We start from the raw sequence: 288,358 nt of genomic DNA on the forward strand, positions 1-288,358 counted from the left end.
GATATGTTATATAGATCTAGCTTACAAGAATTAATTCCGAATCTTGCGAAGTATCTTCTATTTACATCCATGAAATTTACTTCAAAAACAGTAAGCCAGCGTTTCCGAATTTCCTTTGGAACCCTTAAGAATCATACTTCTTCCGATGGAACACCGTTTTAGTAAATGAAACAATTGTGTATATATATTAGACATCAAAAGACTACTTTATTTTGACTTTTTTTAATGTTTAATAAGAGGAATGAAATTTATTTTATTGCTTATCATTAATAATCTTGAATTAGGTTTTATGTTTGACAGTTGAATTCTGTGTTGAAGCTGAATCCAGTCTAGCTAAAAATTTGTTTTTATATTGCTATAAAAAGAAAAGGAAGAAAAAAGAACTGTTATAAACGTTGAAAAGGGTTATTAGGGAAACATAATTCTTTATTAAATAATTCAGTTATTTTATTTTGATTTGTAAAGAGCAATATCAAATACTGTTGGACCTAAATGTAATTAGATTTCAGAAATGTAAAAAAAAAAATAATAATAATTACTCAAAAAAACTCAAAACTTTTAGAACCCTTTAAACTCTGCCACAGAACCTTAGGGTTCAGTGAAACACCATTTAGAAACCACTGGAATAAGCAATTAGAAATTATCAGCTTTGTGACTGTATTTTTCTCGCCCAGCACCTATTGTTGGTATGTTTCAACCCACTGATTTGTGTAATTTTTATTTATTACTTAAATGCCGGGGGCAAAATATCTTTAAAACAAGGTGTTATCGTGTTGCCAGGTCCCTATTTTAAAAGTAAATTAATGGGATTAAAGAAATCCATGCTTTTTAACTGATTATTAGAGAAGGGGGGCCTCTCCATAAAGATAGTCGCTCATATAAGTGTCACTGTATATTTAAAAGGTTCCATTCTCTTACTATTTTTAATTATATTGGCGACCTCAAATCATTTTTATACAGATTAATCAATGACAAAATTAAACACCTAGTATCTGACTATATACAATTTAAATTTCTAAATCCTTTTTTTTTAAAATGTTTTTTAAGTTTGTATTTCAAAACATTTTATGATAACGATTCTATAAAAATAATTAACAGTGTGAATATATATTCTCTTATATGGTTTTAATGTAGTTTTTACGTAATTGTTAAAAAAAAATTAGCTCTTGCCCTCATGAAAGTTAATAGTTTCTTTATGTTATATTATACAGGGGGGTGGACAAAATAATTGGAAACACTTCTGCACTATTACATTTTTTCGTATTTCTCAAGAAATACTTAAAGAATCATTTTAACTTCAGAAGTGTTTAGATCTTGCAAAGTCTTATACTTATGAAGATTTAAGCTTCTAGTGGTTAGAATAATTAATGTAAATTATGAATGAAAAGGAGTGTTTTTGAACTCCCAAAAAATGAAGTAATAAATTTGTGACTTGTAACAATTTGGTTATTATAATTGCACAAAATTTAGTAAGCCCAGCTTAAATATTTCAGGAGATGTGGACATTAAACTAATTTTTTCGTCTTACAGTTTTTTGCTATAACTTTAAAAATATTCAATAAATTTAAAAACATTTTAAGAGCAATTTAAGATTAATTACAAAATATTTGCTTTGAAAAAAAATTCGTTGAAAACTGCAATATATAAGTAATTTTATTAATACTGTGCAAGTGCGGATAAAATAAATTTTTTTTTTTTTATGATTTGGAAGTGAATAGTATTTATCAACTAATGAAAAAGAATAGAAGTGTTTCCATAATTATTATCATTTTTATTAATTTTGATATGATGCATAATAGAAAATTTCATTTATAAAAATGTTCTTAATTTTAAATAATAAAAATGTTCCTTATTTTTTAAAAATTATAGTTAGATATAAGTTTTGCTCTTTAAAGACTGAAATTAGTCAATATTTATTCAGTAATTATTATAAAACTTGATTACCAAGCTCACAATGTGTTTTGAATAAATTATGCATAACGTTATATTGAGCATTTACTTATTTTTAAATTTAAAAAAAAGATGTCATTTTATGTTTTTAACATTTCATAGAATGATAGCAAATTAGTGTAAGTGCAAATGAAATTTTTTAAAAATAAATTTATTACCAACTTATGAAAATTTATTAAAATATTTTATTAAATAAAATTTCAGCCACACTAAAAGTTTCAGATTGGGGACTCAAAATTAGGAATTTATAAATTTATTCCCTTTTTTTAAAAATTTTTTACCAGTTATTAACTGTAACCATGTCATCATATTTATATATATTTTATAATGTAAAAATACATTAAAAAAAAAAACCTTTTGTGTTTAAGATACATTTCTTTACTTATGCATTTTCCTGACTGGTTTTGAATGTAAATAAAAATACGAATAAATATATACTCTATATAATTTTTTATATACCACTGTTGTAGCTTAGAAATTTGATGTACAGTTTCACTTATTAAAAATGCTTTTTTCCAATGTTCTTAGCATTTGTATTAACATATTTTGTTACATTAAAAGTATTTCTCAATGGTAGTTATGCTCTTTTTTTCCACAAACAAAAAATGTAAGCTATTCAATACATGGCAAAATTAGGAAATTTTGCTACAGGGCAGTTGTGTATTTAGTGTCCATTTTTTAAAACATGAGGAAATTTTCAAAAATTGAAAATATTAAACAATAAAAAAATTATTATTAATAGTTAGAGACATTTCTTTTGTAACATTCCTCAAAATATGATTAACACTACAAGGACAACATTTGCCAAATTGCGACTATAACATTACAACATTTATTTCCTAAACAAAGAAAAACTTGAAGAAACAAACGGGGAATGAAGTAATTTTTGGAATGTTCACAGTTCCATATTTATACAAAAAATAAAATGTAAATAAAGTGCATTTTTGAAGAAAAATTTGGTGAACAATTTTTTATTTGCTAAAACCTTAGTGGCCCTGCGGTGAGCATTAATTTTGCTCTACACTGCTCATTATCAATAAAATAAATAACAAGGTGCTACTGAACAGAAATTTTTTATCAACATACCAACAAAAAATAAATAAATAAAAATCAATGAAGTGTTTATTTTCAGTTAGAAGTTTCCTAGTACCTTAGAAGTACTAGTACTTACCAGTTTCCTAGTAAGTTAGAAGTACCAATAGTTTTTCCTAAAACATTGGTACGAATTCTGAAACATTTTGGTTAAATTTTTAACAGCTAGTAGATACATTTCTTGGTAGCAGAATTTATGTAATGAATCTGATTACTATCTTCATAAATTTAAATTTGTCTGTGACATTAACACAGGCCGAGATCAGTTTTTTTAAAACATAAAGCTAATCTCTCTCTTTTTATAAAACCTAGTGTCGCTGTTGTGTCAGAGTGCATTTTCCATACTAAATATTTTCAAGGTTTAAAACAATGGTTACCAACTGGCGGCCCACGAACTAAAATATATTAGTTGTCTTTTTTTTGCCGACAATTTTCGTAAAAAATTTATATGGGTTTCAAATACTTTTCTTTCGTTTCTGTGAAATTTAACATACCAATGGTGCAAAAAAATATTTATTCAAATACAAAAATAATCGTGTATGTTTCTCTTTTTTATTTATTTTTTGTATTTTGTGAATATAATTTATCAAATGTGTATCAGAAATTTTCTGTAAGAAATTCTCCCATTTAATTTTTTGAAACCACTCATTTTGGACGAAATTATTTACATTTGTAAATTTTAAAACACATAAAAGAGGGAATGAATATCATGTTTTATTTAAATGCCTTAAATTGAATATTTCATTAGCGGAAAAGAAAAACAAATTAATTTCAGATGCTCAAGAATTTTTTTATTGCTGCTATAATTCCTAATAAGTCGGAAAAAAATGTTCATTTATCATAAAATTAAAAGAAATAAAAATCTTGTCACTAAGTTTCTTATTAAGAGAAGATTCAAAATGATACATAACAAGCATTATTCCTAATGCTTGTTATTTTGCTTTTTAATATTAAAAAAACTTTGATAAAATCTGACTAATATTTACTGTTCCTTCTAACATAAGAGTCCTGTATAATATTTTGATAAAGTTGCGGCCCACCATTTGACTGGTGTTTTTAAATATGGCCACATGTAAGTTGGAAACTACTGGTTTAGAATATGACAGTGATTTGGCAGAAATAATTTAACCGTGACTTTCCACTTCCTAAGACATGGAGCATGCTTAGAAACCACACATGCTGCTCTAATTAATAGATGTTGATGAATGTTTTTAGCGCCAAGCCAATAATTGAATAAGTTCATTCAGAAAATGTTATTAATGTCACTGGCCGATACCAGCAATCCGGCTCTTAATTCAGCGAATTTTTCAGGCAGAGTGTTTTTTTAGTGGCGTCATCTATGACCAAGTCTCACATCACAGCTCATACATACAAGGTGGATCCTAACTTATTCATTCATCCATAGATCACAATTTTGACTTGGACCAGAGAGCGATCAATCTCTAATATAGTACCCCCAGAGGTATTGATTTGTTATGGGAACTTTGTGACCCCGACAAAAATAGACGCTCACCAGTCACCATTTACTGCACGGGGATTCCTCGGATGGCAGGATTCGAACTCCCGTTCTAATGAATAAGAGTCCAACATCCTACCAACCAGGCCCCTCATTGAAAAAAATAAATAATAAACAATATTTTAATCCATAAATAAAATGGTGTTTCTCAATATAACTTACACTGAATTAGGCTATGGATAAAATGGTCTCGTATAATAAACAAATTTGGCTGTATAAATAAAACATATTTATATATTTCAGATCTTTATTAAAGCAAATTTTATACAAATATTTCACTTTCAACACATATAAAATATTACATTAGCTAAAATGACAATTTTTTTCTAAGAAAATAGTCCATTCAATTCTTTATTTATAAAATAAGACTAGCAGAATTTAATAGAGTTCAGTCAAGCAAGCATCACATGATCCTTATAAGTCTGCTTTTGCTCCCATACTCAGTGGAATGGCTTTCATCTCTGTCCGCATGCATAAAAACTCACCACAAACACACATCACAGTCACGCATATGATATTAAGTAGCCACCAAGAGAATGTAGATGGAAATGTAGAACTATAACACCAACAGAAGAGAAGGTGGATCAAATGAGTAGTCACAGTAAAATCCAAGCATAGTTTGGTCCTTTGCACAAAATGCCACAAGGCTAATGAACTGGAAAAAAAAAAAAAAAACATGAAATTTTTAGGTTTTATTTGGTAATTAAACTGAAAAGAATAAAATATAAGTACAGCAGAGCGTGGATTATCTGGACTAAAGCCGATCTGAACAATAAAAAAATCTGATAATTAGACAACTTTAAAAAAAAAAAAAAGCTATGAGAATGTTCTTATATAGGGTCCCTCCACACTTTTTCAAGGCTTAAAATTGGCCTATATAGTGCCTATAACAGGATGCGTAGCCAAATTATTCAACAAAAAATAAGCACCCTTTAAGCACTCAAAAAATATTTTTAAGCACTTTTAAAACACATCATAATTAGGCAGGGTTGGAAATTTTTTGACAATCAACGGTTTTATTTTGTTCCAACTGTCATGTCAAACAAAAAAAACTTTTGGCATTGTTTTTGACAATAGTCAAAAATCAGGAAATTTTGAATCGTATAAAACAAATAGCGTTTTCATACGCTATGGACTGACTATATGCCGAAATAGATTGGAGTTGAATTAATTACAAAAACTTTGAATAGAACAATGAGTTTTTTTTGCATAGTTTGAAGCGAAAATCAACATGGTAAAGGAAAAACCTCATTTCAAAAAAGGGGAAATTAAGCACTTTTTTAAAACACCCAATGAAAAAAGCACCTTTAAGGGCTTTTAAAAAACGAAAATAAGCAATTTTGAAAAATTTAATAGAAACTACCTACCACACACATTGAAACTGGGGGGTGGGGAGGGGGGAATATGCGATGCTCATTTTAAGGTTACCAAAACAAAAAAATCATTTTTTGAAAATAATGAAGCATTTTAAATTGTTTTTTTAGATGAAGGAGGTGGAAACATGGTCGTTGAATGATCCGGATAATCTGTACTCTAGTGTCCGCCCCCACATAGGGATTTAAGAAAGAATTTAAAGTTTCTAAAATACTTCAGAGGTCTTAATATAATAAGTTGTAAAGGAAAACATTACCTATACATTTACCATAGACTTAGTAGTAATACAAATATTTATAAAATTCATGTATTTAAAATTAAAAAAAAACAATGAAGATTTTGTTTTAAGTATTTTTGTAACTATAAATACACACATACACAGAGCTTTATGCTGTCTGCATTAACACGAAAATCTAAAGGCAAGAGCAATTTTGAAAGGTTAAGTCAAGACGTTAATTTTTACATTCAATAATAAGTAAAAATAGAAAAGTTCAAGTATTTACCAAGATAATGAATTTAAGAGAAATGATCCAACGAGGCATCGTCCATGTAAGTCTTTCACAGAAATTGCCTGCAAAGAATTTACTCTGGTTAGAACAATTAGGCAATGGTAAAAGAAATATAAAAAAGATACTTTTGCACTAGATAGGTAACCTCAAAAATGTAACGAAAACATTATAAAGCATTACCAAAATTATTAGCTATAATTTGTAAAGTTAGTTGCTAACTTTTCGAAAATAAAATAAATGAACTATTTATTGAAATATTAATTACAATAATTTTATATAATAATTTAATAAAATAAATTGAGAAAATAAACTGTAATTAGATAATTAAAAAAAAATATGCCCATAACTTCGTGGGCAAGGAGGTAATAAAGAATAAATAAAATTCTACATTTCGAATAAACATCTTATTTTGTGTCCACGGCATGATTCTGTCAATTTTGACACACAGGCTATTTGTACTTCCCAGTCAAGCTAGCACTCATCTATACCAGCTGGTCATAGAATTAAAGAAGTATAAACAGAAATGATGGAATAAGTATAAACAGAATACTTCATTATAAATTCAGGTTTTAAAATTGATGATAAAAAGTAGCTAAATAGGATCCAATGCAGATAACTATGTGATAAGAGGGGGCCAAATACCATAGTGCTGGACTTGTGACAAAGTATAAATGTAGAAACTCAATACAGCTATGTAGGAGCTTAATAAAATGTTAACAACTATAAAGAGGTATTACAACAATTATGTTTTATTGTAGAAATTTTAAAACTACAATAGCTTTCTCAATTATATTTGTCAAGATCTTTAGTTCAATGAAAATCTTTTTATCAAAGAGCATTTACAGTGCATACTATTGCCGCATCTTCAATCATGGGCAAGAGAACTTAATTGGTTAATTTTTTGTTGAAAAATTTCTTTCATCAATCAAAGTCTCATGCTTTGAGGTGCACAAACCACATGTACTGAAAAAGGCCCTATAATAATTACTGTAGTTATAATTTGGTATTTTTATAGCTGAAATAAGGTATACTTTTTATACTAGTATCTGTACAAAGGAAATAGCTGAAATTTAGAGGTAGTGCCACATGTAAATTTTTTAAACCATAATGCAGTAAGAGGCGAACTCAAAGTATGCATCATAACCAGCCATGTGCAAATTTTTATGTAATTATTTTAAATTTTGGAAAGCATAAAAACCTCTTGGTGTTTTAACAAGGGTAATTACCATAATACACAAGGGTAGTTAGCAGACCTGGAGATATCCCCAAAGAGTTATTAGCTACAATCAATTAACTGTCAAGTTTAAATAGCACCAAATCACACTTTTTTGCTGTAACAACAAACACATACATATCATATCAAGTTAAATGTTATACATTTCAAAAAAGGCAATATGCTGTTTACATATATTACTCCCTCAAATGGAAATAAATCTAAATCATCTATAAATTTTTCTTCTTTTTTTATTACTGGACAGAAATAAATTGTCAACAAAATAATCTTTTAATAGAGTAATTTATTTATAACCCTTCCATTTTAAACAACGATTTTAAGTCTCAAGTTATTTTGTTTTATTTACAAATTTTAGTTCCCTTTTAAAACTACTGAAGTATTTGTTTGTCCTTTTTTTAAAATTAAGGCAAGTTTTAATATGCAAATAAGAAATAACTTGAACAAAAGTTATGAAGAATTTTACAGTAAAATTCAAAATAAAGACTGCAATAAAGGAATTTTTAATGCTTCTTTTTAGAAGAACTAAAAATTCATATCTTAATAAGAAAATTTACTTTGTAAAGAAAAATTTGTTCCAGAGATTGGCTGTGTCCTGAAATAACATCCATTAAGAAAATCCAAACACCTAACGATACGTAAAATAAAGCTTGAATAGTCACAATTTGGCAAAGAATTAGGAGAGGATCCCACACAGAATAACGAAAATGGCCTCTCATTGTGAATCTCAAGAATAAATTTAGATAGATATAAGGCTATGTCATTTCTGAATCACAATGTGAATCTATATTAAACTGTCGAATAGTTTTATTTTTCTATAACCTAGTTAACATTTTATTTACTACGCAAACCGTATTACATGTCATTTTGGTTTGTTGATACTTTACCGTTGCCATTATTTAAGTTTTTTTAACTAAAAAATATTCTTTAAATTGTTATAGCATACAGAAATCAGTTTTCAGTAAAATTCTTAAATAAATATAGTATTATTAAATGATCAAAGGTTTGGTTTAAAATATTTTAATTAAAAGCACGTTAGTTAATGAGAGCTAAATTAACTGTAGCCGTCAGACTTTTATAAACAAACAGCGTCTGTAGCAGACAACTTACGGTATTGCACCTCTGTGACAGCTATTTTGTTTTAAATATCATTGTTATATGGAAAGCGGAAAATTTTAAAATTAATAAGGTTTTTGACGAAAGTCCTTATAAGTTATTATCCAACCTATCAAGTCCTTTAACTCTTTAAGGGTACCTGCATGTTTATACAATTATTTACTATATCTAATTATTCAATATTTACATTTTTCTTATTAATAATGCGAGATACTTCATTCTTTTTTAAAGTGTTTTCACTATTCAATTAAAAATATAATTGAAATAATTAAATTTTAGAATTTGAACCAAATACTTTAGTCTGTAAGAGGAAGATTTTAAATCAGTTTAATAGATTTTCCAACGATGGCGAACTTTTTCCTCATTTTGAATACCTTGAATTTTGGTTTATTATCCTCTTTAAAAATGTGTAGTTTTTCGTTTCATTGTTAAAAAGTTTCTCAGTTCAAAGGTAAGTTTTTTGTGAAAAAAATTTCCCCAAATGTTAGTAAAACCTTTACAAATCATTTAAACAATAATTCATTTTGTGACAAAGAGTATTTTAATTCTGGCTTTAGAGTAGACAACTAATAATATGCTTCGAATATATGTAAATAGTAGTAAGATTTTGACATAAGATTTGAGGGATAAATTAATAAATAAATAAGTAAATGAAATAAATTATTAAAAAAAAGAACACTCTAAATAATTTTTGATCTAATGATTCACTTGGTTTTCACTGGAACTCATTTTTAATACTTCAAAGAGATGACCTCCAATATGTTAATTAATTTGTGTAATTTGATTTGATGGGTTTTGACTCATGTAGAAATATGGAAAATATGGGTCCAAATCCCTTTAGACAGGGGAATGGTTGAAAGTTTTTGAACCCTTTAATGTTAATTTCCCATTTCCCCTTTCGTGTATTTCGCTAGATCTCGAAAACTTTTTAAGCGAATAAAAAAAAATTAAATAAATAAATAAACTTTTAAAAAATCATTTCTTTTTTCTTGAACACAATTGTAACATTTGTTTATCCAAAGATTATGTTTCTTAAATGTTAACAATACAAAGAAGCATATCATAGCATGAAATTGATTTAATCAAATTTTAAGATAAAAACTAGTAAAATAATAAGTTAGAATGGCAAAGTGCCAAAAGCTGTTGAAACCAAATTTGTCTCATGTAAACAGTTTAAATAAAAGGTTAGAAACAAAAAACAAGCAAAACGAAATTTTAAAGATATGTTGATATATGTATGTTAGCAAAAACTGCACTTTATCAGGGGAAACACTGGTCTGCTAACATACTGGGGCCTTTCTGTAATCAGTGTTTAAACCAAAAACTGACTGTGCCCAGAGGCCCCATAATGGGAAAACTAAATAAGAAAATGCAATACCTTAAAAATTGAAATAATGAAGAAAATCCAATGATACAAAAAAAAAAAAAAAAATCAAAAGTATTTGTGTTTCGATACAAAGAATCGTTAATAGTCCGTATAATAAAATGTGTAAAATAATAATTATTTATTACTTTATTTAATAATATAAAAGCAAAAAATAATAAATAAATTGAACTGCGAGGCGTACGAATTAGTGTAAAATTTTTAAATGAAGAATACTAAATTTGATCAAAATCGATCAAAAAATTAAATTTTAAAGATACGACTTTTTGAAATTGGATTCCTAAAAAACTTATTCGGTCAAATTGATATTTACATACTTGCCAACTAATGCTTTTTCTTGGGATGATTTTCCTAAGTTAGAATTTATTCAGAAATATTTCTTCATTAGCTGAATTACAGTGTCTAATATTTACGATGCACTTTTATACATGCGTAATATATTTATGCGAGGTGGTCATTTCATAATTATTATGGTCGTTATAGCATCATTTTAAAAGTGTGTTTTCTTTTTTCCAGACACCGATATAAGATTTTCAAAAACAATATACTATTGAACAAATAATAATAAAAAAACAAGTATTTATAAAATATTTCATCAGTATTTCCGATCGCACTTTTCGATTCAAAATAATTAAATTCTTTAATAAAGAAATATGTTTCCGTAATAAACTTTTTCAACCTTTACAGGGACCGGGGGATCGCAGGGGTCTTTAGCCCTTCTAATTTTTTCAAAAGAAAGTGACGCAGCTCCTTCTAAAATTAAAAATTTTCACTTAATATTTGTGCAATTTAATTTAAATTTTTTTGTGTCCGAATTTTAAAAAAATGGTTTCTTGGTTTCTACGTCACAATGAACAGAATAAAACTTAATACCGTGAAATGATATATATATATATATATATATATATATATATATATATATATATATATATATATATATATATATATATATATATATATATATATATATATATATATATATATATATATATATATATATATATATATATATATATATATATATATATATGAAAGTTGAAAATTAAATTTTTTATTTAGCTACTCTCAAAACAAAATCGTCGCTCAAAGAAAAAAAAAAGAAAGAAATTTTTTATTTTATTTTTTAAACTGGATTAAACACAAAAATTAATCAGGGAAGTACTAATTTTTTGATGATTGAAAAAAAACAGAAGAAATTAATTTTCCCGATGTCATGATATCCATATATGTATGTATATATATATATATATATATATATATATATATATATATATATATATATATATATATATATATATATATATATATATATATATATATATATATATATATATATATATATATATATATATATATACAAGTTCAAAATGTAGAGAAAACAAGGAAAATTACAGAACAATGAAAAAAGGGAAAAAAATAATTAAAAAAAAATCCGAAAAGGGAGGAGAAAAAAGTTAATAAAAATCCGGAAAATAAAAAGTATAATCTTTTCATCAGCTCACACGATTATATCTGCAAAAAGGAGTGCTTTCTAATATTGTATCAATATAGACGAAGCAAAATATATCAATACAATAGTGTGAGGTGCACTCAAAAATAAACTTCCGCCGTCACTGAACGTTTATAACAGTTCTTTTAACAATTCAATTCGAAGTAAACCCTAATTCGGCTTATTTAATCATTTTCAGCTTATGTATATGGGTGATTCTCACGAAACATGACAATTCATTGTCCCTTGCTCCAAGATCTAATACTATAGTATTAAAAGAACTTTTTTTTAAAAAAAATTAATAAATAGCATTGCTGCTATCATTTTAAAATGACTTTGCACTAGCATTGACTGTTTTGTATACTTAAAAAATTTAATTGAATATCAAAAATGTCATTTTCCTGGCATGTCACAAACAATATTTCCAATAATAACTAGTTTTAAAACTTCCCATACATTTTTCAAAATTTATTTATTTTTTTTATCTTATCCTATGTAAGCATTTCTAGAATATACGCAGAGGGTATTGTTTACTAAAACTTCGTTTAAGATAATTTTTTCTGTTAATAATTTGTTTGTCCCATGAAAATCTGTCATCTTCCTGGCTACTTTCTGAACGTTCTGAACGAATTTATAAATCTTTAGTTGTTTTCATTTCTATAAATAAAATTATAACAAAGCTTATTTTTCCTCTTTTGGATTTGGACACAAGTCAATCAACTTTGTTTATTCAAAAAAATTAGTAATGTTTACGATTGCGACTTCTTTTTTTAAAATCATTTAGCACTTCGTTTTATTAAAGAGTATAATAAGTGTTTTTTAATTTTCTTTCAATATTGTCCGTTGAATATATTATGGAATATCATAATTCTTTTGTTTTTATTTTTAAGAAATTAAACCTTACTTTGTTTTTTCGTTCAGAATTCGGTAATTATTCAATTTAACTTCATTATTTATGCGAAATAATAATGATAAAAAATAGTGTTGTTTTAAAAGCGTTTTTTTTTTTTTTTTTTTTTTTTTTTAAATTTATTTAGCACTTTGTTTTTAAGCACGCAAATAATTTTTAGCGAAATTATTTTTTAAATTTTCTTTCTATATTGTTAGGTAAATATATTGATAAATTTCAATTTTATTCATTTTTTTATTATTTATTTTCAAACTAAGAAATCTTTCGTTATTTGCGTGATCATTTTTAGAAAATATAACATTAATATCTTTCTTAAGCAAAACATATACATCAAATTCATAAATTGAATTAAATCAATCTGAGTATGAAGTTTTGATAGAAATCCGACTTTCTGCGCCTTACAAGTAAATGAATTTCAAAAATACTATATCGGGATACATCGCTATATCGCGATGCAAAACTGACGATGCATCACGATATAAAATTTCTTATATTGATTAGTCCTACTTATGACCGTTAGGTCAAGTTAAGTCTATCTTTAGCTATCGCTTTCAATGTTTATTCCGCAAAAGGAGTAAAACGCCAGTATGGAGAAAAGCCACAGTTCCGAAAAAGAAAAAAAAAAAAGAAAAGCGTCTGTGATCGAATTTTTAAATATTTAAGTACTTACTCTAATGCTGCATTATATGGGCAGATAGAAATTTAAAAAAAAAAATGGAAATAATGCATTGGCTTTGATAATTTTCATCTAGATGGAAACATGTCGCCAAATTGATGATTTTTAAAAAAGTTTAATAACTTTTAAAATAGTTTAGTTATTTGTTCGTTCTAAAAGCCAAGATAATTCCCTGCAGCAAGATGATACAAACAGTATAAAATTATGGCTTTGCTTCATGTATAAGGCACTTTAACTATGGCAATTTTATTTCCCTTGGCGAAAGAGCTTCGAAAAATCCTGTTAAAATAATTAAACAAATATTTAGTTAGTTATAAGCACACATATTTTAAAAAATTATATTACGCTAATTCTAAAAGGAAAGGGAGAAATTTCTGAAATAGTAAGGGCTTTTCAAATAAAATGTTAAAAACAAGATACTAATACTGTGAGAATTCCGTCTTGCTATATATGGGCTTTCAGCCATGAATTACCTGCCCGCTGTTGTGAATACCTATCTTCTAAATCAGTAATTTATTTTATATTAGGGCAACTGACCCTCACTAAGTATTTGAGACTAGACTAGACATGGGTTCTGACGCGAGCACCTCACTTCTTCATCTGGCGAAACTAAATAGGTCCCAGGGCAGAGATGACTAATACATACCTGCCAACTTTTAATCCCTTTCATTATGATTTTTCACAGTGGTATTGAAATGGAATTAAAATTTCAATTTTAAGCAAAAAAATATGTTGTATTTGAAAAGCTTAAGCTGACGACCATGGTAGTAACGCATACTAATATATATGCTTAATTATTTTAAGAACAGTGGTGATCAAAATCATTTAAAAATTAAGTTTATAAAAGTAAAGAAAATATATATTTACTACCACTTTAAATATAAAATTTTACGCCAAATGCGTAAAAGTTGGCATGTATGCTATTAGCATATGAAAATATGGAAGATTCCACAGAAATAATTCTGTGGTCTTCCGTGTTTAAATTCGTGAACAAGAGAGAAGAATTGTTGAAATAAATACAGTATTTTATATAATTTTAAAAATTCTTAAAATAAAGTGGTTGTTAATTATTACAATAAAATATTTTTAAATACACAGGCAAGGGTTAAGTAGGAAGAGTTTTCAAAACAAGATACTTTACCAACATTTTGAATCTAAACTGAACTGTATTAAACATCAGGGCACTTGAGGCTGTTTGCGGCCCTTTTGACATTCATCTTTAACTTAAACTTTGTGGTGTTTCGATGAGGTGATGGAATGCAAATAAAGTAAAGGAGTATTCACGTAGATCATTGAGTGAATGTGAAGTAATGTGCTGTAGGGTGATAAGACTATTATGTAAAAATATGAGGTATAACTTGAGCTAAGATGGTATGGTGAAAATGAGGTTATGTGTATGCTATTGAATCTGATGCATCACTGCAATAGTATGGTGCTATTGGTCTGATGTTCTTGTCTTCAGTAAAATTTTCATATAGGAATATTTCATTGAAATTTGTTGCAGAGCAAGAGGTGGCTTTTTCATGGAATTTTATACTTAATTTAGCTATATGTTTGTCTATTGCATCCATTTTGTGCATCCATTTTGAGGTCGTGGTGTATTGTGTCGTTTCTTACGAACCACTAGGCCAGTGGTCGGCAAACTTATTAGCCAAAGAGCCAAATATGAACATTACAACAATTTAAAAAAAAATTGGGAGCCAAATGTCCTTGTTTAGTAAACTTTTATTACACTAAATGAGTAGTACACTAAATAAAACTAAATTCCATACTTAATAAATATTTATTAATGCGAACAATGTGCTTGCATCTCCTTGGAAAGTTTGAGTAAGTCAGGTTTGTATGTTGTTGTTTTTAATTTTAGGCATTATTCCAAGTTTTCATCAGACGACTTCTCAGTTTACTCTTGATAATGTTCATGCTTGAAAAAGAATGTTCGCATATATATGTAGAACCGAAAAGGGAAAGAACAGCAAACGCGAGCTTTTATAGCTGATCGTAAGAGTCAGGAATACCATTCCAAGCATTGAAAATGATCATGTCTTCCTTCTCCAGGTCATTCAAAGCAGACCACTTGCGTTGTGAACTAAGATCAAATTTTTTCTTCTCCAATATTTCCAATTCATCACAAAGACGTTCAAATTTAGAGGGCCATATCTCCTTGTTTTTTAAATCCAGCAATTGTATTTAAAAGCTACCAATTTCAATTTCAAAAGGAGAAAATTTCAACTCGGTTATCGTAGCATTAAGAGGATTCTGACAAATGCTAAAGTTGTTCTGCTGTTTTTAAATTCCTGAAACCTGCTGAGAAATGCTTCCCTCATATTTAAAATTATTGTTTTAAAATGGTGTTTATCAATTATTTTTTTGGCGATGCTTCATCAGGCTCGGAAAGTGAAACAATGTTTCCCTTTCAAAATTCTGAGCAAAAATGGATAATTTATTTTTGAATGTTATAACTTCTTCTAACATCGAAAAAATTAAGTTTCCTTTCCCTTGTAGTTTACGATTTAGCTGATTTAGATGAGACGTAACGTCTACCATTAAATTAAAGTTTTGAATCCACTGATCGTCTGTTAATTCTGGATAGTGGATCGTTCCCTTCTCAAGGAGAAATGCTTTAATTTCCGGAAAAAGGGACACGAAACGTTCTAAAACGTTCCCTCTTGATAACCAACGTACCTTGTTATGAAGCAGAAGATCAGCGTACTCACTCTCCATTTCAAATAAAAATTCTTTGAATTGGCGATGATTAGGAGCTTTAGCTAAAATGGAGTTGATAATGGTAATCACTAATTCCATAACTTTACAAATTTCATCCGGAAATGTTTGCGCATGAGTGAATGAGACAATGGTAAACAAGTATCTCGTGATTAATTTTTTCTTTCAATATAGCAACAAACCCTTTTCTTACGCCGATCATACTTCTGGCCTCATCTGTTGAAATCGACACAATTTTATCGAGGGGAATATGATGTTTTTCCATACACTCAATTACAGCATTTGTGATATCTTCTCCACCCGTCTGACCTTTGAGTGACAATAATCCTAAAAGTTCTTCTTTAGGGCCAGAATGAGACATAAATCTTACAGAACGTGAAACTTGCGTATCATTATGTCACAAGACTCGTGAACTGCTATTGATTAAGCCGAAATAAATTTTTAGATCTTCGATATGCTGAGTGGTTATATTCGAATACATTTTAATTGTTCTATCTTTAATGGTTTTGGCAGACAATGGTACCTCTTTAATTGTTTTCAGAATATCTGCTTGTTCTTAAAATCCCGAAATAGCTCTTCGGATTAATTTATCAAAATGAGATGTAATTTTTTTCTTACCAAGTTTTTTTTTTAAATGAAAATATTATTGCGCCTTCCATGGATATTTGTGCCAGAGCCGCACTTAAGGAGCCAAAGAGCCACATGCGGCTCTGGAGCCGCACTTTGCCGACCACTGCACTAGGCTATTACTATCTTCTTATTCTGGCAGACTATTAATTTATTTAGTTGAGTTTGTATTGACTTTGCATCAAATGTATCGATGTTTTATGTTGTTCATATGCCTGTTATACATATTACTGATTTCTCGTGGTAGTTAAACAATTTTTTTCTAAATTTAAAAATCAAGATTTATACTTGAAATATAAGTATTACTTCCACAGAAATCTTCCAGAACCAAACATTTTGTATCAACATCAACGGGGCAGGTTGAATGGTATATTTTATACTATACATTTTCTTATCATTTTAGTTAATCACAGGGTGTGATGTAATGAGTTAAATTACAAAAAATTGACTCAAAATCTTATTCTTTTTAAGTATTTTTGAAAGGCTCAACTAACATAATGTGTTTAATTATGAAAAGAATTTTTTTTTAAAAAATCATATTGTCCTGCATTATTTTTCGATGTATTTCTGTACCCTACTCTTACAAAATCATAGCCATGTAATTAATAGTTAGTTTTTAATTTCAGAAATTTGAGGATGGAATGTTCTTCTGGACCCATAATCATTCGATTGTTTTCTAAGGATTCTGCCACATTAAATTCGATAATGAGGCAAGACACAAATTTCTCTGACATTAATGACAAACTTCATGCTGAAGAATACAAAAAAGAAAAGGAGGGAAATTGTCGAGTAGGAATTTTTCAGGTGTGTAAACCTAGCCTGAAGAAAAAAGATCCTGACTGGAATGCAACTATTGCAAAAAGAAAGTTTTTGAATGCTTGGAAGAGCCTCTTTCCATTTTTAGACTATGATTTTCAAAAAAAAGTAATGTTTTGTAAAATTTGTCACCAGTACAGTACGTCTAAACAAAAAAAGTTACCGTTTGTACGTGGAACAAAGAACTTTAAATTGTCAACCGTTAAATTCCACCAAACCTCCAGTCTTCATTCGAAGTGCCTTAAGCTTGCTGCTCAGAAAATAAATGGCCTTAATTCTTTTGAACATGACATGCAGAAAAAAAGGGTTGTTAGCATTTTCAAACTGGTTTATTTTATGGTCAAGTCTAAAAGTCCATTCACTAGTTTCCCTCAATTGTGCGCGGATCAGAAAAAACTGAATTTGGATCTAGGACATGCGTATACCACCCATCATAAAGTGGTAACCAGTTTTTCAAAATTCATAGCTTCCAACATAGAAAAAGATATTTCGGAAAAGATTAAAAATATCAGAATGTTTTCGTTGGTGTTAGATAGGTCTTTTTCGAGAGGAACTGAAAGTCATGAAATGGTGTACTTGAAATATGTTGATGGTGCCAGCGTGAATACAATATTCCTTGGAGTAGTTCAATCAAAAGGCGTAGATGCTAAACATATGTTCGAAAACTTAAGTAAACTTTTCGAAAGATTTGGATTGAAGCAATGGTCTCAAATGCTGGTGTTCATCATGGTGGACTTTTCCAAAACCCGTTCATGGATAGATGGATTAGTTGCTCTCATTAAGGACAACTCGTCACATATATTTGTAGGCATGATACCTCTTTTACCACACAAAATTCATCACTTCCATAGAATTTCGAAAATCTTTTCATCAAAAAATGAATTATTAGAAACGATATCTAGCATTTATCAATATTATTACTCACTTCAGGTTGAAAATAGAACATTAACTAATCTAGACAAAGAACTTGACTCGATCATAGAAGACTATGGTGAATTACCTAAAAAACCGTCTATGGTACCCATTAATCTAAATACTCTTGAAGCTGTTGATAAAGATTGGTGCTTGTTAGTTGAACATTTAAGGCAGAAAGATGTCAACCTTGAATCCAAACACGGTAAAGATAGACGAAACATTTTGTCTTCTATAACAAAATTAAGCTTCATACTAAACTTGGGTCTATATTTAGATGTATTTAGAAGTGTATCTAATTTTGGAAAAACTTTAGAAGATGATTGCTTTTTGCCTTACAATTTCAGCACCAGCCTTGGAAATTTTAGTGATAATTTAAAAAGTGCTTGCAACGGAAAAGAAAATGTTTTTCAGCAATATTTGTCAGATTTAAATTTAGCTTGTTCAACTTTTAGAAACATATTTATCAATTTAGACCGAAATAAAGATTTTGTTTGTAAAGATGCGCAGAAGCAATTTCAGCCTTTAATTCATTATTTTAATGATAAAGTTTTGGACAGAGTAGCGTATCTAAATTGTACGAAAATCTTAGATTTCGAAAGCTTGAGAACTCAGAAAAATATGGAAAACTCACTTTCCGAGTTCAGCAATTGTTTTTTGCATTTTCAGAACAAAGCTGAGAGTCTACAATTGGCATTAAGAGAATGGAATGACTTTAGCAGCAGGATTACTCCTATTTTTGCTTCTGAAAACACTTCGCATATACGAACGTTTTTATTGCAGGCGATACACAAATATCATGATGATTTTCCAATTGTAACTGACATTTTAAAGAAGACTGTGCTATTGGATTTTCATTCTGAAATTATGCGACGAGGTTATAAAGAAATGAATTTAATTAAATCAGTTGAGCGCAGTTCACTTTCTGTGAATTCCTTACAAGCTTCAATGATGATAGTCATGCATGGACCACCATTTTCTGAATTTGATCCATTTCCCGCTATAGAGATGTGGCTCAGTCAGAGCCGAAGGAGGTATAAAAAAAGAACTAAATCGAACGCTTCATCACATCGAGGATGTTAAGAAAATATTTGTAAATTTTTGCATCTATTTACATCTGTATCATAGTTTTTTTAATGTCTTGCGAAAATGTAATAATATACAAGGTCAATTGGGATAATGAGACAAAAATGCAAGTCTCTACTGCTTATTTTTAACCATTGGTTTTTAAACCAAAATAAATATTAATGACTACTGTAATTCGTGTTTTTCTTTTGGTCAACTGTGAACACCTTCTTCTTCTTCTCATTGGCACGACAGCACAGGATGGGTCTTGGCCTTCTCAACAAGCATATGCCAAGACATTCTTCCCTTAGTTAAGGTTCTCCAGTTTATTTTCTTTAAAACTTGTAGGTCCTTTTCAAGGCAGTCTAAAAATCTTAGGTTTGGTCTTCTTCTTTTTCTTGTACTTGTTGGAATGACACTGAAAACTTTTTTGGTTGTCCTGCTATCCTCCATTCTTATAATGTGGCCCGCCCATTTAATCCTTTGAATTTTGATAAATTTAATGACATCAGGTTCTTTATATGCTTTGTTAAATTCCGTGTTTGATCTTCTAAACCAGGTACCGTTTTTACTTATTCCACCAAAAATGCTTCGCAGTACTTTTCTCTCAAATCTAACTATCATATTTTCATCTCCACGGGTCATTGTCCAGGTCTCACATGCGTATGTAAGCACTGATCGTATAAGACATTTATAGAGTAACACCTTAGTAGGTAAAAAACGCCTGCGAACACCTTAGTAGGTAAAAAAAGTAGATTCTGTGATACAGGCGGTTGAGTGGAGTTGAGTTGTTTTCCTGCTGATTTAGTTTTGGTTTCCAAAACTTCTAACTTCCGGTGGCAACACCTAATTTAGTTTTTGTTTTTAAAAAGTAGCATTACCCCTATTTCTGCCCACAAATCTGGTGTTGAAACCGAAACCAAAATTAAATTAGGCGTTGTCACCAGAAGTTAGAACTTTTAGAAACCGAAACCAAATCAGGAGGCAAGCAACTCCACTTCACTCAACAGCCTAAACCACCTGTGTCGTAGAATCGGCTCTTTTTTATCTATTCACCTTTCACTATTTTTCAATGGAATGAAGAACATTTATCAGAAATGAGAGTATGATGGCATTTCTGTCATAAAAGCAACTCCATTGCCTGCTTACCTCATTGCTCAACCAAAACTGTTCTAAAATTCCAGATGAATGAGATAGGGGCCGCTTCGCGGCCCAGATGCCCAATAGAATCAAAACACTAGGACTAGATGGCATTTCTGATCTCAGTACAAGTCAAAACTATTTAATAAAAGTAAGCCATCAGTTTTTTTTCTTGTAAATATCCAACAAATTCGGTGTAATTTAGCCCTGATTAACTTTCTAATGCAAGACAGCTCACCACTCTAAACTAAGTCTCCTGAGCTTATATGAGCAACTTAGATCCATCGACCAACACAATGGCAATAGCTTCTTTTAATCTGAAAGTATACGCTGCAATATGATTTAATATGAAATGTATATCAGCCATTAATGCTACTTCTATAAAGCTATGATGTACTCTTTAGCAGTACTTTTGTTTGCTTTTGGTTGTAATTTTATAAGTTTATCAATAGTATTATTAATATGAAAAAAAAAAGAATCCCCCTCTAGTTTCCGCTATTGAGGAAAGAAGAAAATTTCAAAACAATCTATAAGTATTAAAGTAAATACAAATTACAAGTAATATTTTTTTTTCTAACAGTTTTTAAAAGTTTAATTATTTTTATAATTTTGTAAAATTTGGAACTTTTTACCGTTGCTATAAAAAGTGAAAACATCCCTGAAAAATTCTCAAATAATATTAAGTTGAGTTTTAAAAATTTAGTAATAATTCATTGCTTTTTGAAAAATTTCAAGATTTTGGAGGAAATTAAAAATGGTGAATAAAAATGTTGAAAAAAATTCACGAATGATATACTAGTTTTGGGAATTAGTGATTTTCAATCTCCGATAAATTTTGTCATCTCACCAGATAAATATCGATAAATTTTGTCATCACTTATTTTATTTCTAAAGTGGTAATCCTAATTTATTAATTGCCATTATTTCAAACTTCATTTTATTTCATTTTTTCTTAAATTTACGATTATTTAGAAGTATTTTTTTCTTCTAATTTGTGCGTTACAATTAGTTGTTAGCTGAATATGAAATCTTTGTAGCTTTTAAGTTCAAATTTGACCTTATTTGGAAAGGTATGTTATAAAATTTTTAGCTTTACTTTAAAATTGTAATTTTAGAATCCTTGCTTACTAAACATAAAATTAAAATTTTAAATGACCCTTTTTATTAAAAGAAATTGTGTCGAAAACAATCGGATATCTTAATTATTAAGGTAGAAAGTATAAGCACTTCGTTCAGACTTAAGTAAAAAATTTTGTTAAAGTCCTGATCTGAAGGCGAAAATTGTGTTGCAGATTTTAAAAGTTAGGAAGAAAAATATGACACACAAAACTAACATTAGAGTAACAAAATTTTGAACCATTACAGCACTTAAACTATAAAAGCTTGCTTTTTAAAATTTCGTCTTTTTTGCAAGGTGATAAATCAGAATTTGATGAAAAAAGAAAGGTGTGTCTCATCAGAAATTATTTAAGAATTATTTAGAAATAATGGTGGATAAAAATCTACTAAATTGAATTTATTAAACCAAGAATCACAATTGATGAACTACCACTTTAAAATATATATTTGCTGTCCGGAGCAAGTTGGCATCTCTTTAAAAATCAAGCCAAATATTTGTAAAATTTGCTTGGTAGTTATTTACCGCTTTTTTAATAATTTTGGCATGTCCGGAGCTGTTGGCATCTCTGAGGCATGTTATGAATTACCCTTATGACAGTGAGTCCTCAAGGATTTTTTGGAAAAATGGGCAAGAGTTTGGTCAACTGCCTTTCACTAATTTTCAATGGATTGAAGAATATTTGTCAGAAGTAAGAGAGTATGATGACATTTCTGATCTCAGTACAGATAAAAAAAAATATTTAATAAAAGTAAGCCATCAGTTTTTTTTCTTTTAAAAATCTAACAAATTTGGTGTAATTTAGCCCTGAGTAACTTTCAAATGCAAGACAGCTCACCACTCTAAACAAAGTCTCTTGAGTTTACATGAACAACTCAGATCAATAGAACAACTTAATGAAAATAGCTTCTTTTAATCTAAAAGTATATGCTGCAATATGATTTAATATGAAATGTTTATCAGCCATCAATGCTACTTCAGTGAAGCTATGGTGTACTCTTTAGCAGTACTTTTGGTTGTAATTTTATAAGTTTCCCAACAGTATTATTAATATGAAGAAAAAAAGCTAAAAAAATTCCCCTCCAGTTTTTGTTATTGAGGAAAATGAGCTAGAAAATTTCAAAACAATCTATAAGTTATATAGTAAATATGCAACGTTTACGAGATATTTTATTTTTTTCTAACAATTTTTAAAAATTTAATTATTCCTTATGCTTTCGTACTTTTTGTAAAATTGTAAACTTTTTGCAGTTGCTACAAAAAGTGAAAACATCCCTGAAAAATTCTCAAATAATATTAACATAAGTTATAAAAATTAAATGTTTTTTAAAAAAATTTCAAGGTTTTTGAAGAAATTGAAAATGGTGAATAAAAATGTTGAAAAAAAATTCACAAATGATATACTAGTTTTAGGATTTTCAATCTTCGATAATTTTTTTTCCCCTTAAACCTCTTCTGTAACGTCATTTAAGCAGGGCAAATTCTCAGTAACCGGAAGTAATAATTAAATTACACATAATAATAATATATGGAGAGCGACCTTTCGACGATCCACTGCTCCCGCTCATAGTAAGCCTGAGAGCACATTTTAAAAATTTTAGGGAAAAGAAGTTTAGAAACAGATTGGAAAACAACTTCGCTTGAAAAAATATATAAAAAATTATTTTATTTTTAAAGTGGTAATTATTATTTATTAAATGTCATTATTTCGAACAATTAATGAATGTTGTTATTTTTGTATAAGATTTATATATTATTTTTATGTTGAAATGGGTTATGAAAAATGAATACTGCACAAGTTTAAACTCCAATTTTTTTTCTTTCTTGCAGGAGTTTAAGGTATTTTTTTAAAAAGTGGAATATAAATAGGCTATAAGAGATTGATCTAATAAAAAATACTACCCCTAAATTTTGTTTTGCTATGTTAGTAGTACGTATAAGTAGTATATCGTTGCCTAGTTAGGACCACGCAATCGTTTCGAAGGAGCATTGTTGTTTTTCAGAATTATGCTCGCAGTTAAGTTTTTTTCTTCTTTTTTTTTACTAAACATTAAAATTCATTCATAGCACAAGCTCCGTGATGCAGCACTTTCCTGGGATTTTAATACTTTTAGTAGATAATATTCAAACTTGAATGTAGATTTTGTGTTACATTATACATATTTTGAACTATAACCTAAGGTCTGAGTTTGAATTTGTTATTTTCGTCAAGTTTTAAGTAAGAATACTTAAAATGTTTCTTTAAAAATTCGATTTTAAACAATGTATTTTGTTCTATCTCATTGCTTTTTTTTCTTAAATTTACGATTGTTAAGAAAATAAAATTTGTGCGTTACAATTACACTTATGTCCATAAATTAAGGATAATGAAGTTCAGGCACAGAAAGAGACAGAAGTCAAACAAATTTGACTTATTTGTAAAGTCTATGTATTAAACAAAAGGTAAAGAGCAAAAAAGATGCTATATGTTTGACAAAATTTAATAAAAATTGCGATTTTTACTCCCTGGAGCAACTTTCAAGAAAGAACCTATCTACAAAAAACAGTATAACATGGCTAGTATGATGGTTAATACTGAGTATGTCTCCCGGACGATGCAATACAGGCAGTACAACGTCTAGGCATGCTGAGTATCAAATTATCAATCTGATACTCAGCATGTTCTATCTTAGTTTTTTTTTCTTCTTTGTCGTGACTTGATATCGCTTCTTGTAGATTATTCTCAGTGGGACTGACTTTGTGATAGTTACCTTGTTCTGAACGTAATCTATTATTGAAAAGAATATGTAAAGAGGTGTTTCTTAATTAATTAGGTAAATTTTATTTTGAAACAAAACTTTCTTTTTTATTTTTAAATGTGAAAATTAATTTTGATATTAAGTATTATTTTACATTATTGAATTTATAGCAAACGGAAATCTAATTTAAGGTGCCCATAAAGAATTAAATTAAAAAGTAATTAAATTTGTTAGGCTATTTTTTACTTTATTTTAATTTATTAAAAACTTTTTGGATAAAATAATAATTTAATGGATTTTTATTACTGAGTTTAAATTTGTAAATCTTTAGTTGTTTTCATTTTTATAAATAAAATTATGACAAAACTTATTTTTCCTCTTTTGGATTTGGACATAAGTCAATCAACTTTGTTTATTCAAAAAAATTAGTAATGTTTACGGTTGCGACTTCTTTTTTTAAAATCATTTAGCACTTCGTTTTATTAAAGAGTATAATCGTGTTTTTTAATTTTCTTTCAATATTGGCCGTTGAATATATTATCGAATATCATAATTCTTTTGTTTTTGTTTTTAAGAAATTAAACCTTACTTTGTTTTTTCGTTCAGAATTCGGTAATTATTCAATTTAACTTCATTATTTATGTGAAATAATAATGATAAGAAATAGTGTTGTCTTAAAAGTGTTTTTTTTTTCTTAAATTTATTTAGCACTTTGTTTTAAGCACACAAATAATTTTTAACGATATTATTTTTTAAATTTTCTTTCTATATTGTTAGGTAAATATATTGATAAATTTCAATTTTATTAATTTTTTTATTATTTATTTTCAAACTAAGAAATCTTTCGTTATTTGCGCGATCATTTTTTAAAAATATAACATTAATATCTTTCTTAAGCAAAACATATACATCAAATTCATAAATTGAATTAAATCAATCTGAGTATGAAGTTTTGATAGAAATCCAACTTTCTGCAAAACTGACGATGCATCACGATATAAAATTTCTTATATTGCCTAGTCCTACTCATGATCGTTATGTCAAGTTAAGTCTATTTTTAGCTATCGCTTTTAATGTTTATTCCGCAAAAGGAGTAAAATGTCAGTATGGAGAAAAGCCACAGTTCCGAAAAAAAAAAATGAAAAGCGTCTGTGATCGAATTTTTAAATATTTAAATACTTACTCTAATGTTGCATTATATGGGCTGATAGAAATTTTTAAAAAAATGGAAATAATGCATTGGCTTTGATAATTTTCATCTAGATGGAAACATGTCGCCAAATTGATGATTTTTAAAAAAGTTTAATAATTTTTAAAATAGTTTAGTTATTTGTTCGTTCTAAAAGCCAAGATAATTCCCTACAGCAAGATGATACAAACAGTATAAAATTATAGCTTTGCTTCATGTATAAGGCACTTTAACTATGGCAATTTTATTTCCCTTGGCGAAAGAGCTTCGTAAAACCCTGTTAAAATAATTAAACAAATATTTAGTTAGTCATAAGCACACATATTTTAAAAAATTATATTACGCTAATTCTAAAAGGAAAGGGAGAAATTTCTGAAATAGTAAGGGCTTTTTAAATAAAATGTTAAAAACAAGATATTAATACTGTGAGAATTCCGTCTTGCTATACAAGGGCTTTCAGCCATGAATTACCTGACCGCTGTTGTGAACACATAACTTCTAAATCAGTAATTTATTTTATATTAGGGCAACTGACCCTCACTAAGTATTTGAGACTAGACTAGACATGGGTTCTGACGCGAGCACCCCACTTCTTCATCTGGCGAAACTAAATAGGTCCCAGAGCAGAGATGACTAATAGCATATGAAAATATGGAAGATTCCACAGAAATAATTCTGTGGTCTTCCGTGTTTAAATTCGTGAGGAGGAAAGAAGAATTGTTGTAATAAATACATTATTTTATATAATTTTAAAAATTCTTAAAATAAAGTGGTTGTTAATTATTACAATAAAATATTTTTAAATACACAGGCAAGGGTTAAGTAGGAAGAGTTTTCAAAACAAGTTACTTTACCAACATTTTGAATCTAAACTGAACTGTATTAAACATCAGGGCACTTGAGGCTGCTTGCGGCCCTTCTGACATTCATCTTTAACTTAAACTTTGTGGTGTTTCGATGAGGTGATGGAATGCAAATAAAGTAAAGGAGTATTCACGTAGATCATTGAGTGAATGTGAAGTAATGTGCTGTAGGGTGATAAGACTATTATGTAAAAATATGAGGTATAACTTGAGCTAAGATGGTATGGTGAAAATGAGGTTATGTGTATGCTATTGAATCTGATGCATCACTGCAATAGTATGGTGCTATTGGTCTGATGTTCTTGTCTTCAGTAAAATTTTCATATAGGAATATTTCATTGAAATTTGTTGCAGAGCAAGAGGTGGCTTTTTCATGGAATTTTATACTTAATTTAGCTATATGTTTGTCTATTGCATCCATTTTGTGCATCCATTTTGAGGTCGTGGTGTATTGTGTCGTTTCTTACGAACCACTAGGCCAGTGGTCGGCAAACTTATTAGCCAAAGAGCCAAATATGAACATTACAACAATTTAAAAAAAAATTGGGAGCCAAATGTCCTTGTTTAGTAAACTTTTATTACACTAAATGAGTAGTACACTAAATAAAACTAAATTCCATACTTAATAAATATTTATTAATGCGAACAATGTGCTTGCATCTCCTTGGAAAGTTTGAGTAAGTCAGGTTTGTATGTTGTTGTTTTTAATTTTAGGCATTATTCCAAGTTTTCATCAGACGACTTCTCAGTTTACTCTTGATAATGTTCATGCTTGAAAAAGAATGTTCGCATATATATGTAGAACCGAAAAGGGAAAGAACAGCAAACGCGAGCTTTTTTAGCTGATCGTAAGAGTCAGGAATACCATTCCAAGCATTGAAAATGATCATGTCTTCCTTCTCCAGGTCATTCAAAGCAGACCACTTGCGTTGTGAACTAAGATCAAATTTTTTCTTCTCCAATATTTTCAATTCATCACAAAGACGTTCAAATTTAGAGGGCCATATCTCCTTGTTTTTTAAATCCAGCAATTGTATTTAAAAGCTACCAATTTCAATTTCAAAAGGAGAAAATTTCAACTCGGTTATCGTAGCATTAAGAGGATTCTGACAAATGCTAAAGTTGTTCTGCTGTTTTTAAATTCCTGAAACCTGCTGAGAAATGCTTCCCTCATATTTAAAATTATTGTTTTAAAATGGTGTTTATCAATTATTTTCTTGGCGATGCTTCATCAGGCTCGGAAAGTGAAACAATGTTTCTCTTTCAAAATTCTGAGCAAAAATGGATAATTTATTTTTGAATGTTATAACTTCTTCTAACATCGAAAAAATTAAGTTTCCTTTCCCTTGTAGTTTACGATTTAGCTGATTTAGATGAGACGTAACGTCTACCATGAAATTAAAGTTTTGAATCCACTGATCGTCTGTTAATTCTGGATAGTGGATCGTTCCCTTCTCAAGGAGAAATGCTTTAATTTCCGGAAAAAGGGACACGAAACGTTCTAAAACGTTCCCTCTTGATAACCAACGTACCTTGTTATGAAGCAGAAGATCAGCGTACTCACTCTCCATTTCAAATAAAAATTCTTTGAATTGGCGATGATTAAGAGCTTTAGCTAAAATGGAGTTGATAATGGTAATCACTAATTCCATAACTTTACAAATTTCATCCGGAAATGTTTGCGCATGAGTGAATGAGACAATGGTAAACAAGTATCTCGTGATTAATTTTTTCTTTCAATATAGCAACAAACCCTTTTCTTACGCCGATCATACTTCTGGCCTCATCTGTTGAAATCGACACAATTTTATCGAGGGGAATATGATGTTTTTCCATACACTCAATTACAGCATTTGTGATATCTTCTCCACCCGTCTGACCTTTGAGTGACAATAATCCTAAAAGTTCTTCTTTAGGGCCAGAATGAGACATAAATCTTACGGAAAGTGAAACTTGCGTATCATTATGTCACAAGACTCGTCAACTGCAATTGATTAGGCCGAAATAAATTTCAGATCTTCGATATGCTGGGTGGTTATATTCGAATACATTTTAATTGTTCTATCTTTAATGGTTTTGGCAGACAATGGTACCTCTTTAGCTGTTTTCAGAATATCTGCTTTCTTCTTAAAATCCCGAAATAGCTCTTCGGATTAATTTATCAAAATGAGATGTAATTTTTTTCTTACCAATTTTTTTTTTAAATGAAAATATTATTGCGCCTTCCGTGGATATTTGTGCCAGAGCCGCACTTAAGGAGCCAAAGAGCCACATGCGGCTCTGGAGCCGCACTTTGCCGACCACTGCACTAGGCTATTACTATCTTCTTATTCTGGCAGACTATTAATTTATTTAGTTGAGAATGAAATTATGAAAAGATTTTTTTTTTAAAAAATCATATTGTCCTGTATTATTTTTCGATGTATTTCTGTACCCTACTCTTACAAAATCATAGCCATGTAATTAATAGTTCGTTTTTAATTTCAGAAATTTGAGGATGGAACGTTCTTCTGGACCCATAATCATTCGATTGTTTTCTAAGGATTCTGCCACATTAAATTCGATAATGAGGCAAGATACAAACTTCTCTGACATTAATGACAAACTTCATGCTGAAGAATATAAAAAAGAAAAGGTGGAAAATTGTCGAATAGGAATTTTTCAGGTGTGTAAACCTAGCGCGAAGAAAAAAGACCCTGACTGGAATGCAACTATTGCAAAAAGAAAGTTTTTGAATACTTGGAAGAGCCTCTTTCCATTTTTAGACTATGATTTTCGAAAAAAAGTAATGTTTTGTAAAATTTGTCACCAGTACAGTACCTCTAAACAAAAAAAGTTACCATTTGTACGTGGAACAAAGAACTTTAAATTGTCAACCGTTAAGTTCCACCAAACCTCCAGTCTTCATTCGAAGTGCCTTAAGCTTGCTGCTCAGAAAATAAATGGCGTTAATTCTTTTGAACATGACATGCAGAAAAAAAGGGTTGTTAGCATTTTCAAACTGGTTTATTTTATGGTCAAGTCCAAAAGTCCATTCACTAGTTTCCCTCAATTGTGCGCGGATCAGAAAAAACTGAATTTGGATCTAGGACATGCGTATACCACCCATCATAAAGTGGTAACCAGTTTTTCAAAATTCATAGCTTCCAACATAGAAAAAGATATTTCGGAAAAGATTAAAAATATCATAATGTTTTCGTTGGTGTTAGATAGGACTTTTCCGAGAGGAACTGAAAGTCATGAAATGGTGTACTTGAAATTTGTTGATGGTGCTAGCGTGAAAACAATATTCCTTGGAGTCGTCCAATCAAAGGGCGTAGATGCTAAAGATATGTTCGAAAACTTAAGTAAACTTTTCGAAAGATTTGGACTGAAGCAATGGTCTCAAATGCTGGTGTTCATCATGGTGGACTTTTCCAAAACGCGTTCATGGATAGATGGATTGGTTGCTCTCATTAAGGACAACTCGTCACATATATTTGTAGGCATGATACCTCTTTTACCACACAAAATTCATCACTTCCATAGAATTTCGAAAATCTTTTCATCAAAAAATGAATTATTAGAAACAATATCTAGCATTTATCAATATTATTACTCACTTCAGGTTGAAAATAGAACATTAACTAATCTAGACAAAGAACTTGACTCGATCATAGAAGACTATGGTGAATTACCTAAAAAACCGTCTATGGTACCCATTAATCTAAATACTCTTGAAGCTGTTGATAAAGATTGGTGCTTGTTAGTTGAGCATTTAAGGCAGAAAGATGTCAACCTTGATTCCAAACACGGTAAAGATAGACGAAACATTTTGTCTTCTATAACAAAATTAAGCTTCATACTAAACTTGGGTCTATATTTAAATGTATTTAGAAGTGTATCTAATTTTGCAAAAACTTTAGAAGATGATTGCTTTTTACCTTACAATTTCAGCACCAGCCTTGTAAATTTTAGTGATAATTTAAAAAGTGCTTGCAACGGAAAAGAAAAAGTTTTTCAGCAATATTTGTCAGATTTAAATTTAGCTTGTTCAACTTTTAGAAACATATTTATTAATTTAGACCGAAATAAAGATTTCGTTTGTGAAGATGCACAGAAGCAATTTCAGCCTTTAATTGATTATTTTAATGATAAAGTTTTAGACAGAGTAGCGTATCTAAATTGTACGAAAATCTTAGATTTCGAAAGCTTGAGAACTCAGAAAAATATGGAAAACTCACTTTCCGAGTTCAGCAATTGTTTTTTGCTTTTTCAGAACAAAGCTGAGAGTCTACAACTGGCATTAAGAGAATGGAATGACTTTAGCAGCAGGATTAGTTCTATTTTTGCTTCTGAAAACACTTCGCAAGTACGAACGTTTTTATTGCAGGCGATACACAAATATCATGATGATTTTCCAATTGTAACTGACATTTTAAAGAAGACTGTGCTATTGGATTTTCATTCTGAAGTTATGCGACGAGGTTATAAAGAAATGAATTTAATTAAATCAGTTGAGCGCAGTTCACTTTCTGTGAATTCCTTACAAGCTTCAATGATGATAGTCATGCATGGACCACCTTTTTCTGAATTTAATCCATTTCCCGCTATAGACATGTGGCTCAATCAGAGCCGAAGGAGGTATAAAAAAAGAACTAAATCGAACGCTTCATCACATCGAGGATGTTAAGAAAATATTTGTAAATTTTTGCATCTATTTACATCTCTATCATAGTTTTTTTTTAATGTCTTGCGAAAATGTAATAATATACAAGGTCAATTGGGACAATGAGACAAAAATGCAAGTCTCCACTGCTTATTTTTAACCATTGGTTTTTAAACCAAAATAAATATTAATGACTACTGTAATTCGTGTTTTTCTTTTGGTCAACTGTGAACACCTTCTTCTTCTTCTCATTGGCACGACAGCACAGGATGGGTCTTGGCCTTCTCAACAAGCCTATGCCAAGACAATCTTCCCTTAGCCAAGGTTCTCCAGTTTATTATCTTTAAAACTTGTAGTTCCTTTTCAAGGCAGTCTAAAAATCTTAGGTTTGGTCATCTTTTTTTTCTTCTACCTGTTGGAATGGCACTGAAAACTTCTTTGGTTGTCCTGCTATCCTCCATTCTTATAATGTGGCCTGCCCATTTAATCCTTTGAATTTTGATAATTTTAATGACATCAGGTTTTTTATATGCTTTGTTAAATTCCGTGTTTGATCTTCTAAACCAGGTACCGTTTTTACTAATTCCACCAAAAATGCTTCGCAATATTTTCCCCTCAAATTTAGCTATTATATTTTCATCTCTACGGGTCATTGTCCAGGTCTCACATGCGTATGTAAGCACTGATCGTATAAGACATTTATAGAGTAACACCTTAGTAGGTAAAAAACGCCTGCGAACACCTTAGTAGGTAAAAAACGCCTGCGAACACCTTAGTAGGTAAAAAACGCCTGCGAACACCTTAGTAGGTAAAAAAAGTCGATTCTGTGATACAGGCGGTTGAGTTGTTTGCCTCCTGATTTAGTTTTGGTTTCCAAAATTAATTTCTAACTTCCGGTGGCAACACCTAATTTAGTTTTTGTTTTTAAAAAGTAGCATTACCCCTATTTCTGCCCACAAACCTGGTGTTGAAACCAAAATTAAATTAGGCGTTGCCACCGGAAGTTTGAACTTTAGGAAACCGAAACTAAATCAGGAGGCAAACAACTCCACACCTGTCAACAGCCTAAACCACCTGTGTCGCAGAATCGGTTTTTTTTTTATCTATTCACCTTTCACTATTTTTCAATGGATTGAAGAACATTTATCAGAAATAAGAGAGTATGATGACATTTCTGATCTCAGTACAAGTCAAAACTATTTAATAAAAGTAAGCCATCAGTTTTTTCTCTTGTAAATATCCAACAAATTCGGTGTAATTTAGCCCTGAGTAACTTGGAAATGCAAGACAGCTCACCACTCTAAACTAAATCTCTAGAGCTTATATGGGCAGCTTAGATCCATCGACCAACATAAAGCAATAAATTGCGATGTTGCAAAATACAATAATATTTTTCAAACTGAAATGTATATTGAGGATAGTAAAATTAGACCGATAGCGCACTTCCTCACGAGTGACGCAATTCTTAGAAACAATTTTAAAATTGCACAATTTAAACCATGAAATCTAATAATCTCCTTAATTTAATTGAATCAAAAAAGGCCTTTTTCAGGGCCTAAAATTATCTTCAAATTTTCTAGTTCACTAATACACCACTATCAAAACTGGCGCTACAAAATTAATTGTACCCAGTAAATTCTAGCCCAGCCCAGATCCCAACTACTGGACCAATCAGATCTTAGCACCACCCCAATATGATCTTAATAGTTCTTTTGTTTAATCTTTTCCTTTCTAGATTCCACATCAAGACAGAAACATCTAAAGACCAACTAGTTGAAGATGAAGAGGTAAAAGGCCCCTTCGGGGCCTAAAGGCCTCAGCCAAATCAAGGACGACGACGACCAACATAATGGAAAGAGCTTCTTTTAATCTGAAAGTATATGCTGCAATATGATTTAATATGAAATGTTTATCAGCCATCAATGCTACTTCTGTAAAGCTATGGTGTACTCTTTAGCAGTACTTTTGTTTGCTTTTGGTTGTAATTTTATAAGTTTCGCAATAGTATTATTAATATAGAGAAAAAAAAAATCCCCCTCTAGTTTCCGCTATTAAGGAAAGAAGAAAATTTCAAAACAATCTATAAGTATTAAAGTAAATACAAATTACAAGTATTATTTTTTTTCTAACAGTTTTTAAAAGTTTAATTATTTTTATAATTTTGTAAAATTTGGAACTTTTTACAGTTGCTATAAAAAGTGAAAACATCCCTGAAAAATTCTCAAATAATATTAAGTTGAGTTTTATAAATTTAGCAATAATTCATTGCTTTTTGAAAAATTTCAAGATTTTGGAGAAAATTAAAAAATGGTGAATAAAAATGTTGAAAAAAATTCACGAATGATGTACTAGTTTTGGGAATTAGTGATTTTCAATCTTCGATAAATTTTTGTCCTCTTAACCCTTTTCTGTAGCGTCATCTCAGCAGAGCGAATTATATTCACCAGAGGAAATAAATAATAATACACAAGAAAAATATTGGGCTGCTCCCGCTCATTGTAAGCTTGAGAACACATTTAACCCCTTGGGGACGGGTGATTCCGAAAAGCGTTCGTACAAAATCAGAATCAAGTTGCAATTAAATAAAAAACGGTAACTTAAATGTAGTCGTTACTAATTTGACAGACTTACTTTGCTTTTATTTTAATTATTGTTAGTTTGATCATATATATAATCAATGTTTATTCAAAGTATAACTAAATAGTTTTATTTTGAACAAAGTAATGGTGAATTAAATAAATCAAAAAATTATAACTCCGCCCACAAATAAACTGCTAAAGAAATACTTTGATTACCAGTTTTATCTTCTTACCCTGATTGATACGGTTTTTTGCTGTCACGTATTTGTGACAGTCGGCGCGAAAGGGTTAAATGCACAGAGCATTGAAAGAATCTCGTTCCTTTAAGTTTGATTTGAAAAAATGATAAAATTTATTTTGTTTCTAAAGTGGTAATCATAATTTATTATAGGCCATTATTTCGAACTTCATTTTATCTCATTTTTTCTTAAATTTACGATTATTTAGAAATATTTTTTTCTTCTAATTTGTGCGTTACAATTAGTTGTTAGCTGAATATGAAATCTTTGTAGCTTTTAAGTTCAAATTTGACCTTATTTGGAAAAGTATTTTATAAAATTTTTAGCTTTACTTTAAAATTGTAATTTTAGAATCCTTGCTTACTAAACATAAAATTAAAATTTTTAATGAGCCTTTTTATTAAAAGAAATTGTGTCGAAAACAATCGGATATCTTAATTATTAAGGTAGAAAGTATAAGCACTTCGTTCAGACTTAAGTAAAAAATTTTGTTAAAGTCCTAATCTGAAGGCGAAAATTGTGTTGCAGATTTTAAAAGTTATGAAGAAAAATATGACACACAAAACTAACATTAGAGTAACAAAATTTTGAACCATTACAGCACTTAAACTATAAAAGCTTGCTTTTCAAAATTTCGTCTTTTTTGCAGGTGATAAATCAGAATTTGATGAAAAAAGAAAGGTGTGTCTCATCAGAAATTATTTAGACATAATGGTGGATAAAAATCTACTAAATTGAATTTATTAAACCAAGAATCACAATTGATGAACTACCACTTTAAAATATATATTTGCTGTCAGGAGCAAGTTGGCATCTCTTTAAAAAGCAAGCCAAATCAGTGAAATATTTGCAAAATTTGCTTGGTAGTTATTTACCTCTTTTTTTTTAATAATTTTGGCATGTCCGTAGCTGTTGGCATCTCTGAGGCATGTTATGAATTACCTTACGACAGTGAGTCCTCAAGGATTTTTTGGAAAAATGGGCAAGAGTTTGGTCAACTGCGAACACCTTTCACTAATTTTCAAAGGATTGAAGAATATTTGTCAGAAGTAAGAGAGTATGATGACATTTCTGATCTCAGTACAGATAAAAAAAAATATTTAATAAAAGTAAGCCATCAGTTTTTTTTTTCTTTTAAAAATCTAACAAATTTGGTGTAATTTAGCCCTGAGTAACTTTCAAATGCAAGACAGCTCACCACTCTAAAGAAAGTCTCTTGAGTTTACATGAACAACTTAGATCAATCGAACAACTTAATGAAAATAGCTTCTTTTAATCTAAAAGTATATGCTGCAATATGATTTAATATGAAATGTTTATCAGCCATCAATGCTACTTCAGTGAAGCTATGGTGTACTCTTTAGCAGTACTTTTGGTTGTAATTTTATAAGTTTCCCAACAGTATTATTAATATGAAAAAAAAAGCTAAAAAAATTCCCCTCCAGTTTTTGTTATTGAGGAAAATGAGCAAGAAAATTTCAAAACAATCTATAAGTTATGTAGTAAATGCGCAACGTTAACGAGATATTTTATTTTTTACCACGTTTATATAAACTTGCCTTCGTGTATGTCTGTCCGGGTGGAATTTTGTAATCGATTTTAAACTAACTTCCCGACTAGCTACAAACTTCAAATTTAGCACACAGTTCAGAATTGGATGACAATGCATGAAAATGAAGAGAAAAAAGACATGCAAAGTAAAATAAAATTAAAATTTTTAAAAAAAATTATTTTCGAGATTGTCTTTTGTTGTCGATTCCATTATTTCAAATTATTACGTGTCAGGTGAAAATATTTTTGTTGTCGGAGTATTTTTATTGGCTGAAAAATCACGTATTAGGATCCAGTTTTCCCTCATTCATTTCCAGATTGTTTTGGTTGTCATCAGCATAAAACTAATGAAAGTCGTAAAGATATTGAAAAATAATCTAAATAAAAATATATATTTTTAAAAACCACGTTTTTTGTAGTGAAGAATAATAATTAAAAAATAATAATTTTTTAAAAATATAAAATAAAAATTTAAAATTAAAAAAATCATAGTTTAAAATAAAAAAATTCAAAATAAAAAGTAATATTTTTAAAAACCACGTTTTAGTAGTGGAGAATAATAATTAAGAAAAAAATTGAAAAACGAAAAACGTGGGGCGCATGAAATACATAACAGTACATATACACATACATATACACATTTTCTTACTCATACACATGCACAGCCACATATACATCCACATACATATGCATATACAAAAGCATATTCCACATCCACATTCAGATACAATTACAATTACTGATATACATACACATATTCTCAAGAGCACACATACACACACTAATATAACATTACTGTTATGTATTTCATGCGCCCCACGTTTTTCGTTTTTCAATTTTTTTCTTAATTATTATTCTCCACTACTAAAACGTGGTTTTTAAAAATATTACTTTTTATTTTGAATTTTTTTTCTAACAATTTTTAAAAATTTAATTATTCCTTATAATTTCGTACTTTTTGTAAAATTGTAAACTTTTTGCAGTTGCTACAAAAAGTGAAAACATCCCTGAAAAATTCTTAAATAATATTAACATAAGTTATAAAAATATAATGTTTTTTAAAAAATTTCAAGGTTTTTGAAGAAATTGAGTATGGTGAATAAAAATGTTGAAAAAAATTCACGAATGATATACTAGTTTTAGGATTTTTAATCTTCGATAATTTTTTTCCCTCTTAACCCTCTTCTGTAGCGTCATTTAAACAGAGCAAATTCACAGTAACCGGAAGGAATAATTAAATTACATATAACAATAAAATATGCGGTGCGACCTTTCGACTTTTTCAGTACCACTGCTCCCGCTCTTTGCAAGCCTGAGAGCACATTTTATAATTTAAGGGAAAGTCAGTTTAGATATAGTATGTATATTAAAGTCGTTTAAAATGTATAATAAAAATTATTTTATTTTTAAGGTGGTAATCATAATTTATTAAATGTCATTATTTCGAACATTTTATAAATGTTGTTATTTTTGATAAGACTGATATTTTTTTTTATGTTGAAATGGGTTATGAACAATGAATACTGCACAAGTTTAAACTCCAAAAATTTTTTTTCTTTCTTGCAGGAGTTTAAGGTATTTTTTTTAATAGTGAAATATAAATACGTTTTAAGAGGTTTATCTAATAAAAAATACTATCCCTAAATTTTGTTTTGCTATGTTAGTTGTGCGTATAAGTAGTATATCGCTGCCTAGTTAGGACCACGCAATCGTTTCGAAGGAGCATTGTTGTTTTTCAGAATTATGCTCGCAGTTAAGTTTTTTTTTTTTTTTTTTAAATAAACATTAAAATTCATTAATAGGACAAGCTCTGTGATGCAGCACTTTCCGGGGTTCTTAATACTTTTAGTAGATACTATTCAAACTTGAATGTAGATTTTGTGTTACATTATACATATTTTCAACTATAACCTAAGGGCTGAGTTTGAATTTGCTATTTTCGTCAAGTTTTAAGTAAGAATACTTAAAATGTTTCTTTAAAAATTCGATTTCAAGCAATGTATTTCGTTCTATCTCATTGTTTTTTTTTTTTTTTTTTTTTTAAATTTGCGATTATTTAGAAAATGAAATTTGTGCGTTGCAATTGCACTCATGTCCATAAACTAAGAATAATGAAGTTCAGGCACAGAAAGAGACAGAAGCCAAACAAATTTGACTTATTTGTGAAGTCTATGTATTAAACAAAAGGTAAAGAGCAAAAAAGATGCTATATGTTTGACAAAAATTAAAAAAAAATTGCGATTTTTACACCCTGGACCTACTTACAAAAAAGAACCTATTTACAAAAAACAGTATAACATGGTTAGTATGATGGTTAATACTGAGTATGTCTCCGGGACGATGAAATACAGGCCGTTCAACGCCTAGGCATGCTGAGTATCAAATTATCAATCTGATCTTGGGGAATATTACACCACTCATCAAGCAATGCCCCCCGAAAGTCCGGTAGACAGGCGGAAGGGGTTTGACTGGCTGCAATTCGTCGGCCAAGCATATCCCACACATGCTCTATTGGATTCAAGTCCGGTGAGTATGCTGGCCAATCCCTACGGGTGATATCCTCCGATTGAAGGCATTTGTTAGAAACCGAAGGAGAAATTCCAGATCGTTCATGGGCTGCATCTACCAGATGCTGGGTGCATTGGAAAATAAAAGTGACACATAGGCCTTCTAAATACAAAACGAACATATTTATTTACTACCACTTTAAAATATATATTTGTTATCCGGAGCAAGTTGGCATCTCTGTAATTATTAAACATTACGTGTTATCTCGAATTCAAGTGAGCTTTAACATTTTCTTGGTGAAAACTGATACCAAATAATTCCCTTCTCATCCTTCCGCAAAGGAAATAAACGTCTATATATATATATATATATATATATAGTACTTACTTTATTTAACAAAAGTTGGGCATCTGGGCCACGCAGATGACCCATATCCCATTCATCGTGAAATTACAGTAAAATTAAAAATATAAGCAGTTTGTATGCAGACTCTGGGGTGACTGATATATATATATATATATATATATATATATATATATATATATATATATATATATATATATATATATATATATATATAACCCTACGAATTGTTTAGAAGTAGTGGTGCTGAAAAATCTACAAAATTGAGTTTATCAAACCAAGAATTGCAATTGATAAACTACCACTTGAAAATATTTTTTCGCTGCCCGGAGCAAGTTGGCATCTTTGTGTATATAAATAAAACTATTTTTGTGTGTTCTATATTGCATTAATTTCTTCAAACCACTTTAGTAACGATAATAGTATTAAAATAATTAAAAATTTACCCGAATTATGTGTTTCTAATAATCTTGGCTTCGCCGGTGATCCCCATGGTCTTCAACGTGTTAAAGAATTAAATTATTTTGGTTCGAAAAGTGCGATCGAAAATACTAATGGAATATTTTATAAATACTTGTTTTTTTATAATTTTTTCAATATATTTCTTGGTGGAAATATTTATATTTAAAAAAAAAAAGGTAATTTCTTTCCACTCGTCTCTTACTTGAAATAATTTCATAAAGACAACAGTAAGATTATATAAATTACAAATCATAGGTCGGATCTAAATATAATCAGACGTTTGAAATTTCATCATCTGTTATAAAAAGTACTAACTCGCGGAGTCCCTTTTAACTCTTCGAAGGGACCCTAAGGGTCCGTGGAACACCATTTGGAAAAAGCTGTTCTAGGCAATGTGCCTACCTCACTTTGTGTTCCAGTTACTTGATGGCTATCTCTACAAAGACGCCACAACAAGATAAATGTGAAAAAGGACTCAAAGTACACCAGCAAAACCAGCATGTTGTCTTTATGAAATTTTATTGAGAAAAGGTAAAGGTAAATTCAACACAATGGTTTTATACGAGTTTCAGTGAATTCAGTTTGGTTTCAGAATGGTTTTATACGAGTTTCAGTGAATTCAGTTTGGTTTCAGAATGGTTTTATACGAGTTTCAGTGAATTCAGTTTGGTTTCGGAATGGTTTTATTCGAGTTTCAGTGAATTCAGTTTGGTTTCAGGATGATTTTATACGAGTTTCAGTGAATTCAGTTTGGCTTCAGAATGTTTTATACGAGTTTCAGTGAATTCAGTTTGGTTTCAGAATGGTTTTATACGAGTTTCAGTGAATTCAGTTTGGTTTCGGAATGGTTTTATTCGAGTTTCAGTGAGCGTTAATTTGAATTGAGAAGAATATTAGGGTAGGGAATGAGGATCCATGAAAGGTTTCAGATTTTTCAAATTTTATGATTATGACTATCTCTTTTAAATGTTCAGCTTCTGTAGCGTTTCGTCTTGTAGTGTAAATTTTGAGTTAGTATTTACGGCTGTTTTCCAAATGCTATGTGAAATGATGCTTTTTTTTCTTCGAATAATATGCTATTTTCGTAACAGATCTGAGCTTGCAACAGTTACTCATGATCGTTAGGTCAAGTTAAGTCTGTCTTTAGCTATCGCTTTCAATGTTTATTCCGCAAAAGAAGCAAAACGTTAATATGGAGAAAAGCCACAGTTCTGAAAAAAAAAATGAAAAGCGTCTGTGATCGAATTTTTTAATATTTAAGTACTTACTGTAATGCTGCATTATCTCGGCTGATAGAAATTTTTAAAAAAATGGGAATAATGCATTGGCTTTGATATTTTTCATCTAGATGGAAAAATGTCGCCAAATTGATGATTTTTAAAAAAGTTTAAAAACTTTTGAAATATTTTCGTTATTTGTTCGTTCAAAAGCCAAGATAATTATTTGCAGCAAGATGATACAAACAGTATAAAATTATAGCTTTGCTTCATGTATAAGGAACTTTAACTATGGCAATTTTATTCCCTTGGCGAAAGAGCTTCGAAAAACCCTGTTAAAATAATTAAACAAATATTTAGTTAGTTATAGGCACAAATATTTTAAAAAATTATATTACGCTAATTCTAAAAGGAAAGGGGAGAGGGAGAAATTTCTGACATAGTAAGAGCTTTTCAAATAAAATGTTAAAAACAAGATACTAATACTATGAGAATTCCGTCTTGCTATATAAGGGCTTTCTGCCATGAATTACCTGCCCGCTGTTGTGAATCAGGCCTGATAGCGAGACGGAAAAGAGAAAGTACAGGTAGGAAAACTATTTCAATATTAGATAACATTTGGGAGGAGTTAGTCTATTCTCAACAATAAACAATTCACTGTAAGTAATTTTTTCTCAGCGAAGAAGCAATTCAATACAAAAGTTGTATCCCTTAATAACAATAGGTAGTTATAGATTTTTAATATTCGGGAAAAAAAGCTAAAAAATGAAATTTATTTGTTACCAGTCATTACTCTTTTTCGTCTTGATATATATAGTCTTTCAGCCCTGTTGTGAATACCTAACTTCTGAATCTGTTATTTATTTCACATTAGGGCAACTGACACTCACTGAGCATTTGTAACTAGACTAGACAAGGGTTCTGGCGAAACTAAATATGTCCCAGTGCAGAGATGACTATTAGCATATGGAAGATTCCACAGAAATAATTCTGTGGTCTTCCGTGTTTAAATCTTTGAGCAGGAAAGACGAGTTGTTGTAATACTTACAGTATTTTATATAATTTTAAAAATTCTTAAAATAAAGTGGTTGTTAATTATTACAATAAAATATTTTTAAATACAGAGGCAAGGGTTAAGTAGGAAGAGTTTTCAAAACAAGTTACTTTACCAACATTTTGAATCCAAATTGAACTGTATTAAACATCAGGGCACCTGAGGCTGCTTGCGGCCCTTTTGAAATTCATCTTTAACTTAAACTTTGTGGTGCTTCGATGAGGTGGTGGAATGCAAATGAAGTAAAGGAGTATTCACGTAGATCATTGAGTGAATGTAATGTGCTGTAGGGTGATAAGACCATAATGTAAAAATATGAGGAATAGTTCATATAGGAATATTTCATTGAAATTTGTTGCAAGCAAGAGGTGGCTTTCTCATAGAATTTTATACTTAATTTAGTTATATGTTTGTATATTACATCCATTTTGAGGTCGTGGTGTATTGTGTCGTTTCTACGAACCACTAGGCTATTACTATCTTCTTATTCTGGCAGACTATTAATTTATTTAGTTGAGATTGTGTTGACTTTGCATCAAACGTATCGATGTTTTATGTTGTTCATATGCCTGTTATACATATTACTGCCAGAGCATACATATTACTGATTTCTCGTGGTAGTTAAACAATTTTTTCTAAATTTAAAAATCAAGATTTATACTTGAAATATAAGTATTCCTTCCACAGAAATCTTCCAGAACCAAAAATTTTGTATCAACATCAACGGGACAGGTTGAATGGTATATTTTATACTATAAATTTTCTTAGCATTTTAGTTAATCACAGGGTGTGATGTAATGAGTTAAATAACAAAATATTGACTCAAAATCTTATTCTTTTTAAGTATTTTTGTTAGACGTAACTAACATAATGTGTTTAATTATGAAAAGATTTTTTTTAAAACAATCATATTGTCCTGTATTATTTTTCGATGTATTTCTGTACCCTACTGTTACAAAATCATAACCATGTAATTAATAGTTAGTTTTTAATTTCAGAAATTTAAGGATGGAATGTTCTTCTGGATCCATAATCATTCTATTGTTTTCTAAGGATTCTGCCACATTAAATTCGATAATGAGGCAATACACAAATATCTCTGACATTGATGACAAACTTCATGCTAAAGAATATAAAAAAAAAGGAGGAAAATTGTCGAATAGGAATTTTTCAGGTGTGTAAACCTAGCGTGAAGAAAAAAGACCCTGACTGGAAAGTTTTTGAATACTTGGAAGAGCCGCTTTCCATTTTTAGACTATGATTTTCGAAATAAAGTAATGTTTTGTAAAATTTGTCACCAGTACAGTACCTCTAAAAAAAACAATTGTACGTGGAACAAAGAACTTTAAATTGTCAACCGTTAAATTCCACCATACCCCCAGTCTTCATTCGAAGTGCCTTAAGCTTGCTGCTCAGAAAATAAATGGCATTAATTCTTTTGAACATGACATGCAGAAAAAAAGGGTTGTTAGTATTTTCAAACTCGTTTATTTTATGGTCAAGTCCAAAAGTCCATTCACTAGTTTCCCTCAATTGTGCGCGGATCAGAAAAAACTGAATTTGGATCTAGGACATGCGTATACCACCCATCATAAAGTGGTAACCAGTTTTTCAAAATTCATAGCTTCCAACATAGAAAAAGATATTTCGGAAAAGATTAAAAATATCAGAATGTTTTCGTAGGTGTTAGATAGGTCTTTTTCGAGAGGAACTGAAAGTCATGAAATGGTGAACTTGAAATATGTTGATGGTGCTAGCGTGAAAACAATATTCCTTGGAGTCGTCCAATCAAAAGGCGTAGATGCTAAAGATATGTTCGAAAACTTAAGTAAACTTTTCGAAAGATTTGGATTGAAGCAATGGTCTCAAATGGTGGTGTTCATCATGGTGGACTTTTCCAAAACGCGTTCATGGATAGATGGATTAGTTGCTCTCATTAAGGACAACTCGTCACATATATTTGTAGGCATGATACCTCTTTTACCACACAAAATTCATCACTTCCATAGAATTTCGAAAATCTTTTCATCAAAAAATGAATTATTAGAAACAATATCTAGCATTTATCAATATTATTACTCACTTCAGGTTGAAAATAGAACATTAACTAATCTAGACAAAGAACTTGACTCGATCATAGAAGACTATGGTGAATTACCTAAAAAACCGTCTATGGTACCCATTAATCTAAATACTCTTGAAGCTGTTGATAAAGATTGGTGCTTGTTAGTTGAACATTTAAGGCAGAAAGATGTCAACCTTGAATCCAAACGCGGTAAAGATAGACGAAACATTTTGTCTTCTATAACAAAATTAAGCTTCATACTAAACTTGGGTCTATATTTAAATGTATTTAGAAGTGTATCTTATTTTACAAAAACATTAGATGATGATTGCATTTTACCTTACAAGTTCGGCACCAGCCTTGGAAATTTTAGTGATAATTTAAAAAGTGCTTGTAACGGAAAAGAAAAAGTTTTTCAGCAATATTTGTCAGATTTAAATTTAGCTTGTTCAACTTTTAGAAACATATTTATTAATTTAGACCAAAATAAAGATTTCGTTTGTGAAGATGCACAGAAGCAATTTCAGCCTTTAATTGATTATTTTAATGATAAAGTTTTAGACAGAGTAGCGTATCTAAATTGTACGAAAATCTTAGATTTCGAAAGCTTGAGAACTCAGAAAAATATGGAAAACTCACTTTCCGAGTTCAGCAATTGTTTTTTGCTTTTTCAGAACAAAGCTGAGAGTCTACAATTGGCATTAAGAGAATGGAATGACTTTAGCAGCAGGATTAGTTCTATTTTTGCTTCTGAAAACACTTCGCAAGTACGAACGTTTTTATTGCAGGCGATACACAAATATCATGATGATTTTCCAATTGTAACTGACATTTTAAAGAAGACTGTGCTATTGGATTTTCATTCTGAAGTTATGCGACGAGGTTATAAAGAAATGAATTTAATTAAATCAGTTGAGCGCAGTTCACTTTCTGTGAATTCCTTATAAGCTTCAATGTTGATAGTCATGCCTGGACCACCTTTTTCTGAATTTAATCCATTTCCCGCTATAGACATGTGGCTCAATCAGAGCCGAAGGAGGTATAAAAAAAGAACTAAATCGAACGCTTCATCACATCGAGGATGTTAAGAAAATATTTGTAAATTTTTGCATCTATTTACATCTGTATCATAGTTTTTTTTAATGTCTTGCGAAAATGTAATAATATACAAGGTCAATTGGGACAATGAGACAAAAATGCAAGTCTCCACTGCTTATTTTTAACCATTGGTTTTTAAACCAAAATAAATATTAATGACTACTGTAATTCGTGTTTTTCCTTTGGTCAACTGTGAACACCTTCTTCTTCTTCTCATTGGCACGACAGCACAGGATGGGTCTTGGCCTTCTCAACAAGCCTATGCCAAGACAATCTTCCCTTAGCCAAGGTTCTCCAGTTTATTATCTTTAAAACTTGTAGTTCCTTTTCAAGGCAGTCTAAAAATCTTAGGTTTGGTCGTCTTTTTTTTTCTTCTACCTGTTGGAATGGCACTGAAAACTTCTTTGGTTGTCCTGCTATCCTCCATTCTTATAATGTGGCCTGCCCATTTAATCCTTTGAATTTTGATAATTTTAATGACATCAGGTTTTTTATATGCTTTGTTAAATTCCGTGTTTGATCTTCTAAACCAGGTACCGTTTTTACTAATTCCACCAAAAATGCTTCGCAATATTTTTCTCTCAAATTTAGCTATCATATTTTCATCTCTACGGGTCATTGTCCAGGACTCACATGCGTATGTAAGCACTGATCGTATAAGACATTTATAGAGTAGCACCTTAGTAGGTAAAAAACGCCTGCGAACACCTTAGTAGGTAAAAAAAGTCGATTCTGTGATACAGGCGGTTGAGTTGTTTGCCTCCTGATTTAGTTTTGGTTTCCAAAATTAATTTCTAACTTCCGGTGGCGACACCTAATTTAGTTTTTGTTTTTAAAAAGTAGCATTACCCCTATTCCAGCCCACAAACCTGGTGTTGAAACCGAAACCAAAATTAAATTGGGCGTTGCCACCGGAAGTTTGAACTTTAGGAAACCAAAACTAAGTCAGGAGGCAAACAACTCCACTCCACTCAACAGCTTAAACCACCTGTGTCGCAGAATCGGCTTTTTTTTATCTATTCACCTTTCACTATTTTTCAATGGATTGAAGAACATTTATCATAAATAAGAGAGTATGATGACATTCCTGATCTCAGTACAAGTCAAAACTATTTAATAAAAGTAAGCCATCAGTTTTTTTTCTTGTAAATGTCCAACAAATTCGGTGTAATTTAGCCCTGATTAACTTTGAAATGCAAGACAGCTCACCACTCTAAACTAAGTCTCTTTAGCTTATATGAGCAACTTAGATCATTCGACCAACATAATGGAAATAGCTTCTTTTAATCTTAAAGTATATGCTGCAATATGATTTAATATGAAATGTTTATCAGCCATTAATGCTACTTCTGTAAAGCTCTGGTGTACTCTTTAGCAGTACTTTTGTTTGCTTTTGGTTGTAACTTTATAAGTTTCGCAATAGTATTATTAATATGAAAAAAAAAGAATCCCCCTCTAGTTTCCGCTATTGAGGAAAGAAGAAAATTTCAAAACAATCTATAAGTATTAAAGTAAATACAAATTACAAGTAATATTTTTTTTCTAACAGTTTAATTATTTTTATAATTTTGTAAAATTTGGAACTTTTTACAGTTGCTATAAAAAGTGAAAACATCCCTGAAAAATTCTCAAATAATATTAAGTTGAGTTTTAAAAATTTAGCAATAATTCATTGCTTTTTGAAAAATTTCAAGATTTTGGAAGAAATTAAAAATGGTGAATAAAAATGTTGAAAAAAATTCACGAATGATATACTAGTTTTGGGAATTAGTGATTTTCAATGTTCGCTAAATTTCTGTCCTCTTAACCCTTTCCTGTAGCGTCATCTCAGCAGGACGAATTATATTAACCAGCGGAAAAAAATGATAATACATAAGAAAAATTTTGGGCTGTGACCCTTCGACAAAATACCTCTTCAGAACCGTTGCTCCCGCTCATTGCAAGTTTGAGAGCACTTTTAGAAGCGCAAACGTTGCTAAATTCTCATTGCAACAAGTTTGATTTGAAAAAATAATAAAATTTATTTTATTTCTAAAGTGGTAATCATAATTTATTAATTGCCATTATTTCGAACTTCATTTTATCTCATTTTTTCTTAAATTTACGATTATTTAGAAATATTTTTTTCTTCTAATTTGTGCGTTACAATTAGTTGTTGGCTGAATATGAAATCTTTGTAGCTTTTAAGTTCAAATTTGACCTTATTTGGAAAAGTATTTTATAAAATTTTTAGCTTTACTTTAAAATTATAATTTTAGAATCCTTGCTTACTAAGCATAAAATTAAAATTTTAAATGAGCCTTTTTATTAAAAGAAATTGTGTCGAAAACAATCGGATATCTTAATTATTAAGGTAGAAAATATAAGCACTTCGTTTAGACTTAAGTAAAATTTTTTGTTAAAGTCCTGATCTGAAGGCGAAAATTTTGTTGCAGATTTTAAAAGTTATGAAGAAAAATGTGACACACAAAACTAACATTAGAGTTATAGGAGGCGTTGGTTTGGTCAACTGCTAACACCTTTCACTAATTTTCAATGGAATGAAGAATATTAGTCAGATGTAAGAGAGTATGATGACATTTCCGATCTCAGTACATAAAAATATTTAATAAAAGTAAGCCATCAGTTTTTTTTCTTTTAAAAATCTAACAAATTTGGTGTAATTTAGCCCTGAGTAACTTTCAAATGCAAGACAGCTCACCACTCTAAAGAAAGTCTCTTGAGTTTACATGAACAACTTAGATCAATCGAACAACTTAATGAAAATAGCTTCTTTTAATCTAAAAGTATATGCTGCAATATGATTTAATATGAAATGTTTATCAGCCATCAATGCTACTTCTGTGAAGCTATGGTGTACTCTTTAGCAGTACTTTTGGTTGTAATTTTATAAGTTTTTCCAACAGTATTATTAATATAAAAAAAAGCTAAGAAAGTTCCCCTCTAGTTTTTGTTATTGAGGAAAATGAGCAAGTAAATTTCAAAACAATCTATAAGTTATATAGTAAATACGCAACGTTTACGAGATATTTTATTTTTTTCTAACAATTTTTAAAAATTTAATTATTCCTTATAATTTCGTACTTTTTGTAAAATTGTAAACTTTTTGCTGTTGCTACAAAAAGTGAAAACATCCCTGAAAAATTCTCAAGTAATATTAACATAAGTTATAAAAATTCAATGTTTTTTAAAAAATTTCAAGGTTTTTGAAGAAATTGAGAATGGTGAATAAAAATGTTGAAAAAAATTCACGAATGATATACTAGTTTTAGGATTTTTAATCTTCGATAATTTTTTTTCCCTCTTACCCCTCTCCTGTAGCGTCATTTAAGCAGAGTAATTCACAGTAACCGGAAGGAATAATTAAATTACACATAACAATAATATATGTGGAGCGACCTTTCGACGACAGACCTCTTCAGTACCACTGCTCCCGCTCATTGTAAGCCTGAGAGCACATTTTAAAAATTTAAGGTAATTTAAATTCTAAAAACAATAAAAATTATTGTCGTTTAAAAAATATAATAAAAATTATTTTATTTTTAAGGCGGTAATCATAATTTATTAAATGTCATTATTTCGAACATTTTATGAATGTTGTTATTTTTGGATAAGATTAATATTTTTTTTTAAATGTTGAAATGGGTTATGAAAAATGAATACTGCACAAGTTTAAACTCCAAAAATTTTTTTTTTCTTTCTTGCAGGAGTTTAAGGTATTTTTTTTAAAAGTGAAATATAAATACGTTTTAAGAGGTTTATCTAATAAAAAATACTACCCCTAAATTTTGTTTTGCTATGTTAGTTGTGTGTATAAGTAGTATATCGTTGCCTAGTTAGGACCACGCAATTGTTTCGAAGGAGCATCGTTGCTTTTCAGAATTATGCTCGCAGTTAAGTTTTTTTCTTCTTTTTTTTTTACTAAACATTAAAATTCATTAATAGGACAAGCTCTGTGATGCAGCATTTTCCTGGGTTTTTAATACTTTTAGTAGATAATATTCAAACTTGAATGTAGATTTTGTGTTACATTGTACATATTTTGAACTATAACCTGAGGCCTGAGTTTGAATTTGTTATTTTCGTCAAGTTTAAGTAAGAATACTTGAAACGTTTCTTTAAAAATTCGTCTTTAAACAATGTATGTTGTTCTACCGTAAACCGGGCCGAGTCTACCCATCCAGGGGCGAGTCTACCCATTTTAGTTTTATTTAATTTTCACTATTTTAAATTGCAAATAAAATTTTTTTTACCGACAGAGGACTTAGTTCAGACTCTAAAGGAGATGGCGCTGTAGTAATTTGATCCGTTTTCATTTATTTGGTGTCTTTTTAACCGAAATGTTCAAACGTCTTTTGAGAGATTTGTATTGAAAATCAGCAAACTTTTAGTTGGTGCTCCGTAAGTATATTATTATTATTATTACTATTTTCACTTTGGTTAAGTGATAAACTTATCTAAGACTAAGATTACCTTAAATTTTATATGAAAAAAAAACAAAAAGAATGTAAGTTTTGCTGTTGTAAAGAAAAAGCCAGAATTCGCGGGGCGAGTCTACCCATTCGTATTTAGCTTTAATAAAGCATAATAATATAATTTAGAACTTTGTTTGTATTAAAATTAAGTCATTTTAAATGAATTTGAGTATATTATTTTAATTCTGCATTTATAAATTTATCATTAATAAGAAAATTTATAGGTTAAATATAAATGTAAATATAAAATATGTTTATCACCAAGAAAACTTAAAAAGTAAACCGAAAACTATTTTCCTTCGTTACAATGAAAACCTTAGGCCCTCGTGAAATTTTAGGTACCTGTCATTGTAAGATGTTTTAATAACTGTTTAGTTTGATAAAATAATTCATAATTTTTGAATATATTTTTTATTTATTTGCTATACCTTTTTATGTTTATTTTAGTTATTTTAATTGACTTCCATGGTTTTTAAAATTATATTATGATATGAGGATTACAACTGGTTAACATATCAATTTTTTTAAAATTATGCATAGATTAAAAGTGCTTTATTTGAGTTTTTGTGGTAATCAAAATGAGTTAAAATTATTGCATCATTCAGTCCCTGGCCAAATTATTAGACGCACTATAAGATTCTATGTAAAATCTTAATTACTCAGGTGATACTACACAGCTTTATTGTATTTACGTGACTGAAACCGGTTTGTACTTGTTTACGTTTGTGTATCAGTAGGTTAAATTAGGCGATATATAATATAAATTCGACAAAATGTTATAAAAATACAGATTATTTATTGTATCAGGTACTATATTATTATATTATAATAATTAGGCCAAATTAATAGAGGCACTGTAGTTTTTTAATAATGACATGATTTGCACGAGTTTATATACTATACTTTTATAATTAAACTTACAAATGGATTTTTATTCAGGAGATTTTTCATACGCCTGCTATTTGTACTTATTTTTAACATATTTAATTACAATGTTAACCAACTGATACACTAACGTAAAGAAGTGCAAACCGGTTTCAGCTACGTAAGAACAATAAAGCTGTATGGTATCACCTTATAATTATAATTTTACATAGAATCTTATAGTACGTCTAGTAATTTGCCCAGGGACTGTATCTTAAAAAAAAAATTATTTTTTGTATGTGAAGTTTTTTAGTTTGTTTTTAAACATTACGACACATTATAGGTCTAAAATATTTTTGTGCCCGAGGCCCCTGCATGCTATGAAGATGATACTGCCAGTAAAACATAAATTTAATTGATTTTGTTATTTAATCACCCAATGAATTGTTTTGTTACTAAATTTCCTTTCTAAATATATTCTTTAAACACTGCCTGCTTTTTAAAAAGTATTTAATAAAATATTAATACTTAAGAAAAACAATGCATATAATTTATTAATGCCATACATTTCAAGTTCCGTTGTCGAATTAGACAGCATTCTTATGTCATATTAGCACTTTAATCTTACTGTGTGATTTTAGTGCTTTTTTTTTTATAACACAAGGTGCAAGAAATGGTTAGAGGCCAGCAAAATTGTATCGTTACAGAATGTTGAAAATGACTACACAACAGATGTAGATTGTGGTCAAGGCATTCTAAAATTGAAGATAATGTATCAGAAAAAATGCAGACTTGTTCCTAGTGCAGTTCCAATTAACCAATATTACATCTTTTTAATTTTATGTTATTTTATTTCATACACTTGCTCAAATATTTATTTATTGTATAAAATGTATGCAATTTTATTTGTGTGATTTTTATTTTATTGAAAAGTATATTCTTAAAATATATTGTCAAAAAGAATTTTTTTCAGATAAGTTTAATAAAGACAAAACAAATTCTGCAACAAGTGTCTTGTTTATTTTTTTAAAACTCTAAGTATATATAATTAAAAATTTATATATATATATATATATGGCACATTTCTTATATATATATACACACATGGAAAAATTAACAAATCGAAAAAGCTTTTTTTTCAAGGGGAAATGAATTTTACTTAATTTTTTAAAGGTTGAATGAATTTTTATTTTTTAATAAAAATTACTTTTGTTAAATAAATATTTACTATTTTAAAATAAATTATAATCCTGCTAAATTTGTGAACTGAAAAAAATTTAAAAGCAAAATCGAATCCGATTATAATTAAGGGAGAAAATATGAGTGCATTGGGTGAAAGTCAAATGATCTGCGCGCGTTCTTCAATCGCTCTTAACCCCTTGGGGACGGGTGATTCAGAAAAGCATTCGTACAAAATCAGAATCAAGTTGTAATTAAATAAAAAACGGTAACTTAACTGTAGTCGTTGCTGATTTGACAGACTTACTTTGCTTTTTCTTTAATTATTGTTAGTTTAATCATATATAAAATCAATGTTAATTCAAAGTATAACTAAGTAGTTTTATTTTGAACAAAGTAATGGTGAATTAAATAAATCAAACAATCATAACTCCGCCCACAAATAAACTGCTAAAGAAATACTTTGATTACCAGTTTTATATTTTTACCCTGATTGATACGGTTTTATGCTGTCACATATTTGTGACAGTCGGCGCGAAAGGGTTAACGGTAGCTTTCCTGCATTACACCTTCAGCACCCAAGTTGGGGGAAAGATCGTTACGATTTTGCATTGATAGTATAGGACAGTGTTTCCCAAACTTATGACTTTTGCGTACCCTCTCTAAATTTTTCGTAACGCTGTATACCCTAATAAAAAAATTTATGTACTTTTTACTATAAAAAAATTTGCACAAAAGATAAAAATTACAACTGCCTTTTGACAATACTAATTATTAACTGTTAACTCAGCAAAAAATAACCGATAGAAAAATACTTAATTTTAAATTTTCATGTAGAGCTTTGTTTTTAAATAAAATTTTCTTTTGTTGTACGATATTCGCATAAGAACGCGTGCCCCTGCGGGTACGCGTACCACACTTCGGGAAACACTGGACCTATCTTTAAGAATCTCTGCTCCCGCCTGAGAGCATATTTAAAAAAAGTTGAGAAGATAAAGGATAATTGTTCTAAATCGATTAAAACATATATTTAAAATTATTTTATTTTTAAAGTGGTAAACGTAATTTATCAAAGACCATTATTTCGAACCTCGGACATTTCATGAATGTTGTTATTTTTGAATTAGAATGATATTTTTTTTTTTATGTTGAATTGGGTTGAATGAAAAATAATAAATACTGTACAAGTTTAAGCTTATAACTTTTTTCTTCTTTTTTGCAGAAGTTTAACCGTTTTGTCCCGAATTTATATATTGAAATGATACAAAAAATGGTTTTATGGAAAAAGAGGTATAATATATTATCGAAATTACTGGTTTTTCTACTGTTAGAGCATTCAAAAAGTCTTTGATAGATCAAAAAGTTCCTGCTCCTTATAATTCCAGATCTAATCAGAAATAACTAAATCATTCTGGTATCTGAGAATCTTTTAATTCACCCAGATAAATGAAAATACTGAAAAAAGTTTCCCACCACACTGAATGTCTTTGTAAAAAGGAACTGTCCTAAATATATGACGCTGGGCGTTAACCGGCTAAGGTAATTTCTTTAAAAGTGGAATATAAATATGTTTTAAGAGGTTTATCTAACAAAAAATACTATAACAACCCTAAATTTTGTTCTGCTATGTTATTAGTACGTACAAGTAGTTTATCACAGCCTAGTTAGGGCCATGCAATCGTTTCAAAAGTAGCATTGTTGCCTTTCAGAATTATGCTAGTAGTGAAGTTTTTTTTTTTTTTACTAAATATTAAAATTCATTATTATGACAAGCTCTGTGATGCAGCACTTTCCTGGGTTTTTAGTAGTTACTATACAAACTTGAATGTAGATTTTGTATTACATTATACATATTTTGAACTATAAACTAAGATCTGAGTTTGAATTCGTTATTTTTTATCAAGTTTCAAATAAGAATACTTAAAACTTTTCTTTAAAAATTCGATTTTAAACAATGCATTTGTTCTATTTCATTGACTTTTTTTCAAATTCACGATTATTCAGAAACTTTTTTATTTTGCGTTACAATTAGTCGTAGAGCTGTTAGCTGGACATGAAATATTTGTAGCTTTTATGCTCAAATTTGCCCTTGTTTGGAAAAGTATTTTATAAAATTTTTAGCTTTACTTTAAAATTGTAATTTTAGAATCCTTGCTTACTAAACACAAAATTAAAATTTTAAATGAGCCTTTTTATTAAAAAAAATTGTGTTAAAAACAATCGGATACCTTAATTATTACGGTAGAAAATATAATCACTAACAGTTAACTGTATGAATATACTTGATTTAACGAGAAAAAAAGTGCTATTTGTGAAGAGACATACCTTTCTTTTTTCTTAAAATTCGGATTTATCACCGGCAAAAAAGAAGAAATTTTGAAAAGCAGGCTTTCATAGTTTAAGTGCTAGAATGGTTAAAATTTTTGTTGCTCTAATGTTAGTTTTGTGTATCACATTTTTCTACATAACTTTTAAAATCTGCAACACAATTTTGTCCTTTAGATCAAGACTTGAACGAAATTTTATACTTATGTCTGAACGAAGGATTTATATTTTCGACCTTAATAATTAAGGTATCCGACTGTTACCGACGTTTTTTTTTAATAAAAAAGGCTCATTTAAAGTTTTAATTGTTAAGCAAGCAAGGATCTTAAAATTACAATTTTAAAGCAAAGCTAAAAAATTTACAAAATACTTCTCAAAATAAGGGCAAATTTGAGCTGAAAAGCTACAAAGATTTCATGTCCCGCTAACAGTTCTACAACTAATTGTAACGAACAAATTTTGAAATAATAGTTTTCCAGATCAATAATGTGGTTACTTGTGTTTTGAACTAAAATCGCAAAAAAATTAAAAAACACAAAAAACAATGAAATAGAGCTAAATACATTGTTTAATATCGATTTCTTCCTTAAAACTTGATAAAAATTACAAATTCACGCTCAGACCGTAGCTTGCAGTTCAAAACATGTATAATATAATGGAAAGTCTGTATTTAAAATTTTAAAGAGTTCTACAATGAACTTTTTCTTTTTTTTAGTAATTTAGGGTGTTTGGGAAAGAAATTTTCTCTCACCGTTCATTTCAAATGAAAGAAAATTATAAAAGTTTTAGAAAATTCTGACAACAAAAAATGTATAATTCGAAAATTAATTCCCGAAAATTAATTTTTCTTAATATAATTTATTCAAGCAAACTAGGGTTTAAAACAAAACAAAAACAGTTCAGTTTCGCTTTCAAAGAATTTTCCAATTTTAATTTCAACTGTCAGCAAAAATATCTGTAACTTTATGTTCAAAAATCGGAGATAAAAATTGTTAAAGATTTTGAGAAACTAATAAACTAAAATTTAAATATGGATAATAAAATATAAAGAAAAATCGAAATTTTGGAAGCCGAATTTTTCTCAATCGGATACCTTAATATGTTTCATTACGTCACCTCTCCTCTCTGTAAGCCAATGAAACTCAAGGACGAGTCTCTGCGGCACCAGGGAGGCGATTGTTCTTGTTTTCCAGTGATGCCATCTGTGGCCAAGAATTTGACTTCTACCACATCCGTTTATAAGGCGAACCCATTCCTGCATCCATTCATTCGTCCACAGATCGTAATTTTTGACCTGAAATAGAAAACGATCTTTCTCCAATTCAGTACACCCAGAGGTATTTTTTTAAATTTTATATCCGTCGTTGAACTGCCAACCCGATTTTGAGTTTACGACTACTAATGTTCAACTCCGTAGTCCTGTAATTTTGAACCAATCCAGACGGCAAGGAAACTCCTGGATCAGTACCCCCAGAGGCATGATTTCTAATGAAGGACTTTGCGACTCGACAGATTTAACGTGCACCTGTCTCCATTTGCTATACGGGGAGTCTTAGGCCGGCGGGGATCGAATCCACGAACTCTTGGACATGAGCCCAGTGCCCTGCCACCCCCAGTCCCAGAGGTATTGATTTGTTATGGGAACACGGAAGACTTTGTGACCCGACAGATTTAATCTTGCACCAGTCACACGGGAAGTCTTCGGCCAGCTGGTTCTAATTCCAGTTTTTGGAAATGTGAGTCCAGCAGCCTGCCAACCAGACTCTCCCGGACAGGGCCGTCTTAGTGGCAAGCAGAGCCCCCGGGCACAGAGATGTTTTGGCTGTAGCTTGTCATACTGTTAAAAATCGAACAAAAAAACTTCACATACATAAAACAAAGCATTTTTAAGATATGCAATAATTTTAACTAACTTAAACATATTTTTATTACCCCTAAACACTCAATGAAAAGCATTAAAAAAAAGCATTTTTAAACGTGTGGTCCTAAATAAATAATTTAGGATCCCCATATGCATCATTTTTTTTTAAAAATTGAGATTTGAGATACTAACCATCAGTTGCAATCCTCAAATAATAGAATAATTTTGATAAACCAAGAAGCTAATAAAAAATAATTTAATTAGAAAAACTTAAGGGTACAGCAAATAAAAAAATAATTCTAAAAGTACGAATTATTTCGCCCAACTATTAAAAAATTGGTTATTTAAACATCTTTCACTGCACATCAGACACAATCAGTTTAAAAGTTGCTGTCCCATTGTGCTCTGCAATTCTAAACTCTTTCAATTATTACTTTATTTAACTCATTATAAATACTAAACAGAGTGGATGGCGGTCAAGCATATTTAGAGACATTGACTTAAAGAGTACCGAAAAACTTCATTTTAACGTAAAAAAAATAAATTTCGGTTGACTTTTTAAACTATTCAAATTGTTGGTGTTTACATGATAAACAATCACTATTGATAGAAAAAAATGCTCACTTTTTACACGAGAATATATTTATTTTAAAAATGATGCGGTGTTGTTTATTCATAGTTTTTTTTTAAAATTCAATTTATGAAAAATTAGATTCTCAAGGGCCCCCTGAGTGGTTGAGGCCCCCGGGCACTGCCCGAGTGTGCCCATGCGTAAAGACGGTACTGCTCCCGGAGGTAAGAAAGGAAAGTGACGAGTTTAACCTTATTTGCATATAATGTAAATAATTATTGTCTCTTCAATTTTCCCCTCGTTATTTTATATCATTCACCCTCACATGCATTCAATCTCCTGTTCTTCTCTTTTTTCATCTTCCATCAGAAGACAAAGTATCACAAGGCAACCACTACACATTGAAGCATATGCGTACTAACCAACTTATATGGTTGCTGAAAAAGATTTTGCAAAGTGGTAGTAAAACAATAATTAAAGTTGGAAATATTTTCCAAAAATTAAATTCCTTAAACACTTAACCCTTTTGAAGGCCATGGTAAGTATACTTACCACCACGTTTTACCACTTTCAATTTAGGTTTCCATTTTTTAATAACTTCAGCGTTCTTGAAGTGAGTTTCAATAAAATTGGTAACCATTTATCACTTTTAAAAAACGTATAAAAGTTATAAAATACATAATTCCTTTTGAAGTTTGTAGCATTTAAGGAATTTATTTTATAAATAAAGAAAAATAAAAGTCAGTAAGTTCCTAATAGGTCATGTTAAATATATTTACCACCAAAAAAATGGCATTTTTATAAACTAAATGAGTTTTTTTTTAATATCAATTACTGTTTTTAAAACAATTTCCTACATGAAAAGTGCTTATCCCCGGTATAAAAGTTGTTATGCGTGAAGAAAGAATTTTCCTTAACCCTTTAACGGGACCTTTATTTCCAGTAAAGGTAAATTAAAGTATTTTTGGAATTGAAATTGTTTTAAAAACAGTAATTGATATTAAAAAAAAACTCATTTAGTTTATAAAAATGCCATTTTTTTGGTGGTAAATATATTTAACATGACTTTTATTTTTCTTTATTTATGAAATAAATTCTTTAAATGCTACAAACTTCGAAAGGAATTATGTATTTTATAGCTTTTATACGTTTTTTAAAAGTAACAAATGGTTACCAATTTTATTCAAACTCACTTCAAGAAAGCTGAAGTTATTGAAAAATGGAAACCTAGATTAAAAGTGGTAAAACGTGGTGGTAAGTAAACTTACCATGGCCTTCAAAAGGGTTAAGATGGAAAGTTTACATGAATTTTAGAAGATAAATAAGCTAACAAGTAGATAATATCTAGATACTTTATTTTAATTATTCATTTATTATGGTAGATTAAAATTTTTAAAAAAAATTTTTAGTTGAAGATTCAATGCGTCAAAACGATATAATGTTGCTACCACTAAGGAAATTTTTCTCAACTGTCGTATAAGTTGGCGGCTATGCATATGTAACATCAGCATTCTATAGTATGCCTAACGTTTTTTAAGTATTATTATTTGCTTTGCCTAGTTCAATAACAAATGTTCTTTAGACAAAAGTATGGCATATGTGGATCATTGCATATTTTTCCTAAATGCGTGAAGAATGCCAGTCATTCTATAGAACGTCAAAGTATTGTGTAAAACATTGCTTGTTTCATTCTGTGAAGTATTGATCATTTCATTTTTTCACGACCGATTCTAGTTCTATACAGAGACAAAGCATTCGAGAAAAAAAACGAAATTTATACATTTACGATAATATTTAGCCCTTTCAAAAGCAGCAAAATTCGTTTGAAAATTTTAACCAGCCTGGGCATTTTAAATAAAACAACATGCATTAGCTCCTTTTTACATCAAGGATAAGATGTTGCTAAACATTTAAGCAATCAATTTTACATTTCTAGTGTTTTTTTTACTTATTTTAAAACCGTCGTTAAACAGCCAACCAAACTTTGAGCTTACGACTACGAATGATCAACAACGTAGAAATGTAATTCTGAACCCAACCCAGAAGAGGAAGGAACTTATGGATCAAGTATTGGGAGAAATTTGCTTTCGTAGAAGACTTTTTGATGGACTAACCCGAATTTGAGTTACATAGAGAGGTAAACCACGAAAACCCCACGATTGGTTTAACGGCAAGGGGACTCTTGCCCATGATCCGCACTATGGTCGGTGCGAGCCGGGTGCAGAATTAGTATCGATCAGCAATGCTGAGTTTCGAACCTGGGTTCCTGATTGGGAGGTGAGCACTTTATCTCCTGAGCCACCACGAGTGATTTGTAGAATAATTGTGGCTAGAATGGCTGCAATAGTCCGAAAAGTGTATATTCGTTGCTGCCAAATCTACTGGAGATTTAAAGTGGTAACAGAATGTATGCATTAATTATTTTTACTCTTGTTAAACAAAGTTGATATTTAATGATTATGATCACCACTTGTTCATATATATATTTTAAACTATTTTCTTTCACCTATTCCAGAGGTGCCAACTGCTCCGGACACGCCAAAATAATTAAAAAAACGGTAAAAGGTGTAGCATTACTTATGTACTATTAAGTGGTGAATTATATAAGCCTACGAATTATTTAGAAATAGTGGTGGATAAAAATCTACAAAATTGAATTTATTAAACCAAGAATCACAATTGATAAACTACCACTTTAAAATATATATTTGCTGTCCGGAGCAAGTTGGCATCTCTGCTATTCGGTGTCTTCTTAGTTAAAATAATTTCGGCTCCTCAGTATATTTCATTGTTATAGCGCCACCATCCACCCACACACTCACATTTTCGGCTCTGGAGGTGGAAAAATTGCAGTGAAAAATATTTTTAACAAATATGAATTCGTATAATTGTTTCAACATGAAATAATCTAAGACAAAATCTAACAAGTATTTTATTAGTATTTAGTAATAGCACATAATACAACAACACAAAAATTTATACAAAATTTAAAAAATAAGTTATGATAATTTTATTTACAATGCTTTTGAACAGATAAAAGCTTACAATAAATGCTTTTTTTTCTTCGAAAAATACACTTTTCTTTCGTAAATCTGTCATTTATAAAAGTACTTTGATTTTTTATAAATGCTTATAAAGTTTATAACAGAATAAACTTTTGACTAATCTTCAATACTAGAGTAATTTTAAATTCGATAGTTGTAATTTGTACCTCTAATATTGTTTAAAAATAAGGAATTAATTAATTAAATGCAAGCCTTTACAATATTTTTATTTTTGAAAAGCACTTTTTATTTTATGAAACTGTTATTTACACGGTATGTTACAATTTTCAAGCATGCTATTTACAAAATGTTATGCTCTAAAAATTAAAATTCACAAACTTGAAAGCAAATTAGCATTAATGGAATGTTTTTTTTTCTCGCTTGGTATAAAACAGACGAAAATAAATTTAGATATTCATCTTCGGTGTTATTGTTAGCCAAGAACGAGATTACGCCCTCCTGATTGCATATAGCACCCGCATCTGTGCTGTATATCTAGAATGTTTATAATTAAAGTTGGCATTAGAGATTATTCTATATTGAAATTATGCAGAAGAATTGCATGAAACACTCACATCTGTGCTGTATATCTAGAATGCTTATAATTAAAGTAGCCATTAGAGATTATTCTATATTGAAATTATGCAGCAGAATTGAATAAAACACTCACATCTGTGCTGTATATCTAGAATGCTTACAATTAAAGTTGGCATTCAAGATTATTCTATATTGAAATTATGCAGCAGAATTTCATGAAAATTAAATAAAGTCATAATGAAATGATAGAAGTTTTTTCCAGCAGGATAAATAAAAATCACTCTAAAAACTATCATTATGTAGCTTTATAGGGAACACGTACATAAAATAATCTATATCATGAAAAATTTAACATGTTTACAAAACAGACTCAATATGTTGTCCGCTATCTAACGTTGTCTGCTACCATCTGAAAACGTCATATTTCATGTTCAATTGTAGAAAGTAGCTCCTTTACGCGAAGAGTTATGCACACGCATGGCGTGACTTACTATCGTTAAGTTCGGAGACATACGTAATGGAATCACAGCAAGCGAAGTTTGTAAGGTGTCCTTACAGATAAAAATTTCAAGGATTCATTTCTGGGAACCTAAAAGGCCAAAGTGTAATAAAATACAATTTAGTGGTTGTGTTTGGAACTAATGGTTGTTGTTAAATCAAATTTCGATCCTTGTATTATTCCATATCCAATTTTCATTAAATTGGGAATTGTCTCGAAAATGCCAACTTTAATTATTGGTACATGGTACTAAGAAGTGTTGAGAAATGTAATAATCCTCGTTTATTTATTATTTTTTTAGCAATCTTTTTAACGCGATTAATAATAAAAATAACTGGAAGAAAGGTTATAATTTAACAACAAAATGAACGGAAATAAAAGCTATCAAAAATTGAAAAGATATTTGGCACTTTATCTATGTTTTAAATAGATCCTTAGGGTCGTAATAGCCCAGTCATCACTAGGCTGCCACGACTCTTGAGATCTATTATCGGACTTCGATCCTCGACGCCGCTAAGACCCACCGTGTACATACGATATACGTGCTCGTAAAAGCTGTGTGAAATCGAAAGTCCTGCAGTCGGTTGCAAAGCAGTACCGTGTATAAAGGGATCTGGAAAAAATTTCCTTCCCCTTCAGATTTATGTTTAAACAATTCTTTATATAGCAAGTCCTCACTTATTTGAAGCAATTGGAAACATAGCCTTTAAAAAATTAAGTATTTTTTAACTTTAATTTTTGTACGACTACTTAGTAAATGATTTTTTCCCCCAAATAGATATAAATATGCATGAATTGTTCTAAACATAAAATCATCAATTCAATATATGCAGCTAAAATTAAGAAAAGGAGAAAACTAAGTGCATCAGTTAACTTCGGTATCAACGTTGTTTAACGGGGAAAAAATTCGTTGATTTGGATATTGGAGGTTGTACTGCAACAGATTTTTTATATGTTACAATATTTTTGGAACTGTAAATATTTTGGAACTGTAATCTTTTTCTCGGATTCATGTTTTTGCAGAGATGAGAAGAATACGTCAATGAAACGATGCGCAATTTACATTGAGGTTTGCTTAAAATTATTTTTTAGATCACATTAAGTTTATAAAAATCGTGCATTTTTTATGCAAATATATTTATTCAAAAATGTTGAGAATATGAAACTGAAATATTCGACTAACATTATAGAGAAGATTTTGAAAGCAGTCGTTAATTAACCCGTTTTGTCCCAAATTTATATATTGAAATGATACAAAAAGTGGTTTTATGGAAAAAGTGGTATAACATATTTTCGAAATTAATTGTTTTTTCTACTGTTAGGGCATTCAAAAAGTATTTGATAGATCTAAAAGTTCTTGCTCCTTATAATTCTAGATCTAATCAGAAATAACTAAATCATTGTGGTATCTGAGAATCTTTTAATTCACCCAGATAAATGAAAATGATGGAATAAGTTTCCCACCACAATTAATGTTTTTGAAAAAAGGAACTGTCCTAAATATATGACGCTGGGCGTTAACCGGTTAACTAAAATAATAAAATTCGAAGTTGAAATTGAAAGTCATTGGAGATGTTTGTGTTTCATTGGTTATTATGTTGAAATAGTGAAAAATAGCGTTAATAATAAATTATTTCGACGACAATTGATTTAATATGGTTATGAATGAACTCGAATCATTTATCAACCTTCGTGATTCTTTGTTCTATAAGATTCAAAAGTTTGTCTGAGTATTGCTGAAGAAGCATCATGGCAACTTGTGGTTCTCCCTGCGTGTCCTGAGTAGTTGGAGTTCGCGTGCTGAAAGCAGTGGGTTGAAGATTCTGTTGTGCTTGCCACACACCTTGAGCCAATGTTGTGGTCATGGCAGCTTTCTCTGTTGTACTCAGTTGAGAGTCTATTGTTACCTAAAACAAGAATAACATTGATTTTATTAATGAGTAAGAAGCTAGATTGGATTTTGTGATGCAATTATAGGAAATACATAGTTCCCATACTCTGTTACAAGTTAAAATAATCCGCTACAAGTTAAAATCATCCGCTACTGCATATAGTTCCGCTTCATTTCGTTATCAAATTATACAAATATGCTTTCGAAATAATATAAAAGTATTTAAAAGTTAAACACGAACTTTAATTCGTGTTATCTTTTGCGATCTATATCATAGAATTATTACAAAGAAGTTTAAAGTTTCGTAGTCCTACTAGAATCCTAGACTTGGCGACATATAAATAAGGAGAAGATTCATTCTTGAAAAAAAAAAAAAAAAAAAAAAAAAAAACTATATGACATTGCAAGAACATTGGATTCGATTGGACAGTTAAAAATGGCGCGTCTTATGCTGACATGCCCTTAACAACAAAAAAAAAAAAAAATGCGAGATAAAGATTTTTTTCTTCTTTTCACTGTAGGAGAAAATTGTCTGCAAGAAACAATGCTTATTATTCTTTCATTTCTTTTTTTAGATGCGAACAGAAAAGTTATTTGTTACGAAGTTAGATATCATTTTTTTACTTCTTATTACTTGTTAATTGATTATTCAATAAGTTTTGTTTTCGTCATTTCACACGATTTAAAAAAGCAAACAAGCAAAAAAAAAAAAAAAAAAAAAAAAAAAGCAAAAAAAAAAAAAAAAAATACTGTGCAGCTTCGTTTTAAGAGTTGCCGATGCTGATATACCTAAACGCTGGGATTTTTTAATCCATTTGGCATGCATTTAGAAGCAAACAGAATTTCTCTATAAGGATAATGGTTTTTTCTTAACTTGCAACAGAGTATAGCTTTTTCATGTTTCAAGTTTCCCTAATTCATAAATTAAAACATTGTTAATCATTCCTAATCACTTTTTAAATGAATAAATCATTAATTTAATTTTATAAAAAGCGAAGGCAAATATTTCTAATTTTCAATAGGTGAAAAGGCTAACTTTTTATTTCGCAGAAGGTGTTATAACTAATTACTACTCAATGCCACCACAACTGAGCATCAAAATCTGTTTTTAATCTTACATTCTTCAACCACAATAAACATTAGCATACCTGCCAACTTTCATTCTTTCTGAGAATGAACTTTCCAAGTGGTAGTAAAACAATTACTGAAAGATAATCTTACTCAAAAATATATTTATATTTTGACTAGGTTTAAAATCGCTGTTGTAGAGATTAGTATGCTTTTATATATTTGTTGTAATTATTTATATGTAGTGGCGGTCAAACTCATTTATAATTATAATTATAATTCAAAAATTTTAATAGCATGACATGAGTTTCGGTACCACTTTAAATACAAAATTAAAATCCTCCGGGAAAACCGAAAGAGTTGGCAGCTATGCATATGCGTAATAAGATTTACTTTAATTTCCAACGAACTTGTTGGCCTTAAATCTACAGTCAAATTATTCAAATATGTACATGATATATCGTAACGTGGCTGAATTAGCTTTATTTTTTTCAGAGTCATTTTTCAATAACGCGCCAGTACTCCGAAAAGCGTTGATTAAATACTGCTTTTGATTGGGCAATTTGTGGGGAATTAATTTTCCACGACTTGTCCTTTCATTCTTTTAAATATTATACAAAATGTATTATTTTACTTGAAATGTCATTTGGATAACAATATTTTGTTTGTTTTGCACTTAGTGTGCAACGAAATAACATTTTTGTTTTGTTTATGATCCTGTTTTGATCATCTGCTTCAATCAGACATCTTCTATTTTTTTCTCTTTAGCTTCTGCGAATGACCAACAAATCACAATAAGTTAAAATTAATATACATTTATAAATTCTTACTACGTTTTAATTAACTCCCTCTCGTGTGTGTGTGTGAGATTAGAGAGCAAACAAAATCTTACCGATTTTTTCAAATAGCTGAAGCAGTGGTTACCAACTAGCGGCCAACGAAGCCTTTTTTTGTGACCCGCGGAACTAAAATACATTAGTTGCCATTTTTTTGCTGAGAATTTTCGTAAAAAGTCTACATGGGTTTAAAATACCTTTCTTTCGTTAAAAAAACACAACTCAATTCTTCGTTTCTGTGAAATTTAACATAAAAACGGTGCAAAAAAATTTATTTCTCAGGTTTTGTATTCAAGAAAATATTTATTATTATTTGTAATTCAATACTTTTGTTTTGAACAACCTGATAAAAGTCTGACAGTAATATTTAATGTTCCCTCAAACATAAAAGAGTCCTACGTAAAATTTTGGCTAACTTGCAGCCCGCCATTTGACTGGTGTTTTTAATAGTGCCCCCCGGCCTCATATAAGTTGGAAACCCCTGAGCTAAAGCGTTCAAATCGGTATACAGCAGCTTTGCGCCTGATGATAAAGCGAGTTTTGATTTTTCTCTAATCGCTACAAGCAAAATGAATGGCGATATTATCAACAAAAGGGATTCACTGTCAAGTCGAATTCTGACTACTTTCTTACTCTATGTTGAACACTCAAATTTAACACTTGACTGCCCAATTAAGTAATTTTGACTGCTTTTTAACTGCTTTTTCATTTGCAAAAAAATACAAATAATAATGTATAAATTTTTTTTCAAAGTGAAAAGTAATTTTTTTTACTGTCAATATTTACTAATAACTTGTTATATAACTGCAAATAATATAAAAATATTAAAAATTAATTGAACAAATTTCTTTATACATTAGTTATTCTTACACAATGCAGTCATTTTGAGTAATTTTGTGCAGTACATGATTAAACATTTCATTCGACATATTATAATAAATCACACTTGCGAGTGACAGTGTCACTAAAGTAGAAACTCGTCCTCTCACTAGAATCAGCAGCAAAAGTGTTAAAATTACTGATTTATAATATTTACTTACCCTCTGAAATAGCTGTACAGCGAACGATGTTACTTTTTTCAAATCATCTGATACTTTTTCACAAAGTTCTTTTGTCACTAAAAACATAAAAAGGGAACATTAAAAACTAGATAGTTATTACTTTAACCATTTATATATATATATATATATATATATATATATATATATATATATATATATATATATATATATATATATATATATATATATATATAAACATGGTTTCTTATAGGAAGCCCTATTAGACCACTATGAAGGTAAACCAATTTACAAAAGAGCCCTTTAATACAAAATCTTGTAAAAATAAGAAAGTGGTAGCAAATATATGTCTAAAATTTTGATTAATTTATTAATATGATTGGTTTGTCTTATTTATTTGTCTACCACTACAGATTCAATTCTCAAATATGTATGATAAAGTCTTCTCAGTTACTTTTTAAATCTTGGACAACGTTACCTCAACATCTACTAAAGAAATTACACCAATTCCAAAACAAGATCCTTAGAAAAATAACCTGTGCAAGATGGTAAATCCGGAATACCAATATACATGCAGACCTCAAAATACCAAGTCTATCACAGCATATATTCAAGCTAAATGCAGATTTTTTCGATAAAGCCATAGAATGTAAAACAGCAAATTTTAATGAAATCCTTAAATTTGAAAATTATATCAAAGATAAAACCTACAAACCAACAGCTGCACATTTCACCTCCGACGCCTCATATCAAAACAAAGAATTTCATCAACCTTTCTGAAAATAACGTTTCCTCATGCTGATACAATTCTGAACAACTGCAAAATCAAACAAACACAGTTTAGAGCAAGCTACTCATTTTATTTTTTTATTCCTTTTTAGTTATTCAAGCAAAGTGCTTGAAACATTCATAAAAGCAACTCCACTGCATGCTTACCTCAATGCTTAACCAAAACAGTGTTAGAATTCCAGATGAATGGGATAGGGGCAGCTTCGCTGCCCAGGTGCCCAATAAAATCAAAACACTAGGACTAGGACTTTCAAAATAGAATTTGGGTTCATGCGCACAACCGGTTTACTCTATAAATAGTCTGCGTAGACTACTTATATATTAATCCGTGTGGAGGCTTTCAAATGTAGGAGGTGATGACTGAGCTCAGAGTGCTTACACTTGTCGAATTGGAATTAATTCACTTTCGGGTTAGAGTTACAATTATTAGAAGAAAGAAAGCCTCTGGGTCGGTTACCACAATCCTTTAGTATTCTGATCCTTTGGTAACCCGACCATAATCCTTTAGTAATCCGATTCTTTAGTAGTCTGAACGTAGTGACTTATTTTGTATTTTGCCCTCACGGCGCAGTTTAGTAGTCCGGATGATATGACATCTTTCATATATTTTCCCTGTTTATCAGTTTATGCTCGTTACATCTGACTACTAAATTGATCTGCATGCAGGCCTTGTTTTTTCCAGGAGGTATTGGTTAGAGGCAAAAATTATATTACCATAGTACCGTTTGACGAAATATATGCTTTTGATCAGAAAGTGTAATAATTTCCTATATGATGGAAGTAGACACTCAAGTTCGACAGTTATATTACTAAAGCAACAGAGTCACACCACACAGATTTTAATTATTTAATGTATAAAGGATAGTATTATTGATTTTTGATTGTGTATAGATTTTAAACATTGGATTATATTATACAGTGAAACCTTTCGGAAGTGACCACTCTCCGTTCCAATGGTTGTTCTCAGAGGTTACCTCCATTGAGTTAAAAATTGACATCGAAGGTACATAATGTTTCGTAAAGGATTTTAATTTTAGTCAGTGCCATTTTCTCAGTGCGGAAATGTCACTTCTGTTAGCATATCGATGAATAAAATTCAGCTTCAATAAAAATGATTCCAACTTACATAATTATATGTGTAAAAACAAATTTACCAATTATGAATGATAAAGCTGTTTTAAATAAATAAACAATTATGTGTTTTAAGTTTGTATTTAATTTCATATCATAAAAGTTAGTTTGCTTTAAAAGATGAGAAGTGGTTTGTTTGAGATGTTTGTTTTTTATAAAATATTTTTTTTTTCTAATTTGACTTTCAACTCTAAAAGTAAATCATTGATAGCACCGTCTTTAGTGCATTCTGACTGTAACGTGAGGTTGTATCATCAAAAAGAGTTCTCTAAAATAAGAGCCTCAAGCAAATATGTTGAATGCAATTTAATCTACCTATTTGTTTGGTTAAATTTTTTGTTTTGATATTTTTTCGTGTTTTCTTATTTGACTTTTTTCGCATTTAATGCAGATGTTTGTCCGGTGGCTGGGAAAAGTTCTGTTGGTTTCTCCTAAAGGTTTTCTTCAACATAAAGTCTATGGAAAAAATTCCATGCCTCCCAAAAAGTGGTCGTAAATCGAGCTCGTTGCTACACAGAGGTGGTATTTCCTGGAGGTTTCACTTTAATAATTACCTTAAGATTAACAACTAATTAACTTACGTGGTGTTGAGTTGAGATCTAAATAGTTGCTGGCAACAGATGGGTTTCCATCTTTTACAGGCAGGTCGTTTGGGCTAACTTCTAGTTGATCATAGTCAGGCTTATTTTGTTCTTTTCCAAATTTCAATGGAGTTTTCTTTATGGTTGGCGATGATATAATGTCTTGATTATGATCACTATATTTTGGTGACAGTGGCTCATCGTTAAGTTTTCGCAGATCCCATTCACTTTTTGATTTAGATGGCTCTCTTTCCCCTTTGGATTTTTGTTTCCTGGCACTGTCAACAATTTGCGATCGTCCAGTCTGTTCAGCACAGAAGGCTTTCATTCGCCTAGCTACAATACCACGTGGCACCAAAGTGTTTGATTTAGTGTCTGTTGGCGAAGCTTCGGATGATGATGAATCTGAATAGTTCGAACGTCTGTTCATTCCAACTAATGACAACCTTCTGGTGCCGGTTGTTTTTTCCCGGCCCGAAGACATCATACTCAGATTTAAACTAGACATTGATTTATTTAATGGCAACATTTGGCTGGACTCTGGTGGTATGTCCCGCGTGGAGAGGATTCCAGCGGGTTGAGTTCTTTGTGGAGGGGAAGTTAAATTTGGCGAGTTTATGTTCGTTGAACTGGCACTTAATTTAAGATTTGAAGTGGATAGTGAAGTTTTAGGTTTTGGCGTTGAATCGGTAGGGGGTGATTCATCTTCGAATCGAATTGTTTTGGCTTGCTCCCATAATGGAGCACTTTGGCCTCCTGTAAAAGAGAAAATAATGAAGTTTAAATGTGCTAAATTTATGTCAGCAAACATAACTAAACTCAGACAGCAAATATAACTAAATTAACATAGTTTTGAAATTTTTTGTAAAGAAAAACTAGAAGTATAAATTAACGGTTCTCTGAAATAAGGCCGGTAATTATAAAAATCAATATTATAATAACAATTAAAACAGAGAGAGAGAGAGAGATAAATATGGTAGAAATGTATGGTTTGCTGCTGTCTGTTTCGTATGCTAGGTTCGGTAGTTTCTTTACAATCATTTTCCTATTTACCGTAATTATGAAATTCCTTGTAAAGAAAAACTAAAAGTATAAAATCATCAATTCTCCAAATAAGAAATAAATTCTATAGAAATTAATCTAATAATAATAGTCATAAAAAACTGAAAGAGATATGTACGGTCGAAATGTATGGTTTGCTGCTGTCTGTTTAGTAAGCTAGGAATTTTGTTAAACCAAGTTTCTGATTTAGTAACAATGAAGAACATGTACCGAAGGAGCTACTAAATGAAAAAATCATAAAACAATGCTTTTAAAATAACCACCATATGTAGCAAAGAAGTTTTGCAATCTGAGGACAAAATTAACAGACGCTCTTTCAAATATTTCAGTTTGAATGGATGACTTGCCGAGGAAAATATTGTTGTAGAGCTTTTTCATAAAGCAGCGCTATCTGTTCAAGGAATGCGTACTTAATTTTGAAACTTGAGGAGAATAAAATATCAGTTTCCTAAATAGAACGCAAAGCATTGTTTATTTCTACTTTCCTTCATTTTTTTCAATTAATTTTCCTGATCGTCGTTCATTTAGGTAAACATTCTTATACGCTACAGTGTATCTTCCTTTTTTTAATCAATAATGAAACTATACTTAGTTCTAAGGAATTCACTTTTTTAAAGCTTTCCCTTAATTAAATACTCACCATAAACATTAAAATGTCCTTCGTTTAAAAAACTAACAGAAAGGTTGAGAACATATAGTATTCGTAACAGTTAGAAAATAATCTGACGATTTTACGAAACATATTTGGATGTAAAGTTTCTGTCTGGCATTTAAAAACTGAAATTTAAGTTAAGTAAAGGCAAAAATACATTTTAACTCTAACACTGACCTAAATCTTTGCTATCTGTTTTTAACAATTAATTAAAAATCATTTGTATGTCAACTGCAACTATGGTTTAATGTTTATAATATGTAAAAACTAGAAAACTTAAAAATTTGCAAAGGAAAATTAGCTAGAAATTGGAATTTAGTTTCAAAGTGCACAATTTTGGGTCAAAATCTAATTTCGTGTTACATAATATTATATCTATTTACAAACTAATTCACATTCATTGGACCCCAGCTCAATCCCAATACAACAAGTTCAGAATATTTATTTCATTATGCAGTGTGTTCTGCAAACAGAGCCCTTAATTTACATTTTTACAATGAATCCAGAGATGCCAACTTGCTCCGGACAGCGAATAAAAAATTTCTAGTGGTAGCTTATTAATTCTGATTCTTGGTTTAATAAATTCAATTTATTAGATTTTTATTCACCACTATTTCTAAACAATTCGTAAGTTTATATATTCACCACTTTATTAAATTAAAGCGATGACTTTTTACTCATACTAGTGCAGACAAATCGGTCAGTGGCGCTTCACACCAAAAGCCGAGATAAAAAAAAGATACCCAGCAAATTTAAGTCATGTTAAACCTTTTTAAAGCTATGTTTACGGACGTTTCTTATATACCTGTCTCTACGGACACACGTCAATTTGACGTATGAAAGAATTGTGATTCTTAATTTAATAAATTCAATTTAGTAGATTTTTATCCACCACTATTTCTAAATAATTCGTAGGCGTATATAATTCACCACTTCATATGCAAAATTTACTTTGTTGTTATCTACCATTTTATTAATTATTTTCGCGTCTCCGGAGCAGTTGGCATCGCTGCACTTAGAAACCAATGTATATGTATACTATAAGAAAAAAAAATGAAGATATGAGATATATATTTATGAAATATTCTAGTATTTTATTTTTCAATACTCGAACTAAGCAACTGAAACCTTCAAAATCTGACACTCTGACATCAATTGACACTCTGCGTTTGCTCTTTCTATTATTGCTTATCTGCAACAGTTGTTTATCGCTTGTTTTATTTGAGATAACGAATCGAAGTATTGTACGGTACACTCCTATTTATTATTGATGTGATAATTGCTTGTTTACTTAAACTTTTGTTTAAATTATGATCGCGTCAAATTGACGCATATCCGAAGAAATAGGTATACCACATAGAGAATTTCAATATTTCAACGCTTTTGAGGTAAATAATATATATTTACTTCGATCAATGGTTAAAAGTCATTACAAGAGATAAAATAAAAATTCAAACGGGTTTTATAATTTTCCTTACAAAAGTCGAAATCCGTCAAAATGACGTGTCCCGTAAACCTAGTGTTAAAAAGTTAACAAAATTAGTCAAATATTTGCAAATTTTTGTTTGTAGTTATTTACCGTTTTTTTAAAATTATTTTTGCTTGATGCATCTCTGATGAATCCCAAAAGGTGTGCACAATGTGCGGTCTTTTATTTAGCTTTACCAATATCCTAGGAAAATCAATATAATTGGTCTAATTCAGAGATTTAATTTAAATTAAATTCAGAGATTTCTGCCGTAAAATATCTCAATATAATCCTGAAAAAGTAAAATGGCAAGTTATCAAATACTTTAATATAAACTTCACTGCCAGTTTCTAAGTTTTTCCAGGGTGGTGTTAAGCTTACTAATATTTACTGAAAAAAATCAATAGTCTGAGAAAGAGATGACCAGTTTACTCTAAAATCATTCGGTCAAACTAATTAAGTTGGTTGATTTCATTGAGTAACTTATTTAATATAATCATTACTTTTTTCATGTCAGCAAAAAGATTTTGCTCTGTATTGTACTCTTATATGAGGAAATTCTAAAACTTTTAGCTTCTATATCTAGAAATAGTACTATATAACAGTTTGGTGTATGATCTTTGGGGGATATATGACTTTGAATTGCTCAATTCCTTTGTATGCTTACAAACGATTTAAACGATTGAAAATGTGGCTTATCATTATATCGCCTGAAACCCTTTCATATACATAATTCTAAAAAACGGCATTGAAGTCAAAAATCAAATTTTGTGTTACCGGGCTGTGGAGTGTATGGTAGGCGCCGCCTAGGTAGGCCACCAGATCTAATATCACCAAATGACGTACTTCTTCTCATGTCTACTAAGTTACCTGCAAAAGAAAAAATAACGGTAATGCTTTTTGATAAACTGCATCTTTTTGATTTTTTTTTCAATTTCGATATTATTTTAATTTGTTTCATAATCGGCGTTAAACAGACAATCCAATTCTGAGTTTACAACTATCAGTGTTCAATTCCGTAGTGTTTTAATTTTGAGCCTAACATAGAAGACAAGGAAACTGCTGGATCAAGCACTGGGAGAAATTAACCTTCGTGGAGGTCCTTTTGAGTGAACTAATCCACATTTACATTACACGTAAAGGAAAACCACGAAAATTTATCATGTTTAGCCCACCGGCAAGAGAATTCTGACCCATGATCAGTCTACCACTGAGGATATTTTACGTCAACAATAATGTGATCAGTTCGAGCTGGGAGTAGAATTCGTACCAACCAGCTATCGCTGGAATTCGAATCTGGCTCCCCTTATTTCGAGGTGAGCGACCTGTCCCTTGAGTCACCACAACTCAATTTGAATGTTAGAAAGTAATGGTCAGTTTAAACCTAGAAAGTAGGCCCAGGATGTTGAATAGTCTACATGATCATTATAATTGACTATTTTTAAAGAAACATAAATTTTCATTTTGTACTCAACTGGGAACAATTTCAATAAAAACCGATATTACCAGATGTCGATAATTTAAGTGATTATATTTATTTTTGAAACTGCTACTATCGTTGATTTTAAACTTTAGTGAAAGCTAATGCATTCATATTTTGCTGTCATTAAACATAAATTGACTACCACTTTTTAAATTTTAATTGAATGGGACTGTCAGTGAAATAATTGACTTTTAGCATTCAGTCTGTGAAACATTCATGTTCGAGTACTTTTCAAAAAGTTAATGCAAAATTTAATTATTTAAAAATTTTTTTAATTCTTACTCTGTGCTTGAATTCTTGGCTTTTCAAAGATGTCAACTGGATCTCCAGCATTGCTTAAGTCGCCAACACTCTTGCTCGAACTCAAACCGCCTTTGAAACCAAGCTATATTTTTTTTGGAGATAAAAATTATTTAATAAATAATTGAAGAGTAATGAATGACAATACAATTTTTAATGGAATACTTTACACTAAATTTATTCAAAAAAAAATTTCTTTTATTTTTAGCACTGTTAAAAAACAATGTGCATACCTGCCAACTTTTACGCATTTGACGTAAAATGTTATTTCTTTATTTAAAGTGGTAGTAAAATGTAAGCTTTCTATACATTACTTGCATTTATAAACTTAATTTATAATCTGCTTGACCACAACTATTTAAAAAAAACTTAAGCATTTATAATAATGTGTAATACTGTTGTAGTAGTCCGCATAAGATTTTCCAAAATACATCGTATATTTCTGCCTAAAATTGTAATTTAAATTACGTTTTACTACCACTGGGGAAAATCATCTTAGGAAGGATTAAAAGTTGGCAGGTATGAATATGAAATAAGGATTTTCTGAAATTTGAATTTTCATAAACAAATCAGTAGTACGAATGTCGAGTCGTATCAAAAACGTTTACGTCAGCACCGTGGTCTGTGCGAAATTCGGGAAAAACCGGCCATTGCTAGGATTCGTACCCGGCTTAAGCATTGAGAGACGAAAGCTCTATCCCCTCAGTCAACGTGGCTCATTATAAAAGCCTAAGACTTATGATCATTATAAAAGCCTAAGACTTATGATCATTATAAAAGCCTAAGACTTATGATCATTATAAAAGTCTAAGACTTATGGTTATTATAAAAGTCTAAGACTTATGATCATTATAAAAGCGTAAGACTTATGATCATAATAAAAGCCTAAGACTTATGATCATTATAAATAAATAAGATTTATGATCATTATAAAAGCCTAAGACTTATGATCATTATAAAAACATAAGGCTTATGATCATTATAAAAGCCTAAGACTTATGATCATTATAAAAACATAAGGCTTATGATCATTATAAATGCCTAAGACTTAATGTCAAAGCTCGACATATGGGTTCCTCATGTAATTTCGGAAAAAAATTTGTGCCAACGCGTTGACGCCTGTGATTTGTTTCTCAAACGTCAAGTGAGTTATTCGTTTTGGAGACGCATCATCCCCTTTGGAATTGGGAAGCATAGTCCCCGAGAACGAAAATTGGATTGTTTACAACAATGTTCTGGTCTCTAAAAATCTTTTAGATGGTTTAAATAAGGAGATCAAAAATCATCCCATCATTTTTTTTGCCTGCAAAGAAAAAAATATCTTATACATGTGGAATCACGCTACAGCGAGAAATATGGCAACCAATACTTATGTTAAAAGTAATTATTGAGGCATGCGTTTTTACCTAAATTGACAACATAAAAAAAGTTATAAGGTAGTAATTTTAAGAAAAAATTCAATCGACAAGAAAAAATACAGTAAAAAATATGAATTTCGACTTGTTTGTAGTTTAATGTAAACTGTAATCATTTGTTAAATATTTCAAAATGTTATGAGATGAAATTGTTATAGTTACAATAATTTCAGCTAATAATTTTAGATGAACAGACTTACAGTTTCAAGTTTTTTTCTGGCATCATTTAAAGCTCTTGTAAGTTCTTCTCTCTTTTTAGAAGACATCTAGGAAAAATATTTTTTGTATTTTAATTTTGAAACATTAGAATTGTCGGTTAATTTTGAATCTAAACTACGTAATATTATACAAATGATTACATGAATAGGAAAAGAAAAAAAGTACAAATAATACGGATAACATTATAAAATGATGCAATTTTTTTTCTTTGCTTCCAAATACAAATAATTTTAAAAATTAAAAAAAAATACATACCACATTTGTTCTTCTTCCTAGAGTATTAGACCTATAAAAAGTTCCGCATTACTCGACACATAATTTTAATTAATATATAACTTTGCATAGATAATTAAATATATTAAGTAGATAATCAGAAAAAACTTAAACAACTAACTTAATTAAAAATCTGAGGTTTGAACTGATATGAAAAAGTTTTCTTTAAACATAAAATAAATTTAAAAAGTAACAATTTAAAAGAATATATACTATATAATTTTACGTTTAATACAATTTACTCATTTTGCGGAGAAAAAAAATCTGAAGTTAATTTTTACTCAAAAAGAGCAATAATAATTAAAAAGTTTTGTGGGAGAAGATACTTTTTTTAAAATTTTATTATAGATTCAGAGTAAAAAAAAGTACATTTGTTTACAAAGCTTTTAAATTATGCATGGATCAACACTTATAATAAGAAAACATTTAGGGCATATAGTAGAAGCATTGTTCCATGTATAGTTGAATAATCTAGACAATGAAGATACATTTTTCAATCTAGGTATAAGAGTAAAAAAAATACCTAACTAAGCTATTTTTTTATGAATCAACTTTAATATGATAATATTTAGTACACATACAAGCATTGTTCCATACATTGATGAAGAATCTAGTGGATAAATGATACATTTTTTAATCCGTTAAAATAAAGTTTAAAAAAAACCTTAGTAAGCTCTTTTGTTACGTATAGATCAAAACTAATATGATAATAATTAGGGTAAACAGAAGTATTGTTCCATACATAGATGAAAAATCTAGTGGATGAAAGTACCCTTTTCTAACTGAGTATTAGGTAAAGTAATAAAAAAACACCTTACTAAACTCTTTTATTATGTATGGATTGAAGCTAATTCGGGAATATTTAGGGCACATAGTAGAAGCATTGTTCCATACATAGTTATACATAGTTGAAGAATCTAGTTCTAGTGGATGAAATTACTATTTTTTTAATCTGGAAAAAAGTAAAGTAAAAAAATGTACCTTAACTCTTTTATTTGTATGATATATATATATATATATATATATATATATATATATATATATATATATTAGCATTATATTGATATAGATGCAGGAAATTTTCGTTGGCATCGTTATTAGTTTTCTTATTCTAATTTTAAAGGGAAATCGTACATGAATATCATTTAAAAGTAATCAAAACTTCGACTTAAATTGTTGGTTTAACAATAACTTGGAAATTATTTAAAAATTTTTGAGCAAAGATACGTGTACGAATGTTTGAATCACTTGCAGAATACGATGGTTCTTTTTAAACTTCGAGCAGGCCGGATCCCAGTACTACTGAGACGGCCCTCCTCCACATCATTTCATTCGGGTCATTCATTTCATTTGGGTATATAAAATAATCCAGTACTTACTTCACATCTCTGTTGACTGGTCCTGATGTGGTGTGATACTTTGAGGATAAACTGTATCGGCTACGATGACTACCAGCGTCTTCGCTCTGAGATTTGTCCATGTTCTCATAATTGTCAAGCATGAATCTTTCTCTCAATCCGAGTTTATCAAGGTTTTCCGTACTCATATTGAAAGTATTGGGAAATGAAGGTTCCGCATCTCCAGGAGTTCCTGAATCATCATCGCTTCCCGTATCCACTTTATCTGAAGCAAGAAAAAAAGATATTTAACCCTACACGCTTTTTAAAAGTGACGGATAATTATTATTTTGATACGTAGAATTGGTCAAGGAAAAAAACAGAAAAATTATCAGTCACAATTTCAGGGGTCTGTCTCTTAAAACATATCCTCTAAACTGCGCGTACTAGGTTATAAATTCGATGATAACCAACGTATGTGTATACAAAGATACCAACTTGCTCCACTTTGTCAAAAAAAGAATTCCTTTGCTAACGAAATTTAAGTTATTTTTAGTTTAGTATTTTTCCTTTTAAGTAATGTTTTCACCACTACTTATTGAAAATTTAAAGTATGATATGAAATGCAACTTTATAGCAATTATCTCGTAGTGAAACCGTTAAAAAGCGAACTGTGAACTATTCAATTGGCTACCAATTTATAAAAACCTATGCAGAAAGTGGAGCATATATATGGCATTCCGGCTAATCTTTGCAATGGTAAATATAAAGTCATCAGGAGCTTCGGATACCAAAATATCCCAAATAACTTTCCGAAATAGTATGATTCCGACCCCACTAATGTCGTTTTGAACGAACCCGAAGCTATAGTGGGAGATACAGCATGTCCGTCAAAGTGGAAATTAGCACAGCTGGTGGTTAAATTTTTTTCCCTACTAAGATGCATTGTAGTGTAAGTGAGGAATTAATGTTCTTAAACAAGGTTAAGTTGCATTCATCTCACGGCTACTGTGGCTTTTCTTGTTCTGTTCTTAATTTTTTTCCCTCTCGGCTATTGTGATTTCTCTATTTATTGTTTCTCATCTTAATTTTCTTAATTTTTTGTTATCGACAGAACGTTTTATAGTTTAAATAACTTTTGTTCCTCCTCATTCACGTCTGGCAAGTTTTGAAAATGGGCGACTATTATTGAGCGCTTGAAGCATGTCGGCGGCTATTATTTCCGATTCTAATAATTTTAAAGCGAATGAAGTTTTAAATCAAGTAAGATAACCACAAATTAAGAATTTTGCTACTTAGCTGTGGTTTAAAGAATTAACATGTTCAACGCTATTTTATACTGAAAGCAAAAGTATTAATTTTATTCATAAATGTTTAAAGATTCGGAAGGAACAGTAAGAAAGGAGATTTTTATCATAAAGAAGCATGATAAATAACGTACATACCTGCCATGCAATATGAAGAGGAAGATCTTGAAAGATTTGATTTGGATTTAGAAAAGCGCTTTTCTTCACGAGTAGCATTGATTTGGAAGGAGCTGTGGGATAAGGGAAAAAATTGTTTCAGAATTATTTATTATCACGTTTTGATCTATCTTGATTACTCTTTAAAAACATTGTATTTTATTTTATAACTGTCGTTGACCCAATTTTTGGGTCACGGCTACTAATGTTCAACTACTTAGTCTTGTAATTTTGAACCCAATCCAGAAGACAAAGGAACTCATGGATCAAGAGTTGGGAGAGATTTTGCCTTGACTTTATGATGGAACTAACCCGCATTTGCGTTATATGGAGAGAAAGCACACGAGCACTCCCCACTGTTAGCCTGGCTGCAGGGAAATTCTAACCCATGATCCGTCTACTACTAAGGATATTTTACTTTAGTACTCTGGTTGGTGTGAGATGGGTACGGAATTCGTATCGACCAGCCGTCGCTGGGATTTGGACGCGGGTCACCTCAGTTGTAGGCGAGTGTTCTATCCCCTAAGCCACCACGGCTCCTGCATGTTGCGATACTTGCGAAAGCTACTACTTCTGCTTTAAAAAAGCACTATTCTAATTTTTATCTGAAAATCGGCATCTGCAGTCGAAGTATCACCTCCTACATCAGAAAGCCTCCACACGGTTTCTTATAGTCTGCGCAGATTATTTAAAAAGCGAACCACTTGTGCGCATGAGCCCAAATTCTATTTTAAAAGTAATTGAGAGAAATTTATCACATATATTTGAGAATTGAATCTGTAGTGGTTGACAAGTATACATATATTCATAAATTAATAAAATTTTTAGACATATATTTTCTACCACTTTCTAATTTTCAATGGATTTCATGTTAAATGGTTCTTTCACTAATTGGTTTACCTTCCTAGTGGTCTGTTCGGACTACCTGAAAAAAACCGTGTGGAGGCTTTCAGTTATAGGAGGCGTTGGTCGAAGACAGCACCAACCGATCTCTTGGTGGATATCCAATAACTAAATTGAAACATCTAATGTATGCAGTTGGAAAAGGAGGTTGTTGACAGCAACCTCCTTGTCGCTCGTGTCGTGTTGTCGTCTTTAGTGCTTGTAGATGGCACTAAGGAATAGAAACAAAGAAGTGACTGTGTGTGTGTGGATTATAATTGGCTGTAGAGGCAATAAGTTCTTGTCTAAATAAGACGTTGAAGTTAGCAGTGAATGGCTTTGCTGTAAAATGATGCATACAATTTTCAATGCAGTGACTGAGTTTGTTTACTTTTATGTCTTTGCGTTTTGATTGATCCTGTCTCTCGTGGCGCTTAGCAGATATCGAAATTGTATTTATGAGATGTTCTTGTAATCACCCATGATATGGGTGAGGCATACGTGACGAGCCATCAGAAAGTCTATACACTGTCTTTTATAAGTAGTCTGCGCAGACTATTTAAAAAAAGAAACAGTGGTGAGCATGAAACCAAAATCTATATTAAAAGTAATCGAGAGAAAGTTAGCACACATAGTTGAATCTTTGGTGGCAGGCAAGTAAATAAGACAAACCAATTATATTCATAAATTTAAAAAAATTTTAGACATATATTTGCAACCACTTTCTTATTTTTAATAGATATTATATTAAATGGCTCTTTCGTAAGTTAGTTTACCTTCATGGTGGTCTGATCGGACTACTTATAAGAAAACGTGTGGAGGCTTTCAGATAAAGGAGGTGTTGGATGAGCACTATGTTTCGACATCAGAGGAAAATATAAAGATTTATATAGTGGTAAGCAAGATTATCTTTTTTCATACAAAATAAATACTAATCACTTGCACAACAACTTTTTTTGAAGTGAAACTTCTAATGCGACTTCCAACAAGGTTGCGTTAAACGTTTAACGCACCGATAAACAAAACAAAACATTAATAACATGAAAAAGTCGTTTGGTTGCCTAGCAACCAGCTAGAGTTGCAGTTATTAAATCAGCAGACGATTTAAAACAATTATTCAAACTAACTGTTTATTGATGACGAAACATCTTTATTGCCACTATCCACTGCAGGTTCAGAAGCTCTGGCAGACGTTACTGGTGAAGAAATTGATTATTGTGAGCGGCCTGTGATCCTTGCAAGAGATTTTAATGTGAATTTCTCGTTACCTGAAACATTATTAGCCTTCCTTAACCCCTTGGGGACGGGTGATTCAGAAAAGCATTCGTACAAAATCAGAATCAAGTTGCAATTAAATAAAAAACGGTAACTTAAATGTAGTCGTTACTAATTTGACAGACTTACTTTGCTTTTATTTTAATTATTGTTAGTTTAATCATCTATATAATCAATGTTAATTCAAAGTATAACTAAATAGTTTTATTTTGAACAAAGTAATGGTGAATTAAATAAATCAAACAATTATAACTCCGCCCACAAATAAACTGCTAAAGAAATACTTTGATTACCAGTTTTATCTTCTTACCCTGATTGATACGGGTTTTTGCTGTCACGTATTTGTGACAGTCGGCGCGAAAGGGTTAAAGACAAATTTGGATTGGAAATGATAAATGGTAGGAATGGTCCAACATCCAAAGGGACAACTACCACTGATGCAGTTTTTGCAAGGAATATTGAAAAAATAGAACTCAAGCATTTCGTATTTTACTTTAGTTATCATAATTCCATTGTAAATGTTATTGTAAATGAGTGGATATTTCTCCACTCGAAAATGATAATTAAAAGATGCGATCAATTGCGAATTGTAAGCAATGTTAATAAAGTTTGTCTTAAAGAAACAATATGATTTCACTAAAAATCAATTTCTACCCCTTCCTATTTTCATTTCCACATTACGAAGTTTCACTTCTTCCGCGCGGAGGGACTCCACGCACTATTTTTTTTCCTTTCTTTTTTTTTGAAAAAAAGGGAAAAAGAAACAGTTTTTTAAAACGGACTCTAGGCTCAAATGGGTAAATAAGTGCATATTACTGCAATGAAATTATATGGTTTATCAAAAGCACATCCTCAAGTGATTGAATACCTGTCTTTGAAGTCAGAGTTGTTTCCTTCTGGATAGTAAACAATCTCACTTGTGTCTGCCGTTCCGCTGTCTGATCTCTCATCTTCTGCATCTCCGTCTTCCATCTTATTACTACTGGCAGTGCTCGAATCAGTAGGATGCCGGACTCTGCCTTCAGATGCACTCTTGATTACGCTCGTCCGACTAATAGAGATCTAAAAAAAGATTTCAAAATAATCAACTCCAAGTATGAAAAATAAAACAAAATTTAGTTATAGAGTTACTTTGGTCGCATTCGCAGAGACTCAAATTCAAGAGGCAAAACTACTACGGATTCTCCTTAGTTTTTAGTAGTAATATACTGCAGAAGAATTTTTTTTAAAGCAAATTGACATTTTTTCCTGATTTCTTACTTACATAATTAAATGTAATATTATTTAGGTCTTATTGAATGTAAACGATTTTTTTCTTATTCGGTGAAAAATTTAAGTGACACCTCATTAGTATTTTACAGTTTGTCTGTTTAAATATTTATATGCTCGGCCGGGCTTGTAAGGGCTAAAAATACAGTTTCCTCCCTGGTCAGACTATTGCACGGCCAGAGCGCGGTTTCATCAAACAGCGGGGCATTTAACTACCATATCCAATGCTGCCAACTTGCTCCGGACAACGGATAAATATTTTCGAGTGGTAGTCTTTTAATGTACGATTCTTGGTTTAATAAATTCGATTTACAGGGTTTTTATTCACCACTACATCTAACTAATTCATAATCTTATGAAGTATGTCACTTTGTTACAGTTAAGCAGTGTTCAGACTTTTAAAAAGTTGGCAAAATAAACCGAAAATCTGTAAATTTTAGCTTGTAGCTCCTTATTGTCTTAAAAAATATTTTGTTGAATCCGGAGCAGTTGGCATCTCTGCCATATCTCTCCTGTTTGACATTTTTTTAGATCAGATAACAAATTTTAGAAGGAGTAAAAGCTTGTATAATAATTGTGACCAACTACAACCAACCTAGATTGGAGATTGATCGTTCTCTGGTTCAGGTCAAAATTGCTGTCTGTGGATGAATGAATGTATGTATCAATGGATCCGCCTAAGGCTCCTATACTATCAGAGCTGACCTATCAAGCAATATTGGAGCAAACAAGTTCGCAAGTTAAAGTTATATTAGTTATGTTATTACAGAAATGCCAACTGCACTGGATACTCCAAAATAATTTAAAAAACGGTAAATAACTACAAAGCAAATTTTGCAAAGAGTTGACAATAATTGCTTGCTTTTTAAAATGCATACCTGCCAACTTTTAAGTCGTTCGAGGATGTTTTTCCCCACTGGTAGTAAAATTTTATTTCAATTACAATTTTAGGCAGAAGCATTTGCTGTATTTTGAGAAGGCTTAAGCGGACTGCAAAAACTGTGTTTTATATTTATATATACAATTAATTTTTTAAAAAATAGTGGTGAATCAAAAAGATTATAAATTAATTTTATTAATGCAAGAAATGTATAGAAAGCATACGTTTTACTACCACTTAAAATGTAGAAATATAATTTTACGCCAAATGCGTAAAAGTTGGCAGGTATGAAAATGTCTATAAAGTGGTGAATTATATAAGCCTACGCATTGTTTAGAAATAGTGGTGGATTTAAATCTACTAAATCGGACTTATTAAACCAAGAATTACAATTAATAAACTACCACTTGAAAATATTTATTCGCTGTGCCTATGTTAGCTCTTTGCTCCAACAATAAATGATAAGTTGGCCTGTCTAATTCAGGGGCTCTAGATCCGCCCTATAAACAGGTGTGACGTATGTGATATTACAACTGTCAATAAATTGTCAGGAATATTTTACTTATTACTAAAACTAAAAAAAAAAGAATGAAATGATTTCACTACCAGTTTTTTCTCTTTACCGAATTACAATCAGATGTGCATACCTGCCAACTTTTAATCCTTTCAAGGATGATTTTCGCCAGTGGTAGTCAAATGGAATATAAATTGCAATTATAGGCAGAAAATTAAGCTGTATTTTGAGCAAGCTTACGCATACCTGCCAACTTTTGATCCCTTCCATTACGATTTTTCCCAGTGGTAGTAAAATGGAATTAAAATTTCAATTGTAAGCAAAAAAAATACCTTGTGTTTGAAGAAACATCAGCTGACATCCATGATAGTAACGCATATTAATATATAAGCTTAATTTTTGTAAGAATAGTGGTGATCAAAATCATTTAAAAATTTAATTTATAAAAGAAAAAATAGTATATATTTACTACCACTTTAAATACGAAAATAAAATCTCCGTTTAAATACGGGAGAGTTGGCAGGTATGCTTACGCAATTTTCAACAACACTATTACATATTTATATATATGCTTAATTTATTTAAAAATAGTGATGGATCAAAAATATTATAAATTAAGTTTACAAATGCAAGGAATATATAGAAAGTATACATTTTACTACCACTTTAAATATAGAAATAAAGTTTTACGCCAAATGCGTAAAAGTTGGCAGGTATGGATGTGTTAACTGCTGGCAATTGAAGCTTGCCTAAATTGATATTTCGCTTACACTTTAAACGTTGTTGGGAACTAGGATTTCTGGGTTAGCATCGACGAGTTTCTAAAACATTTTGAAAAAACTACCTATCTACTAAATCCTATTTAATAATGCTTGAATTATTATTGATATACAATGTAGTGTAAAACAATTTTTGTTTGTAACAACAAATTTAAAATTTCTAAATTAAATTTTAAATTTGATCGTGGATGAATACATAATACAGAATGGAAGACATGCAGTCCTTAGCCATATTATTCGACGCACTATATGATTCTATGTAAAATCTTAATTATTAGGTGATACTTTACAGCTTTATTGTTTTCACGCGGCTGAAACCGTTTTGTACTTGTTTACGTTCTTGCGTCAATTGGGTATAATATGAAAAAAACACAACTACTTCGATTTAGTAGGAACAACATATGACGCAATGCTAAACGAATGGAATTTAGTTGTTGTTTATTTAGTTATTGTTATTAGTAGTTGTTTTTATTTGTTTTAGTTGTTGTTGTTCATTTAGTTGTATTTAGTTTCAATAACTTTTCTTTATAATGCAATAAAATCTGGCGAGCAGCTATTTAAACGATCGAACACTTCGTTTGTTTATTTGTGGCTTGAAGTTAGGCTCGCAGAAAATGCCGTTCATGGGTTAAATTTAGTAGGAACAACACAACCTGTGACGTAGGCTATATTATACCCAATTGGTTAAATTAGACGATATATAATATAAATTAGACGATATATTATATAAATATAGAATATTTATTATATCAGGTATTATATTAGTATATTATAATAATTAGATTAAATTATTAGACGCACTGCAGAAATGCCAACTGCTCCGGACACGCCAAAATAATTAAAAAAACGGTAAAAAACTACAAAGTAAATTTTGCCAATATTTGACTATTTTTGCTTGCTTTTAAAGAGGTACAGAATGACTTAAGTACAATGAAGTGGTGAATTATATAAGCCTACGAATTATTTAGAAATAGTGATGGACAAAAATCTACTAAATTGAATTTATTAAACCAAGAATCACAATTGATAAACTACCACTTTAAAATATATATTTGCTGTCCGGAGCAGGTTGGCATCTCTGGCACTGTAGTGTCTTAATAATGACACGTTTTGCACGAGTTTATATGCAATACTTTATTATTTAAACACACATGTGACGGGATTTTTAAGAGATTTTTTTTACACTTTCTATTCGCATTAATATATTATTTTTTTAACGTATTACATTACAATGTTAACTAATTGATACACGAACATAAACAAGTACAAACCGGTTTCAGCCGCGTCAAAACAATAATGCTACGTAGTATCACCTGATAATTAATATTTTACATAGAATCTTATAGTGCTTCTAATAATATAGCCAGAGACTGTAAATGTCGCTGAGACAAATTTTTCTCAATAACTGTTCGTAAAAATTAGCTATGGTATAATACCATGATAATCAATAACCCATGGTCCTTAGAAAAATTCCAATGTTTAAGTCTTGATGGAAAAGCGTGCGCATATAATAATAACAATCCTCGACAATTCATAACATAGGAATTCCACTCTCTACCTATAATGCGATCCTTTATATAATTTTCACATTTATTAGTTTTTAAACTACCACTTTTAAAAAAATATAAATATTATCAATATATGATTCAATTAATTCCGATGCAATCATGCTTAGGGTACACTAGATTTTATTAAATACTCACTAGCTTGAAAAATAGCAAGTGATGGGAAAAAAAATAGTTGCAATAAAGTTTATCTCCTCGCAAGACGGTAGGGCGATCAATTAAGTCAGCGGTGGGGAAACTTTTTTTAAGACGGGCCATTTGTAATAACTAGACAATCGTAGCGGGCCAAAGAATAATGCTTAATCGTTAAAAAATTTATGTGTTCTATAAACATATACATATATTATTACATACACTTATTATTTTAATAGTAAAAAAGCAAAAGGTAATAAAATTATAAGCACAAAATATAAAATGAATTTAGTGTAGTTCTTGATGTGAAGTATTATCACTTTATTTTCTGGTGTCATTACTGGTTGATGGTGCATGAGAAAAATGGAATTGAGACTGTTTCTTCAAAATTTCATCATAGTCCGGTTCCATTTGCGAAGAAGAAATTCTTAAAACTGATGAAAGGTGCTCATCTGTAATTCTGTTCCTTAAAGAAGTTTTCCTAAGCTTCATTGTTGAAAAAATTTGTTCGCATATATAAGATGAGCCGAACATTGTCATTATCTTCATTGCATGAGTAATTAGATTTGGGAAATTATCTGGACTTAAATTTTTATAAAATTCTAATAATGGTACTGTATGAAAAATTTGTTTCAGGAGAGTATTACAGTTCAGTTCTATTAACTCAAGTTGAAATTTTGCATCAACTTCTTCGTAATTAACATTTAATGGGGTCTCAAAAATACTGAACTCTGGTTCCATTTTTCTAAAGTCCTGAAATCTCCTTTCAAATTCTGAAGATAGTTTTCTCAAATTAATTTCGTATTTTTTAATCTTATTGTTTGATATAGTGAATTTTAAAGATTGTATTCTTGAAAAATGAGAAAAATCAGATTTAGAGATCTGATTAGCAAATAATAATAACAACTGTAATTTGAAACTTTTCAGGTATTGCCAAATATCGTGAAGAAACTGATTTTTCCCTTGCAATTTGAAATTAAGTATATTCATGTGTACGAGGAGGTCTGTGAAAAAAGCGAAATCAGAAAGGCACGTTTCGTTTTCTAAGACGTCAAATTGATTATAAATGTCTTTATCAAGAAGAAAATTCACAATATCGTCTTTTAAATCCCAAATTCCTTCAAATACTTTTCCAGCACTTAACCAACGAACTTTTGAATAATACAGGATATCGGAATGCTCAGCATGTACGGACTCCAAAAACTGTTGAAACTGGCGATGTAATAATCCTCTGCAACGAATCATATTTACTAGTTTTACAACAATATTAAGTATATGGTCAGTATCTAAAGTCGATTTACAGAGAGCATCCTGATGTATAAGACAATGCAAAAAACATCATTTTCCAGATACTTAGAATTAAATTTCCCAACAAATCCTTGATTGATTCCAACCATATTAGGAGCACCATCTGTAGTTACATTACATAACTTATCAATAGGTAAACGAAGTTTATCGATGCAATTTTCAAATTCACAAAATATATCGGCACCAGTCGTTGTTCCTTTCATTGACTGCAGCCCTGCAAGTTCTTCTGTAATTTCAAAGTGGGCGTTGATTCCTCTTACAAATATGAGTAACTGTGCAGTATCGCTGATATCTGTACTTTCATCCATGGTAATTGAATAAAAAATAAATTTTTGAGTTTTTGTAGTCAGTTGTGAAATTAGATTTTTATCAATATTTTCAATTCTCTCGGTGATTGTTCTTCTTGAGAGAGACAGTGACTGAAAATCATTTTTCTTTTCAGGGCACATAATATCGCACACATCTATCATGCACTGCTTTATAAATTCACCATCTGAAAATGCTTTATTAGATTTAGCAATATTATAAGCCAACACATAACTGGCTTTCGTAGCGCATCTTTGAGAATGATTAGCTCTCTGAAATAATTGTTGTTGACTTGATAAATTTTTTATTAAATCTTTCGATTTAATTTTTTTCACCTCTTCACTTAACCCCTTGGGGACGGGTGATTCAGAAAAGCATTCGTACAAAATCAGAATCAAGTTGCAATTAAATAAAAAACGGTAACTTAAATGTAGTCGTTACTAATTTTACAGACTTACTTTGCTTTTATTTTAATTATTGTTAGTTTTATCATATATACAATCAATGATAATTCAAAGTATAACTAAATAGTTTTATTTTGAACAAAGTAATGGTGAATTAAATAAATCAAAAAAATTATAACTCCGCCCACAAATAAACTGCTAAAGAAATACTTTGATTACCAGTTTTATCTTCTTACCCTGATTGATACGGTTTTTTGCTGTCACGTATTTGTGACAGTCGGCGCGAAAGGGTTAACGATGAGTAGGAGTGGTTTTCATGTTTGCTCTTGAAATGGCGTTGAATGTTATATTCTTTTAAAACTGCAACAGTTATATTGCAAAGTAAGCACACAGGTTTTTCTTTAAATAAAGTAAAGAAATATTTCCACGTCCATTCTTCTTTAAAAAGTCGACATTCTGAATCCACTTTTCTTTTTTTTAACATCCATTTTAGACGTTATCTACTACGGAGAACAACACACAGAAACGCAATTGACGAAAGCTTACTGCTAACTAATGCTCTTGCGTGGGTTTAATGAATCTTGCGTGAGTAAAGTTTAATGAAATTATAATTTTATTAAACTTTTATAACGTTTATACGAAAATTGTAAAGCAGTTAGAAGCAAAGGAAACAAGAACTAGAGCAGACGCTAATCGCGAAGCTTTTTGGTTGTGATTGGTCAATTCATTTTCAAGTGACGTCACAGTACCCTCCTCTTTGGATATTCATGGGCAAAATTCTGTATTCATGAAATTAAAATAGTTCTTCAATATTTTGATAACTGTCAATTAATGGCCTATTATATTTTGGAGAACTTCGTGAATTTATATTTCCCAGGCAAGATTGAGTTCTATTTTGGAAGATTAAAATTGCAACTCGAGTGTAGGAACGAAAATCAGTTTAGAACTGCTTTTGAGTCTTCGGCCCACGGACTATTGAGGCAGTGGGAGTTTCGGGGATTACACAAACAATTACTCGAGTCACAGCGGGTCGTTGCAGATGACTGACTAAGTCGCTAACTAACTGATCTTCGCGCGGCCTCGCTTGTATTTATACCTACCTGCAAGGATTGTTCGGAAATTGGATTTTTCCGGTTCTTTCGAGAAAACAGAACAATGAATCGAAAATACGAGAGTGTCTGAAAGTTTCGAGCGAAGATGAGTCATCTGTTTAGGTCGGATGGATTTGTCCAGAATACTATTGTGTTTTGAATATCGCCGCAGGTAGTTTTTATGCGGGTCGTCACATTACGAAGTAAGAACGCGTTCAAACATTCTCACGACGGCACTTTTAAACGGGCCGGATTAAACCTTTCCGCGGGCCGGACTTGGCCCGCGGGCCGTAGCTTCCCCATCACTGAATTAAGTAGTTATACCGTTTCATTAATTCTTAACTATAAATTGCTCTGCTTTCTACATATTTTGTAATAAATTGCTAGCGAATTAAACGGTAAAACTTAGAGAATAATTACGCCTACTCGTTTAAAGAGCAACCATGAGATGAATGCAACTAAGTTGTATTTCATCTGATAATTCGAGTTCTCGATATGTAATGTTTGAAAAAATTTCTTAAAATAAATAATACGAGGAACAGTCGTAGACGTGCGCTATTACTGTTAAAAAACCTTGGTAGTCATGGATATTTTATTCTTTCCAAAAACAAGTGAAATGAAATTTTTTTTTTTTACCAGTTTGTTCTTTTTACCATCTTGATGTATACAGACCTACAGCATTGCATCCTGCTACAACTGTTATTGGACGCGAATATTACACTAGAAATTGTAAAATGGCCGATAATAATGAGAAACTATTTTCTGTTCCAGTTGCAAGGGATTTTTGAACAGATCTTAGTTATTTTCGCGTCGCTTATTCCAAAACTGCAATCGGTAAATTTCAACAAGCTACAGTTTTTATGCAATTCAATAATATATTCTTCAACAGGATTTTTTTTTAATTCACTCAAGTAAATACTAAGTGTCTCCACTTCTCTGTAACGTAAGGCGTGGTAGGAAGAAGGTGATAATACATTTCTGTTCACTTTAAGGCAATAATTTTGTCTTAAGTGTTATTTTCAAAGATGCATACAAATCTATATAAAACTATAACTTCTTAATAAGCGCTTGTGGACTCATTTAAAAAATAAACTACACTAAAAATATCATTTTATATTTTTTTTAAAAAATTGTAGCTTTTGGAATAAAATTAATTTCCGATTTGAAATCCTCTCATTTGAATTAGGTAAGATCAAGTAATTGTGTAAGAGCAATATAAACCTGTTTCCCAGCATAATGAATTTCACGTTTTTTTTGTCAAATATTTCCCAATAGCAGTGAACTAAGCAGATACTATTTACAAGTTTAAAGAAAATATAAGAGTTATAAACTAGAAAGCTTTTCACAACTATGAAAATATACCTTAGTAAATGTTTTGACTAACTACTATACAAACTTCAATAGCAATTCTAAACATTATATTATGCTTATCAGCCCTTTGTTGTTGCTGTGGTTGGACACTAAAGCAAAAGGGGTGCGATTGTTTTTGTTTTCCAGTGGCACCATCTGTGGCCAAGAATTCGACTTCTGCCACACCCATACGTCACACCCGTTTATAGGAAGGACCCATTCATACATCCAAAGATCGCAATTTTGACCTGAACCAGAGAACGACCAATCTCGAATTCAGTACCCCCCCCAGATGAATTGATTTGTGATAGAAACATGGAAGACTTTGTGACCCGACAGATTTAGTTTGCACTGGTCACCATTAACTACAAGGAGAGTTTTCGGTCGGCTGGTTCGAAGTCCAGCACCCTGCCAACCAGGCTATCACGGCCTAAGATCTTTATATGTATGATATAAATAGTTAAATATTTTTTTTAAAAGTAAATATGAGTAAAAAGTAAAAGTAAAAAGTTTTAAAAGTTAAAGTAGTATTTTAATTTCAGGATAAAAAAAATTTCTACCCCGTAAAACACTTAAAATGTTTTAGTCCTTTTGAGATAGGTAGATTAAAACTATTTATCCGTCTTTGTGGCCAAAATTCAAAAATTCAATCAAAATCCAATCAAACAACTTTTCCTACAGTTGGAAAAAAATCTATCGAAGTAATGGAATATTTTTAGTAATTAAAAATATTTAATAAGTCATAACGTGATGAATATTGTTTAAACAATATATATGTTAGTTTTTAAACATACCTGCTTGGTTTGAGTGATATCATTCTTTAAACTAAATGCTTCAGTTTCTGAATATGTAAAAGTGGCCTCTGAATTTTTTTCAGCTGAAAAGATAAAATGATTCATCAAACTCTCAGCTATGAACGAATTCAATAATTAAAAACTAAATTTCAATAATATTTCTGAAATAGGATCATAAAAATGATATAAAAATAATTAAATAGTATTTCGTAGTATTGAATTATTTTTATATCATTTTCAATTCACTAAACAATGTATAAAAATTTTAGCAGGAAGATCATTACTCTTTCCTAAAACTTTAAGAGAAATTAATAAGTTAAATAAAAAATAACAGCCTCTTTTTCATTTAACTTTATCACTGAATTAGGTATAGTAATTCTTGAGAATTAGCGTTGTGAAGTAATATTATTCTTAAAATAGATGTAATGTAGTACTGCTATTCTGAAAATCAGTGTAATTAAGTACTCTTATTCTTAAAATCAGTGTAGTGAAGTACGGTTATTCTTAAAATCAGTGTAGTGAAGTACGGTTATTCTTAAAATCAGTGTATTGAAGTATTGTTATTCTGAAAATCAATGTAATGAGGTGTTATTCTTAAAATCAGTGTAATGAAGTACTTTTATTTTTAAAATCAGTGTAGTGAAGTACGGTTATTCTTAAAATCAGTGTAATGAAGTATTGTTATTCTGAAAATCAATGTAAAGAAGTGTTATTCTTAAAATCAGTGTAATGAAGTACTTTTATTTTTAAAATCAGTGTAGTGAAGTACGGTTATTCTTAAAATCAGTGTAGTTGAATACTGTTATTCTTAAAATCAGAGTAATGAGGAACTGTTTTGCTTAAAATCAATATAATGAAGCATTACAATTCTTAAAATTAGCGCAATGAAGCATCAATGATGGAGAAATCTAGCATCTGATCGAGTCAGATAAAAATTCTGTTGGCAGAAGAAATTTTACAACAATTAAGGGAATTTTTAATTTAACGTGGTATAGCATTTTTTAAGAGTAGTAATGTAGGTGTTAAAAATTTGGGTGCAATAATATAAAACTGTAGAGATACGATTTGTACTTCATCCAATTTGAATAACGCGCATTACAAGTAATTAAAACCATTCATTTCTTTAACTAAGCAATTTGAGCTATTCTTTCAAACACGCAATTCTACTTTCATCAAAGCTCATTTTCAGTTTTTTCATATTTTCAAACCCCATATGCTATTTTATTTTGTAACCAGCATTGAACAACCGATCCAATTCAGAGTTTACGACTATCAAACTTTAACTTCATAGCCTTGTAATTCTGAACCCAATCCAGAAGACACGGGAAATCCTGGATTAAGCTTCAGGACAAACTAGCTCTCGTTGAGGACTTTTTTATGGAACTGACCAGTATCGGCGTTATATGGACAGGAAAACCATGAAAGCTTCCCGGTTAACCGAACAGCAATTTACGTCAACATAGTGGTTGGTGAAAGCCGGTAGCAAAACTCATATTAACCATTCATCGCTGGGATTCGAACCTGGTCACCTCATAGGTAGTCAAACGCTCTATCCCCTGAGCCACCGCGGAGATACCTATATGCTATGTTCATTTCCTAAACACGTCATAGTTACATCTATATTTTGAATGCACATTTTAAGCTATGTGCAAAAATCAAAGCACCTTGGGGCATTGCATTCGGGAGGAAGAATTTGAATGGGGACATAATTTTAGAACATTCAAAGGGAGAAAATTATTTTTTTTAATCAAAATTAATGCAATCTTTTCACTTAAAATAATTGATTCATCGAGGAAAGTTATTGTTAAAACATCAACATAATATAGAATAATTACCTATAGATGGTGGTATAGGTATGACAGAATCCGTGTAAGAATACGATTTTACAATTAAAGATTGACCTTCCAGCCTCTGTGCCCATCTACCTCTTGGCTGTGGAGGAGTTGGCGATGTTTGACCAGAGTTCTTCCAATCATCCGATATCTGTAAAAATAAAATCGTGAAATTTGATTCTTTAAAACTTGGCCAAAAAAAAGAGAGTGACAATTATCTATTACAATGAATTCGCGATAACTCGAATCTGATAGGACTGACGAAAAACTTCGACATATCGGAAGTTCGACTTACCGTTAGTTTCGGTTTCGGACTTTCAAAATATTGTCGGATTATTTAATTAATGCTTATTAATTACAAATCTTCTAATTGCTTACAATATTTAAGATACTTTTTCTGACAAGTCATTTACGATAAGACTGTTTGAAGCACTTTATGATACCCTGGTCCATCGGCTGCAACTCTGCTGTTGTGTTTGGCGGGAGAAACTGCAAGTTTACTGCTTTCAAATTAGGAAGATCACTATGTGCTGTGCATTTATCCATAAAGAGTATCACTTTTCTTTTTTCTTTTTTGCGAAGAATTTCCGATCCAATTTTCTTACATAGTCTTCAAATAAAACTAATGTCATCCAAAACTTTTTGTTAGACTTGTAATCCAAAGGATACGTTTTTACATTCTTAAAACATCGGGGATTTCGGTATTTTCCGATAACAAGTAAAGGCAATTTCTCTGTCCCAGACGCATTTCCTCCAACTAGGACAGTCAAACGTTCCTTGCTCATTTTACTCCTCGAGCAGTTTTCATCCATAAACATCATAGTCTTATTTGGAAGACATTTAAAAAATAAACCCATTTCATCAATATTCAAAACATCATTTTAACTGTATCCTTGAAGTAAATTTGGTAACGTTTCATTTAACCACTGTTCACATACTTCAAGAGGGACAGCCTTAGCTTCTCCATGAAGAGTGCGAAAGACATTGTGTGTGTGTTGCAAAGAAAGGGGCAAGATATCAGCTCCTAGGTTTTTTTTCTTTCTTTAAAAGATCCAAAAAAAATCGAGTTAAAGGGAGTAAAATTCGAGTAATCGAGAATAATTAACAAGAAATTGAAGATAAAAGGGTCGGGTTCCATAAAAAATCGAGTTATAGTAATATTCGAGTTATCGTACTTCGAGTTATAGCGAATTGACTGTAGTTATGTTAATACTAGGCTGCAATTTTATTTAAATTTAAAAGAAAAAAAGTTGACCACTAGGTGGCAGTAGCAATTGTGTGCATACAGAGAAGATTTTGTAACAGAGAACGTGAGTGAGTGCCAAGTAAGCCTGAGAGGTAGAACGATGTAACAACTTATTGTTGGTAAATAAATTATAAATATGTTACGATTATCAATCTCTCACTTCCTGCTCCCTCCACCCAAGCTACGCGACATCTGAGAACGGTATAGCCAACAGTTTATACCAAATGGATATTTTGTTCAGTTATCTACCATTTTAGTTTCATAAAAGTACTGTGCTTGATTTCAGATCGTAATAAAAATACTAATATTTTAAATTTATTATGCTTCTTAGAACTATCTTATGAAATATTACTGCTACTCCCTTTTTTTTCTAAAAAAAAAAGAAGTGACTTCTTAAAAGAATTAATGGATCAATGTATTGTTTGAAAGAAGTTATTTAACAGATGTAACCTTTTCGAACTTACTGTCAGGTAGACGTGCCAGCATGAAACGTTCGCAATCAGTATTAAAAAGATAAAACTGGTAACCAAACTATTTCTTTAGCAACTATGAACGGGGCAATTATTTAAGTCACTACTACTTAGTTCAAAACAAAAATTATATAACTATTCTTTGAAAATTAACATTAATTTGTAAGGCTGCTAACATTCTACGCTTTTTGGGAAAATTTGTTTTGGTGGTAACTAAGTTTATGCTTTAAGGCATGATTCTTTGTTTTGTAAATTTGATTTAAAGATATTTTCAACACCACTGCATTATAGAATTTAAAAAAATCATATCAATACTTTGTCCTTACTCTTTTATGATATGGGTTTTAAAATGTTGGCACAGTTACCAAAAATTCTGAAATTCTCCGTAAAAAGCATAGTAGTTGACCTCTTTGGACTAGATGTGATAAAATTAAAACAAAAGCAGAATAAGTCTGCTAAATTAGTCATGCCCACATTTAAGTTAGCGTTTCTAATTTCTGTTCGATCTTGATTCTGAAAGTGTATGAATGCATTTATGACACGATCGTCTCGGAAAAGTCAATATAAGTCCTTTCCCCCGAACCATAAGCATTGCATCATAGTATCTGAAATTCTGATCACTAGATTAAAGGTTATTAGAGTGTACGATTTCATTTTGAGTACTGTTCAATATGTCTCTGATTTATTCCTTAAATGTGCTAAGTTTGTAGATAATAGGCTATAGATATATTTGATAGATAGATAGGGATTAAGCTTAAATCCTCCTTATCGGGTTTCTTTCCTATACTGTAATGCAAGATATGTTTATTGTTTGGGATTAACCCGTTAATGCCAATGTATAGACCCCAAAAAGTGGTCTATACAAGAACGTGGAAGTTCATATTTGTTTTAATCAAAAGGATTTTTAGATCTGTTACTTACCACTTAAGCTTTTAAAAGCTTGCTATGCTATGACTTTAGATCTGTATATAAATATTTACATCATTGATATATTGCTGTAGATAGAACTATCTTGTTTATGAAAAATAAATGCTATTAATGTAACACGTGTGGCACCACATTTTTCCTTTTTTTGAAAAAGGAACCATTCCATTAAAAAGGGGCTAGGCACAAAAATGCTAAATATTTTTTAAAAATTTATTTCCAATGCCCAGCTGTGTTAATATTTCGCCAATTCAAGCAGTTAATAACGCAGATTTGTAAGCAACTCTTTCAGGGGCACCATATTGCTCCCACAGTAAGGACATTTAGTACAGAGAATGAAAGAACATCCATGCCTTGCCCGGGATTGGAACCCAGAACTTTTTCGATGCAAGGCTAGCTCCCTGACCCCTATGCAATCCGGTCGGCAAAATTTTAAATATTAGGGGAAAGGAAAAACTTTTCAATTATTGCTTTTAGGAAGAAAACAAATCTGAAGAATCAAAGGCTAAAAATTATTGCAATTACTATTAATTCCATCTAGCGTATATAAGATATTTTTAAATTTCTTACCTGTTTTTTTGCCCATGATGGCAAAGGACCATCCCCAAAATCTAGTGTAGGTCCCTTGTTGTCGTTAGGAATGTTATTACTCTGTAAAGGCTTGGTGACAGCAACAGAATTTTTTCTAAAAAAATATAGATTTCAAGTTACATACAATAGTTCATATAATATAAGAAATTGTGCGTTATGCATTGTTTATTACAAAAACTCAAGAAAATCGTTAAATATTATAAAAGTAAGTTTAATAATGGGGCTATAAATCTTGTTTTAAGTTTTTTTTTCTTCTTTATTAAAAAGCATATATATATATATATATATATATATATATATATATATATATATATATATATATATATATATATATATATATATATATATATATATATATATATATATATATATATATATATATATATATATATATATATATATATATATATATATACTACGATTATTATGAATATATTATTGCTACAAAGGGAATAACGATGAATGCTTACACAAAATAGGAAATAGTTATTTACAACTGTAAATTTGTAACAGAAAAAAATTATCTCAAAATAGTTTGATACTTGTGCAGCGCTACCAGTTTATAATGTTATAAAATTTTCAATAGGGACTTACTGAACAAAATTAAAATTCAAGCTAATATCAATCAAATAATTGTTACAGCAACAATGCAATAAATACAGTAGAACCTCTCTCAATCGATCATTTCTCATAGAACCATTCTTTGCTAACAATTTATACGGGAAATCGAAAAAAGCGAGCCTGAATTAAATAATAATTAACCCCTTGCTTACGGTGTTCCGCGTTGTACCATCACATATGGACCACATGTTGTACTAGCCGAAAGAAAAAGGTTAATGACTTGAAAATGTAGAAAACCACAAACGAAGGCAAATTTCTCCTAAAAACTTGATCCAGGAGTTCCCTTGTCTTCCGGATTGGGTTCAAAATTACAAGGCTACGGTGTTCACCATTAGTAGTCGTAAACCCAAAATTGGATTTGCTGTTCAACGACGGTTATAAAATAAAATAAAAAAAATATAAAAAATAAATAAATAAAAAAAAATAAAATAAAATAAAATAAAATAAAATAAAATAAAAAGCATTTTCATCAACTGATACATGAACATCAGATATGCTTTTTCACAATAACTGAAACAAATCCTTATTTAAACCATCATTAGCATCAGGAGTTACTATTTTTCCTTTCAAAATGAAAAGATTGGTGTTTTTAAAGTTGATGATCGATGTTTTTAAATGCCGAGGAAATTTCTATACGATAATCACCGGAATCCGTTAGTTTTCAAAACAATTTAGACCGGTATTATTAACATTAAAAGCATAGCATTTTGACGGGACCGTTAATACAAGATAATACATATGGGAAAACGAAAGATGCGTTAACGATTGATAGAGGTTCAAATGAAATGATACAATTTATAAAAATAATAATGCAATAAATTATTAAATATTTACTTTGAGTCTTGCCAAATACCCGATGATATGGGAAGATTAATGGTTTCTCCAGCTTTGTTCAGCAACTTAGAAGATTGTAAAGTAAGTTTCCATACAAAGATACACCTATGCAACAAAAATAGAAAAAAATTATACAAAACAATGCATTTAAATATCACCGTAGTTGCCTACCCTGCTACGGAATTCCCGGGGTTTTATTTCTTCTAATGGTAGCAAAAGTAATTTAATATTTTAATAAATTAGAATTAAAAGAATTTTACTTACCACTTGGCTATAAATTTAAGAAAGTGTATGAAATTTCATAAATTTGAATTATGTTCCTAGATAAAAATTTCTACGATGAAGCAAAAACCTGTACCACCAGCAATTTTAACTCACTCCTAGATATAGAACTAATTGACGGCAACACTAAATTTAGCCCCATCACTGCCTTTTTCCTTAGGGATATGTTGCCCTAGCACACGAAATACATTCAGCCCCAGCCGACTCACACGAACCAACTCTCGATTTTTTGGTGCTAAGCACCCCCTCTTCCTCCCATCTCCATTTCTCCTCACTACTCCTCATCATCGACTTATTACTACAGATGAATCGGTTAATGCCGCTTCGCGGCAGCGCACCGAGATTTATGTGATTTCTACCATTCTACCGAATTATGTTCCTATGCTAAACGGCCAAATTTCTACATTTTCTGTAAACTTTTATTCCAGTGGAAGCTAGGTTTATATTTTAATTTATTATTTTTTATTCATTAAAATTTATAAATATATCACCACCATCAACTACTACGCTTTTTGCAAAATATTTTATAGAATGGTTGTTATTTTAAAACCAAAGCTTTCAGAAATTTTGGAAATTTTACCAACATTTTTAAAGCCTTACGATGAAAGAGCTGGGACAAGGTGGCGTTGCATATGAACTTTTAAATAATTTATATGCAGTGATGTGGAAAATAAATTTAAATGAATAAAAAATAATACGTAAAACATAAACATAGCTACCACTAGAATAAAGTCTTACAAAAGCCATAGAAAGTTGGCAGGCCTGTACTACATGTAAATGATTTAAAAGTTCATATGAGCGCCACTTTGTTCCAGCTCTCTCGTATTCAAACTTTAACATGTTGGCAAATTTCTGAAAGCATTGGTTTTTAATTGTATACCACTTTATAAAATGTTTTGCGTAAAGCGTAGCAGTTAGCAGGTCTACTGTCAGGGATGACACAGACAACTACAAATGTTAAAGATGGTTGTAGCTCAATTTATTTTCATTTCTTTTATTATTCAATGAGAACTACCAATACGATTTAAATTTCAAATTATTTAAAATTAGATCAAAAACATTGTTTACACCCTGAACTCAGATATTCACAAAAACTACACGCATACCTGCCAACTCTTCCGGATTTTCCAGAAGATTTTATTTTCATAATTAAAGTGGTAGCAATACTCAGGTTATTCCAATTAACATTTTGAATTATAATGATAATTTTAAATGAGTTTGACCACCACTACATATAAATAATTACAATAAATATATGAAAGCATAATAATCCTTGCGTAAGCGAATTTCAACGGGATCAAAATATAAACATATTTTTGAGTCAGATTGTTTTTCGTTTATTGTTTTACAACCACTCCGAAAATCCATTCTCGGACAGAGTGAAAGTTGGCAGGTATGCTACACAGCCAACACTCTGATCATTTTTGCTTACGCCATTAATCTGAGCCACATACGATATCATCACTTTTCAAGTCAAGTGTTCATACCCTCTCAACATTAAATTGAAAAGAAAAAAAATGCTATAAAAAGTTGCTACTAAGATTTAGTCTTGCTAATAAGATCTCTTTAAATAAAATTTTGAGCCTTATTAAATACCACTTTTTTGTAATTTTAATCGCCGTTGCAACCATTTCGCAATTTAATCGCCGTTGCAAACAATCTTAAAATGTTTGTTTTAAATTTCTGATTCAAGTTACTACCCTTTCTGAATCTGAAACAAAAGAGAACATCTTTCAATTTTGAGAAAGAAACAAGACTAGCGACAAGTCTCTGCCCATCATTCGTATACCAAGTCTGCTTGAAAACTTAATAAGTTTTTTTAAGGTCCCTTGAAGCAGCACTTTGTAGACTCAGAACAGGTCACCTTTATGGGGGGCATGAGTTTTGAAAAAGGAATGAAAACCTTTCCCTCCGTGCTCTACCTGCAACATCCCAGCACTTCCTGGGCTGCCTCAACATTATTGTGGGGGATCTATTCCTAAAAACATCAATGGTTGCTTCAAAGAAAATGAGACATTTGCAGAATTTCAAGAACCTGGATTAGAGCAACTCAATACCACGTGGATAAGTCCCACAACCACTACCATTAAAAAGATTTCAAACGTTGTTGTCATTGGCCATTGGGTGCGATTGTTCTTGTTTTCCAGTGTTTAATTTCATGGTGATACTTTTAAGATTAGGCGTGATTACACTTATTCTACAAATTTTACTCTTTAATTCGCTACCAATTTATAAAAACTTTTACAGAAAACGAAGCAGTTTGGCTACCCGCAATAGAAAAATATTTCTTGTTTTTCGATTTTTTTAAAAATATTATTACACTGATATATCTTGTCCCAAAGTCCATATAAATGGGAAGTTATACTTTTGAGATCTCAGGTTTTTCAGTAAAAGTTATTATGCCTGATCTGCTACTTAATATATGACACTAAAATTTCAGGATAAAAATTTATTAAAAGAAAAAATTTTCTGTTTACCCGTCTCCTGAAACAGAAATAAGGTGCTTCCCCGATGGCATAAATTTCAAGCCCGTAACTAGTTCCGAATGTCCCGCCATTGATGCAACACACTGACCAGTCAAATAGTCATACACATATATAGTTTTATCCGTTGAGCTGGTGGCAACATACGTTCCCGTGGAATCAATAGCCACCTATAAAAAGAAGAAGCAAGATTTAAATGATAATTGTGAAATAATCTGAAGTAAAACTTTGAACCTATAATTTTATATAAATTTAGCCAGCGTTTCGATCATTACCAATTAATAATATTCATGTAATTCAAATATTCAACGAAGATTTTTTCATCGAAGTTAGTAAGTTCATATTACGTCTGGTTCACCAAAGTGGGCTAAGCAGTTATCGAAATGACATCTGTGATTTATTAATGACTCAAAAATTGTAGCTTGTTCAAATGAATCACGATTTTAGCTGATCAGAACTGATGTGAGAGTTCATGTACGGCACAGACCACACCAAGCTATGGACCCAAGTTGTCAACAACTACTGTGCATCTGGTAGTAGCTCCACAATGGTCTAGGCTGCTTTTCATAGTGGGTCCTATGGTCCGAATGCACAGATCATTGACTAGAAATGGCTATGTTCAATTACTTGGAGACCACCTATACCCATTCATTTTAATGTGAAGAATCGATTGCTTTTATTGTCTTATGAATAAGCCTTACAGTTAGGTTTGATGTCAGGTCGTTGAATTCACAGGTTCGAGGTCTGGAGCAACTCTTAGTTTCGATTTTTTTTGGCATATGCGTAAATTGAATAAAATAAGCGGAATTACGGTTTTTGAAAAAGAACTGTTGTAAACAGCGAGATCAATTAATAGAGATACATATTTTTTTTTTACTCTTGACTTTAGTTATTTTGAATTGAAAAATTTGATGAGATGCATTATTCGTAAATGCACAAATATTATATGAATAATAAATTTTAAAAAAAACCTCAAACACTTCTGTTACCTTTCCATGGAACATCTTTTGGTAACCACTGCTTAAGAGGTCATTATCAACATTATTCCTTATTGAACATTTTTATAAACATGTTACTTTATTTAAATAGTGTAAATATAATATGCCATCATTTCTCTTAAGTATAGACTTATATGAGAATCTTCAAGCAAAACTATGCAATACCGTGTGAATAAACGATTCTTGAGTCTATATTTATTTTTAAAAATGATACACATCATTGACCATGCGATAACTTTTTCTAATCGCATGCTCTTTGTCATTGTTTTTAACGCCTTACATGCATTTTAACTCTATCATAAATTCTATTCCTTTCGTCTTTTATTGAAGCTTTTCGATATTACGAAGTATTTTAAATGAATGTTGATGTCAGTTAAAGCTTGCTGTCGTAATTTTTTTGAATGAATAGGAAGCTCAACTCCCTACTCGCTCTACTCACCAAACTTCGTAATTGCTTCTCATTGCTGTTTCTTTTATTTTCTTTACTTAACAAGTTAAATGCCATGAGGGTCACCGGTGATCGGCACTGAGTTTGTCCGTAGCGTCACCGATGACCGGCGAAGCCAAGATTATTAGAAACACAAAATTCGAGTAAATTTTTAATGCTTTTAATTATTTTATATTATTATCGTTACTAAAATGCGATATAGAACACACAAAAATAGTTTTATTTATATACACAGAGATGCCAACTTGCTCCGGACAGCGAATAAATATTTTCAAGTGGTAGTATAAATATTTTAATTGTGATTCTTGGCTTAATAAGTTCAATTTAGTAGATTTTTATCCACCACTATTTCTAAACAATTTGTAGGCTTCACCACTCTTCTCGGCAATGTCGTGCTAAATCATTTCAAAAACTAGCAAAATCTGTCTAATATTAGTAAATTTAGTTTGCAGTTATTTTCCGTTTGGCTAGGCGGACAAGCCATGTGAAATTAGGGTGGCATTCAACGTTTTAATGTTAATATTTTCCACATAAACACAGAACATTTTAATATTAACTAGGAGGCTCCGCCTCCTGCTCGCTAACGCTCGCCAACCCCCGAGAATTGCTACACAATCCTATGTGGTTCACGCCGTGAACCATGGCTCGCTGCGCTCGCTCGCCAATGAACACAATGTTTTAGCACAAAGACATAATATATTATCATCAAAGACATAGTATTTTATCATCAAAGACATAGTATTGTACTCATGTAGAAGAATTCTACCAATGTTCTTATTGGCTTTTAAAAAAGTATATTAGCTATTTAGATTGTACATGGTGAAAAAATCAAAACATTAGCTAAATAAGAAACATATTAGCAAAATAAATTATCAAATATTGCTTCACTAATATTCTGCATTTTAAAGCGTGAAAATTCAATGCATAAATAAACGCGAAATATAAAAAAATTCAATGCATTCAATACAAACACTTAAACGTGTTTTAGACGTTAAGGTAGCTCCCAGTAGAAAAATATCAATTCAACAGCGGCCTTTTAAAGCATTCTCACTTCAATTAATTAATTAAATCCTAATTGAGTTTAAATTAAATATTGTCATGTTTTTAGTGCATGAATCTGAATTGAACAACCTGATAATGCTCACTCTGGTTGTTGTTATCTGGTTGCTCACTACGTGCTCTTGCGCGCCGAATCCAATCAATTAAAAATGAAAACTGTTGCCAGCGCGAGAAAAGAAATATCATCGGTTTTATTGATACATACATACGTACGTATTAGCGTTTTATATAATAAGATAGAAGATATACTATACAATTATTGCAGCATTACGTAAAAGCATTTTATTAATATGTTAATCATAACGGAATAGACAATTACCTATATTTGAAAAATAATCCCCTGCACTTAAAATTAACCTCAGAAATATATATTGTGAGACTCAATAATAAGAAATAAATAAGAACCAATTTTGAGAAGTAACTTGTAGTCCATGTATTTATATCCGGCAACATGTAGTCTCGCCTACACGTGAATTATTTCTATGTTAAAACTACAGATAGGTATAAAGATAACACAAGTATAATATCTAAATGTTACTGACTTTTATTAACGTTCCATCCCCCTGGGCTCCAGCCATAGAACGAATTTGTTTTCCCGTTGGCACATCGTATATTCGAATTTTACTGTCTTGGCACGCAGCGAGAACATGTGGCTGGGAGGCATCCTTTTCCATGTCATAAAAAGTTGTATTTTCTGTTATGATTTGATCTTGTATCACTTTAATATTGGGATTCTAAAAATAAAATAAGAAATATCTTTATCGTTGAAAAAGAGTTATTATACAGGGTGTCGAAAAAGTAATCAAACATTTTAAGAAAACCACATCAGAATAAAAATCGTATTATATTTATATATATAATCAATCATCTGTATTTATAATCTTATTGAATTTCGTGCCTTTGTTCTCCAGGATAAATTTTAAGAAATGAAGTAATTAAACTAATAGCCATTATTCTTTTTAAAAGGTTATATATTTTAGTTTTAAATATATTGGCTGATAAAGATTACTTTACCATTCAAAAAAAAAAATCTACCGCGAGAATCGTTAATGTTTAAAGCTGTAGACGATGATAAATTTCTCTAAATTTGATAAGTATGTAGTAGAACAGCGGTACCCTATATTGTACGGCTAAGTAGCCCTAAATAATCCAACTTCTTTCGGTGAGCCGCGATGGCTCAGGGGATAGAGCGGGTTCGCACAACGCCTCCTGCAACTAAAGGCCTCCACACGGTTTTTTGTAGGCAGCCCGCTCAGACCATTGTGAAGGTAAACTAAAGAGTGAAAGAACCATTTAATATGAAATCTATTGAAAATTAGAAAGTGGTAGCAAATATATGTCTAAAATTTTTTTTAATTTATGAATTTAATTGGTTTATTTTATTTACTTGTGACTTGTCAACCACTACAGATTCAATTCTCAAATATATATGGTAAATTTCTCTCAAGTACTTTTAAAGTGGAATTTGGGTTCATGCTCACAAGTGGTTCGATTTTTAAATAATCTGCGCAGACTACTTAGAGGAAACCGTGTGGAGGCTTTCTGGTGTAGGAGGTGATAGCTCGAATCTCAGTCGATACGAATTCCGTATCTGGCTAGCACCGACCGCAGTGCTGACATGAAATATCCTCAGTGGTAGGCGGATCATGAGTTAGAGTCCCCTCGCCGTCAGGCTAAACATGGGAGGTTCTCGTGGTCTTCATCTCCGTGTAACGCAAATGCGGGTTAGTTCCATCAAAAAGTCCTCAAATAGGCAAAATGTCTCCCAATACTCGATATAGGAGTTCCCTTGTCTTCTGGATTGGGTTCAAAATTACGAGACTACGGAGTTAAACATTAGTAGTTGTAAACCCATAAAATTGGGTCGACTGTTCAACGACGGTTATAAAATAAAACAAAACTTCTTTCGGTAGAACACCAACTATGTACATTAAACACATAAAGAAAATTATGAATGTTTCAACTAATAAAAGTGCTTAATTTTGAAAATAAATGGTTTTCCTTGTGTTTTCAAACTACTAAACAATAAAAAAGTTTTTTTTTTTTTTTTTTTTTTTTTTGAAAACCTACTTCTTTATTAGTGAATTTAGTAATCTTATTCTGATTCGAAAAACGCGATGCGAAACTCCAATGTAATTTTTTATAAATGCTTATCCGCTTCCAAACTTTTTCAATGCATTGTAATTAGAAGTTTTATGTATGTATTTTTTTTTTAAAAAATCATTGTCATTTTTTAATTGGCATTTCACTTTAAATAGTTTTGAGAAAGCAACCGAAATATTAATTAAATCATGGATTATTGATTAGATCTAAATATAATTAGAAACAAATAAATATTTTAAAAACAATGTTTAAAAAAGTCCTTACTCTAGGAACCATTTTGATTCTTTCGTGGAACCCTAGGGTTTCACAGAACACTATAGAGTGTTTCAAAAATTAAATTAAAACAAAAACTTTAATATTTTATCATAGAATGTGTTAAGGCAATCTTACCCATAACATTTTCCGAATAATCACTGATTTATCAGCTCCGCAAGAGACAAAAAATAGTTCCTTGCCGCAGCGGACGAATTTGGCAGCTGTCACTGATGATGTGTGGTCATCCAATGTTTGTGCAAAAGAATAATTTTTTTGGGCATCAAAGATGTGAACTAACCTATCACGACTTGCGGAAGACAAGAGTTGTCCTGGGTCTATGATGAAAAATAAAATGATAATAACTATGAAATATAAATGATAATAGCAATAATGAAAAATTAAATAAAAGAAAATATGATCGTATAAGTTGAATAATGTATTTTCCTCATTCTTGCTGATGCATAGACATATTTTTGCAGTTATGAGAAAAAATAACTATCCAACATTTTTTTTTCATTTTACACTTCATTCACTACACTTTATCTTTAGTGTTATTTATCCTACATTTTACGTACGCAGGGATGAAGTTGAATAATGTATTTTCCTCAGTCTTGCTGCAGCGTAGACATAATTTTGCAATAATGTAAAAAAATAACTATTCAACATTTTATTCATTTTACACTTTATCCACTACACCTTATCTTTAGCGTTAACTATCCTACACTTTTCGTAGGCAAGCTTGATAGTGTAAATTGAACAATATATTTTCCTCATGATTGCTGATGCATTTTTGTAATGATGTGAAAAAATAACTATCCTACACTTTATTCGCTATACGCTTTATCCACTAAACCTTTATCTTTAATGTTAACTATCCTACAATTTAGTTTTTAAAAAAAGTTAAACTACCAACTTCGTTATCAATTTAAGATTCTCTCAAAACGTTTAAAAAATAAGTATCACCACTATAAATTTTTTTTATGAATTCAAATTACTAATTTATATTTAATACTGATGTATATTTAAATTATTTTTAACATATTATAAAACATAAACTGTTTTATAATTGTTATAATTTTAACATAAAAAAGCAAACATAAAAATAAAAAGTCTTCAAAAATCATTAATTTACGTGAAATGCGGTATCCTCAAAAAATTAAATCATTTATTCAATTTAATTCGATTCATTATAAAAATTTGCAATCGAAGTTATTTTTCAATTTCGTTACATAAATAACAACTTTTTTTCTTATCCTTCATTTTTTAATTGAAAGGCTTGAGGCACAATGATGAAAGCCACACTTTTAAATTGTGCAGGAGATCGTTTTTTTTTTTTGTGAATAATGACCGTAATTCCTTTGCAAACCCTAAAATATTCCACTATATTGTGCTGTTATGTAGTTGAAACTCCGGAAACTAAAGTATCTACCTGGAAATAATTTTGAGGAACAATTTGACGTGAAAAAGTAGCTTTTAAAAAAGTGCGGCTAATATGCTCTTCAGAGTTACCCAATATGCCCTTCAAAGGTAAATAAGAAACAATATGGATTCCCTAATAAATTTTATAAAAGGTTACTATAATTGTTATTGCCTTTAAATTTTTTTGTAAGGCGGAAAATCAATTAATAATAATTTAAATGCGCGAAAAAACATACAGTTTAAATTTTTTTTAAAAATTAGAACAAAACTCTAACTTTATTTAAAATTACTTACAATAAGGCTGCCATATATGTAGGTATGTATTGAATTTAAATATTTCAATAACTCAATGGTTGTGAAATTTAGGTATATAATAAATTTAAAAATTACCTCTATTTCAATAATTTTAAATCTATTTTTTTAATTATCCAATATATTAAAAATTTCACATATTTTAGTATTTTTAAAATTGCAATTTTTTAATGTATTTAAACGATTTTAATAATTTTAAAAGATATAACTATTTTAATTGTGAACAAAGTTCGATTGATTCAAATGCTGTAAAATTACTTTATAAATTTTAAAGTTCAACAGTTATTCCATAATTTTAAAGGCTTTAACTACTTCAATTGTTTTAACTAAACTTTAATATTTAGTTGTTGCACTAATTATTAAACTTTATTTTACTTTTATCTTCTCTTTTCCCTTTATTTCCCAACATTATGATTAATTATGTTTCAAATTTATGTTATTAAAACTTTTTTTCTGGCCCATTCAAACATATTTTATTTTTCAAATTTTAAATAATTTTTTTTACCTGTTTTCGAATTTGAGTATTCCAAGCAAAGGACTTCAGCATCATGGGCTTCTATTTTACAAAGAAGCTCTAAATACTTTAAGTCGTATACCCTATAATGAAAAATATATAAATAAATGTATGATTAGAATTCCCTTAATTTTTCAGTTCTTTTATAATGAAATAAATGGAGAATAACAATAAATAATTTTTGGCATCGTATTGTGAAAGAACTTTTTGTCAAAAACATTTCCGTTATAATAATACTTAAGTAATAATAAAGAGCCGCGGTGGCTCAGGGAATAGAGCTTTCGCCTTCCAATGAGGCGAACTGAGTTCAAATCCCGGTCGAAACGAATTCCGCATCCGGTTTGAACCAACCACAGTGCCGACGTGAAATATCCTCAGTGGTAGACGGATCATGAGTTAAAGTCCCCTTGCCGTCAGGCTAACCGTGGGAGATTCTCGTGGTCTTCCTCTCCATGTAACGCAAATGCGGGTTAGTTCCATCAAAAAGTCCTCCACGATGGCAAATTTCTCCCAATACTCGATCCAGGAGTTCCCTTGTCTTCTGGATTGGGTTCAAAATTACAAGGCTATCGAGTTGAACATTAGTAGTCGTAAACCTATAAAATTGGATCGGCTGTTCAATGACGGTTATAAAATAAAATACTTGATCCAGGAGTTCCCTTGTCTTCTGGATTAGGTTCAAAATTACAAGGCTACGGCGTTGAACATAAGTAGTAGTCGTAAACCAAAAAATTGGGTCGGCTGTGCAACTATAACTGCTTAAAACAAAATAAGTAAGTAACAATAAAAAACAAATGCCTTGTGATCAGCCTAATAATAATCATAACACCTTCTGTTTTTTAAAACATTTGTTTAAGTTTATTGAGTAGTAATATTTCTGCACTATAGGAAAAGTTCATCAAGAAAATTTCCATTTACTGATATTCTGTACGAAGTATTCATAAAAATATTCAAAATATTTAAATTTTTAAATTCTTTTCAATATGGAAATGTTTTGCTGGATTAAAAACTAAATGTAGATAAAAATGGGTAATTATTTGCATAGAAATTCTTAAAAAGCGGATTCAATTCGTTGACTACAGTATTTATGTGAGAAATTAAGCAATAGAAATGAATTAAACAATAATGCAAATAGCTTGTTCTACTTTAATCCATTTGTTTTTCCTATGAGAGAAAACATAGAATTCACCGTTCTACATATCTTCACTGGCTTTAATTTTATTATTCTGGTTATAGTTTTATCAATTAAGTAGATAATTAGCATAAGTAGGAACGAATATCAAGAACTCTTGAACAACAGACCGTGTAATATTGGGTGATCGCTAAATTTCCTCAGCTGTTTGCTATGCAGTTTAGAAAGTCTATGTAATATTCACACTCTTCTACGTTATAAATTATATATCATTTTCTTTATATCATTTTTTTTATAACCGTCGTTGAACAGCCGACTCAATTTTATGGGTTTACGACTATTAATGTTCAACTCCGTAGCCTTGCAGAGATGCCAATTGCTCCGGACACGACAAAATAATTAAAAAAAACGGTAAATAAATACAAAGTAAATTTTGCAAATATTTGACTAATCCAGCTTGCTTTTAAAACGGTATTGCATGACACACGGACCTTAATGTGGTGAATTATATAAGCCTACGAATTATTTAGAAATAGTGGTGGATAAAAATCTTCTAAATTGAATTAATTAAACCAAGAAATACAATTGATAAACTACCACTTTAAAATATATATTTGCTGTCCGGAGCAAGTTGGCATCTCTGACCTTGTAATTGTGAACCCAATCCGGAAGACAAGAGAACTCCTGAATCGAGTATTGGGAGAAATTTGCCTTCGTGGAGGACTTTTTTGATGGAACTAACCCGCATTTGCGTTACATAGAGAGGAAGATCACGAGAACCTCCCACGGTTAGTCTGAGAGCAAGGGGACTCTAACCCATAATCCGTCTACCACTGAGGATCTTTCACGAAAGCATTGTGGTCAGTGCAAGCTGAATGCGGAATTCGTATCGACTGGGATTTGAACCCGGTTCTCCTCATTGGAAGGCGAACGCTCTATCCCCTGAGCCATCGCTGTTCCCATATCATTTTTGATGATAATCATTTTCATTTCTTTAATCATAACCATTTTTTCAACTCTTCAGGGCATGCAAACAAACACGCACAATTCATTCGCAGAGGCAGAGAAAAGGGGACTTATTATCAACCAAAATAGAACTAAAATTTCGAAAATTAATCCTAAGCAATTAAATGACATATTCTTAGAAAGTAAAAGAATTAGTGGAAGTAAGTAATTTTTACGTATCTTGGAAGTATAATTAACAACAAAGAAGGAATTAATGAAGGTCTACTAAATAGATTTAACAACATGGCCCGAAGCAGTTATGTTATTCTTAATAAATTCTGGAGAGAAAAAAAACGCAGCAAAGATCACAATCAGCAAAATTTCTAAGCACCCCTTATTTTCGGAAAATTCTCCACGCAAAATAAATAACATTTTGAGAAATCAGTTTAAATGAATAATTCCATTCAGGAATTGTTTCGAATTATAACTTTCTGTTGCAAGATAAAATAATATATGGGAAATGGATTCTTATAGAAAATATGAATGACAAATATTTCTGTTGTTTAACACGTTCACGCCGGGTTGACCCACCGGTGGGCCCCGCTAGATTTTCTCATCTTGGCAGCGCACCAGAGTAAAAACTGGTAGCAATAAATTTCATTTTTTAGTTTTTTTCCAGGAATAATAAAAGTCCGTAACTACCAATTGTTTTTAACGGATGCAATTCTTATATTGAATTGCTTCTTCGCCGTGATAAATTTCCTTGCAGTGAGTTGTAATTGTTGAGAATAGATTAACTCCTCCCTAATATTATCTAATATAGAAATAGTTCTTCTACCAGTATTTTCACTTTTCCCGGCGTGAACGTGTTAAAATTATTAGGCAATAACCTCAATGAAAAATCATATTATTTTCGTGTATAAGTGTTTTCTTTCACTTACCGTATGTTACCAGATCTATCACCTGAAGCTAAGTGTTGGCCATCAGGTCGAATTTTTAAACATCTAACTCCATTTTTACCGTCGTAAGAATTGGCGAGTTTTTCATTGGCGTTAGCTGAAATATAATCATATAATTTTTTGCGTAGATTGATGGCAAGAATAGAAATAAAATAGATTGAATAAATTTAGAAAGTTTGCGATGTGTATAGTACTCACCTGGAAGGAGATCAATATCACATAAGAACACATAGTTAGGATCGGTGTACAAAATTTTCAACAATTCCTACAATAAAGATATGACAATCAGTCAGGATTTATTTTCAATAACAATTCAGACAACAAAAATTACAGGAACGTCAACATCTCCAGTTGTGCCTATAAACCCAAATTCTTTTTCAAAAATAACTTGAACTTGAACTGGAGTAGTGTACAGAGTGGTAGTCTGTTTGTTTTTTTTCTTTCTTTTTTGGCACACTTTACACCGAAAATGACAATATGGTGAATATTATACAAAGCGATAATTATTGAATATGATTTCATAGTGAAGGTTGCTATATTTTATTTGGGTAACAAAAATATTGACATCAATTAGAAATTGGATTACTTCCGAAAATATAGCGATACATTTTTGACGATGCTTCGTGATATTAAAATTTGTACTCATTAGTCATCGGTGTTAATGTTTGTATGAGTGAGAACTCGTAAGACCAGTCGCCAATATATGGTCCTCTAAATCGATAAATAGAAGACGAGAGGTTGGGTATATTTAAAATTTTCACGTTGTTCTGTGCCACAAAATTTAAAATTAATGTCCTTAAACTGCTATAGTACATTACAGTAGAAGGTGAAGAACCTGACAGTACGCCTGTGTAAGATTTTCTCGATGCTTATCGGGACCCACAAAACATTCGTAAATATTATGCGATATCTACCACAGATGGGAACGTTACCTTTAAATAGTAACAAGTAAAAGTACACTTAGTTTAAGAAAAAAGTAACGAGTAAAAAGTTTTGATTTGAAAAAGCAACGAGTGAAAAGTACAAGTACTTTAAGCAAATATAACGAGTAAAAAGTTTTGATTCAATAAAGTAACGAGAAAAAGTATAAGTACTTAAAACAAAAGTAAAGAGAAAAATGTTTTGATTTCGAAAAGTATCCAGTGAAAAATACAAGTACAAAACAAAAAAGTAACGACAGATGCAACGTAGTATGAGGAAGACCAAAATTAAAAATAGAAAAAAATTAAAAACAAAGAACTTGCGATGAAATTGAGAGACTCCAATGCTGACTTCAGTCAACATGTTTTAAACGTAGCAAAAAGTATTGTTGACAAACATACTTAACAGATTGCGAAAAAAAATTAGTAAATTTAAATTTTAGAACAAAACTGGTAGTTTTATATATAAATTAAATTAATCTCTTTTTTTTTAATTGTTACAATGTTATGAACAAACCAGATCTGGACAAACAGTTTTAGTGCAAAATCACCTCACGTATCTTTACCCTCAAATCTGGCTAAAAAGTACATTGCATAGAAATTGAAAATTCAAATTAACCTCAAATTTCATTAAGAAATGTAAGAAAAAAATTACTTTTTCTTAATTTAAAATGCGATAAATTATTTTTTCAATGTATGGAATTTAAAATGCTGGAAAATGTTACAAAATTCGTCGAGATAGTGAAGGATGAGAATATTCAGAAACCAAAAAAGAAATCAAAATTCACTGTTCGCATATAAAAATGAGTTTTTAATTATGTTAATTTTAAAACTATCAAATCTTTAGAGTTTTTGCCTTAATTTCGGAATTTGCAATTATAAATTAATTTGTTATACAAATTCGAAAGCATTTATATTTTTTGTTTAAAGAAACAGGTAAAAAATAATTTTTTTTAAATTATTCATATATAGGTAACCCCTTGAAATTCATTAAATTAAAAATTATCTTTTGTTTTTATGAAAATTAAAAAAAATTATTTTTGAATTTTAAATAATGACGATTTTTTTAATTTGTTGTTAATTTTTTACTGATAAAAGATTGACCACGAAAATTTTATTTCTAAATTTTTTCATATAAACTAATTTTTTCTACTGTAAAATTCGAAATAGGGAAAAAAGAATTAAAAGAATTTTTTCAGAAATTATGTATTTTATTTATTAGAAAAAATAAATAAAAAAATTCAGAAAAAAATAAAGTTTTTTTTTTGACATTCTCGTTACAAATACTTTTGCCCGAAAAAACTAACGAAAAAAACAGGAGAAAGTACTTAATTTAAAATGTAACGAAGCACAAGTAAAAGTACGTACATTTTATTTTCGTTACAAGTAATGATATTGAAAGTATTGCCCTGCATGGTCCCTACACTAAAGAGTTTCAGAAACACTGTACTAGATTATATGACCGAACCTGGTCAGCTCACAATGTTGTATAGGTAAATATCAGAATGAAAGTTGACTAATACGCAAACTAAATAAAAGGAATCCGATATCAAAGCATAACTTTTGTTGGTAACATTTTTCCGCAGGTGCCACTGAATTCACTAACAGTGAAAGTACATATGTAGATGATATATTAGTATTTCATCTTAAGGTCATAATTTGCAAAATTCGATTTACATTGATACAAGAAATATTTTTATTTTGCTTAACGACTGATCAAAAATATAAAAAAAGGTATTAGAAAAAATATTCCTTCAGTAGACATTTACCACAGTTCCGAAACTTTGAAAATCTGGCAGCATTGAACAAGCGAATAATAAGTTGACAACTTTATTTTTTACTGTCTCATAATGTTATGTTTGTGGCTGGGAGAGTTTTGAAGAAATAAATTGAATGTAACTAATTCACACGCTATCGGTAAAGGGCTAGTTTACATTCTTTCGTGTTAAAACAATGGCGATATCTATCTCCAATCAGAAAGTATAAAAAGTTAGCGTGTCTATTCATGCAAATAAGATCCTAAAGAATACTTACATAACAATAGATATTTCGCTTTAAGGCACTATTTTGGAACATTTTGTGGTCCAGATTCCAAATTCTAATCGTGTCGTCACTGGCACACGTGAAAAAAGTCCCGCCTGGAAGGTTTGTATCGTCCGGAAGGTCTGGATAAGTCTGAAACAAAACAAAAAATTGTTTTTCAAATTAAAATTATGTATAGTTATCAAAAAGTTATGGACTGTTTTTACGTGAGATAAATTATCATACATAAAATTAAAGTATATATATATATATATATATATATATATATATATATATATATATATATATATATATATATATATATATATATCACAATAAAGACAAAAAGGATAAAAAGAAAACATGTTAAATAATATAATGATGGTAAATGAAAAGAGAAGAAGAAAAAAAAATTACAATATTTAAACAAAAAGAATTTCAAAAAAATAAAGAGCTGGAACACAAAATAAGGAAAAGATATAATCTTGTCATCAGCTCACACGATTATATCCGCAAAGAAGAGTGCTTGCTAACATTGTATTAATACACTCAAAGCAAAATATATCAATACAATAGATATACTTTGCGCTTTAGCTGATGACGAGATTACATGGAATCCTAGTGTTTCTAAAAACATTTATTTAAATATCATTTTGAAACAAATGAATACAATTAAAAGAATATGTGGTAATGTTTATTTATCCAAGAAACAAATTGACAAATTCTTTCAAAGTTTGATGAAAAGAAACAATGGCTACCCAACTAACGTAATTAACTTTTATATAAAATCATTGAGTTAATTGTATGTTATTATTAATAAATTTACCAAAAACTTCTTTGTTAACTAAATTTATATTTTTACCATGAGCAAAACCGTGGCTATAAATCTGTGCAAACCGGGTAAATCACGTTTCTTTTTTAAATAAATGTTAATTCTCTAAAATCATTCAAACTGTATAAAGTATCGAACTTATTAATTATAAATTTCAAATTATCCAGTATAATTTTATTACCTTGCTAACATCTACTTTCGGGCCAATCAAAGGTGACTAACAAATCAAACGCGTTCCAGTAATGCAGTAAGAACGCGCCATAAGAGATTCATCTATTTACGCTTCTAAGCTCTATTTGCGTTTCTGTTTTCATATTTTGTAATCTGGCAAATTTATTACAAAAATATTTTAAATCCTTCTTGAAAGATTCCGTAACGTGTAAGTTCATTTGAATTCGCTACTTGCTTTATAGATAACGTTTTGGGTTTTGCTCTGTATTTTTATTATATTTTATTTTCTGTTTTTCGCTTGATATGTTTTATTTTATATATTTTTTAATTAATGTGTTCTATTTTCGTTTCAATTTTTGGGTGCTCCTCACACTATTTTATTCATGTATTTTGCTTCGGCTATATTAATACAATGTTAGTAAGCGTAAGCAATTCTCTTTGTGCGTATAATCGTGTGAGCTGATATATATATATATATATATATATATATATATATATATATATATATATATATATATATATATATATATATATATATATATATATATATATATATATATATATATATATATATATATATATATATATATATATATATATATGTAATAACAGGGCTACATCCCTGTTATCAGTGTTGTATTTAGCTTGAAATAATGCAGTCGTAAGCCATCAGACGTTCTAAACAGGTTTATTTAAATGCAGGCTGGTATTGATAACAATTCACATCCACACTCCCTACGGGAGGGGGATGGACAAGACTTCAGACAATTCCGGAACAGCTTATCAGGATCACATCATGATGAAAAGGACACGCAAAACTAGTGTTCTTACGTTTTATACCAACACAGATTTGAGGTAAAAAGGCACACTTCGTACATTCCTTGTAACCTTACGCATTAAGGAAAATCATTTACTGCTTCCTAATATGGAAGTGAAAGAGAGAAAGATTCTAAAAATAACCCTTCCTTTGAAATATAAATCTATTTATATTTCAATGGTATGTTTTCAGCCTTGAATTCCCAAAATAGAATCTCTCTACGCTTATTCTTTAACAAAGACATTTTATGAAAACGAAAGAGTTTTAATTCTTTTATTAATACAAAAGTATTTAATTTTTGTATTACATATATATATTAACTGAAATTAATTACTCACTTCAACTCCCCAAATACAGGCACTATGGTAGAGAAAGGAATGTGATTTTCCGATTTTCTTGATATCTTTAACATCCCAAACATATAAACTGTGGTCATTATGCACACATGTTACCTATAAAAATGAAACATCACAATGTATGATTGTTTTTCTATATGAACAATTGAATAAATTTATAAGAAATAGCTGTTATACCTTTTTGTTCATTTCGTCAAATGTGACAGCAATGACATCTGGGTACTTGGAACCAGCTGGGTGACTCGATACTTGTCTGTAACAACACACAATACAATTAACACAATCTATAAGAAAATGTATATTGTGCCGCCTGAGCAGCTAAAATACATTCATCTTTAAAAAGAAAAAGATCAGGGGTAAAACGAAAAAAAAGAAGGAAAAAAAAAAGAAACAAACACATTTCTTAAACTACTTGAGAGTTAGCGCGGGCTCGGTTTGTCAAAAATAAGAAAATTTTATTTGAGTTTTACCTCTATAGAGACAGACTACAAGTTCTTCAATGATAGATATAGTATAATCACCTGCAATCGGCTGAAAATGAGCTTGTTAAACCGCGAAAATTTGAACTTAACAAAATCGTTAATATAATTTGTTTTATATAGAGTTTTTACTAGGAGAAAGAAAATATTTTGCTTTATTTGGCGGTTAGCCACGATAAACTCGGAAAAGATAGCATTTAAATAGGATAGACTTATTACTAGTGCCTCCTTTAAAATATTTTCAATTATTTTTTATTTGCTACAATTCATATAAAAGTGAATTGCTTCATCAAATTTATGTAAAAGTCAGTAAAATTCTTTTTCATAATAGTCAATACTGTATAAACAAATTTTTTAAGCAGACTACCAGTTTTTTTTAGTTTTTACATAGGTCTAATTTTTTACAAAATAGCGCAGGTAGCAATTAACCCCCTTAATCCTACATAATAATTCTTATACTTTATATTTTGCCTAAAACCATCAAGCACTGTAAATGAACAGTATTTATATTGGCAGTATTTTCAACTTTGCCAATAACATATAAAATTTTTTTTTTTTATTTTGCGTAAAAAATAATGTTTTTTCTTAAAAGAATAAATCACTAAACATAAAATATTTCAGCAAATAATTCTGTCAGTATAATCTTTTTATCTTTTTTAATCAAACATTATATTAGTTATTAATAGTAGAAAATTTATTAAAAACTTAACTAAAAATGAAAATAATTAATTTTCGCATGATGTTTGGAATACTTAAAAACATGGAGAAAAAAAAACATGGTTAAAAAAATTAACTTCAAAAGCGAATTTTGGTTCAACTTTCTAAGGAAGCAAAACTTATTTCAACTAACTAACTAAACATTCGCCGAACAGACTACCGATTTCTGACAGTTTTGTGAATTTGAGACGCAATTGTCACTGTGGAAGAACGAAATTGCCGATTTTGTGAATGTCATCATTTACATAGTCTCTTTGGTGAATGTCCAAAATAAATGCTAGATCTGATTTTATATTAATTTATCCACCAATATTTAAATATTTATTCGATATTCTAATTTCTGACTAAGTTAGATTGCGAAAAACATCAGTGTTTTGAATACAGTGCAGGTGTAGGGATAATAACTGGTATTCTCTATCCTAATGTTTTTTAAGGTATTCCATACCTTAAAATTTTTTATTTTAAGTTAAGGGTCATTGCCCGGTATTCCATACACTGCTCTTGATGTTTTGTGCCATTGCTCCCAACTCCCTGCATCGAACTTTTTCCTAATGAATCCGAATCGGAACAATATGGAATAAATATTATTCAACCAATTAATATCAAATGAAACATAACAAATGTTTCAGATATTCACCAGAGCGACTATGTGATTTTTGACATTCGGTGAACATCGACATTCATCGGTGAAAATCGATATTTTCTTGATTATTATCAGTGCTTTAAAATTTTTCCAATGTTGAAAACGTGAATTATAATAGTTTCCATATTGTGGCTGGGTGGCGCGGTTGGTTTGTCGTCGGCCTACTGAGCCCAAGTCTGCGGGTTCGATCCCCGGCCAGACACCGGATTTTCGGGTTGCAGAAAATCCTCAGCGGCCATGTCGTATGATTATGCGGCATGTAAAAGATCCCTGGAGTGCCTTATTGGCTCTTGGCATTTCCGGCAAAATTAAAATCCTAGTGCACTTTAGTATCCAAATAGAGTCTCGGTGCTGCCATCTAGTGTGGCAGAAACTAGAAGTCCAAATTAACATGACCAACGGTATCTCACCCATTGTGGTGGTCCTGAAAGAGTGGATACCACCTCTGGAGAACGCACTAGGTCTGCTCATCGGCAAGACCGATTGTGCAGCTCATTGGAAATAAAAATAAATAAATAAAAGAAAAATAGTTTTCATATTTTATTAAAAGTATTAGAGATTTTCATCATGTTATTTTTTTAAAAAATAATTAAAGGAATTCTAAAATAAACATTATGTGTTTAATTCGTAATCTCTGAGTCGAATGTGAAGGTATAATGTAACACTGATTTAAGTTTAGTTATCATGTGTTAAAGAGTTCTTAGGCATATTTAATAAACAAATTTTTAAAAAAATATTTTTTTATTCAATTAATCTGAATTTCAAATTCAGAAGAAAAAAAAAAGACTTTCTGAATATTCTTTAAAAACGAAGGAAACAAATGAAAAACGAAAATTAATTTCGAAATAGAAACCGTGTGAGTGAAAACTGGATCAATGATACCAAGAGGATGAAAAAGTGTTTCGCGATATTTTAATCGAGACAAATTCCCAAGACTTGAATTCATATCTAGGGTAATGGGTTGAAAGAATAGCAGTTCGTAAAAAGTACATGAAAACCAAAAAGAGTTCAAAAGCTGTTTAGATGGGTATCACCTAACACTGCCAATTCTGCACTCGTGATAGTTTTTGTTCGTAATGTATTCCTTCAGCGAAAATGAATGGTTGTAAAAGTTTTGGAGGCACGGGATGAAAGGTAACAGTAGAATGTTAAAAAGAAATATTCCATTCATCGACATTCACTCATCTGTGAAGAATGTTCTTTTTTTGATTCTGATATTTATTTTTTGCAGAATGATAACAAGGTATTGAAGAATATTACAAGCATGTTAAATAGAAAGTAGGAAAGTTGTGAAGGAAAGATGAATCTGTGACGATGACGATTTGTATTCAAAATATGTCCTCTGAAAAACAATCTTCTTTGCGACATTTTTATTTTGAAAAAAGATTGGAAACAATAGAATTCATTCGCATACAACGATGTAATGTTATTATTTTTGACCGATAAGCATTTTTTTTAATGTCATCGCATTTTTCTTTTTAAAATTCACAACTTAATAAGAGGAAAGTTGCCTAAATCGCATCGCTTTAGAGTGACATTGAATTTGTATCGGACACAAATCAATCGCAATTTCGTTTTTTTATATATATATTTTTTGTTTACATTTATTTATTTATTTTTAATAACCGTCGTTGAACAGCCGACCCAATTTTGAGTTTTCGTATACCAATATTCAATTCCATAACCTTGTAAATTAGAACCCAATCCAGAAGACAAGGGAACTCCTGGATCAAGTTTGGGTGAAATTCGCCTTCGTGGAGGACTTTTTCATGGAACCAACCCTCATTTGTGTTGCATGGAGAGGAAAACCACGAGAACCTCCAAAGGTTAGCGTGACAGCAAGGGACTCTAACCCGTGATCCGTTTACCACTGAGTATGCTTTACATCAGCACTGTTCTCGGTGAGAGTCGGGTGCGGAATTCGTATCGACTAGTCATCGCTGGGATTTGAGCCCGGGTCACCTCGGGCGAGCGCTTTATCTTCTGAGCCACTACAGCTCTCGCAATTGCATTTGAAATATTTTAATCGTGAATATATAACTATTTACATTTCTATAACAACAATTGTATAATAAGTAATAAAAATTAATAAATCTCACGAGGACTACAAGGGGTACTATATAGTCAACTGGTTGCTCAATTTGTACCACCTACACCCTTAATCGTACCGACCTAGAAAACACTGAGTAATTTTCATTAACACGCTGAACGCCACGCTAAATTAAAATTGCCATAAACTAAATTGGCAAATATAGACAGATTTTGTTAGTTTATAAAAAGTTTAGCTTAACATATCTGAAACAGAAGCGGTGAGTTATATATGCCTACGAATTGTTTAAACGTAGTGGTGGATAAAAATCTACTAAATTGAATTTATTAAACTAAGAATCACAATAACATACATGCCAACTCTTCCGGATTTTCCGGAAGATTCTATTTTCATATTTAAAGTGGTAGTAAATATAGAACTATTTTTTCCTTTATAAACTTAATTTTTTAATGATTTTAATCACCACTATTCTTACAAAAATTAAGCAGATATATTAATATGCGTTACCATAATGGATGTCAACTTAAGTTTTCTCAAATACAACTTATTTGCTTGCTTAAAATTGAAGTTTTAAAGCCATTTCAATACCACTGGGAAAAATGATAATGGAAGGGATTAAAAGTTGGCAGGTATGCAATAATTAAGTAAATTTTGAATAAATTTTCTGCAATTCCATAAAAGAGTGTAAATTTTATAGCTCTATATAATGTTATACGGTGTCAGCCAGCTGTTTTTCGCTGCTTATGTGAAAGGTCAGTGTCAGCAAGCGGTGTCAGACGCAGCCTGAATGTAATTTCAGTGTCAGCCACCGGTGGCTGACGCGGAGCTCAACGTGTTAAGTGAATAAGTAGATAGTGGTACTCTGCATGAGTAGATAGCGATAGTGGTGTGGAAAATAAGTTTAAATGAATAAAAAATAATACATTAAAACACAAACTTAGATACCACTGGAATAAATTTTTACAAAAAGCGTAGAGAGTTGGCACCCCTGCAGATGTACCTACTTAGTACTGCTGGATACTTTCGTTATAACTTTGAACATGTAAGCACATGATCTTTCGAGTCATAAATGCTGGTTTTATAAACTAGAACATCACCAATGAATTAAAGGGTAAATTTCCTATCACTTTCTTTTATAAAAGATCTTTGTCCGTTATTGCAACGGAGGCGTAAACATGGGAGGACAAAACTATCCGTAACTAAAAGTTATCATGTACTCATACTCATATGTGATGGTTATCTTAGCATCAGCCCCGCTAGGGGCTCCAACTAATTCACCTGAGTGGAAATAAATAATAAATCGCCGGAGCGCAACTGAAAGGTGAAAGTTGGGGTTCAGTATCTTTTACTGAGAGAAAATTCAAATGAAGTAGTGAGATTGAACAAACAAGTTTGAGAGAGAGAAGAGGTTTTGTGGCAGACTGCCTCGCCACCCTTCGAGGTATTACCCCCGAGCTTCTCAGGTGTACATAGCCTCAGAGAAAAGGAGAAATACATAATAAATGCGCAAAATTATTTACAAGTATTTACAGCTATTTACAAAATTTACGGAACAAAATCCCGTCGGATAGGAAAAAGGCGGTTGCCGGGCTATATTTTACGTTGTCTTTGATGAGCTCAAAATCAAAATTTTTAAAGTAATTGCACGTATGACAAGAGAGTGCATCTTTGAAGAAACTTGCACATAGTTCAGCTATGTGCTCATCTATTTTGTTAATTTTTAACTTTCGTCTTAGATCTTTCATTCTCATGGATCTGGGGGCTTCAGTGATATATCTGAGGAATTTATTTTGAGTAATCTCCAGTTTTTTTTTTTTTTTTTTTTTTTTTTTTTTTTTTTTTTTTTTTTTTTTTTTTTTTTTTTAGTAACAGTTGTTGTGCTCCATGCAGGGGCTGCGTAGCTGATGATCGGTCGAATGCATTGGAGGTATAGCGTTCATTTTGTTTTGAGTGATAGTTTTGAATTATAGTTTAATATTGGTTTCAGAGATTTATAGGCTCCTTGCGCTTTGCTAAGAATATTTTCAATATGGGTATTCCAGTTTAAAGTACTAGTAAGAGTGACGCCTAGGTAGGTGGCCTTTCGAACTAGTGGTATTGCATCATTGAAAAGAGTAATATTTGGATAAATGACTTTCTTTTTACTTGATTTCCTAATAATTAGTTGTGAAGATTTAGTGGTGTTGATGGCTACTTTCCATTTTGTGCACCAGTCTTCGATATGAGGTATGATATTACTGAGATTAGTAACTGACTTCTTAGGATTTATTGATCTGCTCATAAGTGCTGTATCATCTGCGTAGAAGGCTGAGGTGATGTTTCTCACATTATTAAAATTTGGAAAGTCTACTGAATAAATTAGGTAGAGCACAGGGCCGAGAATTGAACCTTGCGGAACTCCTGCTTTAATGCTTCTAGCTGAAAAAATGCTGTATTGATCTTAATGTGAAAAGTTCTGATTGTCAGATAATTATTAATTAGTAGTATTAGGTCTTTGGGGATATTGAAATTTATGAGCTTGTATATGAGGCCCTGATGCCAAACTCGGTCGAAGGCAAGTTATCAATCACTGGTGAATAACGTGCGCTGATTGCTAAGCAATTGTGGTAGTAGCGGACAGTTAACTTATTTTTAAATGAAAATAAAATCTTATCTGATGTTTTTACTACAGGTTTTCTAAATATGTCAGCCCAAATACCTTACCTTCCAGTGAGACCTTTAGCAACATCCACGCCTAAGTAGTGAATTCTTGGCAATGTACAAATGAAATGAAGATCAACTGGACTAAAGCACCTCACAATACCGTCAGAACAGCCAATGAAAATGAAATTCTCTCCTACTGTAATACTGTATGCCACTGAAGCCTGCGATGTAAAAAAAAAAAATTATCGTCATTATATATGTTACACAATATAAAGACAGAAAATAAAAAAAATGAGTTTACTAAGAACATTAATGTTCTACGCTTTAGATGCAAGTACATAGAATTCATTTAGTAAGATAATACAACGAAAGCAGGGAAAGAAATAAAAATGAAAAGCATTAAAGGAGAAATGGAAAAACTCCGAGAAGGAAAGGGTCCGTGGGCCCATGTCCAAGAGTTCGTGGGTTTGAACCCCGCCGGCCGAAGACTCCCGTGTAGTAAAGTGACAGATGCACGTTAAATCTGTCGAGTCGCAAAAGTCCCCCATGTTCCTATAACAAATAAAAAACCCTGGGGGTACTGGATTGGAGAACGATCGTTCTCTGATTCAGGTCAAAATTACGATCTCTGGAGGAATGAATGGATCCACCCTATACGCGGGAGTGACGTATGGTGTGGCAGAAGTTGAATTCTTGGCCATAGATGGTGCCATTGGAAAACAAGAACAATCGCACCCCCTCTGCCTAAACTGGCATACGTCAACAACAACGAATAAAGAAATTTATTTAAAAAATTCTTTTGAAAATTTTGGAAAAAAACCCTTTTCTTTCCTTAATAAAAAAAATAATACTTTAAATTTAAAAAAAATTGATTAAAAAAAAAACAGAAAACAAGATAAGGATTTCATATATATATATATATATATCAATCATAAAATAACTTCACTTGTATATATATATATAAGCCGCTGGGATAGTCATTGATATAAAAATTTTCTCTTTTCAAAAAAATACATATTATAATGAGTGACTTAAACACCACTTTTTGTTTAAAAAAGACATTAATAGGTTTTATAAAACTGTTTTTTGCTCGGCAATTCAAGCTGTCCTAAATTAATAAGTACTTGCAACTCAGCACTCCAGTCAGTAAAAAGAATATCTAACTTAGCTGTATAATAAAATGTGATTTTAATCAGGTACGGACTTGCAAAGAGAGAATCTCCGATTTCAAAGTGACATCTCAAGTAATGTTCTATAAAATGCTGACATCAGTCAACATGTTTTAAATACACAACATCAATTAAAATCAGTTCACTTATTAATAAAAGTCATAAATATTATAAATTAAAATTTCAGAACAAAACTGGTGGTTACATTTATATATATATATAAATTAACTTACTAAACTCTTTTTTTTCTTTCTTAAATTAATACGATGTTGCGAACAAACCTGATCTGGACATACAATTTTAGTGCGAAATCGCCTCACGTCACCCCCAAATCTGGCTGAAATCGTCATAAACAGGCATCAGAGTTCGATCCGGAATTTATTTGTAAGTAAAGGCAAGAAAAGTTTTAAAAAATTTAGCTGTTTTAATTAATTTATATCATTCGAAAGAATTTCAATTTTAATGAAATATAAATAGATGTAAAAAGTCCAAAGAAAAGACTAAATTTAAACATTTTTCAGAATTTTTCATCTTAGTTATTATTTTTTTTTCTTTCCAGGTCTCAGTCTATGAAAGAAAATAATAAAAGTATACTAAAAAAAAAACTCATTTCCTCTTTAAAAGAAAATTACTTTAAAATTTTTTTCCTCTTAAAAATAAGAGTTCAACGTTGGAAGATAAAATAAAAATTTATTATTTATCAGAATGTCTACTTTTAAAACGAAAAGATGTTTCCTAAATATTTTGTATATTTTATGCTTTTGCATTCGCTATGAAATAATTTCGGTTTCCACGACACCCCTTCTCTTCAATTTGAACGTAAAAGCAACATTTTGATGTGGCAACGAACCAACATTTACTTCTTATATTTTTGGTTTACATTGTGATAGTATTTTTATTCTTCTTTCAGGTATGCTAAGGATTTGAGATTTGTCTGCATTTACAGCTACTTTCCATTTAAATCACCAGTCTTCTATTTCGTATATTTGATATTGTAATTTCTGAAATGCTAAATTTGGGTTTCTATATTTCACGATGATTCCTAACAAACCTTTGCAAAGTTGCTCCACTTTGTAAAGAAAAAAGAATGTTTAAGTGTTATTAAAATATTTTGCAGAGATGCCAACTTGCTCCGGACAGCAAATATATATTTTAAAGTGGTAGTTTATTAATTGCGATTCTTGGTTTAATAAATTCAATTTAGTAGATTTTCATCCACCACTATTTCTAAATAATTCGTGGGCTTATATAATTAACCACTCTACAGTAGTTATGTATTGCAATATCATTTAAAAAGCAGGCAAAAATAGTCAAATTATTGCAAAATTTACTTTGTACTTATTTACCGTAATTTTTATTATATTGTCGTGTCCGGAGCAGTTGGCATCTCTGTAATAATCACACAAAGATTTTGGTTTGCAATGAAAGATTTAAGTTACAAGTTTTTATCATTTTGAAATAGAGACGTGTCCAGAAATGGAAGCTAGGCTTGTAAACAGAGATGCCAACTGCTCCGGACACGCCAAAATAATTAAAAAAACGGTAAATAACTACGATGTAAATTTTGCAAATATTTGACTAATTTTGCTTGCTTTTTTAAAAGGTATAGCATGATATAAGCAATATAATTTGGTGAATTATATAAGCCTACGAATTATTTAGAAATAGTGGTGGATAAAAATCTACTAAATTGAATTTATTAAACCAAGAATCACAATTGATAAACTACCACTTTAAAATATATATTTGCTGTCCGGAGCAAGTTGGCATCTCTGTGTAAATAGTAAAAAATACTCTGCGGCAAACCTAAAAAATTTGCTTTTAAAAAATAAATACCTAGATTTGAATTATAAAGGTACCACTCTTTACCTTTTTGACAAAAACGACGTAATCCCAAAATGGGAGCGTAGACTCGTTTTTGGTTAGTAATGGACACATCAACCGCTATTTTTAATTCAAAACATATTAATAACTATTTTTAATGTATGAAAAGAGTATGTGCATTGAAATGGTGAAAACTACTTGTTAGTGCCTCTGCTAAGTCTGACCTTGAGTCAACTACAGTTCCTAAACAAGCATCAGCTGGTGTTCATAATTCCTCCACATGCCTTACATGTAATCACAAATTTTCACATTTTAAAAGTTTTTGCACAGTAATCATGGTCACTACTTTAACACATTGGCTTATAGAGCTGACCGCAGCTTTCAAGTCCGATATTACATTGCCGGCTGTGACGGTTTTTTTCATCCGTGTTTCTTCCTTTCTGTCAAAGGGTTGACCGTGTAAATCTAAATACAGGTGCCGCTAGGGGTTAATATACATCATAAAACTTACTTCTGATTTATTTTTATACCTAAATTAAAAAAAAAAAAAGAAACGTGCCCGTCAATATTAATATATTTGTAGGCTTTTCAATGTAACGCATTCTTTTTACCACGTTTATATAAACTTGCCTTCGTGTATGTCTGTCCGGGTGGAATTTTGTAATCGATTTTATACTAACTTCCCGACTAGCTACAAACTTCAAATTTGGCACATAGTTCAGAATTGGATGACAATGCATGAAAATGAAGAGAAAAAAGACATACAAAGTAAAATAAAATTAAAACTCAAAAAAAGTCATTTTAGAGTCAAGTTGAGATTGTCTTTTGTTATCGATTCCATTATTTCAAATTAGTATTACATGTCAGGTGAAAAGATTTTTATTGTCGGAGTATTTTTATTGGCTGAAAAATCACGTGGTAGGATCCAGTTTTTCCTCATTCATTTCCTGATTGTTTCGGTTCTCATCAGCATAAAACTAAAGATTTTTGTATCCCTAGTTTAAAATGAAAGTTCTATTATTTTAGTAGTGGTCTTGACTACTCTTGACTAAGAAAAATAATCTAAATAAAAATATATATTTTAGGAAAATCGCGTTTTTTGTAGTGAAGAATAATAATTAAAAAAAAATTGAAAAACGAAAAACGTGGAGAGCATGAAATACATAACAGTACATATACACATTTTCTTACTCATACACATGCACAGCCACATATACATCCACACACATATGCATATGCACAAACATATTCCACATCCACATTCAGATACAATTGCATTTACAGATATACATACACATATTCTCAAGAGCACTCATACACACACTAATATAACATTACTGTTGTGTATTTCATGCGCCCCACGTTTTTCGTTTTTCAATTTTTTTTTAATGATTTATTCTTCACTACAAAAAACGTGGTTTTTAAAAATATATATTTTTATTTAGATTTTTCATTTTAACTTAAGTTTGATTCTTTTAATTTCAGAAGAAAACAAATTTGGACAACTTAACAAGCATGATCCTACCCGAAAGATAGAAGACGGTGATATTATACAAATGTAGCCAAATAGGGGATAATACTCAAAACCTGGCAAACCTTACACTTTATTTATGTTGTGATATTAATTTACTTTTATGGCTCACCACCTTTTAGAGTTTAAAAATTACAGAAATGAATGGAAAAATAAAACGCAATCACAAATCACGATTATAAAATTTCCAAGAATATGAAGCCTGTTTACACATCGCCTCGTGAACGCAACATAAGAGGAGAGATACACTGGAAGTTTTCTATAATGCTTCCGGTTTTAGAAAGCTTGTTGTATTCATTCAGTCACCCATCCATAGGTGGCATAGCTGAAAAATCGATGTATTCAATGGTGTTTAATTATTATGAGGGGGGGGGATAATCGTAATTCCATGGGTTAAACGCCTAAGTAAACTACTTAGCAGGTTTTTTTTTTAAATTTATTTATTTATTATTATTATTTTTTTGCATATTTGTAAAGATTAAAATTGCCCTAAACCATGAAAACAAACAAATTCAAAATAAAATATATACAAGTAGTAAGAACGCGCCATGAAAGATCCCTCCATTTCAGCTTTTAACCTCCATTTTCGCCTTATTACGAAAATATGTTAAAACGTTCTTGAAACATCCCGGTACGTGTAGGTTCATTGGAATTCGTTACTCGCTTTATAGATTTCGTTTTGTGTTTTGTTATGTATTTTCTTTGAATTTTATTTTCTGTTTTTTGCTTTTTATGCTTAATTTCGTATATATTTTTCACTTAATAAATTCTATTTTCGTTTCAATTTTCTTGAGTGCTCCTCACACTATTGTACTGATATATTTTACTCCGGCTATACTGATACAATGTTAGAAAGCACACTTTTTTACGGATATAATCGTGTGAGCTGATGAAGAACTTATATCTTTTCATTATTTTCATTATTTAATATTTTTTTTAATAATTTTTTTAAAATATATTTTATTTAATTATTTAATTATATTTTATTAATTTAGTAATTTTTCTTCGTCTCTTTTCATTGATCTTTACTTTACATGTTTTCTCTAAATTTTTAACTGATGCTTGTTACCAGCTGAGATAATGACAGTAACTGAATGTAAACAATAGCAAGCTTCCGCAAACTGGATGCAAAACATAAAAATACCGGTGTATTCAGCTAAAATTAGAATGTAAAATTGTAACACTACAAATACATTAATATTGAGTGACGCTTGAAACTTAAACTTTAGAGCAAAAATGAATTGCAAATAAGTTTTATGACGATTATTAATCCCTAGGGCCATCTGTACATAGCTTTACCATAAGATATTCGTAAATTAAATAAATACATTTGCTACCACTTTCTTATTTTTACTAAATTCTATATATTACTCTTACGCTGTTTCATTAAGCATGTTATCATGATTTGAACTGCATATGCAGATATCCCGAGCCGTTACTGCCTCGTACTCCTCCAAATTTCCCGTCCTCATTACTTCCAATGCCATTAGTCTCAGTCGCCCTAGGGCATAACACAGATCTGAGGTCTAGTGCCCGCTTGCGCGGGCAGGTACCTTGCCAAATTACATGATCTAGCTAGCTAGCATTAAGTAACATATGTTCAATACACAATACTTAATAGAAACCGTGTACAGACTTTACACGGTCAACAATTTGACGGAAAGGAAGAAACACCTGCATTAGCCAATGGGTTGAAGTGATGGCCATAATTAACCCTACCAATTCTCCAAACATTGCCCACGTTGAATGTTACATAATGTACATTATTTTTTTACGTTTTTATTGTGGATTTTGTATTTTTAGTATGCGTTTGAATTATATTAACAACATGTTTATGAAGTTGCGTTTTTTCTTATTGGAACTTTAAAATTTAATTTTTGAGTGACAGAAATAATTTGCTAATAAAACAACTTCTCATATATTTTTTTTCGTAAACTGTATAAAATAAAAAATAATCAAATCAACACAAAGTAAAAAATGTTAAATTAAAGAATAACAATGACTGACTTACTCGTAACTCCACCCACTTGTCAAGAAGGCGGCGACTATTGAACTCGCATAAAAGACCAGATTTAGTGACCGCAAAAGTACTGTCAGCAGATTCACCTCTCCCACATGCTACATCGCAGAAATAATTATTCCTTTGGTCTCCTAATATGGCTGATCGACCCATTAGAGGTACAGGTTCTAGTTTATACTGTAAAAATAAATATTTCTGATTACCATAAATTTTTTTTTTATAATAAAAGAAAAATAAATTATTCATCTCTAGATAATTTACAAATCACGTCAACATTGATTTTTCAAACCATTATATTGCATAATTGCAATTTTTCCAAAAATTTCTATATGTATTTTATTATACTGTTTCTATGTGTATATGCAAAAATTTTGCAATTTTTCTAGGCTTAATTGCAATTTTTTGCAAAAAGTCATCAATTGGGATACCGCAGGATATAATGAACTTTTTACATAAATTTAAAATCACATCAACATTGATATTTTAGAGACCATAACATTGCTTAATTGCAATTTTTGAAAAAATTGCAATTTTTCCAAAATTTCTATATGTATTTCATCATACTTTTTCTATATGCATGTGCAAAAATTTTGCAATTTTTCTAGGCTTAATTGCAAATTTTTTGCAGAAAGTCATCAAATTGGATACTTTTTACTTTTGGAAGCCTGAAAGAAGACGTAAACCTAAAAGAAATGACTGTTGATTTTTGAAGCGACGCATCTTTTTCTCCAGAATGAAAAATATATAATTTTCTTTTCACTTTAGTTTGCATTCCAGTTAACAGAAAGTACAATCTAAAAATTAAAACCTCAAGTTCGGCCCAGAGCAGCCTCAGGCGTGCAGATAAATTTTGATGATAGTTTTAAAATCACCGTCATATTTTTCAATATTAACATCGATTTTCCCCATTACTTGAAGTTCGACTAGTAACTTTTTTTCGTTCAATTATACGAAAAATTATCTTCTTTTGATACCAGGGTGGTTACAACCAGGAAAAAAAAATTAAAATTTAGTGAAAAATCTCTCATGATAGTGTAGAAAATTTAAAGAGTTTAAAAGGTTTAGCTAATTAATTTAACGCTGTTTTTCGTAACTCCTCAACCAAAGGAGATTAACAAAAAAAAAAAAAAAAAAAAAAAAAAAAAAAAAAGCAGTTTAAATGGCTTGAAGCAATGCGATGATTTTTAGCTGGAAAAAATAAATTTCCATGGTTACCAAGACTTATAATTTTCCAGCGTCGAACACTCTCATATGTATGCTTTATAATTGTTAAGAAGTCTTGGCTGCCAAGGTTCTGTTAGTCTTCCAAAAGACAAGCTAGACCATGGCTGAAAGCCCTTATATAGCAAGACGAAAAAGAGAAAAAACTGGTTCGTCAGACATTTCAGTCCAGCATTTTTTTCAAAAAAAATAAAATATCTGTAACTATCAAGATATCTTTTATAATTTTAACATATATATAAAACTGCTTCTTTTCCAGGATAAAGTAGATATTGTTGAATAATTTAAAAAAAGAATAAGTAAACTCCTCCCAAAAACTAGCATTGACTGAAATGGTTTTACTACCAGCTTTTTCTCTTTTCGGAGTAAAAATTGTCATGTTAAAAATTTAATTTTATCAATTTGTGCCAAGCATCCCTTTGAAAAGGACAGCAACGCACGATTCTCAATAATATAAAAAGTGATAGCTTAATTTCATTAATAGGTTTTTTCTTCCATATATATATATATAATATTGCCGAAAATCTTGGCAGTTACAGAAATTAGATTTTTCTAGAAAAAAAAGAGGATAGAATGAAATGCCTTTTGTACCAGTTATCGCTTTTTTCCGCCTTGATATATATATATATATATATATATATATATATATATATATATATATATATATATATATATATATATATATATATATATATATATATATATATATATATATATATATATATATATATATATATATATATATATATATATATATATATGTTTTCAGCCCTGAATGATACTTATGCTTTATACAGTACTTTATAACTCTCGGATTTATAAATTTAATTTAATATGATTTGGGCTACTACTAAACGCAAATAAATTAATCTTATATATAATATTAAGTCATCAATTATGATAAGCTAATTTTATCCACAATTGTATTTTAAAATATCTTTCACACCAATTGGGAAAGTTGGCAGCTCAGATTATACAGTCTATAAACACTACTCGGCATGAAAACAAGATTTTTTACACTGATTTATCTACTTTTTAAGTAAAATGGTCTTTTGAACTTGTACTTCATTTTAAGACGAAGCCTTTCACATTGTTACATGAATATAAATCTAAATTTGCCTACCGCGTCACATCTAACACACGTGTAGCACAGACATGACACATGCACGTAGCCCAGGCATAAATAAATATCTTTATTGTTCTTATATAAACATTAATAGACAACAATAAAGCAATGAAAATTTGATACATTTATTAATAAAAGTACTGTTTGACATACTTTTGTCGAGCGAGAGTATTCCAGGTACCAAAATTTGACATGGTTGTTGCCAACGGTTACAAAATAATTTCCACCAGCAGCAAAAGAAAGCGCTTTCACCTATAAAAAGATACAAAATAAATTTTATGTAAAAACAACTAAATAATTTATACAATACGATAGTATGACAGATGAAACAAATGCTCCGCTTTATGCAAAAAAAATTATATAAAATAGCTCATATTAAAAAATCGAAAAATGCAGAATTTTGGTTGATTTTGCAAGCACTTGAAAAGACTGCCAACGAAAGTGTAAACCGAATTAAAACATTTAAAGCTTTCAGAATTTTAGGCAATTTTGCCAACATTTTTAAATCTATACTGCGAGTAAAGAAACTGAAAGTGGCGCTTTACATGAACTTTTGATTCATTTATATGTTGTGGCATGAAAAATAACTTTACATGAAATTTACAAATCAAGGAATCATATATTAGGGCATAAACTTAGCTACTATTAGAAGAAATATTTCCAAAAAGCGGAGAAAATTGGCAGCCATGGGTATATTTTATTTTATAATCGTCGTTGAACAGCCAACCCAATTTTGAGTTTACGACTACCATATTGAACTACGTTGCCTTGTGATTTTGAATCCAATCCAGAAGTCAATGGAACTCTTGAATCAAGGATTGAGAGAAGTTTTCCCTTTTTTTAATGAAATTAGCCTGTATTTATTACCACCTGACAAGGACCTGATTTATAGAACCTGTGAGCCATGGATAGTGACGAGGTGGCTCAAAAGTTTGAGTGCTCGCCTCACAATGAGGTGACCTAGGTTCAAATCATAGCGTTGTCTGGGTGATACGAACTCCGCTCCCGACTTGCAGTAACCACAGCTGAGTTAAATATAACGACAGGGCAGTCAACTATCGAAGCTTTTTGAAAAAAATTATTCTAGTGGTAGCTATGCTTATGTTTTAATGTATTATTTTTTATTAATTCGAACTTATTTTCCACTCCACTACATATAATTGATTTAAAAGTTAATATGCAACGCCACTTCGTTCTAGCTCTATCATGGTGAGGTTTTTAATATGTTGGCAAAAATTACCAAAAATTCTGACAGCTTTGGTTTTAAGCGTCTACCACTCTATAAAATATTTAGCAAAAAACGCAGTAGTTAACAGGCCTGCCTACAATATTTGAAACGCTTTTGCAATAATTATAAAATTTCAACTGCTTCAATAGTTTTGAAATTTAGGTATGTAATATATTTCAATTACTCAATGGTTGTGAAATTTAGGTATGTAATAAATGTAAATATTTCAATTACTCGATGGTTGTGAAATTTAGGTATGTAATAAATTTAAATATTTCAAGTACTCAATGGTTGTGAAATTTAGGTATGTAATAAATTTATACATTTCAATTACTCGATGGTTGTGAAATTTAGGTATGTAATAAATTTAAATATTTCAATTACTCAATGGTTGTGAAATTTAGGTATGTAATAAATTTAAATATTTCAATTACTCAATGGTTGTATATAATAAATTTAAATATTTTAATTACTCAATGGTTGTGATATGCAACACAACGCCATATGCAACGCCACTTTTTTCCAGCTTTCAAAATGTTGGCAAAATTACCAATAATTTTGAAGGCTTTGGTTTTTAAACATCTACAACTCTATAAAATATTTTGCAAAAAGCATAGTAATTGGCAGGCCAGTAACCAAACTAAAAATTTTCAATTTAACCATCAATAAATACGTTTATTTAAGATATAATGTTAGGTAAAAGAGTTCATATACTCATATGGATAGAAATCAAAATTTAAAAGAAAAATGAAAGCGGATGCTCGTTTGAAAACAAAAAGTGAATTCAAGGGCGATTCAACGAGCTTCCATTGTATTTTCATAACCTACTCGTGTCCAATGTATGAGAAAACACCCTCAAGACCAATATCCGGAATACAAAGACAATATTTTACCGTGAAATCTGATTAGTCAATTACGTGGGAGTTGAAACACAGCCAAACATGAAAGCTGTTTGAAAAATGGGCTTGTCATCTTTCACTTTTGTTGTGTCACTTGCCAACGTCACTTTATTACGAAATTTCTTTAGTAACTTCAGGTATGCATGTAACAAAAATATTGAATTTTAAAAATTTATCCCAATTATATTTGTCATGTTTTTGCTCTACCATAAACAGTGTATTAATTACATTTCTATTCGTTTTGATGTAATCAACATTTGATATCGTTGTATTTCTCTGTATATTAAAAAATTGCGCGGGTCGGTGACATCGTCGTTGATTTGGATGTTCTTAACGCTACATTTCGTTTTGTAGCGCAAAGAATGTGAGACGTAATAACTTCAAATTGCATACGTGTGTTTAAAAATGTATTGGTAGTACAAATGGAATAAAACAAAATTAACATTTGATAGTTGGAGAATTATTAACTGTTGAACTTGTAGGGAAAAATACCAGACGGGCCGTACTACAGGCCGCTGGAATGCAACTATACAGTTGAAATTTGGTATGCGGAAAGAGCCATATTTATTTATGACTTAAAACTTTTTTTTTTCGAAATTCCACTTTATTAGAAAGTTAACGTAATTTTAAGTGCTTTTTTGCTATTTTCTATCACATTTTTTTGCTTTATGTTACATTTTGCTTTGCTGCCTGAAATCAATAAAATTTAGAAACTATAGACAGTGTAGGTATGTACAAAAAGTACAGAGAGTACGGCGGAATAGAAAAAAATTTAAGATTCTCCAATTAGTTCGAGAAATATTAACTGTAAAACTTGTAGGAAATAAATACCATTGCTTATAGCTTAAATAAATGCTTAATTTATTGCTATATAATATAGATAATCAATAACCACTTCATTGTCCCGGTCCACATATATGTGCATCATCGCTTCTTAGCTTCTAAAAACACACTATAAGAAAATTCATAGTTTTACCTTCACTTAAACATTTGTGGAAAAGCTTACTGGGAATTCCGCATAAACATAAGTGATTTCTAATCCACGTGCAAATTTCTCTCTCTTTATATATATATATATATATATATATATATATATATATATATATATATATATATATAAAGAGAGAGAAATTTTTTTCTGACTTAGTAGTTCTGTGATCTGTGTGAGGCTTTTTCAAATTGAAATACGTGCTTTTGTTCCGATTTGAGAAATCAAAGTGTCAATGAAAAAGTAAAAGTCCTTACTTTACAAGACACTTTATTGGAAGCTACTTTTTGTTTATTCCTCCAGTCCCACACATTCACTACCATGTCATGTTGTGAACCTATTGAAACTACATATTTCATGTTAGGGGAAAATGCCTGAAAAATGAAAAAAAGGGAATTAATTTAAGTCATATAATTTCAACAAAGTAAAGCAACGCAAAATTCACTTTACAGTAAATTTCTCTACTCTTAATCAAAAATGTCAATTTTCTAGTCCAGTAATTAATGCGAAAAAAGGATGGGGTTTTTCTTCGGAAAAATTAATAGCCAAGATACTTTTTGGCATAAAGCTATATTAAAAGATACCTGAAAACTCCTCTGTACGTTTCATCAATTTTTTAAAGGGAAAGGGGGGTTGATTTTTTCCTTTTTTTTGGGGGGGGGGAGGATATCTTCTAGACAGACAAGTGAAGCAGATTTTCAAAAAAAGGAGATTTCTTATGCTCAATTGAATGAGACTAGTTTCTAGACGATCTGACTAATAGTTTAGAAGTTATGAGCTTTTTAAGTACAAAAAATACAAATTTGTACTTATATCTGACTCACGCATTTGATACTGCTGTCTAAACAAGTGAAATAGTGTTTCTATTTGGTAGTTTTAGTGATAAGTGAGACAGTTTTCACGCTGAATCATCTCAAACCAACCCTACTTTAATATATAAAAAAAATTTAAAAATCGAGGGGAGAATACAAGGTAGAGTGGGGGAATTTAACATAAATAGTCCCAAGAAGTTGATACAGTTAAATATTATTTGATTAAAAAAAAATCATTCCCTTCAGAATTATACGGAATGGAAATAAAAGTCGACATGAAATAAAATCGACATGAATAAAAGTCGTCAAAACCGGCTCCCATTCTCATGATTTTGCAGGCGTGAAGGAGATGGAAAAAAAGTGATTTGAGATATAAACCATAAAGTTGCTAATGAAAAATGGAAAAATAAAGGTCTACATCAGTTACTCACCACCTCTCCATAGCAGGTAGAAATTTTTATTACCCTGATTTGCTCATCTCAGCCACTGCGGTTTTTTTTGTTTTGTTTTTGTCTTTTTTTTCTCTCTCGGCTACTGGTTTTTTTCTTTTTCTTAGTTTTCTTTCTCGCCTTTATATTTCCCTTTTTCGTTGGTAACTTTACGTTTTAAATAACTTTACGTGGTAACTTTACGTCTTCTCATTCACGTCTGGCTAGTCTTGAAAATGGGAGCCCATTTTTGAGCGCTTGAAACATAGTCAAATTTATTTCCTTTTCTTATATTTCTGAACAGAATGAATCTTTTATGCAAGAAATTTGCCAAATAGTCTATATAATAAACTACTGAATTCATTTACCCAAAGTTCCGTTTACTGTTTTTATTCAAACATGAAATAGTGTGCATTGCTAATTTCCGAACAATTTAATCAAACATGCTCTGAACTATGTCGGGTATTATACTTTTAAAAAAAATCGCCATCTATATTTTTTTTATTACCACTTATAAATGTGCCTATTTTAAATAATTTATGCGTGATATTATGAATTAAATATTTAGAACACATAAGAAAAATAAATACGTTTTCTTAACAATTCTTTTACAGATGACGAAGATTTCTATAAAATAATTATAAATAAAGTTTTGCTTACCACACAATTGATCCCATGTTTGTGGCCTGATAAATCAGCAATCTGCGTAAATTTTTGAACATCCCATATTCTGACATGGGACACAGCACCACACTAAAAATAAATTTTAAATCTTATTTTTAATAAAGTAAGGTGTTTCTTGATGCTTATTTTCAGAATTATTCTTCCAAACATGTAAACAATATAACATACACAATATAACAACAATATAATATACACATTAGAGGTCACTAACAGAGCCATTATTTTTGAAAGTGGTATAAATCAGTTTTGAGCTAAGAAGTCGAATATTTATTTCTTTTCTTTAACCCCTTGGGGACGGGTGATTCAGAAAAGCATTCGTACAAAATCAGAATCAAGTTGTAATTAAATAAAAAACGGTAACTTAAATGTAGTCGTTGCTAATTTGACAGACTTACTTTGCTTTTACTTTAATTATTGTTAGTTTAATCATATATATAATCAATGTTAATTCAAAGTATAACTAAATAGTTTTATTTTGAACAAAGTATTGGTGAATTAAATAAATCAAACAATTATAACTCCGCCCACAAATAAACTGCTAAAGAAATACTTTGATTACCAGTTTTATCTTTTTACCCTGATTGATACGGTTTTATGCTGTCACGTATTTGTGACAGTCGGCGCGAAAGGGTTAACACGTTGAATGCCATGGGGGTCATTGGTGACCCGCGAAGCCAAGATTATTAGAAACACATAATTCGAGTAAATTTTTAATTTTTTAATATTACTATCGTTTCTAAAATGGTTTGAAGAAATTAATGCACTATAGAACACACAAAAATAGTTTTATTTATATACACGGAGATGCCAACTTGCTGCGGACAGTTGGAATAAATATTTTCAAGTGGTAGTGTATTAATTGTAATTCTTGGTCTAATAAATTCTATTTAGTGAATTTTTATCTACCATTATTTTTAAAGAATTTGTAGGATTATATAACTCTCCACTTACCCAGAAAGGTCATGTGCTAACTTTTTATAAACTAGCAAAATCTGTCTAATATTTGCAAATTTTGTTTGTAGTTGTATACCGCGTGGCCAGACGGGCAAGCCATGTGTTAATCATAATCGTTGCAAGTTACTGAGTTCAAAAACATCACCCAAATTAATTTTTATTTAAACTCATTCAAATACCCTTATTAATTACCTTGGCAATTACCCTTAACTATTTGATGCAGAATTTTTTTAACACTTTCATCGTGGCAATGACGTGTCTTTGTCCCACCCTATACGCTCTCCAGCAGCACTGAAATTGAAATAAAACACAAGTTCCTTTAAAACTTGTTTATTTTACCTTAAAATATACTAATCAATTGAATCAATATCGTATTCACTAACACTACTATAGATCACCGCGAGTATTCATGGCAGACGAGTTATCTCGTTCGTCGCGATGAAAGAGTTAATATGTTTACAATTGCTAAAGAAGGTCGATTGCTTGGTTTCTAATGTTTTCTCAAAAAATTGGGAATCGGTGAGTTTTGAACAAACTCTGTTTCAAGTTACGAAAAAGCCATAATTCCTACAGAAAGAGTATGATTGCATCCAATTGCACATTAAACATATTTTTTATTACTTTTTTCATTATTTTGTATTAATTTAGGTCAAAATAAAAAAAATATTATATTTAGCATTTTAATAATTTGGGATTACGAAATACAGCATGAAACAGAGACCGTGCTAACATGGCTCACTTCCAAACAACAATTTTTCAAATTTGCTCTTATTTGCAGTTATTTAGATCGAAGAGAAGCAGTTATTTATCTTTATAATTTCGTTAATTTACGAAATAATAATATAAATTCTTGAATATGAATGAAAAAAAAATTGCTAACTTCCTTTTTTGGATTTTATATTTTAGTACAAATATAATTCCAATAATCTAACGGGATTTTTTTTATTAACTATTCGACTGTTTTGTATGATTAAAAAATATCAAAACATATTTTTGCTTGCAATTAGAGCGTCATAAAGAAAATATTAAAGGTACACCGGTGTCCCATCTGCGACAAATGGTAAAAGCTTCGGCTTTATAAAACTTACAAAATGATCTAATCGCGCTTTCAAAAATAACAGTAATTAATACAGGGAGGAAAACGAAAAACTTTAAAAAAATCAAATTAAATATTATTGGGGAAAACATAATTTTCTTTGGAAATTAACGTGTTTTACTATCTTTTTAATTCGAATTCTTTATAAACATTTATCAGACATTGATAAAGTTTTTGCTTTTTTAACTTAAATATGAATTTGGGTTTTTTGATGTGTGAAAAACCTTAGTTTTGAAAAGCATTAAAAAAACATGTATAAATGATGGGAATGATGAAATATCTGGTACAATTTGGAAATATCGTTCAAAATATTATTTTTTAAAATCATATAAGGTAAGCGTTAGCGTAAGTTTTATTTTTCTCTTTAATAAAAATATTATTGTGCTTCTTTTTCATTATTAAATTATTTTTATGGCTGTTTTAAAAGCAAAATTTTAAGAAATAAAGAAGAGCAATAAAACAAAAAAAACTATGTTCTTTTTTCCCCTTTTGAGGTAGTTAATTTAATTTTTTAAATATTTCTATAGCGAACTAGTTTTTATTTTATTTCTTTTAATTTTGACTTATTCGATAAAATAAAATTTAAAAAAATATAATTTATGTCAGTAGAATTTATAGGCGACATCCTGTTTGAAAGAATGGAAGAAAATGAAAACTCCAATGAATTGAAAAACTTTGGAAACAAAAACGGAACTAAAATCATAATATTATTCAGAAAAACCCTAAATTTTCTCCCGCAACTAACAGATTTTACTATTTTTTTCGCTATTATTGCTCGCCTTCCACAATAATGATTGATCAGATTTTGATGACGTTTTTGTTTTGTGTTTTTTTTATTTGAGGATAAATTTGGTTTCTCTTTTGCGTAAAAAATGCTTAACTTAGTTTTGACAACCATTCCAGAAATATGTATTAATGATGGGAATTATAAGACACCCGGTATAATTTTCAAAAAAAAAATTTTTTTTAAAAAAATAGGTCAGCTTGTCTGTTTTTCTATTCTTTTTTGAAAATATTATTGTGGTGTCATTCATCTTAAAAATGTTTTAAAAGCAATATTTTAAAAGCAATTTTAAAAGCAATATTTTGAGGAAGAAAGAAGAATAAGAAAACAAAAAAATCAATGTTCTTTTTTTTCCGCTTTGGAAGTACTTAACTTAATTCTTCGAACATTTCTATAGCAAACTCGTTTTTATTTTTACTTCTTTTAATTTTGACTCATTTGATAAAATAATATTTATAAAAAAAAACGAATTTTAACTGCTGCATCATAAATAAGTAACATCCTGTTTGGAAGAAAATTAAAACTATAACGAATTGAAAACCCTTGTAAAACCACGCATTTAAATATTTGTGATTTCAAAGCTAAACAAGAATAGTGTTTTTTTAACGTATGAAGTATGTGGTTTGGCGAGTTGAAAAAAGAAAAATTGATTGAATAGGATTGTCGGATTAGCATTCCATTCAAGTTGTACTGTTGACCCTAAAATTGAGATTAATTTTCAAGAGGGTGAGGTTTAAGGGCAAACTAAATCCTTTATGAAAAAAAAAAGAATCGTTTTTAAACATTTAACTTGTAAGCGTTTGAGACAATCGAGTAAGTTTTTAAATTCATGCAAAGGTGTATTAGTAAAGGTGATGGAATAGTAAATTCTACTGAAAATGGAAAAAAAGAAAGAAAAAGACGGCGTTTATCAGAGTTAAAACATAAAACAATGCTACTTTTTTTTAAAAAAATTATAATTATTTAAATTTTATCCCATGGTGAGAAATAAGTATATAGAGTCCTATATAACATTTGAAATGTAACCAAGTAACCATCACTGTTTCAGATATAAAAGCTAAAAATTTAATATAAACTATTTTACTATACATTTAATGGAAATCGCTTAATTGTTCCAGCAAATGAAATTTATAAGGAATTTATTTATGCAAAAATCGTAATTCTTGTAACAAATTCTTAAATTAAATCTCTTATTAAAAAAATTCTGAAGCATAAACTTACATAATATTTTGATTACTTATACCGCACTTTAGAAGACATTAAAACTTATAACATTCTAAAAAAACTCATGTGGCACTCTCCGTTGCAAGTTAAGAAAAGACCACTGCTGTATAAGATTTAAGTAATCATCCGCTACTGCATATAGTTCCGTTTTATTTAATTATCAAATTATATAATTTTGCATACAAAACGATAAAAAAAAAGCTTTTAAAAGTTAAACTCGTCGGAAAGAAATTTAATTCGTGCTAAATTTATAGGTAAAAAGCACACTGTGCTTCGTCGTTTCAAAAGTTGGCGATGTTGATATTCGTTCGCGCATGGAGCTTGGCATCCATTTAACGTGCACTTAGATGCAATCAGACTCTTTCTAGAGGAATTGTGGCTTTTTCGTAACTTGAAACAGAGTTCAGATGTTCATAACTCAGCGATTCCCAACTTTTTGAAAAAGCAATAGAAACCAAACAATCGACCTTCATCAACAATTGTATATATATTAACCAATGAAATTAAAACATTAGCAATGTAAACATAAAAACATATAATGGTTATCAGTGAAATTTTCTTACTTGTTGAATTTAGTTATCTTGAATAGAAAGTTCTATTGGAAATAATAATGCAATTCTGCACAATTTTTTTCATAATATCTCCAATATATGTATTGCATTTAGAATTTTTTTTAAAACTTGCTAAATTTTTGCTGGCATTTTATTTAAAATAATTTCCTAAATTTGCCCAAAATGTTAAATAAATAATGGATTATTGACGGTTACAAATATAACGGCAGTTTATAAAAAAATAGTTCCCGTTAAAAAAAAATCCTAAATCTCTTAGCCGTTGTGACCTTTCCATAAAACGCTTGACATATTTGTTTTAACCAAGCCTATTCTGTTAACTTCTACTTTAGCTTTAACCCTTTCGCGCCGACTGTCACAAATACGTGCCAGCATAAAACCGTGTCAACCAGGATAAAAAGATAAAACTGGTAATCAAAGTATTTCTTTAGCAGATTATTTGTGGGCGGAGTTATAATTGTTTTATTTATTTAATTCACCATTACTTTGTTCAAAATAAAACTATTTAGTTATACTTTGAATTAACATTGATTATATATATGATTAAACTAACAATAATTAAAGTAAAAGCAAAGTAAGTCTGTCAAATTAGAAGCGACTACATTTAAGTTACCGTTTTTTATTTAATTACGTCCTGATCCTCATTTTGTACGAATGCTTTTCTGAATCACCCGTCCCCAAGGGGTTAAAGAAGCATTGCGCTTTCTAATTCTAATTACATCTCGGTACCTGCCGTTGAAGGTAGCACTACCGATTGTTGACCACAGATTACTCGGGTCATGCTGACGTTTTTAGTGCTTGTAGATGGCACTAAGGGCAACTTCCGAAAGAAAGAATGAATTGACTGGATTACATTTGGATCTTACGTCGATAGGTTAAAGCACAGTATTTGAACTTCAGATCCAAATATAAATTTCTATGATAAAATTATATTGCGCATTGATTAAATATCCTCCGATACATCGGAGGATATTTAATCAATGTCTAAATTGTCTAATGTATGTAGTTGGAGAAGGAAATTGTTAACCACTGATTACTTGTGTCATGCTGATGCCTTTAGTGCTTGTAGGTGGTACTAAGGACAACGTTCGATAGAAAGAAATGACTGGATTATCTCTGGATCTTGCGTCGATAAGTTAAAGCATAGCATTTGGACTTCAGATCCAAATATAAATTTTTATGATAAAAATGCATTATGGTTGACTAACCGATACATCAGAGGATATTAAATTAATGTCTGAATTGTCTAATGTATGTAGTTGGAGAGGGAAATTGTTAACCACTGATTACTTATGTCATGCTGACGCTTTCAGTGCTTGTAGATGTCTTAAAAATACATTGTGGTTGACGGAACTTTTCTGTTTCTACCAAGAAATCCTTGTTATAAAACACTTGTTGAAAAAAACACTTGACACTTGAAAAAAAACGTCCTTTAAAAAGGACATTTATTTTAGTTTCTTTTTAATTTATTTACACGTACCACTTTTAAGTTTGGTCAAATTTTAAGAACCGTTATACAGAACGTGACGTTGCATACTGGTTGAATCCCATCACTGGGTAAGCACACACATACATTTTAAGAATGGAATAAGCGTAGTAATCCTCATTAACAAAAAACTTTTTTCTTAAACTTAAAATAAACTACCATTAAATTGACACTATGTATTGTGAGGGCAATTGCAACAAAAGATACTGTTGTTCTAAAACAGTCATTTTTCATAAAGTCACATTCCATGTCGTAAAAATTATTATCAACTTTCCGTAATTCTCACGATATTTAAGCCGAATCGTGACAAAATGCGAAACATTAAGTTCACATAAAGAATTCGTGACTCACGAATAAAAACTTGTAACGAACTTTATTCCACCTCCGTCAGAAAATAATAAATAAATAAAAAGAACAAACATTACATATCTAGAATTAACATCATTCCATATACACACAAAGTACATGAAGCATCACAACATAAACATAACAGAACCGTGAAAGGAAGTAAGTTCTTTAACAGTTAAATGATAATTTCCGAAAAGTCTTTACTTTATTTCCTTCCGCCATAATAAAACTCCCATTTTCTTTAAAAAAATAATAACTCGAATTAGAAGCAGAAACCAGAAATATGGCATTATAACTTCTTTATTCTGACATCTTTACAGATCGATGACTCAATAATTACTACACTCCGTGGCAACTTAAGAAAAGACCATCGCGGTATAGGATTTAAGTAATCATCCGCGACTGCATATAGTTCTGTTTTATTTAGTTATCAAATTATATAATTATGCTTTCAAAATAACATAGAAGCTTTTAAAAGTTGAACTAGTCGGACAGAAATTTAATTCGTGCTATCTTTTATGGTATATATCATAGAATTATTAAAAAAGGGTTATAGTTCCGTAGTCTTACTGGAATCCCAGACTTGGCGACATATTTCGAAAAATAAGTAGAACATTCGTTCTTAAAAAGGAAACAAACTATATGACTTTGCAAGAACATTGGATCTAATTGGACCATCAAAAATGGCGCGTCTTATACAGACAGACATGCCCTCAACAAATCAAATGTGAGATAACGAAATTTTTTTTTAAATTTTTGTTTCGCTTTAGAAAAAAATCGTCTGCAAGAAACAATATTTATTATTCTTTCATCGGTTTCTTTGAATGCGAACAGAAAGATGTATATTTGTTACGATTTTTAGATATCATTTTTATTAATTCTTATAGACAAAACAATAGTTTATATTCAATAAGTTTAATATTCCTCATTTCACATGATTTAAGAAAGCAAGCAAGAAGAAGGTTTCAAGAGTCTAAGTTGATATACATTCGCGCTGGAAGCTTGGCAGCCATTTCGCGTTCACTTTCGATGCAAACAGGCTTTTTCCATAGGAATGTTTTTTTTTCTTAACTTGCAACAGAGTATTAGAATAATGCATCTCTCAAATGCGATTACATCTCAATTTGTGATTGTAGCTGAACAAAGATCTTACCTCGCCAGTCGCCAAGTATTTTCCATCCCAGGAAAATGATAATGTTGTGATGTTTTTTTTAGCATCTGATACGAGGTGGCGTTGTTTATTTTTTCGTGTATTGTACAAAACAACTACGCATCTGAAAAAGAAAATAATATTGCTTTAATAAAAAAGGATTTAAGGAACTAAGTAGCACTGGCAAAACAGTTAGCGTTTCACATGAGACATATTTTTCATACCATTTGCAGAATTTTTAATGTAGAGCTTTTTTTTGTGCTGTATAAACAGTATAGCTGAACTTCGAATTTTTGCTGAAACATTTCATTTTATTTTAAAATATATTGGATTTTTTTTTGTTATTAAAACAGTTTTCTAAATGTTTTGTAAACATAGCTACCAACAATTACAAATTGTTTATAGTATTTCATCTATATATTTAGAGTGGTAATGAATCTCATAAATTTTATTTTAATTCTTAGATTTATGAGCTTAATTTAATGTGATTTTGACTAACACTAAAGGGAAATAAATCATTCGTATATGTAAGAGCAAGTTATGGAACCGAAAATTAGTGAAAGCCACAGCAATTATGTAAAGTTAATTTTATCTACAATTACATTTCAGTTAGTCTTTCACTGTAATTTTAGAAATACTTTCTCAGAAAGAGTAAAAATTAGCAAGTCTGTACAAAATGTAAGTTGTATGGAATTTAGCATTATTTCAACACATTTTTAATTAGGATTAAAATTCAAATGTGAGCTAATATATATTCTATAACACAAACTCAAAACAAGATATAGAATTTTACTCAACAACAAGATATTAAAAAAAGTAACACATGCTTATAGAAATTAATAAAAAAAAATAATAATTTTTAATAAAAAAACATGAAATTTAAAAAAAATATTAAATATTTTTAATAGTATTCTTATTTATGTTCAATTAGAATCAAAATTTTTATTGTACTTAAGGTGTGAATTTTGATTTAAAAGCCGAGTGTAAGAAAAGATTACAATTATTAATATATTTTACATTAATTTAATTAACCATTTTTACTATTAAAATTAAAAAAATTTTAAAAGCAAACTGCACTTTATGACTCTCTTTAAGCCCTGTCCTTAAAAGTTGTTTTTATACATGAAAAACACCTATAATAAAACTGTGCAGTACAAAAGCCTCCAGTCACTATATTATTATTTTACTTTGATTATAGATAGTCTTATGTTTCCTATACAGCACAGTTTTTACCTGCCTCCTAAAAATTATATATATATATATATATATATATATATATATATATATATATATATATATATATATATATATATATATATATATATATATATATATATATATATATATATATACACTTTTCTTTTAATGAAATGAACAGAATTAAAAGAATATGTAGTAATATTTATTTATCCAAAAACAAATCGATAAACTCTTTCAAAATCTGATAAAAAAACAATGGATTCCCAACTAATGTAATAAAATTTTATATAAAATCATTGAATTAATCGTATATTTTGTTTGGTGGATATATTTACTAAACATTTTTTTTTTTGTTAATTTTTATGATTTTCCCATGTGCAAATCCATTGCCAAAATTATTTGCTAAATAATTTCTTTGTTAATTCGTATAATTTTTCTATGTGCAAATCCATTTCGGGTAAATCCGTGGTTAGAATTATTTACTAAAAACTCCTTTACTAAATAATTTCCTTTGTTAATCTATACAGTTTTTCCATGTGCAAATCCATTTCGGGCAAATCCGTGGATAAAATTGTTTGCTAAAAATTTCTTTATTAATTTATACAATTTTCCATGTGCAAATCCATTTCGGGCAAATCCGTGGCTAAAATTATCTACTAAAATTTTTTCTTTGTTAATTTTTCCATGTGCAAATCCATTTCGGGCAAATCCGTGTCAAAATTATCTATTGAAAAAATTTTTTTCTTTGATAATTTAAATAATTTTTCTATGTGCTAAACCATATCGTGCAAATCCGCGGCTAAAATTATCTGCAAAACAGGCAATTTATGTTTCTCTTTTCTATTTTATATTTTTTCTTAAATAAACATCTATCTTCTAAAACTATTTATGATCAATTTTTAAAATTATCCAGTATAATATTACCTTGTGCACATAGATTTCGGGCCCATCCTTGGTAACTAACAAATCAAAACTCAGAATAACAAATCACTTCAGCAGTGCAGTAAGAACGACACTTTAAAACCCTCTTGTTACACTCATTTGGTCTTTTGTTTTCATCTTTTGTTTTCATATTTTGTAATCTGGCAATCTTTCTGCGAAAACATTTTTAAATCATTCTTGAAAAATATCCGTCCACGTAAGTTGATCTGATTTTGCTGCTCGCTTTATAGTCCTCCCTTTTTAATGTTTTTTCTTTTTATTTTATTTTATTATCTGTTTTTACATGTTTTACTTTTTGTGATCTATTTTATTTGTTGTTATTTTTATAAAAATATTTTTTGAGTGCTCCTCACACTATTGTATTAATATATTTAGCTTTGGCTTTATAGATACAATATCAGAAAGCACTCTGTTTTGCGGATATAATCGTGTGGGCTGAAGAAAAGATTATATCTTTTTTTTCCGGTTTTTTAATTAACATTTCATTTTTTTTCTTTTTTTTAAATAGACTATTGTTTGTTATTTTTTTACTTATTATTTCCCCCCCCCTTTTTTTCATATGTCTATTATTTTTCTTTGTTTTATTCTTCATTTTGAACTTATATATATATATATATATATATATATATATATATATATATATATATATATATATATATATATATATATATATATATATATATATATATATATATATATATATATATATATATATATATATATATATATATATATATATATATATATATATATATATATATAACATCTCATTGTTTCAGCTGTATCGAGGTAAGACTCTTAAAATAATGGCAAAAATTATAAAAAAATCTGAGAACTTTGGTTTTAAAATGCCTATTACTCTATAAAATATTTTACAAAAAGCGTAGTTGTTGGCAGAAACTAAAAGAACGAAAAAACTCTTTTAGATGATATTTTATAGAACAAATTGTCGTAGCATGAAACAACTGATGTAACTTAAAATCCCAAAACGTGTCAAAGTACTTAATGTTAAATAAGCCTAGATTTTCACACTATCCTGATCGACTAACACCTGATTCTAATGTTAGGATATATTCTATGTTTTTATTCAAATAATGGATTTCCTCTAGATCATTTAATATACTTTTCGTGACTTATATTCGTCATAAAAATCGATACGAAAAGTGGGGAAAACACGGAACAAACTACTTATTTACATATTAATAATAAAAGTAAACAAAAATGAATATTTACCCAGCAGGATAAGCTACTGTTCCTGTTTGAGGATCGCTGTCTATGGCTGAGTTGTTGCTGGCTGTTATTCCCAATACATGCTGTAATTCTACCTGAAAGTAAAAACAAACTATAAATAAATTGTTCTCAATTGTAACTTGAATATATATCCCTATATTGAATATTTCTAAAAAGAAGTAAAACCATCTCAGTGGAAATTTATTTTTGCTATCATATATAATTTCTTTTATTTTACAAATAATTATTTTAATATTTTCGGCATTGTTATGAAAACCACATTTAAATGTTAATTAAAAAAAGATGGAAATTTTATTTCATATAATGAACACGAATTGTTTGAAAATGAAGGGGTTATTGCTATCTTTAATTTTTAATGCTGGTTATACTTATATGCCAACTTGCTCCGGACAGCAAATATATATTTTAAAGACGGTAGTTTATCAATTGTGATTCTTGGTCTAATAAATTCAATTTAGTAGATTTTTATCCACCACTATTTCTAAATAATTCTTAGGCTTATACAATTCACCACTTTATGGTACAGATGTCAAGCTATACCTTTTAAAAAGCAAGCAAAAATAGTCAAATATTTGCAAAATTTACTTTGTAGTTATTTACCATTTTGTTTAATTATTTTGGCGTGTCCGGAGCAGTTGGCATCTCTGTATTAAGTATGCTTCAATTAGATTTTTTTAATTAGAATTAAATTCTATGCGGAAAATAAAAATTCCTAATTTTAAAAAGTATATTCATGTAGGTGTTGTTACTCATGCCATTTGCCAATTAAAAAGCCTGCTACCGGAGCCTAAGCTAACTTTTAATCCAAAGGGTGCGTTTCTTATATTCCAGTGGCACCATCTATGCCCAAGAATACGACTTCCGCCACACACACACACGTCAGAGCTCGTTTTACAAGGAGGACCCATTCATACTCCATTCATTCATCCACGGATCGTAATTTTGACTTTAACCAAAAAACGGTCAATGTCCAATTTAGTACCCCCCCCCAAAAGATACTTATTTGTTATGGGAACTTGGAGGACTTTGTAACCCCCACAGATTTAACATACACCAGTCACCTTTTAATATCCGGGGATACTTCTCTGCCGGCGGGATTCGAACTCATGATTTCAGGAGCAAGTGCCCAACGTCATACCAACCAAGCTATCCCGGCGCAAATCTATTTATTTTATCCTGAAATATCACTGGGGAGGAAACTTTTTTTTTTGGTTGCATGAGGCTTTAAATTAAATTTAAATATCTTTGCGTCACTGACTTCAAATTTGGAATCAGTTTTTCACTACATGATACAGTTTTTATTTAATTTAATAATGTATTCCTTAACTAAATTTTCAAAATTCACTCGAATGAATACTAAGTACCCCACTACGTAGGAAGTGGTGGGAAGAAGGCGACAATGCATTTCAGTTTATAATACAATAATTAAGATCATGTTTTTCTGTCTTAGTATTATTGTCAAAGAAGCAGACAAGTATATATATATATATATATATATATATATATATATATATATATATATATATATATATATATATATATATATATATATATATATATATATATATATATATATATATATATATATATATATATATATATATACATATATATATATATAAAAGTTCAAAATGAAGAATAAAACAAAGAAAAATTATAGACATATGAAAAAAAGGGGGGGGGAATAATAAGTAAAAAATAACAAACAACAGTTTTCTTTCCATTGTAAAGATAATTACTAAAAAGACAAAAATTGATCAGAATTTCCCAATAATCAAAATCGCAACAAAGGATATTTTTAAAATCATAGTAATAATTCAAAAGGACATCTTTTAGTTTAGAAAGGGGAATGCTATTGAAAAGATCCTGGAAATCAAAAGTCGCAATAGAATTAATTTTATTATGTTTAATGAAATCTAAAATCGGTTGATTATTGGTGATAATCCAAGAGAAACCCTCTTTAGTAATATAGTTAATAATCTTATTTAAGTAGTTAGAGAAAATGGTGCCAGGTTTAGTTAAATAAGTATTAGACCCACATGTGATAGTTCTAAATTTTACTGGAATTTTATGAAATTTAGGACTGATAATTAAGTAAGGAAATTGCATATTGCTAATTTTAATTTTTAATCTCGTGTAAAAAGCTAAAATTATATATATATATATATATATATATATATATATATATATATATATATATATATATATATATATATATATATATATATATATATATATATATATATATATATATATATATATATATATATATATATATATATATATATGAATATATGAATATAGATATATATATATATATATATATATATATATATATATATTTAAACCTATACGTTCTTTATAAACTTGTGCATTCGGCCAAAAAAGGAACTAAACTAAAAATACCGTTTTAAAAAAGAAATCTGTATCTTTCGTAACAAAACTAATTTCAGATTTAAAATCCCCACATCCGAATAAGGTAAGATCAAGTTCTTACATAAATGCAACAAGGGAAAAATATTACCCAGTGTATAGATATCGCTTGCATCCCAGTAAAAAAAACTATTTTACTTGATTTCTTATACATAATTATATATTTGCATATTTTATGCTCATTTAGTGTAATGTGTTTACCCATTTGTGGTATGCTTACTATTAAAATGACGATTGCTTTTTCTTTTAAGTATAAATTGGTTGAGCATGCGTTTCATTTTTAACATTTCACAAAAATGTAAACAAGTTCTACTTGCCATAATGTCTAACTTATAAAAGTGTACAATTTTATATCAGGATTCAAAGCTAAAGCTGTAGATCAACAATCAAAGCGAAAGTTTTAAATAATCAATGAAAAATAAATACTTGATATACCACTTAAAAAAAAGCTATTAACTGCTGAAAATTATTTATTGTCCATCATATATGAGTAACCTTAATATACCTAAAAACTGTACTAATAAGAGGGAAAGTGGCAGCAAAAGGTTTTTATCAGTAGAATTTATTTTCTTGAAACAAGATTGTTTCGTTTATCATATTACAAGTGTTGTATAAAATTCAGAAAACTCTTCTATACTAGCTCTATGTAAGCCGCTTTCTTTCAACAGCAAATTTTTGGAAGATTTTACTTTCCATATGTATACATAGCATGCATAGTTCACGCTAAGCATTCGCCACCTCGCCAGTTGCGATAAAATTGTGTTTTGGCGAATGGTTTTTTCCACTGAAAAGAAAATACGTATTTAACTAGATCTTAAGAATTACGTCAAAATGAATATTTCTAAACATGATTTGTAATTTTCGGTAAATGCGACGCATAACCAATTAGAATTCGTTCCAAATAATGTAAGAACAAAGTACCGTAAAATAGTTTTCTGTGGGAAAAAAAATTAATCTTAAAAAATGGTTAAGATCATGGGTGAAAGCCCTTATATAGCAAGATGGGAAAGAGAAAAACCTGGTACGTAAAACATTTCATTCCAGCATTTATTCGAATAAAATGAAATATCTGTAACTATCAAGATTTCTTTTATAATTCTGGCATATATATAAAACTGCTTCTTTTCCAAGATAAAGTAGATATTGTTGAAAAATTTGAAAAAAGAATAAGTAAACTCCTCCCCAAAACTAGCTATAACTGAAATGGTTTTACTACCAGCCTTTCCTCTTTTCCGTCTCGCTTTCACCCCTGGTTAAGATATCCATTTGGCGAAGATGGTCGAAAATTGGCGAATACTTTTGATATTTGGCTAATTTACTGACTATAATTTGAAATCCTTAGAGCGGGCTTTGAGTATTGTAATAATCTTATCACTAAAACAATATCTTTCCCAAAAAGCAAAAAAAAAAAAAAGGCGTCAGGAAGGTTATAAGAGCTTTGTATTAAGTTCGAATTTGAAACATTTTCGAAAATATGAATGGGAAAGAAGATTTTTTGGATATTAGAAGATCGAATCAATATAATCAAATTCTAACGTGATGTTATAAATCACAAAACATTTGTTTTTATATGATTGAAAGAATATTTTTCAATACGCAAGTTCCAATTACAAAAAAGAATGAAATAATAACCAAAATAATACAGCAAAAAAAATCAAAAATAAGCAAACTGTCATCATGCAATAAATGTGTCAAACTTATTCTTAATGCAAGATTCTTTTTTCCTTTCATTCCATGGTTGCAGTAAAGAAAAGTTGTATTGAAAAGACATTTCCTAACAGAAAATATGGAACATTTCAATTAGACTTATATACAACATAAACGATTTTCCCAACCAGATTAGTTAAATAACAAATCTTTCGACGATTGGCATGGATTTAAAATAAAAATAGAATGTTAAAAACCTTTTATATAATTGTTTTACCAACAGCAATGAAATGTTTTTGAAATAATACATATCTTTCTTTCTTAAAAATACTAGAATTCAATCAGTGAATGGGGAAAGTAATTATTATTAAAAATAAATCTATTGGGAATCAGACTAAAAGATAATAGAATGGCATTTCGAAAAAGTAAATTATTTAGGTAATGTAGGTTATAATTTAATGATTCTGCTTGAAACGATGTTTATTAATAAGTATAATCATTTGCAGGGATCAGTAAGCTTTTAAATTAATTTTAAAGTCAGAAATTCTTTGGCCGATTTCGTTCAAATTATGTTATTTAAAACGTTGTCAACATTTGTATACCTTATAATATATAATAAAGTTGAAAGCATAATTACAATATTCAAAGTAAGGAAGTTAAAAATATAACTATTTAAAATTATTACTAAGCTCCAATTGATTTTAACATATAGGCAGGGATGCCAACTGCTCCGCTCTCTGGAAAAATTATAATAAAGTGGTAGCGAATTAAATAATATAACTTGTAAAATAAGCATAGTTACGTCTACTTTAAAAAAACAGTAACCAAATAATTAATGATTTTCGGTTGCATGTTAAATGATTCTTATGATATTTAGTGGTGGAAAGATTAATTGAAATTATAAATGCTAAACTAAAAGTAACATAAATTTCGTTACCGCTTGGAAATACTATTTTGCAAAGCGGAGGAAGTTGGCATTTTTTTATATAGGTATCATACGTTTTAATTTTGATAAAAATAAAGACTTTTACGTTTTTAAAACTAAAGTGGTAAATTTTAATATTAATTTTTTTTTATTTCAATGATACTTCTGTTAGGACAAATTTCGTTTCAAATATTGAATTTTGTTATTTAGAATTTCATACTTTTAAGCAATGTAGTATCTGATATCATTTTACTAATTATTCTTTATCAATAAATAAAGTTCGAAATTTACAATTTTGTGTTTTTAAAACTGAAGTGGCAATTTTCAATGGCAGTTACTTTATGTTACTTTATGTACACTTCAATTTCTTTAACACATCAATTCCATTATCACTAAAAGTTCCCATGCATGCTTCTAATACATTATCCTTTGCCAATTATTGCATGCACTTTTTCTGGATAAAAAAAATAGGGACAAATAATGAACTTTTATACTGTTTCTCAAGATTATTGAGAACTTACCATAAATTATTTTTAAGACTGATATTCGATGATATATTAAATTACACATTGTTAATGCATATTTCAATAAATTAAAAAATTGTTTATTCCATGACCAATATTTTTCACCTACTCGTTTAAATTGCATACTTTTAATCATACGCGTTAAATAAATTAATAAGGACGTTAAATCCTGAGAAACGATTGTAATTATATTTTTTTATAATTTCTCTTTACCCTGCACTTAATCACACCAAAGGAACGCCTTATTTCATAATTGCATCGCAAATTTCACAAAATTAATCCCAAGGCATAATAGTATTTAAATATGCCTAACGCCTCCTCTCTGACTTGTAAGAGCCAACCCACCGGGTCATTATACTTATATTTGTGGGACGAATTATTGTTTAATTCTCTTTCCTATAAAAACACACAAATCTAAAGACAAAATTCTTCAGAAAATAAATATTTTTCGAACATGAGAGCAAATCTTTATGAAAATATTGAAAAATTGTATCTTGTCTCCTACAGCTATCCTACGCACGACAAGTGCGGCGACACGATTTTTTCAATGAACCCACGCGCCATCTTGAGAAATATTTCAATCTACTTCTACATTCAACGCACAATTTCATCAAATAAAAAAAGAATGAAAAGTGAAAGGGCTACTGGCAGAAGAATGTCACGACAGACTTATTAGGCAAATGTTTCATTCTTATAAGACAAAAGCGAAAAGCACGATAAGTTCTGTGCAGAATACATTACGAGTGATAACATTTTATTCAAATTGAATTGTTTCTTTTCTCAGTTGTCACGGTGTACAAAGTCAACGTTTAATAGCAGAGTTTTAACCATGTTAAAAAAAAATTCACACCCAACATTCTTTTGAGGTAGAATGAGCAGTAGATAAATAAAAAATGCTATAGACAATTAATAATTTTAGTATCATTCCGAACTACAGATGCGTAAACGCAACATTTAGCAGTGATGTATTCTGTACTTAAAGGCTACTGGAAGAAGAATATTACAACAGAAGTAGAGTGAATGTTACATTAATAAAAAATGTTACAGCCAATTAATAACTTTAGTACTAATTTAGCTTTTACACCGAATACCAGACTTGGAAGCTTTCTACTTTAACCCATTCCGGATTCTATTGCTAAAACGCAACAGTTTGTAGTGATGACAAAATTGACTGAGTAATTATGCTTATGCGAATTTGATATAACAATGTAATATAAAATGATTTGATGCTATATTAAAAAAATATCACAGTCTCATTAATTACTTTATTAAATCTAGGACTAGTTTAAATCTTACATCGAAAAACACAAGTAAGAGCTTTCTGCTTTAACCCATTCCGGACTACTATTGCGAAAACGCAACATTTTGCAGTGATGAAAGAAAGTGCTGCATGCAGAATAACACTTCATACTTTGCCAAAACATATAAGCTTAGATGAATTTGATATTTTAGAGTGTTAATAATCTTTTTAATTTTAAAGCATTGTCAGTTTCAGATTACAATAAAGATAGTTACATTTTCTATGCGCCATTACATTTTGTATTAAATACACTTGATCCATAAACAATTTAAGTTACACAAAAAGTGGTGAATTATATAAGCCTACGAATTGTTTAGAAATAGTGGTGGATAAAAATCTATTAAATTGAATTTAATAAACCAAGAATCACAATTAGTAAACTACCATTTGAAAATATTATTCGCTGTCCGGAGCAAGTTGGCATCTCTGTGTATACAAATAAAACTATTTTTGCGTGTTCTATTGCATTAATTTCTTCAAACCATTTTAGTAACGATAATAATTTTAAAAAATTAAAAAATTTACTCGAATTTAGTGTTTCTAATAATCTTGGCTTCGCCGGTTACCGGTAACACGCGTGGCGCTGCGATCAAACTCAATGCCGGTGACCTCTAAGGAATTCAACGTGCTAAACGAAAATTCATTTAAAATAGTTCCATCATTCATAATTGATAATTTTGTTTTTACACATAATTAGGGACCATTTTTATTGACGCTAAGTTTTATTCATCGATTCGATTTTCATGAAGCCAAATTCGATTTTCCGCATCAAGAAAATGACACTGACTAAAATTAAAATCGTTTGCGAAAAATTATCTACCCTCGATAACATTTTCAAGTCAATGGAGGTAACCCCTAAGAACAACCAACCTCCATTAACGACCATTTACAGCGAAACAGAGAGTGGTCGCTGACGAGAGGTTTCACTGTATAAGTCTTATAATGCAATCCATACTGGCGAAAAAGGAAGCTTTCAGCTCGATTCATCAGAAAATTCGAATGTTAAAAAGAAAAATGTAGAATCCAAAATATTTCTATTTTATATCCTTGTCAGTCTCGTTTATATTGATCTTTCAGAAAAATCGCCCACCCGGAAGCACGATTCCAAACCGTAATGTTCCCAATCCTTAAGACGGGGAATATGCAACTTTTTCCCTCTTTCTCGGGAATACGTGATTCTAAGCAATGACGTCAGAATAAAATAGGTTTGTGCGCATGTACCTCCTCTTCTGGAAAAATCGCAGTATGTTGATATACAGCTTCGAAATGTTCGAAGCTGAAATCGCCATGCCTGAAACAACTATTTATGTCATTTTCATTAAACAAAAAAAGAGAATCTGCTAATTTCCTTGGTTGGAGTATCGACACATTAATTTAATAAAGAGTTCGTGAGTGATGCTAGGTAAGTCTAATTTTCTTAAGAGTACCGATGGTTCTTTTCGCGCCAAATTGTGAAGTTTTAACGCTTTTACTTTTGTTAGTTTTTCTTTTAAAAACCTTTCACAGATAGATACTAAGTGAAATTACGTTCAATATGTAAATAAACAGTTATGATAGGTATGTTGAATTATTAAAAATATAGGTTCTTAGTAGTTATAGCTTTGGCTCCGTTACGAATATTATATTAAGTTATAGAATTTTTTATTTATATTACTTTCTAAATTTTTATTGAATTTGAATTGTACTGTTATTAAGTATCCTTCCATTAACAGTCATATGCATAATTCATGTCATTGAGTAGCTCTAATGCGACGTAAATAAAGTACCTATTAATTATTAATCTCTTCTTAACAAAATATCGTGCATGACTTTAGTTTTCGGCATTATTTTTTCTAATCAGTTAATAATATAAACAATTGTATCTATCAATTTAATTTTAGTTGCATGGAGAAAATTTTTTAATAAACAATACATTTCTAGTGACAAAATATATAACATCTTACATCAGGCACATCTTAGTTTTAAAACACCTTTCAATTTCACAATGTATAGAAATAGATAATTTAATATTTGTTGTTACTATTATTTTTTGTTTTGTTGCTACAGAAGGAATTATGGTACTTATGTATTTCAGGTGCAATAAATAAGTAACAATTATAACACAAATAATTAACAGTAGTAATTATTTGTGGTGTTTAATTAAATGTGGATAATGGGAAACATAATAGAAAGATTGTGGTAATAGTGGTTTTCTGACTCCAAAGATTGATAATTAACAATATAATCCTTTTTAAAAATTGTTTCTAACAAAATATTCTTCAGTTTCCTTAGTGTCAAAAATATTTAAATTTTAATGTTATCAAATGTTATTAAAATTGTTTATAAATCGTGATTTATCCTAAATCGGTTCCTTATAGTAAGTACCTACCTAATTAAACATAGAATTTCTAGTAAATAAAGTTTGAGTACATTTATTCGTTAAACAGATACCCCTTCCATTGAATGCTTATGGCCTCACTTTATTTTTTTTACATTTTCAGCTACATTTATGCAGACAGCTTTCTATTTGATGAATGAGATGATTTTTCTACTGTAAAGAGGATTCTTATCCAGAAATTAATTTTGATATCTAAATTATGGACAGTGGCTAAGCTGAACTAAATATCACATGGCATCTTCAGTGAAATCACCAGTGCAATTAAGACAATGACAAAGGCTAGTAATAGATCATCAAGCAAGGTTTTAACTGATCTCCCTAGACCAGCGGTTGCTACTAACTATCATTTATCATAGGTTTCATAATATTTTACAATGCTCTACATTATTTATGGACATCTTAAGTCTTTTTCTTTTTGAAAAAAAGAGCTGTGATAATAGACTGTAATTTATTGTACTTAAGGATTTTCATTTCTTAATATTTTGAAATTTCTGTTACCTTTATATTTTTCAAACAATTGATTAAAATATATATATATATAAAACCTGTATTCATGTAAATGTCTTTGATAAATTACATTTTTTTGTAAAATAATCTCCATGCTTAAAATATCTTAGTATTATGCATTAAAATTTTGTGAAATATTATATTTAATCATATTTTATAAAAAATAAAAAAATGCACTGATGTCTTAATCAATTTTGTGTTAAAATAGTGGTCACATATAGTAGTAACTTAAACTAATTTCTTTGTCTGTGAAAATCATTGACTATTTTAACAATGCTCATTCGAAATTGCTGTAAAATTTATGCAAATATTTAAAAAATTAGATGAACAGTAAAGACATATTGAATTCAGATTGAACACTTGTTGAATTCAGTTGCATACAACAACGAGCCAGTTGCCCAGCACATTGCAGGTTCAAGTGAATTTGTTTTGTATGCATGCCTGTGCTTGATTGTATTCAGTTTTATATTATTTTAAAAACAAATGATCATGGATTTTATTCGTTTATTTGACATGCTGTGCTATTGATTTGAATTCTTTTTCTTAGTTGCTTGAAATTCACATAATTTGATATTCTACATGGCAAAATTTTTTCCTCGTTTTATCTGGTACATATGTTTTTTTAAAAACAAATAGGATTAATTTGTTTTGACATGCTTTAATGCATTGAAATTCACTTAATTTGATTTTAACTGTATATAGCAAATGTTTACCTCATTTTTTTATCTTGTATAATTTTTACAAACCATCCAAATCCAAAAAATATCCATTTGATTTTTCTACTATGCCTATCAGTCAGCTTACTAAAAGGCATATAATATATTAATTATTAGTTGAAGGGGAAAAATGCTATAGGGATAAAAAAAATTTTACAATTATATTTGGCAGATCAAGTTAATTACTGCTAGTTTCTTATTTCCCTAGGTGTAGATAATTTTTTTTTTTGGTCTGTATGCATTATTCAAGTGTTCTATGTTTGATCTGAGTATGAGACCAGAAAAAAATTCAAGTTTTCTTAATACCCTTGATTCATAAAGTTATTGTTTTAATTGTACTATTTTTAATTATTGATTTCAATTCAATAAGTTATTGATTATTATTTCTTCAAAGCTTTGAGGTTTAAGTAAAGTTATTTCACCTGTGCATATTACAAAATGTTTAAGTTTATTATATTGTTTATAAAATAAGAGATCTCAGATGTGCTTTGAAATCAGTCCCCATTGATAATAATTGCAATTACTAAAATATATAATAATTTATTAAATTGTTATTATTTACATAATTAATTGTTATAGTCGACAGTAGCATTATTTAAACTTCATTTACAAATTCAAATTTATTCTGTTTCAAGTATTGAATAAATTTGTTAATTTTTATTTTCTGTTCTTTATGAGGATATAAGATTTTTTCTTCAGTAATATTATTAAAATTGTATTTCCAAAATTCTGTTTTCATCTAGTTTTCAACATTTCATTTTATGGTTTAGAATATTTTATGAAAAAGTATATTTACATTGTTTAGCAATTAGCTTTTTACATGCTTTATAACAGTTTCATAATCCACAGTGGGTATTGAATATTGTTTTAGTGCTTTTGAAATAAAAATTATTTAGTTAAAAAACTAGGGTGCTTTTTTTAGATTTTTTTTGATATACATAACAAAGTTAATACCTGTTTTTGAAATGTAACTGAAAGCTTTCTAGCATTATGTTCTTTAATATAAGAATAAAATTAAATAATTTTTAATGGGCATTTTGGCAGCTTTTTCTTGAGGGATTATAAATATTTAGTTCACTGGAATTGTTCAATTTAAGGTTATCTTTCAAGAATTGTAGTTTTTATTCTATTTATTAATGAATTTGTTTTAATTTATAGCTCATAATGTAAATTTCACTGTCTAAGATCGGCAAGTCCTTTTTAATAAATTTTAAACTTTGTAAGTTAGGAATTCTGCAACAATTTTTGATTAAAAATATAACTTGACTTTATTATTCAACATATTTTATTTGTGCTAATGTTTTTTTCCTCCATGACCCTATCCTTACATTTTTTGGTCCCTGGTGATCTACAAAATAACAAGTGTTAATTTTTGATTTCTGGTGGAAAAATATATAAAATGTAAGAAAGTTTAGATGAACAAACTTTATAATGCCTTACCGAATAGAAACTCAGTTTTCCACAGCGTTTTTTTTTTTTTTTCAAACTCTACAAATCTGTTTTTTTTTTTTAAAACAATCCATAATAGCATTCCATAATTTTTATATTCTTTTCCTCTTTTATCAATTATGCAAAAACATGAAAAGCTTTCTAAGACTTAAAAATGTAAATTGGATACAATCAAAATTTTTTTTGTGTTTAATGAAAATAACTAACGTTTGTTAAAAGTAAATATTATAAATAAAAAATGTTTCGATTGAGTATAGATCTTGTATTTATCCTTTTTGAAACCTTTATTTTCATGTACTGTTGCTTTCATTGCATAAGTCTTAATTTAAGACCATCAGCACTAACAGCTTTTTTTTTTTTTTTTTAAAAAACTTGATATCTAAAAAAAACTGTTTAATGCCATGATTGTAGAATATCCTATTTTACTGGCTTACAACTTGCATCTTCACACGCTAAGTCACACTAGTCAAATTAATATATTTAAACCTATTGTTTTCAAAATTAACTTTAATTTTTTTGTTACACTTTTTTTAAACATAAAATTTGTTCACTTAATAACTTTGTGTTAATAGTATATTATGGATTCACAAACTTTTGTTTCTCTCCAATTTTAATTTAAAAAACCGTAATGTTCTATAGCCATTTCCTTTCTGATGAGATAATTAAATACATAAATTAATTATAATCCTAACCAAAAAAATCTTAATAAATACTACAAATTCTTCTAATTACAAGGAAATATTAAATCTTTTTAAATCAATCTTTTGGTTATTTTCTGCTGATATTTGGGTAGCTCTCTGCTATAAAGTTTAAATGGTAGACTATTAGTTTCCCTCCCCCCCAGATATATGAATGAGTTATTTGTTCAAAATATATTTTGAAGATTATATTTCAGCTTAGTATAAGTTTGAAGTATTATTTGAAATAAATTTTTCATTAATAATTCAACATTATGAAATATCATTCCCTCGCTCGCAACTCTTACCAGTTACAAATGCAAAAAATGTTAATGCTTTGTCGTTCAACCTTTACCGTTTAATATTAATACCTGTAATGCTGTTACTATGAATAAAATTGGTCAAAGTTTCTGGTCTTTAAATAGGTTTCATATTGAGCAAGAAATTTGAAACTCATATTTTATATTCCCTCACTCATAATGAATGATTCAAAATATTTCAAACCTAAGTAACTATTATTTGTATAAAAACGGTGCACATGTTCTGCAAAACCAACTCAAAAACTAATATCAGTAATTTGGGACAAGTTTTTTAGTGCATAGAAATGAAAAAGCAAATTGGAAGTTTTAAAATATCCTATAGTGAGATACATATTATTTTAATTTATTTATGGGAAAAAAAAAACTTCAGAAGCAACTAATGCTATTCAACACTTAATGCAAGGTTACACTCTTTTGACGTCGATTACTTTACAGATAATTTTTTTAAAACGCACTGTTTTTTATTTCCCATCATGGTAATAGTTTAAGAAAATATTTTAATGTATTCACAGGAATAAACTTCATAAGCAAAAAATGTTTATTTCCACATTCCCTAACTGAATGACATTCTTGAGACGCCTTTAAAAACATAAGAATCAATTAGAAGTTAAAAAAGATATTCATAAGCAATTTTATTTTAAATTACTAAACCTAATTAAACTACTAATTACTTCCTAAAACAATAATAGGTTAAGCTGTAATATCCATATGCCTACATTAATATACATGAAAATTAAACCTTTCCATTTTTAATATCAAACCTAAACAATTTGTTTATTTCTGTTCATGTACTTATTAAATGAGGGAGCATTAAAGTTCCCATTCTTGCAGTCCTTGTGCTGAAATATTTAAGAAATTATTTTATTAATGTTTTTTATTTTATTGTTTATTTTAACTAATTTATCTTTTATAAGTTTATTTCAATGTTAACTCAATTCATTAATTAAATATTTGAGAAATGTCTCAAGATTCTATTTCATTTCTTATATGCTTATTTGAATGTTTACTAAATTCAGTTTAACTTAAAAAACTATTGAGAAAGAAAAAAAGGTTGCAAGAAAAAAAATCAGATTTTTTACACATATTTATGAATACAAATGTAATTGTTAGTTGCAGCAATTGGTAAAATACCATAAATAAATAAATGTAGGGTTTATTTAAGAATTAAAATAAAATGAGAAATCAATTAAATAAATTTTTATTTCTAAAAGCATTTGCAAAACATTTTTAGCACAAAATGGTATAAAAGACAGATATAAAAACCCTCTATAATATATACCTAGAACAAAATAACTTTGTATCTGCTGCATAATAGAAGAAAGTTCCAAAGAAAATCTCAGACTCTACACAACACTTTTTCCAAGAATCTGAAACAAAAATCGTGCACTAACTTAAATTACAGTACATTTTAAAAATAAAATCACTTTGAAAACATCATAGCAACTGAATTTTTGATGAAAATTTTTCTACAAATTATGTATTAGATAAAACTATAGTTGGGGTTACGACAAAACCTTAAGTCAGAAGGTTAGCTTAATATCTAGGCTTTTTCAATAATAAAAAGTAAATTAAATCAACAGAAAACTTGCCCAGGAATAAAAAAAGTTTTTCAGAAATATTCTAAATATATATATGTATATACAAAGGAATTAATATAAGGAACGATTTAGAGATAGATATTTTATATTTTAGTCTTCCATTTACGTGCATTATAAAATTACGCAAATGAAGCTTCAGAAAATGTAAAGCCTGTTTTAAATTATAGATAAACGCACAAATAAAGGGAATTCCTAAAAGCATGTCAAATCATTCCTTGGAATGTAAAAGCACATATTAAACATTCACAGCACAAGATAATTCTACTATATTTTACAATAAATTAATTCGCTGCAATATCCTTCAATTAAAAAAAAAAAACAACAACATCAGTTTGTATCTTAATTATACTTTTTGCATTTGATTTTATGAAAAAAACTTTTAACACACATTTCCTAAGTACAGATTACATAATTTAATGATTTTATTGGGTATACATAATTGTTTATTAGAATTAATAAATTAAAAGTAGACAAATAAATTATTCCAATAACGAACAAACAATTACAATGTGCATGCACATTTCATTAATATATGTTAATACATATAATATTATCTTCCATCTTCACTACAAAATCATCTTTACTAGTTTATTTGTATCATAATCTGTTAACAAAATTTAGAGTACTGAAATAATTTTTACTTATACATTCTTATGGGAATATGTATAGTTTCTGATTTATATTTATTAGAGAAATAGTAAATTTTAAAGCACAACTTAATTTCATAATTTAAAAAGAAAAAAAATATTTGAAACTTAATTTTAATGTATAAAATTTGCAAACTTCTCCCTGTAGGTTTAAGCTATATCTCCTTGATAAACTCTGGATAGTATTGAAATCAACAGATATAGAACCGTCCGAAAAATCAGAGGTCTAAATACTGAAATATCAGATATCTGAAAATACTTATTGGTCGCCAAGACCATGGAACCAAGTTATAAGCTACAATATAACAACCAAGATATAAGCTACAATAATACACCTAGGTGAAAAAAATAAATATCTAGGTCATAATAATAACAATACATCCAGTAGTATACTGAAATCATTAACAATAACACAAAAAATTAAAATGATAACATTATGACTAAAACAATAAGTATCTTAAAAGGTGAAAAATATCATTCCGTACCAAAGATATTGACAGATGTTAAAATAACATAAATTATTAAGGTTGGAAAGCCTAGAAATTTATGATTAAATATTATATTATATATCATAAAAAAATTTTACTTTAAAGAAATCATTAGGCGTGTTAATTTAAACTAAATGAAAACTATCTAAGTAAAAAAAATATCTGAATGACAAACGTTTAATAATAAATTCTGATATTTTATAACTTGAGGGATAAGCAATAATCATTTTAAATATTAATGAAAAAAACTTATAATTTAATTACCTCTTATGACTAAAACCAACCATTGCTCCTTCCATCTCCACCTGCATCTGAAATGTAAACAAAACAAAAAAAAAGGATTTAATGCTTATTATTGCACGCTAAATAATAATAATGCTCTTTTAAATATATATATTTTATTATAATAAACATTCTATCCTGATTATTAATAATAAAACAGTCTTCTGTTTAAATAACATAGTTCTGAACCAAAACAACTGGTTTTATCAGTTGCTGCTGAAGTAATTTTTTTGTTTTTATAACAAAACTCCCATATATATCAAAATTAATGACGTGAACAAAATTTATAAGAGCAATTTAAATTTTAATATATATAATTATTCATGTAGCCTACATTAGTGCTATATCTACAGTAACTTCTCTTCCTGTTAGTAGTTTTATCTCTTTTTCTAAAGCATATAAACTTAAATTTAACAATTTGCACATGGATGTGCACAACAAAATTAAGCTATCTAAAAATTTACATATTGCAATTTAAAACTTAACGTTTTGGGGACATAACAGAAAAACGTAACAGCACAGCATTATTCAAAGCTTTGAATTCTGCATTACAGACACGTGTAACATTTAAGCAATGAATGCAGGGAAAAACTAATGGCACACACACTATAGCGATATATATGGGGTATTAGATAAACAGTCAAAGCAAAACAATTAATTAAAACAGAAAATATATTAGAAATTTATTAGTTATAATCACAAACAAAAGTTTAATGAAAATGATAAATTACTTACTTCACTGCATTATTAATTCACAGTTTCGCGTTCTCCAGTTTCAACGGAAAATAACAAATAATAATGGTTGTAAAGCTTTGCAGATTCCCGCCACAGCACAGCGTCACAAGACAGTACATGGCATGTTGCGCGCGCACAATTTTATTCTGACGTCATTGCTTAGAATCACGTATTCCCGAGAAAGAGGGAAAAAGTTGCATATTCCCCGTCTTAAGGATTGGGAACATTACGGTTTGGAATCGTGCCACCCGGAAAGACGGCTACTTAGGTCTAATGATGAAATGTCAACTCGACAGCTCAAGGTAATAAAAACTATATCGATTGTATTTACTCCCAATTACTTCATTTTATTACCTATTTAAAAAAAACTTTCTAAAACCTTTTGAAGACAAAGGCAAACTTCAGCTAAATAAGTGGGTAAAAAGATAAACAGACTTCCACCTCGACAATTACGTTAATTAATTATATACTTGCAATTAATTTGACATTTTTGATAAACGAACTTTATAAGCTTAATTATTCTTTGTTTGCTTCAGTTATGAACTTCATTCATTTCAAAATACCTAAAGGAGAAAAACTGTGTTTCTTTTAATTTACGAACTTTAATTATGAGAATGACATAAATTACCTCGTTTTAAGATTTCAACTTCATAAAAAAGGATTCATTAGCACGTTGAATGCCATGGGGTTCACCGGTGCCACCACTGAATTTGTTCGCAGCTCCACTGGGGTCACCGGTGACCGGAGAAGCCAAGGTTATTAGAAACATATAATTCGAGTAAATTTTTAATTTTTTTATATTGTTACCGTTACTAAAATGGTTTGAAGAAATGAATGCAATATAGAACACACCAAAATAGTTTCATTTACGTACCTGCCAACTCTCCCGCATTTTGCGGGAGATTTTATTTTCATATTTAAAGTGGTAGTAAATATATACTATTTTTTCTTTTATAAATTTAATTTTTAAATGATTCTGATCACCACTATTCTTACAAAAATTAAACTTATATATTAATATGCGTTACTATGACGGTTGCCAACTTCATTTTTTTCAAATACAACGTATTTGTTGGCTTAAAATTAAAGTTTCAATTCCATTTTAATACCACTGGGAAAAATGATAATGGAAGGGATTAAAAGTTGGCACGTCTGCAAACAAAGATGCCAATTTGCTCCGGACAGCGAATAAATATTTTCAAGTGGTAGTTTATTAATTGCGATTCTTGGTTTAATAAATTCAATTTAGTAGATTTTTATCCACCACTATCTCTAAACAATTTGTAGGTTTATATAATTCACCACTTTTTCCAAGTATGTCATTCTAATCTTTTTAAAAACTAGCAAAATCTGTCTAATAAGTGCAAATTTAGTTTACAGTTTTTTACGTGTGGCCAGACGAACAGGAAATGTAAAATTAGCGCGGCATTCCGTCGTCGTTTAACCCATTCGTGCTTAGTATCTTTTTAAAACAAAGTGATGCAATGATAGCACAGTAATTGTTCGAATATTAACTTATTATTATATGCATCTACAGAGTGTCCTAATTTAAACCGATGATTTTCAATAATTTATATACTGAAAAAGAAAGAAATCATAAAAAAATAACTCTTGTATCGAATTTATGTGACAGGGCATAAAATTTTTCCTCCAAAAGTTCCAGATTTAGCTTAAAGTATTTTCGACAGATGACAGTGCATAAACGTAACCGATAATGAACCTACCTATACTTTAATCTATATAAACTTACCTACGTATGAAAGAAAAATAATATATTTAAATTATTTCAAAGAATTGTGATACGTTTTACATTTTCTTTTTATTTTGCTATCTCTTTTATTATGGCTATCTCTTTTCTGGAAAATAAAAGCTAATAAGGAAATTGTGCTATCACTTTTTACATTTTTAAAAAAGGTGCGCTGCTGTCCTTTTTAAAGGGATACTTGACACAAATTGATAAAACTAAATTTTAAACTTGACAACTTTTACCCCGGAAAAAAAAATGCTGGTGGTTAAACCATTTCATGTCTAGCTTGTCTTTGGGAAGACTAACAGAACCTTGACTGCCAAGACTTCTTAACAGTTGTAACGCATACATATAAGTCTTTGACGCTGGAAAATTATAAATCTTGGTAACCATGGATATTCATTTCTTCCAAACTTCAGCTAGAAATCAAATGCTTTTATTGTCCGCTTTTTTTTTCAGAGGGTATAAATAGCTCTGTTTAAAAGCATGGATTTTGCAAACATATTTGAATTTCAGAAAATCTCGGACTAAAACCCCAAATTATTGTCACGTCTTCCAGAGTAACAAATCCGTAGCCTTAATTTTTTTTCGACACAAAAAAAAACGTGGAAACGATGAAACAGACTCAACTTCTTCATAAACCCTCTACTATAAATAGTTGTTTAATTTTCTCTTTCAGCTTGCCATCTTTTAGGTCAGATTTCTATCTTTCATCCCTAACTATAATCTTAGTAATATGTTGCCAAAATTAGCAGACAAATAATATTCATAAAAATCGTTTTTCAAATACTTACATTTTGATATTTAGAACTTAACCTACAATAATAAAATACGCTTATAAAGGCAAACTTCGTGGAGTTTTAAGACGTATCATATCTTAATGGAGGTTTTCTTATGCTTACTTTTGCCTTGTTTTAGAAGCAAACCAAAGCTCGTTAAAGCAGATTCTCCATTTCATATTCTTGTTATGACATTTTTATTACAAGTTAATGCGTTATGCGTGGCAACACCGAATAATGGAGGTTTTCTTTACAAATAATTTTTTTTACAACATTCCAAGACTAGAATCCGCTCTCAGACCATGCGGAACTGTCACACTCAAAGATTAGAATACTTTGTTTGAAAAGAAAAGCACATATTAGGGAGTCAATTACGGTTAAAGTTAATACATTTTTAGAACAATTGCTGTCAGACGTTTGTTTTAGATACGAATGAGTAGGAAGCAGTATCTAAGTGCAGGATATTTTAACATGCATTTTTACCATATAAATTTATTTCACAATAAGAAAAAAAAAACTATCTTTGATATATCTTCAAAAAAATTTCCTTAAAGAAATTAAATCAGTTTTAGCATTTATATGGCCGTTTTTGAAATCAAGCTATAAACAACATTTTGTGAAACAGATTCATTTTCTTTGGTGTTTATATAGTTACTGAATAATTTTTTTAAATTTATATAAAACTTTGCATAATTTATTCTAATTTTGCAACAATTTTGAGGAGATGAATCTAGTCGTTTATTCTTTCAGAGCTGCTGATAAATACTAACAAATCAAAGCTGATAAATACTAACAAATTTATGTAACTTTTTGTAATTGAAACTGACATGAGACAGAAATTTAAAAACTTATCTAAAACTCTTTATTGCTATTAAGAAAACCAGAATATTTTGTATCATAAATTATAAACAATAATATTATAAACAATAACATTATAAACAGTAACATAATATATTCATTATAAACAACTTTTTGTGAAACAGATTCCTTTTATTTAGTATTTATATAGTTACTGAATATTAGATAATGTTTCAACCTTATATAAACCTTTTGTATAATTTAATCTAATTTTGCAACAATTTAAAAACTTTTTTGAGGATTTGAGTTTAGTTGTTTATTGTTTTAAAGCTGATGAATACCAACAAATTTATATAAACTTTTTGTAATTGAAACTAACTTGAAGCAGGAATTCAAAAAAACTTTTCTAAAACTCGTTATTACTATTAACGAAACCATAATATTTTGCATCATAAACTCCAGTTTGGAACAAATAAAAGAAATAACAGAACAACAATAAAAACAATTAAGTTAGCATAAACTTGATATTTGATTTTGAGCAATTGGCGTCTATCTCTCTCTCTCTCTTTATATATATATATATATATATATATATATATATATATATATATATATATATATATATATATATATATATATATATATATATATATATATATATATATATATATATATACATATATATATTTATATAAGGAAAAAAAAAAGTGCTTGATATTTTATAATTAGAAATGGTAAAAGACTTTACTTTCCTATTTAATTAAGTTGTAAACAAAGCGCTTTTACTACAGGTTTTTCTTCCTTTTTCAATGTGACAAGAAACCCTACAACTCCCATATCTCACTCGCCCGCACTGTCAGAGACGCTACATCACGAGAAAAATTTTGCATCACAAATTCTTTCTTACTACCATAATGAATTTAAAAAAAATTAAAGTATGGAAAAATTGAGTAAGTCAACCTAGAGTAAGCCATAAAGTTTCAAATACTGAAGTTAAATTTTCGAAATATCCAGATGAAAACAAATTATAAGAGGATAACCTATGATTACACAATTCGAACGTTCTCTTCCAATAATTTGTATGCATTTTGATATTTTGTATGCAAACAAAGCCTGCCTGGATTCCTGAACAAATATTTAACATAAATAACTCTGGATTAAATTTAATAACTGTAACATAAATGTCAACTCTGGATCTTAACGTAACTGTAATTGATTGTTTTTCTATAATTGTTTTACTACCACTTGGAGAATCCATACTTGGAGAGAGTAAAAATTGACAGTTCGGATGTTGAAATTAGTTTTTTTGCTTATTCCTTAACCTTTACGCTATGCTACAGTAAATTAAAAAATATTCTTTCAAGTTAAATTTGCGTGGTCTTTTCAACCTTACAAAGAATCTAAAGGAGCATTTTAACCTAAATATAAGGAATTTGTTCAATTGCAACAGTGAAGCACGGCACCCACGAAAAAGTGATAACGTATTTACCTCTAAACAAGGCAGTTGTTTTTAACGATATTGACACGTTCCACCAGGTGAAAAATTTCCGTTTCAAGAATAAAGTTTGTGATGAATATGTATGCCCCCTCAGTAATATTAAATGCTTAAATTAATGGACAGTGATATGTCACCGGTAAATAAATTATTTTAATGTGATTTTATGAAAATATGTCCGAACATTTTAGAGGAGCCTCGCTGGCCGAGCGGCATCGCCTGCCAAACAGTCTGCAGCAAAGAGGAAGTAGGTTCGACTCCCACCGCAAACTTAGGTGCACCCTCATGCTGTCTCTCTCTAAACTGTGTAATTTGTTCTACTACTTCGTTAAGGCTTATAAGCTATAATTCAGCACATAAGCCAGTAAATGTATGAACCAAGCTGAACTAAACTTTTAAATTGTGCTATCCGTCTTTCTGCTTGACAAAGGTTTATAAGTCTTAATTGAGCCTCCACTCTGTTTTTTCAGGTAGTCCGATCATACCACTACGAAATATTTATAATAAATAAGAACTATTTAATATAAAATCTAGTAGAATTAAGAAAGTGGTAGCAATTATATATCTAAAAATTTGTTTTAAATTTATGAATATGATTAGTTTGTCTTATTTACTTGTCAACCACCACAAATTCAATTCTCAAATATATATGAAAAATTTCTTCCAATTTTAAAAAAGAATTTGGGTTCATGCTCACGACTGATTCACTTTTTTAATAGTTTAAGCAGACAACTTATAAGAAACCGTGTGGAGGCTTTCTGATGAGTTACTTTCAATTTTTGGAAACAATGATCTCAAGGATTCGCATCCCACGATGAAGGGGTAAAGGGCCATCTTGGCCTCAGGCATCCCGACCAACCGACAGAACTAGGACTAGGCTTTCTGATGTAGGAGGGGATGATTGAGCACACAAGCCTGCAATTGTGTGCTATACCAATAAATAAATAAATAAACAAACTCTTAGACCCAAAATCATTTGTTGAAACTCGATTTCTATCTCGATTCTCCTAACAATTAGAAACATATACTAATTAAAAATATAGTATTTTTACAAGCGTTCATCAAACAAAATTAAAATTATTTGGTAAACATTCAAACACGACGTTTAAGTTATTAGTTGCGTAATGATTATAATGATAATATTAAAAAAATATTTTCCCCGTGTTACATTAAATTATTCTACCCAAAAATGTAGGTAATTTACGAAATGTAATATATTTACTTAAAAAAAAAATTTTTTTTTCCTCTCAAAATACCTTCTAATAAAAACGAAAACTCACGCCGCAGTGAAACTATGTCCGCTTGCATAAATATCTTCTGAAGCGTCAAGCTGAAAGAAAATATAAATAAAATAGGCGATCAACGAAGAAGAAAGCGGCAATAAGGTATGACACGAGCATTGTTTAGACAGAAAACAATACCTAGGGAAGAAGATTTTACAAAAGGGCAAGGTTGAATGCAACGGCCTTGCGCAATCAAAAAACGATAATAAAATAATGTAGAAGAAAATATCAGATATTTTAGTAGATTTCGGGATGTAATAGCATCATGGGATGATATTTCATTCAGAATTCTTAGATCTATAAACTTCATCTTTTATTTTCAGACCAACTACAAGCATTTTTACACAGTAGTAGCAAATATTACATACTTTATTTCATTATTATATCTGGTTTAATAAAATCTATTTTGTTTTATTTTATAATCAATGTCGAACAGCTGACCCAATTCTGAGTTTGCGACTACCAATGTTCAACTACATAGCCTTGTACAATGTTTTAAAACCTAATCCAGAAGGCAAGGGAACTCCTGGATCAAGTATTTTATATTTTATTTCATAAAATTGTTCCTTTAACTGACACTTTTAATATATTGCTGTTTTAATATTTTATCACCTTACATGATTTTTGCTGCTCTGCGCCCGCCATGTTCATGGGCTGTTGCCATGTCTGATATGTATTTTATGTTTGTACTGTTTTCAGGATTTTTTTTTTTTTTTTTTTTTTTTTTTGATTTTAATAAACATTTACCCGTATGCCCTAAATAAGGACGAGTCGGTGAATTTTTTTTTTCATAATTTATTTCATAATCGTCGTTAAACAGCCGACCCAAATTTTGGGTTTACGACTACCAATGTTAAACTACATAGCCTTGTAATTTAAAACCTAGTCCAGAAGACAAGGGAACTCCTGGATCAAGTATTGAGAGAAATTTGCCTTCGTGGAGGACATTTTAATAGAACTAACCCGCATTTGCTTTACATGAAGAGGAAGACCACGGAAACCTCCCACGGTTAGCCTGACAACAAGGGGACTCTAACCCATGATCCTTCTTCCACTGAGGATGTTTCGCGTCAGCACTGTGGTCAGGGGTGAAAGCGAGACGGAAAAGAGGAATGGCTGGTAGTAAAACCATTTCAGTTATAGCTAGTTTTGGGGAGGAGTTTACTTATTCTTTTTTTAAATTTTTCAACGATATCTACTTTATCTTCGAAAAGAAGCAGTTTTATATATATGCCAGAATTATAAAAGAAATCTTGATAGTTACAGATATTTCATTTTTTTCGAAAAAAATGCTGGAATGAAATGTTTTACGTACCAGGTTTTTCTCTTTTCCGTCTTGCTATATAAGGGCTTTCACCCATGACTGTGGTCCGTGCAAGCCGGAAGCGGAATTCGCATCGCCCAGTCCTTACTGGGATTCGAACCCGGTTCACCTCATTGGAAGGCGAACGCTCAATCCTGGATCAAGTATTGGGAGAAATTTGCCTTGGTGGAGGACATTTCGATGGAACTAACCAGCATTTGCATTGTATGGAGAATAAAACCTCCCACGGTTAGGCCGATGGTAAGGAAATTCTACCGCCTAATCCGTCTACCACTGAGGATGTCTTACTTGAGCATTGTAGTGGGGGAGAGCCGGGAGCAGATTTCGTACCCACTAGCTACCGCTGGAATTCGAATTTAGGCCACCTCATTGCAAAGCGAACGATTAGAATAAATTGCCGATGCTATTGCAGCGTTAAGGGCTGCAACCTTTGCACCTATAAAAATAAACGGAGTTTATACTAACTATAATTCGACTGCAGTGTTATAGATTATTATAATAGTGCCGAAACAATCTCAGTTTAGTGATCAATTTATTAAATTTGTTTGATAAAATACGCATATCTGCCAACTTTTAATTCCTTCAATTACGATTTTTCCCAGTGGTATTAAAACGGAATTAAAATTTCAATTTTAAGCAACGAAATACATTGTAATTGAAAAAACTTGAGCTGATATAATTAGTTAGTTAGTGTTTAGATTTTACTGGGCACCTAGGCCGCGAAGCGGCCCCTATCCCATTCATCTGGAATTTTTGAACAGTTTTGGTTGAGCAATGAGGTAAGCAGGCAATGGAGTTGCTTTTATGAATGTTTCAAGCTCTTTGCTTGAATAACTAAAAAGGAATCAAAAATAAATTGAGCAGCTTGCTCTAAACTGTGTTTGTTTGATTTTGGAGTTGTTCAGAATTGTATCAGCATGAGTAAACGTTATTTTCAGAAAGGTTGATGAAATTATTTGTTTTGATAGTTATGATATGAGGCGTCGGAGGTGAAATGTGCAGCTATTGGTCTGTAGTTTTTATCTTTGATATAATTTTCAAATTTAAAGATTTCATTAAAATTTGCTGCTTTACATTCTATGGCTTTATCGAAAAAATCTGCGTTTAGCTTGTATATATGCTGTGATAGAGTTGGTATTTTTAGGTCTGCATGTATATTGGTATTCCGGATGAACCATCTTGCACAGGTTATTTTTCTAAGGATCTTGTTTTGGCATTGGTTTAATTTCTTCAGTAGATGTTGAGGTATCGTTGTCCAGGCAGGTGAGGCATAGGTAAGTATTGGGCGGATCATTGCTGTATATAGTAGCTTCTTTAGTTTAAGTGACATATTCTGATTATATATTAATGGTTGTATGGCTATTATTGCTGCATTTGCTTTATCTATTGTGCTTTTGATGTGATCATTCCAGGTGAGTTTGCTATTGATTATAAGGCCAAGATAATTTGCTTTCTTAACTATTGGTATTGGTATGTTGAACATTTTTGGTTGAAGTTGTGGAAGTATTTTAATTCTTCTTTTTTGTATAATTAATATTTGTGATTTTCCAGCATTTACTGCAGTTTTCCATTTTAAGCACCAATCTTCTATTTCGTCTATATGGTCTTGTAGTTTTTTGAAGAGCATGATTTGGGTTAGCTGATATAATTAAGAGTAACGCATAATAATATATATGCGTAAGTTTTTTAAAAATAGTGGTGATCAAAATCATTTAAAAATTAAGTTTATAAAAGAAAAAATAGTATATATTTGCTACCACTTTAAATTTAAAAATAAAATTTTACGCCAAATGCGTAAAAGTTGGCAGGTATGAATAGCATTTCTAGTAAAGAAGTTTGCTTGGAGTTTAATTTTAGTGTCTTCTTTGAGCACTTCGACTTTAAAAATATTATAGTAGTAAACAATTAAGCAATTTTGGGCTTTTTAGAAAGGTACACGCCCCGTTATACAAAGATGCAAAAGGTGGTTTATTAAACGGGGAAAAAGTGGTAGGGTTAGTTACTCTTAAATATATATATTAAAAGGCAATATCGCATTATTATTTCCAGTACTTATTTAAAGGGGACAATTCTCATATTACAGGAGTCAATTTGAGTAGCTAGTTCTGCCTATCCTCTTCAAATGACGGTTCCTTTTTCTTCGAAAAAGGAAAAATATTGGTATCAAAAGTTTTTCATTATTAAGATTTTTGTAGCGACAATACAGAGCATAGACATAGAACAAGATTACTATATATTTAAAACGTAAATATTTACAACTGAGTCTTAAATTAAATCATAGTAAGTTTTTTTTTAAACTAAAGATGTAGGTATGCAGAAAGAAATATCCCTTTGGTACAAATAACTACCACTTTTTATTACCACTATCGCATTTTTTTCAAATATGTGTTTTACCTGTATAAGCCATTTTTGCTGGCGGGCATAGATATTTTACGATTATCAAATTTCATTTTTCTTTTATTCCTTTTCGTTTCTCTTTATCAAACTATGACATGATCTGATAATTAAATATGAAAAGCTAGAATGTCTTTTCGGTGTGAAAAAGCCTTTGAGCAAACTTTAAACTATGATCACATGATCTGATAATTCAATATAAAAAGCTGAAATGTCCCTTCGGGGCCTAAAAGCCTATGAGCAAAACTTTAAACTATGGTGGGATAAAAACTAATCTTCCTACTTTTCACTAAAACATAATCCCCTTAAATAGTAATAGTTGTCAGACCTTAAAATTAAAGGTTTTAATCAACAACTTAAAATTTTTAAATGTATAAAGACAGGTTTCGTAAGGTGTTATGATGTGTAAAGTTCTTAAAATATTTAAAATGTAGTAGTAAAATTGGCACAGCAATTTAAATTTTCTAAGAACCACACAAATCCTCTGTATTCACAGACCTCTGAATTCTGGATACTCATACGATAACCATAATTCTTATAGCTCTACTTGACCCAAATATGGGTGCATTTTTTTCCTCAAAGGGTAAGAGGACCGCGAGATAAACTTTTAATCGTGAATTCTATTCGCGATCGCAACGAACTATAGGGGGCGTTGTTGTATGAGACGCATACCTGCGATTTCTATATGAACCGTCATTCAGTTACTCTGGAGACGTCGTTAATGTAGCGTGTAGCATTGCAACGTTCCTTCTTTAATGTGGCTTATTAAATTTAAAAAAGAAAAATGCTTGATCTTCTTTCTTGTACAACCGAAAACAAAATGGTATCTCTTTTTATTAGAGAAGGAATATCCAAAACACATCGGAAAAATATTTGTACATTAACAGAAAAAAATATGTATATTCTTAAAAGAGTTAAAACCTAATGCCCGAGAAATAGTATTACTAAATTTAATGATATAACATGAAAGGCCCATTTAAACTTTACATTCTATAGTTTTAAGAATCATATTACTTCAAAAATTAAAATGAACAAAAAGTATACATAAGCCTCATAATTTTATGAAATTTAATTTTGTAAACAACGTTTTTTGACAACAATTTTTATCAAAAAATTTCAAGTTTCAATAAAAATCATTATTTAGAAACTAAGAAACGTAAAATAAAGAATGCTGACGAAACAAAAACAAAAAAAACAATTCTTTTTTGTCGCCATTTTTAGTGCTACGAATATTCGTCTTTGGGATTTGCCAAAAACAAAACAAGATGCAATTTTATTTTTTCAGGAGGGAAATATTTTACCGAAAAAACGAAAATGTACCAATTCCCACAACATAAAACTTTATCTTGGTAAACGTACGTTTTGGAAATGTTATTTCATTTGGAATCTTATTCATCAGATTTCATATGGCGATATGATTGTTTTGAATCTATGCTAAACTCTATATCGGCTCATTTTCCACCGAAATCCGATTAACTATTTTGATTTTAAATAAAGTGTTTTATTTTATGAATTGTCACAAAAATTTTAAGTGTAGATTGGTGGCACTTAAAAACCGCCAAATCTGTAGCGGCGGTGGCGTTAATACGTAAATACCGAATTTTTATTCCATACTTTTCTGAATCATATTATTTCAAACATTGGAATATACAAGAAGTATACATAAACACATAATGTTATAGCATTTAATTTTTCAAAAGTATTTTGAGAACAATTTTTATCAAAAAATTATAAACTAAAAAACGGAAAATAAAGAATTCTTAAGATAAAAAAAACGATTTTAAGAATTCTTTACATTGAAATAAAAACTTTCATATTGTTTCTTTTTTTATTATTCTTATAGTTCTTAATCAGACGTAAAAAACCATTCTGTAGAGAACCATCATCAAATGAAAAAAAAATATTTACAAGCAAATTTTTTATTGTAAAAATCATTGCACTTACCTGATTTATGATTCCCGGAGAATTCCAAAATGATAAGTTCCTTGTTTGAAAACTTTATTCTCAAATAATAGATACATAGTTTATACCTTCATTACTTTTAGATAACATACTACACAGCAAAATTTTATAATTGATATGAATTTGAATATGTAGCTAAAAAACAGAACAGCTGAATTCTAGTTGAAATTATCTATTCTTTCAAAACTAAGAAATACTTACCAAGAAAACGATAAAACATTTATTAATCATCAGCACAAATGACACTATTTCAAGTAATTTGGTTGATTCTTTATTGTTGTTTTCCGAATTATATAGATACAGAAATATATACTGTTCTATAACAAAGAAGAATATGCTATAACTATTACAATTCTGTATGTTCTGAATTCATATTTATTCACTGGAATGACGAAAGCAATGTTGACTTCACTTTAATTCGTAATGAATTGAAGACAGAAGAAATGCATTTTACCTTAATACACACATCTGTAACAGTATCCGAAATCGGAAGTCATCAGTTTGTTGATAATAGAAATAAAAAATTATTGAGGAATTTTTCTTCAAATGTTTGGCGTGTTCTGTTCCTGAAAGATTTACTAATATTCTGGAGATTTTTTTCAAGTTCTTCGGCCTTTTCCTTAGGGAAATTTTGTTTCTTATTTGCTGCTAAAAAATGGCGTCTGATTCAGTCAATGACTTTGATGGAACTAAATGAAAACGTGATAAATTAATGTCCGATATTTACAGGCTCCCGCTAGACGGCGTACTCGAGCGTTGCGATCGCGAATTTCATCTACGAAACTAATTTTAAAATTTAAAGTGTAGAAAAAGTGAGCTCAGTCAAGCCTAGAATAAGTCATAAAGTTTCAATTGATGAAAAGAAAATTTCATAACAAATTATTGGAAGAGAACTTCCTTTTTTCGTTGTCCCAAGTAGGACTGGGCGATATTAGAAATTATATATCGTGATATATCGTCTGTTTTGCATCGCGATATAGCGATGTATCGCGATATAGTATTTTTGAATTTCATTTACTTTAAGGCACAGAAAGTCAGATTTCTATCAAGACTTCATACGCATATTGATTTAAATCAATTTATAAATTTGAAAATATATATGTTTTGCTAAAGAAAGATATTAAATAAATTGACTAAGATGTACAAATCTTACTTAAAATATTTATTGAAAAAATGTGTGTAGATACAGAATGAAATATTTGCACTTCTTTATCGTTTATAAGGTATAAGCAGTCTTAATTTAAGTTAACCCCTAAAACACCCTTAATGAAAAAAAATATTGTTATTAAACAAAAGCTGATTTTAAAATTTCAAAATATATTTTAATTAAAATAAAAGTTAGATTGACTAAAAGCCGAAGTTTAAAATTAAAAATGTTCGAATTTTAAACTAAAAAGTAAACATAAGATTTGTAATAATTTCTTAAAATTTTCGTTCTCTGAAAGATTTCTCAGTTTAAAAATAAAAAGGGAATTTTATAAAGATATCTAGCTGAAATTATTGAAAGAAAATTTAAAAAATTAAAAAGAAATTCATTATACACTTAAAACAAAGTGTTAAAAATATTTTTTTTTTTTTAAAAAAAAGAAACTTTTTTTAACAAATCAATATTTGCTTGTACTATTATGCGTAAATAATTACAGAATTATTAAGTTCGATCGTAATGTTCAAATTCTTAATGAAGAAGTAAACACAAGTTTTGTTATATTTTCTAAAAATGATCACGCAAATAACAAAAGATTTCTTAGTTTAAAAATAAAAAAATAAATAAAAGTGAAATTTATCAATATATTTACCTAACAGCATAGGAACAAAATTTAAAAAATAAGTTCGTTAAAAAATTATTTGTATGCTTAAAACAAAGAGCTAAATAAATTTTAGAAAAAAAAAAATGCTTCTTAAACACTATTTTTATTATTATTTCATATAAATAATTAAATTAAATTAAATAATGACCGAATTATGTACGAAAAACAAAGTAAGGCAAAGTTTCTTAATTAAATTCTTAAAAATAAAAACAAAAGAATTGTGATATTCGGTAATATATTTAGCTAATTAACTAATAATATAAAACGAAAATTAAAAAAAATAATGATTTTACTCTCTAATAAAACAAAGTAGTAATTGATGAAAAAAAAAAATAATAATAAAATTCGCAAACTTTTCAAATTTTTTTGAACAAATAAAGTTTATTGACTTATGTCCAAAAAAATAAGTTTTGTTTTAACTTTATTTCTAAAAATAAAAACAACTCAAGATTTATAAATTTAAAATCAGTAATAGAAGCCCATTAAATTATTAGAAGTTTTATCCGAAAGGTTTTTAATAAATTAAAAGAAAGTAAAAAAATAACCTAACAAATTTATTTACTTTGTAATTTAATTCCTTATGGGTGCCTTAAATTAGATTTCCGATAATTTTCACATTTAAAAATATAAAAAAAGTTTTGTCAGAAAATAAATGAAAAACTTACCTAATTAATGAAGAAACTTTTCTTTATAAATTCTTTTCAATAATAGATTGCGTTCAGAACAAGGTTACGACGGCGATCACGAAGTTAATCCCATTGAAAATAATCTACAGAAACGATTTCAAATCGCGAAGTTGCGAAAACGAACATGTGATATAACGATATAAGGTCTCAAAAGTGATTCTGATTCTACCGCTCATCAGTCAAGGCCGTCTCAACATAACGAAACAATATCGTCTTCCACAGCGCGAGTTGGCATCGGAACGTAAGAGAAAGTCCTTGCGTGTATCGCTATATCGTCTTCTTCACTCGCCGGCTTAAATCGGATTTCTGATGCATCGCTTGGAATGAAAGTCGCTGTATCGGTTTGCCGATATAGGCGTTAAATCGATATGTCGCGATATATCGATTTATAGCCCAGTCCTAGTCCCAAGTTATCTTCTCATAACTTACTTTTCTTTTGATATTTTGAAAATTTCAGCTTTTGTAACTTTATGGCTTACTCCAGGTTTCATACCTGCCAACTCTTTCGGATTTTCCGGAAGATTTTATTTTCATATTTAAAGTGGTAGTAAGTATATACTATTTTTTCTTTTATAAACTTAATTTTTAGATGATTTTGATCACCACTATTCTTACAAAAATTAACCACATATATTAATATGCGTTACTATCATGGTTGTTAACTTAAGTTTTCTCAAATACAACGTATTTGTTTGCTTAAAATTGAAGTTTTAGTTCCATTTTAATACCACTGGGAAAAATGATAATGGAAGGGATTAAAAGTTGGCAGGTATGAGGTTTATATGAACTCAATTTCTTATGCTGTATATTTTAAATTACTTATGGAGATGAAAGAGAATTTGCGACGAAAAATTTCTCCTTGGTTATGGCGTCATCTTAATAATGAATTAAAATAAAACATTTGTAGTTCTAGTGTAGATATTCTAACTCTAATTTTGGTCTTCTTGTTTAAAAAAATATATATACAGTCCGTGGCAAAATTATTGGACGCACTATAATATTCTGTGTAAAATCTAAATTTTCTAGTTACACTATGCAACTCTATTATATCTACGTGGCTGAAACAGGTTTGCACATGTTTACGTCCGTGTATCAATTGGTTAGCATTGTAACGTAATACGTTAAAAATAAATACAAATAGGAAGTGTATAAAAAATCTCCTAAATAAACACCTATGACATGTATGTTTAAATTTATAACTATCGCATATAAACTCGTGCAAAACATGCAATTATTGAAACACTACAGTGCGTCTATTAATTTGGTCTAATTATTATAATATACTAATATAGTACCTGATATTATAAATATTCTATATTTATATAATATATCGCTTAGTTTATCCAATCGCCGAATTTATATTATATATCATCTCATTTAACCCATTGATACACTAACGTAAACAAGTGCAAACCGGTTTCAGTCGCGTAAAAACAATAAAGCTGTACAGTATCACCTGATAATTAAAATTTTACATAGAATTTAATAGTGCGTCTAATATATAGGCTAGGATTGTATATATGTTCTTCTCGCATCCAACAAAAGTATGAGTAAGTTCCCATTTTATTAATATTTTTTCTATCTTATTTTTATTTCCGGTCCGTTACAGGACAAATGCTCCGCTTTACCGAAGCGAGCTTCCTTTCGCGTTATTTAACACAGTTTCCAATGGGGCCTTTCTTTCAATTAGATGACTTTCTTTCCTTTTCTAAAGGACCTTTCTTTCATTTTTTTTTTATTGCTTCTTAAAAAGCGGATTCCGGAAAAAGTAAACATGTTTTGTCATGTCGATAAAAGCATGAAAGTAAAAAAATAATTATGAAATTAGTAATAGTAACTTTTTTTAATCGCTTCTAATTACGAATAACTATTTAGAAAAATAAAAGGACTGTAGGTTAGAATTTAAATGTGTTGAGATAATTGTTTTATTTTTTTTTTTATTATTATTTATTTATTTATAACTAGTGAAAAAAAACTTTCGTCACGCCGTTAACTCTCACGAGTTAATGTTAACTTAGAGAAAAAGTAACATATTTCTGGTACAACAGTTGAGAAAATAGAGAATTGATTTCAGGGTGGTTTGGATTTAATAAATAAAATGTTTTTTTTAAGTGTGTGAAAACAAAATTAAATTTGAAAGTTTACAAAGTAAAATAAAAATTAATAATAATTAATTATAATTAATTATATTATATTAAACGACGCCCGGTGGCTGAGTGGTGGCTCTTGGGTTCGATCCTCAGCCGGGCAAGGTTGACTCAGCCTTTCATCCCTCCAGTGGGTCGATAAATGAGAACCAAGCATGCTTGGGAACTAAACACTGGGGATTCCGCGTATGACCACCTGACTGGAACATCTGCTCCTGCACCCCAGAGCCCAAGGTCAAGAAAACTGAGATGGGCACATTAGGCCTTGGCCGTCTATGGGCTGTCGTGCCACTGAGTTTAGTTTAATAATAATTAATTATAATAAAGTACATTTTTAAGAAAAATGAATAACTTTAAACATTGAATTCCAAATAATTAGACGGGGGAAAAAAAACTTTCCTATTGCACGATATTTTTGAACGAATCAAGGATATTTAGCTCCGCTGTTTTCAGATCTTTCAAAAGAAATTTTAAAATTCCATACAGTGAATAATACCCCACTTCTTTGCTACGTAAGGAGTGATAAGAAGAAACGAAATGTTTCTGTTTATAACGCAATACGTTAAAATTGTACGTTTTTTTTTTTTTTTTTTTTTTTTGTTATAAGTGTTATTTTCAAAAGGAGCAGACAAGTCTATATGCATGTGTATAAACCTATACTTTCCTTATAATCTTGTACATTCAGACAAAAAATAAACTAAACAAAAAATATCTTTTACAAAAGAAAATCTGGAACTTTTGAAACAAAACTAATGTTAGATATGAAATCCTCACAACTGATTTAAAGATCTTGTTTCAGTTTGAACTTCAGTGATGAAGAACTATGCTATCCTAGTTCTTAGGCTATCCTATACCATCCTATAAATCTCAAAACAATATAACCAACAATCGGGAATAAATAATTTACTCAACTATCAAAGTGCCCGGTGAAATTACTTTTTCAGTTTATATACGCAGTTAATCTTCTAACTCGAAGGAATAAAATTCAACCTACAGCTTTAGAAAGAAAAAGAAAAAATCCTATATGGACTAAACAAAAGGATTTAAATTTAATGCCATCCTCGGTTTAAATATAGCCTCTACTTGGAGCAATGGAAACCTCTCAGATGTCAAAAAGTCAAAACGTTTGTTAACAGGTTTCCTCATCCGATTGTAACTCCTAACCCAGACAGAATATTACTCGAAAGATTCTACCTTGCCCAAAAAAGTAATTACAGTATTTGCCATTGACCTGCATTTTAGAAAATTAGAGTGTTCCAAAACGGAGTGTCCACATGAAAGAAGAGGATCAATTATGGCGGGTCGGTTTCTAAGGAAGCGGCTGAATTTTTGGGCCACACCTCCTACCTGTCATCAACTATGTTAATGTTTCGTTGCATAAGCAAAGTTATCTTTTGTAAACAAATCATTCGGAAAGTTCTATGTTTATGTTTCAATGTTTAATTTTGCAGAATGCTAAAAAATTTTATGTACTTCATGTTGCTGACCAACGTTTCAAGTGTTTCATCATTGCTAACTACATCAGTACTTGTTTTATCCTTACTTATTTTATCATAACTAATTTCATTATTACTTATTTCATCATTACTTATTTCATCATTGCTCATTTTATCATTATTTGTTTTATACTTACTTATTTTATCATAACTAATTTTATTACTACTTATTTTATCATTACTTATTTCATCATTGCTCATTTTATCATTACTTGTTTTATCCTTTCTTATTTTATCATAACTAATTTTATCATGACTTATTTTATTGTAGTGTATTGTATATTATTATAATCTTATTTTGTTTTTCATTATGGGGCCTCGGAGCACAGTCAGTGTTTAGTTTACCACTGACTACAGAAAGGTTCTAGCATGTCAGCAAAATTTGCAAAATTTTCAATACACAATTTTGCAATACACAACTACAGCAAATCAGCAAAATTTGAGAATTTAAAATTTTATTTATAAATGGTGTTTATTCAGAGAAAATATGTCTAATTTCGTAATTTAAAATATCATCTGCGCTATGTAATTAGCATATTTCAAGTCACGCCCTCGAACCTTTAAGATTGAGTCCTAGAACGTGAATTTCTATAACGTCATTAGATCAAAAGTTATTCAGGGTGTTTGGTTTTTTATTTTACCCATTGTAAATTAATACAGTCTGAAAAATAGCTAAATTTACGTTCGCTCTGCCAATGATGGAACTTTTAGTTTAGAAACTTCTGATATTTTATAACGGGTATATTGCTACAGTTATTATATTATATTATGACTGTTTTGAGAAATGATATATTAATATAGTAACTGTTCAAAAAATGTTTCAATGTTATATAGATTACCATAAAATAATATTGAAATTTTCCCGAAATATATTCTAATATATATTAGCTTAATATTCCTAAAAATGCTAGTATAATACTGATTAGCAAAAAGGTTAATTTCAAGATAAAAAAATTATAAATTCTTTTCCTAGAATGTTATTATTTACATTGATTTAATCTTCAAATGACTAACTTTCTGTTGCACCTGTTTCCTACATCATAAAATACCATTAAAATAGCTAATTAACGAAAAAATAAACTCCTAAAAAAGTAATAATAATATCTATTTCTAGCAAATCTGCAAGTAGAATATTATTTACATTAATGTGTCGTCGAATGACTGATTATCCGTCCTTGAATTAAAAACATTTAATATTGACAAGACATTACGACATAACCTTCTTAGGTAAGTAAGAAGTATTTACATATATTCGGCATTAATAAGGTGCCTTTGGTTATGACGTTAACAGGTTTGCCATAGGGCAATCACAGTGGGATATTGACTAGCACTTCATGAAATTCATTTCAAAACTCATTCCCTCTGTTTAGGCTTTTTACAGAAACAGGTTCCGCTCAATTATTTTCTCTGCGTTATGAGCGCTTTTAAAAACAAAGTTTATAAAGGAATTATTTGAACGATGATAAATGTACAGTGTGAGAAAAAAAAAGGAACATCCGGAATAACTTTCGATCTAATGATCAAACCTTCGCATTCTACGAGTCAATCTTAAGGGCTCGAAGAGGTGACTTCAAATATGCTAATTAGGAAGTGCAAACTATATTTTAAGTTACAAAATCAGACACAAAAACGTACTTTTTCTGAATAAACATAACCTTTTTTCGATGGATTCGGATTTCTAAGCCCTAAAATAAAGGGGTTGGCCGCAATCTGGGAAATAGGGTCCCTATATATAGGGTCGGGAGAGCGCTACAAAGTGTGGATCCTTTAATGTTAATTTTATTTTCTGCGTATTTCACTGTAACTCGAGAACTTAAGCAAATTGAGCAATTTTTGCACCCAATAAAAAAAATTCGTTTATCCGAAGATAATTCCATGCAAAAAATAATTTTCAGTAAATATTCATTATTTTTTATCATTTTATTTGATAAAGATCGAAAACATTTTTAATTGTAAGGTATACACACTTTTGCATCATTTTAAGGAACATAATTTTACATGGTAAAATACAAAATTTCAAAAATTTAGGTCGAATAGTTCTTAAGAAATCGAATTTTAAGCATCTCACTTTTTTGAAATTCAATTCCTCAGGAACTATTCGACCGATTTCGATCAAATTTTGTATTTTGCCTTGTACAATTACTTAATTTAAAATGATGTAAAAAAAATGCATACCTTATATATATAAAAAAAAATCTCTGCTATTATTGAATGAAATAATAAAAAATAATAAATATTTATTAAAAAAAATTTTTTTGCATGCAATTGTCTTTGGATAAACGAGTTTTATAACTGTGTGCAAAAATTTTTGAATACGCTTAAAAAGTTCTCGTGATATGGCGAAATACGCAAATAGTAAAATTAAGGAGTCCAAATTTGGGAGCACTCTCATGAGCAAACTTTTGGGAAGATATTTTCCAAACTGCGGCTACCCCCGACATTTTGGGAGTCAAAAATTCGAATCTGTTGAAAAAAAAGGTATGTTTATTCAGAGGAAGTACGTTTTTGTTTCTGATTTCGAACTTAAAATATCGTTTGCACTTATTAATTATATTTGAAGCCACCCCTCCCCCTCGAGCCATTAAGATTGAGTCCTAGAACGTGAAGATCCGACGATTAGGTTTAAAGTTATTCAAGGTGGTCCGTTTTTTTTTGTTTGTTTTTTTAAACTTTATTTTCTTTTTTTGGTACACTGTACATATGAAAATCTAGATTTTTAACGAGAATTTATAAATGAGAAAGGAAAGAGGCAAATTATAGCAACAACAAAATTAATTGTTTAAAATCCATCAATATTACAAACACAAGGTTGCCACGGGCGACTAAAAATACAAAATGGGGTGACTAATAAAATTCAAAACTTTATTAAAAGAAATTAAAATTAACAATCTTTGTTAGCATATTTTTCTCAGTTTACTATTAAAAAAATGCAGAGATAGTTTTTGCTTCAAATAGTTATAATTTGAAAAGTCACTGCGATAGTTACAATTGAGTTATTTAAAATATTAAAAATAAATAAGTATGAATAAAGTTTTACTATTTCAGCAGTTTCATGAAATGTTTGTAACAATTTTTTTTAATTATCTTCCGGTTTCGACCGAAAATTATAACCAATTGAGAATTAAACTATTCATTCATTTAATTTGAAAAATTAATGTAAGTATCAACAAACGAAAAATTGTACTTTTCTAAAAGTTATTGCAAATTATTCTAAAATTAATAATAATTTTAAAAAAATTATCGATTTATGCATTCAAACTGTCACATTTTTTTTTAATAAAACAATTGAATAGTTCAAAGAAGATGAAAAAATAAAGTGAATAAAAATTCTTTAATAGACCAAACGATATGCTTCAATCGCTTTTACTTTCAATGATTTTTATTTAATTCTATTTGCTTCAAATTACAACTTAATAATCTAAAATTTTAAAATCATTGTTTCTTCAGCACATTTTTTCCTTATTTTTTTTACAATAGCAAACATTTAAAAATTATTTTTAACTAATTGTCATTATTTATCAAAAATTCTGCACATTTGAAGTGTCTATAAACGTTTTCTAAATAAACTAAAATTATATGTATATTAAAAAATAAGAGTATTTGTTGAGATTCCGAGAATTTTTTATATAAAAAGGATAAAGTCATTCCGATTATTTAATAATTACCGTTTTATTCATATATCAAGTTCTTTTTAACGTATTATTATACTCATTAGACAAAGAAAAGGAGAAAAAAGCAGATTGTTGAACTCATAAAATGAAACATATCTTACAATTTGACCTCACTTGCTGTTGTAAAGGACGAATTAAATGATGAATCTTTAAATTGAAGAAATGAAATAATAATACATTGTCAGAGACTACATGCTGATAAGCAATTAGGGGAATTGTTAAGAAGTTCAGTGCCCTTACAACATTTCTTTTTTAAGACTTAGTTTTATTCATATTTCACTTTTAAGAAAAAAAACATCGGTTTCAAATAAATAGAATTATTCAACATACATTTGGCACCTAAGTATTAAAAGAATGTTGTTCTAGAGTGCAGAGCAAAAGTTCCCAAATGGTGTTTCGCGGAACCCTAGGATTCCGTGCAAGGATCAGAAGGGTTCCGAGAATTAGGATGTTTTTTAAATAGTTATGTAATTTTCAGACCCTGTTATGAATATTCAATTAATTGTTCGTTAATTTAATTCATAATTTAATATTTACATTATTTTTATGGAATTACTTAATTGAAATGCTTGTAGCGAAAGAAATTTCGAAACACTGTTTTTTTTCTAATAACAATATAATGAAAGAATTATGAAAAGGATATGCATTTATGAAAAATTCCATTTGTATTTCACATCGAATAAAAACAACCGAATTCAACAATGACGAAGTATGCTTCTCTGATAATCATTCTAAAAGTTTACTTTTCGTTTTTATTTTCATGCAAACCGTAATTCAAAGCATTCATTTTTAATTTATGAATGCACTAAAATCAAACTAAGAACTAGACTAGACACTCCATACCTGTGAATTCAGTTGTCTGACGTAAAACCCCAATTAAGATTAATATTGATAGAACGCTATGATAAAAAAAAAATTATGTTCTTTCATTTATTCAATAAACATTTTCAAAATAATTAATAAAATTTAGATCGTTACATATTTTCAAAATAATTCATCTTTCCCCTAGCAGTAAAATAACTTGGGCCCTCATAGGTACAATTTCATAAATATTTGCTTAGTAAGGTATCAAAGGCCCGTTATTTTTCCGATATTGTTCCTATAAAGAATTCTCAAATTCACCCGGTATTTTACAGCCGCTTTACAACCAATATTGTAAAAATAATTGTCTGATTCACCCCATATTTTATAGCCACTTTACAACCAATATTGGTCCTATATAGAATTGTAGGATCCACCCGATATTTTACAGTCACTTTACAACCAACATCGGCCCTATATAGAATTGTCAGATTCACCAGATATTTTGCAGTCACTTTACAACCAATATCGGCCCTTGTCCGATTCACCCGATATTTTACAACCAATATTGTATATAGAATTGTCAGATTCACCCGATATTTTACAGCCACTTTACAACCAACATCGGCCCTATATAGAATTGTCAGATTCACCCGATATTTTACAGTCACTTTACAACCAACATCGGCCCTATATAGAATTGTCAGATTCACCAGATATTTTGCAGTCACTTTACAACCAATATCGGCCCTTGTCCGATTCACCCGATATTTTACAACCAATATTGTATATAGAATTGTCAGATTCACCCGATATTTTACAGCCACTTTACAACCAATATCGGACCTACATAGAATTGTCGGATTCACCCGATATTTTACAGCCACTTTACAACCAATATAGGACCTATATAGAATTGTCAGATTCACCCGATATTTTCCATTGAGCGACATTTTATTTCAATCTGGTGTTAACAAATTTTAAAGTGGAGACTAATTCGTAATAAAATTGTCTCAATTCTTCATTTCAATATTTAATATTCAGATCACTTGAAAAAGAATATTACCATTATTTTTTTTCTTGTCAAGTCGAGACTCTAATTTATATTCGGATTTAGTTATTTTTCTCTCTTTAAGCAGTTTTAAGATGAATCGTTTGAAGGGACGGTACAAACACTATAATTATTATCGTTTTTTAGAGTTTTATTTAACAAAAAAAAGATAATAATAAAACCAGAAATAGCACAATCCCGTGAAGTATGTGATAATGGATTGCGAAAATTTAGATCAGACAAACAACTAAATAAAAACAAAATAGTAACAACGGCAGACGATTTTTTTTCTCTCCCTTTAATTCAATTAACTTGCTCATGCATGAATTCTTTGGTCTGTTGCTTTTTGGAGGAGGAGAGGGGAGAAGTGAATTAACGGTAAGGAGAAAAACACTTAAATCAATATTCTAAAACAAAATGGTTATGTCAATTTCGATTTACCCAATCAGAACCATTATCGGAAAAACGCAACATTTTGCATTGATGCAAAAATTATTGTTCTGAAAAAGTGGTACGATATTTAAGCGTGCAGACGATATTTTTCACTTCATAAAATATTTTTCAGAAGCAAAAGATTTTTATGAAATGGTTAAAAAAACTAACGCTTGTAGAAGTTTGTTAATTCCGTAGCTACACTAGCCAACAAACATTACAAAAATGGTAATTATTTTATGATGAAATATTGCACAAAATTTCAAAAATCTATTTCTTTTTACAACAACAGACGTTCAGACTTAAAAATAAATTCTAGGGCATTTTAAATTTTTTTCTCGGTAGTTGCGAATGTATTACACTCGAGGATAAGTAGTTTTACAACCACATAATACATAAACTGGAAAGGAAAAGACGTAAGCTGGAAATTAAAAGACGTAAATAGAAATGGATTGGTCAAGTTATACGTAAACCTGCGTAAACCTAAGTAAAAGCAGTTTTTGATTGAAACCCTCAAATTGGAACCCTCAAAATCTAAAAATACTTGGTGCAGGACGATGGTAAGCAACTTGAAACAATAGGAAAGATCTGCAGAGAGGCAAAATATCTGGCCACATTGAGATGGAAAGTTATGGTAAAGTTTGTCTTTGTATAGAACTCCCCAAGTCATTCGTTTGGAGTAGTGGCGAAGGCTATGCTTACGAGGTTTAACTATTACAAATAGGGGTGTTGGATCATTATTTAAGACAGGTTTTGGATCGGATCAGCGAGAGAAAGTGAATAAGAGGGGAGAGAGACGCCATCCCCTCTCTAAGACTTAATACGAAATACTTGAAAAGTAAAATTAATATTAAGGTGTCCAAACTGCTTACCGTTCTCCTCACCAAACTGCTGGGTATCATATTTCCCAGATGGCGGCTACCTCATTTATTTTGGGGGTTAGAAATCCGAATCCTTCCAAAAAAGGTATGTTTATTCAGAGAAAATACGTTTCCGTTTTGATTTCGTAAATTAAAATATCGTGCATACTAATTAATTAGCATGTCTGAGGTCACCCATTCAAACCATTAAAATTGAATCCTAGAACGCGACGATTAGATCAATAGTTATTTAAGGTGGTCCGTTATTTGTTTTTTGCGCACTGCACGTTTTGTCAATATTAGTTAAAAAGAACATTATGTATTTGTAGTAATATCTATTATATCATTATATTGGTTAATTATTGATAGACATGCAAACTAAATGATGGAAAATTAGGGTCGTATTCGTGTTTACAAGATCACAACACGGTCAAGCACCCCATCCAACAAAACACAGGCCACTCTAAATTAACGACAATGCCTATCGATAATCGGCCCGTCACCTCAATCAGATCGAATCTTTAAAAACAATCTTTATGACAGCCTAAGTACAAACCCATAACAAAAGTAAAAACTTCTAGTAAACAATACATCCGTTAATTCATTACGAGCAAGAATGAAAGCGTGAAAATAGAATGATAGGCGACCAGCAATCGTCCTTAAAATCGATAAAGTCACGCAACCGAGGGGATAGTCTTCAGTCAGTTGAGTGACCAGACTATTGAGGACGACGTATTTTATGAATCCTAGAAACTGCCCTCTAACCCTGAAAGGACAGTCACGGAAAAAAACTGGCAAGGAGAGTTGACCTCTTGTCGATTCACTATCGCTTTAGATATGGAACAATATTTCGAGAGTTTTAGAAATAGCAACATCTGGCTAGAAAGGACATTGTCTTTCTGGATAATGAACTCGCCTTCACTGTTATTCAGTCATTAAAAATGACAGATGCAAAGGATAGTATGAAAGAAATCATAATTATTGAGATCTGTATGTGTTATTTAAAAAATTTTATTTTATTGTCCAAATAAAAGGAGGCAAAGGAAGAAAAAAACATATTCGTTACTATGTGCCAGAAAAAAAAACAATTAAGAAATCATGATTTTAATTTCAATACTGAATCATGATTTTTTCCTACATCGCAAATCATGTTCTTTACTTCAATGCACTATATTCTTATTTTCCTTCATAAATATTAAATTTTTAATAAAGTCTACTTCAAATCGAATTACCATTTTACAAATCATTTTAGCACATTGCCGACCGGTAACTTTTCTGCGGAACAGATGTGGAAGTAAAACAATATAAATAAACTTTAAAAAAAAATATATTATTATTCAACTCTTAACACATTGCTGACCGGTCACGAGTTAACGCGTGTTTTCGTTAGCAGTGATATCGTGGTGACTATTTTAAAAAGTGGGCGTAATTTTCCTTACTTTTCAAATTTCGCTACTTAATTCTCTACCAATTTATTATAACTTTACGAAACCGGATATATATGCAAAAATTTACAGTGTACCATTACATGTAAGAGATTGCTATACTTTTTATCATATGGCACTAAAAATTAAAAGTTTCTTAAGTAAATTGATATTGTTTTACTTCCACATTCGCTTTCAAAACAATATCCGGGCACATAGGATAATTATCAGAAAAGTTGCCGGTCAGCAATGTGTTAATATTTTCTTTTTCGTGTGATAAAAAGCATAGCAATAACCTACATCAAAAGATTAACAACAAATTCTGCAAATGTATCATGTTTCGTAAAGTTATAATAAATTGGTAGACAATTAAATAGTAAAGCTTGAAAAGTAAGGAAAATTACACCCACTTTTTAAAATAGTCACCACGAGATCACTGCTAACATGATTGCTATGACACGTGACCGGTCAACAACGCTTGGCCACAAAAACACGAGTTAACTTGTGACCGGTCAGCAATGTGTTAAAAGTGTAACTATACTTTTTTTTAATTCGAACTAAGTAGTGGTGAATTAAATGAAGCAAACTATTTTTACCCCGCCCACAAATAAAATAATATAAAAATAGTTTGGCTTATCTTTTTTTACCCTGAGAATGCATATGTGACACGATTGTTTCGGAGAGGTTAAGAGTATTATATAAATCAATAATTCGATCTTATGTAAATATTTTTTAACTAAAGGTTTGTCGTGGTAGGTTAAAAAGATAGTTCTGAAACTTTTAAATTCAAAAGAAATTACATACTACTACTAGGAAAATTATAACGGCTGTATCTTTTGGCAACTTAGCATTACATTGAAAGTGAGGTAACATTCTTAAACTTTTAGATGCCCAAAGAATAGTGGTTGATAAGCCTTTAAAAGCAATTAAGTTTACATATCTAATGGTTTATAACATTCGTTGAGTTAATTAGTATTGCCGGACTAGTTACACTGCATCGGAGAGGATTAAACTAAGTTGATAACCTCTGATGTGAGTAATGCTTTACTTTTGAAAAAATATTGCGAATGCATAATCTAAAATCAAAATATAAGGTCCAAGATATATCTGTAAATATACCTGCCAACTTTCACTCTTTCCGAGAATGGATTTTCAGAGTGGTTGTAAAACAATAAACGAAAAACAATCTGACTCAAAAATATATTTATTATTTTGATCCCGTTGAAATTCGCTTGCGCAAGGATTATTATGCTTTCTTATATTTATTATAATTATTTAAATGTAGTGGTGGTCAAACTCATTTATAATTATCATTATAATTCAAAAAGGTAATTGGAATAGCCTGAGTATTGCTACCACTTTAAATATGAAAATAAAATCTTCCGGAAAATCCGGAAGAGTTGGCAGGTATGAAATACAAATGCAGAGATGCCAACTGCTCCGGACACGCCAAATAATTTTTTAAAAAAAACGGTAAATAACTACAAAGTAAATTTTTCAAATATTTGACTAGACGGAAGAACTATAAAATGGTGAATTATGTAACCCTACGAATTATTTAGAAATAGTGGTGGATAAAAATCTACTAAATTGAATTTATTAAACCAAGAATCACAATTGATAAGATACCACCTTAATATCTATGTTTGCTGTCCGGAGCAAGTTGGCATCTCTGCAAATGTCTAGATATTATAAAGAAAAATGTAAAAAAAAAATAATAATAATTAAGCTACCAGTTTTTCCCCCATCGTGATAAAGGTGACAAACGTCCTGAGAAAAAGAAAAACAAGTCGTAAAAGTACTATACTGATATAATATTTCAAAACATGTGCTCTATCATTCCATTTCCAATTTATTGTTCTGAGAACAGAAATCCCCCAACAGAAATATATTTTTTAAATTATTAGAAAAGTAAAGAAATGGGTTTTCGAAAGCTCTTTCAGATACTTTGCTTCATACTTGCTTTGATACTTGATTAGAGTGCTGATCAGCTCACTCAAAAGGTTTTAATGAGACATCGCGGTTTTTCATATTTATTTTTATGATAATACTTCTTTTCATTCAAAACATTCACCAGCAAAATCTGCAGCTAGTGAATACTTAGAAAAAATGCTGATTAATTCTTGCAATATTAAATTTATTGTAAATTTGAATTATTTATAAAATAAAATTTAGTTAATAAATTGGTAATGCGTAAAAATTAAACTTTGATATTTTTATATTAGTACGGCATATTTTCAGGGAGAGGCGAAAGTCTATTGTGAGCTTTCCAATTTTCTAGGTATTGTGCCACAGGTCCGTGCAACCACTCGTCGTCGGCTGCTCGTCAGCTACTACCGGGTGGCTCATTTTTAAAAGTTCCATAATTATTCCATTTTAAATAAAAGTGTAACCAAAGCTGATATAAAAAAAAATAGCAATGACTTTCAGAAGAGTCGTGGTGGCTCAGAGGATTGAGCCCTCGCCTGCCAATAAAATGAACCGGGTTTGAATGCCAGCCAGAGCTGGACAATTCGGCTGGTCCAGCCCGGTTCGCACCGACCACAGTGCTGACGTAAAAGATTCTCAGTGGCAGGCAGATTATGGGTTAGAGTCCCCTTGGCGTCAGGCTAACCATGGGAGGTTTTCGTGATTTTCCTTTCCATGTAACGCGAATGTGGGTAAGTTTCATCAAAAAGTCCTCCATGAAGGCTAATTTCGCCCAATACATGTTCCAGGAGTTCCTTGTCTTCTGGATTGGATTCAAAATTACAAGGCTACTGAGTTGAACATTGATAGTCGTTAACTCAGATTTGAATCGGCTGTTCAATGCCAGTTATAAAATAAAATGACTTACAGAGGCATTTGGATTTCCTTCGATTAAAAACTGTGTTAAATGTCTCCGAGAAAAATGGAGTGTTATCAGTGAGGAAAAAAAGCTAAGTAAATAAATAAATAAAATAAAAAAATAATTATAAGTAAATAAATAAAGTAAAAAATAATTATAAGTAAATAAATAAATTAAATAATATAAAAAATAAGTAATAAAAAACATCGAAAGGAAATTTTTTATTTCATATTATTTTAAGGTACTAATTATGTTATGCAACAAAGGCAAATTATTGCAAGGTAAAATATGCATTGTTTCCAAAAAAAAAAAGATAAATCTTAATCTTAACTATTTTTTCTTAAATATCAAGAATATTTTTATTATAATAATCAAAATTTAGAGTACACAAAAATCTTAACAAAATCAGATAATTTTTTCTTCGAGAATTATTTTGTTTGAGTGAAATATTTCACTGATGAAAAACTTAATTTCAAAATCAAAATTCTAATAAATGTAAAGTCTTTAATGGTCGATTGAATGCCCCCTATAACTAGATGGCTGCGACACTATGCCTTCATTCCCATAGTATTCTCTGCATTCCCATAGTATCAACAAATTCTGATGAGGAGATAATAGAGCTATAATTCTTAACCTTTTCGAAATAAAAAAAAGCTGAAAATTTCATTAATTAGCTTTCCTTTAAGATTTAAACTTCAAATCCTCAAATTTTGGATTGGTTAGTTCGTATTAGCTTTCCTTTTGTAATCAAATATTTAAATGATTCGGAAAACTATATTTACTCGGAGTTATTAAATTGTTCCATTTGGTCCACTAACGCAATAAAATAAAACTTTTGATGCTAATATTACTTTCACTAACTTTTTTTAAAAAATAGAAACAAATATTTAATAATGACAAGTTTTTTAAATTATTATATCTATAATTTTAATGTTTAAATATAGTGGTAGCCATATAATTTTGAAACAGACTTATTCAAATAAGAATAAAGCGTGAATGCATAAATTTTGTTACCGCATTAAATATTAAAATATTATCCTCCAGAAGAATTGAAAGGTATGTTTTATTTATTAACTTATATAATTTTTACGTTACTTGGTTAGTTGTACTTTTTAATTTTTTTTTTTTTAATTTTTCTTTTTGAATAAAATGACAACAGATAAAACCTGTTCTCCTGTATTAATAATCCTTAACAATTGAAAAATTTTAACTACAATTACTTAAAATATTAAGTTTGACGACACTTTACGACTGAAAAACACAACCTTAATAATCAATAAATTTAATATTTCAAACGATTAATAAAAATTCAAGTTTCAAAAGTAAACATTCGAATATAAATCATTTAATGACGATAATTAAAATAAAAGGCGTTCAGAAACATGAGCGATGTAAATTACTAATCGTCAAATTAATTTATCTGCGTAATAACATACGCAACCCCTAAGGTTTGTGTATGTTAATCCTATTTATTATGTATGTTTTCCTATTTAAATCCCACGCGTTTTTATGTATTAAGCAATCGACAGTTATGGAGAACAGTAATTGCTTACGCAAATACCATCGCCTGCTTTTGCGAAATAAAATTAAAAGGGAATTTACATTTTAGTTGAAAAAAATGCTTAGTAATCGTAAAACATGTTTTTCTCACCTTATACAATTCGGGATATGATATCAGAAATTGACTTTACATCATATAAATTGCTAAAAATATCGAATAAAATTTTTCTTCTTTGTTTTCCTTCCTTCGAAGACGTTGTTGAGGCATTATTTTAACAATCATTCTAAAAAGATATTGTTGTTATACGTCAAAACACAATGTGGAAAATCCGAGGCAAATATTAACGTTTTTGTATGAAATGTAAGAAAAAAATGAGCGTCATTTGCAGCATTTTATAAATTATTGAATAATCTTGACGATTTTTAAAAGAAAACAATAGGATAAACATCAAGAAATATGCGGCGTTAAAGAATATTTTTAGATCTTTTGTGTTATTTATAACCAAATAGAAGAATAAAAATAAACTATTAATTTTGCTCAGACATTCCTCTTACAGCCATCAGTGGTTAATTTAATTTTTTTCTTTCCAATTTAAGATTTTTCTGCCGAATTAAGTCAATTTTAACCACTTCATTACTTTAAAAGAGAACGAATCTATCAGGAAGTATCAACAGTTCCTATTTAATCAAGAGATTTCCCCTTATTTCTCTAATCCATTAAAATTATTCGCATTATCCTACTTTAACTATCAGTGCACATTACATGTCGAGATTTGTGAATGCTGACATTCAGTGAAATATAATGATATTTAATGGTTTGTCACAGACGGGATACCGGTAAATCTTTTATATATTTTTTGTTCTGGTGCTCAAACTACAAGCAAAAAATGTATTTTGGTATTTTTTAATTTTAAAAACGTGTTATGGCTACTAAAAAAATATGTTTGATTATCGGAACTATTTTGTACTAAAATATAAAATCCAAAAAAAAGTAGTTTGGAAAAAAAAACTCATTCACTTTCAAAAATTTATCAATATTTGATTTTGTAAATTAAAGAAATTTCAATGATGAGCAACTGTTTCTGGTAGATATAAATAACTGTAAATAAGTACAAATTTAAAACATTATAATTTTGAAGTGAGCAGTGCTGTACAACACAGAAAAAGACTCAACTGTTTTTCCTAAGCACAAATTATTAAAATGTTAAAAATAATATTTTTCACCTATTTCGACCTAAATTAATACAACATAATGAATAAAAAGTATTATAAATATATTTAGTAAAAATTCTGCGTCAAAGGGTTAACAAGTATTCTGGGCATTCATTCACCTAAGCAAGTGTTGACATTCACAGGAGAATGTCAGCATTTATTATTTCCGAGCAATCACATAAACATATTACTTTCTCAAGTTCCAGGAAATTAAATATATTATTAAGTATCTTTAGTCAAACATCCGCTTTCGGTCAAAGCTGGATGTAAGTCATTGAATACATAAACTCGAAGGTAATTCAACTACATTTGAAATTCAAACGGAAGGTAACCCGCAGATTCATTTCCGATTCAGATTGATTCGGTTCTGTTATCACAAGAAGCGGCAAGGAAGAACATGATAAATACTATGATAGATAGCAAATTTAATGAACTGGCGGCTTGTTTATATCTTATGTTAAACACAAAACGAAGTAGCATTATTATACTTTGAAAAGTTAAAGTTATGTAATCAAACCTTACTTGACAAAATATATATGTACAGTGCCCAAAATAAAAAAAAAAGACAATACTGAATAGCCTTTGATCTAATCATCAGATCTTCACATTTTAGAACTTAACCATAATGGATCGAATGGGTGACCTCAGATATGCTAATTAATTAGTGCGCGCAATATTTTAAGCTACGAAATCAGACACGTTAACGTATTTTCTCTGAATAAATACACCTTTTTTTATGGATTTGGATTTTTGACCCACAAAGGGTAGCCGCAATCTGGGAAATATGCTACCTAACAGTTTGAGATTTGCTATGTTGATGACAGATTGAGTTTGGTTAGGAGAACGCTAACAGTTTGACACATTAATAATAGTAATAATAGTTTGCTTTATTAAATTCACCACTACTTAGTTTGAATTCAAAATGGCATAGTGTTAGATTTAAAGTGAAAGCTAAAATAAGTCTGTCAAATTTGCGAACCACACTTAAGCTACGGCTTTTTATTTTTTACTATCCTGATTCTGATTCCGCACGAATGCATTTATGACTTGCCCGTCCCGAAAAGGTTAAACAATTTTACTTTTAACTGAGAATGTTACAGCGTTATAGTGTTACATAAATGTCATAGCAAATGTTAAGTATAGTATGTATATTTTATATGGCAAATGTATTTGCACAGTTTGAAACATCGTGCGTAAACCTTATAGAAATTTTAATCATGCAAAATTTGCATTGACCAAAATTAAAGTATAAAGTTAAAAGCTAATTTTGTTTTACACTACCACTAGAATTATAAAAGCATTCTTTTAAATATTTTTAAAATCTGCATGAGCAATTACAGAATTGCTATTACGAAAGCTAAAATAAATATTAACTTCCAACGCTTAATTCGAATGATCCAAACTTAGCATGAGTTAAAATGACATCATTTCTAAAAACTGCTCTTTTAAATTGTGCAAACAAATTGTTTGTAAACAGTTCTGCCATTTAAATCTTTTAAACATTTGTTGCTGAAAGAGAGATTGTTTACATAGAACCAGTATAAAAGTGTTCCCTTTATTTTAATCAGCTTCTGTCTATATCAAACACATTCGTTGAAATCATTTTTTGTTAGGTAATTAAACTGTGATTTATAAATTTTTTTCAAATACAAACACACACAAAATAACGATGAAGAATTTTAAAAGCAAACTGTAATTTTTTAGTTTTAAACGGAACATTGTTAAAATTCCCTCAAACATAAACACAATGATGAATGTTTACTCTGAAAGTAAATCTGTTGGTTTCTCTTGCAAGAAAACCTCAACAAAAAGAGAAAATAGTTGATACCAATGAACTTTTTTAATAGAAATTTTCGAAACTGTTTTGTTTTTATTTTGTAGCTTGTTTGTTTTAAGTCTAAACAAATTTTTAGAAAACAAAATCATAAAATAAAATATATGATTTGAAATAAAAAAATTCGCTACCAATATAATAATAAATAACTTAAGGTATTTCAAAATAAAACAATTTTTTGGGGGGAAATGTTGATACTCAATATATAAGCATTGATACCAATATCTATCAATTATAAGCAGGGAGATTTTATGAATATCAACGATAAATTGTCAAAATAAAAGCATAAAAAGTGTTGTTACACGTGTTTTTATTACTTTATGAGTAATATTTTTTCCCATTTAATTAGTCAAACATTTGAAATCAATGAAAAATTGAGGAGTAATAAATAAGAACTGTCAGCAAAGTAAAGCTTAAAAAGTGTTGATACACATGTTTTTATTAGTTTAGTGAGTAATTATTTTTCTTCTTTTTTTTCCTATTTAATTGGTCAAAAATTTGAAACTAAGTAAAAATTGAGGGGTAATAAATAAGAACTTTCAGTAAAATAAAGCTTAAAGAGTGTTGATACACACGTTTTTATTACTTTAGTGAGTAATCTTTTTCTCTCCCTTTTTTCCAATTTAATTAGTCATAAAATTTGAAATCAAGTAAAAATTGAGAGGTGATAAATAAGAACTTTCAGTAAAATAAAATTTATAAAGTGTTGATACACATGTTTTTATTACTTAAGTGAGTATTCTTTTTTTCCCCTTTTTTCTCCAATTTAATTAGTCAAAAATTTGAAATCAAGTAAAAATTAAGAGGCAATAAAAAAGAACTGCCAGTAAAATAAAGCTTAAAAAGTGTTGATGCACATGTTTTAATTACTTAAGTGAGTAATCTTTTTTTCTTCTTTTTCTCCAATTTAATTAGTCAAAAATTTGAAAGCAAGTAATAATTGAGAAGTAATAAATAAGACCTGTCAGTAAAATAAAGCATAAAAAGTGTTGATGCACATGTTTTTATTAGTTTAGTGAGTAATCTTTTTCTCACCTTTTTTTCCAATGTAATTAGTCAAAAATTTGAAATCAAGAAAAAATTACGAGGTAATAAAAAAAGGAAGTGTCAGTAAAATAAAGCTTAAAACTTGAAGAAAAAAAAATCTTCAGCCGGTCTTCCAATGACCTTGCTTAATGGGAGCCGGTTTCCTTGTGAGAAAACGAAACACTACTCTCACATTAAGCTGACCGTCTCTGAAAAAGGAAAAGAATAAAAGTTGTTTAACGATAGAGTAGATTTTGAAATTGCAGAATACGCAGTCGATAAACTATTTCCGCACTTAGCGGACACAAATAACCTCTTTCTACCCACAGAAATTATTTTCCTAGAGATAAATTAAAAAAATTTATTAATTTTCGGAATTAATTCTAAAAAGACACTCACTAATGCTTTCTCACGGAAATGTTCTCTTAAACTCTGTTATAATATTAGAAAGTATAACTTTTACGTAAGGTACCGGCAACTAAAAAGGAGACAATTGTTTCCTCAATAAGAACTTAATTTACACTAAAAGAGGTAGTCGAAGCTCATGGGTTGGGTTCTACAACATATGTACAGAGGTTGGACAAAAGTATGGGAACACTTTTATACGAACTCTATGTAAGCAATTTTTCTTTTAACCTTTTAATAGGCCATTTATTTCAACTAAAGGTAGTGCATTTTTGAAATTGAAATAAGAATAGTAAAATTAATATAAGAAAAAAAAACTCATTTAGTTTATAAAAAAAAATCTAAATTTTAATGCCATTTTTTTGGTGTTAAGTATATTTACCACGGCCTATTAGGAACTTATTGACTTGTATTTTTCGTTATTTATAAAATAAATTTTATAAATGCTACAAACTTATAATTTTTATACGTATTCTTAAACTACCAATTTTATTCAAACGCTCTTTAAGAAAGCTGAAGTTATTAACAAATGGAAACCTAAATTAAAAGTGGTAGAAAAAATTACCATGAGCTTCAAAAAATGGTGGTAAGTATACTTCCCACGGCCTTCGAAAGGGTTAAAAGCAAATGATTTGGAACATTTTAAATGGCAAAACTGTTGGCAAGCAAATTGTTGGCACAATTTGGATGAACATGATTGAAACTTGGCATTTTTACCTATGAAAAGTTCGGAAGGAAAAATGAAAAGAAGATGATAATAACTTTTTATTAGTTTTAATACCAGCAACTTTAAAATATTCAAATGTATTGTCATAATTTTTGTTTATTCTTTTTTACACAATAAATATTTAAAGATCAATGATATGAACAAAAAAAATACGTAAATGTTTCTATGTTACATGATTAAAAACTTCAATCGAAAAATAATTAAGAACTTCATTTATAACAGGCGACATGTTTCAAGCGCTCAAAAACAGCAGCCCATTTTCACGATTTGCCAGATGTGGGTGAGAAGAAACAAGAGTGAATTGAAATATGAAACAAAAAGTTGCCAACAAAAAATGGAAAATAAAGGTGAGAAGCAAAACTAGAAAGAACTCAGAAGCCAATTGTGAAAAAATAAAAATCACAGTGACCGAGAGGAGCAAATCAGGGTAAAATACATCAAGTAATATACCGCTTTAGTTTCTTGGGATTAATTTATTAATATGTGTCTAAGGTTTCAGAAAATTAAAAAGAAACAGCCAGGAAATAAATTTCCATTTAGTTTAAGCTTAAATAAATATAATAACACTTTCATTCATAAGGGGATTTTTCATATTTTGTAAAGTAAATTATTTTTATTAAAATAATTTGACTCATTCAGAATGTTTACAGTTCAATATGCCTTAGTTTTGCGAATAGAAAATGTATGATATGAGGTCCGGTACTAGCGTGATCTAGAGTAAAATAGCGTTCATAAATAACGAAACACTTTTTTTCTATATTCTGACACACCCTCTGTCTTGTTACAACTCATGCTATATGTCATTGCAGTTCCTAAAAAAGCATTAATTTACTATAGCATGTATTCCAAATTTGTTTTTAACCCTTTGACGCAGATGATAACACACCGATATCCCTTCCATATATTTATTTCTGTCGCTCGAATTACAAACAAAAATATATTTTGTAATTTTTTAATGATAATGATAATTTGGTATTTTTGAATTGTTATAGTTACTAAATAAAAATCTGTTACATTATCAGAATTAAAATTATTTTAAAATATAAATTTTAAAAAGGGAGTTCGAATTTTTTTTTCATTCATATTCAAAAATTTATTAATATTTGATTTTTTCAAATTCAAGAAATTTCAATGATGAATAACTGTTTCTCTCAGATCTAAATTACTGCAAATCACGAAAATTATACTTTGGAAGTGAGCCGTGTTAGGAAGATTATACATTTAGCGCAGAAAATGATACCGGTGTTTCAGGCTTTATTTCCTAACTATAAATTGTTAAAATGTGAAACAAAATATTTTCTTACATATTCTGACCTAAATTATCCCGAAATTAAAAAAAAAAGTATGAAAAACATGCTTAGTAAAAATTCTGTGTCGAAGGGTTAAACTTTAACTATGTGTTTTAATAGGGTTTATGGGCACAATTATTTGTTATTGAGGAAAATTATTTGTACATAATTATTTGTGTACTTAAAGTGAGGAAAAAAATATACAAATAAATAATATAAAAATATTTATTGACTTTAATTTTTTATTATTGTTTTATTATATTTTTATTTGATTATACTTCTTGTTTCCCCTCCCTCGCCCTTGTCACAAACTGTCACAATTTCACGAACAATGTCACAATTTCCCTTCATGACATTATTTGTTGACGAGGCCAAACTATTTACGACTGCTCCGTGTACACTTTCAGGAAACCTTAAAATTTTAAAGAGAGTGCCAGACAATGTTTAAGACTAATCCTTGCTAGACATCCCAACCTTTAAATATTGAGCATCGGAGTATTTCAAAGCATAACATTTATCAATGAATAACGAATATTTTAAATAAAATAATGTAAAGGTTTTCTTATACCTCTAGAACTTTTTTAAGCAAATAACTTTGTTACTTTGAAATAAATTATTAAAAAAATTATTGGATAATTTACGGTTTTATCGCTTGATAGTTAATACAGAATACATACAGACTCTGATTTATGTATCCCAAACTTTTACTTCATTTACGAAAGCATTTCTGCGGAAAAAATTCAAATGTTCCAGATATAAATTTTTATTTTTTTTTTTGTACATTTTTTGTGATTCATTTTTTCTTCTTTTTTTTTTTTTTGCAAAATGTTACATTTCTATTAATAACTTTAAACATATTATTTTTAGAAAAAAATTTCCTAAAGTCCACTTAAGCATAATTATTGGCATTCATTATAAGCATAATCAAATCCACTTCAGTTAAACGTAATTAATTACATTCATTTCGTTTAAGTAATCATTTCATTTTAACAAAATTAATTGCATTCAAACTTCAATAATTCGCTTCCTTTTAAATTAGTAAGATTAAATCTACACATTTGATTTAAATACATTTAATTCCGTTTTATTTTTTAAACATAACTAATCTCATTTATTTATTCAAGCATAGCTAAGCATGTTTATTTATTTAAATTTAAACTAAAATAATTTCACTCATTCTATTTAAACGTAATAAATACACGTATTCTATTCAAACATAACTAATTCCCGCCACTTTTATTTATGATTAAATCTACACACATTATTTAAATATTACTGATAACATGAATTTTTTGAATATAATTTATTTCACTCAGTTTACCCTAACTAATCACATTTATTTAATATTTACTTATTTATTCTTCATTAATTTCACTCATTTAATTTTAAAGCAATTAATTACATTAAACTTATTCAAACATATTAATTTCCTCAATTTTTATTTTAATATAATTAAACCTACACATGTGAATTAATAACACATGTGATGTCATACTTCGCATCTATTCATGTTATTTAAATATCACTGATACCATTAATTTTATCTAAACATAATTTATTTCATTCATTTTATTTAAACCTAACTAATCACAGTAATTCATTCATACTCGATTAATTCCTTTCTCTTAATTTTAAAGTAATAAATTACACTAATTCTCTTTAAACATAACTAATTCCCGCCATTATTTATAATTAAATCTACACACGTTATTTAAATATTACTGATACCATTAATTTTATTTAAACATAATTTATTTCATTCATTTTATTTAAACCTAACTAATTACAGTTTTTATTTAGACTTGATTAATTCCATTCATTTAATTTAAAAGTAAATAATTACACTAATTATATTTAAACATAACTTATTCCCGCCATTTTTATTTGTAATTAAATCTACACGTGTTATTTAAATAATACAAATACCGTTCATTTTATTTAAGCGAAAATTATTTCATTCGTTTTTTTGCATTTATTTAATTCATTTTATTTAAGTCTAACTAATCACAGTAATTTATTTATACTCTATTAATTTTAAAGTAAAAAAATTACTCTAATTCTATTTAAACATAACTAATTTCCGCCATTATTTATAATTAAATCTACACATGTTATTTAAATATTACTGACACTGTTGATTTTATTTAAACATAATTTATTTCATTCATTTTATATAAACCTAAATAATCACAGTTTTTATTTAAAACTTAATTAATTGCGTTCGTTTAATTTAAAAGTAAATAATTACACTAATTATATTTAAACATAGCTTATTCCCGCCATTGTTATTTATAATTAAATCTACACATGTTATTTAAATAATACTAATACCGTTCATTTTATTTAAGCATAAATTATTTCTTTCGTTTTTTTAAACCTTATTTATTTTATTATTTATTTAAACTTGTTTAATTCCACTCATTTTATATTATAACAATTCGTTACATTAATTATTTTTAAACATTGCTAATTCCCTCTATTATTATTTATAATTAAGTCTACATATGTTATTTAAATATAACTGATAGCATTAATTTTATTTAAACACAATTTATTTCATTCATTTTATTTAAACATAACTAATTACAGTTATTTATTTAGAGTTAATTAATTCCAGTCCTTTGATTTAATAATAATTAATTACACCAATTCTATTTAAACATTGCTACTTCCCTCGACTTTTATTAATAATTAAATCTACATTTGTTATTATACATGTTATTTAAATATTACTGATACCATTCTTCTTATTTAATACCTTTGATTTAGTTAGTATCATATATTTCACCAAAAGTAATAATAATAATTAAAAAGAACTTAAGAAGAAAACATGGAAAAAAAAAGATCTGGGTGTTTTAAATCATGCGCCAAATTACAAAATGTTTTCGCTAGTTTATTTTTTTATACTGAAAATTAAAATAACAATAACATTATTAATAATAAAAAAATTCGTTGAGAGTTAAAGAATAATAAATGAAATAAAGTTTCTGAATGAAAGGAAGAGAAAAAAACTTATTATTAAATAATATTACAAAGTAATATGAGCTGTGTATATAAATGATCTTTCATAAGTTTTTTTTTTTAAATTATTATTTTTATGAAAAATCACCTACTTTAATCATTTTATTCGCATTGTTTGACAAGATTTAAAAATTTATGTAAACTTTTACTGTGTCTTACATAAAAGGTATGCAAATACTTATCAATAGTTACACTATAAGAATTTTTTTTTCACACACAAAACCAAACAGGAAAAAGAAACGAAACAAAAACCAGAGCAGACTGACCGCTATACTGACCACCGGTCTGTTCATAATGACACACATTCCCACCTATTTTTCTTACCTTTGAAAAATCCCAAACGGCCCCACCTGTCAAGCCACGTGTAAACACAGTCAGACCACCTGGTTCACCCTTCAACCCCCACCCCTCTTTGTTTACTTCCAATAAAATGTAAACAAACGATCCCAAGTAAAGAATTTGTTCGAACTTACCTTTTTGACGGTACTGTTCGGGGAAACATCCTCTCTCTCCATCTCCAAATCGGTATAATATTCGAAATAATTCGGAATCGTTGGATCGGAGTTGTTTGAACGACTGACAGATCACCCCTACGCTGTGAGTGGGTTGATCCTCACCTGACAGCTTGTGACGTCATGGAGCGTTGGCCGGCTGTTCGAGAGAGTGGGAAAAGGTGAGGTGGTGATCTTTACGATGTTTTTTTACTATAGTCGAAATCATCTTGTGAGCAGGTAACCGAGACAGAGGTGTATAACAGACGAGGTCTTTAGATTTGAAGAAAGAAAAAAATTCACTGGAATTTATTTAAATGAGCTTTTTTATACGAAAGTGAAAATTTTTTTGCTGGATCTGCATACTATGGTCATTGTTCGGAAAAAAAAAGAAAAAAAATCTGTTGGTTAAAAAAAATTAAGCACTTTTTAAAGGGGGCGAAATTATAATGCATAGTTTCAATAGTTTTTTTTTTTTTTGAAATTTATCGGATATAAAAAAATCGAACTCAAAGCTATTTTTTATCTGTAATATATTTTTCTTTGAAACCAATTAAACTTATTAATTAGCTACAGTCTTCTTTTATAATTATTTGTTATTTGTCAATGCTGTTATTTTTTCAAAAATTTATAAAAATTGTTCGTTTTTTTTTAAGCTGCACCCTGCGTATTGATGATGAATAATGAATTTATTTATTTTTTTACCCAAAAATAAAATAGTACGAGGGACCTATTGAAATTTCTACTTATTGAAACAGACATATATCCACAACAACACAATAAAACAAGTAAACACAAATGAATATGCTATAAAATGCGTACACATCATTTCCCTCTATTCCCGTGGCTGTTTAAACTTTGTATTGCTCTCACCCCCACCCACCTCCATTATAAATAAAAAGTTCCTATGTTATAGAGAAAAGTAAATAGCGGTATCCAAATTGTTGAAAATATAGAGCCTATTTTACACATTCGTAACTACCAAAAATAATTAGAAATTCAAACGAAAAATAAAGTGAGGAATGATTTTAGTTAAACAAAGACGAAACTGTTAAAATTTTTCATAACTTAAAAATTATAACACTGGAAGAAATTTTTTTTCCTGATGCAGGAGCTATATTTAACAAATTTTTGATACTAACGCATTGCTGGTTTGAAATCTACAATCGGTTTCTCGCTACAAACTACTGTTTTTATGCACTTTTTATAATATAGTTCGCACCAGGATTTTTTAAAATCCAATCGAGAGACTACTGAGTGTCCCCACTTCTCTGCTACTAAGAAAATGGTAGGATGAAGGCGATAATAGATTTCAGTTTATGTTTTACATCAAGGTCACATGTTTTTTCGTCTGAAATATTATTTTCAAAGCAGCAAACAAGTGTATATGTGCGTATAAAAGCATGTGCGTTCCTTATAAATTCGTACATTCAGACACAAAATAACTTAAACCAAAAATTTCATTTCAAAAAAATCCTTACTTTTCCTAACAAAAATAATTATAGATTTGAAATCCCCACACCCTAATTAACTAAGTACTTGATTAAGTACTTGATCGAGTACTTGATTAAATACAACAACAACAAAAATTTCTGTGAAATGTTGCCCAAGGGACCGACCACAAATAACGTCAATGCTACTCTGGAGGGGTGAGAACAGTGACGTACAGATACGTGAGACTGCAATCCCCAGAAAAAAAAGTTTAGTAATATTACTTCTAGATTGAAAAAAAAATTATAATAAATTTAAAAGTTAAAAAAAAACCATTTAAACTATACATGTTAATAAAAATTTCATTCCATATTTTAATTTCCAACGAAATAGCCATGAGTTTCCTCTAAAGAAAATAAATATTCAAGTTTGAAATACCTGAAACTTCATTATTAAATTTGATGCAAATCGCATTTTATTCTTCATAAAATATTTCACTTCAATCAAATATTTATTTATCTGACAGAAAATTAAAATTTCCAGATAAAACTAGTACTACTAATCCAGATTAAACTTTAAATCTAGACATATTTAAAGTTTTAGTGGACGATTGGATGCCCCCTTTGACTGGATCCGGGGATCTCCTTCCGCCCCCTTCTCTGAGCGTCAATGGGATCTGAGCATGAAATTGCAACAATTTGTGACAAGAGGCAGAGAGTAATGAGAAAAAGTGTGACATAATAAAAACATGCTTAAACATCGGTAATAATAACGATATTAAAAGTAAAATTAGCAGATTAAAATAATATTATAATATTTTTATAATAATTTTATAATATACTAGTGGGTTGCGCCCCCTGCTCGCTAATGCTCGCCAACCCCCGAAAATTGCTACGCAATCTTATATGGTTTGCTTCGCGTACCAAGATCGCTTCGCTCGCTACTAACTTAGGTACATTGCAAATGCACACAATTCTAAGAATTCAAAACAATATAAAAAAATAACATATAAAAAAATTACATCTTTTTAGTAAATACTAAGTCATTAAAATAAATTTGAATTCAAATAAATGACATGTAATTCGTTAAACCTATTAGAAATGTGCTATAGTATAATTCGTGATATAAATCAAAAATCGTCAAATAAATTCGTAATGTATAAATTCGTGAAAAAAAGCGCTTTCGACAAAATACTAAAATAGAGATCTATCGACAAAGACTACTCACTTCTGCCTAGCTTAATAGTATGAGATTGCCGCAGTTTATGCTCTCTGGTTATTTCAGTTTCCGTTTTTAAAAGTGCTATATGTTGAGTCACCTCAGATAGATTTGGCATGTGACATTTTTAGCGGCAATCATGGGTCGATTCGCCGTGTAACAGAAATAGTAGCGTAAGCAAAACGAAGCAAACGTTGCCACCGGCAGAAAAAAAATACAGCCAAAATTTGGGAGCCACGTAAGAGAATTATATATATTAGATATTTAGATCTATTGGTAAACAGAAGTGATTTTTCTAAGTAATCATTTTTTTAAATAACATTTATGTTGTTATAACGTTATATTGTTGAAACAAATTTCATGAGTTCACATCCTTAATTTAATATTTTCGCTTACCAAACGGTAGGATATATTAAATACTTTTTTTTTCCTGCATCTCATTGTGCATGAAGCTGATCCTTAAGTTCTAAATCATTTAACAGATCTCTTTAACTGTAATTTATAACAGTATATTAATGTTATTTGCTCAAAAATAATAATTGTTAGACCACCTTTCTAAATAACTTTATCTTAAAATGTAAGGCAGATTTACATTATAATACTAATAAAAAAACAGCAATTCTCTCAGTTTTAAACTCTTGAATTAAAAGCGTAATAATAGCAATACAGGAAAAGAACTTTAAGTTAGGGATTCAAAAATATTTATAGAAAAGCATGACTTTTATTAATTTTATGCTGACTACAACCAAAACAATAAGGAGACGAATGAGGAAAAACTGGATCACACCACGTGACTTTCTGGCCACTAAAAATGCACCGACAACAATGGAAAACTGCGACACCATCATTAGAATTTTATATACTAGTGGGCTGCGCCCCCTGCTCGCTAACGCTCGCCAACCCCCGAGAATTGCTACGCAATGTTATATGGTTTGCTTCGCTAACAAAGCTCGCTTCACTCGCTACTAACTTGGGTACATTGCAAATGCACAAAATTCAAAGCAATCAAGAATTCAAAACAATCATTCAAATCCATATAACAACTTTTTTTTTCTAAAAGAAATTACATCTTTTTAGTAAATACTGAGTTCTTAAAATAAATTTGAATTCAAATAAATGACACGTAATTCGTTAAATCTATTAGAAATGTGCTATAGTATAAAATCTTAAGATAAAATTTCTAAAACTGATATCTCTTTAAAAAGGTTAAAATTTCGGCTATAATTAAGTCTATTAAAAATTGAAATAAGTGAATTGCAATGGAAAAACCTGCATAAACAAATAAATTCTAGTAATTCGTGATATAAATCAAAAATTGTCAAATAAATTCGTAATACATAAATTCGTGAAAAAAAAAACGCTTTGGACAAAAAACTAAAATAGAGATCTATCGACAAAGACTTCTGCCTAGCTTATGCTCTCCCTGGTTATTTCAGTTTCCGCTTTTAAAAGCGCTATATGTTGAGCCATCTTAGCTAGATTTGGCATGTGACATTTTTAGCGGCAATCACTGGTCTATTTTCTAGCGTTGCCATTCGGGGAGTTGTAATGAGGCCTTTTTTTATCGCCGTGTAAGAGAAATATGTATATAGATGGCCCGAAACTACTACGCTGGTGGATAAAATTAAGACATGGAAAAAATTTTCCAAACATCTAAAAAAATACTGAATATAAATAAATGAAATTTGGTATGGATATAGATTATTCCATGATAATAAAGAATGCAAAACAAAAATGAAAGTGCCATTCACTGGCAAGACCTATTGCCAATAAATCCAATGTAGTCTGAACTTAAGAATAAAAGATGACAATAAAAGTGAGGCTTGTACAGTGTGTGTTGCCTCTAGTATGGTGTATGGTCACCCCTGACAGACAGACAGCATGCACAACGAGTATGCATGCTGTTAATAAGGGAGTTAAGGAGGACTTGTGGAAGACCCTCCCATTCTTCCACCAGAGCAATTTTTAACTCCAGAATGGTTCTGGGGGGGAGGTTGGCGCATCGCAATAGCTCTCCCAAGAGCATCCCAAGCATGTTCAATAGGATTCAGGTCAGGGGATTTGGCTGGCCAATCCATTCGTTGAATATCCTCGCTTTCCAGATACTCATCAACCATGAGAGCCCTATGTGGTCGCGCATTATCGTCCATAAAAATGAACTCAGGGCCTACAGCACCCTTGAAAAGACCCACAGAGGTCTTTAGGACCTCCTGCCTGTACCTCTGGGCATTCGCGGATCCATTGTCAAACACATAAAGCGATATGAGGGTATCTTGCATGTGCGAATGAATGTTCGAAAATGCTTTCCATCTCTTAATTTTGTCCCCCAGTGTAGAAAATTTTGTTAAAAGACAGTTTTTTTTTCCACTAAATATGCACTTTTTGCAATGGTGCAGTAATAAAAAATATATCGGGCATAAATGATTTAAACCCAGTAGTTAGAGCATCAGACTTCCAAGAAAAATTTAAACCTACCATGAAAAATCAATATTTTTAAAAAGAAATATCTAGATATCAGCTACTTATTAGCTTATTTATCTTTTAGATGTTTAACGCGTTCAAGCCGGGAAAAGTGAAAATACTGGTACGGGAAAAGAGAAAATACTGGTAGAAGAACTATTTCAATATTAGATAATATTCGGGAGGAGTTAATCTATTCTCAACAATAACAATTCACTGTATGGAAATTTATCTATTCTCAACAATAACAATTCACTGTAAGGAAATATATCATGGCGAAGAAGCAATTCCATATAAAAATTGCATCCGTTAAAAACAATTGGTAGTTATGGATTTTTATTATTCCCGGAAAAAAACTAAGAAATGAAATTTATTGTTACCAGTTTTTACTCCGGTGCGCTGCCAAGATGAGACATTCTAGCGTGACCCACCGGTGGGTCACCCCGGCGTGAACGTGTTAAGTAGTTTAATTTTTAGAAAATATTTCAAACTTTGATTGTTGTTTTACTACCCCTTTGTAAAATCTTTTTCAGTGATATAATAGATTGAAATAAACCTATATATGGTGTTTGCCTTTACTGCCATATGCCAGTAGCCCAAGGGCATATACGTATATATATATATATATATATATATATATATATATATATATATATATATATATATATATATATATATATATATATATATATATATATATATATATATATATATATATATATATATATATATATATATATATAAGGTAGCCCAAGGGCCACATATGAAAGAGTCAATTCATTCAGTCAACAGGCATTCTGAATGCTACTGTAGTCCAAGTCCAATATATGGTGTTTGGAAAAGGACGCTGTAATAAACCATGAGAATAGAAACAGCGAAAAACACTTCTCGTATAATTGAATGTAAAAAATTATAGATTAGAAATTTTAATGCGATTGTTTGCAGATGCTTATATTTATTTTGGCTATTTATTCAATAAATTGTTATTGGAAAAAGTATATGTATAGTCTTTAATTTTTATATTCACTTTCATTAGCAATGTACTTAATTTCATAAAAACAATTGAAATTTAAAATTAAGGTAGTAATAGATTATTGGTTGGATACCAACATATTTCAAAAAGAAAAAAATTTAGCTTAATTTACGGGACAATAAACAATATTCTACGAAGCCTTGAGCTCCACAAGACAAATTTTGGGAACCGATGCCTAATAATCAAAAAATGTCTACTTTTAAACAACAGCATAGCCACCACCTTAATTAATTGGTTACTATATAATTGATAATTTATGCGTTGAAATAAAACCCTGTAACTAGTTCGCTTTAACATAACTTATATGTATGATGATTTAAAAATAAAAGTGGCTTTTAAAATATCTCAAAAATAATAATTACATGGAATTTCGTTATTTTTATTGATGTTTTGGATAGTCAAGTGTGTTATTTAGGTTCCATTCTTAAGTTGAAGACAGAGGACGGAACTGACTAACTTTGGTTACAGCGAGATGACAACAGTATTTATTAGCGAAAACACTTAACAAGCTTGCCCCATCTCACCCTAATTTGTAAAATTTAAAATTGTACTCCCATAGATATCGCTAATAAAAAATCAGATGCTATTTCTGTGTGTCTTAAAGAATGGTCTTAAGTCGAAATTGTATTCTTACATTTAGAGCAATAGAAACTAATAGTTTTCTTTTTAGTTTGTTGGTTAATAAATTTATTTTGAAATGACTTCAACCACCACTACATATAAAATTCTAAACATGCATACAAATGTCCTAATTAGAATGCTTGTTTCGAATTCATCAATTATGTCTTTCATTTTTCAAAAATCAATTAATGTACACATCAAATCACGTTTTATCTTTATTTTTAATTTAAATCTACAATCAATATTTCTAATGTTACGTAAAAACGTCAATTTGTTATATTGAATTTTTTCATTGTTGTATTATTTCAAAAGTAAACGGCTTGATTTTTTTAAGGCTACCACAATGTTTGCCAAATCAATGTATTGTATGTAATATAATGATGAATGGGATAGGGGCCGCTTTGCGGCCCTGCTGCTCAGCTTATTTAAATAAAGCAAGCAAACTTGTTTCGAATTCAATAAAATGTGTAAATTTTTTGCTTGACCGAGAATTGTAATTCAACTCATATATAACCAATTTTATAGAGTTAAACAGATGCTTACAATGGTGGCAAAAAAGTTTAAGACCACAAGTTAATTTTTAAAATGAATTTTGTTATAACTGTCATTGTTTCAGAAATAAAACTTAAAGAACGAATAAGAGTTATTAATATAAAATAAGTTTCACTCATGACGTGTATACTCATCGAGCAAAGTAAAAAATTATAAGTAACAGTCAAAACTTAAAGTTTTAATAGAATATTATTATTGGCGGTATGTTTCCTTTATATTATATTTATAAAATAAATACGAAGTATTTTAGATTGTGAGACGGAGGAGGCTCTCGAAACGACGTTGCACAGCGTCCTTTTTACTTGCTTTCCTATATAACATTAATCTTCTAATATTATTAACAACAATTATCAACAAACAGGACCGGGATAGCCTGGTCGATAGGGCGCTGGGCCCATGTCCAAAAGTTCGTGGGTTCGATCCCCGCCAGCAGAAGACACCCAGTGTAGTAAACGGGTGACAGATGCACGTCAAATCTGTCACGTCACAAAGTCCTCCACGTTCCCATAACAAATCAATACCTTCGGGGGTACTGATCCAGAAGTTTCCCTGTCTTCTGGATCGGTTCAAAATTACAAGGCTACGGAGCTGAACATTAGTAGTCGTAAATCGAAATATTGGGTCGTCTGTTCAACCAACGATATAAGATATAAAATAATCAAAAAACAAGATGTAAGAAATAATAAAAATGTTATATAAAAATCGTAACAAATACACGTAATACTGTTCACATTCAAAGAAACTGATGAAAGAATAATAAATATTGTTTCTTGTAGACGATTTTCTTCTACAGTGAAACAAAGTAAAAATTCTTTTTATCGCATTTGATTTGTTAAAAGCATGTCAACCCTCCTAGTCAGCTTACTAAGTAACCATTTTTAGCTGTCCGATCAAATCCAATGTCAATGCAACGTCATGCAGTTGTTTCTTTTTCAAGAATGAACGTTTTCCTTGTTTATCGAAATGTGTAACCAAGTCTAGGATTCCAGTAAGACAATGAAAGTATAACCTTTTTTTAATAAGTCTATGATATATATCGTAAAAAAGATTGCACGAATAAAATTTCCTCCTAACCTGTTTAACTTTTAAAAGCTTTAAGATTGTTATTGAAGGCATGTTTGTACAATTTGATAACAAAATAAACAGAACTACATGTAGTCGTATCTTAAATCCTATACCGCAATGGTCTTTTTATTTATTTATTTTTTTTTTCATTTTTTTAAACTTACGGAGTATATAAAAGTGGCTTCCAACCTGCAGAGAATTCCTCCCAACAGAAAATTTCTATGCCTCAAGAGAGGCATGAGTTCAGGCATCACCTCCTACATCAAAAAGTCGCATCACCGTTGTTTTATAAGTTTCTTCCCTATTTAAAAAATAAACCAGTGGTGAGCATGAAACCAAATTCTTAAGGTAAATGCTGTTCTTAAACTTTGAGCATGTAACCAAATTTTAAAAGTATAATAAATTATACTTGCTATCACTTTCTGACCAACTGTTCCTGACACGCCAAAATAATCAAATTAACGGTAAATAACTATAAGTAAATTTTGCTATTTTTGCTGGCTTTAAAAAAAGTAAAGCGTAACATATGTACTCAAAAGTGGTAAATTATATAAGCTTACGAATTATTTAAAAATAGTGGTGGATAAAAATCTATTAAATTTAATTTATTAAACCAAGAATCACACTTGATAAAAATATCACTTTAAAATATATGTCCGGAGCAAATTTGCATCTCTGTACTTTTAAATATCACATCTCCATTCTTCCTCACTACTCCTCATCATCGATTTATTACTACAGATGAATCGGTTATTGCCGCTTCGCGACAGCCCTTCGAGATTTAAGTGATTTCTACCATTGTACTTTTATTAGATTTTCTATTAAATTGCTCTTTCGTTAACTAGTTTACTTTCATGATTTTGGAACAGAAATGAGGTCCCTCGATTAGGTACATCAAGCTTTGGTGATACATGGTCCACACTTACTGGCTTTGACTTGAGTACTTCAACTATTGTCATTCGCTCATCGACCGGAATTCATGGACCTTGCATTCAAGATTTCGGACCATTTCATGCTGACTGCTGATCGACCATTTTCCTTTTCGAGTGAGTAATACGTATTTCATTCTCTTGCAATTATGTTTGGATGTAGCAAAGGAGGTAAAGTTTAGATTTGACCATTTCATTTTAATTACTGCAAAAATGCTATCTCGGCGCTGCGGACGTGGCGGCAAGATTACTCACACGCTCATCAAGAGAATTGTAATACCGGTGATATATCCCAATTACATAAAGCCAGATGCTAAGCCCGGTGAAATTTTTGAAGATGAATATGGACACTTCCATTGCTGGTCCAAAAGAGGAAGTTATTGCACGCTCAGCGATTTTAAAGTGCCCGAAGGAGCTATAAGACCATATTATTCGGCCAATTCAATTCCGGTACCTCAACAAATTACGCCTGAAACGCCGACTACTTCAGCTGACGCCCCAGCTATGGAAATCAACGACGGAGACCAGTATACGGAACAGACCTCTGACTCAGAGAGTATTTGCAAAAACAACACAGAACCTCCTGCAAAGAAAAGGAAAAAGAAGAAAAAGCCAGCTGATGTCAAAAAAGCTGAAGATAATTACGCAATCACGACTACAAATAGCTGCTCTTCTTCACTGCTAGAGACCTCCACTATCTTAGCACCATCAGAATCCAAAGAGTATTTCAACAAAGCTCCAGATCCACCCACAACTTCAGTGAAAGTTCTACATAACAAGTTTACAAAAGTTTTAATCCGTGGACTACCACTTGACTTAAACAGAGGATATTTCCATTGAATTAGGGAAATTAAACATCGAAACCCACAACGTAATGCAGTTTAAAAGAAGAGTGGGCGGGACCTACAGGCTCCTCCCACTTTTTCTCACAATCCTTAGAGTAACGGAGAATCACCGGCAAATTTTCACCATCACAGACATGCAGCGGATTCCAGTCCGAGTAGAACGTTTTCGTGGCGGTCGGGGACCGCTGCAGTGTTTTAATTGTCAGGAATATGGCCACGCTCAACGGACATGCAATGCACCTCCCAGATGCGTGAAATGCGCTGATAACCACCGATCCTTCGATTGTCGTAAGGATAGACTCACACCACCAAAGTGCTGCAACTGTGGAGAAATTCACACCGCAAACTACACGGGATGCAAAGCCCGCCCCAGCAGGAAGGGCCCTTGTGCTGTTCCTTCCACACCAGCTAAATTGGCTCACAGACTTGTATCACTAGTGAAAGAGCTGAAAGACCTACTAAAAAATGAAGAAGTGATTCGTCTTTTGCAAAGGATCCTAGGGTAGACCGCTCTAGTTAGTGACATTTTATTTCTCATTTCCGGATTTTTCATTTCAACATTGAACTCTAAATTCTAGACTTTCAATATATATCTTAATTAAACGTGTGCCAGTTAAATGTAGAAATTTAATATTTATCAATTTCTGTTTATACTTATTCATGTCAACCTATGTATATGTAATACAAATTATGTTTAGATTTAAATATGTCAACAGGTGTCAATTTAGATTCGATATTCAAATGCTATATTTACTATATTTATTTATGTCAACCTACGTATATATATTTCCAATTATGTTTATATTTATATGTGTCAATTTAGATCCGATATTCAAATGTTATATCAATTATATTTATCTATGTCAACCTATATATATATATATATATATATATATATATATATATATATATATATATATATATATATATATATATATATATATATATATATATATATATATATATATATATATATTTCAAATCATGTTTATATTTACACTGGTTATCATAAATTAAGGAAAATTCACAAAAATCGCGATAACTCAAGAAATTACACATGGAATTTTATGAAACTTACCCACAATATACAACACATAGTAAGGTATTAAACAACATAAAAAGAAATTATCAGACATTAATAGTAGTATAGAAATTAGCACATGTATAAAATAAACAAATTGGAAGTATCGGTTTGCAATAGAAAAAGTACCTTTAATATGGAATATGATTGCCTCTAGAAGCAATACAGCACAAACAGCGATGTGTGATGCTTTCAATTATGCGGTCTATCAGTTCAATAGGAAGTGAGAGCCATTGCTCTTGTAAAGCAGTTGCAAGCGTGGCAAGGGTCTGAGGGGGCGGATTGATGGCAGATACACGCCTCCCTAGAGCATCCCAAACGTGCTCGATAGGATTCAAGTCCGGCGATCGAGCTGGCCACTCCATGCGAGTAATTGTTTCCTGTTGAAGATAATCATCAACAATGCGAGCTCTGTGTGGTCTTGCATTATCGTCCTGTAACAGGAAGCAATCACCAATTGCCCCGGCATATGGGCGCACATAAGCATCAAGGATGTTGTCTCGATAAACCTGAGCATTCACGGTTCCCCTTGGAAAGACATGGAGGTATGTGCGCCCTCCTAAGGATATGCCTCCCCAAACACAGACACTGCCTCTTCCGTATGCATCTCTTTCACGGATGTTTGATGGATGATAACGGGTCCCAGGTTCTCTCCATATCAAATAACGTCTACTGTCACTTTCTAGACTAAACCTGGACTCATCCGTAAAGAGAACAGGCCTCCATTGATCTGACGTCCAGTGGACATGTTGTCGGGCCCACTGCAAACGGTCTCTCCTATGGCGTGATGTGAGCGGCACGCAAATGGCTGGTCGTCTCGCATACAGACCACCTACGTGGAGCCTTCTGCGCACAGTTGACGTTGACACCAACCTTCCGGTGGCTGCAGCAAGAGAGGATCTAAGATGTGTCGGAGTAGCGGTTCTATTCCTGCGTGCACTTAATGTCAAATATCGGTCATCGGCACTGGTCGTAACAGTTGGCCGTCCTTGACTGAACCTCCTAGATGCCGAATCTGTGGTTTGAAATTGCCTCCAAAGTCTATGAACCACAGATGGACTCACATTTAGCCATCTGGCCACTTCTGATTGACTCTGCCCTGCCTCTAGTCCCCCGATGGCTCTCCATCGTAGTTCTTCAGGCAAATGATGCCTAGAGGTCATTATTACGAATTGGCTATCTCAGATTTTCAATGTCGCAATCACAGTAAAATTTGTGTGCTTTCTCTCAAACTTGGACTTTTATGCTCCAGGCAGATGACGTAAGCCGAGTGCAGCGCCACTAATTTGCATATTGCAATTTTACTCAGCTACTCTTAGTGGACAACATATGCAAATTTTGCACGGTTTGGCTTACTTTTGAAAGAGTTATCGCTATTTTTGTGATTTTTCCTTAATTTATGATAACCAGTGTATATGTGTCAATTTTAGTTTCGATATTCAAATGTTTATTTACCCAAGCAAAGTGCTTGTAATTTTGTATTAGCTACCACATCGACTGCTAAATTCAAAATGTTATCACTTTAAACTTATGTATATTTCTAGATGTATGGGATAGGGGCCGCTGAGCGGCCCAGGTGCCCAATTTTTTTATAAATAAAGTAAAGTAAAAGTTTACTTTCATAGTGGTCTGATCGGACTACCCATAAAAATATCGAGAGGAGGGTTTCAATTATGTATACACTTGATTTCTAAGACCCTTCCATCTTCAGTAAACAAATTTAAGTCATGCTTTCCAGAACTATAGAAAATCTGGAAAATAAATCTAGTTGATGCCATTTGACGAAAGATACTCGTCATGCACTTATTTTGGTTATAAGAAAAGTGGTGGCAAAATTGTTTTGATATCAATCTATTTCAGAAAGAAACAATCTTTAATATCTATCGTATTTTACAAACGTCAAAGCACTCCACTGCCTGCTTACCTCATTGCTCAACCAAAACTGTTCTAAAATTCCAGATGAATGGGATAGGGGCCGCTTGGCGGCCCAGGTGCCCAATAAAATCAAAACACTAGGACTAGGAAACGTCAAAGCATCTAAAGGAGGTATCAGGTTAGATTTGATAGCTGATCAACTAAAAACATTTCTATCAGTTTTAATCAAAAACATAAGAACAGTTTCTAATTTGGTGGTTTCCTCTTAGTTCCAAATTTTATTTTATTTTATAACCGGCGTTGAACAGCATACCCATTTCTGAATTTACAACTATCAATGCTTAACACCATAGCCTTGTAACTTTTAACCCAACCCAAAAGACAGGGAAACTCCTGGATCAATCATTGGGAAAAACAGACCTTTGCTCTAGGCCGTTTTGATGGAACTAACCTTCATTTGCATTACATGGAAAAGAAGACCACGAAAAAAAACCTTGGTTATCCCGACGGTAGGGGGATTCTAACCTATAATCCATCTACGACTGAGAACATTTTACATCAGTACAGAAGTCGGTGCAAATCGTGAACAGAATTCGTATCTATCGCTTGAATTCAAAACAGGGTCATTTAATTCAGAGGCGAGTGATCTATCCCCTGAGCTGCCACGACTCTCTTAGTTCCGAATTTAAATAAATCGAGATGTTCCAACTGAATTCCGTTCTGCTTTTTCGTATGAAATATTATTTTCAAAGGAACAGACAAGTGTATATGTGTGTACCTGTATTCTCTTTGTAAATTTTTACATTCAGACAAAAAAAAAATAAACTAAACTAAAAATTTCATAACAAGAAATCTTCAATTTTCCTTACAAAAATAATTTTAGATTTGATATCCCCACACCCTAGCTAGGTTAAATGTGACAAAAAAAAATTTGGATCTGGAGAATACTCAACTCTGAAATTAATAATTTCAATCATTACAGTACTAACTTTTTTGAACGTCGTAATATCAAAAACTTGTCAATGTCAACGTGATTAGACATGTGATACAATGTCCAGCTCATCATATTTTTTTCGATTTGCAAATAACAAACGTAACTTTATCTAACGAATTTACACTCAGATATCTCCGAGACTAATTTCCCAAGCTTAACACAATTACAGAAAATAAATAACTAAATTGTCACATATTTTCAAGTGAATCGCACTCTTATCGAGTAACAAATAATTACTACAGTATTATTAATTACTTCGAAACAATCAACAATTTTGCCCTACTTAAATAAAATTAGGTGTATATCAGTAAGTATTAATCTAATAACACTAATTAACGAAAATTAAATCAAACTCAATCGCCAATCCAAAATATGGTGTTTAAAAAAGGACGCTGTTATAAGCCATGAGAATGGAAACAGCGTAAAACCAATTCTCGATTTCTTAAATGTTTAAAAACATAGATAAGAAATTCTAATGCAATTATTAGCAAATGCTTATATTTATTTTGGATATTTATTCAATAAATTGCTATTGGAAAAAGTATATGTATAGTCTTAAATTTTTCTATTCTCTTTCATTAGCAATTTACTTAATTTCATAAAAATAATAGAAATTTAAAATAATATAATAATAGATTATTGATTGGATACCAACATATTTCAGATTTCAAAAGGAAAAAATTTTTTTGATTAATTTACAGGACGCCAGAGAACTTTCCACGAACCTTCGGCTACACAAATTTTGGAGAAATCGATGCCTGATAATAAAAAAAAACGCGTCTACTATTAAACAATAGCATAGCCACCAGTTTAACTAGTTGGTTGCTATATATGTGATATGCTTATAATTATTATAAAAATTTTGAAGTTCACCGATTTAGCATATACTATATGTATGATCATTTAAAAATAAAAGTGGTTCTTAAAAAAGCTCAAAAATAATAATTATATGGAATTTCGTTGTCCTCATTAATGTATATACGATTTGGATAGTTGGATATCTTATTTAGATCCCATTCCTAGGTTTTAAACGGATAACAGAACTGGTTAAATTTGGTTACAGCGAGATGACAACAGTATTACTTAGTAAAAACTCTTAGCAATTTTGCCCGTCTCTCCCTAATCTGAAAAATTTAAATTCCTTACTTATTTCTAAATATAGCTAATAAAAAATCTAATGCTATTTTTCTGTGTCTAAAAAAACGGTCTAAAGTCGAAAATTTTAATCTTACATTCAGAGCAATAGGAACTAATAATTTTCTTTTAAATTTTTTGATCAATAAACTTATTTTGAAATGACATTGACCCCCACTACAGATAAAATTATTAACATCGATATGAATATCCTAATTAGAATATCTTTCTTTCGCTTTTGGCAAAATGAGTAAATTTTTTGATCAGAAATTGTAATTCAATTCTCCTATACAACCACATACCTGCCAACTTTTAATCCCTTCCATTATCATTTTTCCCAGTGGTATTAAAATGGAATTAAAACTTCAATTTTAAGCAAACAAATACGTTGTATTTGAGAAAACTTAAGTTGACAACCATGATAGTAACGCATGTTAATATATGTGCTTAATTTTTGTAAGAATAGTGGTGATCAATAAATAAATTTTACATATATATGTAGGTGAGCCTTAGTCATGGTCATCTGGTACATGACTACAGCTACATGATTACATGCCAAGCCAATGAAGAAAAATATAGGCGCTATGCCTACCGAATTTTCCAGACCTTTTACTGATAATTAATTTATTGATAAGTATAGTGATATAAAGAAAAAACAACGCTTTGACAGCAATATCCCACTCTAGTGTTTTTTCCCATTTAATAATTTTCTAAAGACATTTTATTTAAGTAAAGGTTTTTTTTTTGCACATTTATATATTAAAGTCAAATGAAATAAGGAAAAATGTAATGAAAAAGCACAAATAACACTGTGAAAAAAAATTTTTTTTCTTGAACAAGGTTTTTGAACGGATCTTAGATATTTTCACGTCGATAAGTTCAATACAATCGGTTTCTCTCTGTAAGCTCTAATGTTTAATCAAACCAATAATATATTCCAAACCAGGACTTTTTAAAATGCACTCGATTGAATACTGAGTATCCCCACTTCTCTGCTACGCAATTAGTAGTAGGAGGAAGGCGACAATACATTTCAGCGTATGAAGCGATACTTTATGGTTATGTGTCTTTTGTGTTAAGTGCTATAATTTCAAACAAACAGACAAGTGTATATGTATCTATATAAACCTATACGTTCTTTATAAAATCGTACACTCAGACCAAAACTTAACTACACTAAAAATATACTTTTTTAAAACTATCTGCAACTTGCAGAAAACACTAATATCAGATGTAAAATTCTCTCACCCAAATTAGGAAAGATCAAGTCTTTGTATAAATGCAATAAATAAATTTTTCACCAGTGTAATTAAAGACAAAATATTTGGATTTTTTATTTCAGATTTAAAAAAATCAGAATAATAGTAGGAAATAGTCACAAATTTGATTACTTTTTACTAATTTTGTAGGTGATAATCAGCACCTGGTCAAACTACTTCATTCCCCCCTTTGAAGGAAAATATAGCCTGATTCATTTAAAAAAAAAGAAGGAAAACTTTGTATAAAGATTAAAACCACAATCTTCAAAGATAATGCGAAAGTATATGTTTTAGTGTAAAATGAACTTTGTTAAATGTGATTTCATACAAGAAAAAAAAGAGGAGTATAATTTTAAATTTCAGCTACGACAAAAGTGGATGTCTTCTCCTTAATAAAAGATCGATTTTTTTAATAAAACTAACAACAAATTAGCATTATTTATAACAAAAACGTTTAATGTGAAACTGAACTTCTTTTAATGCATTTTAAAGTGTATGTCCCGCAGTGGACTGATCGTAAAGACACGGTTCCCAGTGGGTGACCACTTCGATCAGCCTGCGTAGGGACTGAGGGAGTGCGGTATAGGTCCTCGTTAAGCTGTTCTACCGTAAAGTGCTCCACTTCGTGCACAGATCGCCGGGCTACCAAAGCAGGGGAGCCGTCCCCGCTTCAAAGAATCAAAATTGCGATGGCATGTCTTTGCATCATCTTTAGAGATGTTTCCGATACCGTCAGCAACGGCCTGTTGTGCAGCTCTAGTGCGATGCAAATAAAGTACCTACCTACTTTAAGGTGTATATCTTAATTTTAAACTTTGGGGGGGGGGCATTCTACTGCCACAAAGTACCAGGTCCAAAGCCTATGTCGACTGAAACATGTTATGTTTCAATTAAAAGGGCTAGTAAAGATTCCTCATGGTCGAGACTTTCTTTGATTTTAAATATTAAATTTTTTTTTCTTGAACATTTGAATCGGTGGTCTCAAGGACCGAAAGAGCAAAACATATCTCTTAGCTGCAAGTACTTTACAAATTGAGTGTCTAGTTTTCCTTTTCGCCAATAGATGTCACGCTGTTATAAACCATGAGAATGAAAACAGCGAAAAACAATTCTCGATTTCCTGAATGTTAAAAATTATAGATAAGAAATTTTAATTCAATTATTTGGAAATGCTTAAAATTATTTTTGCTACTTATTCAATAAATTGTTATTGGAAAAAGTATTTGCATAGTCTTTAACGTTTCTATTCTCTTTCATTAGCAATTTACTTAATTTCATGAAAATAATTGAAATTTAAGATTAATATAAAAATAGATTATTGGTTGGATACCAACATATTCCAGATTTAAAAAAGAAAAAAAATATTTTAATTAACGAGGAATGTCTCTGACGCCCCAGAGACGTTCCAAGAAGCCTTAGCCTCCACCAAACAAATGTTGGGAATCGATGCCTGATAATAAAAAAAACTCCTACTGTTTAACAATAGCATAGCCACCACTTTAATTAGTTGGTTGCTACATACTTGACATAGTTTATTGTTTCAAAGTAAGACTTTGAAATTTAACTGCCTTGGCAATATTTATATACATGTTTATTTAAAAATAAAAGTGGTTCTTATATTATCTCAAAAATGATAATTAATAATAATTTGATTATAAAAATTAGATAGTGATCAACAATGAAGCAAAGCAAATCGAGATGATTAGATAGCGTTCATCAATGAAGATAACGAAATGGAATTTCGTTATCTTCATTGATGTATATGTTTTGGATAGTCGAGTGTCTTATTTAGGTCCCATTCTTAAGTTTTAAGCAGATAGCAGAACTGGCTAACTTTGGTTACAACGAGATGACAACAGTATTAATCAGCGAAAACTCTTATCAAGTTTGCGCCTCTCTCCCTAATCTGTAAAATGTAAAATTGTACTTCCATACTTATTTCTAGATATCGATTAAAAAAAATCAGATGCTATTTCTGTGTGTCTAAAAGAATGGTCTTAAGCTCCTATCATTCACAATTAAAAAAAATATTATTATTCTTACATAGGTTTATACACTCTATAGCAAAAAAATCGACGCACCAAGAAGCAATCCGATTGCTTTGAAATTTCGTATGCATGAATGTGCAAATGGCAGATATGCAAATGATTAAAATTTGGCGTCCAATGAACGAATAGTTTGATCTCTGGCGCATAGGAACTGCGCAACCATAAGACGTAATAAGGAGCAGTTCTTCAACGGTTGTTAAAACTTTCGGTTTGATTGCGATTCAGATTACCTTTCAACAACTTAAAAAATGCCTCGCTGCAGTATTCGCGCTCATTACGAGCAACTTTCAGAGTTTGAGAGAGGTCGTATCATTGGATTGAAAGAGGCCGGTCGGACAAATCGGAAAATCGCTCGTCATTTCAGTCGAAGCGATGCGGCGATTCGAAGATGCTGGCAAGGATGAGTGGAAAATCGCAGAGTTTAGCGTCAGAATGGTAGCGGTCGACCTAGTGCTACAACAGAGCGTGAGGACAGAGTGATTGTCCAAGCAGCTGTCTCAGCGTCTTCTTCATCTCTATCAACTATCAGACGTTCAACCCAAACACCAGTGTCCACTATTTGGCAGGAAATACCGTAAGAGACCATCCGGGAGCTTTATCGGTCTATGCCACGCCGTGTGGCAGCTTGTATCCAGGATAGAGGCTGGTCAACACCTTATTGAACTTGTTACTGTAACTCTGCAATAAATTATTCAATTGCTCTGAAATTTTAATCATTTACTATTCTGTGCATAGTCTTCCTATCCACCAATTTTCGTTTCAATCGGACAACTCCTTCATGGTGCGTCGATTTTTTTGTTATAGAGTGTATTATCTAATAAATCACATTTTAGGTTTTAAAAAAATGATTGCTAATAATATAAAGTTGCTTAAACTATTTAATACCGATCAGCTAAAGCTTTTAACCATATGTTTACTAGGGCAATAGCAAAAGTTACGGAGTCTATTTTTTTTAAATACAAGTACTGGGGTCCATCTTTTATAGTACATGTGCTTGATGTCTACCTATTTTAATGCAAGTGTTGTTTGCAGCGATCCTTCTAATAATTTTATAAATTATTCAATGACTATTTCTAATGACTATGAACAGAAATTTTCTAATGACTATGAACGATGGGGTAGAAGGGGCACAGTTAAGTAACTAAATATAAATCATACCGGCATACTAGCCTTGACTTGACTTGATCTGGTCTTTCCTGAAGTTCCTGCCCGCGTCAGCGGGCACCCGACTTCTTCTTCTGTATTTGGCTGAATGGGAACTGAGACTTTTGGCATATAAGAGAAAAGCAAGGAGAGTTGACGACTGGGTAGTCTACTGCAATAAGCAGGTCATATCTGAGTATGGCATACTAGCCAAGTTTTACGCATTTTGAGTAAAATTTTATTATTACATTTCAAGTGGTAGTAAAATGAGCACTTGATATTTATTCTTTGCATTTATAAATTTATTTTCAAAATGATTTTGACCACCACTATATTTAAATAATTTCTACGTATATATAAATTTGTAATTATACTATTTTGAAGAGACGTCATCACCCCCAAAAAAATGTAAGTTGTACCTAAGAATTTTAGTTGCCTCTGAAGATGATTTTTTCCAAGTGGTAGTAATGTGATAAGCAAATAACATAGTAAAAAAACAGGTTATACTATTTTAATATCATACTACAGCTTAAACTCACCTTGGAGCACTACTATACATTTATATACATACTTTATTAATTTATATGAATTGATGGTCAAAACTTTTCTTATTCAAGGCCAGTTCCCTGACTCCTACACAGTGCGGTTAGTGAACTGTTCAACCCTTTTTTTTTTTTTTTTTTTTTTTTCTTGGATTTCCACAAACCGCCACTACATATGAAATTAATAAACATATGTATAAACTCCCTGAAAACAGTCTTTAAATTCTGGTAAGATATTAAAATCTTTTAACCAAAAACAAACTTTCCAACAACTTTTGTAACATATGTAATACGATGGTAGATATTCAAAAACCAAACTTTCTGAGATGTTGGTAATTTTTGCCAACATTTTAAAAGGCTCACCATCAGAGAGCTAAAACAAAGTTGAGTTGGATGTGAACTTTTAAATCATTTGTAAGTAGTGGTTTAGAAAATAATACATTAACACTATGTCTCTTTCCTTAGTTATTTACTTAATTTCAAAAAAATAATTGAAATTTAAAATAAATATAGTAATAGATTATTGGTTGGATACCAACATATTTCCGAATTTTAAGAGAATAGAAAATTGAACTTAATTTACAGGACGCCAGAAAACTTTTCACGAAGCCTTGGGCAGCACAAATTATGGGGGAATAGATGCTTGATATTTAAAAAAAAGTCTACCATTAAATATAACATAGCCACCACATTAATAAGTTGGTTGCTATATATTTAATACGTCTAGTAACATTAGACTTTTGAACACGGTTGAGCACTTTAACAAAATTTATATATATGATCATTTAAAAATAAAAGTGGTTTTTAAAATATCTCAAAAATGATAATTAAATTGAATTTGTTGTCTTCATTGATGCATATTCATATATGTTTTGGATTGTTGAGTGTCTTATTTAGGTCCCATTCTTAAGTTTTAAACAGATAACGGAACTAGCTAGGTTGGTTACAGCGAGATGACAACAGTACGTATTAGCGAAAACTCTTAGCAAATTTGCCCGTCTCTCCCTAATCTGCAAAATTGTACTTCCATACTTATTTCTAGATATCGATAATAAAAAATCAGATGCTATTTCTATAAGAATGGTCTTAAGTCGAAAATTTTATTCTTACATTTAGAGCAATAGAAACTAATAATTTTCTTTTGAGTTTGTTGATTAATAAATTTATTTTGAAATGACTTCTCCCAGCACTACATATAAAATTATAAACATGTATATAAATGTCCTAATTAAAATATTATTTCCTTCGCTTATGGTAAAATGTGTAAATTATCTGACTATAAATAGTACTTCAATTCTCATTTACAACCACTTTTGATAAGTGTAGTAAGAGTAAATAGATGTCCACAATGGCAGCAAAAAAGTTTAAGACCACTTGTTAATTTTTAAAATAAATTTTATAAGAACTGTCATTGCTTCAGAAACAAAACTTAAAGAACGAATAAGTGTCATTAATATAAAATAAGTTTCACTCATGACGTGTGAAAGTAAAATATTATAAGTAACAGTCAAAACTTTAAGTTTTGATGGAATATTATCTGGCGGTTTAATTCTTTTACATTATATATATTTTAAAAAAATGCGAAGTATTTTATATTGTGACACGGAGGAGGCTCTCGAAACACTTGAAACGACGTTTGCACAGCGTCCTCTTTACTCTCTTTCGTATATAACATTAATCTTCTAATATTATTAACAATAATCAACAAACAAGATATAAGAATTAATAAAAACGTTATATAAAAATGGCAACAAATACACGTAATTTCGATTTCACGTAGCAAATACACGTAATGACGATTTTCTTCCACAGTGAAACAAAAGTAAAAATTCTTCTTATCGCATTTCATTTGTTAAAAGCATATAAGCCCCCCTAGTCAGTTTACTACGAAATCATTTTTAGCTGGCCAATCAAATCCAATGCTCTCGCAACGTCATGTAGCTGTTTCTTTTTCAAGAACGAACGTTCTCCTTGTTTATCGAAACGTGTTAGCAAGTCTAGGATTCCTGTAAGACTAATAAAGTAAAAACTTTTTTAATAAGTCTAAGATTAAAAAAAAAAGTCTTAATTTATATGATAATTTAAGTCATATAAGAAAGCACGAATTAAATTTCCGCCTGAAGTGTTTTATTTTTAAAAGCTTTTATATTGTTTTGAAAGCCTAATGTTCGCATAATTTGATGAGGAAATAAAACGGAACTATATGCAGTCGTACTTTAAATACTTATTCTATACCCCAACAGTCTTCTTTTAACTTGTAACGGAGTATAAAAGAGTGACTTCCAACCTGCAGGGAATTCCTTCCAACAGAAAATTTCTAACATTCTACTTATTTAAACTATTTATGCTTTCATTCGCTCCTACTGGAGAAAAAAATATTTCCCGATGAACTCCATTGTTCAGCGATATTTACAAAATAATACAATAATACACTTACAATACACATAATAATACAATAATACACTTACAATACACATAATAATACAATAATACACTTACAATACACATAATAATGCAATAATACACTTACAATACACATAATAATACAATAATATACTTACAATACACATAATAATACAATAATACACATATACAATGATAAGCCACATTTTCTAATTAAATAGATGAACGTTTTCGGATTTCAAAACCAAAACAAAATTGTGTAAAAAAAATAAGATAAATAAGATATATCCGTGTAAAAAAAATAAGATATATCAGTGTATTCTGCTGTTACACGGTAGCACTTCAAGAAATTCATTAAGTATTTATTTGGAAACAATGTAATTCACAATTTAAGTTTTACAAAATTTGGTACTGCACATTATGTTATACAGATTTAATGAAGAGAAGAGAGATTCCTGTTTCATTCAACCTAAGCATTTTGTTCAAAAAAAATTTATGCTAATATATGTAGGTGAGCCAGAGCCATGGTCATCTGACACATGACTATAGCTATATAATTACATGCCAAGCCAATCAAGAAAAATTTAAGTGCTATGACGACTGAATTTTCCAGACCCCTTACCAAATATTTAAAAATTAATTTATTGATAAGTATAGTCATAAGGAGAAAAAAAACTCTTTGACATGACATGCGTATCTCACTCTAGCTTTTTTTCCCATTTAATAATTTTCTAAAAACATTTTATTTAAGTAAAGGTTTTTTTTTTTTTTGCACATTTATATATTAAAGTCAAATAAAATAAGGAAAAATGCTATGAAAAAGCACAAATAACACTGAGACATTTTTTTTCTTCTGTTGAACAAGGTTTTTGTACGGATCTTAGATATTTTCACGTCGATGAATTCAATACAATCGGTTTTTCTCTGCAAGCTCTAGTGTTTAATCAAATCAATAATATATTCCTAATCAGGACTTTTCAAAACGCACTCGAGTGAATACTGAGTATCCCCAATTATCTGCTACGCAATTAGTAGTAGGAAGAAGGCGACAATACATTTCAGCTTATGAAATGATACTTAATGGTTATGTGTCTTTTGTGTTAAGTGCTATAATTTCAAACAAACAGACAAGTGTATATGCATGTATATAAACCTATACGTTCTTTATAAAATCGTACACTCAGACCAAACTTTAACTACACTAAAAATATACTTTTTTAAAACAATATGCGACTTGCAGAAAACACTCATTTCAGATTTAAAATTACCTCACCCGAATTAGGAAAGATCACGTCTTTGTATAAATGCAGTAAATAAATTTTTCACTAGTGTAATTAAAGACATAAAATGTTTGGATTTTTTTTTTAGATTTAAAAAAATCAGAAGAATAATAGGAAATAGTCACAAATTTGATTACTTTTTACTAATTTTGTAGGAGATAATCAGCACCTGGTCAAACTACCTCTTTCCCACCTTTGAAGGAATGTTTAGTCTGATTTATGGAGAAAAAAAAGAAGAAAAAAAATTTTGTATAAAAATTAACACTACAATCCTCAATCTTCGAGAAGATAATGCAAAAGGAAATGTTTTAGGGTAAAATGAACTTTGCTAAATGTGATTTCATACAAGAAAAAAAGGAGTATAATTTTAAATTTCAGCAACGACAAAAGTGGATGCCTTTTCCTTCGATTAAAGATCGATTTTTTACGAACTAACAAAAAAAATAGCATTATTTGTAACAAAAAAGTTTAAATGTGAAACTGAACTTCTTTTAATGCATTTTAAGGTGCATGTCCCGCAGATCGTTAAGACACGGTTCCTAGTAAAACACCGAAGTCAAGCAACATTGGCTGCGGTCAGTAAGCGGGTGGGTGACCACTTTGATCAGCCTGCGTAGGGACTGAGGGTGTGCGGTATAGGTCCTCGTTAAGCTGTTCTACCGCAAAGTGCTCCACTTCATGCACAGGTCGCCGGGCTACCAAAGCAGGGAACCGTCCCCGCTGCAAAGGATCGAAATTGCAATGTCATGTCTTTGAATCATCCTCAGAGATGTTTCCGAGACCGTCAGCAGCCGCCTGTTGTGCAGCTCTAGTGTGATGCAAATAAAGAACCTACTTACTTTAAGGTGTATATTTTAATTTTAAACTTAGGGGAAGAAATTCTACTACCACAAAATACCAGGTTCAAAACCTACGTCGACTGAAACATGTTATGTTTCAATAAAAGGACTATTAAAGTTTCCTCATAGTCAAGAATTTCTTTGATTTTAAATATTAAATTTTTTTTCTTAAACATTTGAATCGGTGGTCTCAAGGACCGAAAGAGCAAAACATATCTCTTAGCTGCAAGTACTTTATAAATTGAGTGTCTAGTTTTACTTTTCGCCAATAGATGTCACGCTGTTATAAACCATGAGAATGAAAACAGCGAAAAACAATTCTCGATTTCTTGAATGTTAAAAATTACGGATAAGAAATTCTAATGCAATTATTTGCAAATGCTTAAATTTATTTCTGCTATTTATTCAGTAAATTGTTACTGGAAAAAGTATTTTCATGGTCTTTAACGTTTCTATTCACTTTCATTAGCAATTTACTTAATTTCATAAAAATAATTGAAATTTAAAATTAATATAATAATAGATTATTGGTTAGATACCAACATATTCCAGCTTAAAAAAAGAAAAAAATATTTTAACTAACGCGATGCCGTAGAACTTTCCTCGTAGCCTTGGCCTCCACCAAACAAATGTTGGGAAATGATGCCTGATAATAAAAAAAAACGCCTAATGTTTAACAACAGCATAGCCACCACTTTAATTAGTTGGTTGCTACATACTTGATTCAGTTTGTGATCTACCCAATTGAATTAATTAAACTGCTTCAGTTAATTTTATATACATGCTTATTTAAAAATAAAAGCAGTAATAAAAATATTTCAAAAATAAGAATTAAATGGTATTCCGTTGTCTTCATTGATGCATATATGTTTTGGATAGTTGAGTGTCTTATTTAGATCCCATTCTTAAGTTTTAAGCAGATAGCAGAACTGTCTAACTTTGGTTACAGGGAGATGACACCAGTAGTTTAAAGAAATTAGCGAAAACTCTTATCAGGTTTGCGCGTCTTTCCCTTATCTGTGAAATTGTACTTCCATACTTATTTCTAGATATCGATAATAAAAAATCAGATGCTATTTTTTTTGTGTCTAAAAGAATGTTCTTGAGCTCCTATCATTCACAATTACAAAAATTATTATTATTCTTACAAAACTAAATAGGTAAATATTATCTAATAAATCGCATTTTTGGCTTTAAAAAAAATGATTGCTAATGATACAAAGTTGCTTAAACTATTTAATACCGATCAGCTAAAGCTTTTAACCATATGTTTACTAGTGCAATAGCAAAAGTTAAGGCGTCTATTTTTTTAAATACGAGTACTGGGGTTCATCTTTTATAGTACAAGTGCTTGATGTGTACCTATTTTAATGCAAGTGCTGTTTGCATCGAACCTTCTAATAATTTTATAAATTATTCAATGACTATTTCTAATGACTATGAACAGAAATTTTCTAATGACTATGAACGATGGGGTAGAGGGGGCACAGTTAAGTAACTAAATATAAATCATACCGGCATACTAGCCTTGACTTGATCTGGTCTTTGCTGAAGTTCCTGCCCGCGTTAGCGGGTACCCGACTTCTTCTTCTGTATTTGGCATATAAGAGAAAAGCAAGGAGAGTTGACGACTGGGTAATCTACTGCATTAAGCAGGTCATATCTGAGTATGGCATACTAGCCAAGTTTTAATTTATTATTACACTTAAAGTGGTTGTAAAATGAGAGCTTGATATTTATTCTTTGCATTTATAAATTTATTTTCAAAATGATTTTGACCACCACTATATTTAAATAATTTTTACGTATATAAAAATTTGTAATTATGCTATTTGGAAGACATATTATATCCCCGAAAAAAATGTAAGTTGTACCTACGAAGTTTAGTTGCCTCTGAAGATGATTTTTTCCAAGTGGAAGAAATGTGATAAGCAAATAACATAATAAAAAACAGGTTATACTATTTTAATATCATACTATAGCTTAAACTCACCTTGGAGCACTACTATACATTTATATACATACTTTATTAATTTATATGAAATAATGATCAAAACTTTTAAATTCAATTTATTAAACTAAAATGAAATATAGGAACAAAAATTTTACAAGCACTTTATATTTAAAAATATAATCTTTCGGAAAGAGTACCTATTGTAGACAAATGGAATATTTGTGAAATTTATCACTTGTTATGTCTCTATAAATTTTGATAGAATAATAAAACAATGTTACTCTACTCCTTTTACCAAAAAAAAAAGATGCAGATGTAAACAAAAAGATTAAAAATATATAAATTTAAAGATCAGATTATACTAGTGTTACCGAAGAATCATAAGCAATTTAAGGATCAGGCGTGAGTTAATTCGTCAGCACGTAACACTGACTTTTGAGGATTAAGCTTCTTTTCCATGAAGTAAATATTTTGGAATGGTTTAACCACCACTAAACTCCCTAAGTAAGGTAAACTTTAACCTCTTGGGGACGTGTAATTCATAAAAGCATTCTTACAAAATCAGAATCAGGATGTAAATAAATGAAAAACAGCAGCTTAAATGTCGTCGTTGCTAATTTGACAGACTTACTTAGTTTTTACTTTAATTATTGTTAGTTTAATCATATATATAATCAATGTTTGTTCAAAGTATAACTAAATAATTTTATTTTGAACTAAAGTAATGGGAATTAAATAAATCAATTATAACCCGGCCCACAAATAAACTGCTAAAGAACTACTTTGGTTACCCTGATTGATACGGTTTTATGCTAGCACGTATTTGTGACAGTCGGTGCGAAAGGGTTAAATTCTGGTAAGATATTAAAATATTTTAACCAAAAACAGACTTTCCAACTACAACAATTTTTGTAACGTATATAATAGAATGGTAAATTTTCAAACACCAAAGCTTTCTTTGATATTGGTAATTTTGCCTACATTTTAAAGGGCTCACCATCACAGAGCTGAATTTGAGCTGAGGTCTAGTACAGTGTGCCTGTCCACGAAGCAGACACTCTACACTTTCATCTGTGATTGTGCCCGTGTGCACCTGGAATAATGTATCTGTTCACAGAGCTGAAACAAAGTTGATTTGGATATGAACTTTTAAATCATTTATAAGTAGTTGTGTAAAAAATAATGTATTAAAACTAGGTATCAACCCATTTCAGATTCCAAAAAAAAAAAATATGTGACCTAATTTTCAGAACCCCAGAAAACTTTCCACGAAACCTTGGATTCCACAAGACAAATGTTGGGAGTTGCCGGATAATAAAAAGAACGTCTGCTATTAAAAAACAGCATAGCCACCACTTTAGTTAGTTGGCTAATGTAAACTTGATATGTCTTCAAATTTTTCATAAATAAAGCTTGTATGATTTTACGTAATTTATATTCATGATCTTTTAAAACTAAAAGCGGTAATTAAAATATTTCAAAAATATGAATTAAATGGAATTCCGTTGTCTTCATTGATGTATATATGTTTTGGATAGTCGAGTGTCTTATTTAGGTCCCATTCTTAAGTTGCTGACAGATAACGGAAAAAACTGTTTTTTGGAATGTATTCACAACTTAACCCCTTCCCCCTTATTTTCTCCTTCCAATGCCCATCTGGGTTGACTTTCATCAATTCAGGCGTATTAGGACATATTTGTTGGCCACTCTTAGAGGGGCACCCTTAACCCTTTGTGGACGGGTGAATCAGAAAAGCATTCGTGCAAAATCAGAATCAGAATGCAATTAAATAAAAAACGGTAGGTTAAATGCAGGCGTTACTAATTTGACAGTAATACTTTGCTTTTACTTTAATTATTGTTAGTTTAATCATATATATAATCAATGTCATCATCATTTATCTGGGCGCCTGGGGCCATTAGCGGCCTTTTTCCCATTCGTCTTGAATTGTGATCTTTAGGGTGGTTCTTTCTGGAAATTGGAATGCAATTGAAGCAATAGGAATTTAAATATTTTGAATTTTAGATAAAATTACGTCACTACAAAAGTAAGCTGCCATCGGTCTGAGGTTTATGTCTTCTCTTAAGTTTTCAAAAGTAAAAATTTCGTTGAATCCTGCCGTGTCACAATTTATGGTTTTTTCAAAAAATCTGAAATTTAGCTTCGCAATGTGATGATCTAAAGAATCTATGTTGAGGTCGCGATGTATGTTTTTATTTCTGATAAACCATCTTGCTTTTGTTATTCTCCTGAGGATTAAGGAGTGATGTGGAGATGTTGCATCAAGCTGGAGAGGCATAAGTCAGGATGGGACGGATCATTGAGATGTAGAGTATACGTTTAAGTCTAAGTTACATTTTGGGGTTCTGAAGAAGGATTTGTAATTTGTGACAGGCTGCTTGTGCTTTGATAATAACTGTTTTGATGTGATCTTTCCAATTAAATTTACTGTTAATGACCAGACCAAGGTATTTTGCACTTTTGACTATGGGAATAATTTCATTAAAGAGAACAATTTGATTTTTGGGGAGGATGGTTTTTCTTTTATGTTGATTGATTAGTAGTTTTGATTTTTGTCCGTTTACTTTGAATTTCCAGTCTAGACACCATGTTTCGATTTCCTTCAGTTTTCCTTGGAGTTTTTGTAGGGCAGTGTTGGGGTTTTTTGACTTCATTACGATTCCAGTGTCATCTGCGAAAAGTGCTGTGATGTTGTTAAAGTCTTGTTAATTGAAAGTCAATGTTAATTCAAAGTAAAACTAAATAGTTTAATTTTGAACAAAGTAATGGTGAATTAAATAAATCAAACAATTATAACTCCGCCCGCAAATAAACAGCTAAAGAATAAAGTTTGATTACCAATTATATCTTTTTACCCTGGTTGATATGGTTTTATGCTGGCACGTATTTGTCACAGTCGGTGCGAAAGGGGTGAAAGAGGGTGAACATTGCTCCCAAAAGCAGGACGGATAAAACAGAGAATGAAAAAACTTCCATAGCTTTCCCGAGATTCGAACCCTAAACCTTTCTTATTCAAGGCCAGTTCCCTGACTCCTACACAGTCCGGTTAGCGAACTGTTCAACCCTTTTTTTTTTTTCTTGGATTTCCACAAACCGCCACTACATATGAAATTAATAAACATATGTATAAGCTCCCTGAAAACAGGCTTCAAATTCTGGTAAGATATTAAAGTCTTTTAACCAAAGACAAACTTTCCAACAACTTTTGTAACATATATAATACGATGGTAGATATTCAAAAACCAAATTTTCTGAGATGTTGGTAATTTTTGCCAACATTTTAAAAGGCTCACCATCAGAGAGCTAAAACAAAGTTGAGTTGGATATGAACTTTTAAATCATTTGTAAGTAGAGGTTTAGAAAATAATACATTAACACTAGGTCTCTTTCCTTAGCTATTTACTTAATTTCAAAAAAATAATTGAAATTTAAAATAAATATAATAATAGATTATTGGTTGGATACCAACATATTTCCGATTTTAAAGAAAAAAGAAAATTGAACTTAGTTTACAGGACGCCAGAAAACTTTTTACGAAGCCTTGGGAAGCACAAATTATGGGGGAACCGATGCTTGATATTAAAAAAAAAAAAGTCTGCTATTAAATGTAACATAGCCACAACTTTAATAAGTTGATTGCTATATATTTCATATATCTTGCAACGTTTTAGATTTTCATACGGTTGAACACTTTAACAAAATTTATATCTATGCTCATTTAAAAATAAAAGTGGTTTTTAAAATATCTCAAAAATGATAATTAAATTGAATTTCGTTGTCTTCATTGATGCATATATGTTTTGGATTGTTGCGTGTCTTATTTAGGTCCCATTCTTAACCCTTTCGCGCCGACTGTCACAAATACGTGACAGCATAAAACCGTATCAATCAGGGTAAAAAGATAAAACTGGTAATCAAAGTATTTCTTTAGCAGTTTATTTGTGGGTGGAGTTATAATTGTTTGATTTATTTAATTCACCATTACTTTGTTCAAAATAAAACTATTTAGATATACTTTGAATTAAAATTGATTATATATATGATTAAATTAACAATAATTGAAGTAAAAGCAAAATAAGTCTGTCAAATTAGAAACGACAACATTTAAGTTACCGTTTTTTATTTAATTACAACTTGATTCTGATTTTGTACAAATGATTTTCTGAATTGCCCGTCCCCAAGGGGTTAAGTTTTAAACAGATAACGGAACTGGCTAAGTTTGGTTACAGCGAGATGACAGCAGTACTTATTAGCGAAAACTCTTAGCAAATTTGCCCGTCTCTTCCTTATCTGTAAAATTGTACTTCCATACTTATTTCTAGATATCGAAAATAAAAAATCAGATGCTATTTCTATAAGAATGGTCTTAAGTCGAAATTTTATTCTTACATTTAGAGCAATAGAAACTAATGATTTTCTTTTGAGTAATAAATTTGTTGATTAATAAATTTATTTTGAAATGACTTCGACCAGCACTACATATAAAATTATAAACATGGATATAAATGTCCTAATTAGAATGCTTTGTTTCGAATTCAGTAAAATGTGTAAATATTTTGAGCGAAAATTGTAATTCGATTTTCCAATACAACCAATTTTAATAAGGGTAGTAAGAGTTAACAGGTACTTCCAATGGTGTCAAAAGACTTTGAGACCACTTGTTAATTTTTAAAAGGAATTTTATTAGAACTGTCATTGCTTCAGAAATAAAATTTAATGAACGAATAAGTGTCATTAATATAAAATAAGTTTCACTCATGACGTGTATACTCATCAAGCAAAATAAAAAATTATCAGTGATAGTCAAAACTTAAAGATTTAATTGAATATTACTTGGCGGTATAATTCTTTTACATCATAAAAAAAAAGTATTTTATATTGTAAGACGGAGAAGACTCTCGAAATACTTGAAACGACGTTTACACAGCGTCCTCTTTACTCTCTTTCGTATATAACATTAATCTTCTAATATTAAAAACAATGATCAACAAACAAGATATAAGAATTAATAAAAAAGTTATATAAAAATCGTAACAAATGCACGTAATACTGTTTATATTTAAAGAAACTGATGAAGGAATCATAAATATTGTTTCTTGCAAAAGATTTTCTTCTACAGTGAAACAAAAGTAAAAATTATTTTTATAGCATTTCAATTGTTAAAAGCATGTCAGCCCTCGTAATCAGCTTACTACTCCTCACTACTCCTCATCATCGATTTATTACTACAGATCGATTTGTTTCTTTTTTCAAGAACGAACGTTCTCCTTGTTTATCGAAATGTGTTACCAAGTCTAGGATTCCAGTAAGATAATGAAAGTATGAACTTTTTTGATAAGTCTATGATATACTATCGGGAAAGATAGCACGAATTAAATTTCCTCCTAACGTGTTTAACTTTCAAAAGCTTTTATATTGTTTTGAAAGCCTGTTTGTATAATTTGATAAAGAAGTAAAACGGAACTATAAGCAGTCGTAATTTAAATACTTATTCTATACCCCAATAACTTGCAACGGAGTCTAAAAGAGTGACTTCCAACATGCAGGGAATTCCTTCCCACAGAAAATTTCTAACATTCTCTTGATTTAAACAATTTATACAATTTAAACGCTTTGACATGCATATCTTACTCTGGCTTTTTTTTCCATTCAATAATTTTCTAAAGAAATTTTACTTAAGTAAATGTTTTTTTAGGCATTTATATATTGAAGTCAAATAAAATAAGGAAAAATGTTATGAAAAAGCACTAATACCACTGAGAATTTTTTTTTTTTTTTTTTTTTTTTTTGAACAAGGTTTTTGTACTGATCTTAGACATTTTCACGTCGATGAATTCAGTACAATCGGTTTCTCTCTGCAGGCTCTAGTTTTTAATCAAATCAATAATATATTCCTAACCAGGACATTTTAAAATGCACTCGCGTGAATACTGAGTATCCCCTCTTCTCTGCTACGCAGTTAGTAGTAGGAAAAAGGCAATAATACATTTCAGCTTATGAAGCGATACTGCATGGTTATGTGTCTTTTTTGTTAAGTGCTATAATTTCAAGCAAACAGACAAGTGTATATGTATGTATATAAACCTATACGTTCTTAATAAAAATCGTATACTCAGACCAAAATTTAACTACACTAAAAATATACTTTTTCAAAACAATATGCGACTTGCAGAAAATACTCATTTCAGATTTAAAATTACCTCACCCGAATTAGGAAAGATCATGTCTTTGTATAAATGCTATAAACAAATTTTTCACCAGTGTAGTTAAAAACAAAAAAATAATCGGATTTTTTTTTTCAGATTTAAAAAAAATCAGAATAATAGTAGGAAACAGTCACTTATCTGATTCCATTTACTAATTTTGTAAGTGATAATCAGCACCTGGTCAAACTATCTCTTTCCCACCTTTGAAGGAATGTTTAGCCTGATTTATGGAGAAAAAAAAAGAAGAAAAAAAAATTTGAGTAAAGATTAAAACTGCAATCTTCAATCTTCAAAGACAATGCAAAAGGAAATGTTTTACGGGTAAAATGAACTTTGCTAAATGTGATTTCATACAAGAAAAAAAAGAGGAGTATAATTTTAAATTTCAGCTACGACAAAAGTGGATGTCTTTTCCTTAATTAAAGATCGATTTTTTTAATAAAACTAACAAAAAAAATAGCATTGTTTGTAACAAAAAAGTTTAATGTGAAACTGAACTTCTTTTAATGCATTTTAAGGTGTATGTCCCGCAGTGGACTGATCGTAAAGACACGGTTCCCAGTAAAACCCAGAAGTCAAGCATCATTGGTTGCGGTTAGTAAGCGGGTGGGTGACCACTTTGATCAGCCTGCGTGGGGACTGAGGGTGTGCGGTATAGGTCCTCGTTAAGCTGTTCTACCGCAAAGTGCTCCACTTCGTACACAGGTCGCCGGGCTACCAAAGCAGGGGAGCCGTCCCCGCTGCAAAGGATCAAAATTGCAATGGCATGTCTTTGCATCATCCTCAGAGATGTTTCCTAGACCGTCATCAACCGCCTGTTGTGCAGCTCTTGCGCGATGCAAATAAAGTACCCACCTACTTTAAGGTGTATATTTTAATTTTAAACTTAGGGGAAGAAATTCTACTACCACAAAATACCAGGTTCAAAACCTACGTCGACTGAAACATGTTATGTTTCAATAAAAGGACTATTAAAGTTTCCTCATAGTCAAGAATTTCTTTGATTTTAAATATTAATTTTTTTTTCTTAAACATTTGAATCGGTGGTCTCAAGGACCGAAAGAGCAAAACATATCTCTTAGCTGCAAGTACTTTATAAATTGAGTGTCTAGTTTTCCTTTTCGCCAATAGATGTCACGCTGTTATAAACCATGAGAATGAAAAAATCGAAAAACAATTCTCGATTTCTTGAATGTTAAAAATTATAGATAAGAAATTCTAATGCTATTATTTGCGAATGCTTAAATTTATTTCTGTTATTTATTCAATAAATTGTTATTGGAAAAAGTATTTTCATGGTCTTTAACGTTTCTATTCTCTTTCACTAGCAGTTTACTTAATTTCATGAAAATAATTGAAATTTAAAATTAATATAATAATAGATTATTGGTTGGATACCAACATATTCCAGATTTAAAAAAGAAAAAAAAAATATTTTAACTAACGGGATGCCGGAGAACTTTCCTCGAAGTCTTGGCCTCCACCAAACAAATGTTGGGTATCGATGCCTGATAATAAAAAAACGCCTAATGCTTAACAACAGCATAGCCACCACTTTAATTAGTTGGTTGCTATATACTTGATATTGTTTATGTTTCTATGTAATTGTATTTGTTTAAACTGCTTCAGTTAAACATATATACATATTTATTTAAAAATAAAAGTGGTTCTTAAATTATATCAAAAATTATAATTAAATGAAATTTTGTTGTCTTCAATCATGTATAGATGTTTTGGATAGTTGAGTGTCTTATTTAGGTCCCATTCTTAAGTTTTAAGCAGATAGCAGAACTGGCTAACTTTGGTTACAGGGAGATAACACCAGTAGTTTAAAGGAATTAGCGAAAACTCTTATCAGGTTTGCGCGTCTTTCCCTTATCTGTGAAATTGTACTTCCATACTTATTTCTAGATATCGATAATAAAAAATCAGATGCTATTGATACAAAGTTGCTTAAACTATTTAATACCGATCAGCTAAAGCTTTTAACCATATGTTTACTAGTGCAGTTAAGGCGTCTATTTTTTTAAATACAAGTACTGGGGTCCATCTTTTATAGTACAAGTGCTTGATGTGTATCTATTTTAATGCAAGTGCTGTTTGCATCAATCCTTCTAATAATTTTATAAATTATTCAATGACTATGAACAGAAATTTTCTAATGACTATGAACATTAGGGTAGCGGGGGCACAGTTAAGTAACTAAATATAAATCATACCGGCATACTAGCCTTGACTTGACTTGATCTGGTCTTTGCTGAAGTTCCCGACTTCTTCATCTGTATTTGCATTTCAGTTGTTAAATCAGTTGTTATCGCATTTCAGTTGTTAAAAGCATATCAACACTCCTAATCAGCTTTACTACGAAACCATTTTTAGCTGGCCAATCAAATTCAATGCTCTTGCAATGTCTTATATTTGTTTCTTTTTTAGGAACGAACGTTCTCCTTGTTTATCGTAATGTGTTACCTAGTCTAGGATACCTGTAAGACCAAGAAAGTATAAACTTTTTTAATAAGTCTATAATATATATCATAAAAGATAGCGCGAATTAAATTTCCGCCTGACGTGTTTAACTTTTAAAAGCTTTTATATTGTTCTGAAGGCCTGGTTGCATAATTTTATAACGAAATAAAACGGAACTATAAGCAGTCGTACTTTCAGTACTTATTCTATACCCCAACAGTCTTTTTTTAACTTGCAACGGAGTCTAAAAGAGTGGCTTCCAACATGCAGGGAATTCCTTCCAACAGAAAATTTCTAACATTCTCTTGATTTAAACTATTTATGCTTTCATTCACTCCTACTGGAAAAAAAATATTTCACGACGAACTCTAATGTTTAGCGATTATACAATTATTAATACAATAATACACATACAATACACATAATAATACAATAATACACATATACAATGATAAGCCACATTTTCAAATTAAATAGATGAGCGTTATTGGATTTCAAAAACAAACAAAAAAAGTCGCCTTCCATGTAACGAAATAAGATATATCTGTGTATTATGCTGTTACACGGTGGCACATCAGGAAATTCATTTAGCATTTATCTGGAAACAATGCAACACGTAATGCTGTACAAAATTTGGTACTGCACATTATGTTATACAGATTTAATGAAGAAAAGAGAGATTTCTATTTCATTCAACTTAAAAATCTTCTCCAAAAAAATTTATACAAATATATGTAGGTGAGTCAGAGCCATGGTCATCTGGCACATGACTACAGCTATATGATTTCATGCCAAGCAAATTAATAAAAATATAGGTGCTATGCCTACCGAATTTTCCAGACGCCTTACTAAATATACTAAATATTTAAAAATTAATTTATTGATGAGTATAGTCGTATGGAGAAAAAAAACGCTTTGGCATGCACATAATACTCTAGCCTTTTTTTCCCATTTAATAATTTTCTAAAGAAATTTTAATTAAGTAAATGTTTTTTTAAGCATTTATATATTAAAGTCAAATAAAATAAGGAAAAATGTTATGAAAAAGCACTAATAGCACTGAGAATTTTTTTTTTTTGAACAAGGTTTTGTACAGATCTTAGATATTTTCACGTCGATGAATTTAATACAATCGGTTTCTCTCTGCAAGCTCTAGTTTTTAATCAAATCAATAATATATTCCTAAAGAGGACATTTTAAAATGCACTCGAGTGAATACTGAGTATCCCCACTTCTCTGCTACGCAGTTAGTAGTAGGAAAAAGGCAATACATTTCAGCTTATGAAGCGATACTGCAGGGTTATGTGTCTTTTTTGTTAAGTGCTATAATTTCAAGCAAACACACAAGTGTATATGTATGTATATAAACCTATACGTTCTTTATAAAATCGTACACTCAGACCAAAACTTAACTACACTAAGAGTATACTTTTTCAAAACAATATGCGACTTGCAGAAAACACTCATTTCAGATTTAAAATTACCTCACCCGAATGAGGAAATATCAAGTCTTTGAATAATTGCTATAAACAAATTTTTCACCAGTGTAGTTAAAGACATAAAATATTCGGATTTTTTTTTTCAGATTTAAAAAAAATCAGAATAGTTGTAGGAAACAGTCACTAGTTTGATTACATTTACTAATTTTGTAAGTGATAATCAACACCTGGTCAAACTACCTCTTTCCCACCATTGAAAGATTGTTTAGCCTGATTTATGGAGAGAAAAAAGAAGAAGAAAAAAATTTGAGTAAAGATTAAAACTGCAATCTTCAATCTTCAAAGACAATGCAAAAGGAAATGTTTTACGGGAAAAATGAACTTTGTTAAATGTGATTTCATACAAGAAAAAAAAGAGGAGTATAATTTTAAATTTCCGCTACGACAAAAGTGGATGTCTTTTCCTTAATTAAAGATCGATTTTTTTAATAAAACTAACAACAACAAAAATAGCATTATTTGTAACAAAAACGTTTAATGTGAAACTGAACTTCTTTTAATGCATTTTAAGGTGTATGTCCCGCAGTGAACTGATCGTAAAGACACGGTTCCCAGTAAAACACCGAAGTCAAGCATCACTGGCTGCGGTCAGTAAACGGGTGGGTGACCACTTTGATCAGCCAGCGTGGGGACCGAGGGTGTGCGGTATAGGTCCTCGTTAAGCTGTTCTACCGTAAAGTGCTCGACTTCGTGCACAGGTCGACGGGCTACCAAAGCAGGGGAGCCGTCCCCGCTGCAAAGGATCAAAATTGCAATGGCATGTCTTTGCATCATCCTCAGAGATGTTTCCGAGACCGTCAGCAACCGCCTGTTGTGCAGCTCTAGTGCGATGCAAATAAAGTACCTACCTACTTTATGGTGTACATTTTAATTTTACACTTGGGGGAAAAAATTCTACTACCGCAAAATACCAGGTTCAAGACCTACGTCGACTGAAACATATTATGTTTCAATAAAAGGACTATTAAAGTTTCCTCATGGTCAAGAATTTCTTTGATTTTAAATATTAAATTTTTTTTCTTAAGCATTTGAATCGGTATTCTCAAGGACCGAAAGAGCAAAACATATCTCTTAGCTGCAAGTACTTTACAAATTGAGTGTCTAGTTTTCCTTTTCGCCAATAGATGTCACGCTGTTATAAACCATGAGAATAAAAACAGCGAAAAACAATTCTCGATTTCTTGAATGTTACAAATTATGGATAAGAAATTCTAATGCAATTATTTGCAAATGCTTAAATTTATTTCTGCTATTTATTCAATAATTGTTACTGGAAAAAGTATATGCATAGTCTTAAATGTTTCTATTCTCATTCATTAGCAATTTACTTAATGTCATGAAAATAATTGAAATTTAAAATTAATATAATAATAGATTATTGGTTGGATACCAACATATTCCAGATTCAAAAAAGAAAAAAACTATTTTAATTAACGGGATGCCAGAGAACTTTTCTCGAAGCCTTGGCCTACACCAAACAAATGTTGGGAATCGATGCCTGATATTTAAAAAACGCCTATTATAACAATAGCATAGCCACCACTTTAGTTAGTTGGTTGCTACATACTTGATGTAGTTCAAATTTAAAGATAAATTTCAACAAAAACTGCTTCAGTGAAACTTATATACATGTTTATTTAAAACTGAAAGTTGTTCTTAATTTATCTCATAAATAATAATTAAACTTAATTTCATAGTCGTCATTGATGTATATATGTTTTTCATTGTTAAGTGTCTTATTTAGGTCCCATTCTTAAGTTTTAAGCAGATAGTAGAACTGGCTAACTTTGGTTACAGCGAGATGACAACAGTATTTATTAGTGAAAAATCTTAGCAAGTTTGCCCGCCTCACCCTAATCTGTAAAATGTAAATTTTTACTTCCATGCTTAATTCTAGATATCGATAATAAAAAATCTGATGCTATTTCTGTGTGTCTAAAAGAATGGTCTTAAGCTCCTATCATTCACAATTAAAAAAATTATTATTATTATTACAAAAATAAATAGGTAAATATTATCTAATAAATCACATTTTTGGTTTTAAAAAAAAATTATTGCTAATGATACAAAGTTGCTTAAACTATTTAATACCGATCAGCTAAAGCTTTTAACCATATGTTTACTAGTGCAATAGCAAAAGTTAAGGCGTCTATTTTTTTAAATACAAGTACTGGGGTCCATCTTTTATAGTACAAGTGCTTGATGTGTATCTATTTTAATGCAAGTGCTGTTTGCATCAATCCTTCTAATAATTTTATAAATTATTCAATGACTATGAACAGAAATTTTCTAATGACTATGAACATTAGGGTAGCGGGGGCACAGTTAAGTAACTAAATATAAATCATACCGGCATACTAGCCTTGACTTGACTTGATCTGGTCTTTGCTGAAGTTCCCGACTTCTTCATCTGTATTTGGCTGAATGGCAACTGAGACTTTTGGCATATAAGAGAAAAGCAAGGAGAGTTGACGACTGGGTAGTCTACAGCATTAAGCAGGTCATATCTGAGTATGGCATACTAGCCAAGTTTTACGCTTTTTGAGTAAAATTTTATTATTACATTTAAAGTGGTAGTAAAATAAGCTCTTGATAGTTATTCTTTGCATTTATAAATTTATTTCAAAATGATTTTGACCATCACTATATTTAAATAATTTTTACGTATATAAAAATCTGTAATTAAATTATTTTGAAGAGATATTATCACCCTCGAAAAAAATATAAGTTGTACCTACGAATTTTATTTCCCTCTGAAGATAATTTTTTCCAAGTGGTAATGTGATAAACAAATAAGATAATAAAAAAACAGGTTATACTATTTTTATAACATACTGCAGCTTAAGCTCACCTTGGCGCACTACTATACATTAATATACATGTTTTATTAATTTATATGAATTGATGGTCAAAACTTTTAAATTCAATTTATTTAACTTAAACTTTAACAATTTATTTAATATAGGAACAGGAATTTTACAAGCACTTTAAATTTAATATAATAAAAGATTATTGACTGGATACCATCATACTTCAGATTTCAAAAAGAAAAAAAAATTTAACTTAATTTACAGGACGTCGGAGAACTTTCCACGAAGCCATCAGCAAAACAAATTAAGAAGGAATCGAAGCCTGATAATAAAAAAAAGCGTCTACTATTAAACAATAGCATAGCCACCACTTTAACTAGTTGGTTGCTATATACGCAGAGATGCCAACTTGCTCCAGACAGCGAATAAATATTTTCGAGTGGTAGTTTATTAATTGTGATTCTTCGTTTAATAAATTCAATTTATTGGTTTCTTATCCACCACTATTTCTAAATAATTCGAAGGCTTATATCATTCGCAACTTTGTTACAGTAAAGTTATGCTAAACCTTTTGAAAAGTAAGCAAAATTAGTCAAATATTGTTAAATTTAATTTGAAATTATTTACCGTCTTATAAATTATTTAGGCGCGTCCGGAGCAGTTGGCATCTCTGTATACGTGATATATCTAAATTTATTAGAAAAGTTTTGAAATTCTATGATCTAACATAATTTATATCTATGATCATTTAAAAATAAAAGTGGTTTTTAAAAATACTCAAAAATGATAATTATATAGAATTTCGTTGTCCTCATTAATGTATATATGTTTTGGATAGTTGGGTATCTTATTTAGATCCCATTCTTAAGTTTTAAACGAATAACGGAACTGGCTAACTTTGGTCACAGCGAGATGACAACAGTATTAATTAGCGAAAACTCTTAGCAAGTTTGCCCGTCTCTCCCTAATCTGTAAAATTGTACTTTCATACTTATTTCTAGATGTCGCTAAATAAAAAAATCAGATACTAATTTTCTGTGTCAAAATGAATGGCTTTAAATCGAATATTTTATTCTTTCGTTTTTGGTAAAATGTTTTGACAGAAGATTGTACTTCAATTCTCATTTACAACCACTTTTAATAAGTGTATTAAGAGTTAACAGATGCTTACAATGGTGGCAAAAAGTTTGAGACCACTTATTAATTTTTAAAATGAATTTTATTAAAACTGTCATTGCTTCAGAAATTAAACTTAAAGAACGAATAAGTGTCATTAACCCCTTAACACACAGATTTTTTGAAAAAAATCGGTCTATTTTTTTCTGTAAAAAAACACTATTTAAAACATTGTATTTTCTTTGGGTGGAGAATTTTGATATACTGCGCTTTTGTACCTGGAAATAAGCTATAACATACCTGCCAACTCTTCCGGATTCTCCGGAAGATTTTATTTTCATATTTAAAGTGGTAGCAATACTCAGGTTATTCCAATAAACTTTTTGAATTATAATGATAATTATAAGTGAGTTTGACCACCACTACATTTAAATAATTACAATAAATATATAAAAGCATAATTATCCGTGAGAAAGCGAATTTCAACGATATATTTATATTTTATTATAAATATATTTATAATATTTGTATTATATTTTTATTATATTTTATTATAAAAATATTTTTGAGTCCGATTGTTTTTCGTTTATTGTTTTACAACCACTCTGAAAATCCATTCTCGGAAAAAGTAAAAGTTGGCAGGTATGCTATATTCAGAGATGACAACTGCTCCGGACCCGCTAAAATAAGTTTTAAAAAAAACGGTTAATATCAACAAAGTAAATTTGCATATATTATACTGTATTTACTTGCTTTTTAAACAGTATAGCATGACATAAGCAGAGATGCCAACTGCTCCGGTTACACAAAAATAATTAAAAAAGCGGTAAATAACTACAAATTAAATTCTGCGAAAATTAGAATATTTTTGCTTGCTTTTTAAAAGGCATAGCATGACATAATTACTTTAAAGTTGTGAATTATATAAGACTACGAATTATTTAGAAATAGTGGTGGATAAAATTCGATTAATTTGAATTTATTAAACCAAGAATCACAATTGATAAACTACCACTTTAAAATATTTATTTGCTGTCCGGAGCAAGTTGGCTTCTCTGCATAAGTATTATCAAGTGGCGAATTATATACGCCAACGAATATTTAGAAATAGTGGTGGATAAAAATCTACTGAATTAAATTTATTAAACCAAGAATCACAAATTATAAACTACCACTTTAAAATATATATTTGCTGTCCGGAGCAAGTTGGCATCTCGGATTTAATTCTTGATTAAATAAGTTTTATAGCTTACAATCCTATGTAAATGATAAATATCAATAAAAGGATTTTTTTTTCTTTGCTTTCACATTGTTATTTTCAATTCTCGATTATATTCGTGTGTAATAAATTATAGCAGCATTAAATGCAACTCTCAGAGGTGGCTCTACTAACACTTGAAACGACTTTTGCACAGCGTCCTTTTTACTTGCTTTCGGATACAACATTAATCTACTAATATTATTAAAAACAATAGTCAACAAGCAAGATATAAGAATTAATAAAAATGTTATATAAAAATCTTAACCAATACACATAATACTGATCGCATTTAAAGAAACTGATGGAAGAATAATAAATATTGTTTCTTGCAGACGATTTTCCTCTACAGTGAAACAAAAATAAAAATTCTTTTTATCGCATTTCATTTGTTAAAAGCATATAGCCCTCCTAGTCATCGTAATACGTAACCATATTTAGCTGTCCAATCAAATCCAATGCTCTTGCAACGTCATATAGTTGTTTCGTTTGCAAGAACGAACGTTCTCCTTGTTTATCGAAATGTGTTACCAAGTCTAGGATTCCTGCAAGACTATGAAAGTGTAAACTTTTTTAATAAGTCTATGATATATATCGTAAAAAAGATTGCACGAATAAAATTTCCTCCTGACCTGTTTAACTTTTAAAAGCTTTTATATTGTTATTGAAAGCATGTTTGTATAATTTGATAACGAAATAAACAGAACTATATGCAGACGTACTTTAAATACTTATTCTATACCCTAATAGTCTTCTTTTTTTTTAACTTGCATCGGAGTATAAAATAGTGGCTTCCAACCTGCGGGGAATTCCTCCCAACAGAAAATTTCTTAAGTCTCAAGGGAGGCATGAGTTCAGGCATCACCTCCTACATCAGAAAGCCACCACACGGCTTTTTTTATAAGTAGTCTGCGCATACTATTATAAAGTGAACCAAAATCTTAGTGCGCATGAAACCAAATTCTTAAAGCCATTGCAATTCTTAAACCTTGCGCATGAAACCATATTTTCAAAGTAATTGAGAGAAATATATTTGAGAATCGAATCTTTGGTAGTAGACAAGTAAATAAGTTAAACGAATTATATTCATAAATTTTTAAAAAAATTTAGACGTATATTTGCTATCACTCTTATTTTTATTAGGTTTTCTATTAGTCCGTTTCATCCCGACTTTTTATATTGAAGTGGTGTAAAAAGTGGCTTTATGAAAAAAGTGGTATAATGTGTATTAGCCATTTAGTGGTCAACTAAATGGCTAATATCAAATATTTGATATCATTCTGTTCGAAACGTCCCTGAACCTTACAGTTTTACATCTAGAGATAGAAACTTAAATCACTAATAAATTATGGTGGAAAGGAAACTTTTAATACTCCTAGATAAAAGACAAAATTGAAACAATTGTCATACCACAATATATGTTTTTGAAAAAAGAAGCTGTCCTATAAATATGACGCTGGGCCAAGGCTGAAAGCCCTTATATAACAAGACGGAAAAAAGTAAAAACTGGTACGAAAGACTTTTCATTCTAGCATTTTTTTCGAGAAAAATAAAATATCTGTAACTATCAAGATTTATTTTATAGTTTTAGCGTACATATAAAACTGCTTCATTTCCATGATAAAGCAGATACTGTTGAATAGTTTGAAAAAAAGAATAAGTAAACTCCTCCCAAAAACTAGCTATAATTGAAATGGTTTTACTACCAGCCTTTTCTCTTTTCCGTCTCGCTTTCTCCCCTGCGCTGGGCGCTAACAGGCTAAATGGCTATTTCGTAAACTAGTTTACCTTCATAGTGGTCTGATCTGGCTAACTATAAAAATACCGTGTGTAGGTTTTCAGTTATAGGAGACTTACGTCAGATTTGTATACACTTGATTTCTTGGACCCTTCGATCTTCAGTAACCGAATTACATGATTTCCTGAACTCTGATAAAAAAAAAATCTTGATGATGTCATTTGAAGAGTGAGTCCTCGTGCATTTATGTTGATTAAATAAATAGTGGTGGCAAAATTGTTTTGGTATCAATCTATTAAAGAAAAAGACAATTATTAATAACTTTCAGATCTTACAAACGTCAAAGCATCTAAAGGAGGTATCAGGTTAGATTTGATAACTGAGTAACTAATAAAAATTTCTGTCATTTTTAATCAAAAACATAATACCACTTTTTAATTTGATGGTTTCCTCTTAATTCCAAATTTTATTTTATTTTGTAATCGGCGTTGAACAGCTGACCCATTTCTGAATTTACAACCATCAATGTTCAACTCCAGAGCCTTGTAACTTTGAACCCATCCCAAAAGACAGGGAAACTCCTGGATCAAGCATTGGGACAAACTGGCTTTCGTTCTAGGCCATTTTGAGGGAACTAACCCTCATTTGCATTACATGGAAAAGAAAACCACTAAAACTTCCCGTGATTAGCTCGAAGAAAAGGGGATTCTAACCTATGATCAGTCTACCACTGAGAACATTTTACGTCAGCACTGAAGTCGATGCTAGCCGGGAACAGAATCCGCATGGACAATCTATCGCTTGAATTCAAAACAGGGTCATATCATTGGGAGGCGAGAGATCAATCCCCTGAGCTGCCACGACTCTCTTAGTTCCGAATTTATATAACTCGAGATCCAATGTTCCAACTGAATTCCTAAAGCTAAAAAGAAATATAAATCTTTAAAATGGCAGTCCCTCATGAAACGTTAGCAACAGCTTTTAAAAATTTTCTTGACTTAGATCCCCAGGGATCAGAGTAACAAAATTACAACAATGAACATAGCTTGAAAAATGTAGCAATATAATAATATCTCTGTGCCATTTCTGAAACCAGTACGTTCCTGAGTTACTTGCAGAAATGCCAACTTGCTCCGTACAGCAAATATATATTTTAAAGTGGTAGTTTATCAGTTGTGATTCTTGTTTTAATAAATTCAATTTAGTAGATTTTTATCCACCACTATTTCTAAATAATTCGTAGTTTTATATAATTCATCACTTCCCAATACCAATGACATGTTATGCCTCTTAAAAATCAAGCAAAAATAATCCAATATTAGCAAAATCTACTTGTAGTTATTTACCATTTTTATAAATAATTTGACGTGTCCGGAGCAGTTGGTATCTCTGTACTTGTCACACACTCTATATGAAAGAATGCTACATAAAAAGTGGTAGGATAAAGACGATATAATACATTCCAGTTTATGTTTTTATATTAAGGTCACAATTTTTTTCGTCTGAAATATTATTTTTAAAGGAACAGACTAGTGTATATGTGTGTATCTGTACGTTCTTTATAAATTTGTACATTCAGACAAACAAAAACAAAAAATAAAATAAAATTTTAATTACAAAAAATCTTTAATCTTCCAAACAAAACTAATTTTAGACTTGATATCCACACACCCTAACTAGGTAAGATCAAGCACTTAATTAAAGGCAACAAAAAAAAAAAAAATTCCAGTTAAACTTTGAAAAAAAGGTCGAACACAAATAACGTCGACGCCACTCAGGAGGGGTGACAGCAGTGGCACAAATAGACGCGGATCTGCGCAGTACCAACTTCTTGCTTAATATCCCCTGAAAAGAGAAGTTTAATAATTTTACTCTATTAAAGAGTTTAATTATTTTTTGTGACAAGGGGCAGAGAGAAATAAGAAAAAGTGTGACATAATAAAAAAAACAATTAAGCAACAATAGTAACAACAATACTAAAACTAAAATTAGCAGGTGAAAATACTTTCATAATATTATTTTCATAAATAATAGATTCACATGCAATCAATTATCAGAAAATAAAATTTTATGTAATTTATTTTAACATAATTGAAAGTCTACTGTGAAAAGTTCAGTGAATTTAACTTGAGAGTCTTGAAAATAAAAATAGAACTCACTGGGATCGCGATGTTTCCCCGATGATGTCCCTCAGAAGACGGAGCACTTTTTCATTTTTGAGAAATTACAATCATTATGCCAGAGATGCCAACTGCTCCGGAAAGGACATATTAATTTAAAAAATGGTAAGTAACTACAAAGTAAATTTTGCAAATATTCGACTATTTTCGCTTGCTTTTTATAAGGTATAGCTTAACGAAAGTCCTAATAGGTGGTGAACTTTATAAGCCTACGAATTATAAATAGTGGTGGATAAAAATCTACTAATTTGATTTTATTAAACCAAGAATCACAATTACTAAACTACCACTTGAAAATATTTATTCGCAGTCCGGAGCAAGTTGGCATCTCTATTATGCTTACAAAAGTGATTAAAACACATAATTAAAAGTTAGAAATAAAATCTGGTATTCGATACTAGGCTTAGTGCTTTATTTAAGAACTAAGAGTAAATATTTATGCACTATAGCTTTACATGTGGTCGGAGATATAGTGAAACTTGACACAATTAGGGACAAAGGGGAGGAAGGTGTCAAAAATATTCGAAAAAAAGTGTGACATTATTTATATATGTCCCAAAACTACTGGAAAGTGTTGTTAAAAGACCGTTCTTTTTTACTAAATATACACTTTTTGCAATGCTTCAATAATAAAAAAAGAGGATTCTCGAACGAGTGGCGCTGCAATACATCCGAGGGGATTCTAAGCTAAGTCACACTTTCACCCTAGCCGTGCTCTCTTGTCGAAGGAAAAGCGCTCCTTCCCGATTTATTTCGCTGACCAATGGTTGGTGAGTTTGGCTTAGCAGTGAGTAATAATCTAATAACACATTAAATGATGAACCTTAAATCAAACTTAATCGCCAATCCTGGAATTCAGATTTCATAGATTAGCGGTTGCCAATTTTTTGTGGCTATGGAACCCCAATTGATGATTGTGTTTAGTTTGGCGTCATCCTGACTTTAAAAAAAAAAGTTCATTGGCAGAGCAGCTTTGAATGTATTTACAAAAATAATTTCCAAGCATTTATCACGAAGAAAATTCAATTCACGGGTTAGACCATGGGTGAAAGCGAGACGGAAAAGGGGTAAAGCTGGTAGCAAGCCCATTTCAGTTTTAACATGTTTTCGGGAGGAGTTAAACCATTCTCTGTTTTAATTAATCAGTTATAACTACTCTTCTATAAAGAAAGAAGTCGTTTTATATATATGCTAAAATTGTAAAAAAATTTCAGTAGTTACAGAAATTCAATGTTTCTCGAAAAAAAATGCTAGAATGAAATGCCTTTCGTACCAGTGTTTGCTCTTTTCCGTCTTGCTATATATACCCTGGGTTAGACAACCGCTACTGTAGCATATGCATAACTGCCAATATATACGATCGTTGAGAGAAAAAGTTTCTTAATGGTAGCAACATTATAGTGTTTTGGCGATTTAAATTTTCAATTTAAAGTTTCAAAATAATTTTAAACCTACCACAAAATATCAATAAGTAAAAAAGAAATATCTAGATATTATCTACTTATTAGCTTATTTATCTCTTACATGTTTAAGCAGTTTAATTTTTAGAAAATGTTTTAAACTATAATTGTTCTCTTATTTCGTTGTTAACTTTGTTAAAAAAAAATTTCAGCTATATAATAAACTGATATATGGTGTTTATCTTTACTGCCATATTCCAGTAGCCCAAGGGCATCAGCACATATGAAACAGTCAATCCATTCAGTGATCAGGCATTCTGAATGCTACTTCAGTCCAAGTCCAATATAAGGTGTTTGGAAAAAGATTGTTATAAACCAAGAGAATGGACACAGCGAAAAACAATTCTCGATTACTTGAATGTTAAAAATTATCGATAAGAAATTCTAATGCAATTACTTGCAAATGCTTATATTTTGGCAATTTATTCAATAAATTGGTATTGGAAAAAGTATATGTATAGTCTTAAATTTTTCTGTTCTCTTTCAATAGCAATTTACTTATTTTCATAAAAATAATTTAAATTAATTATATAATAGATTATTGGCTGGGTACCAACATACTTCAAATTTCAAAAAGAAAAAAAATTAACTTAATTTTCAGGACCCCAGAAAACTCTCCACCAATCCTTCTGCTCCACAAGAAAAATTTTGGGAATCCATTATTCCGTTGTCTTCATTGATGTGTATATATTTTGGATAGTCTAATTTTAAACAAGATGGTTGCTACATATTTGGTATGAGTTAATTTTATTCAAGTTATAAAATAAGCTTTCGCAAAATTTATATAAATGACCATTTGAAAATAAAAGTGGTATTTGAAAAATCTTATAAATAGTAATTAACTGGAATTCCGTTGTCTTCAATCATTGTATATATGTTTTGGATCGTTGAGTGTCTTATTTAGGTCCCATTCTTAAGTTTTAAACAGACAGCAGAACTGGTTAACTTTGGTTACAGCGAGATGACAACAGTATTAGCGAAAACTCTTAGCAAGCTTGCCTGTCTCATCCTAATCAGTAAAATGTAAAATTGTGCTTCCATACTTATTTCTAGATATCGCTACTAAATAAATCAGATGCTAATTTTTTGTGTCTAAAGGAATGGATTTAAGCTTCTATCATTCACAATTAAAAAAATAATAAATATTCTTATAAAAATAATATTCTTATAAAAAATCTAATAAATCACATTTTTAGTTTTAAAAAAATTTATTGCTAATTATACAAAGTTGCTTAAACTATTTTATACCGATCAGCTAAAGCTTTTAATCATATGTTTACTAGTGCAATCGCAAAAGCTAAGGCGTCTAATTTTTTATATACAAGTACTGGGCTCCATCTTTTATAGTACAAGTGCTTGATGTGTATCTATTTTAATGCAAGTGCTGCTTGCATCGATCCTTCTAATAATTTTATAAATTATTCAATGATTATGAACAGAAATTTTCTAATGACTATGAACAATAGAGTAGAGGGGGGCACAGTTAAGTAACTAAATATAAATCATACCGGCATACTAGCCTTGACTTGACTTGATCTGGTCATAACTGAAGTTCCTGCCCGCGGCAGCGGGGACCCGACTTCTTCATCTGGCAATGGCAACTGAGACTTTTGGCATAAGAAGAAAAGCAAGGAGAGTTGACGACTGGGTAGTCTACTGCATGCAGGTCATATCTGAGTATGGCATACTAGCCAAGTTTTACGCATTTTGAGTAAAATTTTATTATTACATTTAAAGTGGTAGTAAAATGAGCGCTTGATAGTTATTCTTTGCATTTAAAAATTTAATTCAAAGTGATTTTGACCACCACTATATTTAAATAATTTCTACATATATAAAAATTTGTAGTTATATTAATTTGAAGAGATGTTATCACTAGTGATGTGCCAATCGATTCATTTAAATGAATCGATTCTTTAGAATCAATTCACTAAAACGAACGGTTATATGAATCGATTCTTTGATTCTTTTTTTAATGGTCGTTATAATGGAAGAGTCTTTATAAAAGGTGGTCGTACAAATTAGTTTAGACTGTTTTAGTATTTGAATTAGTTGATCTAGGTCAGGGGCTCTCGATATTTTTCTGCCATGGAACTCTAAATAATTAACGTTCTTTCTGCGGAACACCTCATAAAAGTACTATGTCGTGTAGCCGCTGTAACCTTTCCACGGAACCATTGAGCTTTCCGGAACACCAATTGGGGACCATCAATTTAGATCTTGGGCTCTAGGGTGCAGAAGCAGAATATTCCAGTTTAGTGGTCGGCCGAATGTGGCTAAAAAAAGTATCAATTAGCGAAACCCTTGCAATTCTTGGCGGAACTCTAGGGTTCCATGGAACACCATTTGGGAACCACTCTTTTAGATCCTATACTCTAGGGGGCAGATGTTGAATGTTCTACTTGGGTGGCTATAAAAGTACTATCTCGTGTAACCGCTGTAACTTTTCCACGGAACCATTGAGCTTTCCGGAACACCAATTGGGGACCATCAATTTAGATCTTGGGCTCTAGGGTGCAGAAGCAGAATATTCCAGTTAAGTGGTCGGCCGAATGTGGCTAAAAAAAGTATCAATTAGCGAAACCCTTGCAATTCTTGGCGGAACTCTAGGGTTCCATGGAACACCATTTGGGAACCACTCTTTTAGATCCTATACTCTAGGGGGCAGAAGTTGAATGTTCTACTTGGGTGGCTATAAAAGTACTATCTCGTGTAACCGCTGTAACTTTTCCACGGAACCATTGAGCTTTCCGGAACACCAATTGGGGACCATCAATTTAGATCTTGGGCTCTAGGGTGCAGAAGCAGAATATTCCAGTTAAGTGGTCAGCCGAATGTGGCTAAAAAAAGTCCCAATTAGCGAAACCCTTGCAATTCTTGGCGGAATTCTAGGGTTCCATGGAACACCATTTGGGAACCACTCTTTTAGATCCTATACTCTAGGGAGCAGAAGTTGAATGTTCTGCTTGGGTGGCTATAAAAGTACTATCTCGTGTAACCGCTGTAACTTTTCCACGGAACCATAACCATCCCGGAACACCAATTGGGAACCATTAATCTAGATCTTGGGATCTAGGGTTCAAAAGCAGAATGTTCCACTTGGGTGGTCCAGTTGAATGTGGCTATAAAAAGTACTAACTAGTGGAACCCCTGTAATTCTAAACGGAACCCAAGGGTTCAGCGAAACACCATTTAGGAACTGCTCATCTAGGCAATGCTAATAATTTTTTTAGAATTTTAATAAAAATAATTTTACTAAAAAATAATTATTTTTTTAAAAAAAATTGTTAATATAAAGACCAATAATGAATAATAAAGATATTCGTAAAAAAATAAAATGGTAAATTCACTTATAATAATGAAAAAAATTCAAATTGTATAACGTGAAACAAAATAAAAAAAATAGTTAAATTGCGTTTTAAAACTTAAAAAATTAAAACTTGAAAAAGTGAGAGGATATGAATTGATATTCAATAAGTTTGTCTAAAAGTATTCCTAACAAAAAAAAGGGGGGAAAAAAGAAAATAAATAAAATAATTAAAAATATCCCTCCCCCCCCCAGCAGTAAAAGAATATTTACTCTAAATACTCTCATTTTTCGCAATAAACAGTTTTTCAATCATTAAAAAAATAAATATTTTTTTTTATCAAAAGAACTGATTGGAAATCCAAATCAACTCTTTGAGCCGATATCAATGTTAAGAGATACGAAACGACTCAAATGAATCGTTTAAAAGTTCAATTCAACTCTTTGAGCCGATTTCAATGTTAAGGGATAGGAAACAGTTCAAAAGAATCGATTTATTTGGCTTTATGATTCTTTTAATGCTAAGAGATAGGCAAACAGTTCATTGCGTCTTTTATTCGACTCAACTCATTTTCAACCAATCAGAGGATCGTTTATTCGATTCTCGACTCTTTTTCTCTCATTCAGTTCATTTTCAACCAATCAGACATTTGCATTCATACGTCAGTTCATTATCCAATCAGTGCAACGGTTTCATTTTCTATGGCTCTCGCTCCTTGGCATAGAATAAGCGATAACATAAAACTCTGTTTTACTTCATATTTACTGAAATTTATAAATTGAAAATTAACCGTATGAATGAAAAAATTCGCTTTTTAATATTAAAGGACTGAAAAGTAATATCTAAGCTTCACAGCTTTAATATCTTTTTTATTTGAAAGGAAGAACCGAAACAGGAGAAGACAGCTTTTCAGTTGTTGTTGCCATTTTTAAATTGTTGTTTATCAATATAATCTATTAATTTCGTAGATGAAAAGAAAAAAAGAGAGAGTGATGCATACTTTTCACTGCATCAGAATGCAGTATTGCATTAATAGCATTTTCAATTCCCTTCATCCTTCAAGTGAGTCCATTTTATTAATCACCACCGGAAACCGGTTGTGCGCTAACGTTGACATCGGAGTCATTCTCATTGGATGCGATTTTTTCGCTTGCGAAAACTCTCACACATACGAGTACCTTATTGGCAAGTTGTTCGCATGTAAATATTTTCAACCAATCAGATTGTCATTCACATGATACTCGAGTGACAATGGACCTGTGTCTATTCGACTGAGTTAGGATTTCACCAAGCTCCAATTGTATGAACGAAATGCTGTATCAAATGCATATGCGGATGTTTAGTAAGTATAAGTACTAACTCTGAATAAGCTTATAAAGTGTAGAGTACAAAATATTGTCAAAAAAAAAGAAAAAAGAATCGATTCTTTTTCAAAAACGAACTTGATGAATCGATTCACAAAAAAGAGTTGATTGAAATATCGATTCGTTCGTTTTTCGCACATCACTACTGAAGATGATTTTTTCCAAGTGGTAGTAATGTGATAAGCAAATAACATAATAAAAAAACAGGTTATACTATTTTAATATCATACTATAGCTTAAACTCACCTTGGAGCACTACTATACATTTATATACATACTTCATTAACTTATATGAATTGAAGGTCAAAACTTTTAAATTCAATTTATTAAACTAAAAATGAAATATAGGAACAAAAATTTTACAAGCACTTTATATTTAAAAATATAATCTTTCGGAGAGAGCATATATGGCAGTACTTTTACTTTCGTTACTTGTACCGCCGGAACAAGTAAAAAGTACGTACTTTTACTTGTACTTCGTTACTTTTTAAATTTGGTACTTTTACTTGTACTTTTGTTACTTTTTTAGGGAAAAAGTACAAGTATTTGTAACGGAAATGTCGAATGAAATCGTTACTTTTTTCTGAAGCTCGGTAAGCTTTCTAAAAAGAAAAAAAGGAAGAAAAAAATTAAATTTAAAAAAATGCTTATGTTTTTTTAATTTATAAAATTAATGTGCAATATATATGCATTCACAACTAACTTCGTGTTTAAATACCTTGACCTCCCGTGGGGCGCTTATTCAGCGTGGCTAAGCACGTTCTGAGAAATTCTCGCAGCAGACTCAGTGACACCACTTTCGAAATGCAATTATTTTGCAAAATGAATAAAAATATTAGCAAGTTATTTTCATTCATTTTCGAGTTTTATGCATTTATTTATTACATTTTAAATAAAAAATGTTGGATTTTGTTATTACATTTTTCAATTTTCTTTTTGAAGTCACTAATAATACATTTTTGTCTCAATACATTTTTTACTAAATAAATTTTTACCTAGTACATTTTTTACTAAAATTATGTTCATGCCCGACCTTGTCAAACAACGCCCAGTCAAATCTCTAAGAACTTCAGAACTATTTGTGCTATTGAAAACTATTATAATTATTATTTTAACTCTTGAAAACTCGAAGGTATTAATTTAGCAGCTGATACTGAAATTCGTTTACAAATTTTTATTATTCCGTTAGGCAGAAATGTTCGGAAAATGATTTTCTCGTATGACTTCAGCATAAGCCATTGTTACAAATAAAACAGTAAACTGTTCTGCTTCAACTTATACTGCACAGTCAATAATTTTTTACTAGCTCAAAGATCACAAAGCTATCTGAAACCCCGTGTTTGCTTTGTTTATGTTCGCGCTTTTAAAACGCGTTTCTATAGAGTAAAACAATTTTAAATCAATGATAATTTACATAAATAAAAATAATAAACTAAAAATTAAAATCAATAGATAAAATTTCTTTTTCGTATTATATAATTATATTATAAAATTATATTATAATATTCTTCCGAATTTAAAAATAAATTAATGTTCATAACTTTCAAAATTAAAAATAATTAAATAAATAACAACAATTTTGCAAAAACATTAAAGAACATAAGAATATTATTCAATAAAATTTTAGTTTACTTTGAATTTTCGATTTCCTAGAAAAATACTTTTAAATCGTTACTTTTTTTGTTTAGTACTTGTACTTTTACTTGTACTTTTTACTCGTTACTTTTTAAAATAAGAACTTTTTACTTTTTACTCGTTACTTTTTTAAAAAATACTTGTACTTTTACTCGTTACTTTTTAAAAGTAACGTTGCCATATATGGGAGAGAGTAGCTATTGTAGACAAATGGATGCCTCTATAAATTTTGATAGAATAATAAAACAATGTTACTCTACTCCTTTTACCAAAAAAAAGATGCAGATGTAAACAAAGAGATTAAAAATATATAAATTTTAAGATCAGATTGTAACTAGTGTTACCGAAGAATCATAAGCAATAGCGGAATTTAAGGATCAGGCGTGAGTTAATTCGTCAGCACGTAACACTGACTTTTGAGGATTAAGCTTCTTTTCCATGAAGTAAATATTTTGCAATGTTTTAACCACCACTAAACTCCCTAAGTAAGGTAAACTTTAACCTCTTGGGGACGTGTAATTCATAAAAGCATTCTTACAAAATCAGAATCAGGATGTAATTAAATAAAAAACGGTAGCTTAAATGTAGTCGTTGCTAATTTGACAGACTTACTTTGCTTTTACTTTAATTATTGTTAGTTTAATCATATATATAATCAATGTTAGTTCAAAGAATATCTAAATAATTTTATTTTGAACTAAAGTAATGGGAATTAAATAAATCAAACAACTGCTGAAGAACTACTTTGGTTACCAGTTTTATCTTTTTACCCTGATTGATACGGTTTTAAGCTGGCACGCATTTGTGACAGTCGGCGCGAAAGGGTTTAATTCTGGTAAGATATTAAAATATTTTAACCAAAAACAGTCTTTCCAACTACAACAATTTCTGTAACGTATATAATAGAATGGTAGATTTTCTAACACCAAAGCTTTCTGAGATACTGGTAGTTTTGCCTACATTTTAAAAGGCTCACCATCACAGAGCTGAACTTGAACAGTGTACCTGTCCGCTAAGCGGATACTCCACACTTTCATCTGTGATTGTTCTTGTGGGCACCTGGAATAATGTCGTTGTTCACAGAGCTGAAACAAAGTTGAGTTGGATATGAACTTTTAAATCGTTTATAAGTAGTGGTGTAAAAAATAATACATTAAAACTAGATACCAGCCCATTTCAGATTTCAAAAAAAAAAAAAAAATTAACCTAATTTACCGAACCCCAGAAAACTTTCCACGAAACCTTGAATTCCACAAGACAAATTTTGGGAATTGCCGGATAACAAAAGAACGTCTACTATTAAACAACAGCATAGCCACCACTTTAGATAGTTGGCTGCTATATACTTTATATTCTTAAAATTTTTCTTTCAAGAACTGATCAGCTTTTACATATTTTATATACATGATCTTTTAAAACTAAAAGCGGAAAAAAAATATTTCAAAAATATGAATTAAATGGAATTCCGTTGCCTTCATTGATGTATATATGTTTTGGATAGTCGAGTGTTTTATTTAGGTCCCATTCTGAAGTTGTTGACAGATAACGGAAAAAAAAACTGTTTTTTGGAATGTATTCACTACTTAACCTCCCTCCTCCCCCCATTTTTTTTCCTTCCAATGCCCATCTGGGTTGACGTTCATCAATTCAGGCGTATTAGGACATATTTGTTGGCCACTCTTATAGGGACACCCTTAACCCTTTGTGGACGGGTGATTCAGAAAAGCATTCGTGCAAAATCAGAATCAGAATGCAATTAAATAAAAAACGGTAGGTTAAATGCAGGCGTTACTAATTTGACTGACTTGCTTTGTTTTTACTTTAATTACTGTTAGTTTAATCATATATATAATCAATGTTAATTCAAAGTATAACTAAATAATTTTATTTTGAGCAAAGTAATGGTGAATTAAATAAATCAAACAATTATAACTCCGCCCACAAATAAACAGCTAAAGAATTATTTTGATTACCAGTTTTATCTTTTGACCCTGGTTGATATGGTTTTATGCTGGCACGTATTTGAGACAGTCGGCGCGAAAGGGTTAAAGGAGGGTGTACATTGTTACTCAAGGAAGAACGGATAGAACAGAGTGTGAAAAAACTTCCAAAGCTTTTCCGAGATTCGAACCATAAACCTTTCTTATTCAAGGCCAGCTGCCTGACTCCTACACAGTCCGGTTAGCGAACTGTTCAACCTTATTATCTAATGTTTTTTTTTGGATTTCCACAAACCACCACTACGTATGAAATTGATAAACATATGTATAAGCTCCCTGAAATAAGGCTTCTAATTCTGGTAAGATATTAAAATCTTTTAACCAAAAACAGACTTTCCAACAATTTTTGTATCATATATAATACAATGGTAGATATTCAAAAACCAAACTTTCTGAGAAGTTCGTAATTTTTGCCAACATTTTAAAAGGCTAAAAATCAGCGAGCTAAAACAAAGTTGAGTTGGATATGAACTTTTAAATCATTTGTAAGTAGTGGTTTAGAAAATAATACATTAACACTACGTCTCTTTCCTTAGCTATTTACTTCATTTCAAAAAAATAATTGAAATTTAAAATAAATATTATAATAGATTATTGGTTGGATACCAACATGTTTCAGATTTTAAACAGAAAAGAAAATTGAACTTAGTTTATAGGACGCCAGAAAACTTTTCACGAAGCCTTGGGCAGCACAAATTATGGGCGAATCGATGCTCGATATTAAGAAAAAAGTCTGCTCTTAAATATAACATAGCCACCACTTTAATAAGTTGGTTGCTATATTTTTAATATATCTTGTAACATTAGTCTGTTAAACACGGTTGAAAACTTTAACAAAATTTATATATGTGATCATTTAAAAATAAAAGTGGTTTTTAAAATATCTCAAAAATAATAATTAAATTGAATTTGTTGTCTTCATTGATATATATTCATATATGTTTTGGATTGTTGAGGGTCTTATTTAGGTCCCATTCTTAAGTTTTAAGCAGATAGTAGAACTGGCTAATTTTGGTTACAGCGAGATGACAACAGTACTTATTAGCGAAAACTCTTCGCAAATTTGCCCGTCTCTCCCTTATCTGTAAAATTGTACTTCCATACTTATTTCTAGATATCGATAATAAAAAATCAGATGCTATTTCTGGGTGTCTAAAAGAATGGTCTCAAGCTCCTATCATTCACAATTAAAAAAATAATTATTATTATTACAAAAATAAATAGGTAAATATTATCTAATAAATCACATTTTTGGTTTTTAAAAAAAAATGATTGCTAATGATACAAAGTTGCTTAACCCTTTCGCGCCGACTGTCACATATACGTGACAGCATAAAACCGTATCACTCAGGGTAAAAAGATAAAACTGGTAATAAAAGGTTTTCTTTAGCAGTTTATTTGTGGGCGGAGTTATAATTGTTTTATTTATTTAATTCACCAATACTTTCTTCAAAATAAAACTATTTAGTTATACTTTGAATTAACATTGATCATATATATGATTAAACTAACAATAATTAAAGTAAAAGCAAAGTAAGTCTGTCAAATTAGCAACGACTACATTTAAGTTACCGTTTTTTATTTAATTACAACTTGATTCTGATTTTGTACGAATGCTTTTCTGAATCACCCGTCCCCAAGGGGTTAAACTATTTAATACCGATCAGCTAAAGCTTTTAACCATATGCTTACTAGTGCAATAGCAAAAGTTAAGGCGTCTATTTTTTATAAATACAACTACTGGGGTCCATCTTTCATAGTACAAGTGCTTGATGTCTATCTATTTTAATGCAAGTACTGTTTGCATCGATCCTTCTAATAATTTTATAAATTATTCAATGACTATTTCTAATGACTATGAGCAGAAATTTTCTAATGACTATGAACGATAGGGTAGAGGAGGCACAGTTAAGTAACTAAATATAAATCATACCGGCATACTACCCTTGACTTGACTTGATCTGGTCTTTGTTGAAGTTCCTACCCGCGGATGCGGGAACCCGACTTCTTCATCTGTATTTGTCTGAATGGCAACTGAGACTTTTGGCATATAAAAGGAATGCAAGGAGAGTTGACGACTGGGTAGTCTACTGCATTAAGCAGGTCATATCTGAGTATGGCATACTAGCCAAGTTTTACGCATTTTGAGTAAAATTTCATTATTACATTTAAAGTGGTAGTAAAATGAGCGCTTGATAGTTATTATTTGCATTTATAAATTTAATTCAAAATGATTTTGACCACCACTATATTTAAATAATTTCTACGTATGTATAAATTTGTAATTACTATTTTGAAGAGACCTTATCACCCTCGAAAAAATATAAGTTGTACCTACGAATTTTATTTCCCTCAGAAGATGATTTTTTCCAAGTGGTAGTAATGGGACAAGCAAATAACATAATAAGAAAACAGGTTATATTATTTTTATATCATACTACAGCTTAAGCTCACCTTAGAGCACTACTATACATTTATATACAAACTTAATTAATTTCTCTGAATTGATGGTCAAAACTTTTAAATTCAATTTATTAAACTAAAAATGAAATATAGGAACATAAATTTTACAAGCACTTCATATTTAAAAATATAGTCTTTCGGAAAAAGTAGCTATTGTAGACAAATGGAATATTTGTGAAATTTATCTTTTGTTACATCTCTGTAAATTTTGATAGAATAATAAAACAATGTTACTCTACTCCTTTTACAAAAAAAAAGATGCAGATGTAAACAAAGAGATTAAAAATATATAAATTTAAAGATCAGACTATACTAGTGTTACCGAAGAATCATAAGCAATTGCGCAATTTAAGGATCAGGCGTAATTTAATTCGTCAGCACGTAACACTGACTTTTGAGGATTAAGCTTCTTTTCCATGAAGTAAATATTTCGGAATGGTTTAACCACCACTAAACTCCCTAAGTGAGGAAAACTTTAACCTCTTGGGGACGTGTAATTCAAAAAAGCATTCTTACAAAATCAGAATCAGGATGTAAATAAATGAAAAACAGTAGCTTAAATGTCGTCATTGCTAATTTGACAGACTAACTTTGTTTTTACTTTAATTATTGCTAGTTTAATCATATATATAATCAGTGTTAGTTCAAAGTATAACTAAATAATCTTATTTTGAACTAAAGTAATGGGAATTAAATAAATCAAACAATTATAACCCCACCCACAAATAAACTGCTAAAGAACTACTTTGGTTACCAGTTTTATCTTTTTGCCCTGATTGATATGATTTTATGCTGGCACGTATTTGTGACAGTCGGTGCGAAAGGGTTAAATTCTGGTAAGATATTAAAATATTTTAACCAAAAACAGACTTTCCAAATACAACAAGTTTTGTAACGTATAGTATAACGTATAACGTAAACACCAAAGCTTTCTGAGAAATTGGTAATTTTGCCAACACAGAGCTGAACTTGAACTGAGGTCTAGTACAGTGTACCTGTCCGCGAAGCGAACACTCCACACTTTCATCTTTGATTGTGCCACCTGGAATAATGTCGTTGTTCACAGAGCTGAAGCAAAGTTGATTTGGATATGAACTTTTAAATCATTTATAAGTAGTGGTGTAAAAAATAATTCATTAAAACTAGGTACCAACCCACTTCAGATTTCAAAAAAAAAAAATTAACCTAATTTACAGGACTCCAGAAAACTTTCCACGAAGCCTTGGATTCCACAAAACAAATTTTGGGGATTGGTACCGGCTAATAAAAAAAACGTCTATTATTAAATAACAGCATAGCCGCCACTTTAGTTAGTTGGTTGCTATATATCTATTATGTCAAAAACGTTCAATTAAAATGTGCTCTATACATTTACATAGAATATATGCATGATTTTTTAAAAATAAAAGCAGTAATTAAAATATTTCAAAAATAAGAATTAAATGGTATTCCGTTGACAATGGTAGATATTGAAAAGCCAAACTTTCTGAGATGTTGGTAATTTTTGCCAACATTTTAAAAGGCTCACCATCAGCGAGCTAAAACAAAGTTGAGTTGGATATGAACTTTTAAATCATTTGTAAGTAGTGGTTTAGAAAATAATACATTAACACTACGTCTCTTTCCTTAGCTATTTACATAATTTCAAAAAAATAATTGAAATTTAAAATAAATATAACAATAGATTATTGGTTGGATACCAACATATTTCCGATTTTAAAGAGAAAAGAAAATTGAACTTAATTTACAGGACGCCAGAGAACTTTTCACGAAGCCTTGGGCAGCACAAATTATCGGGGAATCGATGCTTGATATTAAAAAAAAAGTCTACTATTAAATATAACATAACCACCACTTTAATAAGTTGGTTGCTATATATTTAATATATCTTATAACGTTACAGAATTTAACACGGTTGAACACTTTAACAAAATCTATATCTATGATCATTTAAAAATAAAAGAAGTTTTTAAAATATCTCAAAAATGATAATTAAATTGAATTTCGTTGTCTTCATTGATGCATATATGTTTTGGATTGTTGAGTGTCTTATTTAGGTCCCATTCTTAAGTTTTAAACAGATAACGGAACTGGCTAAGTTTGGTTACAGCGAGATGACAACAATACTTATTAGCGAAAACTCTTAGCAAATTTGCCCGTCTCTCACTAATCTGTAAAATTGTACTTCTATACTTATTTCTAGATATCGATAAAAATAAGTCAGATGCTATTTCTATAAGAATGGTCTTAAGTCGAAAATTTTATTCTTACATTTAGAGCAATAGAAACTAATAATTTTCTTTTGAGTTTGTTGATTAATAAATTTATTTTGAAATGACTTCGACCAGCACTACATATAAAATTATAAACATGTATATAAATGTCCTAGTTAAAATATTACTTCCTTCGTTTATGGTAAAATGTGTAAATTGTTTGACAAAAAATTGTACTTCAATTCTCATTTACAGCCACTTTTGATAAGTGTAGTAAGAGTTAACAGATGTTGACAATGGGGGCAAAAAAGTTTGAGACCACTTGTTAATTTTTAAAAGGAATTTTATTAGAACTGTCATTGCTTCAGAAATAAAACTTAATGAACGAATAAGCGTCATTAATATAAAACAAGTTTCACTCATGACGTTTATACTCATCGAGCAAAGTAAAAAATTATCAGTGATAGTCAAAACTTAAAGATTTAATTGAATATTATTTGGCGGTATAATTCTATTACATCATAAAAAAATGCGAAGTATTTTATATTGTGAGACGGAGGAGGCTCTCGAAACACTTGATACGACGTTTGCACAGCGTCCTCTTTACACTCTTTCGTATATAACATTAATCTTCTAATATTCTTAACAATAATCAACAAACAAGACATAAGAATTTTAAAAAATTTATATAAAAATCGTAACAAATGCACGTAATAATGTTTACCTTTAAAGAAACTGATGAAAGAATAATAAATATTGTTTCTTGCAGAAGATTTTCTACTACAGTGAAACAAAAAGAAAAATTATTTTTATCGCATTTCAGTTGTTAAAAGCATGTCAACACTCCTAATCATCTTTACTACGAAACCATTTTTAGATGGCCAATCAAATTCCATGCTCTTGCAATGTCTTATATTTGTTTCTTTTTCAAGAACGAACGTTCTCCTTGTTGAATGTGTTACCTAGTCTAGGACACCTGTAAGACCAAGAAAGTATATACTTTTTTAATAAGTCTATAATATATATCATAAAAGGTAGCGCGAATTAAATTTCCGCCTGACGTGTTTAACTTTTAAAAGCTTTTATATTGTTCTGAAGGCCTGTTTGTATAATTTTATAACGAAATAAAACGGAACTATAAGCAGTCGTACTTTAAGTACTTATTCTATACCCCAACAGTCTTCTTTTAACTTGCAACGGAGTCTAAAAGAGTGGCTTCCAACATGCAGGGAATTCCCTCCAACAGAAAATTTCTGACATTCCCTTGATTTAAACTATTTATGCTTTCATTCACTCCTACTGGAAAAAAATATTTCACAACGAACTCTAATGTTTAGCGATATTTACAAATTAATACAATAATACACATACAATACACATAATAATACAATAATACACATATACAATGATAAGCCACATTTTCAAATTAAATAGATGAGCGTTATTGGATTTCAAAAGCAAATCAAAAAAAGTCGCTTTCCATGTAACAAAATAAGATATATCTGTGTACTGTGCTGTTACACGGTGGCAGGTGGCACTTCAGGAAATTCATTTAGTATTTATCTGGAAACAATGTAATTCACAATTTAAGTTCTACAAAATTTGGTACTGCACATTATGTTATACAGATTTAATAAAGAAAAAGAGAGATTCCTGTTTCATTCAACTTAAACATTTTCTTCAAAAAAATTTTATATAAAATATGTAGATGAGCCAGAGTCATGACTACAGCTATATGATTACAGGCCAAGCAAATCAAGAAAAATATAGGTTCTATGCCTACCGAATTTTCCAGAGCCCTTACTAAATATATAAAAATTAATTTATTGATAAGTATAGTCATATGGAGAAGAAAAAAAAACGCTTTGACATGCATATCTTACTCTAGCTTTATTTTCCATTTAATAATTTTCTAAAAAATTTTAATTAAGTAAATGTTTTTTTTTACGCATTTATATATTAAAGTCAAATGAAATAAGGAAAAGCACAAATAACACTGAGACATTTTTTTTCTTCTGTTGAACAAGGTTTTTGTACGGATCTTTGATATTTTCACGTCGATGAATTCAATACAACCGGTTTATCTCTGCAAGCTCTAGTGTTTAATCAAATCAATAATACATTCCTAATCAGGACTTTTTAAACTGCACTCGATTGAATACTGAGTATCCCCACTTCTCTGCTACGCAATTAGTAGTAGGAAGAAGGCGACAATACAATTCAGCTTATGAAGAGATACTTTATGGTTATGTGTTTTTTGTGATAAGTGCTACAATTTCAAACAAACAGACAAGTGTATATGTGTGTATATAAACCTATACGTCCTTTATAAAATCGTACACTCAGACCAAAACTTAACTACACTAAAAATATACTTTTTTAAAACAATCTGCAACTTGCAGAAAACACTAATATCAGATTTAAAATTCTCTCGCCCAAATTAGGAAAGATCAAGTCTTTGTATAAATGCAATAAATAAATTTTTCACCAGTGTAATTAAAGACGTAAAATATTTGGATTTCTTTCTTCAGATTTAAAAAAATCAGAATAATAGTAGAAAATAGTCACAAATTTGATTACTTTTTACTAATTTTGTAGGTGATAATCAGCACCTGGTCAAACTACCTCTTTCCCACCTTTGAAGGAATGTTTAGCCTGACTTATGGAGAGAGAAAAAGAAGAAGAAAAACTTTGTATAAAAATTGAAAATACAATCTTCAATGATAATGCAAAAGGAAATGTTTTAGGGTAAAATGAACTTTGTTAAATGTGATTTCATACAAGAAAAAAAGGAGTACAATTTTAAATTTCAGCTACGACAAAAGTGGATGCCTTTTCCTTCGATTAAACATCGATTTTTTACGAACTAACAAAAAAAAAATAGCATTATTTGTAACAAAAAAGTTTAAATGTGAAACTGAACTTCTTGTAATGCATTGTAAGGTGTATGTCCCGCAGATCGTAAAGACACGGTTCCCAGTAAAACACCGAAGTCAAGCAACATTGGCTGCGGTCAGTAAGTGGGTGGGTGACCACTTTGATCAGCCTGCGCAGGGACTGAAGGTGTGCGGTATAGGTCCTCGTTAAGCTGTTCTACCGCAAAGTGCTCCACTTCATGCACAGGTCGCCGGGCTACCAAAGCAGGGAACCGTCCCCGCTGCAAAGGATCAAAATTGCAATGGCATGTCTTTGCATCATCCTCAGAGATGTTTCCGAGACCGTCAGCAACCGCCTGTTGTGCAGCTCTAGTGAGATGCAAATAAAGAACCTACTTACTTTAAGGTGTACATTTTAATTTTAAACTTAGGGGAAGAAATTCTACTACCACAAAATACCAGGTTCAAAACCTACGTCGACTGAAACATGTTATGTTTCAATAAAAGGACTATTAAAGTTTCCTCATAGTCAAGAATTTCTTTGATTTTAATTATTAAATTTTTTTTCTTAAACATTTGAATCGGTGGTCTCAAGGACCGAAAGAGCAAAACATATCTCTTAGCTGCAAGAACTTTACAAATTGAGTGTCTAGTTTTACTTTTCGCCAATAGATGTCACGCTGTTATAAACCATGAGAATGAAAACAGCGAAAAACAATTCTCAATTTCTTGAATGATAAAAATTACGGATAAGAAATTCTAATGCAATTATTTGCAAATGCTTAAATTTATTTCTGCTATTTATTCAATAAATTGTTACTGGAAAAAGTATTTTCATGGTCTTTAACGTTTCTATTCACTTTCATTAGCAATTTACTTAATTTCATGAAAATAATTGAAATTTAAAATTAATATAATAATAGATTATTGGTTAGATACCAACATATTCCAGCTTTAAAAAAGAAAAAAATATTTTAACTAACGGGATGCCGGAGAACTTTCCTCGTAGCCTTGGCCTCCACCAAACAAATGTTGGGAAATGATGCCTGATAATAAAAAAAAACGCCTAATGTTTAACAACAGCATAGCCACCACTTTAATTAGTTGGTTGCTACATACTTGATTTAGTTTGTGATCTACCCAATTTAATTGATTAAACAGCTTCAGTTAATTTTATATACATGCTTATTTAAAAATAAAAGCAGTAATTAAAATATTTCAAAAATAAGAATTAAATGGTATTCCGTTGCCTTCATTGATGTATATATGTTTTGGATAGTCGAGTGTCTTATTTAGGTCCCATTCTTAAGTTTTAAGCAGATAGCAGAACTGTCTAACTTTGGTTACAGGGAGATGACACCAGTAGTTTAAAGAAATTAGCGAAAACTCTTATCAGGTTTGTGCGTCTTTCCCTTATCTGTGAAATTGCACTTCCATACTTATTTCTAGATATCGATAATAAAAAATCAGATGCTATTTTTTTTTGTGTCTAAAAGAATGTTCTTGAGCTCCTATCATTCACAATTAAAAAAATTATTATTATTCTTACAAAACTAAATAGGTAAATATTATCTAATAAATCGCATTTTTGGCTTTAAAAAAAATGACTGCTAATGATACAAAGTTGCTTAAACTATTTAATACCGATCAGCTAAAGCTTTTAACCATATGTTTACTAGTGCAATAGCAAAAGTTAAGGCGTCTATTTTTTTAAATACAAGTACTGGGGTTCATCTTTTATAGTACAAGTGCTTGATGTGTACCTATTTTAATGCAAGTGCTGTTTGCATCGAACCTTCTAATAATTTTATAAATTATTCAATGACTATTTCTAATGACTATGAACAGAAATTTTCTAATGACTATGAACGATGGGGTAGAGGGGGCACAGTTAAGTAACTAAATATAAATCATACCGGCATACTAGCCTTGACTTGATCTGGTCTTTGCTGAAGTTCCTGCCCGCGTTAGCGGGTACCCGACTTCTTCTTCTGTATTTGGCATATAAGAGAAAAGCAAGGAGAGTTGACGACTGGGTAATCTACTGCATTAAGCAGGTCATATCTGAGTATGGCATACTAGCCAAGTTTTACGCCTTTTTAAGTAAAATTTTATTATTACACTTAAAGTGGTTGTAAAATGAGAGCTTGATATTTATTCTTTGCATTTATAAATTTATTTTCAAAATGATTTTGACCACCACTATATTTAAATAATTTTTACGTATATAAAAATTTGTAATTATGCTATTTGGAAGACGTATTATATCCCCGAAAAAAATGTAAGTTGTACCTACGAAGTTTAGTTGCCTCTGAAGATGATTTTTTCCAAGTGGAAGAAATGTGATAAGCAAATAACATAATAAAAAAAACAGGTTATACTATTTTAATATCATACTATAGCTTAAACTCACCTTGGAGCACTACTATACATTTATATACATACTTTATTAATTTATATGAAATAATGATCAAAACTTTTAAATTCAATTTATTAAACTAAAATGAAATATAGGAACAAAAATTTTACAAGCACTTTATATTTAAAAATATAATCTTTCGGAAAGAGTACCTATTGTAGACAAATGGAATATTTGTGAAATTTATCACTTGTTATGTCTCTATAAATTTTGATAGAATAATAAAACAATGTTACTCTACTCCTTTCACCAAAAAAAAAAGATGCAGATGTAAACAAAGAGATTAAAAATATATAAATTTAAAGATCAGATTATACTAGTGTTACCGAAGAATCATAAGCAATTTAAGGATCAGGCGTGAGTTAATTCGTCAGCACGTAACACTGACTTTTGAGGATTAAGCTTCTTTTCCATGAAGTAATTATTTTGGAATGGTTTAACCACCACTAAACTCCCTAAGTAAGGTAAACTTTAACCTCTTGGGGACGTGTAATTCATAAAAGCATTCTTACAAAATCAGAATCAGGATGTAAATAAATGAAAAACAGCAGCTTAAATGTCGTCGTTGCTAATTTGACAGACTTACTTAGTTTTTACTTTAATTATTGTTAGTTTAATCATATATATAATCAATGTTTGTTCAAAGTATAACTACATAATTTTATTTTGAACTAAAGTAATGGGAATTAAATAAATCAATTATAACCCGGCCCACAAATAAACTGCTAAAGAACTACTTTGGTTACCCTGATTGATACGGTTTTATGCTAGCACGTATTTGTGACAGTCGGTGCGAAAGGGTTAAATTCTGGTAATATATTAAAATATTTTAACCAAAAACAGACTTTCCAACTACAACAATTTTTGTAACGTATATAATAGAATGGTAAATTTTCAAACACCAAAGCTTTCTTTGATATTGGTAATTTTGCCTACATTTTAAAGGGCTCACCATCACAGAGCTGAATTTAAGCTGAGGTCTAGTACAGTGTGCCTGTCCGCGAAGCAGACACTCTACACTTTCATCTGTGATTGTGCCCGTGTGCACCTGGAATAATGTTTCTGTTCACAGAGCTGAAACAAAGTTGATTTGGATATGAACTTTTAAATCATTTATAAGTAGTAGTGTAAAAAATAATGTATTAAAACTAGGTATCAACCCATTTCAGATTCCAAAAAAAAAATATGTGACCTAATTTTCAGAACCCCAGAAAACTTTCCACGAAACCTTGGATTCCACAAGACAAATGTTGGGAGTTGCCGGATAATAACAAGAACGTCTGCTATTAAAGAACAGCATAGCCACCACTTTAGTTAGTTGGCTACTGTAAACTTGATATGTCTTCAAATTTTTCATAAGTAAAGCTTGTATGATTTTACGTAATTTATATGCATGATCTTTTAAAACTAAAAGCGGTAATTAAAATATTTCAAAAATATGAATTAAATGGAATTTCGTTGTCTTCATTGATGCATATATGTTTTGGATAATCGAGTGTTTTATTTAGGTCCCATTCTTAAGTTGCTGACAGATAACGGAAAAAACTGTTTTTTGGAATGTATTCACTACTTAACCCCCTCCCCCTTATTTTCTCCTTCCAATGCCCATCTGGGTTGACATTCATCAATTCAGGCGTATTAGGACATATTTGTTGGCCACTCTTAGAGGGGCACCCTTAACCCTTTGTGGACGGGTGATTCAGAAAAGCATTCGTGCAAAATCAGAATCAGAATGCAATTAAATAAAAAACGGTAGGTTAAATGCAGGCGTTACTAATTTGACAGTCTTACTTTGCTTTTACTTTAATTATTGTTAGTTTAATCATATATATAATCAATGTCATCATCATCATTTATCTGGGCTCCTGGGGCCATTAGCGGCCTTTTTCCCATTCGTCTTGAATTGTGATCTTTAGGGTGGTTCTTTCTGGAAATTGGAATGCAATTGAAGTAATAGGAATTTAAATATTTTGAATTTTAGATAAAATTACGTCACTACAAAAGTAAGCTGCCATCGGTCTGAGGTTTATGTCTTCTCTTAAGTTTTCAAAAGTAAAAATTTCGTTGAATCCTGCCGTGTCACAATTTATGGTTTTTTCAAAAAATCTGAAATTTAGCTTCGCAATGTGATGATCTAAAGAATCTATGTTGAGGTCGCGATGTATGTTTTTATTTCTGATAAACCATCTTGCTTTTGTTATTCTCCTGAGGATTAAGGAGTGATGTGGAGATGTTGCATCAAGCTGGAGAGGCATAAGTCAGGATGGGACGGATCATTGAGATGTAGAGTATACGTTTAAGTCTAAGTTACATTTTGGGGTTCTGAAGAAGAATTTGTAATTTGTGACAGGCTGCTTGTGCTTTGATGATAACTGTTTTGATGTGATCTTTCCAATTAAATTTACTGTTAATGACCAGACCAAGGTATTTTGGCTTTTGACTACGGGAATAATTTCATTAAACAGAACAATTTGATTTTTGGGGAGGATGGTTTATCTTTTATGCTGATTGATTTGTAGTTTTGATTTTTGTCCGTTTACTTTGAATTTGCAGTCTAGACACCATGTTTCGATTTCCTTCAGTTTTCCTTGGAGTTTTTGTAGGGCATTGTTGGTTTTTTTTTACTTCACTACGATTCCAGTGTCATCTGCGAAAAGTGCTGTGATGCTGTTAAAGTCTTGTTAATTGAAAGTCAATGTTAATTCAAAGTAAAACTAAATAGTTTTATTTTGAACAAAGTAATCGTGAATTAAATAAATCAAACAATTATAACTCCACCCGAAAATAAACAGCTAAAGAATAAAGTTTGATTACCAGTTATATCTTTTTACCCTGGTTGATATGGTTTTATGCTGGCACGTATTTGTGACAGTCGGTGCGAAAGGGTTAAAAGAGGGTGAACATTGCTCCCAAAAGCAGGACGGATGGAACAGAGAATGAAAAAACTTCCATAGCTTTTCCGAGATTCGAACCCTAAACCTTTCTTATTCAAGGCCAGTTCCCTGACTCCTACACAGTCCGGTTAGTGAACTGTTCAACCCTATTTTTTTTTTTTTTTTTTTTGCTTTTTTTTCTTGGATTTCCACAAATCGCCACTACATATGAAATTAATAAACATATGTAGGAGCTCCCTGAAAACAGGCTTTAAATTCTGGTAAAATATTAAAATCTTTTAACCAAAAACAAACTTTCCAACAACTTTTGTAACATATATAATACGATGGTAGATATTCAGAAACCAAACTTTCTGAGATGTTGGTAATTTTTGCCAACATTTTAAAAGGCTCACCATCAGAGAGCTAAAACAAAGTTGAGTTGGATATGAACTTTTAAGTCATTTGTAAGTAGTGGTTTAGAAAATAATACATTAACACTATGTCCCTTTCCTTAGCTATTTACTTAATTTCAAAAAAATAATTGAAATTTAAAATAAATATAATTATAGATTATTGGTTGGATACCAACATATTTCCGAATTTAAAGAGAAAAGAAAATTGAACTTAATTTACAGGACGCCAGAAAACTTTTCACGAAGCCTTGGGCAGCACAAATTATGGGTGAATCGATGCTTGATATTTAAAAAAAAGTCTACTAATAAATAAAACATAGCTACCACTTTAATAGGTTAATTGCTATATATTTAATATATCTTGTAACATTATACAATTGAAGACGGTTGACTATTGATGATGATGTGGGGGGGGGATCTCTTGCACTCGCTTTTATCCCCTTGAACACGGTTGATCACTTTAACAAAATTTATATATATGATCATTTAAAAACAAAAGTGGTTCTTAAAATATCTCAAAAATGATAATTAAATTGAATTTGTTGTCTTCATTGATGCATATTCATATATGTTTTGCATTGTTGAGTGTCTTATTTAGGTCCCATTCTAAAGTTTTAAACAGATAACGGAACTAGCTAGGTTGGTTACAGCGAGATGACAACAATACCTATTAGCGAAAACTCTTAGCAAATTTGCCCGTCTCTCCCTAATCTGTAAAATTGTACTTCCATACTTATTTCTAGATATCGATCATAAAAAATCAGATGCTATTTCTATAAGAATGGTCTTAAGTCGAAAATTTTAATCTTACATTTAGAGCAATAGAAACTAATAATTTTCTTTTGAGTTTGTTGATTAATAAATTTATTTTGAAATGACTTCTCCCAGCACTACATATAAAATTATAAACATGTATATAAATGTCCTAGTTAAAATATTACTTCCTTTGTTTATGGTAAAATGTGTAAATTGTTTGACAAAAATTGTACTTCAATTCTCATTTACCACCACTTTTGATAAGTGTAGTAAGAGTTAATAGATGTCCACAATGGCGGCAAAAAAGTTTAAGACCACTTGTTAATTTTTAAAATAAATTTTATTAGAACTGTAATTGCTTCAGAAACAAAACTTAAAGAACGAATAGGTGTCATTAATATAAAATAAGTTTCACTCATGACGTGTGAAAGTAAAATATTATAAGTAACAGTCAAAACTTTAAGTTTTGATGGAATATTATTTGGCGGTTTAATTCTTTTGCATTATATATATTTTAAAAAAATGCAAAGTATTTTATATTGTGAGACGGAGGAGGCTCTCGAAACACTTGAAACGACGTTTGCACAGCGTCCTCTTTACTCTCTTTCGTATATAACATTAATCTTCTAATATTATTAACAATAATCAACAAGCAAGATATAAGAATTAATAAAAACGTTATATAAAAATGGCAGCAAATACACGTAATACTGTTTGCATTTAGGGAAACTGATGAAAGAATAATAAATATTGTTTCTTGCCGACGATTTTCTTCCACAGTGAAACAAAAGTAAAAATTCTTCTTATCGCATTTCATTTGTTAAAAGCATATAAGCCCTCCTAGTCAGTTTACTACGAAATCATTTTTAGCTGGCCAATCAAATCCAATGCTCTCGCAACGTCATGTAGCTGTTTCTTTTTCAAGAACGAACGTTCTCCTTGTTTATCGAAATGTGTTAGCAAGTCTAGGATTCCTGTAAGACTGCTAAAGTATAAACTTTTTTAATAAGTCTAAGATAAAAAAACAATTCTTAATTTATATGATAATTTAAGTCATAAAAGAAAGCACGAATTAAATTTCCGCCTGAAGTGTTTAACTTTTAAAAGCTTTTATATTGTTTTGAAAGCCTAATGTTCGCATAATTTGATAAGGAAATAAAACGGAACTATATGCAGTCGTACTTTAAATACTTATTCTATACCCCAACAGTCTTCTTTTAACTTGTAACGGAGTATAAAAGAGTGACTTCCAACCTGCAGGGAATTCCTTCCAACAGAAAATTTCTAACATTCTCCTTATTTAAACTATTTATGCTTTCATTCGCTCCTACTGGAGAAAAAAATATTTCCCGATGAACTCTAATGTTCAGCGATATTTACAAAATAATACAATAATACACTTACAATACACATAATAATACAATAATACACATATACAATGATAAGCCACATTTTCTAATTAAATAGATGAACGTTTTCGGATTTCAAAACCAAAACAAAAAAACACGTCTTCCGGGTAAAAAAAATAAGATATATCAGTGTATTCTGCTGTTACACGATAGCACTTCAAGAAATTCATTAAGTATTTATTTGGAAACAATGTAATTCACAATTTAAGTTTTACAAAATTTGGTACTGCACATTATGTTATACAGATTTAATGAAGAGAAGAGAGATTCTTGTTTCATTCAACCTAAGCATTTTCTTCAAAAAAAAATGTATGCAAATATATGTAGGTGAGCCAGAGCCATGGTCATCTGGCACATGACTACAGCTATATAATTACATGCCAAGCCAATCAAGAAAAATATAAGTGCTATGACGACTGAATTTTCCAGACCCCTTATCAAATATTTAAAAATTAATTTATTGATAAGTATAGTCATATGGAGAAAAAAAATGCTTTGACATGCGTATCTTACTCTAGCTTTTTTTCCCATTTAATAATTTTCTAAAAACATTATATTAAAGTAAAGGTTTTTTTTTTTTGCACATTTATATATTAAAGTCAAATAAAATAAGGAAAAATGCTATGAAAAAGCACAAATAACACTGAGACATTTTTTTTCTTCTGTTGAACAAGGTTTTTGTACGGATCTTAGATATTTTCACGTCGATGAATTCAATACAATCGGTTTTTCTCTGCAAGCTCTAGTTTTTAATCAAATCAATAATATATTCCTAATCAGGACTTTTCAAAATGCACTTCGAGTGAATACTGAGTATCCCCAATTATCTGCTACGCAATTAGTAGTAGGAAGAAGGCGACAATACATTTCAGCTTATGAAATGATACTTAATGGTTATGTGTCTTTTGTGTTAAGTGCTATAATTTCAAACAAACAGACAAGTGTATATGCATGTATATAAACCTATACGTTCTTTATAAAATCGTACACTCAGACCAAACTTTAACTACACTAAAAATATACTTTTTTAAAACAATATGCGACTTGCAGAAGACACTCATTTCAGATTTAAAATTCCCTCACCCGAATTAGGAAAGATCACGTCTTTGTATAAATGCAATAAATAAATTTTTCACCAGTGTAATTAAAGACATAAAATATTTGGATTTTTTTTTTCAGATTTAAAAAAATCAGAAGAAGAATAGGAAATAGTCACAAATTTGATTACTTTTTACTAATTTTGTTGGAGATAATCAGCACCTGGTCAAACTACCTCTTTCCCACCGTTGAAGGAATGTTTAGCCTGATTTATGGAGAAAAAAAAAGAAGAAAAAAAATTTTGTATGAAAATTAAAACTACAATCCTCAATCTTCGAGAAGATAATGCAAAAGGAAATATTTTAGGGTAAAATGAACTTTGTTAAATGTGATTTCATACAAGAAAAAAAGGAGTACAATTTTAAATTTCAGCTACGACAAAAGTGGATGCCTTTTCCTTCGATTAAACATCGATTTTTTACGAACTAACAAAAAAAAATAGCATTATTTGTAACAAAAAAGTTTAAATGTGAAACTGAACTTCTTGTAATGCATTGTAAGGTGTATGTCCCGCAGATCGTAAAGACACGGTTCCCAGTAAAACACCGAAGTCAAGCAACATTGGCTGCGGTCAGTAAGTGGGTGGGTGACCACTTTGATCAGCCTGGGCAGGGAGTGAAGGTGTGCGGTATAGGTCCTCGTTAAGCTGTTCTACCGCAAAGTGCTCCACTTCATGCACAGGTCGCCGGGCTACCAAAGCAGTGAACCGTCCCCGCTGCAAAGGATCAAAATTGCAATGGCATGTCTTTGCATCATCCTCAGAGATGTTTCCAAGACCGTCACCAACCGCCTGTTGTGCAGCTCTAGTGTGATGCAAATAAAGTACCTACCTACTTTATGGTGTATATTTAAATTTTAAACTTAGGGGAAGAAATTCTACTACCACAAAATACCAAGTTCAAAACCTACGTCGACTGAAGCATGTTATGTTTCAATAAAAGGACTATTAAAGTTTCCTCATGGCAAAGAATTTCTTTGATTTTAAATATTAAATTTTTTTCTCTTAAACATTTGAATCGGTGGTCTCAAGGACCGAAAGAGCAAAACATATCTCTTAGCTGCAAGTACGTTACAAATTGAGTGTCTACTTTTCCTTTTCGCCAATAGATGTCACGCTGTTATAAACCATGAGAATGAAAACAGCGAAAAACAATTCTCGATTTCTTGAATGTTAAAAAATATAGATAAGAAATTCTAATGCAATTATTTGCAAATGCTTAAATTTATTTCTGCTATTTATTCAATAAATATTTACTGGAAAAAGTATTTTCATGGTCTTTAACGTTTCTATTCACTTTCATTAGCAATTTACTTAAATTCATGAAAATAATTGAAATTTAAAATTAATATAATAATGGATACCAACATATTCCAGATTTAGAATAGAAAAAAAATATTTTAACTAACGGGATGCCGGAGCAAATTTCCTCGAAGCCTTTGGCCTCCACCAAACAAATGATGGGAATCGACGCCTAGTGTTTAACAACAGCATAGCCACCACTTTAATTAGTTGGTTGCTACATACTTGATATAGTACAACATCATATCACTGAGGATTAAATTAAATTGCTTCAGTTAAAATTATATACATATTTATTTAAAAATAAAAGTGGTTATTAAATTATCTCAAAAATAATAATTAAATGGAATTTTGTTGTCTTCATTAATGCATATATGTTTTGGATAGTTGAGTGTCTTATTTAGATCCCATTCTTAAGTTTTAAGCAGATAGCAGAACTGGCTAACTTTGGTTACAGGGAGATGACACCAGTAGTTTAAAGGAACTCTCTCAACGCGAAAACTCTTATCAGGTTTGCCCGTCTTTCCCTTATCTGTGAAATTGTACTTCCATACTTATTTCTAGATATCGATAATAAAAAATCAGATGCTATATTTTTTGTGTCTAAAAGAATGTTCTTAAGCTGCTATCATTCACAATTAAAAAAATTATTATTATTCTTACAAAACTAAACAGGTAAATATTATCTAATAAATCGCATTTTTGGCTTTAAAAAAAATGATTGCTAATGATACAAAGTTGCTTAAACTATTTAATATCGATCAGCTAAAGCTTTTGACCATATGTTTACTAGTGCAATCGCAAAACTTAAGGCGTCTATTTTTTTTAAATACAAGTACTGGGGTCCATCTTTTATAGTACAAGTGCTTGATGTCTATCTATTTTAATGCAAGTACTATTTGCATCGATCCTTCTAATAATTTTATAAATTATTCAATGACTATTTCTAATGACTATGAACAGAAATTTTCTAATGACTATAAATGGTAGGGTAGAGGGGGCACAGTTAAGTAACTAAATATAAATCATACCGGCATACTAGCCTTGACTTGACTTGATCTGGTCTTTTCTGAAGTTCCGGCCCATGGCAGCGGGCACCCGACTACTTCATCTGTATTTGGCTGAATGGCAACTGAGACTTTTGGCATATAAGAGGAATGCAAGGAGAGTTGACGACTGGGTAGTCTACTGCATTAAGCAGGTCATATCTGAGTATGGCATACTAGCCAAGTTTTACGCATTTTGAGTAAAATTTCATTATTACATTTAAAGTGGTAGTAAAATGAGCGCTTGATAGTTATTATTTCCATTTATAAATTTAATTCAAAATGATTTTGACCACCACTATATTTAAGTAATTTCTACTTACATAACAATTTGTAACACCCTCGTAGAAAATGTAAGTTGTACCTACGAATTTTATTTCCCTCAGAAGATGAGTTTTTCCAAGTGGTAGTAATGGGACAAGCAAATAACATAATAAAAAAACAGGTTATATTATTTTTATATCATACTACAGCTTAAGAGGACGCGATACCCAGATAAAAAACCGGAATTGGCAAAATCAGAGTTGTAATAGTCACCCTTTGGGGGCGTCGCTTTGAGGGAGGAGTGAATTGGTACAGTGACAGTGATATATGATAGAGGGTCAGTTAAACTATCCCATCCTTCCCTTAGCAAAACTGAACAATATAAGCATTAGTTTCGAAAAGTGATTCTGGGTACGCGGTCTTTTATTTTTAAACCCATTCTTAGTTTCGTTGTGAAATATCCAGAATAGACATTCTAACTATTCATTTGTATGTAAATAGGTGTTTACAAGATAATGGGGATTACTTATATCTTACAATTAATTCGTTTCAAATTAAAATACCAAGAAGAATATAAATTTTTATTAATGTGTGTGGAATTAATGGAATTAATTAAAGTAACTTAGTTTTAATAATCGGAGCTAGAACTGCTAATTATATTGAGCTGTAAATATATGAAGAAATATAATTATAAAAATTCTGAAAAATACATAATTTATTGAAACGTAGGCAATTTATTAAGTCATAATACAGAATTGAAAAAATTATTAAAACTTATACTAATATAATAAAAAGTTATAAAAATAAAAAAATAAGAATTAATTATAAAATATGATAAAAGAAAAATCAAACGCTTTTTAAATTGCATCAAAGAAAATTTTTGTTTTGATGTATCTTTTTCAAACTTACATTCACCATCCGGGAAAATTTTATTTTCTGTAAATAAGTATAATAATTTCTCAATAAATTTTTTAATTTATTTATATTGCTTTGTAATTTTGCTGAATTACAAATTACATTGTTTTGTATTTGTCTGAGAATTTTTCTCCTTTCATTTTCAATAGTTTAAGACACATACGTATATTAGAATATGGGTGTGTGTTTGTGCAAAGGAAAAAGAAAATTTAAAAATAAATATTTCTACACAAAAATAATTTTTTATTTTTTTCCGTTTCAATAATTTTATATTCTTTTCTGTTTCATACATTTCAATCTCCATTTGAATTATTAAAATTTCTGTTTGAGTATTATTTATTTTTGTATTTTAGTATTATTTATTTACTCTCCTTTTTTAAAGCGAATTCTCACCACATGTTCCATATTACTTCAGCCTCAGAAAGATGGAATTCAGATGAAACATCTGTTAGCGTATAGTTTGATAATCAACGAATTAAAAAAAAATTTCCCCTCGATTTTTATTTTTCTGTTATTCTACTTTGTTCTCTAAAGTTTTAAAATTTTGTTTTGATCACATCTTGAATTCTTTACTTTCATTTTAATTGTGTATCTATGAGCACACACCTGTTCATACAGATACATATAAAAGCTAAGAGACACTATATTTAAAAAAAAAAATGGTCATTTTGTTATTTTGGGTGTTTAAATTCAGTGAAGAAAATTTTCTCGAACTACTTTTTTGATGTATGAAACATATGTTTTGTAACATATGTTTGAAACATATTTTACTTTTTTGTTGTTATTTACGTAATGAAATATAAACTTATTTATAACGCAGATAAGTTTGCAGACATATGTCAGAACTTCGCAAACACAAAAATAAATAATAAATCAAAAATAGAGAAAATGACTGTAATATTACAAAAAACTCTAATTTTGTGGGCGAAGCATGCAATTAAAAAAACTCTCTAATTAAAAGCATAAAAAATCTTTATTTATAACCATCCTGATCTTTTACTTCCGTATAATCAAGATAAAAACATAAAAAGGAAAAAATAAAAAATTTAAATTACAAAATAGAGCAAATATAAATAGTTTACATGTGTGCATTACAAACAGTATAACTTGAGTCACAAGAAATGTATAATTGCAATAGATTTATTATGTTTACATATGGTGACAAAATGAGGGCTAAAAGCAAGAACACAACTCTTACTTTATCACAGATGGAAAAAAGGAATGTAATATCAAAAAGTTAATTAAAGGTAAAATTGGCAAAGTAAATAATACAATGCTAATTATGGGCATTTTGTAGTAGTTAAAAGTCGAAGTAAACATTTATTTTCTTAAAGTGAACATTTTTCTGTTAATTTTAAATAGCCATCGAAATATCCTGCAAGATATAAAAACGCGTTTCTCAACAAAAGATTTTTAATATAATTTTCTTTAAAAAAGTTTTTAAAGATAAAAGCTATTTTGCAATAAAATACTAAAAATTGATGTTATATTTTTTTTTCTAAAAATTTTAATGCAACTCGCTAATATCACCTACATACTCCCCTATCCCCATTGTCTCATGATTAAATTAATCTGAATACATTGTATGTTAACATAATAAAAGGAGAAAATTATACTAAAATAAAGAACTGAAATACAATTTTAGACAAAAATAAATATAGCATACATGCATTACAGAAAATTAAATTACAACAAAAGTAAAAATATAACGGAAAAATTTATTTATGTCTGGTCGCACCGTGAAAAAAACCTTTTTTACAATTAAACTAAAGCATAACAGCTGTGAAAGTTTGCAACTATAAGAATAACATGTTAAACCTATTATTGCTTCTACTAAAATAACGTTTTTTGGAAAATACATATGATGCTAAAAAATAAGAAAAACATGCAAATATGTAGTTAAAATATGAACTATAAATCAGTAAACACTGTGAACGCAACATTTCTTTAGAATACCATAATACTAAAAAATAATTAGAATTTGCAAATGTGGAATACTACAAGGATCATAAAATTTATTGACACAGTCAAGAAGTATCCTTTCGAATAAACACATAATGCTAAATAGTGGCAGAGATTTGAAAATGGGAAAATAAAACGGGAATAAAACAAATTATACAGGGAAAAAAATTTCCTTTTCAAAAATATACATGACTCTGCACAGTAATAAAAATTAGATTTGAAAATACTAAAATGAAATATGTTCATTTAACTCTGTTAGCACTGTAAAGAAAATGAAACGTATTTTCAGAAAAACTCATTATTATTGAACAGTTAGGAAAATTTACGAAATGGGAAAATATAATATTCATATTTAAAACTAGCAATCTATATTTACGACCATAAAAACCTGAGTAACATTACATGATGCTCAGAAATAGTTAGCATTTGCTAGTGAAGAAATTAAAATATAAATCGCATATCGGTTATTATATCGGATAATTTAAAGAAATTGCCAATTAATAATTTTAGAAAATTAACTTTTATTTAAGAAAAAAATAAATAAAACAGAAGAGAGAGAGGGAAGGAAATATGAATTGCCTGTTATGCACATAATTTCAGCCAAGGATTTGCCCGAAATGGATTTGCACACGGTAAAAATTGTATAAATTAACGAAGAAGTTTTTTAGTAAATTTATTCACAATAACATACAATTAACTTAATGTTTTTATATAGAATTTAATTACTTTATTTGGGTAACCATTGTTTTTTTTTATCAAATTTTATCTATTTGTTTTTTGGATAACTGAACATTACTACATAATCTTTTAATTCTACACATTTGATTAAAAATGGTATTAAAATCGATATTTTTAAGAACATTAGAGTTCCAAATAATTTATTTGCCTTAAAATAAAAATAATTTCTTTTATAAAATAGACCAACAAAGCAGATATTTTCTCCTTTTATAATACCCAAATCCAAAAAATTAAAGCTATCATTATGATTACGAAGCGAGGTTAATTCCTAGGGGTAAATATTATTAAATAAAAGAGTATATTCATGAAAATTGAAGATAATTAAATCATCAATAAATCTAAAAACCAATTTAATATTAAGAGTACAATTTCTTTTTTTAGTGCAAACAAAAAATTAGCTAAGAGAGATGAAACGTTAGGTCCTTCCGGTATTCCATCAACTAGGAAAAAAAAAATATCTTTTCCATTTTAAAGATAATTATTGAAAAGACAAAAATTAATTGGAATTTCCCAATAATCAAAATCGCAATTAAAGATTTTTTCAAAACATAGTAATAATTCAAAAGAACATCTTTTAGTTTAGAAAGGGGAATGCTATTGAAAAGATCTTGGAAATCATAAGTGGCAATAGAATTAATTTTATTATGTTTAATAAATTCTAAAATCGGTGGATTATTAGTGATAATCCAAGAAAAATCCTCTTTAATACTATTGTTGATAATTTTATTTAAGTAGTTAAAGAAAAAGGTGCCAAGTTTAATTAGGAAAGTATTAGACCCACATGTGACTGTTCTGAAATTTATTGTAATTTTATGAAATTTAGGACTGATATTTAAGCAAAGAAATTTCATATTGCTAGTTTCAATTTTTAACCTCTTATATAAAGCTAAAAAAAATTTAATGACAATATTATAATTTAAATTACGAAGTTTAAAATTTTTACTATTTTTTAACTCCGTATTTAAAAGTGCTACATAAAATTTTTTACAGAAGATTGCATAATTATTGTTAGCTTAATTGATATATATAATTAACTAATTAAATATATTTATCCTACAATGTTTTGATAAGTTGTTATTGCCAAAATTAAGAAGAAAAAATAATAATAAATAACATAAGAAAATTCGAAAGAAAGTCTTCCATCCTAACTCATTTTAAAGAAAGAGAATGAAATAAAAACTGTTTTCAACCACAACAGAAGACCCCAAGGCTATTTAACCCCTCAACTATTCAAAGAAAGTAAAGAGGCTTTTCTCCTAACCCCCCAAAAGATCTCCCCACTAGAACTTTTACTCGTATTGGTAAATGAAGGGAGGACAGATGGGAGGCGTGGTTTAGGCTCTTTTCCCAATTTTTTTAAGAATTTTTTCATCTTTCTTTCCTAATAACACATTTCATAATTGAAGAAAATAATTACTACTTATTTATTCTGGTAGCTTGAAATGTATAGTTCGAGTAAGTGAACTCAAAAATAAGGATTTACTAAATGAATTTTGATAAAAAACGGATTTCAAGAAGATGTCTCTATGACCGATATTTAAACTCCATTAATAATTTAAAATTTATGGTAAAACAAAAAGTGATTTCATAAGACCTTAGAGTAAACTATGAACTTTCAAATGCTGAAAGAATTTTTCCAAAATATCAAAATGCAAAAAAGTTATTAGCAAATGAAGCTCCCATAGAAAAAGCATTAGCAGCTGGCATTGAGAGGGTAGGTATTGCGTCCTCTTAAGCTCACCTTAGAGCACTACTATACATTTATATACAAACTTAATTAATTTCTATGAATTGATGGTCAAAACTTTTAAATTCAATTTATTAAACTAAAAATGAAATATAGGAACATAAATTTTACAAGCACTTCATATTTAAAAATATAGTCTTTCGGAAAAAGTAGCTATTGTAGACAAATGGAATATTTGTGAAATTTATCTCTTGTTACATCTCTGTAAATTTTGATAGAATAATAAAACAATGTTACTCTACTCCTACATCACATCTTTCCTATGTATGTTCCCGTCATGGGATATTTCAAGATGAATGGGAAAAGGGCCATTTAGGCCTCAGATGCCCAGTTCTACAACAACGAACGAACGAACGAAGAAAACTTGAACCTCTTGGGGACGTGTAATTCATTAAAGCATTCTCACAAAATCAGGATCTAAGCAAAAAAATAACGGCAGCTTAAATGTAGGCCTTGCTAATTTGACAGACTTACATTGTATTTACATTAATTATTGTTAGTTTAATCATAAATATAATCAGTGTTAGTTCAAAGTATAACTAAATAATCTTATTTTGAACTAAAGTAATGGGAATTAAATAAATCAAACAATTATAACCCCACCCACAAATAAACTGCTAAAGAACTACTTTGGTTACCAGTTTTATCTTTTTGCCCTGATTGATATGATTTTATGCTGGCACGTATTTGTGACAGTCGGTGCGAAAGGGTTAAATTCTGGTAAGATATTAAAATATTTTAACCAAAAACAGACTTTCCAAATACAACAAGTTTTGTAACGTATAGTATAACGTATAACGTAAACACCAAAGCTTTCTGAGAAATTGGTAATTTTGCCAACACAGAGCTGAACTTGAACTGAGGTCTAGTACAGTGTACCTGTCCGCGAAGCGAACACTCCACACTTTCATCTTTGATTGTGCCACCTGGAATAATGTCGTTGTTCACAGAGCTGAAGCAAAGTTGATTTGGATATGAACTTTTAAATCATTTATAAGTAGTGGTGTAAAAAATAATTCATTAAAACTAGGTACCAACCCACTTCAGATTTCAAAAAAAAAAAAAATTATCCTAATTTACAGGACTCCAGAAAACTTTCCACGAAGCCTTGGATTCCACAAAACAAATTCTGGGGATTGGTACCGGCTAATAAAAGAAACGTCTATTATTAAATAACAGCGTAGCCGCCACTTTAGTTAGTTGGTTGCTATATATCTATCATGTCAAAAACGTTCAATAAAAATGTGCTCTATACATTTACATAGAATATATGCATGATTTTTTAAAAATAAAAGCAGTAATTAAAATATTTCAAAAATAAGAATTAAATGGTATTCCGTTGACAATGGCAGATATTCAAAAGCCAAACTTTCTGAGATGTTGGTAATTTTTGCCAACATTTTAAAAGGCTCACCATCAGCGAGCTAAAACAAAGTTGAGTTGGATATGAACTTTTAAATCATTTGTAAGTAGTGGTTTAGAAAATAATACATTAACACTACGTCTCTTTCCTTAGCTATTTACTTAATTTCAAAAAAATAATTGAAATTTAAAATAAATATAACAATAGATTATTGGTTGGATACCAACATATTTCCGATTTTAAAGAGAAAAGAAAATTGAACTTAATTTACAGGACGCCAGAGAACTTTTCACGAAGCCTTGGGCAGCACAAATTATTGGGGAATCGATGCTTGATATTAAAAAAAAAGTCTACTATTAAATATAACATAACCACCACTTTAATAAGTTGGTTGCTATATATTTAATATATCTTATAACGTTACAGAATTTAACACGGTTGAACACTTTAACAAAATCTATATCTATGATCATTTAAAAATAAAAGAAGTTTTTAAACTATCTCAAAAATGATAATTAAATTGAATTTCGTTGTTTTCATTGATGCATATATGTTTTGGATTATTGAGTGTCTTATTTAGGTCCCATTCTTAAGTTTTAAACAGATAACGGAACTGGCTAAGTTTGGTTACAGCGAGATGACAACAATACTTATTAGCGAAAACTCTTAGCAAATTTGCCCGTCTCTCACTAATCTGTAAAATTGTACTTCTATACTTATTTCTAGATATCGATAATAATAAGTCAGATGCTATTTCTATAAGAATGGTCTTAAGTCGAAAATTTTATTCTTACATTTAGAGCAATAGAAACTAATAATTTTCTTTTGAGTTTGTTGATTAATAAATTTATTTTGAAATGACTTCGACCAGCACTACATATAAAATTATAAACATGTATATAAATGTCCTAGTTAAAATATTACTTCCTTCGTTTATGGTAAAATGTGTAAATTGTTTGACAAAAAATTGTACTTCAATTCTCATTTACAGCCACTTTTGATAAGTGTAGTAAGAGTTAACAGATTTTGACAATGGGGGCAAAAAAGTTTGAGACCACTTGTTAATTTTTAAAAGGAATTTTATTAGAACTGTCATTGCTTCAGAAATAAAACTTAATGAACGAATAAGCGTCATTAATATAAAACAAGTTTCACTCATGACGTTTATACTCATCGAGCAAAGTAAAAAATTATCAGTGATAGTCAAAACTTAAAGATTTAATTGAATATTATTTGGCGGTATAATTCTATTACATCATAAAAAAATGCGAAGTATTTTATATTGTGAGACGGAGGAGGCTCTCGAAACACTTGATACGACGTTTGCACAGCGTCCTCTTTACACTCTTTCGTATATAACATTAATCTTCTAATATTCTTAACAATAATCAACAAACAAGACATAAGAATTTTAAAAAATTTATATAAAAATCGTAACAAATGCACGTAATAATGTTTACCTTTAAAGAAACTGATGAAAGAATAATAAATATTGTTTCTTGCAGAAGATTTTCTACTACAGTGAAACAAAAAGAAAAATTATTTTTATCGCATTTCAGTTGTTAAAAGCATGTCAACACTCCTAATCATCTTTACTACGAAACCATTTTTAGATGGCCAATCAAATTCGATGCTCTTGCAATGTCTTATATTTGTTTCTTTTTCAAGAACGAACGTTCTCCTTGTTGAATGTGTTACCTAGTCTAGGACACCTGTAAGACCAAGAAAGTATATACTTTTTTAATAAGTCTATAATATATATCATAAAAGGTAGCGCGAATTAAATTTCCGCCTAACGTGTTTAACTTTTAAAAGCTTTTATATTGTTTTGAAGGCCTGTTTGTATAATTTTATAACGAAATAAAACGGAACTATAAGCAGTCGTACTTTAAGTACTTATTCTATACCCCAACAGTCTTCTTTTAAATTGTAACGGAGTATAAAAGAGTGGCTTCCAACATGCAGGGAATTCCCTCCAACAGAAAATTTCTGACATTCCCTTGATTTAAACTATTTATGCTTTCATTCACTCCTACTGGAAAAAAATATTTCACAACGAACTCTAATGTTTAGCGATATTTACAAATTAATACAATAATACACATACAATACACATAATAATACAATAATACACATATACAATGATAAGCCACATTTTCAAATTAAATAGATGAGCGTTATTGGATTTCAAAAGCAAATCAAAAAAAGTCGCCTTCCATGTAACAAAATAAGATATATCTGTGTACTATGCTGTTACACGATGGCAGGTGGCACTTCAGGAAATTCATTTAGTATTTATCTGGAAACAATGTAATTCACAATTTAAGTTCTACAAAATTTGGTACTGCACATTATGTTATACAGATTTAATAAAGAAAAGAGAGATTCCTGTTTCATTCAACTTAAAAATTTTCTTCAAAAAAATTTTATATAAAATATGTAGATGAGCCAGAGTCATGACTACAGCTATATGATTACAGGCCAAGCAAATCAAGAAAAATATAGGTTCTATGCCTACCGAATTTTCCAGAGCCCTTACTAAATATATAAAAATTAATTTATTGATAAGTATAGTCATATGGAGAAGAAAAAAAAACGCTTTGACATGCATATCTTACTCTAGTTTTATTTTCCATTTAATAATTTTCTAAAAAATTTTAATTAAGTAAATGTTTTTTTTTACGCATTTATATATTAAAGTCAAATGAAATAAGGAAAAGCACAAATAACACTGAGACATTTTTTTTCTTCTGTTGAACAAGGTTTTTGTACGGATCTTTGATATTTTCACGTCGATGAATTCAATACAACCGGTTTATCTCTGCAAGCTCTAGTGTTTAATCAAATCAATAATATATTCCTAATCAGGACTTTTTAAAATGCACTCGATTGAATACTGAGTATTCCCACTTCTCTGCTACGCAATTAGTAGTAGGAAGAAGGCGACAATACAATTCAGCTTAGGAAGCGATACTTTATGGCTATGTGTTTTTTGTGATAAGTGCTACAATTTCAAACAAACAGACAAGTGTATATGTGTGTATATAAACCTATACGTCCTTTATAAAATCGTACACTCAGACCAAAACTTAACTACACTAAAAATATACTTTTTTAAAACAATCTGCAACTTGCAGAAAACACTAATATCAGATTTAAAATTCTCTCGCCCAAATTAGGAAAGATCAAGTCTTTGTATAAATGCAATAAATAAATTTTTCACCAGTGTAATTAAAGACGTAAAATATTTGGATTTCTTTCTGCAGATTTAAAAAAATCAGAATAATAGTTGGAAATAGTCACAAATTTGATTACTTTTTACTAATTTTGTAGGTGATTATCAGCACCTGGTCAAACTACCTCTTTCCCACCTTTGAAGGAATGTTTAGCCTGATTTATGGAGAGAAAAAAAGAAGAAGAAAAACTTTGTATAAAAATTGAAACTACAATCTTCAATCTTCAAAGATAATGCAAAAGGAAATGTTTTACGGGTAAAATGAACTTTGTTAAATCTGATTTCATACAGGAAAAAAAAGGAGAATATTTTTAAATTTCAGCAACGACAAAAGTGGATGCCTTTTCCTTCGATTAAAGATCGATTTTTTACGAAATAACAAAAAAAAAATAGCATTATTTGTAACAAAAAAGTTTAAATGTGAAACTGAACTTCTTTTAATGCATTTTAAGGTGTATGTCCCGCAGATCGTAAAGACACGGTTCCCAGTAAAACACCGAAGTCAAGCAACATTGGCTGCGGTCAGTAAGCGGGTGGGTGACCACTTTGATCAGCCTGCGTAGGGACTGAGGGTGTGCGGTATAGGTCCTTGTTAAGCTTTTCTACCGCAAAGTGCTCCACTTCGTGCACAGGTCGCCGGACTACCAAAGCAGGGAACCGTCCCCGCTGCAAAGGATCAAAATAGCGATGGCATGTCTTTGCATCATCCTCAGAGATGTTTCCGAGACCGTCAGCAACCGCCTGTTGTGCAGCTCTAGTGCGATGCAAATAAAGAACCTACTTACTTTAAGGTGTACATTTTAATTTTAAACTTAGGGGAAGAAATTCTACTACCACAAAATACCAGGTTCAAAACCTACGTCGACTGAAACATGTTATGTTTCAATAAAAGGACTATTAAAGTTTCCTCATAGTCAAGAATTTCTTTGATTTTGAATTTTTTTTTCTTAAACATTTGAATCGGTGGTCTCAAGGACCGAAAGAGGAAAACTTATCTCTTAGCTGCAAGTACTTTATAAATTGAGTGTCTAGTTTTCCTTTTCGCCAATAGATGTCACGCTGTTATAAACCATGAGAATGAAAACAGCGAAAAACAATTCTTGATTTCTTGAATGTTAAAAATTATAGATAAGAAATTCTATTGCAATTATTTGCAAATGCTTAAATTTATTTCTGTTATTTATTCAATAAATTGTTACTGGAAAAAGTATTTTCATGGTCTTTAACGTTTCTATTCTCTTTCACTAGCAATTTACTTAATT

General features: G+C 30.1%; 4 protein-coding genes and 2 long non-coding RNA genes across 7 annotated transcripts; 3 read left to right on the forward strand and 3 right to left on the reverse strand.

Moving 5' to 3' along the window:
* Nucleotides 1-4,787: 4,787 nt before the first annotated feature.
* Nucleotides 4,788-8,587, reverse strand: Sys1 (Sys1 golgi trafficking protein). The gene is made up of 3 exons (XM_016052745.5): nucleotides 8,230-8,587; nucleotides 6,436-6,503; nucleotides 4,788-5,213 (listed from the first exon to the last, which is right to left on the reverse strand). The coding sequence occupies exons 1-3, from the start codon at nucleotides 8,389-8,391 to the stop codon at nucleotides 4,973-4,975; spliced, it is 471 nt and encodes a 156-aa protein (XP_015908231.1). The 5' UTR covers nucleotides 8,392-8,587; the 3' UTR covers nucleotides 4,788-4,972.
* A 164-nt stretch (nucleotides 8,588-8,751) lies between these two features.
* On the forward strand, nucleotides 8,752-19,583 carry LOC110282224 (zinc finger protein 862). Its single transcript, XM_071181728.2, has 2 exons — nucleotides 8,752-9,239; nucleotides 17,222-19,583. Exon 2 carries the CDS (start codon nucleotides 17,232-17,234, stop codon nucleotides 19,404-19,406), a length of 2,175 nt encoding a protein of 724 aa, XP_071037829.2. The 5' UTR covers nucleotides 8,752-9,239; nucleotides 17,222-17,231; the 3' UTR covers nucleotides 19,407-19,583.
* LOC147810809 (zinc finger protein 862-like) lies at nucleotides 8,785-31,286 on the forward strand. The gene is made up of 2 exons (XM_087160798.1): nucleotides 8,785-8,923; nucleotides 28,923-31,286. Exon 2 carries the CDS (start codon nucleotides 28,933-28,935, stop codon nucleotides 31,105-31,107), a length of 2,175 nt encoding a protein of 724 aa, XP_087016924.1. The 5' UTR covers nucleotides 8,785-8,923; nucleotides 28,923-28,932; the 3' UTR covers nucleotides 31,108-31,286.
* Nucleotides 31,287-58,408: 27,122 nt separating this feature from the next.
* Nucleotides 58,409-202,353, reverse strand: LOC107442449 (WD repeat-containing protein 62). Of its 2 annotated transcripts, XM_087160799.1 has the most exons (31): nucleotides 202,219-202,353; nucleotides 145,104-145,195; nucleotides 141,732-141,852; nucleotides 134,094-134,186; nucleotides 132,451-132,567; nucleotides 129,232-129,330; nucleotides 126,723-126,908; nucleotides 120,248-120,408; nucleotides 113,833-113,908; nucleotides 113,638-113,751; nucleotides 111,492-111,632; nucleotides 108,736-108,802; nucleotides 108,520-108,634; nucleotides 105,493-105,584; nucleotides 103,392-103,591; nucleotides 101,441-101,632; nucleotides 98,388-98,563; nucleotides 95,629-95,733; nucleotides 94,153-94,267; nucleotides 90,946-91,093; nucleotides 89,111-89,193; nucleotides 79,587-79,780; nucleotides 76,544-76,635; nucleotides 75,141-75,384; nucleotides 73,744-73,774; nucleotides 73,470-73,535; nucleotides 71,837-71,939; nucleotides 70,849-70,941; nucleotides 66,890-67,645; nucleotides 64,410-64,486; nucleotides 58,409-61,481 (listed from the first exon to the last, which is right to left on the reverse strand). In XM_087160799.1, exons 1-31 carry the CDS (start codon nucleotides 202,258-202,260, stop codon nucleotides 61,251-61,253), a joined length of 4,422 nt encoding a protein of 1,473 aa, XP_087016925.1. In that variant the 5' UTR covers nucleotides 202,261-202,353; the 3' UTR covers nucleotides 58,409-61,250. The 2 variants fall into 2 exon arrangements, with proteins under 2 accessions (XP_087016925.1, XP_087016926.1); XM_087160800.1 differs by lacking the exon at nucleotides 73,470-73,535.
* Nucleotides 153,173-158,087, forward strand: LOC147810810 (uncharacterized). The gene is made up of 2 exons (XR_015432966.1): nucleotides 153,173-153,352; nucleotides 154,431-158,087. It is a non-coding gene; the product is annotated as an uncharacterized LOC147810810 (long non-coding RNA).
* On the reverse strand, nucleotides 159,179-161,969 carry LOC147810811 (uncharacterized). Its single transcript, XR_015432965.1, has 3 exons — nucleotides 161,747-161,969; nucleotides 160,994-161,040; nucleotides 159,179-159,363 (listed from the first exon to the last, which is right to left on the reverse strand). It is a non-coding gene; the product is annotated as an uncharacterized LOC147810811 (long non-coding RNA).
* Nucleotides 202,354-288,358: the final 86,005 nt, after the last annotated feature.

The sequence above is a fragment of the Parasteatoda tepidariorum genome, chromosome 4 (assembly GCF_982258835.1).
Source record: "Parasteatoda tepidariorum strain Cologne lab strain chromosome 4, Ptep-v5.0, whole genome shotgun sequence".
In the NCBI taxonomy this organism is placed as follows: domain Eukaryota; kingdom Metazoa; phylum Arthropoda; class Arachnida; order Araneae; family Theridiidae; genus Parasteatoda; species Parasteatoda tepidariorum.

Coding starts and splice junctions, on each gene's coding strand:
- Sys1 (XM_016052745.5), bottom strand. CDS start 8,391: ATGAGAGGCCATTTTCGTTATTCTGTGTGGGATCCTCTCCTAATTCTT. Junction 6,504..8,229: donor AACAAATTTTTCTTTACAAA/GTAAATTTTCTT, acceptor AATTCTTTGCAG/GCAATTTCTGTGAAAGACTT. Junction 5,214..6,435: donor CTCTTAAATTCATTATCTTG/GTAAATACTTGA, acceptor TTTTTTTTCCAG/TTCATTAGCCTTGTGGCATT.
- LOC110282224 (XM_071181728.2), top strand. CDS start 17,232: ATGGAATGTTCTTCTGGACCCATAATCATTCGATTGTTTTCTAAGGAT.
- LOC147810809 (XM_087160798.1), top strand. CDS start 28,933: ATGGAACGTTCTTCTGGACCCATAATCATTCGATTGTTTTCTAAGGAT.
- LOC107442449 (XM_087160799.1), bottom strand. CDS start 202,260: ATGGAGAGAGAGGATGTTTCCCCGAACAGTACCGTCAAAAAG. Junction 134,187..141,731: donor AATACTTGGCGACTGGCGAG/GTAAGATCTTTG, acceptor ATTTATTTTTAG/TGTGGTGCTGTGTCCCATGT. Junction 94,268..95,628: donor GGTATTTGGCAAGACTCAAA/GTAAATATTTAA, acceptor ATATTTTTTTAG/AAAAAATTCTGTTGCTGTCA.